Source organism: Gorilla gorilla, chromosome 6 (genome assembly GCF_029281585.2).
Source record: "Gorilla gorilla gorilla isolate KB3781 chromosome 6, NHGRI_mGorGor1-v2.1_pri, whole genome shotgun sequence".
NCBI lineage: Eukaryota > Metazoa > Chordata > Mammalia > Primates > Hominidae > Gorilla > Gorilla gorilla.
This window is the reverse complement of record NC_073230.2, coordinates 13,328,526-13,610,615: the sequence shown is the minus strand read 5'-3', so window position 1 is coordinate 13,610,615 and position 282,090 is coordinate 13,328,526. Positions and strand designations below refer to the sequence as shown.

The 282,090-nt window shown below is 49.0% G+C and overlaps 7 protein-coding genes, 1 long non-coding RNA gene and 2 pseudogenes across 56 annotated transcripts; 7 read left to right on the top strand and 3 right to left on the bottom strand.

Moving 5' to 3' along the window:
* The first annotated feature begins 21,236 nt into the window (after positions 1-21,236).
* ZDHHC4 (zDHHC palmitoyltransferase 4) lies at positions 21,237-32,812 on the top strand. Of its 28 annotated transcripts, none has more exons than XM_055346545.2 (9): positions 21,241-21,330; positions 22,397-22,550; positions 24,399-24,522; positions 25,456-25,529; positions 25,921-26,099; positions 27,156-27,281; positions 28,867-29,111; positions 30,924-31,038; positions 32,453-32,812. In XM_055346545.2, the coding sequence occupies exons 3-9, from the start codon at positions 24,406-24,408 to the stop codon at positions 32,572-32,574; spliced, it is 978 nt and encodes a 325-aa protein (XP_055202520.1). In that variant the 5' UTR covers positions 21,241-21,330; positions 22,397-22,550; positions 24,399-24,405; the 3' UTR covers positions 32,575-32,812. The 28 variants fall into 28 exon arrangements, with proteins under 28 accessions (XP_030868985.1, XP_055202520.1, XP_055202519.1 ...); XM_055346544.2 differs by having other exon boundaries at positions 22,397-22,576; XM_055346543.1 differs by having other exon boundaries at positions 21,247-21,330; positions 22,332-22,550.
* A 112-nt stretch (positions 32,813-32,924) lies between these two features.
* On the top strand, positions 32,925-54,009 carry INTS15 (integrator complex subunit 15). Of its 3 annotated transcripts, XM_019030644.4 has the most exons (7): positions 32,925-34,300; positions 35,467-35,688; positions 38,259-38,424; positions 43,663-44,190; positions 47,299-47,338; positions 52,726-52,786; positions 53,150-54,009. In XM_019030644.4, the coding sequence occupies exons 1-7, from the start codon at positions 34,109-34,111 to the stop codon at positions 53,660-53,662; spliced, it is 1,722 nt and encodes a 573-aa protein (XP_018886189.1). In that variant the 5' UTR covers positions 32,925-34,108; the 3' UTR covers positions 53,663-54,009. The 3 variants fall into 3 exon arrangements, with proteins under 3 accessions (XP_018886189.1, XP_004045127.1, XP_055202507.1); XM_004045079.5 differs by lacking the exon at positions 52,726-52,786; XM_055346532.2 differs by lacking the exons at positions 32,925-34,300; positions 35,467-35,688 and adding an exon at positions 37,290-37,619.
* Positions 54,010-60,857: 6,848 nt separating this feature from the next.
* Positions 60,858-69,500, top strand: ZNF853 (zinc finger protein 853). 2 transcript variants are annotated; one of them, XM_031013116.3, is made up of 3 exons: positions 60,858-61,328; positions 62,333-62,450; positions 66,300-69,500. In XM_031013116.3, exons 1-3 carry the CDS (start codon positions 61,317-61,319, stop codon positions 68,180-68,182), a joined length of 2,013 nt encoding a protein of 670 aa, XP_030868976.2. In that variant the 5' UTR covers positions 60,858-61,316; the 3' UTR covers positions 68,183-69,500. The 2 variants fall into 2 exon arrangements, with proteins under 2 accessions (XP_030868976.2, XP_030868977.2); XM_031013117.3 differs by having other exon boundaries at positions 62,328-62,450.
* A 12,804-nt stretch (positions 69,501-82,304) lies between these two features.
* ZNF316 (zinc finger protein 316) lies at positions 82,305-101,435 on the top strand. 4 transcript variants are annotated; one of them, XM_055346489.2, is made up of 9 exons: positions 82,305-82,439; positions 82,838-83,001; positions 84,035-84,134; positions 86,789-86,926; positions 87,346-87,728; positions 87,928-88,037; positions 88,788-88,914; positions 89,446-89,559; positions 97,281-101,435. In XM_055346489.2, exons 5-9 carry the CDS (start codon positions 87,374-87,376, stop codon positions 99,593-99,595), a joined length of 3,021 nt encoding a protein of 1,006 aa, XP_055202464.1. In that variant the 5' UTR covers positions 82,305-82,439; positions 82,838-83,001; positions 84,035-84,134; positions 86,789-86,926; positions 87,346-87,373; the 3' UTR covers positions 99,596-101,435. The 4 variants fall into 4 exon arrangements, with proteins under 4 accessions (XP_055202464.1, XP_055202465.1, XP_055202466.1 ...); XM_055346490.2 differs by lacking the exon at positions 84,035-84,134; XM_019030637.3 differs by lacking the exon at positions 82,305-82,439 and having other exon boundaries at positions 82,489-83,001.
* A 7,995-nt stretch (positions 101,436-109,430) lies between these two features.
* Positions 109,431-122,783, top strand: LOC129523597 (uncharacterized). Its single transcript, XR_008667123.2, has 3 exons — positions 109,431-109,512; positions 110,513-110,577; positions 116,450-122,783. It is a non-coding gene; the product is annotated as an uncharacterized lncRNA (long non-coding RNA).
* Positions 122,784-131,664: 8,881 nt separating this feature from the next.
* Positions 131,665-149,805, bottom strand: ZNF12 (zinc finger protein 12). Of its 2 annotated transcripts, XM_019030640.4 has the most exons (5): positions 149,673-149,805; positions 148,404-148,468; positions 140,799-140,925; positions 140,453-140,548; positions 131,665-135,809 (listed from the first exon to the last, which is right to left on the bottom strand). In XM_019030640.4, exons 2-5 carry the CDS (start codon positions 148,416-148,418, stop codon positions 133,954-133,956), a joined length of 2,094 nt encoding a protein of 697 aa, XP_018886185.2. In that variant the 5' UTR covers positions 148,419-148,468; positions 149,673-149,805; the 3' UTR covers positions 131,665-133,953. The 2 variants fall into 2 exon arrangements, with proteins under 2 accessions (XP_018886185.2, XP_055202502.1); XM_055346527.2 differs by lacking the exon at positions 148,404-148,468 and having other exon boundaries at positions 149,673-149,788.
* Positions 149,806-158,690: 8,885 nt separating this feature from the next.
* LOC101142761 (speedy protein E16-like) lies at positions 158,691-165,353 on the bottom strand (annotated as a pseudogene).
* Positions 165,354-172,981: 7,628 nt separating this feature from the next.
* LOC101143118 (mismatch repair endonuclease PMS2-like) lies at positions 172,982-206,802 on the top strand (annotated as a pseudogene).
* A 68-nt stretch (positions 206,803-206,870) lies between these two features.
* On the top strand, positions 206,871-269,106 carry LOC101143487 (radial spoke head 10 homolog B). 14 transcript variants are annotated; one of them, XM_031012827.3, is made up of 22 exons: positions 206,871-207,212; positions 207,390-207,442; positions 210,267-210,386; positions 210,503-210,841; positions 212,016-212,091; positions 213,152-213,220; positions 216,855-217,028; positions 218,631-218,716; positions 219,692-219,812; positions 221,538-221,714; positions 224,494-224,638; positions 226,288-226,409; positions 229,290-229,479; positions 232,526-232,640; positions 233,719-233,798; positions 234,237-234,385; positions 238,890-238,997; positions 239,803-239,946; positions 242,601-242,729; positions 244,885-244,978; positions 249,540-249,738; positions 251,353-251,744. In XM_031012827.3, the coding sequence occupies exons 4-22, from the start codon at positions 210,588-210,590 to the stop codon at positions 251,552-251,554; spliced, it is 2,634 nt and encodes an 877-aa protein (XP_030868687.2). In that variant the 5' UTR covers positions 206,871-207,212; positions 207,390-207,442; positions 210,267-210,386; positions 210,503-210,587; the 3' UTR covers positions 251,555-251,744. The 14 variants fall into 14 exon arrangements, with proteins under 14 accessions (XP_030868687.2, XP_055202489.1, XP_030868688.2 ...); XM_055346514.2 differs by lacking the exon at positions 239,803-239,946 and adding an exon at positions 221,325-221,376 and having other exon boundaries at positions 221,538-221,587; positions 224,479-224,638; XM_031012831.3 differs by adding an exon at positions 268,995-269,106 and having other exon boundaries at positions 207,121-207,442; positions 251,353-251,567.
* On the bottom strand, positions 251,916-279,285 carry LOC115935294 (vacuolar fusion protein CCZ1 homolog B-like). Of its 2 annotated transcripts, XM_055346533.2 has the most exons (15): positions 279,087-279,285; positions 277,580-277,677; positions 277,395-277,488; positions 277,029-277,106; positions 276,261-276,308; positions 275,226-275,309; positions 272,686-272,861; positions 267,764-267,845; positions 265,955-266,016; positions 264,946-265,057; positions 259,006-259,039; positions 257,937-258,054; positions 254,375-254,533; positions 253,954-254,081; positions 251,916-252,261 (listed from the first exon to the last, which is right to left on the bottom strand). In XM_055346533.2, the coding sequence occupies exons 1-15, from the start codon at positions 279,204-279,206 to the stop codon at positions 252,206-252,208; spliced, it is 1,449 nt and encodes a 482-aa protein (XP_055202508.1). In that variant the 5' UTR covers positions 279,207-279,285; the 3' UTR covers positions 251,916-252,205. The 2 variants fall into 2 exon arrangements, with proteins under 2 accessions (XP_055202508.1, XP_055202509.1); XM_055346534.2 differs by lacking the exons at positions 264,946-265,057; positions 265,955-266,016 and having other exon boundaries at positions 279,087-279,264.
* Between the last annotated feature and the right edge of the window lie 2,805 nt (positions 279,286-282,090).

Sequence of the window (282,090 nt, the reverse complement as noted above, 5' to 3'; positions counted from 1 at the left end):
ATTCAGGGGTGTTGCTTTGGGGTGGGGTGTATCACTTAGTTCAGAGGGAACAGTGATGCTGGAGGGGACTGTGAGACCCAAAATGGCGTGGGAATCCAGTTCCACAGAGAATGCCGCAGTGGGAGCCCGACAGGCTGAGAATATTGGCAGAAGGGGAGACCCAGGATAGCAAAAATGCTTTGGGGGCCAGGCACAGTGGCTCACACCTATAATCCCAGCACTTTGGGAGGCTGAGGTGGGAGAATCACTTGAACCCAGGAGTTCAAGACCAGCCTGGACAACATAGCGAGACCTCATCTCTACAAAAAATAAAAATAAAAATTAGCCAAGCGTGGTGCACACTGTAGTCCCAGCACTTTGGGAGGCCAAGGCAGGTGGATCACTTGAGGCCAGGAGTTTGGAAACAGCCTTGGCAACATAGGGAGACCCCTTCTCTACAAAAAATATATGTAAAAGTTACAGCTGGGCACGGTGGCTGACGACTGTAATCCCAACACTTTGGGAGGCCGAGGGGGGTGGATTGCTTGAGGCGAGGCATTTGAGACCAGCCTGGCCAACATGGTAAAACCCCGTCGCTACTAAAAATACAAAATTAGCCGGGCATGGTGGCGCATGCCTGTAATCCCAGCTACTAGGGAGGCTGAGGCAGGAGAATCACTTGAACCTGGGAGGTGGAGGTTGCGGTGAGCTGAGATTGCACCATTGCACTCCAGCCCAGGCAATGAGAGTGAAACTCTGTCTCAAAAAAAAAAAAAAAAAAGAAAGAAAGAAAGAAAAGAAGAAGAGACACCAGGCCTGGCGCGGTGGCGCATGCCTGTAATCCCAGCTACCAGGGAGGCTGAGGCAGGAGAATCACTTGAACCTGGGAGGTGGAGGTTGCGGTGAGCTGAGATTGCACCATTGCACTCCAGCCCAGGCAATGGGAGTGAAACTCTGTCTCAAAAAAAAAAAAAAGAAAGAAAGAAAAGAAGAAGAGACACCAGGCCTGGCGCGGTGGCGCATGCCTGTAATCCCAGCACTTTGGGAGGATGATCGCTTGGGCTCAGGAGTTCAACAGCAGTCTAGGCAACATGGCAAAATCTCGTCTCTATGAAAAACACAAAAATTAACTGGGCATGGTGGCATGTGCCTGTAGTCCCAGCTACTTGGGAGACTCAGGTGGGAGGCTCAGATGGGAGGATCGCTTGAGCCCAGGAGGACGAGGCTGCAGTGAGCTGTGATTAGCCACTGCACTCCAGCCTGGGCAACAGAGCCAGATCCAGTATCAAAAGAAGAAGAAGAAGAAGAAGAAGAGACACGAAAGAGCTCGCTTACTGTCTCTTAGGGTGTGCCAAGAAGAGATCATTGAGGATACAGTAAGAAGGCGGCAATCTACAAACCAGAAAAAGAGCCCTCACCAGGAGCCCAACTGGCCAGCACCTTGCTCATGGCTCTACTGTCTCCAGAACTGTCAGCGAATAAATTTATGCTGTTTAAGCCACTCAGTCTATGGTATTTTGTTATGGCAGCCTGAACTAAAACAAATGGAGTGGGTAGTGCTATGGTCTGAATGTTTACATCCCCCAAAATTCATAGGTTGAAACTTAATCCCCAGGCTGATAGTATTAAAAGGTGAGACCTTTGGGAGATATAAATTAGAAGGATTAGTTCCCTTATAAAAGAGGCTTCAGGGAGGCTGTTTGTCCTTTCACTATGTGAGGACACCATAAAAGATACCACCTATGAGGAACTGGTCCTCACCAGACACCATATCTGCCTGCACCTTGATCCTAAACTTCCCAGCCTCCAGGATTGTGAGCCATAAATTTTGATTATTTTTATTTTATTTTATTTTTCTCCGAGACAGAGTCTTGCTCTGTCTCCCTGGCTGGAGTGCAATGGCGCGATCTTGGCTCACTGCAACCTCCGCCTCCCGGGTTCAAGCAGTTCTGCCTCAGCCTCCCGAGCAGCTGGGATGACAGGCATGTGCCACTATGCCCAGCTAATTTTTGTATTTTTAGTAGAGATGAGGTTTCACCATGTTGGCCAGGCTGGTCCTGAACTCCTGACCTCAGGTGATCTGCCTACCTTGGCTTCCCAAAGTGCTGGGATTACAGGCGTGAGCCACTGCGCCCAGCCAAATTTTGATTATTTATAGATTACCCAGTTTATGGTATTTTTGTTACAGCAGCCTGAATGGGCTAAGACAAGTGGGTTGTATACTTAACTTGAAGAAGCTGCCAAATCATTTTCCATAATGGTTGTACCATCTTATATTCCCATCAGCAGTATCAGGTAACTCCATTTTTTAGTATCCTGGAGAGACATCAGTGTGTGAATGCAAGAAGACAAAGAGTATGCCAAGTCACCCACGTGACCGCCACTGTTTATGTCAATTACCATCCAGCACAAATTAAGCAGCCTGTTAAGCATGTGGAACCGTGATCTCACATGTATTCTATTACAACATCAGACTTTTTTTTTTTCAGTGAGGATATACTGTGAACTCCCCAGCAGACAGCTTATAATGTAAATGAGATAAGAAAGCACGGCCAGGCACGGTGGCTCACGCCTGTAACCCTAGCACTTTGGGAGGCCAAGGTGGGCGGATCACGAGGTCGAGAGATCAAGACCATCCTGCCCAACATGGTGAAACCTGGTCTCTATTAAAAATAGAAAAATTACCTGGGTGTGGTGTCGGGCGCCTGTAATCCCAGCTACTTGGGAGGCTGAGGCAGGAGAATCGCTTGAACCTGGGAGGCGGAGGTTGCGGTGAGCCGAGATCGTGCCATTGCACTCAAGCCTGGTGACAGAGCGAGATTCCGTCTCAAACAAAAAAACAAGAAAACATATAGAGAAATCTATTACACACACACACACGCACACACACACACACACACTAACCTGGAGAGCCTCTTTGGGTAAAGCATTTCTGGAAAACATCCCAGCTCGAGCTCAATTATGGTGACCTAGGCAACATAATGAGACCCATCTCTACAAAAAAAAAAAAAAAAAATAGCTGGGTGTGGTGGTGCCTGTAGCCTCAGCTACTAAGGAGGCTGAGGCAGGAGGATCACTTGAGCCCAGGAGGTTAAGATTGCAGTGAGCCGAGATCACGCCACTGCATTCCAGCCTGGGTGATGGAGTGAGACCCTGTCTCAAAAAAAAAAAAAAAAAAAAAGAGAGAAAAGAGTAGCTCCTTGTGGCCTACTACAGCGTTGCCTTTTCTCTAAAATAAAATAAAAAGTAAAAAAATAAAATAAAATTAGAACCAGAACTCACCCTCTTCTCTCCACTTTCTAGGCCACCACCCTGGTCCAAGATGCCATCGTTTGTCTCTTGGAATGGTTCCACTACTTCCTCCCTGATCTTCCCTTGCCCCCTGCAGTCTATTGTCAACATAGCACCCAGAAGGAGCTGTTAGGAAAGTCATGCGGGGCGCGGTGGCTCTTGCCTGTTATCCCAGTACTTTGGGAGATGGAGGTAGTTATCTCAGTACTTTGGGAGGCGGAGGTGGAGGATCGTTTGTGCCCAGGGTTTGAGACCAGCCTGAACAAGATGTAACCACAGGCCCCCCACCCCCGCCAAAAAAAGGAAAGTCAGATCCTGTAGTTCCTCAGCTCAAACTTGTTGTTGGTTTTTGTTTTTATTTTTGTTTTGTTTTGAGGCAGTCTTGCTCTGTCGCCCAGTCTGGGGTGCAGTCTTGGTTCACTGCAACCTCCACCTCCTGGGTTCAAGCGATCCTCCTGCCTCAGCCTCTGGAGTAGCTGCGATTACAGGTACCCACCACCAATCCCTGTTAATTTTTGTATTTTTAGTAGAGACGGGGTTTCACCATGTTGGCCAGGCTGGTCTTGAAGTCCAGACCTCAAGTGATCTGCCCGCCTTGACCTCCCAAAGTGCTGGGATTACAGGCTTGAGCCACTGCGCCCGGCCTCAAACTTGTTTTTGTTTGTTTGTTTATTTGTTTGTTGTTGTTTATTTGCTTGTTTGTTTTTGTGGAGGAAAAGATCTTGCTCTGCTGCCCAGGCTGGTTTCGAACTCCTGGACTCAAGCGGTCCTCCCACCTCTGCCTCCCTAAGTGTTGGGAATACAGAAGTGAGCTACTGCACCCAGCTCGTATGCTCAAATTGCTCCCCATCACTTAAGTCCTCACACATCCTGCACAACCCCACCCAATCAGGTCCTTGCACCTCTCTAACTTTTCTCCCTGCTACAGGACCCCTTGCCCAGTCACTCCTCGCCCAAGCCAAGCATTGAGCTCCCACTCAGGACCTTTGCACAAGCTCTTTCCTCTGCCTGGACCACTTCTCCCACGTGTCTGCATGCCTCCACTTACCCCCTCCTAGTCTCGGTGCAGATGTCTCCTGTTCCATGAGCCTCCCCAGCCCTCCTCTGCTCCCCTCCTCTAATTTCAGGGAGGAGAATGGAGGAGGTGCATCACCATCTGACATGTCCCCAGGGGTCCTATGGATTCATCCTGTTTATTGTCCTCTCCACCCATGAGAATGCAAACACTAGGAGGGCAGGTATTTCTCTCCGTTTTGTTTATTGCTGTATCTGTGGGACCCAGAATAATGTTTGTCGAGTCACAGACGCTTAATAAATATTTGTGAAATGAATGAAGACATTAATAAAATCTACACTGCAGCCCCATTCCTCTGACAGAAGTACATTCCCCTCCCCAGGCTGCCCTAAGTAATTTTTTTTTTTTTTGTAAAGCAGGGTGTCCCTATGTTGCTTAGGCTGGTCTTGAACTCCTGGGCTGAAGCGATCCTCCTGCCTCAGCTTCCCAAAGTGCTGGGATTATAGGCGTGAGCCATGAAGACTGACGTTTTTTGTGTTTTGTTTTTTTTTTTTAAGAGACAGGATCTCTGGTCAGGCGTGGTGGCTCACGCCTGTGATCCCAGCACTTTGGGAGGTTGAGGAGGGTGGACCACCTGAGGTCAGGAGCTCGAGACCAGCCTGGCAAACATGGTGAAATGCCATCTCTACTAAAATACAAAAAATTAGTCAGGCATAGTGGCGAGTGCCAGTAATCCCAGCTACTTGGGAGGCTGAGGCAGGGGAATCGCTTGAACCAGGGAGGTGGAGGTTGCAGTGAGCCGAGATCACGCCATGGCATTCTAGCCTGGGAGACAGAGCGAGACTCTGCTAAAAAAAGGGCCAGGCGCGGTGGCTCACGCCTGTAATCCCACCACTTTGGGAGGCTGAGGTGGGCAGATCACGAGGTCAAGAGATTGAGACCATCCTGGCCAATACAGTGAAACCCTGTCTCTGCGAAAAAAATACAAAAATTAGCTGGGCGTGGTGGCATGCACCTGTAGTCCCAACTACTTGGGAGGCTGAGGCAGAAGAATCACTTGAACCAGGGAGGTGGAGGTTGCAGTGAGCCGAAATGGCACCACTTCACACCAGCCTGGAGACAGAGCAAGATGCCGTCTCAAAAAAAAAGAGACAGGGTCTAGCCATGTCTCCCAAGCTGGGGTACAGTGGCATAGTCATAGCTCACTGCAGCCTCCAACTCCAAGGCAAAGGGATCCTCCCACCCCAGCCTCCCGAGCAGCTAGGACTACAGGTGAGCATCATCATGCCGGGTTAATTTATTATTATTGTTGTTGTTATTATTTTTATAGAGATGAGGAATCACTGTGTTGCTCAGGTTGGTCTCGAACTCCTGGGCTCAAGTGATCCTCCCACCTCAGCCTCCCAAAAGGCTGGAATTACAGGCATGAGCCACTCCAATCAATCCAGGAATCTTTTTTTTTTTTTTTTTTGAGACAGAGTCTCACTCTTTTTCCCAGTCTCGGCTCACTGCAACCTTCACCTCCCAGGATCAAGCCTCAGCCTCCCGAGTAGCTGGGATTGCAGGTGCCCACCACCATGCCCGGCTAATTTTTGTATTTTTAGTAGAGAGAGGGTTTCACCATATTGGCCAGGCTGGTCTTGAACTCCTGACCTCGTGATCAGTCTGCCTCGGCCTCTCAAAGTGCTGGGATTACAGGCGTGAGCCACCATGCCCAGCCAACCCAGGAGTCTTAAAGAAATCTCCGGCTGGCGCGGTGGCTCACGCCTGTAATCCCAGAACTTTGGGAGGCTGAGGCGGGAGGATCACCTGAAATCGGGAGTTCGAGACCAGCCTGACCAACATGGAGAAACCCCATCTCTACTAAAAAATACAAAATTAGCCGGGTATGTTGGCACATGCCTGTAATCCCAGCTACTCAGGAGGCTGAGGCAAGAGAATCTCTTGAACCCGGGAGGCGGAAGTTGCGGTTAGCCGAGATTGTGCCATTACACTCCAGCCTAGGCAACAAGAGTGAAACTCTGTCTCAAACGAAAAAAAAAAAAAGAAAAGAAATCTCCAAGACAGGCCCCCATGTGGCACAAGGTAAGCATTATTTTATGATTATTATTAAAATCACTAGTATTACGCTTTTCTGACAACTCAATTATGTTTCCCAGCGTTGCAGTTTTTCAAAATAAGCTTTTTGTGCTATAGTTTTAGGTGTACATTCACTTACTGAGGAACATGTTGGTTGCTTCCAGCTTTTAGCAATGAGGAATGACTCTGCTATAAACATTTACATACAGACTTTTGCTTAGACGTAAGTGTTCAAATCAGTTGGGTAAACACCTAGGATCATGACTGCCAGATCATATGGTAAGTCTATGTTTACCTCTGTAAGGGACTGACAAACTGTCTCCAAAGGGGTTGGATCACTTTGCATCCCCACAAGCCACTCCACATGTCTATAGGCAATGGATATTGTTAGGCTTTCGGGGGGTTGGGTGGGAGGGATTTTAGTCATTCTAATAGGTATGTTGTGGTGTATCTCCTTGATGCTCATTGATTTTTGTTTTTACTTTTTTTCTTTTCCTCTCTTTTTTTTTTTTGAGATGGGGTCTCTCTGCATTGTCCAGGCTGGAGTGCAGTGGCTCTATCTTGGGCTCACCACAACCTCTGCCTCCCGGGTTCAAGCAATTCTCCAGCCTCAGCCTCCTGAGTAGCTGGGACTGCAGGCACATGCCACCACGCCCAGCTAATGCTTGTAGTTTTAGTAGAGATGGGATTTTGCCATGTTGGCCAGGCTGGTCTCGAACTCCTCACCTCAGGTGATCCACCCCACTAAGCCTCCCACAATGCTGGGATTACGGGTGTGAGCCGCCATGCCGTTTTTTCCTCTCTTTATAGAGACAGGGTCTCTCTATGTTGCCCAGGCTGGTTTTGAACTCCTGAGTTCAAGTAATCCTCCTGCCTCAGCCTCCCAAAGTGCTGGGATAGGCCGGGTGCGGTGGCTCATGCCTGTAATCCCAGCACTTTGGGAGGCCAAGGTGGGTGGATCACGAGGTCAGGAGATCAAGACCATCCTGGCTAACATGGTGAAACCCCTTCTCTACTAAAAATACAAAAAAAATTAGCCGGGCGTGGTGGCAGGCACCTGTAGTCCCAGCTACTGGGGAGGCTGAGGCAGGAGAATGGCGTGAACCTGGGAGGCGGAGCTTGCAGTGAGCCAAGATCACACCACTGCACTCCAGCCTGGGCAACAGAGTGAGACTCCATCTCAAAAGAAAAAAAGTGCTGGGATTACAAGTGGGATGTTTTAATTTGCCTTTTCCTAATGTCAAATGATGTTGAGCATCTTTTGATATCCTTATTTGCTACCTGTATTTCTTCTTTGATGATGTACCTATTCACATATTTTGTCTTTTAGAAAAAATTGTTTTGGCCAGGCACGGTGGCTCACACCTGTAATCCCAGCATTTTGGGAGGCCGAGGCTAGCAGATTGCTTGAGCCCAGGAATTCAAGACCTGTCTGGGCAGCATGGCAAAACCCCATCTCTACAAAAAATTAGCTGGGTATGGTGGTGCACACCTTTAATCCCTGCTACTCAGGAGGCTGAGATGCGAGGATCACTTGAGCCCAGGAGGTCAAGACTGCAGTGAGCCATGATCTTGCCACTATATTCCAGCCTAGGTGAAGAGTAAAACCCTGTCTCAAAAAAATAAATAAATAAACAAATAAATAAATAAATAAAATTGTTTTAATTGTTGAGTTTAAAGAGTTTCTGTGTGTGCATTTTGGAAACAAGTTCAAATTCTTTTCTGTTTGTTTTTAGATACAGAGTCTCACTCTGTTGCCCAGGCTGGAGTGCGCCCGGCCTAGAAATAGGACTTTTAAACAGGTAATTAAGTTAAAATGGGGTCATTAGGGTGGATCCTAATCCAATCTGACTGATGTCCTTATAAGAAGAGGAAATTTTGGGGGAGGCCAAGGCAGGAGGATGGCTTGAGCCCAGCCTGGTCAACATAGCAAATCCCATCTCTACAAAAAATTTAAAAATTAGCCTGACATATTGGTGCATGCCTGTAGTCCCAGCTACTCAGGAAGCTGAGGTGGGAGAATTGCTTGAACCCAGGAAGTGGAGGCTGCAGTGAGCCATGATCATGCCACTGCACTCCAGCCTGGGCGACAGAGAGAGGCTCTGTCTCTAAAAAACATAAATATATAAAAATAAGAAGAGGAAATTTGGACATGAACAGGCACAGAAGGTAGACCATGTGAAGACACAGCATGAAGGCGGCCATCCACAAGCCACGGAGTGAGGCCTCAGGAGGAACCAGCCCTGCCAACACCTTGATCTCAGACTTCCAGCCTCCAGAACCACAAGAAAATAAATGTCTGTTGTTGAAGCCATCCAGTCTGTAGTATTTTGTTAAGGTAGCCCCAGCAAATGAATGTACGGCCACAGTGAAATTTTATCAGAATATGGCTAAAGGGCTCTTCATTCTGGATGTGTTGAGAGCCTGGGTAGGCTTTGGCCAAGGACAGCAAAGGAGGGCAGACAGGGAATGAGTGGGAAAACCCAGACACCCGTTTAAAATTGGCTGGCGCCTCGCTCTCTTCCTGCCAAGTCCACACTGACACATCCAGCCTTTCTGGACTGAGGAGACAGGGTCCAAACAGAGGATTTTTTTTTTTTTTTTTTTGAGTCGCAATCTTGCACTCCACCCAGGCTGGAATGCAGTGGTGTGATGATCATGGCTCACTTCAGCCTCGACCTCCTGGGCTCAAGCCGTCCTCCTGCCTCAGCCTCCAGAGCAGCTAGGACCACAGGCACGTACCACGACTGACTGATTTTTTATTACTTCTAGAGAAGGGGTCTTGATATGTTGCTCAGGTTGGTCTCAAACTCCTGGGCTCAAACGATCCTCCTGCCTCAGCCTCCCACAGTGCTGGGATTATAGGAGTGGGCCATCTCACCTGGCAAACAGGAGGTTTGTATCTTGCAGTCACACACTCTTATCCAAAGCCTCCGTGTTTCTGTACTATGTCCTCAAAATCTCAGGCGACAAAAGAAAAAAGGACGGGTGACAGCTTGCAGGATTGGGGGTTGTCCCAAATGATTGTCCACCACAGTGACTGAGAGCTGAAGTTGACCAGTGATGTAACGGCATTTTATTTTTTCTTTTTTAGACAGAATCTCGTTCTCTTGCCCAGGCTGGAGTGCAGTGGCGCGATCTTGGCTCACTGCAACCTCTGCCTGCCAGGTTCAAGCAATTCTCCTGCCTCAGCCTCCTGAGTAGCTGGGATTACAGGTGCCCACCACCACACCTAGCTAATTTTTTATTTTTAGTAGAGATGGGGTTTCACCATGATCGCCAGGCTAGTCTTGAACTCCTGACCTCAGGTGATCCACCCGCCTCAGCCTTTCAAAGTGCTGGGATTACAGACGTGAGCCACCACACCTGGCCCCGACTGATTTTTTTATTACTTGTAGAGAAGGTTTTGCTATGTTGCTCAGGCTGGTCTCAAACTCCTGGGATCAAGCAATCCTCCCACCTCAGCCTCCCAAAGTGCTGGGATAACAGGTGCCCGCCACCAAGCTCAGCTAATTTTTGTATTTTTAGTAGAGATGAGGTTTTGCCACATTGGCCAGGCTGGTCTCAAACTCCTGACCTCAGGTGATCCACCCGCCTCGGCCTCCCAAAGTGCTGGGATTACAGGCATGAGCCACTGCGCCCAGCCAATGTAACGGCATTTTGAAGGCAGGCTTGATGGTTAGCCCTGAGCTATGCCATGGCTTTCACCAATAACCAGCATAGTGTATTAGCACCGTTAATACCAGCTACTGTAACAACCTCCAATCTCAGTGGCTTTACATAATGAAGTTTCATCAATGACCATTTCAAAGTCCAGTATGCTGGTCTGTGAGCCCTGGTGTCTGTGGGAGCCTCTCTGAGCCCAGTCACTTCCACTTCAAAGTAAGAACAGCCCATGGGTATACCTGGCTTCACCTTGTCTTATGTTTACATCCTCTTCTTCTTGTTTCCCCTTCTAATCTCTTTTTTTTTTTTTTCAGAGTCTTGCTCTGTCGCCCAGGCTGGAGTGCAGTGGCGCGATCCCAGGTCATGGCAACCTCCACCTCCTGGGTTCAAGCAATTCTCCTGCCTCAGCCTCCCCAGTAGCAGAGATTACAGGCATGTGCCACCACGCCCAGCTAATTTTTGTATTTTTAGTAGAGATGGGGGTTCACCATGTTGACCAGGCTGGTCTCAAACTCCCGACCTCAAGTGATCCACCCGCCTAGGCCTCCCAAAGTACTGGGGTTACAGGCATGAGCCACTGTGCCTGGCCATGATTCTAATCTCTTTAAAGTTACGTATGTATGTATTTATTTGAGGCAGGGTCTCGCTTTGTTGCCCAGGCTGGAGTGAAGTGACATGATCATGGTTCACTGCAGCTTCAAATTCCTGGGCTCAAGTGATCCTCCCACCTTAGCCTCCTGAGTGGCTGGGACTCAGGAGTGCACCATCAAGACCGGCTAGTTTTCATATTTTCTTGTTACTGAGGCTGGACTCGAACTTCTGGCCTCGAGTGATCCTCACACCTTGACCTCCCAAAGTGCTGGGATTACAGGCATGAGCCACTGTGCTCAGCCTCTTTAAAGTTATTTTACCTTGTTTTTGCGAGCCTATGTAAGCCATCTCCAGTCCTGCCTAGAATAAGTCAGGCTGATAGAAATCAATGTAGTGGGCCAGGCACAGTGGCGCCTGTAATCCCAGCATTTTGGAATGCCGACGAGGGAGGATCACTTGAGGCCATAAATTGGAGACCCGTCTGGGCAACAGAGCAAGATCCTGTCTCTAAAACTTAAAATTTAAATTTAAAATTTAAATTTAAATGGATAAATTGGCCAGGCATGGCCAGGCATGGTGGCTCACGCTTGTAATCCCAGCACTTTGGGAAGCTGAGGTGGGCGGATCACTTGAGGTCAGGAGTTTGAGACCAGCCTGGCCAACATGTTGAAACCCTGTCTCTACTAAAAATACAAAAATGAGTCAGGCGTGGTTGCATGTGCCTGTAGTCCCAGCTACTCCAGAGGCTGAGGCAGGAGAATCGATTGAACCCAGGAGACAGAAGTTGCAGTGAGCCAAGATCGTGCCACTGCACTCCAGCCTGGGCGACAGAGCAAGACTGTTTCAAAAATAAATAAATAAATAAAAATAAAATAAAATAAATATAAACATAAATAAATAGCGGGCGCGGTGGCTCACGTCTGTAATCCCAGCACTTTGGGAGGCCGAGGCGGACGGATCACCTGAGGTCAGGAGTTCAAGGCCAGCCTGGCCAACATGGTGAAACCCCGTCTCTACTAAAAATACAAAAATTAGCCAGGCGTGGTGGCATGTGCCTGTCATCCCAGCTACTGGGGAGGCTGAGGCAGGAGAATTGCTTGAACTTAGGAGGCAGAGGTTACAGTGAACTGAAATCGCTCCAATTGCACTCCAGCCTGGGCAAAGAAGCAAGAGTCCATCTCAAAAACATAAATTATAAAAATAAATAAATAAATGTAGTGGACCATGCTTTGAAGTTGCCCTTCCTGTTCCTTCTGCCTGCTGCTCTTCCCCTCAACAGTCATGCTAGCATTAGCTGGGTCTGTGAGTGTGTGGGGGGAAGGTGACGGGAGATTGAGCTTCAAAAGAGCTACCTTTTTGTCCCTATACCTCCTACACAAACTTAAAAAAAATATTTTTGGTGTCAAAGTTGGGGATTTTGGAAGGGAAAAAAAATATTGCAAAAGCTTCTGTTTTACACCATAAACCATAGAGTGGGACTGCTTGTATAAGAACTCATTTTTTCATACCCAAGAGGAGTAAAAGTCTGAGCCATGGGCAAAGAGGGGAGACTCAAGAAGGCAGGCAGGCCAGGCACAGTGGCTCCCGCCTGTAATCCCAGCACTTTGGGAGGCCAAGGCAGGTGGATCATTTGAGGTCAGGAGTTTGAGACCAGCCTGGCCAACGTGGTGAGACCCTGTCTCTAGTAAAAACAAAAAAATTAGCTGGGCATGGTGGCGTGTGCCTGTAATCTCAGCTACTTGGGAGGCTGAGGCATGAGAATTGCTTGAACCCAGGAAGCAGAGATTGCGCCATTGCACTCCAGTCTGGGCGACAGAGCGAGACTCTGTCTCAAAAAAAAAAAAAGGAGGATAGGAGAGACAGGTTTGCTGTCCCATTGGAACGTGGGTCACAGCAGCCACACTAAGTCCAGTTACGGAGATGTAACCACCCAAGGGGTCACCTTGCCCGCTGCCTAGACAGAGCCGACTTATCAAGACAGGGGAATTGCAATGGAGAAAGAGTAATTTATGCAGAGCCAGCTGTGCGGGAGACCGGAGTTTTATTATTACTCAAATCAGTCTCCCCGAGCATTCGGGGATCAGAGTTGGTTTTTCCTTTTTTTTGAGATGGAATCTTGCTCTGTCACTCAGGCTGGAGGGCAATGGCGCGATATCGGCTACTGCAACCTCCACCTCCTGGGTTCAAGCGATTCTCCTGCCTCAGCCTCCTGAGTAGCTGGGATTACAGGCACGCGCCACTATGCACAGCTAATTTTTGTATTTTTAGTAGAGACAGGGCTTCACCATGTTGGTCAGGCCGGTCTTGAACTCCTGACCTCATGATCCGCCTGCCTCGGCCTCCCAAAGTGCTGAGATTACAAAGTTTTATTTTATTTATTTATTTATTTATTTATTTATTTATTTATTTGTCTGAGACGGAGTCTCGCTCTGTCACCCAGGCTGGAGAGCAATGGTGTGATCTCGGCTCACTGCAAGCTCCGCCTCCCAGGTTCATGCCATTCTCCCGCCTCAGCCTCCTGAGTAGCCGGGACTACAGGCGCCCACCACCGTGCCCGGCTAATTTTTTGTATTTTTAGTAGAGAGGGGGTTTCACTGTGTTAGCCAGGATGGTCTCTATCTCCTGACCTCGTGATCCGCCCGCCTCGGCCTCCCAAAGTGCTGGGATTACAGGCGTGAGCCACAGAGTTTTTACAGATAACTTGGCAGGTAGGGGCTTGTGGGCAGTGCTGATTGGTCAGGTTGGAGATGGAATCATAGGAGGTGGAAGTGAGGTTTTCTTGCTGTCTTCTGTTCCCGGGTAGGATGGCAGAACTGGTGGAGCCCGATTACTCGTCTGGATGGTGTCAGCTGATCCGTCCAGTGCAGGGCCTGCAAAATATCTCAAGCACTGATCTTAGGTTTTATAAAAGTGATGTTACCCCCAGAAGCAATCTGGGGAGGTTCAGACTCTTGGAGCCAGAGGCTGCACAGCCCCTAAACTGTCATTTCTAATCTTGTAGCTAATCTGTTAGGCCTGCAAAGTCAGACTGGTCCCCAGGAAAGAAGGGGGTCTTTTCGGGAAAGCGCTGTTATCAGTTTTGTTTCAGAGCCAAACCATGAACTGAATTGCTTCCCAAAGTTAGTTCAGCCTATGCCCAGGATGAACAAGGACAGCGTTAAAATTGGTTAGGTCTGATTTGACTGTCATAATTTTCTCAGTTATAATTTTGCAGTGATGGTTTCAGAGACACAAAGGAGGATGCATTTGACAACATGACTTTGGGGTCAGCTGTATATGCTCCCCCTTGATGGTATAATCGCCTGACTGGCTCTTCTTTCAGCTGCACAGATAGAGCCAATTTACTGAGACAATGGTATTGCAGTAAAGAAAGCTTAATTAATGCAGGGCTAGCCACGTGGAAGGACTGGAGTTTATCACTCAAATCAGTCTCCTGGAAAATTCAGAGACTAGGGTTTTGTAAGAATAATTTGGTGAGTGGGGGCTAGGGAATGGGGAATCCTCATTGTTTGCACTGGGGAATGAAATCCTAGGGGGCTGGAGCTACCTTCCTTTTTTTTTTTTTTGAGACGGAGTCTTGCTCTGTCGCCCAGGCTGGAGTGCAGTGGCGTGATATTGGCTCACTGCAAGCTCTGTCTCCCGGGTTCATGCCATTCTCCTGCCTCAGCCTCCCGAGTAGCTGCGACTACAGGTGCCCGCCACTACGCCCGGCTAATTTTTTGTATTTTTAGTAGAGACGGGGTTTCAGCGTGTTAGCCAGGATGGTCTCCATCTCCTGACCTCGTGATCCACCCTCCTCGGCCTCCCAAAGTGCTGGGATTACAGGCATGAGCCACTGCGCCCAGCCCGGAGCTATCTTCTTGTGCTGGGCCGGTCCTTGGGTGGGATCATGTGACCAGCTGAGCCCTTTTACCAGTCACAGTGGCACCAGCTGGTCCATTACAATACAGGATCTGAAAGATACCTTGAACACCAATCTTAGGTTTTCCAGTAGTGATGTTATCTATAGGAGCAACTGGGAAGGTTATGAATCTTTTGACTTCTGGAACAATGGCTGGTTATCATTGAAGTTGGCCTCCACTTTAGCAGAGTTCATATTCCTCACACAAGCCTAATCTTTGGTTGTTTATTAGTTTTACAAAGGTGGTTTAGTCCATGAACAAGGAGGGGCTAGTTGTTGGGAAGGGGCTTTTATCATTTTTTTAAAGTTAAACTTAGGGCCGGGTGAGGTGGCTCACACCTGTAATCCCAGCACTTTGGGAGGCCGAGGAGGGTGGATCAGGAGGTCAGGAGTTCAAGACCAGCCTGGCCAATATGGTGAAACCCCATCTTTACTAAAAATACAAAAAAAAAATTAGCTGGGTGTGGTGGCACACACCTGTAGTCCCAGCTACTTGGGAGGCTGAGGCAGGAGAATCGCTTGAACCCAGGAGGCAGAGGTTGCAGTGAGCCAAGATCACGCCACTGACTCAAGCCTGGGTGACAGAGTGAGACTCCGTCTCAAGAAAAAAAAAAAAATTTAAACTAATGCTGGTTTACACCTATAATCCCAGCACTTTGAGAGGCTGAGGCAGGAGGATCGCTAGAGCCCAGGAGTTCGAGACCAGCCTAAGCAACATAGAGGTACCCCATCTCTACAAAAATTAAAAAATATCCATGCATGATGGCACTTCCCTGTAGTCCCCGCTACTCAGGAGGCTGAGGCTGGAGGATTGCTTGAGGCCAAGAGTTGGAGGCTGCAGTAAGCCATGATCTGGCCACTGCAATCCAACTTGGGTAACAAAGTGAGACCCAGTCTCAAAAAAAAAAAAAATTAAAAAAAAGAGTTAAACGAAATTCCTCCCATAGTTATCTTGGCCGATATCCAGGAATGACCAAGGGCAGCTTGGAGGTTAGAAGTAGGATGGAGTCAGGTCAGATTTCGCTCACTGTCATATTTGCAAACGCAGTTTCAGTCTCCACCCACTCTTGGGAGTATCATGAGAGAGTGACGGTCAGAGTGAGGCATGACAGCTACTGCAATGAGCAAGCTCACCGTGTCTGTGTGTGCAACAACCACCCAACACTATGTATTCCACATGCCTCTCCCTCTGGTCCTCTTGCTTCCAGCTCGTGTTCAGAAACCCTTCTGACACTGCAGTCTCAGGCAGCACGGCTTCCAAGGCCTTATTCTGGAGGCCTCCATCCAGTGACGTAGCATCTCCAGCCAGCTCTGCAGAGGAGCTGCCCTGGTGGCTTGCTGGGCCAGAGGAATTATCAGAACCCGGGGGGCTACAGTGATCACTAGAGCCATTCCCTGGGGACATTTCACAGTCTGTGGGAGGCTCATTCCAGGTTCCTTCCATTGGCCTCACCCTTAGAGCCTCCCTGGGGGATTGTAGTGCACGTCCTCTTTGGCTTCCATGATACCCCCTCTTCCCTGACTCTCCTCCCACTTCTTTTGCTTTCTTTGGTTTATTTAAAAACATTTTTTTTTGGCCGGGCGCGGTGGCTCACACCTGTAATCCCAGCACTTTGGGAGGCCGAGGCGGGGGGATCACAAGGTCAGGAGATCGAGACCATCCTGGCTAACATGGTGAAACCCCGTCTCTACTAAAAGTACAAAAAATTAGCCGGGCGTGGTGGTGGGCGCCTGTAGTCCCAGCTACTGGGGAGACTGAGGCAGGAGAATGGCGTGAACCTGGGAGGCAGAGGTTGCAGTGAGCCAAGATGGCGCCACTGCACTCCAGCCTGGGCGACAGAGCGAGACTCCGTGTCAACAAACAAAAAACAAAAACAAAAACATTTTTTTTTAAAGATGTGAAGTCTTGTCCTATTGCCCAGGCTACAGTGCAGTGGTGCAATAATAGCTCACCGCAGGCTTGACCTCCTGGGCTCAAGCGATCCTCCCACCTCGGTCTCCTGAGTAGCTGAGACTACAGCTAATTTTTAAATTTTTTGTAGAGATGGGGTCTCGCTATGTTGTTCAGGCTGGTCTCAAACTTTTGGCCCCAAGCGATCCTTCAGCCTCAGCCTCCTAAAGTGCTGGGATTACAGGCGTGACCCAAAGTGCCCAGCCTCCTCCTACTCCTGTGGACATCCTCCCTTGGCTTTCTTTGCCAGCTCCTCTTCTTCTGCTGGTCCCAGGAAGTTGGAGAGCCTCAGCCTCTTCTCTCCTTATACACTCTTGCTCTTCCTAAGGAATTGCATCCATTCTGAGTGACCTTGCACAACTGTAACTGCAGCTTTGTGGCTAAAATTTCCTTCTCCTTCCTTTGCATACAGGTTCCCTTGAATCTGCACCTGGAGATTGCTGCCAGGAAGGAATTGTATTAATAGATTTGCCTTTGAGTCTGGGAAATGAAGGACACGCATCTAAAGTTCCTACCATGCCCCAAGCATCTCACGTTCTCACTCTTGCACCTTCGTTCATCGGGGGTTGAATTTTTTTTTTTTTTTTTGAGACGGAGTCTCACTCTGTTACCCAGGCTGGAGTGCAGTGGCGTGATCTCTGCTCACTGCAACCTCTGCCTCCCGGGTTCAAGCAGTGCTCCTGCCTCAGCCTCCCGAGTAGCTGGGATTACAAGCACCCACCACCACACCCGGCTAATGTTTTGTGTTTTCAGTAGAGATGGGGTTTCTCCATGTTGGCCAGGGTGGTCTTGGACTCTGGATCTCAGGTGATCCACCCGCCTAGGTCTCCAAAAGTGCTGGGATTACAGGCATGAGCCACCGCACCTGGCCCTGGGTTGAATTTTTTTTTTTTTTTTTTTGAGACAGAGTCTCGCTCTGTCGCCCAGGCTGGAGTCCAGTGGCTTGATCTCAGCTCACTGCAAGCTCCGCCTCCCAGGTTCACGCCATTCTCCTGCCTCAGCCTCCTGAGTAGCTGGGACTACAGGCGCCCGCCACCTCGCCCGGCTAATTTTTTTTTATGTTTTTAGTAGAGACGGGGTTTCACCGTGTTAGCCAGGATGGTCTCGATCTCCTGACCTCGTGATCTGTCCTCCTCGGCCTCCCAAAGTGCTGGGATTACAGGCATGAGCCACCATGCCCGGCCCTGGGTAGAATCTTAATTTGAAGAGACATTTTTGACACATTCCTTGCATCATTCCAGATATCACTTATTAGATGTCCACTGATTGACTGCCTACCTGGCCAGCATCCATGTACCTTCCCAGTAGGGCCCACACATCCTTCCAGAATCCAGCCGCTCACCTGAGCAACTCATGTGCTTTGGGGGAAACTGATCCTCTGCAGCTTCAGCAGGAGGCCTTGTTTTAACCAAGACAAAGGCCACATTCCATTTTCCTGGTGGCATCATGGTTCAGGGGTGAGTCTATGACCCAAGCCAGCTTAATCACACTGAATGTCAGGACTCCTACTTGGGCCTGGAGGGAGACCTCCCCACTCTCCCTTCACTGGATGTGGGTGTGGACGCATGAAGCCCCAGCTATGGCTGGTGGCCATCCCATCATCAGGAGGAAGGCTGGTCTTCAGATGAAGCTGATCTTCCATCAGAGTGAGGGATAAAAAGAACATTGGTTCTTGATCATGCCATTGAGCTGCGGGTTCCAGTCATTCCTGAAGCCAGCATCATTTCTGGACATTCCAATGGCAGGGATCAAGATGTCTCTTTTGTTGTTTAATCTACTTTGAGGGCTGGGTGTGGTGGCTCACACCTGTAATCTCAGCACTTTGGGAAGCTGAGGCAGGTGGATCACCTGAGGTCAGGGGTTCAAGGCTAGTCTGGCCAACACGACGAAACCCCGTCTTTACTAAAAATACAAAAATTAGCTGAGTGTGGTGGTGCATGCCTGCAGTCTCAGATACTCGGGAGGCTGAGGCAGGAGAATCACTTGAACCCAGGAGGCAGAGGTTGCAGTGAGCTGAGATCCCGCCACTGCACTCCAGCCTGGGCAACAGAGCGAGACTGTCTCAAAAAAAAGAAAGAGAAAAAAAAAAAGGCACGGGGCAGCAATTACAGTAGCAAAGGCAAAGTGGAAATTTGGGTGTCAACTGGGCACCCATACATTATGCTCCAAGCCAGCTAATAGTGACAACTGTGGCCCCACCTACTGGCCACAGAATTTTTTTTGAGTGATATCAAGGATGTAGATTTCCTTCTGATATAAGTTATCATTTTCTTTCATTCATTCAGTTGATACATTTTTATTGGGCGTCTACTATGAGCTAGGTGCTAAAATAGTTGCTACTGATATAACAGCAAGCCAATACAGATCCAGTCCTTTTTTTTTCCTTTTTTTTTTTTTTTTTTTTTGAGACAGGGTCTTGCTCTACTGTCCAAGCTGAAATACAGTGGCACAATCATGGTTCACTGCAGTCTCAAATTCCTGGACTCAAGCAATCCTCCTGCCTTATCCTGCCTCAGCCTCCCCAGGTAGCTGAGACTACAGGTGTACACCACCACACCTAGCTAATTTAAAACTTTTTTGTAGCGGTGAGGTCTCACTAGGTTGCTCAGCCTTGTCTTAAACTCCTGGTCTCAAGGGATCAGCCCTCCTCAGCCTCCCAAAGTGTTGGGATTACCGGTATAAGCCACCATGCACGGTTCAAAAATACTTTTATGTTCCTTTCCTTCTTCTTAATTTCTCCATGGCAAAATTCCTCATGGTCAATAAATCACTGATTGTAAACAAGCATCATGTGTGATATGCCTTTTGCAAGCATAGGTACGAAGTCCTGTATCCCATTTCCAAAGTATAGCATCCATCATTCCCTTGGGGACAAGAGATCGTGGTGTAAAGCTGGTTGATCCTGTCAACTGATCTCACAGCAGGTAAAAAACTGATACTGCAGGTCCAGTTTCAGGAGCTGACGGGAGCGTTTAGCAACACTCCAAAGAGGAATTCTTTGCTCCATGCATCACAAGCAATGCAATCCTTTTGATCACACTTGAATTAAATTTTTGGTTTTAAGCTTAAATAGTGTGTTTTCTCCTACGCTATTTATAAAATGCAGGTGTCAAGGTTTGCGCTTGGACGTTTTAAAGAAGAGGCAAAAAATCAAACATGCCTAGGTTTCAGGAACTGACCAAGTGCTGAGAGATTAATATTTTTTTTTTTTTTTTTTCTGAACCAGGGTCTTGTTTTGTGGTCCAGGCTGGAATGCAGTGGTGTGATCCTAACGCACTGCAGCCTTGACCTCCTGGGCTCAAACAATCCTCCCACCTCAGCTTCCTAAGTAGCTGGGACCACATGTGCATGTCAGCACACCCGGCTAATTTTAAATTTTTTGTAGAGACAAGGTCTCCATATGTTGCCCAGACTGTTCCCAAACTCCTGGGCTCAAGCGATCCTCCCACCTCGGCCTCCTGAAGTGCTGGAATTATAGGTATGAGCCTTGGTTTTTCAATTCTGGGTCCATAAATTTATGAAGACCTTGGATACAATGTACACAGGAGAAGGCATCCTGTTGGTAAGGAGTTTCATAAAAAGGAAAAGAAAAAGCATCAAGAAGCTGACATAGGTAGCAAAGAGACAGGAAAAGAGAAGAGCTTTAAGGCCAGTGTTTGGAGATCAGACATTTCCCCTCAAAGGAAGACAGGCCTGGCTCAGGTCTTCAGAGGCATCAGGAATAGACCCTGGCCTCAGCTGATTCAGAGATGGTCAGAGCAAAGGACACCCCACAGGGCCTTCTCAGGGCTATGTTTGGAAGCAGCTCTTGTTACCCCAAGCCTGCCTAGCATCAAACAGCCTTCCCTTTTATCCTCAACGTTTGTGGTCAAGTATTTGTTACTGCCCCGAGGATATTTAGGGCTGTACAGAGCAAGATGTCCTTGTCATCAGGAGCAAGGACACACATGGAGCGGAATCTGACTGATGGGTACACATTGTGCTTTCTGCCCGCTTCTGCAACGGAAGATGCTGGAACTGTTCTGCTAGATTTCAACAGTGTGGGTGGCTGAAAGCAAACTCTGTCCACCACACAGACATAGTCTGAGAGCCCCCTAAGTGTGACTGCCCTGGGCCACCTGGATCCCCCTGCTGGGCTCTGAGCAGGGACATGACTGGGCTCTCTGCAGGCCGCAGGGCAGCTTAGTCCCTGTCACAGCCCCAGCATGATCGCCCCCACCAGGCCCAGGTCGGTCCTCCTGTAAGTCTCCTGGCAATACTGCTCTAAAATCCCACTTCCAGCCCAGTGCAGGGACTCACGCCTGTAATCTCAACACTCTGGGAGGCCGAGGTGGGAGGACCACTTGAGCCCGGGAGTTCGAGATCAGCTTGGGCAACATAGTGAGACACCCGTCTCTACAAAAAAAAAAAAAAAAAAAAAAAAAAAAAAAATTAGGCGGGTGTGGTGGCATGCACCTGTGGTCCCAGCTACTTGGGAGGCTGAGGCAGGAGGCATTGCTTGAGCCCAGGAGTTGGAGGTTGTAGTGAGCTACGATAGCGCCATTGCACTCCAGCTTGGGCGACAGAGAGACGCTGTTTCTGAATGAATGAACGAATACATAAGTAAATAAGAAAATAGGTAATACATAAAATAAAATAAAATAAAATCGCACTTCCCAGCGGTTACACCCGGCCACGGAGGTGCCAGGCTGGCTGCGAGGGCGCCGGGGAGGTCACCGTTACTCCAGCCCCGCAACCCGCGGCGGCCCTCGCACACTTCCGCCGGAAGTCAGCCCCTCAGGGGCGCCGCGCTGATGTCACGAGCCCGCAGGAAGTCTCGTATCGCGCCCGGGAGGCGCCGGAGCCCAGCGGCTGGCGGTAAGGCCGCCTTCGCGGGGCTGTGGGAAGCTTGGGCTGTCCCAGGACCGTCAGTCTCCTCCTCTGACCCTCCCTTTCCGCTTGTGTGTGGGGCCGCCGTCCCACCCCACCTCGCCCGAGTCCGGGGCGGCCCCGGTGTCCCCTCCGAGCCTGCTGCACTCCACGTCCCACTACCAGGGCTCCAGCCCCCCGGGAAATCTCCGGCCAGGCCCGCCCAGGAGGTGCCTTGGATGGGGGTGGCTTCGGGAGGCCCTAATGGGGAGTGGCGGGGAAAGACCCAAGGCTACCGACTTGGCTTATTTCTTCCCAACTAGCTGTTTCTCACAAAGTCTTTATTATTATTGTATTTTGAGACGGGGTTTCGCTCTTGTTTCCCAGGCTGGAGTGCAGTGGCGCGATCTCGGCTTATCGCACCCTCCGCCTCCCGGATTCGAGCAATTCTGCCTCAGCCTCCCGAGTAGCTGGGATTACAGGCATGCGCCATCACGCCCAGCTAATTTTTTTTGTATTTAGTAGAGACGGATTTCACCATGTTGGTCAGGCTGGTCTCGAACTCCTGACCTCAGGTGTTCCACCCGCCTCGGCCTCCCAAAGTGCTGGGATTATAGGCGTGAGCCACCGCGCCCGGCCTATTTTATTGTTTTTAGAGATGGGGTCCAGCTCTGTGGCCCAGGCTGGAGGGCAGTGGCATAATCACAGCTCACTGCAGCCTCGACCTCCTGGGCTCAAGCCATCCTTCCACCTCAGCCTCCCAAGTAGCTGGGACCACAGGCGCGGGCCACCACGCCCCACTGATTTTTAAATTTTTATGTAGAGACAGTGATCTCACTATGTTGCGCAGGCTGGTCTCGAACTCTTAACCTCAAGCTATCCTCCTGCCTGGGCCTCCCAAAGATTTGGGAGCAGGCCTAAGCAACTTAGTCTGGGCCATTTCTCCCAAAGTCTTACCCATTCATGCTGGGGGTGCTGAAAATCCCCTACTTCCAAATCCTTTTTCACAGGTATTCTGCCTTTGACTGCAACTCTTGTCTTATTATGTGGGTGTTGAATGGATCTGTCTCTGCAGCCAGATCTAGGCTCCTGGAAGAACCATGTCCGGCAGCTACTGGTCATGCCAGCACACACTGCTGCCCAAGAGGAGCTGCTGTTTGAATTATCTGTGAATGTTGGGAAGAGGAATGCCAGAGCTGCCGGCTGAAAATTACCCAACCAAGAGAAATGTAGGCTGGGCACCCTGAATCACCCCGTGAGAATTGCTGCTGTTTGTTTACTCTCACCTATCATGTCATGAGTAGCTTCTTCTTTGGTTATCTCACTTGGCATTACAGCCCAGAATCTTATCTGCTAAGGTCAAAAGTGACCAGTTCCGGTATCTTTTTTTGTTTGTTTTTGAGACAGAGCCTCATGCTGTCGCCCAGGCTTGAACTCCTGTGCTCAAGCAATCCTCCCGCCTCAGCCTCCGCAGGCATGCGCAACCACACCTGGCTAATTTTTGTATTTTTTGTAGAGATGGGGGTCTCGCTTTGTTGCCCAGGCTGGTCTTGAACTTCTGGGTTCAAGTGATCCTCCCATCTCAGCCTTCCAAAGTGCTGGGAGTACAGGCACGAGCCACTATGGCCGGCCAATTCCAGTACCTTTTTTTTTCTTTCTCTTTTTTTTTTTAAACCACTACACTATGGAAAAGAGTTCCAGTATCCAGTGTCTTTCTTTTTTTTTTTGAAACGGAGTCTCGCTCTGTTGCCCAGGCTGGAGTGCAGTGGCGCGATCTCGGCTCACTGCAACCTCCGCTTCCTGGGTTCAAGAGATTCTCCTGCCTCCACCGCCTGAGTAGCTGGGATTACAGGCATGTGCCACCACGCCCGGTTAATTTTTGTGTTTTTAGTATAGATGGGGATTACACCATGTTGGCCAGGCTGGTCTCGAACTCCTGACCTCGTGATCCGCCTGCCTCGACATGCCAAAGTGTTGGGATTACAGGCGTGAGCCACCATGTTCGGCCCCAGTATCCAGTATTTTAACGCAGGCCTGTGTGTTGACTCTGGTTCCAGAGGGTAATTCCTGATGGTTGTGGCCAGTGTCCTGGAGGGATGCTTCTTAGGACAGGATGCCTGATTCTGGGTGCAGGGCTCCTGACTGCCTCTAGGAGATGCTTGTTCTCAAGGCATTGTCAGCAGATTCTTTGGGGACACATCTTGTATCTTTGTGAATATTTAAGGAAGTAAAAGAATGACTCATGCCTGGGGGCAAGGAAGGAGGATGCATTTTCTTTCTTGGTTTATTTTGGATTTGCAAGTTGGAGATGCTTCAAAGGCAGGCCACAGTGTTAGGGTGTTAGATTCAAAGTTTTTATCTTGGGCCAGTGCAGTGGCTCACGCCTGTAATCCCAGCACTTTGGGAGGCCGAGGCAGGTGGATCACCTGAGTTCAAGAGTTCGAGACCAGCCTGGCCAACATGATGAAACCTCGTCTCTACTAAAAATACAAAAATTAGCCAGGCATGGGGTGCATGCCTGTAATCCCAGCTACTCAGGAGGCTGAGGCAGGAGAATTGCTTGAACCCGGGAGGCGGAGGTTGCAGTGAGCCAAGATCGTGCCACCGCACTGCAACCTGGGCAACAAGAGCGAAACTCTGTCTCAAAAAAAAAAAAAAAAAAGTTTATCTTTCTTTTTTTATTTTTTATTTTTTATTTTATTAAATTGAGACAGGGTCTCACTATGTTGCCCAGGCTGGTCTCGAACTCCTGAGCTCAAGCGATCCACCCACCTCTGCTTCCCAGAGTGCTGGGATTACAGGCATGAGCCACTGCACCTGGCCCAGAATTTTTATCTTGATGGAGGGAGCTCAGGACCATTTTGGAGGCCCCACTGAGAGGGAGCAGGCCTCTGTTATGTGTGCCTAAGAATTGGTGAATTCTGTTCTGTTTGTCTTTCTGCTTTTTGCTTTGAGATGTCATTAAAGTCTAGATGAATTCTGTTTTGGTAGCCATTTGGGAGTTGATGTCTGAGAATGTGTGCCATGGAAGAAACCTTTCAGTAGCAGATAGTCACACTCTTTCTGTTCCTTTGTAGCTGCAGGATGGACTTTCTGGTCCTCTTCTTGTTCTACCTGGCTTCGGTGCTGATGGGTCTTGTTCTTATCTGCGTCTGCTCGAAAACCCATAGCTTGAAAGGCCTGGCCAGGGGAGGAGCACAGGTAAGGATGATCCTTGGATGGCACTGGAATTCGAATACTGTGCTAGTCTAAGAGACTCACAGGTTTTGCTACAGGACAAAAAAGAGATGCCAGGCCGGGTGCAGTGCCTCACACCTGTAATCCCGCTACTCAGGAAGCTGAGGCAGGAGGATCCCTTGAGCCAGGAGTCTGAAGTTGCCGTGAGCTATGATCACGCCACTGCACTCCAGCCTGGACTACAGAGTGAGACCCTGTCTCAACAACAACAAAAAAGATGCCACTTAACATCATTAATGGATTTATTTCGTTGATGGCAGTTGTGGGATATTCCACAGCCTCTATCTGTGTGGGTTTTGTGTTCCTGCTGAAAGTCCTCTTGCGGTGGTGCTTTGAGAGAAGAGGTTGCTGTTTTCCTCTGGATTAGATGCCTGTGATTGGGCATGGATGTGAGCAGGGTCCACCTGGGGGGCTTAACGGGTGACTCTGGGGGATGTATGAGCAGAAAGCTCAGCATTGGCTGGCCCCCCTCCTTCAGGGATCAAAGTGAGTAAAACGGGGCAAGCAGCCTATGGGAAGGCATTGACTTGGGAGGGACCTGGGCCAATGCCCAGTGATCTGGGTGTGGATGCTGGAACCTGGGATTGAACCCAGGCTGGGGAAGGAGCGGCCTTCACATTGACATTCCCCGACCCATCCCCTCTGCTCACCTCTCTTTCCCTGAAGACACTGACAGGTGCCTTCGTCAGAATCAGACTAGAAATGGAGTTGGCGTGAAAGGAAAGACTAGTAGAAAGAATTCCCCTCTTTATTCTCTGCTAAATCACTTCTTTACCCTTATAGGGAAACAAAACTTACTGTCACCCAGATTGGCAGCTGTATGTGGAGTGTCTGATTTGTTTGGGAGTGGAGGAAGTGAGAAATGAAATTGAGTCTTTCTCTTTCCTTTTGTTTCAGATATTTTCCTGTATAATTCCAGAATGTCTTCAGAGAGCCGTGCATGGATTGCTTCATTACCTTTTCCATACAAGGTATTTCTGTTTCAGAGTTTAAATATTCTCCTCTTTTCTGCTTTGATTATTAATTGTTGAGATCTCTAGCTTCAGGAAGCTCCTTGTGGTTTCCAGCATGGTGAGGGAAAGAAGGCCGGAAAGAATCACGAGTCCTGAGTTGGGAGCCTCTACTCATAGTTAATCTGCCTTTTGAGATGGAGGTTTTAACTTGCCTACTTTTAAAAAGCGATATTTACAGATTGGGAATTTCTGTTAAATACATGCAGAATGTTTCACATAGTTTTCTATGTAATTCTTACTATTATCTCAAGCCCAAAGGAAGTGGTTGGCCATTGGTTACTTTCTTTAGTATCATACAATTTCTTCAAGAAGAAACCCCCATGAACAAGCCATGCCTGTTTTCTTTCAGAAACCACACCTTCATTGTCCTGCACCTGGTCTTGCAAGGGATGGTTTATACTGAGTACACCTGGGAAGTATTTGGCTACTGTCAGGAGCTGGAGTTCTCCTTGTATTACCTTCTTCTGCCCTATCTGCTGCTAGTTGTAAACCTGTTTTCTTTCACCCTGACTTGTGTAACCAATCCTGGTAAGTTGAGGCTCTTAGCATACAGCATGGTGACAGCTCCACTGTCTTACTAATAGTGCTGCAAACAAGGAGAGGCCCCCCCTGAGGACTTTGTAAAAGATTTGATGTGTAGCATTTTCATTATCTTTCAGTTTTGAGTGTTTTCTAATTTTTTTCTTCTTCAACCCATGGGTTGTTTAAAACCACTTAAAATTTTTAGTTTATCTTTTTAATGCTTTCACTTCATTTTGTCATATATAGAGCATGTGATCGGTATGGTACTGTTCCTTTTTTTGTTTTTTAAGATGGAGTCACGCTTTGTTGCCCAGGCTGCAGTGCAGTGAGGCGATCTCAGCTCGCTGCAACCTCCGCCTCCCGGGTTCGAGGGATTCTCTTGCCTCAGACTCCCGAGTAGCTAGGACTACAGGCGTGCGCCAGCACACCCAGCTGATTTTTGTATTTTTAGTAGAGATGGGGTTTCACCATGTTGTCCAGGCTGGTCTCGAACTCCTGACCTCGTGATCCACCCGCCTCAGCCTCCCAAAGTGCTGAGATTACAGGCGTGAGCCACCGCACTGGCAGAATTGTACACTTTAAATGAGTGAATTAGATTTGTGTGTTATATCTCAATAAAGCTGTTATTAAAAATGAATTGCGTGGCTGGGCGCGGTGGCTCACACCTGTAATCTCAGCCTCTCTGGGAGGCCTAGGTGGGAGGATCACCTGAGGTCCGGAGTTCCAGACCAGCCTGGCCAAAATGGTGAAACCCCATCTGTATTAACAAAAAAAATACAAAAATTAGCCAGGCGTGCATTAGCACCCCTGTAATCCCAGCTACTACTCAGGAGGCTTACGTGGGAGAATCACCTGAACCTGAGAGGCAGAGGTTGCAGTGAGCCAAGATCATGCCACTGCATTCCAGCCTGGATGACAAAGTAAGACTCTGTCTCAAAAAAAAAAAAGAATTACTTACGATATTAAAGATAGCAGTTTCAGTTGTGTTTTATCAGGACGGGTTTTGTGACCATCCAGTCCACCGTATTGCACGAAACTGACATATGTCCTTACTTTTCCCAGGCATTGTAACAAAAGCAAATGAATTATTATTTCTTCATGTTTATGAATTTGATGAAGTGATGTTTCCAAAGAATGTGAGGTGCTCTACTTGTGATTTAAGGAAACCAGCTCGATCCAAGCACTGCAGTGAGTGTGGCTCTCGTGACTCCAGCGGCACCTCCAACAGCACATGTGTGGGCTTCGTCTGTGAGGGAATGTTTCCTGAATCCGAAAGCAGAGCCAGTTCACCCCCAGATATGGTGTGGCCACTACTTGTAGAGTTGAGATAATGGTTTCTTTCAGATGAATGAGGGTCAGGTCTTGTGTTCCTGTGTAGTAGACAGTCCTCATCTCTGGGCATAATAGCCCTTCCCTCGCCACGTGGCAGGACATGCTCCCCACAAGTTGTTTCTGCAGATGTTGTGTTTGCAGATTTCAGTCCTACAAAGCCTAGTCTTCTGGGGAGGGCCCAAGATTCTAGACCAGTGCTGTCTAACAAAAATAGAATGTGGCTGGGCGCAGTGGTTCATGCCAGGAATTCCAGTACTTTGGGAGGCAGGCAGATCTCTTGAGCCTAGGAGTTCAAGACCAGCTTGGGCACCATGGGGAAACCCCACCTCTACAAAAAATACAAAAGTTGTAGTCCTGGCTACTCAGGAGGCTGAGGCGGGAGGATCACTTGAGCCCAGGAGATCGAGGCTGCAGTAAGCTATGATTAAACCACTGCACTCCAGCCTCAGCAACAGAGCAAGACCCTGTCTCAGAAAAAAAAAAAAAAGGCCATGAATAGAAAGTTTTTAAAAATGTTTTTCAAAATGTGGCTGTGCTTGGAGACAGTTTTAATCAGGATGTTATTTAACCTACATATGTAAAATATCATTTTAACATGTAATCAATGTAAAAAATTCTTCATGAGATAGTTTATATTCTTTTTTTCATACTAAGCCTTTGAACTCTGGTGTGTATCTTACATTTACAGCACATCTTGATTTGGACACTAAATTTTCATGTGGAAATACTTGTGTATTTAGATTTAATAAAATGTACAGTTGAAAAAGTAGGCTCACATGTGCAAGCTATATCCAGATATTCTTAAAAGTTTTCCAATATCTGAATTTGGTACCAAAAAAATAATTTTCCTTCACCATCCATGTCTACATTGACATAATGATTCATCTTAATCAGAAGAATTGACTTTAAAGCAGGAACACCAGTTTTAAAACTATGTCTATCCAAGTCAAGTAAATTAACTAACTCTTGTGTTGCCTCCATATTCACACTGAATTCAAAGGATTATTGTAGTAAAAAGACAACTGTAAATTTGTCAATATTGACAAAATGTCCTCTCCGTTTTTTGGTTTGTTTTTTGAGATAGGGTCTCACTCCGTTACCCAGGCTGGAGTGCTGTGGCGTGATCATAGCTCACTGCAGCGTTGACCTCCTGTGCTCAAGTGATCCTCCTGCCTAGCCTCCGAGTAGCTGGGACCATGGGTGCATGCCGCCACCACCTCAGATTTGTCTTGTAGTCAGATTGCAAGTGCTCAATACCCACATTTGCCTGGTTGCTCCTGTACTGGACACCACAGTTCCAAAAGCTTAGTTTGGAACTAAGCAGCTGCTATTTTCCTCTGATGACACATCCAGTGGACAGATTGTGAAAATCTCAGCAGGTATGTGGTGTCCTTGTCTCATCAAGCACCATCCCAGCACGTGCCTCCTTGTTTCTGTGCAGGTGTGTGTAACTGGTGTGTGCACCGTTTCGACCATCACTGTGTTTGGGTGAACAACTGCATCGGGGCCTGGAACATCAGGTACTTCCTCATCTACCTCTTGACCTTGACGGCCTCGGCTGCCACCGTCGCCATTGTGAGCACCACTTTTCTGGTCCACTTGGTGGTGATGTCAGATCTATACCAGGAGACTTACATTGATGACCTTGGACACCTCCATGTTATGGACACGGTCTTTCTTATTCAGGTAATTATGCTGTAGGTTTCTGACTTCAAGTTTCAGAATCGCAAAAAAGACATTTATTTTTCCAGTAAAAGCATGAAGTTAGGTGGGGTGTGGTGGCTCACGCCTGTAATCCCAGCACTTTTGGAGGCCGAGGTGGGAGGATCGCATGAGGCTAGGAGTTCAGGACCAGCCTGGGCAACACCCAAATGTCCATCAACTGATGATTGAATAACTGGTCTCCTGTAGAGACCTTGTCTCTACAAAAAATACAAAAATGAGCCGGGGCTGGGTGCAGTGGCTCATGCCTGTAATCCTAGCACTTTGAGAAGCTAAGACAAGCAGACTGCCTGAGCTCAGGAGCTTGAGACCAGCCTGGGCAACATGGTGAAACCCCATCTCTACTAAAATACAAAAAAATTAGCTGGGTGTGGTGGCACATGCCCATTGTTCCAGCTACTTGGGAGGCTGAGGCACAAAAATTGCTTGAACCCGGGAGGGAGAGGTTGCAGTGAGCCGAGATTGCACCACTGCACTCCAGCCTGGGTGACAGAGCAAGACCCTGTCTCAGAAACTAACAAACAAACGTGAAGTTTTTCCTTTTTCTAAACTGATATAAAATTCACATATTGAGCCAGGCATGGTGGCTCACAGCTGTAATCCCAGCACTTTGGGAGACCAAGGTGGGTGGATCACCTGAGGTCAGGAGTTCAAGACCAGCCTGGCCAATGTGGTGAAACCTCGTCTCTACTAAACATACAAAAAAGTTAGCCAGGCATGGTGGCCAGCATCTGTAGTCCCAGCTACTCGGGAGGCCGAGGCAGGAGAATCACTTGAACCTGGGAGGCGGAGGTTGCAGTGAGCCAAGATCGCACCATTACACTCCAGCCTGGGCAACAAGAGCGAAAGAGCGAAACTCCATCTCCAAAAAAAAAATTCACATATCATAAAATTCACCCTTTAAAGTATCCCACAGTGGTATAAGTATATTCACAGACTTGTTCAGCCCTCACTACTATCTAATTTCAGAACATTTCATCATCCCCAAAAGGAAACACTCCCCATTCCCTCCTCCCCCAGACCCAGGTAATCACTAATCTACTTTCTGTCTTTCGGGTTAGGCCTTTTCTGGACACTTCATATAAATGGAATCATGCAATATATGGTCTTTTCCACTGGCTTCTTTCTTGCGGCACAAGGTTTTCAGGGTTAATTCATGTAGCACGAATCTACTTCATTCCTTTTGTTTATTTGGGATGGAGTCTTGCTCTTGTTGCCCAGGCTGGAGTGCAATGGTGTGATCTTGGCTCACTGCAACCTCTGCCTCTCAGGTTCAAGCAATTCTCCTGCCTCAGTCTCCCGTGTAGGTGGGATTACAGGCATAAGCCACCACGCCTGGCTAATTTTTGTAATTTTAGCAGAGAAGGGGTTTTACCATGTTGGCCAGGCTGCTCTTGAACTCCTGACCTCAAGTGATCCACCCACCTCGGCCTCCCAAAGTGCTGGGATTACAGGCATGAGCCCCCGTGCCCGGCCTTACTTCATTCTTTTTTATGGCTGAGTAGTATTCCGTTGTATGGATAGACTGAATTTTAATTATTTGTTCATCAGTTGATGGACATTTTGGTGTTTTCACTTTTTGGCTATTTTTGAGTAATACTGCTGTGAACATTCATGTACAAGTTTTTTGTGTGGACATATGTTTTTATGTTTATAAAACCTGTTTTATGTTTATGTTTTTATGTTTTATGTTTATATTTCTCTTGGGTACATTCCACCTAGAAGTGGCACTGCTGGGTCATATGGTAACTTTTTTTTTTTTTTTTTTTGAGACAGAGTCTCACTCTGTCACCTAGGCTGGAGTGCAGTGGTACCATCACAGCTCACTATGACCTGGAACTCCTGGGCTCAAATGCTCCCACCTTGGCCTCCCGAAGTGCTGGGATTACAGGTGTGAGCCACCATGACTGTCCCGGAATAACTTTTGATTTGAGGTCTTTATATAATAATGACAGTTAATCTTTTGTTATACTGGTTTTTTGTTTGTGGATCTTTTGGATCTTGGGAATGGGGTTTTGGGTTTTTTGGGGTTTTTTGGTATAGAAAAGTTCAGACATTCTTTCTCATCAAATTTCTTTTCTTTGTAACTTCAACAAGAAAGTCTCCTCCATCAGGAGTTTTGTTAAATGTTCTCTTTTCTTGTGACTTTCAAAAATATTAAACTTTCTAAATTCTTCATTTTGCTTATTACAAAAATAACTTACAAAACTTTAAGCAGCGCAGTTCCTATGGTCATATACCATTTACGGAGTCAGTTTTGTTTTTACCCAAACAAGATGACAGTGTAATCCTTACATCTTGCCTTTCTCATTAGTCAATATATTAAATCTTTTCACAATCAGTACATAGAAATTGACATCATTTTTCATGGCTCCTCGTTTTCCCATTGTGTGACCATCCCAGAGTTTACCCTTCCTGACGGATGGACAGTTAACTTGTTTCTTGGCCAGGCACAGTGGCTCACGCCTGTAATCCCAACAATTTGAGAGGTCAAGGCAGGAGGATCACTCAAGGCCAGGAGTTTGAAAGCAGCCTGGGCAACATAGCAAGACCCAGTTTCTATTGATTTTTTTATTTTTATTTTTATTTTTAGATGGAGTCTCGCTCTTTCGCCTAGGCTGGAGTGCAGTCGCACAATCTCAGTTCATTGTAACCTTCACCGCCCGGGTTCAAGCAATTCTTCTGCCTCAGCCTCTTGAGTAGCTGGGATTACAGGCATGTGCCACCACACACGGCTAACTTTTGTATTTTTAGTAGAGAAGGGTTTTACCATGTTGGCCAGGCTGGTGTCAAACTCCTGACCTCAAGTGATCTGCCCGCCTTGGCCTCCCAAAATGCTGGGATTATAGGCGTGAGCCATTGCGCCGGTCCCCTGTTTCTATTTATTAAGAAAAGGAAAAAAACTTTGGAAGAGGGGCTGATAAAATCAATGTACATCTATTTTTGGGGTTGTATTGTTTTAAGAAAGACATTGATCTCTTTTGTCCATCTGGATTTTATTTTGATGAATGAAGTCTGCATTTATTTTATAAATAGCTAACTGGAATAGCACATTTCCTAAGTAAACTTTCCCTTTTCCTTCAGTGTGAACACTTCATTCATCCCACAGGAAACTCTTGTATGTACTGGGATTATTCTGGGCTGCTTCTCAGTGCTGTTTATGTTCAGTTTGTCACATTTGGACACAGGTAGGTGGGCTGAGGAAGCAGCGCTGGTGGCTGTGGCAGGCCCAGGGTTGGCCAGTGTTCACTCTCATGGATGTCACAGTCCAGCTGCCTAAAGCACTACCTTTTCTCTGCCCCTAGTACCTGTTCCTGACTTTTCCACGGATTATCTTCATGCTGGGCTTTGTCGTGGTCCTGAGCTTCCTCCTGGGTGGCTACCTGTGCTTTGTCCTGTATCTGGCGGCCACCAACCAGACTACTAACGAGTGGTACAGAGGTGACTGGGCCTGGTGCCAGCGTTGTCCCCTTGTGGCCTGGCCTCCGTCAGCAGAGCCCCAAGTCCACCGGAACATTCACTCCCACGGGCTTCGGAGCAACCTTCAAGAGATCTTTCTACCTGCCTTTCCATGTCATGAGAGGAAGAAACAAGAATGACAAGTGTGTGACTGCCTTTGAGCTGTAGTTCCCGTTTATTTACACATGTGGATCCTCGTTTTCCAAGCATGGCTGTTTGTTTTGATTTCTGCTGTGCTTATAAATCACTTTCGGTGGGCAAGGGAGAGGGGAAAATGGGTGTTGACTGAGGAATCCCCCTTGCTTGTCTTCTTTTGAAACCGGGCATCTCTGAAGTCCTGGTGTCAAGGGGATCAAGAGATGACTTCTCAGAGGTTCTAGGTGATGCTGAGACCTTGGTGTCACTAAACTCTGGGCATGTGGACAGGAGGGGCTTGCGGCTGTGTCTCTGACCTGTGTGATGTGCAGGAGGGTCTCATTGACTCAGCGCCTGCGCGTTGTGCCTGGCTGTGCTCTCTTTTATGCCCCCTCTATTCTCTCTCCCCCAGGGGATTTTCATCTCAACAACAGTGTCCCTCACCCAGGCCTGCCGTCCGGCCAGTATGGGCTTGTACATCAGGCACCTTCCTGCATGTGTGGCCTCCGGCCTGCCCTCCTCTGGCCACATTCAAGTCCTTTCTCACCAGTTTAAAAATTGTGAAAGTGAACTGCCACCTATTTCAGAGGAGAGATGACTGCCAGAAACGAGGTCGTGGTGCGGAAGGTCTTTGGAGTGGGAGGGCTCTCAGGTGCAGGTGGCAGGTGTTCTGCACCTTGTTAGGCCAAGGAGCCCGCAGTCAGGCCGGGAAGTGGGAGTCGGGGGCAGGGGGCCTTCCAGCCATCTTCCCCCGTACCCCCCAGCTGAGAACAGATGGAAACGTGAAGACGGGTAGCTGGGGCGGCCAGGGAACCCAAGTCCGCTGGCCGAAGCCAAAGCCCGGCACCACCCCTCATTCTTGCTGGTGGAAAGCATCGTGAAATCAACCAGCGGCAGCTCTGAACGCGACGCAGAGCCCGCGAGGGAGCCTGGGCAAGGACGGAGCGGGCCTGCACCGGCGGTTGGGCGGGCTCCGGGGGCGGGGTCCACCTGTGACTGCGGCGCGTCCCTCACCGCTCGGGCCGCCAGGGGGCGCCCTCCGGAGAGCGCGCCTAGGCCGCGGCCTGCGCTTGGCCCCTGCGGGCCGCCGTCTCCGTGCCCGGCATTCGGCCGCCGTTCGGCTGCGCGGCGGCAGCTCCCGGCGGCTCTTGGCGGCGCCGCAGTCGGACCTTCGGGCGCCTGCTGGCCGGCGGCAGCGGCGATGGCCCCCTGAGCAGGCAGGGAGCAGGCGGCTTCAGGCGGGCAAGCGGGCGGGTGCCGCAGCCCAGGCCCGGGTGGCGCCTCTTTGTTTCCACGGGTAGCGGCGCAGCCCCGGGCCCCGGGCGGAAGTGAGACGCGCTCGGCGCGGGGGCCGCGGCGGCAGCACCATGAGCGACATCCGCCACTCGCTGCTGCGCCGCGATGCGCTGAGCGCCGCCAAGGAGGTGTTGTACCACCTGGACATCTACTTCAGCAGCCAGCTGCAGAGCGCGCCGCTGCCCATCGTGGACAAGGGCCCCGTGGAGCTGCTGGAGGAGTTCGTGTTCCAGGTGCCCAAGGAGCGCAGCGCGCAGCCCAAGGTGCGGCCCGAGACGGTCGGGTTCCCGGGCCCCGCAGGCAGGCGGGCGGGCCTTTTCCCCAGCGATGCAGGGCTGTGTCAAGCCGCGGGCGCCCCATGTCCAGGAGCCCCGCGCTCGCGCTTGGCCTCGCTCCTGCAGCAGCCCCCAAACCCTTCTCCGGGTCCTGCAGTGTTGCTCAGCTGCCTGTCCAGTCTGCGGGGCGTGTGACAGCCGAGTCTTGGTGTTAAAGGGACAAACTGGTGACTGCCCGCTCCCTAGAGGTCTGTTGGGCTGTTACCGAAAGGCTCATCCTGAACCCTCCAGGAGGATGAATAATGATCTGTATGGCTTTCTTCTTACATCTTTTTCTTTTTTTTCTTTCTCTGCCTTTTTTTTTTTCGAGACAAGGTTTCACTACGTTGCCCAGGCTGGAGTGCAGTGGTGCAATCACAGATCACTACAACTTTGAACTCCTGGGCTCAAGTAATCCTCCTGCCTCATCCTTCTGAGTAGCTGGGACTCCAGGCATGCACCACCATGCCCAGCTAATTTTTGAATGTTTTTTAGAGATGGGGCCTCCCTGTGTTACCCAGGCTGGTCTCAAACTCCTGGGCTCAAGATTCTCTCTCCTTGGCCTCCAAAGTGTTGGAATTACAGGCGTGAGCCACAACGCCTGGCCTATGTGATTGTTTTCTAAGATTAACAGCAAAGATCTCCCTGAGACCTGAGCTTTACAAAGGGCGAAAAGTTCTACGGGAGCTTTACGAAGGGCGAAAAGTTCTACGGGAAGATACTGTTATTTCCTGTTTTTCTTTTTTTTTTTTTTGAGACGGAGTCTCACTCTGTCACCGGGCTGGAGTGCAGTGGTGCGATCTCGGCTCACTGCAACCTCCGCCTCCCAGGTTCAAGCGAGATTCCTGCCTAAGCCTCCTGAGTACCTGGGATTACAGGTGCGCGCCACCATGCCTGACCAGTTGTTGTATTTTTAGTAGAGATGGGGTTTCACCACGTTGGCCAGGCTGGTCTCGAACTCTTGACCTCGTGATTCACCCGCCTTGGCCTCCCAAAGTGCTGGGATTACAGGCATGAGCCACCGCGCCCCGTCTATTTCCTGTTTTCTTAATGTATGAGTTAGTAAGTACGTTACAGCCACATTTCTTAACGCTTTTCCGGGATTTATTTTGCAGAGACTGAATTCCCTTCAGGAGCTTCAACTTCTTGAAATCATGTGCAATTATTTCCAGGAGCAAACCAAGGACTCTGTTCGGCAGATTATTTTTTCATCCCTTTTCAGCCCTCAAGGGAACAAAGCGGATGACAGCCGGATGAGCTTGTTGGGAAAACTGGTCTCCATGGCGGTGGCTGTGTGTCGAATCCCGGTGTTGGAGTGTGCTGCCTCCTGGCTTCAGGTACTGCTCAAGAGAGACCCTCGGCCGGGTGCGGTGGCTCATGCCTGTAATCCCAGCACTTTGGGAAGTTGAGGTGGGCGGATCACTTGAGGTCAGGGGTTCAAGACCAGCCTGACCAACATGGTGAAATCATGTCTCTACTAAAAATGCAAAATTAGCCAGGCATGGTGTTGCATACCTGTAACCCCAGCTACTCAGGAGGCTGAGGCAGGAGAATCACATGAACCTGGGAGGCAGAGGTTGCAGTGAGCTGAGATGGTGCCATTGCACTCCAGCCTGGGTGACAGAGCAAGACTCCGTCTCAAAAAAAAAAGAGTCTCCCCTGAGAGTCTCTGAAGAGGAGTCTGCTGTTCGGAATTCTCATTTAATTAGATTTCTGGAGTGTTTTTTGTTTCTTTGTTTAAATTATTTTTTTTGGCCATGCTTAGCGGTTCACTCTTGTAATCCCAGCACTTTGGGAGGCCGAAAGGGGGCAGATCACTTGAGGTCAGGAGTTTGAGACCAGCCTGGCCAACATGGTGAAACCCTGTCTCTACTGATAATACAGAAATTAGCCAGGTGTGGTAGCACGCGCCTGTGGTCCCAGCTACTTGGGAGGCTGAGGCAGGAGAATCGTGTGAATATGGGAGGCGGAGGTTGCCGTGAGCCGAGATTGTGTCACTGCACTCCAGCCTGGGTTACAGAGTGAGACTCAGTCTCAAAAAAAAAATTTTTTTTTTTAAATTAGGGTGTGTTTTTTTTCTTTTTTTCTTTTTCTTTTTTTTTTTTTTCTGACAGGGTTTCAGTCTGTCACCCAGGGTGGAGTGCAGTGGTGCAATCTTAGCTCACTACAACCTTCGCCTCCTGGGCTCAAGTGATCGTCCTACCTCAGCCCTCCAAGTAGCTGGGAGCACAGGCGCACACCACCATGCCTGGTTAATTTTTGTATTTTTTTGTAGAGACAGGGTTTCACCATGTTGCCCAGACTGGTCACGAACTCCTGAGGTCAAGCGATCCTCGTGCCTCAGCCTCCCAAAGTGCCGGGATTATAGGCATGAGCCACTGCGCCCGGCTTAAGAATAAGATTTTAAGAGAAATTTAGCAAGTACTGCTGTAAACACACATTTTCATCATGTGGCAGTTCACTGACTCTCCTGAATCTCTTCAATGTGATAGCAGCTGTTAATTTTTACCTGTGACATCTCACCTGGGATCCTGTAGGGTACAGAAGTTGTCATTTCCTCACCTGAAGGCAGAAATGATGTTTCCTGAGTAAACTAAAGCAAGAGCTGGCAGATGTTTTATGTAGAGGGCGAGGTAGTGAACTGTCTTCGGCTTTGCGGGTCCTGTAGTCTCTTTCACAGCTACTCACCTCTTTCCTTCTAGTGCAAGAACAGCTTTAGGCAGTAGGCAAACGAATAAGCGTGATCACGTCTCAGTGAAATTTTATTAACAAAAACGGGTGGTGGGACAAATTTGGTCTGTGCGGTGGTTTTTTTTTTTTTTTTTGAGACAGAGTCTTGCTCTGTTGCCCAGGCTGGAGTGCAGTGGTGCGATCTCGGCTCGCTGCAAGCTCCGCCTCCCAGGTTCACCCTAGTCTCCTGCCTCAGCCTCTCGAGTAGCTGGGACTACAGGTGCCCACCATCAGTGGTGCCGGCCAATTTTTTTGTATTTTTAGTAGAGATGGGGTTTCACCGTGTTAGCCAGGGTGGTCTCGATCTCCTGACCTCGTGATCCTCCCGCCTCAGCCTCCCAAAGTGCTGGGATTACAGGGATGAGCCACCACACCCAGTCAGGTGGTGTTTTTCTCTTTTTTTTTTTTTTTTGAGACGGTCTTGCTCTGTTGCTCATGCTGGAGTGCAGGGGTGTGACCACGGGGCTCACTGCAGACTCAACCTTCCCAGGCCCAAGCCATCCTTCCGCCTCGGCCTCCTGAGTAGCTGGGACTACAGGTATGTGCCACCATATCTGGCTAATTTTTTCTATTTTTTATAGAGATGGATTCTTGCTGTGTTGCCCAGGCTCGTCTGGAACTGCTGGGCTCAAGTGATCCTCCTGCCTCGGCCTCCCAAAGCGTTGGGATGACAGGCATGAGCCGCCGTGCCCAGCCTGGTCAGTGGGCTTCAGATTGCCCACCCCTGCTTCAGTGTAAGCCTTTAACAATTTTTTTTTTTTTTTTTTGAGATGAAGTTTTGCTTTTGTTGGCCCAGGCTGGAGTGCAGTGGTGTGATCTTGGCTTACTGCAATCTCTGCTTCCCAGGTGTAAGCGATTCTCCTGCTTCAGCCTTCCAAGTAGCTGGGATTACAGGCATGCCCCACCATTCCCAGTTAATTTTGTATTTTTAGTAGAGACGGGTTTCACCATGCTGGCCAGGCTGGTCTCGAACTCCTGACCTCAGGTGATCACCCGCCTCGGCCTCTCAAAGTGTTGGGATTACAGATGTGAGCCACCACACTCGGCCCCATTAACATCTTTTTTTTGTCTTGGAAGTGGTTCTGCCATTTCTGGAGGTGATCACTGTCTGTGCATAGTTGCTGGTCTACTCACTCACGACATCTGTAGTTAAGTGGACTGTGTGGCTTCTTTCCAGCGGACGCCCGTGGTTTACTGTGTGAGGTTAGCCAAGGCCCTTGTAGATGACTACTGCTGTTTGGTGCCGGGATCCATTCAGACGCTGAAGCAGATATTCAGTGCCAGCCCAAGATTCTGCTGCCAGTTCATCACCTCCGTTACCGCGCTCTATGACCTGTCGTCAGGTAAACTTTAAACAGGTTATTTCTATGGAAGAAGCTTCAGTCAATGGCTAGTTTTATTTTCCACTGAATACCCAGGTGAAGTGTCCAGTGAATGCTTTGGCCGTTTTGTCTCTGAAATGTATATTTTTATTTTTAATATTTTTTGAGATGGAATCTGTTGCCCAGGCTGGAGTGCAGTGGTGTGATCTCAGCTCACTGTAACCTCCCCCTCCCAGGTTCAAGCAGTTCTCCTGCCTCAGCCTCCCGAGTAGCTAGGACTATAGCAGGCATGCGCCACTATTCCCAGCTAATTTTTTTGTGCATTTTTAGTAGAGATGGGGTTTTAATGTGTTGGCCGGGCCGATCTCAAACCCCTGATCTCAAGTGATCCACCCGCCTCGGCCTCCCAAACTGCTAGGATTATAGGCGTGCGCTACCGTGCCCAGCTGAGTTTTTATTTTTTATTTTTTGAGACAGGGTTTCACTCTGTCACCCTGGCTGGAGTGCAGAGGCGTGATCCCAGCTCACTGCAGTCTCTGCCCGCAAGGCTCAAGTGTTTCTCCTGCCTCAGCCTCTCGAGTAGTTGGGACTACAGGTGCATGCCACCATGCCTGGCTAATTTTTGTATTTTTTATAGAGACGGGGTTTCGCCATGTTGTCCAGGTTGGTCTTGAACCCTGAGCTCAAGCAGTTCTCCCTCAGCCTCCTGAGTAGTCGGGACCACAGGTTTGCAACACCATGCCTGGCTAATTTTTTATATTTTTTGTAGAGATGGAGTTTCACCGTGTTGCCCAGGGTGGTTTTGAACTCCTGGACTCAAGCAGTCCTCCCACCTCGGCCTCCTAAAATGTCGGCATTACAGGTGTGAGCCATTGCACCCAGCCTGAAATGTGTGTTTGTAATTTAGGCTAAAAGCTAAAGGTGTGGACCACCTGGACGTGTGCAGTTTGCTAAGAGGGAACTATTAGTGATACCCATTTGCCTGAGGTGCGATGGTCCAAGTGGCAGGCAGCCCAGAAAGCAAGGTCTGGTGTCTGTGAGATGTGACCCACTCCCTGGACATATGACTTGATTTTTTATCATCCCCATACTTTCTTTAATTTTTTTTACTTTTTTGGATATAGAATCTTGCTCTGTTGCACAGGCTGCTGGAATACGGTGGTGCAGTCATAGGTCACTGTAGCCTCAAAACTCCTAGGCTCAAGTGATCCTCCCACCCCAGCTTTCCAGGTCGCTGGGACTGTAGGCACACACTACCAGGCCTGGCTGACAAAACCTGCTTTTCTGCTGCTGTTTCCGATTCCTCCTCCTCTGCCCTTGGCTGTTGCTGCTCACAGGGCTGACAAATAGTCTCTTTCTCTTCCTGGTCTGATAGCCAAACGAGCACTTTGAAAGCCTTCAACAGCATCTGTTATTTTTATTCAGTCCAGTATTGGTCTCCCACCAGCCTCCTGACTATTTTTGAGCCTTCTTTTTTTTTTTTTTTTTTCTTTTTTTGAGACAGAGTCTCCCTCTGTCGCCCAGGCTAGAGTACAGTGGCATGATCTCGGCTCACTGCAACCTCCGCCACCTGGGTTTAAACAATTCTCGTGCCTCAGCCTCCTGAGTAGCTAGCTGGGACTACAGGCGCGCACCACCACGTCTGGCTAATTTTTGTATTTTTAGTAGAGATGGGGTTTCACCATACTGGCCAGGCTGGTCTCAAACTCCTGACCTCCTGATCCACCCATCTCGGCCTCCCAAAGTGCTGGGATTACAGGCGTGAGCCACTGCGCCCAGCTGAGCCTTCTTTTATCTGTCACCCTTTTTTTTTTTTTTTTTTTTTTGAGACGGAATCTCACTCTGCTGTCCAGGCTGGAGTGCAGTGGCATGATCTTGGCTCGCCACAACCTCTGCCTCCTGGGTTGAAGAGATTCTCTTCCCTCAGCCTCCCGAGTAGCTGGGATTGTAGGTGTGTGCCACCACACCTGGCTACTTTTTGTATTTTTAGTAGAGATGGGGTTTCACCATGTTGGCCAGGTTGGTCTTGAACTCCTGACCTCAGATGATCCACCCGGCTCAGTCTCCCAAAGTGCTGAGATGACAGGTGTGAGCCACTGTGCCCGGCCACCTTTTTTCTTGTTGTTAGGTTTTGTAGCTCTCTTGAGAAAGTTTGTGTGGAAATATTGTGAACATGCAAGCGCATGCCATATTCGTACGCTAATTTCTTTCTTTCTTGTTGTTTGTTTTTGGAGACAGAGTCTCGCTCTGTCGCCCAGGCTGGAGTGCAGTGGCGCGATCTCGACTCACTGCAAGCTCCGCCTCCCAGATTCAAGCGATTCTCCTGCCTCAGCCTGTAGCTGGGACTACAGGCGCCCGCCACCACACCCGGCTAATTTTTTGTGTTTTTAGTAGAGCTGGGGTTTCACTGTGTTAGCCAGGATGGTCTTGATCACCTGACCTCGTGATCCACCCGCCTCGGCCTCCCAAAGTGCTGGCATTACAGGCGTGAGCCACTGTGCCAGCTGCGTATGCTAATTTCATACTTTTCTTTTCCTAGCAGTTTCCTCGTGGAATGGGAGGCAGGTGTTGGGGAGCAGGGCCATGCTGCTGCAGTGGGATTTCCCCTCTCTCTCCTACAAAGGCTTCCTAAGAGCTGTTAACAGGTGGGAGTGGTATTCAGGTCTTTCGTCTTCCAATAGGAAAGATTTCACTGAACCCAGCTATGGTATCATAGTTGGCTTTTTGGTTTTTTTTTTGAGATGGAGTCTCACTCTGTCACCTAGGCTGGAGTGCAGTGGTGTGATCTTGGTTCATTGCAACCTCCACGTCCCAGGTTTAAGCGAGTCTCCTGCTTCAGCCTCCTGAGTAGCTGGGGCTATAGGCATGCGCCACCACGCCTGGCTAATTTTTGTATTTTTCGTGGAGTCAGGGTTTCACCCTCTTGGCCAGGCTGGTCTCAAACTCCTGACTTTAAGTGATCTCCCTGCCTCAGCCTCCCAAAGTGCTGGGATTACAGGCATGAGCCACCACACCCGACCTACCTTTTAAGTCATTGGTTATTCCAGGCCAACAAAAGCAGAAACTGGCCTTACCATGGGGAAGGGATGAGTTAGCATATGGAACAGGAAAGAATATTCAGGGAATGCCACTGCCACAGCACAGCAGATCTGAAACAGTGTTTTTCTCTTAAGCCAGTATGTCCGTTGAGATGTTGGTGATTTCTCAAGTCACTGCCACACAGCAGTGGCCCTGGAAGTCACCATCCGAATGGTGACTGAAACCGCTCTTGGGCACTTCTGGTAACAGGAGAGCATTCTTGGGGAGCCCATGTCTTCAAAGCACAAAAAGGAAGATACCCACATAATGATATCCCCCCTTTCCTGGATGGCGCTGAGAACGTGGGACTCTAGAGACCCTAACTGGGATCCTAGAGACTGAGGACTCATGAAGTGCACACGCCGACGTGTATGATGAGGGCACACCTGCACAAGTGTGCACACACACACACACATTTTCTACAGGCTGGTAGAGATGCGTCAGCTCAGATCTGAGAGGGCAGGGATACACTGGAGAGGTGGGTATGACCTGGCATTGCCCAAACAGAAACATCTCTGTGGAATCAAGAGGCTGCGCACGTGGCCAGGCGGGGTGGCTCACTCCTGTAATACCAGCACTTTGGGAGGCCGAGGTGGGCGGATCACCTGCAGTCAGGAGTTGGAGACCAGGCTGGCCAACATGGCGAAACCCCGTCTCTACTAAAAATACAAAAATTAGCCAGTGTGGTGGCAGGCGCCTATAGTCCCAGCTACTCGGGATGCTGAGACAGGAGAATCGCTTGAACCCGGGATGCAGAGTTTGCAGTGAGCTGAGATCACGCCACTGCACTCCAGCCTGGACAACAGAGTGGGACTCCATCTCAAAAAAAAAAGAAAAGGCACACAGGACAGCAGCTGCTCCCCGCTGTAGCCATCGTCTCACTGCAGTAGGTGGGCAGGGCGGTTCATACTCCAACAGTTGGCAGGAATCATCTCAGATGGTGGGCACAGCCCCAGAGAGAGGGGGCTGAGGACCCACTCCTGTGCACACAGCCAGCCTAAGGGCATTGCACACCAAGCCCCACATGCACAGTATAGCCTCCTGATTAAAAGCCAGGCTGCTGAGGTCAGATCTGGGCAATATGCTGTCTGTCTGTCTGTGTGTGTGTGTGTGTGTGTGTGTGTGTGTGTGTGTGTGTGTGTGTGTGTTTTCCTGAGGCAGGATCTCACTCTGTTGCTCAGGCTGTTGTACAGTGGGACAACCACAGCTGACTGCAACCTTCACCTCCCAGTATCAAGTGATCCTCCTACCTCAGCCTCCTGAATAGCTGGGAATATAGGTGTGCACCACCACTCCCGGCTAACTTTTAAGAATTTTTGTAGAGACTGGGTCTCACTATGTTTCCAGGGCTGGTTTCGAACTCCTGAACTCAAGTGATCCTCCCACCTTGGCCTCCCAAAGTGCTGGGATTGCAGGTGTGAGCCTGGCCCATATACTTTCGACGAGTCCTGGGGAAATCACTTGACATGACTGTGCCTCAGTTTCCTTGTGCTTTGTATGAGACTAATTGCCGGGGTGGAGGGAGGATTAAACGAGTTCGTCTGTGTAAAGCTTTGAGACCTGTGCCGGGCTCATAGGAAGCCCAGACGAAGTGTCACCATCTGTTCTCTGTCTGGGCCACAGAGCCTGCCAGGTCTCAGGGATCACATCTCTGAGGGTCGCTTAGATGAGGGTTCCAGGTTTGGGGTTGGGACGGCCCTTGGCAGCAGCCAGATGACTGACAGGACTCTGAGCTGCTCCCTGAAGGCCACCATTGCTGTCACTGCCCCATACAGGAGACACTGAGCACTGGGAGGACACGTACTCAGGGAAGGGGTGATGGTGTAGCAGTGTGGGATAGAAAAACCGTGGAATTTTATCTAAATTAACATGCAGGAGGAAATTTCTCCAAAGCATGTTGGAGTTCCAGGGAATTGTAGACTTAAGTATTTCTGCAGCCTCTCCCTTGCTCCAGGGTCCTGGGCACTGGGATGTGACAGTGACTGAGATGAGAGTCCCAGTCCCCCTGGAGTGGATGTTCTAGGAAAGGGGACAGAGAATAGCTAAGCCAGGAGGTGTGATCCGGACCATCAGGTGGGCAGTGCCATGGGCCCTGGGGTCAGGCTTCCCTCTCTCCACGTCCCCCCCCCCCCCCTTCCTCCAGGCCAAGAGCGCTCCTGACCTAATGGTCTTTGTTTGCAGATGACCTCATTCCACCTACGGACTTGCTTGAAATGATTGTCACCTGGATTTTTGAGGACCCAAGGTTGATTCTCATCACTTTTTTAAATACTCCGATTGCGGCCAATCTGCCAATAGGATTCTTAGAGCTCACCCCGCTCGTTGGATTGATCCGCTGGTGCGTGAAGGCACCCCTGGCTTATAAAAGGAAAAAGAAGCCCCCCTTATCCAATGGCCACGTCAGCAACAAGGTCACAAAGGACCCGGGTGTGGGGATGGACAGAGACTCCCACCTCTTGTACTCAAAACTCCACCTCAGCGTCCTGCAGGTGCTCATGACGCTGCAGCTGCACCTGACCGAGAAGAATCTGTATGGGCGCCTGGGGCTGATCCTCTTCGACCACATGGTCCCGCTGGTAGAGGAGATCAACAGGTTGGCGGATGAACTGAACCCCCTCAACGCCTCCCAGGAGATTGAGCTCTCGCTGGACCGGCTGGCGCAGGCTCTGCAGGTGGCCATGGCCTCAGGAGCTCTGCTGTGCACAAGAGGTGGGTGCCTCCCTGGCCCAGGTCTCCTGGTGCGGGGACACCGCCGCCCTGCAGAAGGAAGGAGGGGCTCCTGGACAGACACTGTTTTGCTTCATTTAGGACTTCTTTTCCTCCTAGTGAACACAGGGGAGGAAGGTGCCCCAGCCGTGCCCCCTGCATTCCACCCTCCCTGCTCACCCCGTCAGGGTCCTAACATCCCACAGATGGGAGGTCTCAGTGTCGCCCAGGACTGGGGACTCCTTGAGAGCCTAGATAGCTTTCCTTCCAAGGAACCCTTTTTCTTTTTTATTTTATCTTTTTTTTATTGATTTATTTATTGTGACGGAGTCTCACACTGTTGTCCAGACTGTAGTGCAGTGGCACGATCTCAACTCAGTGCAGCCTCCATCTCCTGGGTTTAAGCAATTATCCTGCATCAGCCTCCTGAATAGCTGGACTACAGGCATGCGCCACCACGCCTGGCTAATTTTTGTATTTTTAGTAGAGACAGTTGCACTATGTTGGCCAGGATGGTCACCTGGTGGCCACCTCTACCATCCAAAGTGCTGGGATTACAGGCATGAGCCACCGTGCCGTTTCTTTTTCTGTGTCCTTTTTTATTTTTATTTCTCTTTATTTATTTTTATGAGACAGGGTTTCTTGCTCTGTTGCCCAAGCTGGAGTGCAGTGGCACGATCGTAGCTCGCCACAGTCTGCAGCTCCTGAGCTCAGGCAGTCCTCCCTCAGCCACAGAGTAGCTGGGACTACAAGTGTGTACCACCACACCCAGCTAATTTTTTAAAAAGATTTTTTTAGAGTCAGAGTCTCACCATCTTGTCCAGGCTGGTTTCAAACTCTTGGACTCAAGTGATCTTCCTGCCTCAGCCTCCCAAAAGTGCTAGGATTACCACTGTGCCTGTCCTTGTCCTTTTTTATTGAGGCATAATTTATTTTTATTCATTTATTTTTTTTTGAGGTGGAGTCTTGCTTCTTTGCCCAGGCTGGAGTGCAGTGGTGCGATCTCGGCTCATTGCAACCTCCGCCTCCCGGGTTCTAGTGATTCTACCGCCTCAGCCTCCCAAGTAGCTGGGATTACAGGTATGTGCCAGCACATCTGGCTAATTTTTGTATTTTTAGTAGAGACGGGGTTTCACCCTGTTGGCCAGGATGGTTTCAAACTCCTGACCTCAAGTGATCCGCCCGCCTCAGCCTCCCAAAATGCTGGGATTACAGGCGTGAGCCACTGCGCCTGGCCTCAAGACATTATTTACACAATAAAATGACGTGGGTTAAGGGCAGGATCTGATGAGTTTTGACTAATGGTTACACTCATGTGACCACTTCCCTGTTGATAACACACAACATTCCCACTGCCTGTGGGTTTTTTGGTCTTTGTTTTGAAGATGAGGTCTTACTCTGTCACCCAGGCTAGAGGGCAGTGACACGATCATAGCTCACTGCAGCCTCAACCTCCTGGGCTCAAGTGATCTTCCCACCTCAGCCTCCTGAGTAGCTAAGACTATAGGCGTGCATCACCACACCTGGCTAATTTTTTTTTTTTTTTGAGATGGAGTCTTGCTCTGTCACCCAGGCTGGAGTGCAGTGGCGCAATCTCAGCTCACTGCAAGCGCTGCCTCCCGAGCTCACGCTATTCTCCTGCCTCAGCCTCCCAAGTAGCTGGGACTACAGGCACCCGCCACCAAGCCCGGCTAATTTTTTGTATTTTTAGTAGAGGCGGGGTTTCACCGTGTTAGCCAGGATGGTCTCGATCTGCTGACCTTGTGATCTGCCCAGCTCGGCCTCCCAAAGTGCTGGGATTATAGGCGTGAGCCACCGCGCCCGGCCCACACCTGGCTAATTTTTAAATTTTTTGTAAAAATGAAGTCTCGCTACGTTGCTCAGGCTGGTCTCAAACTCCTGGGCTCAAGCGATCCTCCCGCCTTGGCCTCCCAAAATGCTGGCATTACAGGCAGGAGCCACTGTGCCAGCCTCATGGCCTGTTTTGAGGTTCCTTCATTCTCCTGCATTTCAGTGCTTGGACTGTTGCTGGAGAATGATACAGTGCTAGTGACACGCTTAGGTTTGCTTTTCAACAACTGACTCACTCAAAAGGTTGCCTGTGGTGCCAGGGGATGGCCATGGGTTTCCCATCTTACTGCTGCTCTCAGATTGCCTTGGGTGCCTGATTGCCCAGGGAGAGCCCAGCCTCTGGGCTTTCTCCAGCCATCTGACAAATTGCCAGCAGGGTTGCCTCCTTTCCTAAGTGCCATCTTTCGTTTGCGGATGGGTTTTTTAAAGCAAAAATTGAAGACAAAGAGAACTCAGATTTTTTTTTTTTTTTTCGAGATGGGGTCTCACTCTGTCGCCCAGGCTAGAGTGTGGTGCCGCAGTCTCGGCTCACTGCAACCTCCTGTTCCTGGGTTCCAGCAGTTCTGCCTCAGCCTCCCAGGTTGCTGGGATTACAGGCATGCGCCACCACGCCCGGCTAATTTTGTATTTTTAGTAGAGATGGGGTTTCTCTATGTTGGTCAGGCTGGTCTTGAATTCCCGACCTCAGGTGATCCACACATCTCGGCCTCCCAAAGTGCTGGGATTACAGGCATGACCCACTGCAACCGGCCAGGGGACAGGTTTTTTAAAGCAAAAATTGAAGACAAGGAGAACTCAGATTCTTCTTTTTTCTTTTTTTTTTTTTTTTTTTTCGAGACAGGGTCTCACTCTGTTGCCCAGTCTGGAGTGCAGTGGTGTGATCTCGGCTTACTGCAACCTCCCTCTCCCAGGTTCAAGCAATTCTCCTGCCTCAGCCGCCTGAGTAGCTGGGATTACAGGTGCCCACCACAACTCCTGACTAATTTTTGTATTTTTAGTAGAGATGGGGTTTCACCATGTTGGTCAGGCTGGTCTCAAACTCCTGACCTCGGGTGATCCACCCGCCTCAGCCTCCCAAAGTGCTGGGAATACAGGCGTGAGCCACTGCGCCCGTCTAGAACTCAGTTTCTAAGTGACACTAGGGAAATGTAGTATGAGGCACTCTTGCTGTCTTGCTAGCATCCTTGCAAAGAACGTCAGTGTGTATTTCACTGTGTTATCTCCAGTATGTTCATTAATCTTATATCTCCTTAATTGCAGATGACCTGAGAACCCTGTGCTCCAGGCTGCCCCATAATAAGTAAGTATCCTCAGGACTCCTAGCTGGGCCAGCTTGCTGGAGCAGGGTGGAGGGAGGCAAGACAGGGCGAACCCCTTTGTCCTGGGTTCTTTGGGGAGAGCCCGGTAAGGACATGATGATAAGTGGAGCATCAGATAACGCACGTGAACAGAACTCAAGTAGAAAGTAAACCTGAAAGATGGTCATCTTGCTGGTAGTCTGTGAAAGAGGCCAGTCCCTGTATCACTGAAAGCTCCCTAGTGAAGGTGCACCTGTTGAGTGGTGGGTGTGGCGCAGGGGGCCCTCTGTTGGTGGCACTGTGAACTGCACAGCCCTTTGGGAAGTCTCGCAGAGCCACAGCCCTAGAGCACTGTACGTTTGTTAGGCTAGCTGCCAGCGCTTGGCCATCAGGCAGCATGGACCTGGGTTCTGGGCACGGCCCTGTCTGGGATTGGCTGTGACACTTAGGAAGTCTCTTGACCTGTCTCTATGCCTCAGCTTACCCCCTTGTAAAATGGGGGTGATACTGTTCCCTGACTCACAGGGCGGTAGTGAGGATGAGACCCAGTGGTGTTTGTGAATTTCTCATCCTACTCCTTGCCACATGGAGACCTCCACAAACGCAGTCATCAGGTGAAAAGTGGGAACTGTGGTCAGATTCTGGAGAGAATCCGGGCCTTGCCGCTTCCAAAAGTCCATATGTCCTTGGGCAGCTTCCCTGCCTTCTGCCTGAAGTCCTCATGTGTAAAATCAAGAAAACCACGGGACCTGCCTCATGTCCCTCTTGCCTACCCCAGCTTCTCACCGTAAGATTTTTGTGAGGATTAAATGAGTGAAAACAGGCCAGGGCTGGGGTGTGGTGGCTCACGCCTGTAATCCCAGCACTTTGGGAAGCTGAGGCAGGTGGATCACCTGAGGTCAGGATGTTCGAGACCAGCCTGGTCAACATGGTGAAACCCCGTCTCTACTTAAAATACAAAAATTAGCCGGGCGTGGTGGTGCGCACCTGTAATCCCGGCTACTCGGGAGGCTGAGGCAGGAGAATCGCTTGAACCCGGAAGGTGGAGGTTTCAGTGAGCTAAGAGCATGGCACTGCACTCCAGCTTGGGCAACAGAGTGAAACTCTGTCAAAAAATAAAAAAAAATAAAAAGGCCAGATGTGGTGGCTCATACCTGTAATCCTAGCACTTTGGGAGAACGAGGCAGGTGGATCACTTGTGGTCAGGAGTTTGAGACCAGCCTGGCCAACATGGTGAAACCCCATCTCTACTAAAAATACAAAATTAGCCAGGTGTGGTGGCATGCACCTGTAATCACAGCTACTTGGGAGGCTGAGGCTGGAGAACCACTTGAACCTAGGAGGCGGAGTTTGCAGTGAGCTGAGGTCGTGCCACTGCACTCCATCCTGCGTGACAGAGCCAGACTCTGTCTCACAAAAACAAAAAGGCTGGGCACGGCTCACAACTGTAATCCCAGCACTTTGGGAGGCCAAGGTGGGCGGATCACCTGAGGTCAGGAGTTTGAGTCCAACTTGGCCAACATGGTGAAACTCCATCTCTACTAAAAATACAAAAGTTAGCCAGGTATGGTGGCGGGTGCCTGTAATCCCAGCTACTTGGGAGGCTGAGGCAGGACAATTGCTTGAACCCAGGAAGCAGAAGTTGCAGTGAGCCAAGACCGCAGCATTGCGTTCCAGCCTGGGCAATAAGAGCAAAATTCCGTTTCAAAAAAAAAATTGGCCAAATATGGTGGCATGCATCTGTAATCCCAGCTTTTCGGGCGGCTGACACAAGGATTGTTTGAGCCCAGGAGTTTGAGGCTGCACTGAGTTGTGATCGCGACTGTACTACCTGGGCAACAGAGCAAGACCCTGTCTCTTAAAAAAAAAAGAAAAAGTGAAAACACAGAATGAACTTAAACTAGTACTTGGCCTGTAGTGAATATCTAATAAGTGTCAGCTGCTTTTTTTCTTTTTGAGACAGTCTTGCTTTGTTGCAGAGGCTGGAGTGCAGTGGCACGATCTCGGCTCACTGCAAGCCTCTGCGTCCTGGGCTCAAGCCATCCTCCCACCTCAGCCTCCCAAGTAGCTGGGACTACAGGTGTGCACCACCACAGCAGGCTGATTTTTGTATGCACAAAAAATGTTTCATACCGATGCAGTTACTAACTAGCAAAGAACTGGAAACAACCTGTCCTACAGCGAGGTGATACTTAGTAAATGAGTTGTGATACCTCAGGAGGATGGAACATTATGCATCTCCTAAAAATAGTAACTGACTGCTGGGGAGGAAATGTTGATAGTGGAAAGCAGAACTCCTGTGCACATGGACAGGGTTTATAGAAATGACAAAGTGAGCTTGATGGGGTTAGTAATGTTCTTCCTTCGGAGCCCTCACACTGGTCTTTAGCAAGGAGAAGCAGGCTTCCAAGGCAGGTGTTGGCGAGCAGTGTGGACAGAGGGTCAGTGAGTGGCTCGGCAGCCCTGGGGGTGCACACAGCCTCAGCCTGGCCCAGTGGCTGTGTCAGGTCCAGCAGCAGAGCGCTGGGCAGCGCTCGCAGGCTGAGACAGAAACATGCATAACTCGAGTCCAGTGTTCAGCCGGATGCTGGTACACAGCCTGCAGAGGAACCGCATCCTTGTGTGGGGGTTGGGGACTCCCATCCGTGCCACACTCACTCTGCCAGGTTCTGCGAGGGAGGAGCCAGGGCAGGTGTCTGGATGGGCACAAAGCCTGAGGGGGCAGAAGGGAACAGTCTCTGGGATAAGACTGTCCTGCCTGAGGTGTCAAAACAGCAGCACAGACAAATCAGAGGGCCACCTCTCCCAGGGGCCCACACTCTTCCTCTCCTCTTTTTCTTTTTCTCTTTGTTTTTTTTTTTTGTTTTGTTTTTTTGAGACAGAGTCTCATTGTGTCACCCAGGCTAGAGTGCAGTGGTCTGATATCAGCTCACTGCAACCTCCGCGTCCTGGATTCAAGCGATTCTCCTGCCTCAACCTCCTGAGTAGCTGGGACTACAGGTACCTGCCACCACGCCTAATTTTTGTATTTTTAGTAGAGACAGGGTTTCACCATGTTGGCCAGGCTGGTCTCGAACTCCTGACCTCAAGTGATCTGCATGTCTCGGCCTCCCAGAGTGCTGGGATTACAGGCATGAGCCACTGTACCTGGCCTCTTTTTCCTTTTTTTGGTCTGGGTTCTAGAAGTTTCCACAGCATCGAAGGACATTGTTGGTATCAGCTGGCACCTTTCCCCTCCTGCAGGAATCCCTTTGTGATAGTTCCCTTCTTTGTCCACCGCTTTTATTTAACATTTTAATGTTTTCTTCAGGGAATTAAAAAGACAGCAGGATACAAATCCTGTGTATCATCCGAGTCTTATAACTAGGGGTCCGCATTAGAGCCCCCCAGAACTAATCAGCAGTCCCCTGCTGGTCCTGCCCCAGAGACTCTTGACTCCATCCCTTCCAAGGAGCTGGTGGCTGCCTCTTCTGACGCAGATTTGGGGAGCCGTGACCTCCCGGGGCAGGCCTGGCACTGCTGTTGGGGAAGGACAGGGGGTCGCCTGGAATACCTCCTACATTTCTTTTCTTTCTTTCTTTTTTTTTTTTTTTGAGATAGAGTCTCGCTCTGTCACCCAGGCTGGAGTGCAGTGGTGTGATCTCGGCTCACTGCAACCTCTGCCTCGCGGGTTCAAGCAATTCTCCTGCCTCAGCCTCCCGGATAGCTGGGATTACAGACAACTGCCACCACGCCCAGCTAATTTTTGTATTTTTAATAGAGACGGGTTTTCGCCATGTTGGCCAGGCTGGCCTCGAACTCCTGACCTCAGGTGATCCGCCTGCCTCGGCATCCAAAAGTGCTGGTATTACAGGTGTGAGCCACCACGCCTGGCCTACCTCTTAGATTTCTGACAGTCTCTGTGTTCATCGTGTTTCCAAATAGACTGGAAACTTCTTGAAGTGCTTTCTATCTCCGGCAGGGTGTGTACAGGTTCAAATCATCACATGACCGAAATTTGGCCTCTGCAATACTCTGCAGTACCTCCTCCTTGGGTTCGTTAATCTCTTGCTATATTACATACCCAGGGTTATTTAATAGTAGTAACAGAAAGAAAGGGGGCTCAGAAGAACTTTGGGCACCAAATGCACCAGCCCTCCACATACCCTCTGTTTACTGCCTGAGCCCCTCCTGGCCCAAGCCTTTGTACTAGGGAGCTTGGGGGTTCAGTCTGTGACAGACCAGCCCCTTGATGGAGCATGGGGGAGTAGACAGCAGGCAGGGCCGTGGCTGGGAAAACGGGTTGTTGTGGGACCCAGTTAGGACAATATGCAGGGACGGAGCCTTGGCTAAGTGACGGGGTGTGAGTAGAACCCGGCAGGCTGGCCTTGGTGTTAGGAGAGACCAGTGCAGGCGCTGCAGACACAGGACCCAGCCGGAGCAAGATCCGGCAGGTCAGGAGTGGGGGGGCAGAGCCCGTCTGTCTGCAGCAGAAGCTTCCGACGGGGGAAGCAAGGGGAAGGCAGGGTAGGGAGGAGGCGTGGGACCTGAAGCTGGGAAGGGCCCCAGAGGGGCTTTTTTTTTTTTCTTTGAGACAGGGACTCACACTGGCTCCCAGGCTGGAGTGCAGTGGCACAATTATGGCTCATGGCTCACTGCAGCCTTGAACTTCTGAACTCAAGCAATCCTCCTGCCTCAGCCTCCCGAGTAGCTGGGACTGAAGGTGTGCACCACCACGCCCAGCTAATTTTTAGTTTATTTTCTGTAGAGATAGGGTCTCACTGTATTGTTCCGTCTGGTCTTGAACTCCTGGCGTCAAGCAGTCGGCCTCCAAAAGTGCTGGCATTACAGGCGTGAGCCACCAGACCCGGCCAAGAGAGGTTCTGACTGGGGAGAACCCATGGGGAGTTGGTCGTTTCCGGCTGACACAGAGGGGGCAGCCCTCGCCTCGGCTCGGGGAGCTGGGGGTGATGAGCCAAGCCAGGGAGTTCTGGGGGGTTGGGGGATCATCCTGGGGAGGGCGTGGTTAGAAGGCAAGGGCCGTGAGAAACTCTTTCAGGAGTCTGGGAAGGGACCCAGCGTTGGAAAGCCACGTTGAATTTGCTGGGAGGAGGATTCCAGGAAGTGCGGGCCGTGGTTGTGCTGTACCACCAGGACGGGAGGTCCAGGCCTCTGGGGCCCAGAGGCCTTGGTGGGAGCGCGGTGGCGGATGGGGAGACCGTGCTTGCAGCTGTTCTCGGAGCCCCGGTGCTGGGTGCTGGGCGGGGTGGGTGCCCAAGAGTGGGGGCGTCTGAAGCTGAGGCTGCGCGGGGCGGGGTGGGAGGTGGGTGGGTCCCGGAGGTCTGTAAGGGCTGGGTCCAGGCCTGGGCCGTCCCCGAGGGGGCCGCACCGGACTCATTCTGAATTTCAGGACTCTGAATTTCGGGGTCGTTTGCAAGGCCAGCTTCCTGGGGCTTCTGCTTGGAATTCAGGTAGGGCGCGGTCATTCTCGGCTCTGAGGAGACTGTGGCCAGCTGTTCTGTGTGTCCCAGCGCAGCAGAGAGCCGCAGAGGCTGACGTGGAGGCCACCTGTGTGGGCTGCGCGCCCGGGAGTGGTGCGGCCGGAGCTCCGTGGGCCACAGGCCCCGTGCAGAGCCCACTCCCACGCATCCTCGCCTGTGGGGTCCTGGCTCTGCCACTGCTTCTCCGTGTCCACCGCCTGGACCCCCGGGTGGTCCGTGCCTGTGTCGGTGCCTCTCCCGGGCGGGGTGCGGGGGGGACGGGGTCAGCCTACCGTGCGCACCTGCGGAGTCCCCGGAGCCCGCCCGCGCTGACGCTTCTCCTTGTGTTCGCAGCCTCCTCCAGCTGGTGATCTCGGGTCCCGTGCAGCAGTCGCCTCACGCCGCGCTCCCCCCGGGGTTCTACCCCCACATCCACACGCCCCCGCTGGGCTACGGGGCCGTCCCGGCCCACCCCGCCGCCCACCCCGCCCTGCCCACGCACCCCGGGCACACCTTCATCTCGGGCGTGACCTTTCCCTTCAGGCCCATCCGCTAGGCTGGCCCGCGTGTGCCTTCTGCGCCCTCGCTGGACTAAGCCTTTCGAGATGGAAGGGGTGGCCGGACTCCCAGAAGAGAACCTCGGGGAAGGGATCGGGCAGCCCCTCCCCGCCGGCAGAACCGTCTTGGTGTCACGGAGTCCAGGTGCTTCCCACCCGGTCGCATTCATTGACATGCAGATTGGATGGTGAAGGGAAGAGTCCAGCCTCTGCCGAGAGCCTGCTGCGTGCATTTTTAAAAGATGCGGATCCTGGGAGCCTCTGTTCTCTGCGCATTTCAGACGCACAGCCTGTGTGGCGAGGAGTGTGACGGCAGGAGCCCCGGGTGCAAGCCCGTGTGTCTGGCCTCTTTCCTCGTGAAGACGATGTGTCCCCGCCAGAAAAAGTGGGCTCCTTCTGCAGCCCCGTGAGCTGAGCCCAGGCTGCGTAGTGACCACAAGCTTATGTGCAGCACTGCTCAGGGAGGCTGTCAGGAATTCCCCTCACCTCGGAAAGGAACTTCTCAGTTTTATTGGGGGTGTCTAAATTTTCCTTTCATATGTTCAAATACATTTTTCTAAACAGTCATGTAGAATGTTTTCCATAAAATATGTATTCCATAAAATACATTTATGGAATGTATTTTTAACAGCTTCATAAATATTGCTTCCAACTGCAGGTATTTTCTTCCCAATCTCTCTTTTTTTTTATTTAGACAGAGTCTCACTCTATTGTCCAGGCTGGAGTGCAGTGGCATGATCTCGGCTCACTGTGACCTCCGCCTCCCGGGTTCAATTGATTGTGGCGCCTCAGCCTCCCCAGTAGCTGGAACTACAGGTGCACGCCACAACGCCCGGCTGATGTTTTGTATTTTTTAGAGATGGGGTCTTGCTAGGTTGCCCAGGCTGGTTTTTAACACTTGAGCTCAAGTGATCCGCCCACCTTGGCCTCTCAAAGTGCTGGGATTACAGGTGTAAGCCACTGCACCTGGCCTCCTTCCCAATCTCTTATGATCGTCGTAGTTTTTAGTCATTTCTTTTGACGGAAACAGCTTGGACACCTATGTTCCCAGCTAAGCCAGGCAGCTGAGGTCAGCAGGCATAGAGTGCTCCAGGTCTTTTTTTTTTTTTTTTTAAAGACAGGATTTCACTCTGTCACCCAGGCTGGAGTGCAGTGGTGTGATCTCAGCTCACTGCAACCTCCACCTCCCAGGTTCAAGCGATTCTTCTGCCTCAGACTCCCAAGTAGCTGGGATTACAGGCGCCCACCACCACGCCTCGCTAATTTTTGTATTTTTAGTAGAGACAGGATTTCACCATGGTGGCCAGGCTGGTCTCGAACTCCTGACCTCAGGTGATCCGCCAGCCTCGACTTCCCAAAGTGCTGGGATTACAGGCGTGAGCCACTGTGCCCAGCCTGCTTCAGGTCTATTTGCTTTGGGTCACATTTCTTCCCTCAGGTACAAAACACAGCCGTCGGGGATCTTTTTCTTACTGAAAAGGGAAGGTGTCTGCTTGGAGTCCTCCCTTAACTGACTTCAGGAGGAAGGAAAGATCAGGAACCATGTCACTGGCTCTCCTAGCCTGAAGTGAGAGACAGCAAACATGGAGCACTGAAAGATGGAGCTTACCTTGCAGGGATGAAATTTAACCTCCTGGGGCCGGGCGCAGTGGCTCAGGCTTGTAATCCCAGCACTTTGGGAGGCCAAGGTGGGCGGATCACTTGCGGCCAGGAGTTTGAGACCAGCTTTAGCAACATGGTGAAATTCCGTCTCTACTAAAAATACAAAAATTAGCTGGACGTGGTGGTGTGCGCCTGTAAAATCCCAGGTACTCAGGAGGCTGAGGCAGGAGAATCGCTTGAACCCAGGAGGCAGAGGCTGCAGTGAGCCAAGGTTGTGCCACTGCATGCCAGCCTGGGTGACAGTGAAATTCTGTTTCAAAAGAGAGAAAATTGGCTGGGCGCAGTGGCTCATGCCTGTAATCCCAGCACTGTGGAAGGCCGAGGTGGGCAGATCACCTGAGGTCAGGAGTTCAAGACCAGCCTGGCCAACATGGTGAAACCCCGTCTCTACTGAAAATACAAAAATTAGCCAGGTGTGATGATGTGCACCTGTAGTCCCAGCTACTCAGGAGGCTGAGGCAGGAGAATCACTTGAACCCCAATTGCTTGTTGTTTTGACACAGAGTCTCACTCTGTCACCAGGCTGGTGTGCAGTAGTGTCATCTTGGCTCACTGCAACCTCCACCTGCTGGGTTCAAGTGATTCTCCTGCCTCAGCCTACCAAGTAGCTGGGACTATAGGCACCTGCCACCACGTCCAGCTAATTTTTGTATTTTTAGTAGAGACAGAGTTTCACTATGTTGGCCAGGATGGTCTCGATCTCTTGACCTCGTGATCCACCCGCCTCGGCCTCCCAAAGTGCTGGGATTACAGGCGTGAGCCACCGTTCCTGGCTGATTATTTTCATGCAACACACTTCCCTGTCCTGGCACGGTTGATGGCATTTATTGAGTGTTTGACCTGAAGAGTGACAACCGACATTTGCACACTAGACCACTGCCAATGCATGCTTTCTGTTTTTTTAAATTGTATTATTTTTATTTTCCTTTTTGTTCTATTCAGAGAATGCAAGCATTTCTAGGGAAGGACTCTTGAGAACGTGCTCCATTAAAATGAAGGGCAGCATCATCGATGCTCACTGCAGCATTAATCTCGGTGTTTCTCCCTAGTCTGCTGCTCCTCCCCAGAACAGAATCCAAATCTTTTCCATCATCTCCAGGAGGAGACAAACTTCCTGCAGCCCCACAGCTGCCGTCTGGGAGCAGCTCTAAGTCTGTCTTATTCCACTCCCTTTCAAGGCACCTGCTCCTGGCCCACCAGCTTTTCTTCTCAGGCGCAAAGGATCAAGAATCAAAATGGCACTGGACTTCTCTACTAGCAACTCTGGAAGCTAGAAGACAATGAAACTGTTAGTTGCACCACGGCACTCCAGCCTAGGAGACAGTGAGATTCTGTCTTGGAAAAAAAAAAAAGTGTCTTTAACATTCTGAGGGGAAACAATTGCCAATCTATAATCTATAGCTGAGACAGGGCTGGGCACAGTGGCTCACACCTGTAATCCCAGCACTTTGGGAGGCCGAGGCAGGTGGATCATGGGGTCAGTTCAAGACCAGCCTGGTCAACATGGCAAAATCCCATCTCTACTAAAAATACAAAAATTAGCTGGGTGTGGTGGTAGGCACCTGTAATCCCAGCTATTCAGGAGGGTGAGGCAGGAGAATCACTTGAACCTGGGAGGTGGAGGTTGCACTGAGCTGAGATTGCGCAACTGCACTCCAGCCTGGGCAACAGAGCAAGACTCTGTCTCAAAAAAAAAAAAAAAAAAAAAAAAAGGAAAAGCTGAGACAGGAAGATCACTTGAACCCAGGAGTTCAAGGCCGCAGTGAGCCATGATGGCACGACTGCACTCCAGCCTGGGTAACAGCAAGATCCTGACTCAAAAAATAAGAAAGAGACAGACATGGTGTGAGAACAGGGATTACTATGAGGGTAACAAAGGCAAGTCCCGGAAGGACAGTGGTGGAGGGGGGGTCCCAGGTTGACAGTGGGCAGCAGCTCCGACAGCAGCCTGCCCAGTGTGGGTCCGCAGGGAGGAAGCCCCTGAAGAAACACCCCTGGGAAACAGTGAAGCAAATACCTTCCTGACCAGATTGACTACGTGGAAAGTTTAGCTGGGAGGTATTTATAGCTCCAAAGGAGGATGTGGGAAGGCTTACTAAAAGATTCTAGCTGGGGCCGGGCATGCTGACTTATGCCTGTAATCCCCGCACTTTGGGAGGCCAAGGCAGGTGGATCACTTGAGGTCAGGAGTTCGAGACCAGCCTGGCCAACATGGTGATACCCTGTCTCTACTAAAAATACAAAAATTAGCCATGTGTGGTGGCTTGTGCCTGTAATCCCAGCTACTCAGGAGGCTGAGACAGGAGAATCGGTTGAACCCGGGAGGTGGCGGTTGTGGTGAGCCAAGATCAAGCCATTGTACTCCCCCCGGGAAACAAGAGTGAAACTCCATCTAAAAAAAAAAGATTCTAGCCCAGGCCGGGCATGCTGGCTTACGCCTGTAATGCAAGCACTTTGGGAGGCTGAGGCGGGTGGATGACATGAGGTCAGGTGTTTGAGACCAGCCTGGCCAACATGGTGAAACCCCGTCTGTACTAAAAATACAAAAATTAGCCAGGCGTGGTGGCACATACCTGTAGTTCCCAGCTACTCGGGAGGCTAAGGGAGGAGAGTCACTTCAGCCTGGGAGGCAGAGGTTGCAGTGAGCTGAGATTGTGCCACTGCACTCCAGCCTGGGTGACAGAGCAAGACTCCATCTCTAAATAAATAAAATAGCTGGGTGCAGTGGCTCATGCCTGTTAATCCTAGCACTTAAATTAGCCTGGTGTGGTGGTGCATCCCTGTAGTCCTAGCTACTTGGGAGGCTGAGGTGGGAGGATCACCTGAGCCTGGGAAGTTGAGGCTGCAGTGAGCTGTGATTGTGCCACTGCACTCTAGCCTGGGCAATGGGAGTGAGACCCTGTCTCAAAAACAAACAACAAAAAGCTCAGTGGGAGGAACTGTGTGTGTACTGGGTGGGACCCCTCTCTGGTGGCACAGGTGAGTAACGAGCCTAGGGGAGGGGAGCAGAGCTTGCAAGGTGTCAAGGGGCCAAGAGGAAGGTGAACCAAGCTGTTTCTCCCTGGACAGCATGGCAGAAGTGTCCAGTGCTGCCCAGAGGCCAAATATGATGAGGGTTTAGTGACGTGGACGTTGCTGGTGACGTCACGGGGAGTTGTCTGGCTGCAGTGAGGCCAGGTCAGAGAGGAGAAGGTGGGATGGGCAGATGGGGATATGGCAAAGGAAGGTTGGTTGTCAAGGGCAGGAGAGAGAAGTGGGTAGCTTTTTTATATTTTACAGACAGAGTCTTTTTTTTTTTTTTGAGACGGAGTCTCACACTGTCGCCAGGCCGGAGTGCAGTGGCGTGATCTCGGCTCACTGCAGCCTCTGCCTCCTGGGTTCAAGTGATTTTCCTGCCTCAGCCTCCTGAGTAGCTGGGACTACAGCATGCGCCACCACGCCAAACTATATATATATATATATTTTGTATTTTTATTAGAGACAGGGTTTCACCATGTCGGCAAGGATGGTCTCTATCTCTTGACCTCATAATCTGCCCACCTTAGCCTCCCAAAATGCTAGGATTACAGGCGTGAGCCACTGCGCCCGGCCAGCAGACAGTCTTGCTCTGTCGCCAAGGCTGGAGTGCAGTGGCATGATCATGCCTCACTGCAGCCTCCAAAGCCAGGGCTCACACGATTCTCCTGCCTTGGCCTCCCAAAGTGCTGGGATTACAAGCATAAACCACTGCGCCTGGCCTGGGTAGCATGTTTTTAAGATGGCAGAGCCCTGAGGATGTGTAAATCCTGTCAGAAAGAAGCCAGCGGAGGGAGAGGATAAAGACCTGAGGAGGGAGGGGCTCCTCAGGGCATGAGGTCTTGCAGGAGGCTAGAAGAGGCAGGTGCACACCTGCTCTGATCTTAAACTCCTGCCCATATCCTCCTCACCTTATCTGCTCGTCCTTATCCTGCCTAGCAGGCTGTCATCTCCACTTCACAGATGCAAGGCAGTCATTTGCCTGCAGTTACCTGGCTGCAAAAGGTCCCATGACCCTAGATGACTCTGTCTCCAAAGCCAGGCTCTTGCTGCACTTTTTCTAGCCTGGGGCAGAAGCCACCAGAGTGCAGGCTTTTCAGGCAAGGGCCAGAGAGGAAGCCTCAAACTCCAGTGCCTGTGGGGGCCAGAGAGATTCCCAAAACAGGACAAGGTGGCCACCTGTGCCACAGCACTGTGAGCCCAGGGACAGGAGGAAGGGAGGGGGCTGTAAACCCTGAGGGCTCTTGTCCCCCACCAGGGGGGCATTCCTGCTGCACCCCAGGAGCACCTCCCAGATTCAAGCGATTCTCCTGCCTCAGCCTCCGGAGTAGCTGGGGTTACAGGCATGTGCCACCATGCCCGGCCAATTTTGTATCTTTAGTAGAGATGGGGTTTCTCCGTGTTGGCCAGGCTGGTCTCCAACTCCAGACCTCAGGTGACCCGCCCGCCTCGGCCTCCCAAAGTGCTGGGATTATAGGCGTGAGCCACCGCGCCCAGCGTGTTTGCTTGTTTTTAGATGGAGACAGGGTCTCCCTCTATCACCCAGGCTGGGGTGCAGTGGCGTGATCATAGTTCACTGCAGCCTCGACCTCCTCCCGGGCTCAAGTGGTCCACCCACCTTGGCCTCCAAAGTAGTTGGGATTACAGGCTACTTTTTAGCAGCCCAGCGAATTTTTTAAAAACCTCTTTTGTAGAGATGGGGTCTTGCTATGTTGACTAGGCTGGTCTCAAACTACCAGCCTCAAGTGATCCTCCCAAAGTGCTGGGTTTATAGGCGTGAAGTACCATGCCCTGCCCCCAGATCTTTGGGTTTTTCTAAAGAATTTGAGCATCCCAATTTGAATTTGAATTCTCCAGGTTAGAGAGGTTTGTGCACCGAGAACAGGAAAGTTAGGTGGTGCAACATTAAGACGGGGTTAGGGAAGGCCTCCCTTGGAGAAGACCCCTGACCCAGGCAGGAATCCACTTGCCAAGTAGGGAAAGAGGAGAGGAGAGGGTGAGGGAGGTGGGAGGCCTGACCACCAGCCTTGTGGTCAGCGAAAGGCCGCAGGGGCGCTGGGCGGGAGGATTCCAGCTCTGCCAGTTCTCCACGGTGGCCTCATTTGATCTATGCAGGTCACAGTCCCTGATCGGGGGAGGGAGGCACACACTCCCTACTGGCCTGCCCTCCCCAGCCCAGGGGTCCAGGAGGAGGGCTCCACGGTGCGGACCGGGGTGGCCTCTCCAGGGCCTGCTCGGGCCGGGCCCGGATGGCGCCTACTCCCTCTCCGAGTGCCATCGAATTGAGTGCTAATTAGCCACAATTTGCACCCCCGGCAGGGGCGCCCCGAGGCCACGCCTGCCCTCTAGGGGGTGGCAGGGATCGGGTTGGGTACCCCCCACCCAGACACCCAGGCAGTGACAGTCGCCAACCCCGTGGCGCGAGGACACGCGCAGCAGGGATGCGGCACAGCGCGCGCTGCGCTCGGCACCGGCCAGCCCGGGACGCCCCAGGGGCCGCCGCATCGTGTCCCCCGGGCCGGGTGAGTGGCCGGGCCGGGAAGGGTTAAGCCCACCGAGCTGCGGCTGCCTAGAGCGGCGGCGGCGGCGGCGGCGGCGGCGGCGGCGGGGGCCGGGGCGCGGGGGCGCGGCGGGCGGGCAGGGGTGGGGGACAGGATGCGGATGCCGGGGGGACTTCCTGTGCCGGCCCCTGCGCCCCCGCCCCCGGCCCGGCCAGCGGCCCGCACGGACGCACTCCCGGGCGGGCGGGCGAGCCCAGGGGGACCCGGCCCTGCCGCGGCGCCCGCCCCGCCCCCGCCCCGCCCCCGCCCCGCCCCCGCCCCGGCCCCCGCGCGGCCCGGCCCAGGCCGCCCGCAGGCTCCGGGCACCTGTAGCCCCCGAGGACCCGCGTCGCCTGGCCGCCGCCGACCCCAGGCGGGGCCACCCCGTGGTGCCGACCCCGGGGTCCGGCCTGGATCCCGCTGCCCGCGATGGTCCCGGGGGGCCGGCCCTGAGCCCCGCGCGGGATTCGGGGCGCTGCCTCCCGCCCCGGCCCCCGCCGGAGAGTCTCCACCAACTTCTGCTCGGCCGCTCCTCTCGGCCCCTTCCCTTGGCCCAGGGCGACCTCGGCAGCCCAGACGGCGTGGACCCTCCGGAGTGCCCAGAAAGCCCCCGGGGTGGCCCTGCGCCTCCTGGCTCTTTCTGGATGGAGGCGCCTCCGGAAGGAGCCGGCTGCACGCCGTGGCCTTCACCTCGCAGCCTCTGCTGACCACACCTCCCTAGCGCAGAGGCTGCCCCGGGAGCAGGAAATGCTCCACCAGGTGAGGCCCAGGGGGTCGTTGGCGCTGGGCAACCGGGGACACGTCCCTTGAGAGAGTGTGGACTGGATGGCACGAGTCGGCCTGTTTAGGGGAGAGGGGCCAGCTCTGCACCGGCCAGGGTGGACTCTCAGGAGCGCCTGGGCACAGGGCCAGGCCGTGGGTGACAGTGCTCTGGACACCTGCCTTGCCCGGGAGCTGGGGTGGCAGCTGACACACGTGGCCTGCTGGCGGCCTTCTCAGAGCAGGCCAGGAAGGCGATAGAATGGAAGGGTGCCAGGCGCAGTGGCTCACTCCTATAATCCCAACACTTTAGGAGGCCGAGGCAGGAGGATCACCTGAGGCCAGGAGTTCGAGACCAGCCTTGGGCAACATCGTCTACAATATAAAAAAACATAAAAATTAGCTGGGGGTGATGGCACGCACCTGTAGCCCCAGCTACTCAGGAGGCGGAGGCAGGAGAATCGCTTGAACCGGGGAGACGGAGGTTGCAGTGAGTCCAGATCGCACCACTGCACTGCAGCCTGGGTGACAGAGTGAGAATCCGTATCAAGAAAAAAACAAAAAAAGTATTTAAAAAAAAAAAGAATTGAAGGAGGCAGGGAGGATGTTGATGGACAGTCTCTCTTTGGCCCCAGAGCTCCCCGCCCTGAATGTCCCTTTGGTGACTCTAGCTTTCCTCCCTTGTGAAGGGCTGATACCCACAGTTGGGTCTCAGTGGGGCTACCCCACTCTCCAACCCGCTGTGATAAGTCAGGAGAGGCAGCCCTGCCTCTGTGCAGGTGACGGCCTCTGGTGCTGTCTGCCAACTCCCTAGTCCTGAGCCTCCAGGCCGCCGGCACTCCCCGTTCCCTGCCATGGGGGACAGTTGTATAGTTGCAGCGGGTGTGGAGCTGACCGCTCTGGGTGGCCCGAGGCAGAGGTGGAGGGCCTTTGGGGGCCTGTGGCACCTGGCGGGGGTCAAAGCACTCCAGCCTGGCTAAACTGCTTCCTTCCTTTCAGCACAGCCGACTCCCGGGAATCGGGGTCTGACCGCCAGGATGGAAGTGGGGCCAGCCACCGAGACCTTCGTGCTGGAACTTCGATGTCTTGAGGATGGGGGCCCAGGGCCTGACACCCTCTCAGGTGAGGGCCTCGGGGGATCCCTTGACAGAGCCTCATGCCTGGCTGCTGTGGCAGAAAGAGGCTCAAGGGTGGCAGGCAGCCTGCACAGACTCACACCAGCCAACCTCAGCTGCATTGAGTAACACCAGCAGCTCTCCCTTGAGATTTTCGAAGGTGGCTGTGTCAGGCAGGCTGAGGCCAGGCTGGTGAGGGGCTCCCCGCTCCCCACATGGGTGCTGACTGGACTTAACACTCACACGTGCTGCTGGCTGGAGCTCATTGCTGTGTTTCCTGGCAGCCAGAGGGCCTCCACCATCCTCCCACCTGGCCCCAGCTCCTGAGTCAATTTCCACTCAATTTCCCGGATCCGATTCAGGTACTAATAGGCTCTCTTCCTCTGCCCCTCTTGCCCCAGATGTTGGCTCCCTGGCTTCTTCTCCCCTGTGGCCTCGTAAGCTTTTCCACTTTACCTTGACCTCTGCTTGCATCTGTTTTTCTCTACCTGATGCCCAGGGGCAGATGTGGTACTGCAGAACCTTCCAAGATCTCTTCCTCTGGGACCCACTCTGGGCAAACCTTCTCTGGTGGCCACACTCATGAGAGCCAGTTTCCATTCTGTGCTTTAAGGGTGCTGAGTGAGGGCCTGGGGCAGGGCGGGACAGAGCTTGAAAAGGACCAAGGGAATTGGAGGGGGTGGGATGGGGATGTGTGGAGTCAAGAAGGACCCTTCTGACCAAGTATGGTGGGTCATTCCTGTAATCCCAGCACTTTGGGAGGCCGAGGCGGGCAGATCACTTGAGGCCAGGAGTTTGAGACCAGCCTGGCCAACATGGTGAAACACCGTCTTTACTACAAATACAAAAATTAGCTGGGTGTGGTGGGCACCTGTAATCTCAGCTACTCGGGAGGCTGAGGCAGAAGAATCACTTGAACCCAGGAGGCAGAGGTTGCAGTGAGCCAGGATCATGCCACTGCACTCCAGCCTTGGTGACAGAGTGAGAGTCCGTCTCAAAAAAAAGAAGAAGAAGAAGAAAGGAAGACCCTTCTGACTTGTAAATTTAGCTGACAAAACTTTGGGAGGGTATAAACGTCAGACAACATTGGACAAGATGTTCACTAAAATGCCTTTGTTAAAAATGCTGAGGTTAGGCACAATGGCTCACACCTGTAATCCCAGCACTTTGGGAAACCGAGGCAGGTGGATCGCTTGAGCTCAGGAGTTCAAGATCAGCCTGTGAAACATGGCAAAACCCCATCTCTACAAAAAGTTTAAAAAATTAGCTAGGCGTGGTGGTGTGTACCTGTAGTCCCAGCCACTTGAGAGGCTGAGATGGGAGGATCGCTTGAGCTTGAGAGGTTGAGGCTACAGTGAGCTGAGATTGCGCCACTACACTCCAGCCTGGGTGACAAGAGTGAGATCCTGTTTAAAACAAACAAACAAACAAACAAAAACTGAAATTGCTGCCCCAGGGAGTCAGAGTGGCCTGTGGTCAAGACTGTGCCAGAAAAGAGGAGACTCACACAGAGACATGATCTGTCTCATTCCTCCCAGAAGGGGTGGGAGAAAGGAGGGTCCATGAGACATTGGACTTGCTGGGGGGACGGTTTTCACCCTGTCTTCTCCTACCATGTGCTTCCCCCCAGCCGATGTCAGTGTCTATGAAAAGCACGCTCACGGATCTGTTAGCCTAACCAAAGGTTATTAGGAATATTTTACTAGAGGAAATTATATGCATACAGATCTCCCTTGGTGGATTTTTTTTTTTTTTTTTTTTTTTTTTGAGACAGAGTCTCACTCTGTTGCCCAGGCTGGATTGCGGTGGCTCAATCTTGACTCACTGCAACCTCCACCTCCTGGGTTCAAGCAGTTCTCCTGCTGCAGCCTCCCGAGTAGCTGGGACTATAGGTGCCTGCCACCATGCCCGGCTAATTTTTGTATTTTTAGTAGAGACAGGGTTTCACTATGTCCCTTGGGTTGTTGTTTTTTTGTTTGTTTGTTTGTTTTGTTTTTTTTTATAAGGAGTTTTGCTCTGTCGCTGGGCTGGAGTGCACTGGTGTGATCTCAGCTCACTGCAACCTCTGCCTTTCAGGTTCAAGTGATACCCCAGCCTCAGCCTCCCAAGTAGATGGGATTACAGGCGCACACCACCACGCCCGACTAATTTTTTGTATTTTAGTAGAGATAGGGTTTCGTCATGTTGGCCAGGATGGTGTCAATCTCCTGACCTCGTGATCCATCTGCCTCGGCCTCCCAAAGTGCTGGGATTATAGGCGTGAGCCACTGCGCCCGGCCATCCCTTGGTTTTATGAAATCAATATATTCTTGGAAAAATGGCCAGAAAGCAAACTTTTATAAATCGAAGCATTGTCTTCCATTACAAAATGGAAAACATATGATGTTATAGGGAGAAGAGATGTTGAAATCAGATTTGGGAATGGAGAAAGCCTCCTCAAGTCACATGTAGAAAGAAGGATTGGGATTTTCCAATAGCACAATAGTAATACTCAAAACGAGACTCTCATGGTGTACACGGTGCGGAAAGAGAAGCGTAGTAACGGAGTGGTGCTGTTTTTGCAGGGCCTCCCAGGTTTATGCCTCCCAAAGTGTTGGGATTACAAGCATGAGCCACCACGCCCAGCCGAGTTAGTCCTTTGTATTCCTGAATGACAATCTCAAACAGTCCCAGTCTCCTTGGTATTTTTTTGTTACTTTGCAAACCAATCCTAACCTTCAGAGGGAGGGAATTTTCAAGCACCTACCAGGCTCCAGGTACTATGCCAGGGCTCTCCTTGTTGTACTGTTTAAGCAGATGGTGTGGGTATCACTGAGCTATTTTGTAGACAGGACTGTGAGCCTACAGGAGGTTGTACACCTGCCGACTGGTAGAGTTAGGTTCTGAACTGAGAACTTCCCGCCTGAAACCTAGTGGTCTCTCTGACACTTTGGTGATTTTGGGAAACTACTTGTGGTAACACCTCCAGGCAGCTTTATATAAATTCTTTATTATTTACAGAGAAGGAGAATTTCATTTATTTAAGGTGTGGCTGTAACTGAGGTCGGAGTTCAGCATGGGGTTGATGGCTAGGCCGTTGGGACAGCCAGTTCAGTGGTTTCTACTGGAGGGTGATTAAGCGCAAGAGATTTCTCAGGATTGTCAGGGAGCCCCCCAGCATCCCTGCTAGTGCTAGTGCCGAGATCAGAGCATGGGGCCTGTGTAAAGGGAAGCTCCAAGGAGGGATCAGGGAGCTGGGGTCCAGAGGGAGGTCACCAGCAGTCCCTTGGCCACCTACCTTCCTTCCCTTCCTTCCCTTCTTCCCTTCTTCCCTTCTTCCCTTCCTTCTCTCTCTCTCTCTTTCTCTCTCTCTCTCTCTCTCTTTTGAGATGGACTCTCCCTCTGTCGCCCAGGCTGGAGCACAGTGGTGTGATCTCGGCTCACCGCATCCTCCACCTCCTGAGTTCAAGTGATTCTCCTGCCTCAGCCTCCTTAGCAGCTGGGACTACAGGCACCTGGCAGCACACCCAGCTAATTTTTTGTATTTTTAGTAGAGACGGGCTTTCGCCATGTTGCCCAGGCTGGTTTCGAACTCCTGAGCTCTGGCAATCCGCCCACCTTGGCCTCTCAAAGTGCTGGGATTACAGGCGTGAGCCACTGTGCCCGGCCACCTGGGCACATTTCCAAGCCACCCCCGCCCCTGCAGCATTTCAGTTTCTGCTGGGCTGCTATTGCTACTTGATCCAGCACTTTCGGGCTCCTGCTAAGAGCGTGTTAGTGCATCTTTGAGGGCAGGGTAAGGGGCAGGTCCTGGGGTCTGGACCAGAGAGCTTCCTGTAGATCTTTCTCTCTTGGCTTCCTGCCATTTCTTCCACAGGTGGCAGCGGTGGGAGCGAGAGTCAGGAGGAGGAAGAGCCTCAGGAGGGGAACAGCAGTCCACAGCGGCCAGCAGTCTCGGCCCCAGTGGGGGCCAGTGAAATCGCTGAGGAAACCCGGCCGGGACAACGGGAGTTGCAACTGCAGCAGTTAGAACAGCAGCCCGAGCCGCAGCAACAGCCGCAACACGAGCAGCTGCAACAGCCGCAGCCACACCTAGAACTGCACCAGCAGCCGCAGCAAGATGGGCAACAACAGTTATCTCAACTACAACAGGAAAAACACCAATCCGTGCACCATCAGGAACTGAAACCAGAACTGCAGCTAATGCACCAGCAGCAACAGGTACAGCCACAGCAAGTGCAAGAGCAACAGCGGTTGCAGCAGCAGCAGGAGCAGTTCCAGACGCAGCAAGCACAAGAGCAACAGGTGTTGCAGCAGCAGGAACAGCTACAGCAGCAAGTGCAAGAGCAACAGCTGTTACAGCAACAGCAGGAACAGTTACAGCAGCAGCAGCTGCTACAACAGCAGGAACAATTACAGCAGCAACAGTTTCAACAGCAGCAGGAACAGTTACAGCAGCAGCAGCAGCTACTATTGCTGCAGCAGCAGGGACAGTTACAGCAGCAACTGTTGCAGCAGCAGCAGGCACAGTTACAACAGCAGCTGCTGGAACAGCAGCAGGCACAGTTACAGCAGCAGCTACTGCTGCAGCAGCAGGAACAGTTACAGCAGCAGCAGCAACAGCAGCTGTTGCAACAGCAGCAGGAACAACTGCAACAGCAACAACTGCAGCCTCCTCCCCTGGAGCCCGAGGAGGAGGAAGAGGTGGAGCTGGAGCTCATGCCGGTGGACCTGGGGTCAGAGCAGGAGCTGGAGCAGCAGCGGCAGGAGTTGGAGCGGCAGCAGGAGCTGGAACGGCAGCAGGAGCAGCGGCAGCTGCAGCTCAAACTGCAGGAGGAGCTGCAGCAGCTGGAGCAACAGCTGGAGCAGCAGCAGCAGCAGCTGGAGCAACAGCTGGAGCAGCAGCAGCAGCAGCTGGAGCAGCAGGAGGTGCAGCTGGAGCTGACCCCGGTGGAGCTAGGCGCCCAGCAGCAGGAGGTGCAGCTGGAGCTGACCCCCGTGCAGCCGGAGCTGCAGCTGGAACTGGTGCCAGCCGCAGGGGGCGGCGGAGCGGCGGTCCCGGGGGCTCCGGCCGCGGTCGTGGTGGCTCCCCCGGGCTACGTGGTGGTGCAGGAGCTCATGGTGCTGCCCGCCGTGGCAGCGCCGGCCGTGGTGGCCATCCCGGGCCCGGCAGGCAGCGCGGCGTTGACCCCTGCACGGCAGCGGCGGCGACGGCGCGCTCGGGACCGGCCGACCATCTGCGGGGAGTGCGGCAAGGGCTTCAGCCGCAGCACGGACCTGGTGCGCCACCAGGCCACGCACACGGGTGAGCGGCCACACCGCTGCGGCGAGTGTGGCAAGGGCTTCTCGCAGCACTCGAATCTGGTGACGCACCAACGCATCCACACGGGCGAGAAACCCTACGCCTGCTCCTACTGCTCCAAGCGCTTCAGCGAGAGCTCGGCGCTCGTGCAGCACCAGCGCACGCACACCGGGGAGCGACCCTACGCCTGCGGGGACTGTGGCAAGCGCTTCAGCGTCTCCTCCAACCTGCTGCGCCACCGGCGCACGCACTCGGGCGAGCGGCCGTACGTGTGCGAGGACTGCGGCGAGCGCTTCCGACACAAGGTGCAGATCCGCCGCCACGAGCGCCAGCTGCACGGTGCGGGCCGCTCCAGGGGCCTCGGCCTGCTGCGCGCCTCGCGGCCGGCGGCCCTCGGTGGCCCAGCCCGCGCGGAGCAGGCCGCTACAGCCACTGCGCCGGCAGACAAGGCGCTGTGAGGGCCGTGATCGGGGCTGCCTGGCCGGGAGGGGACCCCCCACCCGCCTCCACCTGAAAAGCTCCTTGACCCGGGTTCATGGGCGCTGGAGGCGTCCTGGAATATCCCTGGAGTAAAAGGCTTCCACCATCATCATCATCATCATCTCCCGGATTCCCTGAGAAAATACCAGGTTCACAGATTCACCGCCAGAAAAATCCATCCGCCAAAAGAGAAGTGGACTGGGGCTGAAACAGCACACGGGACACGTTTGTCTGCCCTTTGAGGGGTCTGCCAAAAGTTTTCCCTCCGGGAAAACTGGACTTACTACGAACGAGGAAAAACTCCCAGTGGCGAGACGATTAATGACACTGGCCGAGGACTGGACACCCACCAGGGAATCAAGACGTGGTGAGACACACATGGAAAATCTTCAGTCCTGGTGAAAATGATCGCAAGGAGAAATTCGGGGAGGAAGCAAACTTGTTTGCACTATGTAGAAACTGACCAAGGCATCGAATCGTCCTCAGAGGCATTTGCCTTGAAAATACTTTCCAAGATGAAAATTCATCAGGGTGGGTATAATTCTGATGAAAACACCTGTGTTCATCAGCACAGGGTCAGAGCGCTCACGGGGTCAATGTGCAAATCCAAGCCAGGAAGTCCTGCTCCGGGTGGAAGGTAAAACCTTCCCTCCAGGGAACCAGGGGCTCCGGTGGGCGTCGGAGGCAGCTTCTTGGCCTCTGCTGCCGTGTCCCCCAGTCCCCCCAGCCCGCATTAATGTCCTCTGGAATACGAGCCTGTGGCTGAAGCAGAGGGCCTTCTGGGAGAGCTCTCCAAGGTCTGGAAGGAGGGTCCCCCAGAAGGAGCTCCGGGGTAGCCCCACTGTGGCCCCCCTGGACTCCACCAGCTTCATGCTTCTCAGATGCTACCCAGGGGCCGGCACGGGGAGACCAGGGCAGATTTCTCCTGCACCAGGCTATGGAGGTTTGGAGGGCTGCCTGAGCAGACCGTGTGCCATTGCTGGGGCTGGGGAAAGAATATCTGAGACAAGGTTTGGGAGCAATGCTCTTTACCACGTTTACCAAATCGTCTGGGGCAGGGGTTGTGAGCCGCAGCAGTTGCTGGTGCCTTGTGGGAAGGTGGGGCAGGGAGGAGGCTGCCCGCCACCTCTGCCCCCAGTCACTTCCTGCTTGACCTGACTCTTCACATGTGGCTGCTTAATTCCTGCCCCTCTCCCCCCAGCTGCTTCTCCTTTACTAACACACCTGCTACATTTTACACATGTGTTGGTAAGTGAGAAACAGAAACGAAAAATAAATTAAAATGCAGAAATACAATGTTCTTGTCTTGGTGTTTTCACCTCTGGATTTTGTGTCTTCCATAGGGCTTCCTTTCTTTTCTTTCTTTCTTTTTTCCTTCCCTTCCCTTCCTTTCCCGTGTCCCCCTTTTCCCCTTTCTTTTCTTTCTTTCTTTTTTCCTTCCCTTCCCTTCCTTTCCCGTGTCCCCCTTTTCCCCTTTCTTTCCTCTTTCCCCTTCCCTTCCTTTCCTTTCTTCTTTCTCTTTCTTTTCTTTCTTTTTTTTTTTAATGTTGCCTGGGCTGGTCTCAAACTCCCAGGCTCAAGCAATCCTTCCACCTCAGCCTCGCAAACTGCAGGGAGTACAGGTGTAGCCACTGTGCCTGGCCAAAGATTCCTTTCTTTCTTTCTTTTTTTGACAGAGGGTCTTGCTCTGTTGCCCAGGCTAGAGTGCAGTGGTTTGATCACTGCAACCTGAAACTCCTGGGCTCAAGCAATTCTCCTACCTCAGCCTCCTGAGTAGGTGGGACTACAGGTGCATGCCACAATGTCTGGCTAATTTTTTTTTTTTTTTTTTTTGAGATGGAGTCTCACATTGTTGCCCAGGCTGGAGTGCAGTAGCATGATCTCTGCTCACTGCAACCTCCGCCTCCTGGGTTCAAGCGATTCTCCTGCCTCAGCCTCCTGAGTAGCTGAGATTACAGGCACCCGCCACTACGTCCGGCTAATTTTTTGTATTTTTAGTAGAGATGGGGTTTCACCATGTTGGCCAGGCTGGTCTTGAACTCCTGACCTTGTGATCTACCCGCCTCAGCCTCCCAAAGTCCTGGGATTACAGGTATGAGCCCCTGCACCTGGCCATGTCTGGCTAAGTTTTAATTAGTTTTTAGAGAGGGGGTCTCACTGTGTCGCCCAGGCTGTTGGGGTTCATTTCAAGGAAAATGTTTCTGGTTGCTCTCGAGCAAGGAGCATGCTGTTCAGGCCCATTACCCAATCCTCCTCATCCCAGACCAGCCTTCCAGCCTGAGGCCCTTGGCTGGGTAATGGACTTACTCAGTGAGAACCTCATGGGAGGGTCAGGTACCAGAGGGTGGATGCTTGAGAAGGCCAGCTTTGGGATCTAGTAAGGACAACCTTTGTATCAATCCAGCCCAACTTGGTAGTGGCTCACACCTGTAATCCCAGCACTTTGGGAGTCTGAGGTGGGGGGATCACTAGAGGTCAGGAGTTTGAGACCAGACTGGGCAACATAACAAAACCCCATCTCTACTAAAAAATAATACCACTGCACTCCAGTCTGGGAAACAGCGAGACCATTTCCCCCTCCACCCCGCAAAAATTCAGGCCAGCTGCAGCCTGGAGTGATGGTGCTGAGCTCGCCCTGCTGCACAGCCACTTGGAGGAGCATCGTGAGGCCTGGAGTCTCCTCCCAGCCCTGAGAGTCTTGATTCATTCATTCATTCATTCATTCATTCATTCATTCATTCATTCATTGAGAGACACTAGTCTCTGTGTGTTGACCAGGCTGGAGTGCAGTGGCACAATCTCGGCTCACTGCAACCTCCACCTCCTGGGTTCAAGTGATTCTCATGCCTCAGCCTCCCGAGTAGCTGGGATTATAGGCATGCACCACCATGCCCGGCTAATTTTTGTATTACTTTTAGTAGAGACAGGGCTTTTGCCGTGTTGGCCAGGCTGGTGTCGAACTCCTGACCTCAAGTAATCCGTCCACCTCAGCCTCCCAAAGTGCTGGGATTACAGGCGTGAGCCACCGCACCCAGCCTTGCTGGATGGAGCCCCTTGATGCACCTGAGAATTATCTTCCCCAGGATGACCCTGGACCCATTAAGACAGGCACAGGAGGAGTGTGCAGCCTGAGTTCTCCTGTTTTTGTTCAGGGCGGCTCTGAGGTGTGACTCATGCTCGAGTTTGCCTGTGGGATCCAATCAAAGCATCCCTTGCATATATATATATATATATACACACAGGGTCTTGCTCTGTTGCCCAGGCTAGAGTACAATGGCATGATCACAGCTCACTGCAGCCTTGATCTCCTGGGCTCTAGCAATCTTCCTGCCTCAGCCTCCTGAGTAGCTGGGACTACAGGTGTGCTGCTACACCTGGCTAATTTTTTTTTTTTTTTTTTTTTGAGATGGAGTCTCGCTCTGTCGCCCAGGCTGGAGTGCAGTGGCTCAATCTCGGCTCTCTGCAATCTCCGCCTCCGAGGTTCGTGATTCTCCTGCCTCAGCCTCCTGAGTAGCTGGGATTACAGGCAGGCGCCACTGCACCCAGCTAATTTTTGTATTTTTAGTAGAGATGGGGGTTTCACCGTGTTGCCCAGGCTGGCCTTGAACTCCTGACCTCAGGTGATCCACCCGCCTTGGCCTCCCAAAGTGCTGGGGTTACAGGCATAAGCCTCCATGCCCAGCCACACCTGGCTAATTTTTAAAATTTTTTTGTAGACACGGGGGTCTCACTACGTTGCCCAGGTTGGTCTCGAACTCCTGGAATGAACCAGTCCTCCTGCCTCGGCCTCCCAAAGCACTGGGATTAGAGGCATGAACCACCATGCCCGGCCTCACAGGATTTTGCTGGGGGCTGCATCTCTGCTTGGTTTCCTCTCCTTCCTTGACCCACTTCTCTTAGTCCAGCACCCTCTGAGAGCATGGCCTTAATGTATCACTCACTCAGAAATCCGTGTGTTGAGGTCTGCTGCCCAGCAGCCTGCCCTGAGATCCATGGTGTAGTTCTGGCAAGTGGAGTCTGGGCTGGGGCCACTCCCCCATCAGGTGGCAATAGGGACCTGTTTGTTGGGGGTGAGTGGTGGTTACCTTTGGCTGCCTTTTTTTTTTTTTTTGAGACAGGGTCTCACTCTGTTGCCCAGGTTGGAGTGCAGCTACAATCATAGCTTACTGCAGCCTCCAACTCCCGGGCTCAAGGGATCCTCCCATCTCAGCCTCCCGAGCAGCTCAGACTACAGGCACACACCACCATGACTGGCTTATTTTTATTATTTTTTGTAGAGACAGGGTCTTGTCATGTTGTCCAGGCTGATCTCTAATTCCTGGGCTCAAGCAATTCTCCCACCTCAGCCTCCCAAAGTGCTGGGATTACAGGTGCTGGGATTACACAGACCAGGAACCGCCCCTGGGCTGATGCCCCTTTTTGACATGGTGGATAGGGTTCAAGATACAATAAGTTCTGCCAATCGCCTGCCTCCCCACGGGGCACCTGGTGGGCTGGAAACACAAGGAACATCAGACAAAGGAACCCAATCCCACTTCATCAAAAACTCAAAACAGGCTGGGTGCAGTGGCTCATGCCTGTAATCCCAACACTTTGGGAGCCTGGCCAACATGGCAAAACCCCATCTCTACTAAAAATACAAAAATTAGCTGGGTGTGGTGGCGGGCACCTGTAATCCCAGCTACTCAGGAGGCTGAGGCAGGAGAATTGCTTGAACCCGGGAGGCAGAGGTTGCAGTGAGCCGAGATCGTGCCACTGCACTCCAGCCTGGACGACAGAGCAAGACTCCATCTCAAAAACAAACAGAGACAATAGGGAAAAGAGACCTTAGTATAGAACTGATAGAACTGGGTTCAATTCTGGCCGGGCGCGGTGGCTCACGCCTGTAATCCCAGCACTCTGTGAGGCCGAGGCAGGCAGATCACGAGGTCAGGAGATCGAGACCATCCTGGCCAACATGGTGAAACTCTGTCTCTACTAAAATACAAAAATAATTAGCCAGGGGTGGTGGTGCATGCGTGTAGTCCCAGCTACTTGGGAGGCTGAGGCAGGGGAATCAGTTGAACCCCAGAGGTGGAGGTTGTAGTGAGCCGAGATCGCGCCACTGCACTCCTGCCTGGCGACTGAGCAAGACTCTGTCTCAAAACAAACAAACAAATGAAACAAAACCCTGAAAACAGAGGATGCCCCCCACACCTCCCCCATGAAGGGCTCCTGGCCTTCTGCCAACAGGAGGCAGCCTAGGGAAAGAGGGAGGACAAGCGGGCCTATGTCAGCGGCTGGTCCACCTGCCATCCTGCTGCTTATTTGAGCAGGAGGAAAGAGGAGAGGTGATTGGCAGCCTGCCCCAGGGACATGGCCTGCCTGGGCCTGTGCACCCCGAGACAGCAGGAAGCAGCAAGAACAAGAAAAACAGATACCCACATGGACATTGCTGCTCGGCCCAGCCAGCCACTGGCCTGTTAGTGGGCAGCTTTCCCTCCCTGGAGGGCACTGGAGGTGGCTAACAGAGGTGGGCTGGAGCACCAGAAAGGCAGCCCCTCACTTTAGCCTCAGCTTGAGCTCCTGCACCGTGCCGCTGGCTATCATGGCAGCCAGGGCCTTCAGCTCATGGCATCAGGCCTGGAGTAGGGCAAGGCCCCCCCACAAGTCCCAACCATGAGGTGCAGCCTGAGAGTCACACACCAAGAATCGAGGGATGACAGAAAAAGGAGTTCCCTGGCTTGCATGGGGACAGGTGGTATTTCAGCCCAGCCTGAAAGGTGACCAGAGAGGGGGATGCAGTGGTGGTAGGGGACATCTGTCTTGAGCAAGAGCCTGATGTGGGAGCTGTGGGCAAATCCAGGGGTCTGAGTGGTCCTGTGGCTGGAATTTCTTGCCCTGGTGGGGGGTCCATGGTGGCTATGAAAGGTGTCAGGCGCTGGGGAAGGTTATGACTTGCCAAGGTGGATGGGGGTGTGGCATGTGGTCCCGATGGACGGCAGGAAGCCATCCGAAGGCTGTTTAAGGGAACCAGGTGAGAGATGACAAGACTTCAAGGTGACAGAGTTAAGCTCTGGTAACTGGAATTTTTTCTTTTTTTTTTTTTTCTTTTTGAGACAGGGTCTTACTCTGTCGCCCAGGCTGGAATGCAGTGGTGCAGTCATAGCTCACTGCAGCCTTGAACTTGGGCTCAAGCTCAAGTGATCTTCCTGTCTCTGCCTCCTGAGTAGCTGGGACTACAGGTGTGCACCACCATGCCCAGCTAATTTATTTATTTATTTTTTTTTATTTATTTTTTTTTTTTTGAGACGGAGTCTTGCTTTGTCGCCCAGGCTGGAGTGCAGTGGCACGATCTCGGCTCACTGCAAGCTCCACCTCCCGGGTTCACGCCATTCTCCTGCCTCAGCCTCCCGAGTAGCTGGGACTACAGGCGCCCACTACCACGCCCGGCTAATTTTTTGTATTTTTAGTAGAGACGGGGTTTCACCGTGTTAGCCAGGATGGTTTCGATCTCCTGACCTCGTGATCTGCCCACCTCGGCCTCCCAAAGTGCTGGGATTACAGGCGTGAGCCACCATGCCCGGCCCCGACCTCTAATTTTTAAATTTTTTGTAGAGGCGAGGTCTTGCTATGTTGCCCAGGCTGGTCTCAAACTCCTGGGCTCAATCAATCCTCTCGCCTCAGCCCCCCACAAAGTGGTGGGATTACAGGCATGAGGCACTGCCCAATAATTCCCAGTAAATGGGAATGATTGTTCAGCAGAAAACTGATCCCTTTGGGAAAGTTAACGTGGGGAGAATGTGGCCTGGCTCTATGGTCCTTGACACCACCGTGAAAGACCAGGTCACCCTCTTCCCATTGCCCTTCCAGAAGATGCTTGTCCTCCCTGCCCCAGCTCCGAGTCCACCACAGTCTCCCACTCAGGCAGCTGCAAGGCATGCTGGGAGTGAGTGGCCACTGGGGCTGGGGGCTGTCGGGGGCAGAAAGGAGGAGCAGATTCCTCCCTCCTGGCACCTACAAAAGTGTGTCCACCAGACAGGGCTAGATCAAGTCCAGGTCCCCGCAATGGAATGGGAAGGAGCAGGCAGCAGTGGGGTCTCAACTGCCGATGAGGAGGCATGCAGGGCTGGAAACACAGTCTTTCTATTTCCTTGACCGGCCTTCAGCCTCCCCGGAGCCTCTTCTCCACTCAGCCTTGACCTTTGAGTGTCTGTGCCCGTCTCTGCATTGCCCAGCTGTAGCAAAAATCCTGTCAAGTCAGTTTAGCCAGAATCTCCACCCTTGGTATCTGATCAAATCCCTCCTCTCCCACCACCTGCCAGGTGCCCTCTGATCACTCTTGCCTGCCTTCAGCCAGGATCCTGGGAGTCAGTTCAACCAGAACCTCCCACTCCTTCGTATTTTTCCACCCCCACTCCCCTCCAACCTGCTCCTAGGTTGGAAGTCTCCACTTGTCCCTGCTGTATTCAGAATTGAGCCCAGTTCTATACTGAGGTCTCTTTTCCCTATTGCAATAGTTCCTGAATAAAATCTGTTTTTTACCGTTTTAACTACTGTCCAGCTTTGTTTTCTTTTTCTTTTTTTTCTTGAGAAAGGGTCTCACTCTGTCGCTCAGGCTAGAGTGCAGTGGCACCATCATAGCTCACTGCAGCCTCAGCCTCCCGGGCTCAAGTGATATTCCTGCCTCAGCCTCCCGAGTAGCTGGAACTACAGGCTCGCACCACCACACCTGGCTAATTTCTTCTACTTTTTGTAGAGACAAAGTCTCACTATGTTGCTCAGGCTGCTCTCGAACTCCTGGGCTCAAGTGATCGATCCTCCCACCTTGGCTTCCCAAAGTGCTGGGATTACAGGAGTAATATGGTTTGGATCTGTGTCCTCACCCAAATCTCATGTTCAATTGTTATTTATTTATTTTTGGAGATTGAGTCTCCCTCTGTCACCCAGGCTGGAGTGCAATGGTGCGATCTCAGCTCACTGCAACCTCCACCTCCTGGGTTCAAGAGATTCTCCTGCCTCAGCCTCCTGAGTAGCGGGGATTATAGGCACTCGCCACCACTCCTAGCTAATTTTTGTATTTTTAGTAGAGACGGGGTTTCACCAGGTTCGCCAGGCTGGACTCAAACTCCTGACCTCAGGTGATCCACCCACTTTGGCCTCCCAAAGTACCGAGATTACAGGCCTGAGCCACCATGCCTGGCCTCTCAAGTTCAACTGCAATCCCCAGTGTTAGAGGTGGGGCCTGGTGGGATATGATTGGATTATGGGGGCAATTTCTCATGGTTTGATACCATTCCCCCTGGAGCTGTCACCACGACAGTGAGTTCTTGTTAGATCTAGTTGTTTACAAGTGTGTGGCACCCCTCCCTTCTCTCTCATTCCTCCTGCTGCCACCATTTGAAGTGCTGACTCCCCCTTCACCTTTTGCCATGACTGTACGTTTCCTGAGGCCTCCCCAGCCATGCTTCTTGTATAGGCTGCAGAGACATGAGCCAGTGAAACCTCTTTTCTTAAATTACCTCGTCTCTGGCAGTTCTTTATAGCAATAGGAGAACCGACCAACACAAAACGTGAGCCACCGCTCCCAACCTCACCTATGGTTTTAATAGCAGCACTACCGCCTTCAGCCCGCTCCAGGCACATAGAGGCTCTGTGGGGGCATCCATCAGCATCCTTCTGTGCCAGGCTCCCTGCCAGCCCCTGGTGTGAGAGCTCAGGAGGAGCCCAGGAGGGCTTCCTGTAGGAAGAGACAGCTGAGGAAGTCCCGAGAGCCGAGTGAAGGGGAGCTCTGCCCAGTCAATGTTCAGTCCCTGCAGGTGGGTCTGTGCAGATACGGGGCAGGCCCAAAGCCCATGTACTTGAATGGAGATGCTCTCGGCCTCACAGAATTCCAAATGCCCCAGATGCCTGGTAACTTTTCACATACCCTGTGTCTCTGCCAGTGAGACACATGAAGGCTGAAGCATAGAACAAGCTTCATGCCAATCACTGGGTGGGCTGGCACCCTCCTCACTGCCAGCACCCACCGTGGAGGATGGGCAGGAGCCAGGCAGATGACACCCCAGGAACTGTTTCATGAATATGTTTGGATATTCCCCCAGCCCCAACCCCACCAACTGCTCATAGATAGATGACCGACATGGAATTGTACTAGTGCAAAAAGGGTATGATTTACTTTTTTTTTTTTTTTTTTTTTTGAGACGGAGTCTCACTCTGTCGCCCATACTGGAGTGCAGGGGCGCGATCTCGGCTCACTGCAACCTCCGCCTCCCGGGTTCAAGCGATTCTCCCGCCTCAGCCTCCTGAGTAGCTGGGATTACAGGCACCCACCACCACGCCCAGCTAAATTTTTGTATTTTTTTTTTTAGTAGAGACAGGGTTTCACCATGTTGGTCGGGCTGGTTTTCAACTCCTGACCTCAGGTGATCCACTGGCCTTGGCCTCCCAAAGTGCTGGGATTACAGGCATGAGCTACTGCGCCCCACATTATTTAATTTTTGAGATGGAGTCTCGCTCTGTCACTCAGGCTGGAGTGTAATGACACAATCTCTGTTCACTGCAACCTCTGCCTCCCGGGTTCAAGTGATTCTCCTGCCTCAGCCTCCCGAGTAGCTGGGATTACAGGTGTGTGCCACCACACCTGGCTAATTTTATATTTTTAGTAGAGACACGGTTTCTCCATGTTGGTCAGGCTGGTCTTGAAATCCCGACCTCAGATGATCCGCCCACCTTGGCCTCCCCAAGTGCTGGGATTACAGGTGTGAGCCACTGCACCTGGCCCCTAATTTTTGTATTTTAAGTAGCAACAGGGTTTCACCATGTTAGCTAGGCTGGACTTGAACTCCTGACCTTAGGTGATCCACCTGCCTCGGCCTCCCAAAGTGCTGGGATTACAGGCGTGAGCCACTGCACCCAGCTATTTTATTTTATTATTATTTTTTTGAGACAGAATTTTGCTCTGTCACGCAGGCTGGAGTGCAATGGCACAATCTCGGCTCACTGCAAGCTCCGCCTCCCAGGTTCACGCCATTCTCCTGCCTCAGCCTCCCGAGTAGCTGGGACTACAGGTGCCCACCACCATGCCCAGCTAATTTTTTGTATTTTCAGTACAGACGGGTTTTCACCATGTTAGCCAGGATGGTCTCGATCTCCTGATCTCATGATCCATCTACCTCAGCCTCCCAAAGTGCTGGGATTACAGGCATGAGCCACCGTGCCTGGCCTATTTTATTTTATTTTTGAGACAGTTTTCCTCTGTCACCCAGGCTGGAGTGCAGTGGTGTGAACATAGTTCATTGCAGCCTCAACCTCTTGGGCTCAAGCAATCCTCTCACCACAGCCTCCTGAGTAGCTGGGACTACAGGCATGCACCACCACACCCAACTAATTTTTAAATTTTTAGTAGAGTCAGGGTTTCACTATGTTGCCCAGGCTGGTCTTGAACTCCTGGGCTCAAGCTGTCTTCCTGCTTCGGCCTCCCAAAGTGCTGGGATTCCAGGCGTGAGCCACTGCACCCAGCTAGTTTTTAAAAATGTTGTGTAGTGACAGGGTCTTGCTATGTTGCCCAGGCTGCTCTCAAACTCCTGGCCTTAAGCTATCCTCCTGCCTCAGCCTTCCAAAGTGCTGGGACTACAGGCATGGGCTAATCCTGGCCTGCTTTTTAATTACTTCCTTCTTCAAATGAGTCTAGGGAAATCTATCAAGACTGAGTTCAGCAGTGAGTGACAAGAAGGTCCAACTAAACTACAGTTTATGAAAACCAATTGTCCTCAGGTCAGAGGCATCCTCAGGTGGTCCAGGCCTGTTCTAGCATCTCCCCAAGGCCAAGGACACATAAGTCCCACCAGCTTCCTTCGTCTCCTCTCCGTCTCCTCAGCCCCTCAGCAGCGCTGTTGGAGCAAGAAGCAAAAATCACTCGTAGGGCCCGGCGAGGTGGCTCACGCCCTTTCCTTTCCTAAAAAGGAAAGGGAAAGCAAGAAAAGGGAAGGAAGAAAGGAAGGAAGGGAAAGAAAGAAGGAAAGAAAGGAAAGGAAAAGGAAAAGGAAAATTATCTGTGGACGAGGGAGAGGAAGAAATTGAGTCTTGGATTAGGTATCAGGTGAGGACAGGCCAAGAGGAGATCTGAGGAGATGCTGGGGTGATTCGGGGTCCCTGCCTGACAGGGTGGAGGGATCTAAGGCCGGGATGGAGCTGCTGACTCTATTATACACCCTCCTCTTCTGGGGTCCCTTGCTGTCCACATTACAGGTGGTTTTGGGCAACGGGCAGCACTGGGAAGTGACAGGGTGCAGGAGGGCAGGGTTGGGGTACTCTCTCCTTGCCACACTGTCCCTCCATAATCACAGTGCCCACAGTGTCCCCATCTTTATATCTCCACCTCCCTCCAGGCTTGACAACATCCTGCCCTTTCCTGCTCCTGCAGGGCTAAGGGTGGCAAAGGCCTGGTGCATTCACATTCCAGCTGCTTCCCTTTACCTGGTGTATTAGTCCATTTTCATGCTGCTGTAAAGAACTGCCCAAGACTGGGAAACTTATAAAAGGAAAGAGGTTTAACTCACAGTGGCTCACGCCTGTAATCCCAGCACTTTGGGAGGCCAAGGTGGGCGGATCACAAGGTCAGGAGTTTGAGACCAGCCTGACCAACATGGTGAAACCCCATCTCAACTAAAAATACAAAAATTAGCCAGGCGTGGTAGTGCACACCTGTAATCCCAGCTACTTGGGAGGCTGAGGCAGGAGAATCACTTGAACCTGGGAGGTGGACGTTGCAGTGAGCAGAGATTGTGCCACTGCACTCCAGCCTGGGCAACAGAGTGCGAGACTCCATCTCAAGAAAAAAACAAAAACAAAAACAAAACAAACCACCACCACCACCACCACCACCAACCACCACCAACCACTGCCACCACCAAAAACTGACTCACAGTTCCGCATGACTGGGGAGGCCTCAGGAAACTTACAATCATGGTGGAAGGGGAAGCAAACACTTCCTTCTTCACATGATGGCAGGAAGGAGACGTGTGGAGCAAAGGGGAAAAGCCCCTTACAAAACCATCAGATCTCATGAGAACTCACTAACATGAGAACAGCATGAGGCGAACTGCCCCCATGATTTAATTACCTCCCACCGGGTCCCTTCCACAACATGTGGGGATCATGAGAACTACAATTCAAGACGAGATTTCAGTGGGGACACAGCCAAACCACATCACCTGGCGACACTGCTTTTGGTCAATTGTTAATTGTCCTACAGTCAGAGCCCTTCCTGGGAACTGCCTGGGGGCAATTGCACCTTCCTACTGAACCTGACGGATCAGGTAGGGTGGGGAAGGGTCTAATCTAGGGATCAGGGGTTCTAAAAGATACCCACAGGAGAGTCAGGCAGTGTCATTCAGATGTGGGCCTGGAGGAAAGGGACAGGGAGTGGTGGGCACCGAGGACCATGGCCACGCTCAGTCCCACCCACAGAAGCTGGTTACTTCTCAGGCCCTGCTGGCTGGTGCCCTGCAAACCAGGGGCCTTGTGTTGCCAGAACTTCTGATTTTTCAAATTTTATTTATTATTAGAGACGGGGTTTCAATCTGTTGCCCAGGCTGGAGTGGAGTGGTGCAATCATAGCTCACTGCAGCCTCGACCTCCTGGGCTCAAGCGATCCTCCCACCTTGTTTTCCCAAAGTGCTGGGATTACAGGTGTGACCCGCCTCGGCCTCCCACAGTGCTTAATTTATAGGTGTGAGACCCCGCATTAGAACCTGATTTTTCAATTTTCTCTTTTAAACAAGAATGGGACTCCTTATTTTAAAATGTTATTATATTAACTTTAAGACATTTTAAAACAGCAAGAGCCAAGCGACATCACTGTGAGGGTCTGATTCAAGGGGTTGGGGCTGCACGCCTCTGTGGGACTAAGGTTTGAGTCCTCCTCGATCTTATTATCATTATTATTTTGAGACAGAGTTTCACCTTGTCGCCCAGGCTGGAGTGCAGTGGTGTGATCTCAGCTCACTGCACCCTCTGCCTCCCGGCTTCAAACGATTCTCCTGCCTCAGCCTCCCAAGCAGCTGGGACTACAGGGGTGCACTACCACGGCCGGCTAATTTTTGTATTTTTAGTAGAGATGGGGTTTCACACACCATGTTAGCCAAGCTAGTCTCGAACTCCTGACCTCGTGATCCGCCTGCCAAGACCTCCCAAAGTGCTAGGATTACAGACACCGCGCCTGGCCGAGTCCTCCTCTATCTCTTGCCCAGTCAGGCCTGGGGTCCCCACAGAAGAGCACCAAGAACAATGGTGCAGGCGGGCTGGGAGCTGGGGAAGGGGCCTAGGCCACAGCATTCCAGGCGGAAGACAGACCCTGGACTCCACCAATGCCAGAGCTCATCCTGACACCCCAGCTGCACCTCTTGGGAGCAGGTGCAGACGCGCTTGTGGGTGGGGGTCTGGGGGGTGGCCGCTGAGCGCACCGACCCCTCCCTGGGTTCCTGGGGTCGCCTGTCACTTCTGCCCCCACACTGGCCATTCCCTCTGCCTGGACATCGCTTCCCTGCCCGTGACCCCATGTCCCTCCAAGTGCGGGCTCCACAACCCCAGTCTCCTCCTGCACTCAACCGCCACAGTCCACCCATAAGACGTTCACCCCGCCCGTCCCTCCTCCCTCCCCACCCACAAGACGTTCACCCCGCGCGGGCCCGGGGATCTGGTGGAGGCGTGGACACCTGGCCCCCTCCCCACCACAGGGGTCGCCTCCTCCCTCCACCGTCCTGGGGTCCTGGGCAGGCCCCGTGGACTGGCGGAGGGGGCCCAGCGCGGGGCCTGGTTCTCAGCGGGCGCCCCGATGAACGAGGCCGGGCTGGGGTTCGGGGAAGCCGGTGGTCGCAGCGGCGGGACCTCGGGGTCACCTCCGAGACCTGGCCGGGGTGTCCAGGAGCGGGGCGAGGTTGTGGGCGCCCCACGAGTGTCGAGGGCGCTCCCGTCCCCTCCCCGCACGCCCCGTCCTCGCCCCGGCCCGAGGCCCAGCTGGGCAAACCCCCGCAACCCGCGCTTCCCCGCTCCGCGCCGCTGCCCCCGCGTGACCGGAAGTTCCTCCCCCCGCGGGCGCGGGCGGGGCGGGGCCGGCCGGCGGCACTTCCGGTGCCCACGCGCCGCCGTCGCGCAGCTCCCGGGCCGTCACTTTGTGTAGCGCGGGGCCCGCCGCCGGCCCGCAGGCCCCGGCCCCGGTGTCCGGCCCGTGGCTCGGCCAGCCCGGCCCGCGCGGTGAGTGGGTCTCGCGGGGCCGGTGGGCGGCGGCGCGGGCGGCAGGTGCGGGCGGGCCGGGCTTGCGCTCGGGGGCGGCGGCGGCGGCGGGGCCGGGCTGGCCCTCGACGCCCGGCGCGGGGAGGCCCTGGGGAGGCGGCGGGGCCAGGGCTTGCAGGGTCGGAGCGGAACGCGGGTAGGGCCTTCCGCGGCAGCGCCCCCGCCTCCCGGACCCCCGTCCGGGCCTGCGCGTTGCCGACCCCCGGGGCCGGTCCGGGCAGGAGGCGGAGGGGGCAGGCCCGGGAGGCCACGCGTGACACCTCGGGGTGCCCGCCCACGCCTTCTCGGCCGCAGCGGCAGGGGCTGGGCCGCGGCCGCCCCCAGGACACACCCATCCAGGAGGGGCTGTCATCGTCTAGGTCTCTGCAGGAGGAGGCGGCTCCGGACGCCCCCTGGGGGGCGGGAGGCGCTCGGCCTGTCGCCCCAGGAGCCCGCTTTGTGACCTTGGGGGCCTTATCCGGGCTTTCCCTCATCTGCAGAAGGAGCCCCGCTGGGCTGCTCGGCTGTCTTCTGCTGCCGGCAGGTGGGTAGGGACACCCATCCCTGGGATTGGATGGGGTCTGGGCTGTCCCGCGTGGCAGCAGAGGTAGGAAAGGGGCTGGGCTTTGGTCGAGGACCCGATGGGCAAGAGGAAGTGCAGGTACCAGGAGGATCAGGCCCCCAGCTCTGCTTGTGTGGGGAGACCTCGGTGCTTGGTTTGGTTCAACAAGTGTGGGCAGGTCTGGGGAGCCGGGTGGGGTGGTGAGGGGGCTACCCTGGGGAACCTGAGATGGCCTCCGTGGAAATAACCTGCACCAGGAGCAAACCCAGGAAAGTAGGGGGATCCAGAATCCGAGGACAGACAGTGAGGACTGTGGTGGTCGGGGAAGGAAGTCCTTCAGGAGGGCATGAAGACCCGAAGGGCTCTGAGGGCAGCGGGGGCCACCCAGAGGGAATGAATGGGGCTAGACACAAGCACACCCCCACATCTCCCACTCTCTGAGTTGGGTTTCCCTGGCTTTGGAGCTTTTGTGAAGAGTTTCTATCAACTTTCAAGCTTTGCCTCTTCTTCCTGCCCTTGTCTCGCTCCCTTCTCCTCTTGGGAGATACCTTGTCACCTCCCATTCTAAATGTTGGCTGCAGCACCGTATCCTAGAGTGCAGGGCCCTAGTAGAAATGAGGGTTTGGGGCCGGGTGAGGTGGCTCACGCCTGTAATCCCAGCACTTTGTGAGGCCGAGGCGGGTGGATCACCTGAGGTGGGGAGTTTGAGAAATGAGGGTTTGGGATGACGTTGGTGAAGCTCCCTGTGGCCTCTGGTTTGGGATTGATGCTGATGAGGCCCCCTGTGGCCTCTGACCCAGAGTTGGATGCCGAGGGAGAAGTGAGCAGTGTTTACAGTGGACTGGCAGGCTGGCAAGAAGAGGGCAAGAGTGCAGGCCTGGGGGAGGCAGAGATAACCCAGGGCGAGTTGCTGGAATCTAAACTCTGCCCGGACCGCTGAGGTCCGTTTTTCAAACCATTATGTTCTGAATCTTGGGTTGGGGACGATGTCTGGCTGTGCTTCTGACCTCTGTAGGAGCTGGTCCTCCACCTTCTCTGGTCATCCGTGGGTGGACTTCTTGGGAGAAAGAACTCAGTGTCCTCTTTGGAGGCAGAGACTCTCCACTGCTTCTGGGGTGAGTTCCAATTCCAAGGGTCCCCCCAACCCCCTATCCCCAGCAGTGGTCAGCCTGTTCTGGAACAGGACAGTAGGGCCAAAATGCTGAGTTTGAAAAATCCCGTGTCCATCACATTGGCTGGCGACTTTAGACATTCTTTTAGTAAGTATTTGAATGCTTCTTAAGTGCTGGTGTGAGGGGTATTCAGACATGAGCAAAGGGAGCTTCTGCCGCCCAGGAGCTGGCTGTACTCAGGGAGAGAGATGGTAAGACAGTCTCATAAGTGTATTTTTAAGATGTGGTGAGTGCTGCGAGGGAAGAATTACAGGGAACTGTGTCACCCACTGGGACCCAGGGGGCTGCCTCAGAAGACCACCCAGGAAAAGGGGAAGAGAGTTCTGGGGATGGGGAATAACACACACACGGCCTGAGATGAGACGAACATGCAGCCACTTTATTCCAAAGCTGTGAAGTGTTCTTCTGTTGTGTCCTCATATATGGCGGCCTGGCTCTGGGAGTTTAAAGTTGCTGCTTCAGGTGGTGGCCAGGCAGGAGAGAGCTCTACTGAGCTTGGCATGGCACCTAGGCCCAGCCTGAATCTGCGGCCTGAGGCTTGAAAGAGAAAAGCCCTCCTCTGGGCCTCAAGTAGGTGGCGGTTGGGAAACCGTTGCTGAGTGTACCCAGCGCCCTGAGTGCTGGGCAGGGCTGCGTCCTCCTGGAGGTGGCTAGCATAACACGCAGCACATGGATTTCGACACTTTGGGCATCTTCACATGCCAAAGAGCTGTGGACACTGAGAAGGTTGGCTTCTGGGAGAGGCTGGAGGTTGGGGTGGCGCTCCCAGGCATAGTTCTGTGACTTGAGTCTTTGGGGGTCAGTGATTCTGAAACTAGAAAGGGGGCTGGAGCCAGTCAGGGGGCACGTGTGACCTTCGGGACAGAGGTGGCTTCTGGATGCCTGTGTGTCCCAGCCTTTGACTTGGGTGGGCCTGTGTGAATGCTCAGAGCTTCCTGGCTATTAAAGTGTGGATTTTAAAGCAACTGCTCAAAGCAGTTCAGGAAATGAGTACGCGCGGCTGCTATGGTTTGGGTGTTTGTCCAGGTGTCAGGCTGTTCTCGCATTGCTGTAAAGAAATACCTGAGACTGGGTCATTTATAAAGAAGAGGTGAGACTGGTGCATGGTTCTGCAGGCTGTACAGGAAGCATGGTGCTGGCATCTGCCTGGCTTCTAGGGGGCCTCAGGAAGCCTTTAATCATGGTGGACAGTGAGGGGGAGTAGGTATGTCACATGGCGAAAACAGGAACAAGCAAGAGACAGTGAGTGGGGAGGCGCCACACACTTTTAAAGACGACCAGATGTCCTGTGAACTCATTACTCACTGTCTCCAAGGGGATGGACCAAGATTCAGGAGGGACCCACCCCCATGATCCAGTCACCTCCCACCAGGCCCCGCCTCCAGCATTGGGGATTACGGTTCAGCGTGAGATCTGGGTGGGGACAAACATCCAGGCTCCATCAGTCCCCTTCCAGTCTCACGCTGAAGCATGATTTCCAGTGCTGGAGGCGGGCCTGGTGGGAGGGGATTGGCCCATGGAGGCGGATCCCTCATGAATGGTCTAGCCCCGTCCCCTTGGTGATAAGGGAGTTCTCAGTTCACAAGAGATCTGGTTGTTTTAAAAGAGTGGGGCTTCCTCCCTCTCTCTTGCTGCCCCTTTGCCTCCCTCCATGAGTGGAAGCTTCCTGAGGCCCTCCCCAGAAACAGATGCCGGCGCCATGGTGGTGCAGCCTGTTGAACTGTGAGTGAATGAAACCTTTTTTCTTTGCCACTTACTCAGCCTCAGGTATTCCTTCACAGCAATGCAGAAATGGCCTAACACAGCTGCCTAATTGATAGAGAAGTGATGGGTTAAGGAGGGAGAGCTAATCACGGAGCAGCTTTCTCCTGTGTCCGTAAGAACACCAGGCGTGGTGGTCTGGACTGTTCTTGTGAAGGCCACTCAGTCTTGTTTTAGGAGTTCTGTGGCAGACACTGTCCACTGCTCGAGCTGGATGAGCTAGGGTGGGCCCAGTGCTCTGTGTGGCCAAGTGGCCTGACATTCCAGGATGCTTCTGGGGCTCATGGCCTCTCCCCCTGGATTCTGGGCTTGGCTTGCTTTGGAAATGGCCCTGTTCAGGCCAGAGACACTGATGGTGTGTGTCCTGGGTAATGGGCCCGGTCTCAGGTTTATAACCAGAAAGGAGCCACAGAAATGGACTCATCAACGCTGTGACTCTGCCGTGCCCTTGGGACCCCACAGGGGCTAGTGAAGGACACGCAGTGGGGAGGGGCGAGGGGTCCCAGGGCCAGCAGCTCCCATCCTGCTGTGTCCATGGCCCTGGACCCTGGACCCTGGACCCTGTGTCAGTGTGGCTGCCTCTCCCCTGAGCTTCTGGGCTGAGTTGTTACTGATGTCAGTGAGAGAGTAGGACCCTGTAGCCTCTGGGGCTTTGGTAAGTCAGCCCTTAAGAGTCTCTGATCCCCAAACTTGAAATGTCACAGGCATTTCCTGTCCTCCTGGTGGTCTGGCGATGAGCCGTGTGTCCACCATGCACTGTGCTTTTCACAGAGCGAGGGCTGAGGGCACATGAGGGTGATGCTGGCTCACAGCCCCCACTCTCCCATGTCCTGCAGGAAGGAGCCTGACCTGCCGGCTTCCTGGCACCTGTCTCTCCTCCCAGCCCTGTCGTGCCTTGCAAGTGCCTGCATCCTGTCTGTGCTGAGACCTCTTGGTGTTCCCTGCTGGCCTGGTTCATGTGTGTTGAGGACCAGGTAAGCGTCTCTTTCTCCTGTGTATCAGGTGGGCTCTTACTTCTGGCTAAACATGGGCCACCCTCGGGCTGTGTGATGCTTCCTTGTGGATAAAGACTGGGATAAATGACTGATTTACTCCAGGAAAGAGCAGCAGCTCACACCAGGCACGTAGTTCTTGGTGAAAAGAAGCTGAGACTGGCATCCCAGGGGTCACGCGGAGGGGCTCTTGGGGCAGCCTTTCTGGGTACAGAATGTCTTGGTGGTGCAGGGTAAGATCGTGGGAAGGCCTGGTCCTCCCTCATCTCCATTGCCTTCAACTACATAACAGGAGGAGTAAATCCTGCTCCCCGCGCCCCCGCCAGGCTGCGGGAGACCCTGTGAGGGGACCGTGTGGTGTGCTGAGAGCAGCCCGTCACTGGCGTCCATCTGCATTTCAGGCCACGTGGAGGCTCGCTCCCAGGGAGGATGGCGGCGCTCCACACGACTCCCGACTCCCCAGCTGCCCAGCTGGAGCGGGCAGAGGACGGGTCAGAGTGCGACCCTGACCAGGAAGAAGAGGAGGAGGAGGAGGAAAAGGGGGAAGAGGTGCAGGAGGTGGAAGAAGAGGAGGAGGAGATGGTGGTGGAGGAGGAGGAGGAGGGTGTGGCAGAGGTAGTGGAGGATGCGCAGGTGGAGGAGGTGGCCGAGGTGGAGGTGGAGGCGGACGTGGAGGAGGAGGATGTGAAGGAGGTGCTGGCAGAGGAGCAGTGTCCGGCGTTGGGGACCCAGGAGCGACTTAGCCGTGGTGGTGATGCCAAGTCCCCAGTTCTTCAGGAAAAGGGTAAGAAAAGCAGCCAGCCTTGGGGAGGAGATGAAGGGGGCTGAGGTGGGCCAGGCCAGGGACCTGGTCAAGCCAGGAGGGCTCTTGGGCCGACAGGGTGGAGCTGAAACCCAGCTTTGCAATGAGGGTGTTGCCAGGGCTCCTGGCCCTGCAGGCTGGGGGCTCAGGGCAGCTGGCCCTAAGAGATCTCTCCCCACAGGCCTGCAGGCCTCCCGGGCTCCAGCCACTCCTAGGGATGAGGACCTGGAGGAGGAGGAAGAGGAGGAGGAGGATGAGGACGAGGATGATTTGCTGACGGCTGGGTGTCAGGTGAGCCGCCCTCTCCGTCTGGGGCTTGGGTAACCCGGGCAGGGTTTCCCCCGGGGCCTCGGCACCTGCTGTTTGGAGGCGTCTGTTGGCAGCGGCCATGGCACTGGAGTCCCCGGACCAGGCCCAGGCCCTGAGCTGGGAGGGGCCACAGGAAGCGGCTGGGTGTCCAGCCCCAAGCCCGGGGGTGTGGTCCTGCTTTCCTGGGCGTTGGGTTGTCCTGATTGCTTTGGCTGCCACCCACTCAACGGCACTGTGCACAGCGACTTCAGAGGTCTGGCTCTCCCCCAAGGCTGGCCGCTCCCCTCACCTGGAGTGCCTGTCACATGTCCAGGGTCTGGGTTCCTGCTGCCCAGTCAGGTCAGGCACCAGTGCCCATGCTCGGTTTAGTTGCTGCTGCTTGTCCACTCGGGTGTGGGCCCTCCATGGCTGACATGGCCATTGCACTGGCTTGAGCCAGACTGCAATGAAGAGGGGGACTGGGGGCGGGGCTCCTTGTCTCCTGGCCTCTGCTTGAGCCACAGCTCTGCCCTGCGAGCTGGGTCGTTCACCGTCTTTGAGCTTGAGTCCCCATTCTCTGGCTGGGATCTGGTCCTTGCTTTCCAGGGCTGTGGCAAGGCCTGAAAGTCCTCAGTGCCATCTGGGCATCTGTGTCCCCTGACACCCATGCTGGAGAGCCTCAGTGGCCTCAATCTTTCGTGGCTCTTTGTAAAGGGTTCCTTCAGCCTCTCACCTGAGGCTCTGTTTCCCCAGGGGCTGGTGACGTTTGAAGATGTGGCTGTGTACTTCTCCCTGGAGGAGTGGGAAAGGCTGGAAGCAGACCAGCGGGGCCTCTACCAGGAAGTCATGCAGGAGAACTATGGGATTCTCGTGTCCTTGGGTAAGGACGGGACCTTTTGTCCCCAAGAGGCAGCCTGGTGTGATGGCTGCCAGGGTCTTAGCTGTCTGACGGGGCGCTTTTCAAATCCCAGGGTCTTTCCAAAGGTGGATGCTGGGCCCAGCCCACCTCCCAGGGAAGCCCTAGGACCCCATGGCCCCTGGGTGGGGTGGGGGATGTCACTGGCCAGGCAGCACCCTGAGCCAGGTGACACATCTGTGGAGGCAGTCTGGCTCTGGTGTCTGCTGCATGGCCCCTGAAGCCTCCGGGGGTGAGGCGGAAGGAGAGGGAGGAGGAGGGTTGTGGGCATCTTGCAGGTGAAGGTGTTGGGGGGGCTTGGTGGGAGGAGAGCAGGGGAGGACAGGGAAAGGTTCAGAGGGAAGGGGCCACCTGGACCCTCCAGAGCAGAGGTGTGGGAGGGCTGGTGCTGGGAAGATGGAGGTGGAGGGGCACTGAGCAGTGGCGCAGCACGGGCTGCAGGGCAGCGGAGGGCCCACGGGAGCCGCCTGCAGCCGCCGTCTGTTCTCCTGGCAGGATACCCAATTCCCAAGCCCGATCTGATCTTCCGGCTGGAACAAGGGGAAGAACCTTGGGTCCCAGATAGCCCCCGACCTGAGGAAGGAGACATCGTCACTGGCGTCTACACAGGTGAGCGTGGATGGAATTTCGTGGTTTGTGCTGATAGCTTCTCGGAGGTGTTGTCAAACTTTGGCCTTCACTGCGCTCTCTGCAGACCTGGTACCTGGTGCCTCTGACTGCGCCTCTGCCTTTGCCACCTGGCTCCTGGTGGTTCAAGTTCCAGAAAGGTCCGAGGGCTGTAAGGTCCTTAGAGAACCTAGAGGCTCCTCCTAGGAACCTTTAAAAATGATACCCTGCCCTGTGTTGGAGCCTGTGAATTTCTTTGCATGTGAGGGGCCAGCTGTCAGGTGGTCGGCTGAGCCAGGGCAGACCCAGGAGCCCAGCACGCCATCGCGGAGGCCTTTCTGATGGCACAGCGCTAGCCGGTCCTCCTGCTTCTCTGCCCACTTGGCCATGTCTGGGAAAAGGCTCCCCCCAGTCTCCCTTGCTCTCCCTGGAGCACCGTGGGCAGGACTCTGACCGGGATGGGCAGGTTGGGGCATTCTGGAGAGGAGGCTTTGGAGTGATGGGTGCAGAAGGCGTTCAGGGTGGTGAATTTCCCTGGAAGCCTGAGGCCCAGCTCTGGCTCTGCTCCTTCGACTCTAAGGCCCGCTTTATTCATCTGAAGAAATTGAACTCAACTCAGGTTCCCATTGGGGGACGCCACATTGTCAGTTGCGTGGAGGTCCTTAGTGGTGTCTGAGGGGCTCCTAGCGTCAGAGAGCTCTGCAGAGGCCCCTGCCCCACAGATGTCTGGTTTGGGGCTAGGTGATGCCAGTTAGGAGGGGCAATGGGTAGATTTGGAGCACCTCATAGATGTGTTTTCAAATGAAAATACAAGCTGGGTGCGGTGGCTCACGCCTATAATCCCAGCACTTTGGGAGGCTGAGGTGGACAGATCACTCGAGGTCAGGAGTTTGAGACCAGCCTGACCAACATGGCAAAACCCCGTCACTACTAAAAATACAAAAATTAGCTGGGTGTGGTGGCGTGTGTCTGTAGTCCCAGCTACTCGGGAGGCTGTGGCAGGAGAATGGCGTGAACCCGGGAGGCAGAGGTAGTGAGCTGAGGTTGTACCACTGCACTCCGGCCTGGGTGACAAAGTGAGCCTCTGTCTCAAAAATTAAAAAAGAAAAAAAAAAAAGGCTAGGTGCGGTGTCTCATGCCTGTAATCCCAGCACTTTGGGAGGCCAAGGTGGGCAGATCACGAGGTCAGGAGTTCAAGACCAGTCTAGGCAATATGGTGAAACCCCATCTCTACTAAAAATACAAAAATTAGCTGGGTGTGGTGATGCACGCCTGTAGTCCCAGCTACTTGGGAGGCTGAGGCAGAAGAATCACTTGAACCCGGGAGGTGGAGGTTGCAGTGGGCCAAGATCGCGCCACTGCATTGCAGCCTGGGCGACAGAGTGAGACGCCTTCTCAAAAAAAAAAAAAAAAAAAATCAGATCTCGTGAGAACTCCCTCACTATCATGAGAACAGCATGGGGGAAACGGCCCCCATGATCTGATCACCTCCCACCAGGTCCCTCCCTTGACACGACACGTGCGGATTACAATTGGAGATAAGGTTTGGGTGGGGACACAGAGCTGAACTATCATTGAGGCCTGCCAGTCCCTCCTCTGTGTCATTGTAGGAGGCCCTTCCTGCCGCCATTCTCCAGACACTCGGGGACCCTCTTGGAATATTCCCCAGGTTTCAGTCAGGAGGGCTCTGGTTGGCAAGAAAGATCACTGCTGCCCCCAGGATGAGTCTGGGATGTGGGTGACGCTCTTAGGAAGAGAAGGGGACACAGACCTGCGGGGCCCGTCCCTCAGCATGTGGTCTACTTGTGCACCTGTTCTCTGTGCCTCCTGGAGGGTTAGGGGTAGAGCCTTGTGCAGGCTTGAGCCTGAGTGGTTCCCTTTCAGCCCGGGCAACAGTACCCTTGTGGCCTGTGCGCCTGGCTGGGGTTTGAGAGCTACCTGAGGGGCTGGCTGGGCCAGTGCCTCCTGCATCCCCTGCGGATGGTCGTCGTGTTGGGGCTGGCAGGCCTGGGATGCCCCCGGCCCTGAGTGAGTGTGTAAAGTCAGTCTCTGAAATGTGATCCATAGCCTGTGTACTGAGTGGCTACCCTCCCCTGATGCTCCCCGCCTCCCCCAGTGCTCCCTGCCTCCCCTGCATTCATTTCTGGTTGGCTGAGCTGGTTGAGATCACTGGGGCAGGACAGAGGCTGCCTGTGCCCAGGCTGACAGAGTTTGTTTCTAGACTGGAGTCTTGCAAGAGCCAAGTATGTCCCTCTCTTGGGCTCCTTGATGAGTTGGGCCACACATGACATCTGGGCTCTGGCACTGCCCTCCTCAGGACCCACCCCTGCTGAGGGCTGCTGAAGCCCCCACCTGCCCTTCAGCCATGCTCCAGACCCTCCCCTGCCCTGCCTTTCTCCTTACCTGGCTTAGATCCCCGCCCTGGTTGAACCCTGTTTTCTGCCGGCTCTGGTCTGCACTAGACCAAGAATGTGCCTGGAGAAAATTGTGGCTGTGGGTGCCTACAGGCCTCACGTGGCTGCCAGTGACGTTGGCCTGGCGGGCCAGCCCTGTACTTGCGGGACTGCCTTTCCACCCTCCGAGCTGGACCCCCTCAGCCACTGCAGACTGGCCCTTCTGAGGTTACCTGCCCCAGTGAGGGGCAGGCCCAGTGCCTGTCCTCAGAGAGGCCCCTCCTTACAGACCTGGCAGCCTGGCCAAGGCCATGCAGCTGGTTCAGATGCCAGTGCAGAAGCTGTGCCCGAGAGCCCCGCCTCCCCCAAACACCAACGTGTGGGGCCAGTGCCATCCTCATCTCCCTGACAGTTTGCAGAAGGGAGCGCTGCTAATGCCTATGAACTTGGGCGTGTCACCCTGGTCCACCTCCTCCCTTTGCGACTGTCCCCCGTGAGAGAAGATCTCCCTAAGGCCATCTGGAGTTTGTGTCTGGATGGAGAAAGTTGCACTGGCCGGGTGAGGGGAGGGAGCAGGTGTTGGCTTCACTCGGAACTGACTTCCACAGCCTGCACTCCAGGCCAGGCCCCAGCGGATGGGTTGTCAGAGGGAGAGAAGTGGCGCTGTTCAGTCAGCCCACTCCGTGGACTCGCCGTGGGGCCCAGGTCAGGTTGGGCCTGGAGAGCAGGTTCCAGACTCTGAGATGGGCAGAGGTTGCCCAGGAGTGGGAGTTGTAGATGGTGGCGGCCTGGTGCCATGGGTGGTGTGTGTGGGCTACACTGAGCAGCATCCCTCAGTGATGTGAGGTGTGTGTGGGGTCCCATGGCAGGTTGGGACCGTGTCTTCTGGGTCAGGCATGTGGCTGTGGGGCCACTGTCTTTCCCACAGCCGCTGTGATTAGTGTCCTACATAGGACCCCCACCCTGTGCCCAGGGCAGGGCACTTACCAGACTGTTCTGGGGGCTGTGCTGCTGGGGACATTGGTTGGCCCCTGGGATTACCACTGCCTCCCACACAGTTAAACCAGGGCCTGGGGACAGAAGCTGGAGAGCCTGCAGTTGTGTTGGTGGGATTCTGGGTAAATGCCCGGCTTTGGTGATGCCAATGAGCACCCTCCCAGGTGTAGGGACCTTTGTGCATCCAGGGCCTGAGGGTCTTGGCACTGCACCAGCCACTGGTGAGCAGGAGGGCACTAGTGTGGGCTGGAGGGTGCCCCGACCCTCCTGTCCAGTCCAGGAGGCAGCCTGCCCCCGGGGCACAGGGCTGGCCAGGGGCCTATGTAGGATTAGGGACTGTGGCCCAGCCTCAAGAGGAAAGGCCTTGGTGGGGATCTGTGGCCACCAGGGCCTGATGGCAGGAAAGGAGCATCGCCTGACATTTGGGGGACAACTTGAGCGATGACCAACAGAAAGCATGGGATGGACAGCAGGGGGCCTTGGCATCTGCAGGGACCTGTGGTGGCAGCAGCGCCACCTGACCCAGGGAGCAGTGGAGGTGCTCCTGCAGCCGCATCGCAGGTGTTTACGGATGTGCATTTCATCCTGGCAACAGTCCCACCAAGTGGATTGCAGGTGCTGTTATCAACCCATTTTACAGAAATGGAAAACTCAGATTTAAGGCCTTGTCCACAGTCCTATGGCCAGTGCGTCATAGGAGTGGAATTCACACCCAGACAGAGCCCGGGCCCCCAGCTGCCTTTTGAGGTGAAGCCAAGGGAGAGAAGGTGTAGCATCCCGGCCTGGCCCCTGCCGTCCTGGTGGAACTGAGCAGATGTGGGGCTTCAGCCTGCAGGAGGGTTGCTATGGGCACAGGGGAGTAGTGAGCCCTTGAGGAACATCCCAGCATTAAGGTTCAAAGGGGAAGCCTCTAAAGACGCCACTCATGCTAGGGAGCAGCTGTGCCTGGTGCTGACGCCTGTGGAGGGAGGTGGGGGGATCGTTCCTGTGACAGCCCCAGCCCTAGCCCTGAGGCCTTTCATTCATTCCCTTGCACCCAGCCTGCTGGGGTGGTCTCCCTCTCCATGGGGGGGTCTTAGTGTTCCCAGTTCAGGACATGGGCCGTGAAGGTTCTTGTCGCCATACTCTGGAAGCTTCTCCCTCCCTAGACAGCTGACTTTGAGCCTCTGATCGGCCTCTCCTTTTTATCACTGAGCCCTTGTGGTCCCTCCTCCGGAAGCCTAGCTGCATGTTGCTAGGTCAGAGTCCTTAGGCCTAAACGTGAGGTGCAGGGGAGAGGGACCGTCAGTCCCAGGGTCTCCTCTCCTCCGCTGTCCCCTGGGTTCTGGAGGAAGCAGGTGTGTTGGGTACCCTGGGCTGCTGTCGCATGGTTCCTGCCCCAGTGCCCTCCAGCTGTTGAGAAACATGCACCAGCCCCTCCTAGTCAGCCTCCCGTCGCCCCGGCTTGGGTCTGATGAGTTGAGCTGTGATGAGGCCTGACTTAGATCTGGAAAAGGGCTTTGGATCTGAGAGCCAGCAAACGCCCTCGGGGCCTTGTCCCTGGAGCCCTGTTGGCTGAACATCCTCACTCAAGGATGTTCCCATCCACTTCGACAGAGCCTGGCCTGGGGCAGGCTGGTCTCCGTCTGGGACCCTTCCCAGGGGCTCTGCTACTTCCCGGGAGCTCCCCTTAGAGTGCAGCCCGCTCAGACTCCCCAGGGACTTGGATGTCCTTCCCCTCCTGCACTCGGTGTCAGTGGTGGCCTGTCACCATGCCATATGCTGGAGTGTGGCCCACCCTTGTCCCAGTTGTTGGACAAGTGGCCATGCCAGCTCCAGAGCTGGTGGGGGGTGCCCTCTCTACAGAGCCCACTGGGATGGGGGCTCCCTGCCTACCTCCCCAAGTGAGAGGATTCCCTGCTGCGATCAGGATCAAGGGAGAGGTGATGGGAGGAGCCTCCCAGCTCTGGGCAGCTGAGACTTCTTTGGGCAAGGCCGCACTTGGCCTGGGAGTCCAGTTCTTTGAGGCTTATTATCCAGTAAATGCTCGCTGAGTCTTGGCTGTTTCCTGAGGTACCGATGCACCCCGCTACAAAATCATAGTTGTTCCTAGGCTTGAACCTTCCCCGTTTGGAGGGGTCTCTAAACCCAAGACCTGCATCAGAGCCTCAGGGTGAGATCCTTTCGAGCTCTCTGCCAGCCTCCCTATCCTGTAGGGTTGGGGCATAGGGCTGGGGTGCAGCAGCCTTCCCAGACCTGGGGAGTGTGGCTGCCAGTCGGGGAAGGGTGGCCACTGATGGGGACGGGGCTTTTCTTTGCTGCTCTGTGCACGGAGTGGCTGTGGGTGGCAGTTCGAGATAGACTCAACTTAGTGACAAGAAACCTTTTTATTTCAAGCTTACGTTTACTATGATAGTAAACCGAGAAAGTATCATGAAATGTGAAAGATGAAGTAACCCGTTTTCTGACCCTTTTCTATGATGCCTGTTTTTTCACAGTGAAGCCGGGCCTGTGTGGGTCTGTGTTTTCCTGCGGCTCTAGGTCCCCATATGGAATGCATGTGGGACCAGGCAGTGCCAAGGCCATGCAGCCTGGCAGGGGCCAGCGTGCGACATGAGGGGCCACCCGAGGCCTACTGGGACCTCCTGGGCTCCGACTTACCCCCTAGGGCAGCACTCAGTGGTCCAGGCTTATCCAGCTAGGTGATGGCTGAAATGGGCCAGTGCCTTGGCAGGGGACCCAGGTGGGGTGAGGAGGAGATTTCCACACCAGCTGTGGGAGCTGGAACCTTCCAGATGCTGAGACTGTGGGGCAGACACCAGGCAGGGTCCATGAAGGTGCCTTAGAGCATCTGGGGCTGCAGGCCAGGTGTCATCCCTGTGTCCCCTGTGACTTAGTGCCTGCTCCATAGTCACCAGTTCCCTCCTGGGTGCGTCACGGTGTCTTAGGTGTTTGAGCCATCAACAGGAGCCCCACCGAGCCAGCTCCATCTACATGTTGTTCACTGCCTGCACAGGTGCCTCGCAAGGCTGAAGGGAGAGGGCAGCGGTGCAGCTTGGTGTGAGAGGGGTAGAATGGGGGAAGCTGAGCAAAGCTTAGAGCTGACAGGCCGGGCACGGTGGCTCACCCCTGTAATCCCAGCACTTTGGGAGGCCAAGGTGGGCAGATCACCTGAGGTCAGGAGTTTGAGACTAGCCTGACCAACACTGAGAAACCCCATCTCTACTAAAATCATCATCATCATCATCATCATCATCATCAATCATCTGGGCGCACGCCTGTAACCCCAGTTACTCGGGAGACTGAGGCAGGAGAAATTGCTCAACCCGGGAGGTGGAGGTTGCGATGGGCCGAGATTCGGCCATTGCACTCCAGCCTGGGCAACGAGCTCCATTCCGTCTCAAAAAACAAAACAAAATAAAAAAAGGCCGGGCGCGGTGGGTCACGCCTGTAATCCCAGCACTTTGGGAGGCCGAGGCGGGCAGATCACCTGAGGTCAGGAGTTTGAGACCAGCCTGGCCAACATGGTGAAACCCCATCTCTACTAAAAATACAAAAATTAGCTAGCTGCGGTGCCGTGCGCCTGTAATCCCAGCTACTAGGGAGTCTGAGGCAGAAGAATTGCTTGAACCTGGGAGGTGGAGGTTGCAGTGAGCTTTAAAAAAAAAAAGCCGGGCGTGGTGGACTGAGCCCATAATCCCAGCTACTTGGGAGGCTGAGGTGGGAGAATTGCTTGAACCTACGAGGTGGAGATTGCAGTGAGCCAAGATCGAGCCACTGCACTCCAGCCTGGGTGACAGAGTGAGACTCTTGTCTCAAAACAAAAACAAAAAGCTTAGAGCTGACAAAGGCAGGTCTTCTGTGGACAGGGCCGCCGGCTGCGCTGTCTTCCAGGAAGGCCAGGGAGGCGGAGTTCTCCAGGAGCTTTGGGGAAAACTGCCCCAGCGTCTCCACCTGGTTTTCTCAGCACAGGATCCCTGCTTGGGTTTAACCTTCGGTCGCACCCCTTCCTAGAGCTTGCCCCGTTCCTCAGCAGGTGGCAAGCCCTGGAGGATACTGGCGGTCTGGAAGAGATGTTGGACGGGAGCCCTGGCTTTCCTGGGAGGGACAGTTTCATGTGCTGCGTGTCCCCAGGTTCCTAGCTGGGGGCGGCGGCTTTCCTGCCTTGCGGCTGTTCAGGACTTGCAGTGGGACATGGGCAACCGCTCACTTGGTGAAAGGAGGTGCCCCGTCCGACTGAAGGAAGGTCCTGCTGGTGGCGTCTCGGAAGCCCTGATTTCTCGGGACAGGAACCTGCCAGAGGCTCCTGTCAAGTTCACTTATCTCTCTCTTCTGGCCTGCCTTTGTCGCCTTCAGGAGCCTGGTTCTGGACGGACGACATAGAGGACCACGAGGAGGAAGACGACGAGGACTTCCTGGCGGAGGTGGCCGAGGAGGAGAACGAGCCCCCAGGGCTCTGGTCGGCGGCCTACGGCGTGGGGGACGTGCCTGGGACGTGGGGGCCCGACGACTCGGATTCGGCGCAGACTCCAGAGGGTTGGGGGCCCGACCCAGGCGGCCTGGGGGTCCTGGCCGACGGCTCTGAAGCGAAGCCTTTCCTGCCCGGCCGGGAGCCGGGTGCGAACCTGCTGTCGCCCTGGGCGTTCCCCGCCGTAGTGGCCCCGCCGGCCGGGAGGCCGGAGACCACGTGCGACGTGTGCGGCAAGGTCTTCCCGCACCGCTCGCGGCTGGCCAAGCACCAGCGCTACCATGCTGCCGTCAAGCCCTTCGGCTGCGAGGAGTGCGGCAAGGGCTTCGTGTACCGCTCGCACTTGGCCATCCACCAGCGCACGCACACCGGCGAGAAGCCCTTCCCGTGCCCGGACTGCGGCAAGCGCTTCGTCTACAAGTCGCACCTGGTTACGCACCGACGCATCCATACTGGCGAGCGGCCCTACCGCTGCGCCTTCTGCGGCGCGGGCTTCGGGCGCCGCTCCTACCTGGTCACGCACCAGCGCACGCACACGGGCGAGCGACCCTACCCGTGTCCGCACTGCGGCCGCAGCTTCAGCCAGAGCTCGGCGCTGGCACGGCACCAGGCGGTGCACACGGCCGACCGCCCGCACTGCTGCCCCGATTGCGGCCAGGCCTTCCGCCTGCGTGCCGACTTCCAGCGCCACCGACGCGGCGGGGGCTGCGCGGAGGCGGGTGGTGACGGCCCCCGGCGGGAGCCCGGCGAGACGGCGGCCGCCGCGGGGCCAGAGGACACGGACCCTGGGCCAGAGGGACCTGAAGTTGGCGAGGTGGACGGAGAGGCGGAGGCCGCGGCCGAGGAGAGAGAGGGAGAGGAGGCGGCGGTGGCGGCGCCCACCCCCAGCGGCAAGGTGGACCCCGCGCCGGAACGCCGCTTCCTGGAGCTGGGCAACGGCCTGGGGGAGGGCGAAGGCCCCTCCTCCCACCCGCTGGGCTTCCACTTCCCCGTGCACCCCAAGTCCTGGCTGCACCCGGACAGCTTCCCGATCCTGGGCCTACCCGACTTTCGAGAGCGGCTGCCGGTCGACGGGCGCCCGCTCCCGGCGCCCCTGGGGGGCCCGCTCTCCCTGGTGGAGGGCACCGGGCTGGCGTGCGACCCTTTCGGCGGCGGCGGGGCCGGGGGCGGTGGAGGCGGCCTGCGCGCGTTCGGGCCCGCCATCGGGGGTCTGCTGGCGGAGCCCGCGCCGGCCGCGCTGGCGGAGGAGGAGAGCCCGTGGATCTGCTCGGACTGCGGCAAGACGTTTGGGCGCCGGGCCGCGCTGGCCAAGCACCAGCGCTACCACGCGGGCGAGCGGCCGCACCGCTGCGCCGACTGCGGCAAGAGCTTCGTGTACGGTTCGCACCTGGCGCGCCACCGGCGCACACACACCGGCGAGCGGCCCTTCCCGTGCCCCGAGTGCGGCGCACGGTTCGCCCGCGGCTCGCATTTGGCGGCGCACGTGCGCGGCCACACGGGCGAGAAGCCGTTCGTGTGCGGCGTGTGCGGTGCGGGGTTCAGCCGTCGCGCGCACCTGACGGCGCACGGGCGCGCGCACACCGGGGAGCGGCCTTACGCGTGCGGAGAGTGCGGCCGGCGCTTCGGGCAGAGCGCGGCGCTGACGCGGCATCAGTGGGCGCACGCCGAGGAGAAGCCACACCGCTGCCCCGACTGCGGCAAGGGCTTCGGCCACAGCTCGGACTTCAAGCGGCATCGGCGCACGCACACGGGCGAGAAGCCCTTCCGCTGCGCCGACTGCGGCCGCGGCTTCGCGCAGCGCTCCAACCTGGCCAAGCACCGGCGCGGCCACACGGGCGAACGCCCCTTCCCGTGTCCTGAGTGCGGCAAGCGCTTTTCGCAGCGCTCGGTGCTGGTCACGCACCAGCGCACACATACGGGCGAGCGGCCCTACGCCTGCGCCAACTGCGGCCGCCGCTTCTCGCAGAGCTCGCACTTGCTCACCCACATGAAGACGCACCGCGGAGCCACCGCAGCGCCGGGCTCGGGTTCGGCCCCAGCCCCCGCGCCCAAGCCCGAGGCGGCCGCCAAGGGGCCGTCCAGTGCCGGCCCGGGTGAGCGCGGCAGCGCCCTGCTGGAGTTCGCGGGCGGCACAAGTTTCGGCTCCGAGCACCAGGCCGCGTTCGCCGGGCCCTCGGGCGCCTACCGGGAGGGCGTCCTGTGAGGGGCCCGGGGCCAATGGCAGCGCAGCCTGCAGGGCCACCGGCCCCTCCCTTGGACGGCCGGCCCCCCGCTCCTCGGGCCCCGGGAGGCTGAGGGTCCCAGTCCTGGGTGCGGTGCCTTCCCTCAGCCCTCGCCTTGCGGCCCCGGGTCTCATGCCCGCCGGGTCCGTGAGCTCAGCCGGAGATGTGGGGGAGCTCTGGGGAGAAGAGCAGCGCGGAGGCAGCGAGGCCGGGACGTCACCCCCACGGAGACTGCGATATCCCCTGGGTGGGCCCGGGCTGTGAAGCAGGGCGGTAGTTGGCGGGCGATGCTATTTATTTCACTCGGATTCCGACTTGGGTGGTCTGGGGAGCAAGGGACTTGTGCGTTTGCAACCGGGTGTGGCGGTGAGGGAGGGGAAAGTCCTTACGCCACGGGAGGGTGGGGCCCGGCCACCCAGGTGGGCCAGCGGGATGCCTGGGAGGCCGGTGGGTTTGGCTGACCACTTTTTCCCATTCCACAGTGGGAGACTTGGGCCCTCCCGATCATCCGAGTCTGTCCCGAAGGTTTAACTGCGCGCGGCGAGGGGAGACCTTGTAGGTTTCTAAAGGGCGGAGCTCCAGTGGGAAAACTTGAAACTTGTCGTCTGCGGATATTTATTTCCACCTCTTGTATGGCCTGAAGAATCTAGGAGGAGAAAAAGCCAGATACCAAACTTACGGCCAGGCAGACGGGTCGCGGGTGTTGACAGGGTCCTGAGGGAGTTTGAAGCCTTATTCTCGAGCCGCCTTCTCTCTTCTACCCACACTTGCACCGAGGTCACCCCGGCACCCGCCGCACCGGTTCGGTTTTGTTCTCTGCTTGTCCTCTCAGTCCTTGGTACTTTCGTCTCCCTCAGCCAGAGGTGGCAAACTCAGACATCTACGGGCGCCCGAGGCCCTCGCAGCCCTGAGCCCCAGCTTTCACTTCCCTGGGCTGCCCCTCTCCGGGAGCAGGCAGACGCCCCGTTCTCGGAGCCCAACGCTCACTTAGAGCGACTGAGGTTGGTCGAAGGATCTTTCCCCACATCCCATAATCAGGGCCCTAGAACACTCGCAGGTCCCTTTAACTCTGCTTCTGTCATTACACTAGAACAAGTAGTGTTTCTGTTTAGAGTCCCATTTCACAAATTGGTTAGTGGAGGCACCCGTGGCCTGGCAGCTTGCACAGTGGCTGTCCACCTCGGGGGGGTGTGGACCTGAGCCGTGGCTCAGTGACAAACCAGGCACCCAACTATGCAAGGCCCCTGCCTGGTGGGCGCCCTACCCTCTGGACTGGGCCCATGGAAGCTACTGGGCAGGCAGCTGGGGTGTAGTTCATGTGAAGCCCCGTTCCCCTCACGCTTTTGGGGCCACTGTGAATGGGGCCAGGAAACGGATTTTTGGTGCAGCTGCATTCCCTAATAGACCTAGTTCCCTCCACGTTAGTGTAGACATGGCCTTGGGGGCTGAGCGCAGCAGCCAGGCTGCCAGGGCTGGGGGCGGGTAGGAGGCACGGTAGTTGGTGGGTGGGAAGAGGGCCTGGGTGGTGGCGGTCAGTTAGCCTGGCTGGGTGAGGTTGCGGGGCGGGGTGGTGAGGAGAGCAGGGGTCCCAGAGAGGTATCGGGGTGCTGAGTAATGGCCTCGGCCCTGGGTTTCTCCTCTCCCTGCGGGACAGGAGCCTCAGAAAGGGCCAAGGGCAAGGTGGGCTTGGGGGGCTCTGGGAATCTCAGCTCTAGCCCTGTATGGCCAGGATCTGCTGTCCCCGTCCCTCCTGGGCCCCAGCAGCTGTCCTGCAGCTGTCAGCAGGAGGGCCTGGCTTTAATAAAGAGTGGACAAACTGAACTTCTGACTGGACTCCATGCTGTCGCCACTCCTGGGAACCCGTCGGGGAGGCTCTGCGCGGCCTCAGGTCCAACTTGTTTCTGCAAACATTTTTTAAAATATTTTCTCTTTTAAGAAATTAGAATGGGTCCTAGGATGGCCCATGAGGAGTTGGCCCCAGGCCAGTGTGGCCCCGTGCTGCCCATGCCCACCGTATTCCTTGGTGGCCCCCACGCTGCCCCACACTTGATGTAGTGCAAACACCTGACTTGGGGCATTACTTTTTGTGAAGATGTTGGCCAGGCTTCCAGAGGCTAGAGTGAGGGGCCAGGTACCCTTCGTGGTGGTCCAAACACATTCCCAGCCCTTTCTTCAGAGGCCCGAGCACCATGTGGCTCATCCAGGGCTCACCTGCTCTAGTACCAGGGCAAGGTGCACATCCCCAGGACCCAAAATGCTTTCCTTAAAGCTGATTGGTTGATTTCTTTATTCTTATCACATGGTAACCCACGATCAGATCTGACTCTCCTGTCCTTTCTTTGTGGGTCTGAAAAATAAGAACTGCTGTAATCAAATGTGATCTGGAGGCATCAGAACAGAGCAATCTAATGCTTCTTTTCTTGCCCAGGCTGGAGTGCAGGGCGTGATGTCGGCTCACTGCAACCTCTGCCTCCCAGGTTCAAGCGATTCTCCTGCCTCAGACTGCCGAGTAGCTGGGATTACAGGCATGTGCCACCATGCCCAGCGAGTTTTTTTGTATTTTTAGTAGAGATGGGATTTCAGCATATTGGCCAGGTTGGTCTCGAGCTCCTGATCTTGTGATCCACCTGTCTTGGCCTTCCAAAGTGCTGGGATTGCAGGTGTGAGTCACCGCGCCCGGCCAGAGCAACCTAATATTTCAAAAAAAAAAAAAAAAAAAAAAGCCGGGCATAGTGGTATGCATCTGTAGTCCCATCTACTTGGGAGGCTGAGGTGGGAGGATCGCCTGAGACCAGAAATTCAAGGCCAGCCTGGGCAACGTATCGAGACTCCATGTCTGAAACAGACGTTTGAGTGGCAGACAAATACAAAGACCTAGTTAAAAAATGGAGCCCCTTGAGGAACTGTCTATTTAGAAAAGTTAAATGAGGCTGGGTGCGATGGCTCATGCCTGTAATCCCAGCACTATGGGAGGCCAAGGCGGATCTCTTGAGCTCAGATGGATTCCTTGAGCTCAGGAGTTCGAGGCCAGCTGGGACAACATGGCAAAACTCTGTCTCTATAAAAAATACAAAAATTAGCTGGGTGTGGTGGCGCACATCTATAGTCGCAGCTACTCTGGAGGCTGAGCCTGGGAGGCAGAGGCTGCAGTGAACTATGATTTTTCCATTGCACTCCAGCCTGGGTGACAGAACAAGACCCTATCTCACCAAAAAAAAAAAAAAAAAAAAAAAAGGTTCCCTGATAGAACTTATAGTTGACTGTCCAGCCAAATACTGAAAAAAAAAAGTTTATAGGGAGAAAAATACCCTCCCCCCATCCAATGGTCATAGGAAAAAAAGTAGAAACCCTTTATTGCCAAGGAGGAATTAAACCCTAGTGACTTGTGAAATGTGAGTCACGAAAGGTGACACTTAGAGGGTCCCTCAGCCCTGAGCGTCACTTTCCCCTCCACCTACCTTTGTTATTTCCTTTCTCTCTTGCCGGTTTCCCCAACCTCCTTCCTTTTCTGATTCCTTTTATCCTGATCTTTTCACTTAATCTCGTCCAACTTTTCCTTCTATCTCCCTTTTTTCTTTCTCTAATTGGCTACATATGGAATAAAGTATTTTGAATTACTGGGTTATATCTATTAAATAAAGCTTTATGATCTTTGCTCTTTTTTTTTTTTCCTGATTATAAAAATACATGCTAGGACCAGGCACGGTAGTTCACGCCTGTAATCCCGGCACTATGGGAGGCTGAGGCGGGTGGATCCTTTGAGCCCTGGAGTTCGAGACCAGCCTGGGCAACATGGTGAAATCGCTACAAAAAAATTTTAAAAATAAGCTGAGTGTGGTGGCATGCACCTGTGGTCCCAGCTACTTGGAAGGCTGAGGCTGCAGTGAGCCAAGATCCCACCACTGCACTCCAGCTGGGGCAACAGAGTGAGATGCTGTCTCAAAAACAAAAGCGAATTCTCTAACTCAGTGATTTTGAACACTTCTGACTCATGATCCACAGTGAGAAACCCATTTTCCATCATTGAACTTGAGTGTGCATACGTGCATACACACACTTAGTGCACCAACACTTAAACCTTTACTGCATTTTTAAATTCCACCTCTTTAAATCTATTTCATTTTTTTTAAGCCAATCTCAATTCATGATGAGTCAGGATCTGCAGTGTGAAAGCCATGGTTTGAATCCCTCTAAGCTGTAGCTCATCACACCCCCTTCTGAGCAGGACCTGCCCCCAGCTCCAGGAAGGGGGCTTGCCCAGTGTTCAGCAAAGACAGAGGCCAGGGTGGGACGCATATCAGGAAACGCTTTGGTGCAGAAGCACCTCTGTCTGAGCTACCTGCATTTAAGGAGGTGCTGGCCACGAAGAGACATGGGGCAGCCCTTGGTAAAATGGGGGAGTGAGGCAGCCAGGACAGTGCACCTTCCTGCGGGCCCAGAGCTCCTTTTCTCTCCAGGGACTGGGTATTGAGGTCACTGTTGCTTTTGGGAACCCAGGAACTCAGGGCTCTTTCCTTTTCCCCCTTGTCCTCCTCCCTGCCCTGTCCCCTCTCAGAGAGGGAGAGATTCCAGGACAGATAACAATGGCCACTAACACGTGTGTACCAGACTCTGTCCTGAGAGCTTTATGTGAATTCATTCCATTTAGTTCTCACAATATTATTGTCATTCCTGTTTTGCAGATGAAGAAACCGAGGCATAGAGAGGTTCAGTCATCTGTCCAAGGTTTGCATGACACGTGACCCCAGCATGCTTAAGGGCATTTCTGAAGGTGCTCTAGATGTAGCCATGCAAAGACCGGGCTACTGCAAGCATGATGGTCGCATACGAGAGCCTGTGCAGCCGGGCTGTGTTGCTGCAGGCGTGTAGTGGGGTGGAAGCTGTCTATTGTCTGTTTCAGTTCTGCCTGCTGTGTTACAAATGACACCTCCCCCCAAAACACACACACACATGGTGGTTTAGTATCACAGCTGTTGGGCAATGTGCAAGGATTCCAGGGATCAGGAATGCAGGTGGCCACAGCAGGGCTGGCTTTCTTTCCCCTGTTCCTTCACTTCTGGGACCTCAGCAGGGAAGGGACTTAGCAGCTGGAATCATGCACCTGTAATTGGGGCTGCAATAACTTGGCAATTAGGACTGTCAGCTGGCATGCACACAGGCGCCCTCCTGTGTGGTGTGGCTTCCTCAGCATGCTTGGATTTCTTCTATGGTGGCCCTGAGATCTGAGCATGTCCCACATACGAGGCAGAAGCTGTATGGCCTTGGGCCTTGCGCGGTGGCTCATGCCTGTAATCCCAGCACTTTGGGAGGCTGAGATGGGCGGATCACTTGAGGTCAGGAGTTCAAGAGCAGCCTGGCCAAAATGGTGAAACCCTATCTTTACTAAAAATACAAAAATTAGCAGGGTGTGGTGGCGCACGCCTGTAGTCCCAGCTACTGAGGAGGCTGAGACAGGAGAATTGCTTGAACCCAGGAGGTGGAGGTTGCAGTGAGCCAAGATCACACCACTGCACTCCAGCCTGGGCTAGAGTGAGACTCGCTCAAAAAAAAAAAAAAAAAAAAAAAGCTGTATGGTCTCATCTTAGAAGTTGTGCACCACCATATCCACCATACTCTACTGACTGGAGCTCATTCAAAGGGTGGGACACAGACCCCAGTTCTCGATGGTAAGAATGTCACAAAATTTCACGGTCATTTTTTTTTTTAACTACGAATACTTTTATATTCAGCTCCTGGAGAACTATCACATGTTTGAAAAATGAAAACATGAACCAAAGGGTCTAGTTTTAAAAACACAGCAGTGAGGCCAGGTGTGAGTTTTATAATCCCAGCACTTTGGGAGGCAGAGGTGAGAGGATTCCTTGAGCCCAAGAGTTCAAGACCAGCCTGAGCAATATAGCAAGACCCTGTCTCTACAAAAAAATAAACAACATTAGCCAGGTGTGGTGGCATGTGTCTGTGATCCCAGCTACTTGGGAGGCTGAGGTGGGAGGCTCGCTTGAGCCTGGAAGAGGGAGATTGTAGTGAGCTGAGATCACGCTGCTGCATTCCAGCCTGGGTGACAGAGCGGGATCCCATCTCAAAACAGAACAAAAAAACCCCACTATGGTTGGGTAAAATCCTGCCCATGTAATAGAGTTATCCAAATTAGTAACAAAGTATAAAATGAAAGGAGGGTCCCTTAGAAGTTTGAAATTCTTCTGCAGACAGTTCTGTCTTCTTTATTCAAGAGGTTTGTAGTCATTTTCAGAATTGACTCCAGAGCCAACTTTTAAATTTAAATATCAGCAAACCAGGCTGGTTGTGGTGGCTCATGCCTGTAATCCCAACCCTTTGGGAGGCTAAGGTGGGCGGGTGGTTTGAGCCCAGGAGTTTGAGACCAGCCTGGGCAACATAGCGAGACTCTGTCTCTACTAAAGTTACCAAAATTAGCCAGGCGTGGTGGCACACCCCTGTAATCCCAGCTACTCGGGAGGCTGAGGCACAAGAATCGCTTGAACCTGGGAGGTGGGTCTGCAATGAGTCAAGATCGCACCACTGCACTCCAGCCTGGGTGACAGAGCAAGACTCTGTCTTGAAAAAAAAAATAGTATCTTCTTTCTTTCCAGTGTAGACTAAAAAAATTTAGCATCTTCCTACTCTGCTGTGATTATTTCACATTTCATGCCTGTGTCAACATATCTCATGTACCCCATAAATATATACGCCTACTATGTACCCACAAAAATTAAAAATAAAAAACAGTATCTTCCAAGATTCATGAAGATGTTGCCTGTGTAAAATCAGAACGGGATGGTGGGAAAAAGAGAAATCAGAGAACAAGAAAAAATTTGGAAATTAAACATAATGGCCCAAAAGAAAAAGAAAGAACAGAAGGTAAAGTTTATCTCTTAAAATACAGAGCAAAAAAGAGGAAGAGGCAGAAATAATGATACGGAGGATTGACACAAGAATCTCCACACTCAGGTAATAGGAATTCAATAAGGAGGGAGGAACAGAACATGTCTGTCACCCAGGCTGGAGTGCAATGGCACAATCATAGCTCACTGCGGCCTCGACTTCCTGGTCTCAAGCCATCCTCCTGCCTCATCCTCCTGAGTAGCTGGGACTATGGGCATGTGCCACCAACCCTGGCTAATTTTTGTATCTTTTGTAGTGATGGGGTTTCATTCACTATGTTGCCCAGGCTGGTCTCAAACTCCTGGGCTCAAGCAATCCTCCCACCTCAGCCTCCCAAAGTGCTGGGATTACAGGCATGAGCCACCACGCCTGGCCAGGTCCACCCTACTCTTAACTAATTACATCTGTAATGATCTTATTCCCAAATAAGGCCACATTCTGAAACACTGAGATGGGAGTTAGGATTTTGACAAATCTTTTTTTCTGTTTGCGGGAGGTGGGGTGTGGGGGGCAGGCTGCTGGGGGCACAATCAACCCGTAATACAAGAGAAGGAAGCAAACCGGCCAAGAGACAGAACTAAACGCTGTCCTGATGTTGCTGCTTGGGCCCCTAGATCTGGCTGTGTCTGAAGCTAGCAAGAGCCATCCTGGACTTTTAAAGTTGTTTAAAGACAACAGATTTACTTTTTTGGCTTAAGCTCATTTTAGTTGGGTTTCTGTATTTGCAGCAGAAAAGGCCCTCAATGGCAAAGCATCCCTCACAGTGTAGCCTAAGTATCTGTTTCTCAGGTCTTCTCTGTTCCCTTAATCTAATTTAGATTTCTCTGTTCTAGTTTTCTTTTTTTTGAGATGGTGTCTCGCTCTATTGCCGAGGCTGGAGCCCCGTGGCATGATCTCGGCTCACTGCAAACTCCACCTCCCAGATTCAAGCGATTCTCCTGCCTCAGCCTCCCGAGTAGCTGGGATTACAGGCACCCACCATCACGCCCAGCTAATTTTTGCATTTTTAGTAGAGTTAGTAGAAACGGGATTTCACCATGTTGGCCAGGATGGTCTTGAACTCCTGACCTCAAGTGATCCACCTGTCTCAGCCTCTCAAAGTGCTGGGATTATGGGCGTGAGCCACTGTGCCCAGCCCTTTTTTTTTTTTTCTTTTTTTGAGGGAGGGTCTCACTCTCTCCCCCAGGCTGGAGTATAGCAGTGTGATCTCGGCTCACTGCAGCCTTCACCTCCTGGGATAAGGTCATTCTCCTATCTCAGCCTCCTGAGTAGCTGGGACTACAGGTGTGCACTACCACACCAGCTAATTTTTGTACTTTTTGTAGAGACAGGGTTTCGCCATGTTGCCCAGGCTGGTTTTGAACTCCTGGGCTCAAGCTATCCGCCTGCCTCGGCCTCCCAGTCCCTGTTCTGTTCTTTCATAGTCCTCTATGGGCTCTGACTTTTATAGTTCTTAGCTTTGGTTATTACATTATTATGTGTTATTGGTTGAATGACTGTTTCCTCCAAGAGACAGTGTGATCCAACAAGAAAGATTTTTTTTGTTATTCTTTCTCCCCGTGGACCAGCACAGTGCCTAGTAAAAAAATAATTATCTGCATAATTAACATGTTTGAATGAATGGGTCATTGACTGGAGAAAGGTGAAGTCTAGACCTAGAGACATCAGGTTTTGGGTGGTCCCCAGCTAACGACAATTCCTTGCTGAGCTGCAAAGCCTCAACCTGCCCCAACCTTTTTTTTTGAGATGGAGTCTTGCTCTGTCGCCCAGGCTGGAATGCAATGCCGCGATCTCAGCTCACTGGAACCTCTGCCTCTTGGATTCAAGCGATTCTCCTGCTTCAGCCTCCCCAGTAGCTGGGATTACAGGCATGCGCCGCCATACTCAGACTAATTTTTGTATTTTTAGTAGAGACGAGGTTTCACTATGTTGGCCAGGCTCGAACTCCTGACCTCAGGTGATCTGCCAGCCTCGGCCTCCCAAAGTGCTGGAATTACAGGTGTGAGCCACTGCCTGTACGGGAGGGGATGTGGAGTTGGGGGTGATGTGGGAGGGGGTGGAGATTTAGAGGTGGGGGGTGAAGGGGAGGGGGAGAGGATGTGGAAGTGGGGGGTGAAGGGGAGGGGGAGAGGATGTGGAAGTGGGGGGTGAAGGGGAGGGGGAGGGGATGTGGAAGTGGGGGGTGAAGGGGAGGGGGAGGGGATGTGGAAGTGGGGGGTGAAGGGGAGGGGGAGGGGATGTGGAAGTGGGGGGTGAAGGGGAGGGGGAGGGGATGTGGAAGTGGGGGGTGAAGGGGAGGGGGAGGGGATGTGGAAGTGGGGGGTGAAGGGGAGGGGGAGGGGATGTGGAAGTGGGGGGTGAAGGGGAGGGGGAGGGGATGTGGAAGTGGGGGGTGAAGGGGAGGGGGAGGGGATGTGGAAGTGGGGGGTGAAGGGGAGGGGGAGGGGATGTGGAAGTGGGGGGTGAAGGGGAGGGGGAGGGGATGTGGAAGTGGGGGAAGGGGAGGGGGAGGGGATGTGGAAGTGGGGGGTGAAGGGGAGGGGGAGGGGATGTGGAAGTGGGGGGTGAAGGGGAGGGGGAGGGGATGTGGAAGTGGGGGGTGAAGGGGAGGGGGAGGGGATGTGGAAGTGGGGGGTGAAGGGGAGGGGGAGAGGATGTGGAAGTGGGGGGTGAAGGGGAGGGGGAGGGGATGTGGAGGTGGGGGGTGAAGGGGAGGGGGAGAGGATGTGGAGGTGGTGGGGTGAAGGGAAGAGGGAGAGGGAAGGGATGTGGAGGTGGGAGGTGAAGGGGGAGGGGTTGTGGAAGTGGGGGAGAAGGTGTGCCAGGCGATGGAGGGGGTCGGCGGGGGCGGGGCCCGCACTGTCCCCGCCCCCATGTGGGTGGAGCCTCCTGCCGGGGCCTGTGTCGCGGCAGAGCCTGGCGGGCTTTGTGCGCAGGCGCTTTTGGCTTCGCGGGGCTGCCCGTGCGCTTCGCCTGCGGGGTCGTGCTGGGGCGGCGGGTGAGTCTGGGGGCTGCAGAGCGGGCGCGGGGCGCGTCCGAACAGTCGCAGCCCCGAGCCCCTGGGACCGCCTTCCCCGCGGGGGCTTGGGCTCCGCGCCTGGGGCGGAGGTGGAGGGGGGGGCGGTCCGCCCGCAGCAGGGGGTGCCGGGGCCGCCTCCGGGTTTCCTCCACTGGATGCGGCGGTGGTGCGCTGTCGGCCCGGCGGGTGCGGAGGGTGTGGGGTCACGGGTGTCGCGCGCCGCCCTGGGCCCTCCTTCGCGGTGCCTCGCGTGGGGCCCGTACCAGGGCCCGCTGAGTCGGGGCCGCTCGTGGGCCACCTGGCTCCCGCCTGGGGCCTCCGGGCGCTGCATCCCGCGGCTTCTGGGAACCGTGCGCGCTCACAGGCGGACTTGGGCCTCCAAAAAGGTTCCTGCTAAATTGAGTTGTGCCCTAGGCTCTGCTGGACAGAGCAGCTCCACTGCGTTGACAAGGAGGGGGCTCAGGGACAGAAATCTCAGCGGGAAGACAACCCCTTCTCCGAAGGGAGGCCCATCAGGGCTTCAGAGAAGGGGCAGAGAATCGCATAAGAGGAGCGTGTGGTCCGGAGGGGCCCGGGCTTAGGGGAAGTCCTGAAAGACCCAGTAGAGGAAGGGAGCTGGGCAGAGGGTGATAGCAGAGGCCAGACTGGTCTCAAACTCCAGGCCTCAAGTGATCCTCCCGCCTTGGCCTTCCAGGGTGCTGGGGTTATGGGCATGAGCCACTTTGCCTGGCCTACTCAATTCTGTTTTAAATGTTTCTGTGTTTGTGAAGTGGGACAAAAATTGTTAAAGCAATGGGAAACACTGCAGGTTTAAGTTCCACTAAATCATATTGGAGTCAAAAAGGGATGCGGGGATGTTTCCCTCCTTTCCTTCTGCAGGGTCAAGGTTACCCAGCGGACGTGTGGGGGTTTTTAGGAGAATTAGGCGGGAGCAGAGCCTGCCAGATCGCTCATTCTGTTTCTTCCCCCCTTCTTCCAGGTATGCTATTTGAAGAACAGGTTTCCATGCTCTTAGAGGAACATCAGAAAATGAACAAACCCCAGGTGAGTTTCTTTTTTAGATTCTTTTTCATTTTCCAGGGGATTTGCTGGCTTTTATAAAATTCGTTTATTCAGATGGACATTTAAAAAGCTGCTTCAGGATAAATGAGGAGTGAGAGGCAACTGAGCAGTAGGCAGAGGTGGCTGCGGATCCCTGTGGTCATGTGATCCTACAATCGTCAAAGGAGAGTGGCAGATTTGTCTTTTTTTTTGACACGGAGTCTTGCTCTGTTGCCCAGGCTGGAATGCAGTGGCGTGATCTTGGCTCACTGCAACCTTCACCTCTGGGGTTCAACCAAATCTCATGCCTTGGTCTCCCGAATAGCTGGGACTACAGGTGCTCACCACCACACCCGGCTAATTTTTGTATTTTTTATAGAGACGGTTTCGCCATGTTGGCCAGTCTGGTCTCGAGCCCCTGACCTCAAGCAGTCCTCCTGCCTGGGCCTCCCAAAGTGCTGGGATTACAGGCATGAGCCACTGCGCCCGGCCTTCATTTGTCTTTATCTTCCTAATCTGCACTTCATTTTCACTGGCCACCAGAAGAAACGAACTAGTTACTCTTGGGACAGAAAGATTTCCTGGAGTCTGAAAGAATGTCTGCACATCGTCATGGAGCAAAGAACCTTGCAGTGAACCTCCCTGTTGCCTGTAATTGTTCTTTGTTGGAAGTTGGCGGTAGAACTCAGGTTTTATTAGGGGGACCAGAGCAATATGGACTCAATAGAGATTTTTTGGAACATCTGTTTTGATCTAAGGACAAAACCTAAAAGCATTTGGAGAAATGAAAGAAATGGACTGCCTGTATTTGAAATAACTTTTCCTTACACTCTATAGGTGGGACAGCAGATGGTTCAAAGTCAACCTTTTTTTTTTTTGAGACGGAGTCTCACTCTGTTGTCCAGGCTAGAGTGCAGTGGTGCGATCTCGGCTCGCTGCAACCTCTGCCTCCTGGGTTCCACTGATTCTCCTGCCTCAGCGTCCTCAGTAGCTAGGATTACAGGTGTGTGTCACCACAGCAGGCTAATTTTTTTTTTTTTTTTGAGACAGAGTCTCGCTCTGTCGCCCAGGCTGGAGTGCAGTGGCATGATCTTGGCTCACTGCAAACTCTGCCTCCCGGATTCACACCATTCTCCTGCCTCGGCTTCCCGAGTAGCTGGGACTACAGGTGCCCACGACCACGCCCGGCTAATTTTTTGTATTTTTAGTAGAGATGGGGTTTCACTGTGTTAACCAGGATGGTCTTGACCTCCTGACCTCGTGATCCGCCTGGCTCGGCCTCTCAAAGTGCTGGGATTACAGGTGTGAGCCACTGCGCCCAGCCAATTTTTGTATTTTTAGTAGAGACGAGGTTTCACCATGTTGGCCAGGCTGGTCTCAAACTCCTGACCTCAGGTGATCCGCCTGTCTCTGCCTCCTAAAGTGCTGGGATTACAGGCGTGAGCCACCGTGTCTGGCCTAAAGTCATATTCTTTGGTGAATGTTTCTGCACTATCCATTCTCTTTTTTTGCTTGTGGTAAAATATACATAACATCAAATTTGCCATTTTCACTCTTAATGGTACAATTCAGTGGCATTAATTATATTCACAGTTGTGCAGCCATCACCGTTTCTATTTCCAAAAGGTTTTCATCACTCTAAACGAAAACTGTGTCTCCATTAAGCAACAGCTCCCCGTTTCTCCCTCCCCTCAGCCCCTGGTAACATGTACTTTCTGCCTCTGTGAAGTTCCCTATTCTAGGTATTTTATATAAGTGCAAACATGAAATATTTGTCCTTTTGTGTCTGGCTTATTCCACTGAACATGACGTTTACAGGGTTCATTCATGCTGTGGCCTGGGTCAGAGCTGCATTCCTTTCAGTGCCTGAATAATATTCCATTGTGTGGATCGACCACATTTTCTTTACCTCTTCATTTGCAGATGGACATTTAGGCTGTTTCCACATTTTCATTGTTGTAAATAATGCTGCTGTGAGCATTGGGGTACAGGTATCTGTTCATTCCTTCGCATTTTAGTCTGCTTTGTGTACTCTTGCCACTTCCCCACCACCTGCCCAGGACGTTCTGATAAAGCCTAACGGCGGCCTCCTTGCAGTTCAGTCCAATGCGTGTTTTTCTGACCTGGCCTTCCTAGAACATTCTGCTGCATTGGCATTGAACTGCTTTCACCTTCTAGAAAGGCCCCTCTCCCTGGTGTCTTGTGACATGCTTCTTGTGGCTTTATTCCTGCTGCTCAGATTTCTTGGTGCCCCTCATTGTGTCTTCCTCCTGCACATTCTCATGGCTTATGTCCAGATGTCCATCCTTTACTCCCTCATCTTTTTACTCTTCCAGTCTTTCCCGAGTATTTCATGCCTTCTGTAGTGGTAGGGACGGGAGGCAGGGAAATTCTGGGCAGAAGAGGGCGGGTCCCTGGCGAGGGCCCTACCCTCAAGCCGAAAAGCCTGATACTGTGGTCGAAAGTGAGAACTGGACGGGCGCAGTGGCTCACACCTGTAATCCCAGCACTTTGGGAGGCCAAGGTGGGTGGATCACGAGGTCAGGAGATCGAGACCATCCTGGCTAACACGGTGAAACCCCGTCTCTACAAAAAATACAAAATATTAGCTGGGCGCGGTGGCGGGTGCCTGTAGTCCCAGCTACTTGGGAGGCTGAGGAAGGAGAATGGCATCAACCTGGGAGGCGGAGCTTGCAGTGAGCCAGGATAGCGCCACTGCAGTCCGGCCTGGGCGAAAGAGCAAGACTCTGTCTCAGAAAAAAAAAAAAAAAGTGAGAACTTACATCCCTGTTTTCCCGCTCGAATATTGCCTTTTCCCAAACTACCCGTGGCCCACCCCACCCCCCCTATCCTGTGCCCATAAAAACCCCAGGTTTTGTCTGTAGAAGCCCTTTGTATTTCCATAAAAATTTTAGGGCTGGGCGTGGTGGCTCTTGCCTGTAATCCGAGCACTTTGGGAGGCTGAGGCAGGCGGATCACCTGAGGTCTTAGCCTGGCCACCATGGTGAAACCCCATCTCTACTAAAAATACAAAAATTAGCCAGGCATAGTGGCACATGCCTGTAATCTCAGCTACTAGGGAGGCTGAGGCAGGAGAGTCGCTTGAATCTAGGAGGCAGAGAAAGAAAAAATTAGAACCAGCTTGTATATATCTACAAAGAAAAATTTGGGATTAAGATTGGAATTGAACTTGTAAGATCAGTTGGGGGAGAATGGACCTCTTTAACAGTATTCATTCTTTCATGAACCCAGTATATTTCTACATCTATTTAAGTCTTTAACTTATTTCAGGATTGTTTTGTAGTTTACAAGGCACAGGTCTGGCACATCTCTCAAATGTATCCCTCAGTGTTTCATTTTTTTTTGATACTCTTGTAAATGGTATTGAATTTTATGATTGTTCGTTGCTAGTATGTAGAAATACCAAATTTTGTATGTTTATACTACAAAATTATCCTGCAACCTTATTTAACTCACTAGTTCTAGCAGCTTTCTTGTAGGTTCTGCAAGATTTTCTACATAGACAATTCTATCATGTCATTTACAAATAGTTTTACTTCTTCTTTAATCTGTGTGACTTTTTGTTGTTTTATTGCGTTGACTAAAACCGCCTATACAATGTTGAATAGAAATGAGATGCGACATCTTTGCCTTTCTTATTTTAATTTTAGGAGGACAGCCCTAAGTCTTTCACCATTACTGTGATGGCAGCTGTTGGTTTTTCATAGGTGCTTTTTATTAGGTTGAGAAAATTCCCTTTTATTCTTAAACTGTTGAAAGTCCTTTTTTTAAAATCAGGAATCAGTGTTTTGTCAAATCATTTTCTGCATCTATTGATAAAATTATATGGTTTTCCTTATCTATTTGTTAGTATCATAAATTGTTTGATTATTAAATATTAGTGTTCACCTGGTACAAAGCTGTTCTAATATTCTTACCCCGTCTTGTATCTGTGGAATTTCTAGTGATGTTACCTCTCACCCCTGATGGTGATAATTTGTTGGTGTTGCCTCCTCCTCTTCTCTGTCTCTCATCAGTGTAGCTAGAGGTTTGAAACATTTATTGATTTATTTTTTAAAAAGTTTTATATATTACCGATTTTTGTTTCTCTGTTCTCTATTTTGTTGTTTTCTGTTCTCACTTTTATTACTTTTTTCTGACTACTTAGGTGTAATTTGCTCTTTTTCTGGTTTCTAAAAAGGTAGAAGATGAGGTCATTGATTTTATTATTATTTTTTTGAAGTGGAGTCTTACTCTGTTGCCCAGGCTGGAGTGCAGTGGCAGGATCTTGGCTCACTGCAGCCTCCGCCTCTCAGGTTCAAGTGATTCTCCTGTCTTAGCCTCCTGAGTAGCTGAGATTATAGGTGCCCGCCACCACGCCCAGCTAATTTTTCTATTTTTAGTATAGATGGGGTTTTGCCATGTTGGCCAGGCTGGTCTCGAACTCCTGACTTCAGGTGATCCACCCACGTTGGTCTCCCAAAGAGTTGGGATTACAGGCGTGAGCCACCATGCCTGGCCTGCTTTCAAATTTTTAAGAAAATATAGTTTAAGGGGCATGATTTGCAAAGGTGTGTGTGTGTGGGTACATTTTCTGGAGGATAACTGAGTGTTTTGTAGAGCCAAAGCTGAAAAGCAAGCTAGTTGAGTGTAAGAATCTCTGTTAGACTTGTGACTCTTGTTTGGGAATGAGTATTTTAGAAGATATTTATTGTGGATTCTTGTAAGGATACCTTGAACTAATATAAACCTTATTTTATCTGTTGGCACATAGATAGTGGGCTTTATCTATATAGGTCTTATTCATCTGTTTTCTCTCACATCTAAGCCATCCTGTGATATTTCTCCTTAACATCCGTGACGTAGTTTAAGGGGCATGATTTGAAAAAGGGGTGTGTGTGTTGGGGGTACATTTTCTGGAGGATAACTGAGTTTTTTGTAGAGCCAAAGCTGAAAAGCAAGCTAGTTGAATGTAAGAATCTCTGTCAGACTCATGACTTGTGTTTGGGAATGAATATTTTAGAATATATTTATTGTGGATTTTTGTAAGGATACTTTGAACTAATATAAGTCTTATTTTATCTGTTGGCACATAGATAGTGGGATTTATCTACATAGGTCTTTTTTTTTTTTTTTTTTTTTTTGAGATGGAGTCTCGCTCTGTCACTCAGGCTGGAGTGCAGTGGCGTGACCTCAGCTCAGTGCAAGCTCTGCCTCCTGGGTTCACGCCATTCTCCTGCCTCAGCCTCCCAAGTAGCTGGGACTGCATGCATCCGCCATCATGCCTGGCTAATTTTGTTTTTGCATTTTTAGTAGAGACGGGGTTTCACCATGTTAGCCAGGATGGTCTTGATCTCCTGACCTCGTGATCTGCCTGCCTCGGCTTCCCAAAGTGCTGGGATTACAGGCTTGAGCCACCACAGCTGGCCTATCTATATAGGCCTTGCTCATCTGTTTTCTGTCACATCTAAACCATCCTGTGGTATTTCTCCTTAACAGCCATGTCTCCAAACACTGCTTTTCACTCCATTTCCTGCTTATGATTTCTGTTGGGCTGACCTCATTTTTTTAGTTTCTCTGTCATGCTTTTCCCTCAGTTAACTGTTCCCTATGTTTAATAATTTCACCTTTTCAGTTTTGAGGGTCATCTTTTTAAAAATAGCAAATATATGTGTGTTCCTTGCAAGTTTTTCCCTCCCTTTTCCACTATAGCAGGCGGTTTTCATTTTTATTTTTTGGAACCAAGGTGAAATATGTATTTGGGATTTCATCCCAGGAGCCTGGGCTTGAAAATAGAGAATCCATGATATAAATCACACGTACACAGGAAATGTGTTAACATTTTTAACGTATACTTAATTTTTCTCATTTCTAGAAGTCCAGAAATTAAGAGACCTGATAAAGGGAAGCCAGGAAAATTGAGATACATATTTGTGGTACCCTTCAGTCCTCAGTAACAACACACTGACTAAGAAGAGGGAATACGTTTTTGGGAAAAACCTTAATCTGGGTGCAAACCCAGTTTCTTCAAGAAAAATAGCCTGTTAGTATGACTCATGTGGAATGAGTTTGAATACGTTTCAGAATCAAGTATTAGTGATAAAAATTATTCCAGTAATAACACTGATGAAATTAATATAAGTGAGAAGTTGCCTTTTGATAGTAATCAGGAAAACACTCATACTGGGAAGAAATCTGTTGTATATAACCAAAGTGGGAAGTCACCAAGTCATAGTGAGGACCTTATTGAGGAACAGGAAATTCAAGCTTTAGCCCACCTTTGGAAGATAATGAACATGGAAATCCCTTCCTTGAGAAGGTAGCCACCATCACACAAGAGACAGCTCAAACAAGAGAGAAACCCTGTGATTATAAGGAGCATGGGGAAAATGTCAGTGCCACATCAACTCCCAAAGTTCATCAAGAAACTCACACAAGGAAGAATCACTCTGAAGTTAACGAGTGTGAGAAGTCAACCTTCTTCAAACATCAGAAAGTTAATACAGGGGTGAAAACCCAGGGAGCTAATGAAAATGAGAATTTCAGTCACAAGTCACATCTCAGTCTACCTCATAGAACTCACACAGTAGAGAAAACTTTTGAATGTAGTCATTGCAAGAAATCTTTTTGCCAGGAGTCCCACCTCACTGAGCATCACAGGACATGCACAAGAGAGAAACCATGTGAAAGTAATAAATATGGGAAAACCTTCCAGAAATGACAACTTACCAACTCTCAGATAATGCATCGAGAAGAGAAACCCCATGAATCTGGTAAAACCCTTGTGAAGTCAGCCCTCACTGATCACCAGATAAGTCAGTCAGAAAAGAAGCTTTATGTATGTAGTGACTAAGAAACCTTTTTGTCATAGCTCAGTCCTAAGAGTCCATCAGAGAATTCACACAGGGGAGAAACCCTATCAGTGTAATGGGAAATCCTAAGCAAAATCAAACTTCAGTCATCATCAGAGAACTCACACAGGGGAGAAACCATATGAATGTAAGGAATGTAGGAAATCCTTCCATGTGAAACCAAACCTCACTAAACATCAGAAAACACATATAGGGGAGAAACCTTTCAAATGTACTGCATGTGGGAGAACTTTCTTCCAGCAGTCACAATTCGCTGATTATTAGAGAAAACACACAGGAGAGAAATCCTGCAAATGTAATAAATTTGTCGGCTGGGCGCGGTGGCTCATGCCTGTAATCCCAGCACTTTGGGAGGCCAAGGCGGGCAGATCACGAGGTCAGGAGATCGAGACCATCCTGGCTAACACAGTGAAACCCTGTCTGTACTAAAAATACAAAAAATTAGCTGAGTGTGGTAGCAGGTGCCTGTAGTCCCAGCTACTTGGGAGGCTGAGGCAGGAGAATGGCGTGAACCCAGGAGGCAGAGCTTGCAGTGAGCCGAGATCACGCCTCTGCACTCCAGCCTGGGCGACAGAGCGAGACTCCGTCTCAAAAAAAAAAAAAAACTTAATGAATGTGGAAAATCAGTCCTTCTACTATAAGTCAACCCTAAATGTACATCAGGGAAAGCACACAGAAGAGAAACCCTATAAATGTACTAAGTGTGAGAAATCCTTCTCCTATAAATCAGCACTAATTATACATGAGGAAACACAGATAAGAAACCCTATGTGTGTAATGAATGTGTGAAATCCTTTTGTGTGAAGTCAAGTCTCAGTAAACATCAGAAAATTCACAGCAGGGAAAAGCCGTATGAATGTAGTGAATGTGGAAAATCTCTATGAATTCAATCCTCATTGTGTATCAGAGAACTCACACTGGGGAGAAACCCTATGGATGTAATGAATGTGAGAAGTCCTTCTACAACAAGGATGCCCTCACTAAACATAACAGAACTCACACGGGAGAGGCCACATAAATGTAATGAACGTAGGAAGTCCTTACAACCCTAGTTATACACCAGAGAACTCACACTGGAGAGAAACCTTACAAATGTAATGAGTGTGAAAAATCCTTCTATCTGAAGTCACATCTTTTTTTTTTTTTTTTTTTTAATTTTTTGAGATGGAGTCTCGCTCTGTCACCCAGGCTGGAGTGCAGTGGCGTGATCTTGGCTCGCTGCAACCTCCACCTCCTGGGTTTAAGCGATTGTCATGCCTCAGCCTCCCAACTAGCTGGGATTACAGGTGCCTGCCACCATGCCCAGCTAATTTTTGTATTTTTAGTAGAGACAGGCTGGTCTCAAACCCCTGACCTCAAGTGATCAGCCTGCCTTGGCCTCCCAAAGTGCTGGGATTACAGGCATGAGCTACTGCACTTGGCCTGAAGTCACATCTTAATATTCATCTGAGAAATCACACAGGAAAGAGACCCCATGTATGTAATGAATGTGGGAAGGCCTTTTCTATGAAGTCAAACTTCACTGATCATCAGAGAACGCACTGAGAAGAGAAATCCTATGAATGTACCGAATGTCAGAAAACTTTTCGCCATAAATCAACCCTAACAGTACATCAGAGAACTCATGTGGGGAGAAGCCTTATAATTTTATGAATGTAGAAAATCTTTCTATATGAAGTCAGCCCTCAGTCAGCATCAGAGAATACATATATGGGAGGAACACTGTGAATGTAAAGAATGTGGGAAAACCTACCAGAGGTCACACCTTGCTAAACATCATCGAACATACACCACGCAAGAAACCCTATGAATGTAAGCAATGTGGAAAAACCTTCCAGAAGTCACACCTCATTGAACATCAGAGGACACACCCAGGGGAGATACCCCATGAATGTAATAAATGTGGGAAATCCTTCTGTTATAAGTCACCCTTGACCATTCACCAGAGAACTCACATAGAAGAGAAGCCCTATAAATGTAGCAAATCTGATACTTATTTCTGTATGAAATCACACCTCACTGTGCATCAGAGACCCCATACCAGGAAGAACCCTTTTGAGTGTAATGAATGCAGGAAAATGTTTTATGTGAAGTCAAACCTCATCAATCATCAGAGAACTCACACAGGGGAGAAGCCATATGAAGGCAATACATGTGGGAAATCTGTATGAAGTCATCCTCCACACAAGAGTGATACTCTGAATTGTAACAAATATGGGAAATCCTCATGTGTAAAGTCAATTTGTTTTTCAAACCAAAATTCATGGTAGAAACCTTATGAATGTAAATAATGTAGGGGTCTCCTGTGTAAATTAAATCCTTAGTTGGCATCAGAAAACACAAGATATAGGGACTGGAGGCCTCTCCACAAATGAAATGGATATGGGAAGATTTTGTGTTATCTTAGAAAATACTGGCCGGGCATGGTGGCTCACACCTGTAATCCCAGCACTTTGGGAGGCTGAGGCAGATGGATCACCTGAGGTCAGGAGTTCAAGACCAACCTGGCCAACATGAGGAAACTCCATCTCTACTAAAAATACAAAAATTAGCCAGGCATGGTGGCAAATGCCTGTAATCCTAGCTACTTGGGAGGCTGAGGCAGGAGAATTGCTTGAACCTGGGAGGCGGAGGTTGCAGTGAGCGAAGATCATGCCATTGCACTCCAGCCTGGGTGACAAGAATGAAAACTCCATCTCAAAAAAAAAAAAAATACAGAAAACTCAAATGAGGAGAGACCCCTGAGAACATCTTGTATATTAGTATCCACCAAGGAATCAAATACAGTATGTTTCACATAAATCACAGGGAAAAACCGATAGAACAGTAATATAAAAGCATTTACTAAGTTCCAGCACATTTGCACAGCATATGATTGATACTGGTGTAAAACTATGTTTTCTATGCGTGAAAGCTTTCAGGAAAAATTCAAATATAAGCAGACAATTAATACTGAGGGGACGTCTATCAGTTTAGGAGATAGAGATACTTTATTTTTTTGAGATGGAGTCTCGCTCTGTCGCCCAGGCTGGAGTGCAGTGGCGTGATCTCAGCTCACTGCAAGCTCCGCCTCCCGGGCTCACGCCATTCTCCTGCCTCGGCCTCCCAAGTAGCTGGGACTACAGGCACCCGCCACCATACCCGGCTAATTTTTGTATTTTTAGTAGAGATGGGGTTTCACCATGTTAGCCAGGATGATCTCGATCTCCTGACCTTGTGATCCATCCGCCTTGGCCTCCCAAAGTGCTGGGATTACAGGCGTGAGCCACTGCGCCTGGCCGAGATACTTTTTTTTCCCCTACAAATACTGTAATACTAGAAGTCACATTTCAGGTACCAAATTTAGAACATGTGATATGTGATGCATCCAATGCTAATGACATTCACTGTTGGAATATGAAGTCTTTTGAAAAACAATTTGCAGCAGCAAGCTGACAGTATTCGATATTTGAGTACTTGAGGTAAGATGGCCTTACATTTGTTAGTGGGCAGCATACAACATACATACATGGCCTGTGTTTGATTTACATAGTGGAACTCCACCGAGTGGTCAGCAGGAAATCTCTCTCCATAGCTTAAGAACTGTTGTAACACATCTACCACACGAAATGCCTCCAGTGTTTCTTTGTATCTTTTTGTTTGTTTGTTTTTGGGTCAGAGTCTCGTTCTGTTGCCCAGGCTGGAGTGCAATGGCACTATCTCGCTTCACTGCCACGTCTGCCTCCCAGTTTCAAGTGATTCTTCCTGCTTCAGCCTTATGAGTAGCTGGATTACAGGTGCCTGGCACTGTGCCCAGCTATTTTTTGTATTTTTAGTAGAGACAGGGTTTCTCCATGTTGGCCAGGATGGTCTCAAAACTCCTGACCTCAGGTGATCTGCCCACCTTGGCCTCCCAAAGTGCTGGGATTACAGGCATGAGCCACTGTGCCCGGCCTCTTTGTATCTTAATAGTACAGTATACCTGATATGTGACATGTATGACATTTGCAGTACACAATATGTTATTGAGAAATGCAGAGTACAGAAAACTATATGGCTTGCTGCCTTTTGTGTGAGAATTGAGGGGAAGAAATAATATGTATGTACATAGATATTTTGTATATATATTTATTTATTATATATGTTTATATATTTTTTTAATTTTTAAATGTTTTGTAGAGATGGGGCTCGCCATGTTGCCCAGGCTGGTCTCGAACTCCTGGGCTCAAGCGGTCTTCCTGCCTCAGTCTTCCAAAGTGCTGAGATTACAGGCATGAGCTACTGTGCTTGGCCAATATATTTTATATAATATATATATTTTGCAAATAAGTATAAAGTACAAACTACAAACCTGAAGCGTAAGTTACAAACTCAAAAGTGAATACCTATGGAGATAGGAGTGAACAGGGTGGCGGGGCTGAGGATAGAGACAAGGCTTCTTCACATGTACCTTTTTGTGAAGTTATGACTTTTGGATAAATATGAGTAATTTACATACTCAAAAGCACATTTTGAAATGGAAAGCAAAGAAGAAATCAACTGAAGTTTATATCAAATGGGTAACTCCACTAAGTAGAAGAGCTCATTCTTTCAAGAGACTTTTAAATGCAGTATGATGAGCATATCCTTAGTGGGATTTGTTTCTGTTTTAGGACAAAAAGAACTTAAAAAATGACATTTAAAAGACACCTGGCTAGGTCTCTTCAAAAAGCTGACTTTTTTTTTTTTTTTTTTGAGACAGAGTCTCACTCTGTTGCCCAGGCTGGAGTGCAGTGGCGTGATCTCGGCTCACTGCCAGCTCTGCCTCCTGGGTTCACACCATTCTCCTGCCTCAGCCTCCCGAGTAGCTGGGACTACAGGTGCCCACCACCACACCCGGCTAATTTTTTGTATTTTAGTAGAGATGGGGTTTCACTGTGTTAGCCAGGATGGTCTCCATCTCCTGACCTCGTGATCTGCCCGCCTCGGCCTCCCAAAGTGCTGGGATTACAGGTGTGAGCCACCACACCCAGCTGCTGCCATCATTTTTAAAAGGAGAGAAAAGGTGGAGGGACTATTTTTCAAGGGCAAACATGCTGAATATAGAAAGATGAACTGGCTTGATGTCTGCAGCCTTGAAGTGGTTCAGGAAAAAGATGCATGCATAGATAAAGCAAAAATGGCAAAATTTAAGCAAGTCTTGATCTGGCAGGCACATGGGTATTGACTGTTTTTCTTACAAGAGTTGTGTTTGAAAAATTTGATAATAAAAAGTTTTGGAGAAGTACTGTACCACTTAGCAATTCTGTTACTGTTCCTTGGTGTATATAAATATCTCTGCCCGTGGTTATTGATCTGCTTGTCAATAAAGAAGCCAAACAGTAACCTTTAAAGTGTTCAGTTGTTTTGGGTTTTAGTCACTTCAATAAAAACAGAACATAACCAAAGGCTGGTCATGGTGGCTCATGCCTGTAATCCCAGCACTTTGGGAAATTGAGGCAGGAGGATTATTTGAACCCAAGAGTTCAAGACCAGCCTCGGCAACACAGCGAGACCACCTTGTCTCTGTAAAAAGTTGAAAAACTAGCCAGACATGGTGGTGTACACCTGTGGTCCCAGCTACTTGGGAGGCTGAGGCAGGAGGATCTTTGAGCCAGGGAGTTTGGCTTTGCAGTGAGCTGTGGTTGTGCCACTGCACCCCAGTCTGGGCAACAGAGCAAGACCCCATCACAAAAAAAAGAAATAATGCAAAGGCAGGGTAGACCATTAACAACTCAAGCTTGTGTTAAGAACTAGGTGCAAACAGTAGTGCTCATTACACTGACAATGAAAATAGTATTGTATAAAGAAAATGTGCTTCTCTTTCTACTCCTGACACGTTTCTAAGCGGTGCCTCCAGAAGTACATGGCATAGCCCCCAAGCTGTAGGAGCCCAGGAACCATTTGCCAACAGGGTGGCAGCTGTTGTGTCCTCATTCTTTCTCCCTCCTCTACCTGGATTTCCTTGCAGCAGGGGGCAGACTGTTCTCTGCTGCTTTGTTGCATGAAAGCCTTGGTGTGGCCTGTTTTCCCCTCCTCAACAGGGACTGTTTGGGTTGGGCATATGACCAAGCCTTGACCTCTAGGATGTGTAGGGAAGTGTTCTGTATGATTTTTGGGAAAGGATTTATCACTGGTGAAGAGACATGAGCAGAATCACATTACCCTTCTGAATACATCCATTGTTTGCATCTTGTGGCCCAGGGCTGTAGTTGGAGGTTGGTGAGCAGAGATAGAAGAGCCTGGCCACTGATGGTATGAAGCACTGATTTAACCCACACTGAGGTGGCTCTGGATTGGGCACTTGAGGTCATTAATTTTTCTTATTGTGTAAGCCTGTTGGAGTTGAGATTTTTCTGTGACTTGGAGCTGTAAGGCATCCTAACTTTGAAGAGGGATAGTTTTTGTTTGTAGAGAAAGGGTCTCTATGTTGCCCAGGCTGGTCTTGAATTCCTGGGCTTAAGTGATCCTCCTGCCTTGGCCTCCTAAAGTTCTGTGATGACAGGATACATTTTTTTTTAAAGAAGTTGTGTAATTCAGAAGTGTTAGTCACAGTGATTTGGGGGCAAGAATGATTTTGAGAAAATGATTCAGCAGCTGCTTTCTGCTCTGTAAATTTATATGTAATAAGGAAATACAGGTACCCTTGAACAACACAGGTCTGGACTGAGCGGGTCCACTTGTAAGTAGTTTTTTTTTTTTCCCAGTAGCTGGCCCTCCTTATCTGCAGGTTCCACATCTGCAACCATATACAGCTCAAAACTATAGTATTCACAGAATGCAAACCTGAGGATACAGAGGGCCAACTTTGTATACAGGTTCCGAAGAGTCAACTTCGAAACTTTTGTATGCAGAGTTTGGTATCCACAGGGGGTCTGGAAACAATTCCCCCATGGATACTAAGGGGCGACTGTAATGTCATTTCTTGTTTGCAAGAATCCAGAGCGGAAAATGTTCTTTTCGAAATTAGTTGCATATTAAGTATTCTTTCTCTTCATATAAAATGTCATTTTTAATTGATCAAATTATTCATTGCCTTTTTTTTTGACAAGGTCTGGATTCATGTACGGATGTAATCTTTACTTTTGCAATGAACTGCTAGTTGTCCTTACACTATTTAAGAAATCCATCTCTTTGTCCCTGGTTTGAAATACTATTTTTATTTTATTTTATTTATTTATTTATTTGTTGAGATGAAGTCTTGCTCTTGTCCCGCAGGCTGGAATGCAATGGCATGATCTCAGCTCACTGCAACCTCCGCCTGCTGGGTTCAAGCAATTCTCCTGCCTCAGCCTCCCGAGTAGCTGGGATTGCAGGCACCTGCCACCACGTCCGGCTAATTTATATATATATATTTTTAGTAGAGATGGGGTTTCACCATGTTGGCCAAGCTGGTCTCAAACTCACGGCCTCAGATGATCCACTCGCCTCGGCCTCCCAAAGTGCTGGGATTACAGGCGTGAGCCACCATGCCTGGCCGAAATACTACTTTTATCATAGGGTAGGTCACTGTTAGTAGTGTCTTTGCTTTTTGTGTGCTCAGCACTCTTTCTCACATCTTTGTAGAAAGAGAAGCTGAAAACCTGGAGAGCTGGAAGTTCTCTGGGTGACCATTCATTCATTCCACCATCCTTTTGGCCCATCTTGATTTTACCAGGGAAGGACATTCAATCTGAGAGGTTAATGACAGTTGTTGGGAGTTTGTAATGGGAGGTCATTGTAGAGCCATTTTTTGGTTTGGTTTCACCTAGGAGTTGTCAGCAGCTTGGTTTTATTGGTTTTTGTCTAATTTACAGTTTTAGTCCTGCTTGGCATAGCTTGTGAGTCCCGTTACGCTTTGTTTAACAACAGAGATATATGCTGAGAAATGCTTCATTGTGTGAATGTCACACAGCGTGCTTACACAAACCTACGTGGTAAAGCCTACCATCTGGGCTGTATGGTATGGCCTATCGCTCCCAGGCTACAAACCTCAACAGCACGTGACTGTACTGACTACGCTAGGCAACTGTAACACAGTTGTATTTGTGTATCTAAACAGAAAAGGCACAGTAACATGCGGTATTATCATCTTATGAGACCACTGTTGTATATCTGGTCCATCACTGATCAAAGTGTTATGTGGTGTGTGACTGTACTCCAATTCTGAGTTTTATTCTGTTTTACTGAACTATGAATACTTTATGCTAAAGAAGATCATGTTCCAATTCCTCTTGCTTTGTAATCTTTTCCATACATCAAAGAACAATCCTGTTTTTCAAGCTTTTTGGCTTTTCCTACAATTCATTCTCAGAGATGACCTTTAGAATAGACTCACCAGGCTCTTATTTCCAAAGCCTGTAGGGATTGTGATTAAATCTGCATTTAAATTTAACCTCAGTGAACTGCCCACTGAGGGGGGCCACTCAGTCCAGCTGGCTTGAACAATCTCTTGATGACCAGAGACTGGGGGGTCACTCCAGCTGCTCTCCCCGACCCCAGGGACATCACCACGGCCCACTGAGCATTCCTGGGGCCCCAGGCCTGCCTCATCTTCCTTCCAATTGTCTCCTTTCTAACTTTCTTTGGGGAAGGTGGCACCTAATTTGAATGCCCTAGAGGTTGATTTTTTACCTGCCGGCTTTACCCAGGGACTTGCAGCTTCCAGGTAGGGTAGGAGGAATTTTTTGTTGGAGGCATTTGCTGGATGCCTTCTCCATTGTTTCAGTGGTATTTCCTCTTAACAAATGCAAACGTAACAGCTCACACAATAGAACTTCAGTTTTCAATCACACCAAGTCCAAAATCAGCACTCTTGTTCAGAGAGTGGCTTCCAGGGACTTCAGTTTTTCTATAAATGGCTTCTCAGTTCTCCTTCAGAAGGTTTCCAAGGTCAATCTGCTCATTAGCAGAAAGGGAGAGAGGATGGAGAAGGCACACTGGCTTTTTGGCCACCTCACCTGTGGCAAGTGATGCAACAATTCTGCCCCACTGGTGACAGTGTGTCATGAAGGCCCCATTTGTGCAAATGGCTGGCAGGTCTCATCTGCCTGGACAGTTGTCTCTGTCATCTTCCCTCTGCTCTGGTCCTGACAGGCATCTAGGCAACTCTGTTGCATCCTAAGGCTTTGCTTTCCCATCTTACCTGTCCATTTGTCCAGCTGTCTACTCACGTCCTGAGGGCCAAAACCTAGTCACCTGGCCACAGCTAGCTAACAGGAAAGTGGAGAAATGAACTCTCCAGTTACAGCCTGAACAACACAGTGAGACTCTTTCTCTACAAAAAAAAAAAAAAAAAAAAAAAAAAAAAGCTGGGCATGGTGGCACACACCTGAAGTCCCCGCTATCTGGAAGGGTGAGGGGGGAGGATCACTTGAGCCCAGTAATTGGAGGTTGCAGTGGACTATGATTACACCACTGTGCTCCAACCTGGGAAACAGAGTAAGTCTGCCTCTAAAAAGATAAAAATAAAAGAAATCTCATTAGGTACCCAGCTGAGACTTGAGGAAGGGGGAATCCTACAAAAGAGAGGGAACATTGTAGTGCAATTAGCAGTCTGTTGCAGAGTTCTGTCATGCGATGCAGATACTCATAGATGGAGTATTCGTTCAACAAAGCAAGGATGTGTCCAACAGTTTGAGCAGCCCAACCATTTCCATGAAAGCTGGCACAGGGCAAAGCTGCTAAAAAAGGCACAGACATCACTTAGGCACCTGAGCCATGAAAATCTGGCTAAAACTGAACAGACTATTTATTATCAATATTGGTTACTTTTTTTTTTTTTAAAGATGGAGTCTCACTCTGTCACCCAGTCTAGAGTGCAGTGGCGTAATCTCGGTTCACTGTAACCCCTGCCTCTGGGTTCAAGCAATGCGATTCTCCTGCCTCACGCTCCTGAGTAGTGGGGACTATAGGCGACGTGTGCCACCATGCCTGGCTAATTTTTGTATTTTTAGTAGAGACGGGACTTCACCATGTTGGCCAGGCTAGTCTTGACCTCCTGACCTCAAGTGATTCACCCAGCTCGGCCTCCCAAAGTGCTGGGATTACAGGCGTGATCAACGTTGGCTTCTGCAAGGACCTGGCTATGATTTGAATGGTTGTACCCTACAGAACTAAAGGTAGCATTTTTAAGAGGTGATTGGGTCATGAGGGTTCTGCCCTATGAAAAAGTTAATGTGTTAATGGGTTAACGGATTAATGGGTTATGAGAGGAGTGAGTTAGTTATCACTATAAAAAGCCAGGTTGGCTCTCTCATGAGCCTCCTCACAATGGGATGCCCTCTGCACCTCAGCACTCTGCAGAGTCGCCGCCAGCATGAAGGCTGCTAACAGACGCAGCCCCTAGACCCTGGACTTGCCAGTCTCCAGAACTGTTAAATCAATGTCTTTCCTTTATAAATTACCCAGTTTTAGATATTCAGTTACAGCAACAGGAGATAGGTTAAGACAGACCCCCCTCTTATTTTACCTGATTTTCTTTCCTCTTCATACCAGACCGCACCCCATTCCCTCCGCCATAGATGTTACATGAAATTTATGACGTTAAGTAGTGTTGTAAACCTATATAATAGATGTGTGTGTAGGTATGAGAAATTTTGACATTTTGTTTAGCTATATTAAATATTGTTGAATCAATTTTCCCATTCATATCTAAGAGATTTTATCAAATGTGCTACATGCCAGTCTAGCATTTTACTTCTAACTGCTCACAGCCTTCTACTGCTTGTATCACATTTTACTTACCTCTGTTAAGGATGTTCACCTAGGATGTCTCACAAATCTTGTTATGAAGAAATTCCAGTCTATAAAGACAAATTTGCAGCCAGGCGTGGTGGCTCACGCCTGTAATCTCAGCACTTTGGAAGGCCGAGGCGGGTGGGTCACAAGGTCAGGAGATTGAGACCATCCTGGCTAACACGGTGAAACCCCGTCTCTACTAAAAATACAAAAAATTAGGCGGGCGTGCTGGCGGGCGCCTGTAGTCCCAGCTACTCCGGAGGCTGAGGCAGGAGAATGGTATGAACCTGGGAGGTGAGCTTGTAGTGAGCTGAGATCGTGCCACTGCACTCTAGCCTCGGTGACAGAGTGAGACTCTGTCTCAGAAAAGAAGAAAAAGAAAAAAAGAAAAATTTGCTCAATCTAAAGTAAAACCAACAAGTAGAATATATGAGGATATTCAGCAAATAATATAAGGGTAGTATACTAAAAAAAAAAAAAAAAAAAAAAAAAGGATATAACCTATACCTGAAATTAGTGGTTAGAAAATGCAAGTTGAAACAACAAAATACCCCATTCACATCCTTCAGAACAGCAAAAATTACAGAGACATATAGTAAATATTGGTGAAGATGTGAATGGTAATTGAAAAGGTTCCGTGCTATAAAATGACACCCATTCTAGGGAAGTGACCAGGCAGTATCTTTTAAAATTAATATTGGTCTGGCACAGTGCCTCATGCCTGTAATTCCAGCACTTTGGGAGGCCGAGACGGGCAGATCACAAGGTCAGATTGAGACCATCCTGGCCAACATGGTGAAACCCCGTCTCTACTAAAATACAAAAAATTAGCTGGGTGTGGTGGTGTGTGCCTGTAGTCCCAGCTACTCAGGAGGCTGAGGCAGAGGAATCACTTGAACCCGGGAGGCGGAGCTTGCAGTGAGCCCAGATAGCACCACGGCACTCCAGCCTGGTGACTCTGCCTAAAAAAAAAAATAAATAAATAAATAAAATTAATGTCTATGCCTTATGCAATGTATACCATCAGTTTATATGTTCCAGGGAAGTTCATTCACATAAGGATATATATACAAGGAATTTCATCATAACAGTGCAGCAGTTAGAAGTGCTAGTTTTGCAGGTAGAACATTTGATAAAATCATTTAGGTTATGAATGAAAAAAAGGATGGAACAAGATTTTCTTTCTTTTTTTTTTTTTTTGAGACAGAGTCTCACTCTGTTGCCCAGGCTGGAGTGCAGTGGCACGATCTCTGCTCACTGCCAGCTCCGCCTCCCGGGTTCACACCATTCTCCTGCCTCAGCCTCCCGAGTAGCTGGGTCTACAGGCACCCACCACCATGCCTGGCTAATTTTTTGTATTTTTAGTAGAGACGGGGTTTCACCGTGTTGGCCAGGATGGTCTTGATCTCCTGACCTCGTGACCCACCCACCTCGGCCTCCCAAAGTGCTGGAATTACAGGTGTGAGCCACCGCGCCCAGCCCAGGATTTTCTTTATTTTTCCATTTGGCACCACATCAATCTCTTCCAATTTGAGGCCTTTCGTTCTTTTTTAATTACAAGAAAATTTTAATTCGTGTATTTTCCTTGTGTGTTGTCTCTTTTTCTTTTGGGAATTGTAGTATATGGTTATTTCTACTATCCTCTACATCTCAGTTTTTGATTTTTCACTTTCCATTTCTTCATTTCTTCTGGTGTCCTGGAGGAAATATTTGCCTTTACAACAGAGCCTGCTAACTCGTTCTTTCGGTGTATCGCATCTATCAATCTCATCTATTATTTCCTTCATGTCGATTATGCATGCTCAACGATCCACCTTTCTTTTGGTAACTATATTTTTACACACACCCCATTCATCTTTATATTTTTCTTCAAAGATATGTATTAAGGCGGGGCGCAGTGGCTCAAGCCTGTAATTACAGCACACTGGGAGGCCAAGATGGGGGGGATCACTTGAGGTCAGGAGTTCAAGACCAGCCTGGCCAATATGGTGAAACCCTGTCTCTACTGAAAATACAAAAATTAGCCAGGCATGGCGGCACGTGCCTGTAATCCTACTCAGGAGGCTGGGGCAGGAGAATCGCTGGAACCTGGGAGGTGGAGGCTGTAGTGAGCTGAGATCGCACCACTGCATTCCAGCCTGGGCAACACAGTGAGACTCCATCTTAAAAAAAAAAAAAAAGATACGTATTAAGAACATTTTGAAATCTGTCTGGATGCCTGTATTTCATTAAGTTAGGCCTTCTCAGGTAAATGGTATTGTGTACTGTCTCTTAGTACCAATTCCTCATGTGTCTGACTACTTTCCTGAATTTTTACTTGGATACTGTAAATCCTGGCTGAGAATGAATAGCAGGGAGAAGGCCTAATCCTCCTGTTTCTTCCTGTTCGGTGGGTTTAAGTGGAGGAGTGTGTTACAGAAAAAAATCCCCTATCACCACTGCCTGGAATGAGACCCCCGCCCCCCCGCCCCGCTTGACTGACCCTCAGGATACCACTTGACATCATCACCCTAAATACTGCCTCCTTAAGATGTCTCCAGTCTACCGGGTGTGGTCGCTCATGCCTGTGATCCCAGCACTTTGGGAGGCCGAGGCGGGCAGATCACGAGGTCAGGAGATCGAGGCCATCTGGGCCAACATGGTGAAACCCCATCTCTACTAAAAATACAAAAATTAGCTGGGAGTGGTGGCTGGCACCTGTAGTCCCAGCTACTTGGGAGGCTGAGGCAGGAGAATCGCTTGAACCCGGGAGGCAGAGTTTGCAGTGAGCCGCGATCATGCCACTGCACTCCAGTCTGGTGACAGAGCAAGGCTCTGTCCGTCTCAAAAATAAACAAAAAACAAAACGAACAAACAAAAAAATGAATGTCTCCAGTCATAGCAATGACTGGCTTTTGAAGTGAGGAGAGGATGCTCTAATGGAACCTAAGTGCTCCCATAGGACCGAGCTGCTCTCCTATCTTATGAAGGCACCATGGTGGGCTATCATCTCCTGGGCATACTACAGAGGACCGTAAATGTATAGGGAAAAAGATTACAATTCAACTACTCTTTAAGATTTGTTCTGTCTGCCATTACCTTTCCCGCAAAAGAGCCCCATTCACATCGTTAGTTCTCTGGACCCAAACACTGCTCTTATTTCTGTGGCACCTCCGGGCTGGCACTGTAACAAGCCAGCAACCCATGCTAGTGCATCAATTTGGCAGGAATCATAGACTTTATATTCAATGAAGGGAAAAGCAATTTATTTTTGATGTAGTTATCTCTGTGATAGGAAGAAAAAAGCAATATAATTTTAAGAATGTATTTCCTGGTGGGCTTCATTTTAAGATGGGCCAAAAATGCCTCTTAATTTATGAAAACATTGGCATCTTTTAAACTATAAACATGTTACTATGAACACTGACTACATTACTGAAGAGGCAGTTCAGGACCACTTATATACGTACCAGACCCTTTGATGTGCAGGCAATCCATAGGATAAGAAGAAAATGCCAAGCCATTTACAGTTTTCAAATATTTTACTGAAAATGCATATTGTACAATTAATGTATAATGACACACCAGTGTGAGAAACCTCCATAGGTATCATTTCCACAAATATGCTATGAATATAGAGTTCCTACACAAAACTATACAACTTACCAGATGTAATTCCTGTTACGTACCATACTCACAATCATCTTGAAGAATATGGAGAAAAAGTGCTGAGTGACAAAAACAGGAGCTGTGTGTGATTTTAATAAATGGAAAACACGGCATTTCAGCTCAGTGGTAAAGCAGTAAATCAATCCGATGATTAGCTATCAAGTAATCATGTGAGAGGAAACAAAATTAGATCTTTACCTCATACTATATGTTGTCAGCTAACACTGTAGCAGTGGTATATGAATCACATAAATTACCTCAAACAAAATTTATTCCATGTATTAGAGAAAAGGAGGTATGCCTAACATTGTGTCACGTTCCAAAGGTGAATTTTGCAGGTCAACGATATGACAGTTCAAGGAAGCATACATTTTATTGTTTCAAGTTGATTTCTAATGCTCAAACTATTTACGTCAAAATTTACAGAAAATAAATCTCTATATCAACAGCTTAAAATAAATGACTTACCTAAAGTCCACTTCTGAACTGCATAACTCCTATAAAGGTTTAAGTCTGTACCAATTAGAATGTCTTCAGTTATTAGTAACAGAGCATCCTAAATCAACTGGCTTAAAAATAAGTTTAGTCTCTCACAAAAGAAACAGTCCAAAGGAGGAGTGGCTACAAGGCTGGTTGGTTTGGTGGCTCAAAGACATCATCCAGGTCTCAGGGTCTTTCAGTTTTTCTGCTCAGGCCATGATTAAACTATAATCCATTGTTGAAAGATGGTTACCAGGCACCACATCCAGACAAGGTACTGTTCACCACAAGATTCCACTTCCCTTTGCTTGAATCCTTGGGCCTTTGAGAAAACCTTTTCCAGAAGTAGTCTGTCAGGTACATCCTTTGTTTTATGTCTAGAATTGGGCCCTGTGACCACTGTAAATCAACTGCTGGCAACGAGTAGGGGAGTGTCACTGGTTAAAACTAATCAGGATTTATCTCACTTCCTTTTGAGGATAAATGGAAAACCAAACTCAGCCAGCAGAGTAAGGGAGTGACTAAGAAAGTCACTCAGCAATGTCTGCCACAAACCCTTATTAGAATGTGTTCTTAATTCATTCAGTAACAGGAAGGAGTAGAGCACAAGGTTTAAAACCAGTCCGATATCAAATGAAAACACAGTGAATTCCTATGTTACACAGCATTGTGCTCTGCACTGTTATGTAAGTGTCCAAATAAAAAATAGTAGAAAAAAATAATAGATACAAATGGGAATATTCTAAGTATATCTTAAAACTGTATAGAGTGCAATGATTTTCTCACTCCTGGAAAACTGGCATTATTAATTTTAAATTACCTAAGCAAAGTTTTCTATCTATTTTATACATGGATATTTATCTCTCTGGCTGACTCAGATACAGTTGAAAACATTATAAAAACATTGGTCCTTTAGAGCTGATACTGTTCATTAAGAATGATCAAATGCATTAAATCCTAGAGAAGAGTGCAAGAAAAAGTATACTTTATACCTATCAAATGATATTAATGTAGTGCTGTTTAGAATACTCTTACTATATGAATTACAAAATTAATAAGGATACAACGTTTTTTCAAACATGATTCGAAGTGAACATACAATTCCTGTAATGTAATGTAATAAAAACAACCCTCTCCCCAAACATAAGTCCTATGTTCTTTGGGAACTGCTTACATGAGTTTAAGGTTACCGACTTAACTAGCTATCCTGATGACTTTACAGTTTCTATTTACACAAGGAGTATGTTTATTCACAGCAGGAATCTTCTATTTCTTTTTTTTTTCTTTTCAAGTTTGCTATTGTATCAGAAACATATCTTTTAGTATTAACAGTTTCCAAAGGATTATGTCTTCCACATTCCTTATATTGATAGATTTCCCCTTGGCTATGAATTCCCTGATATGCAAAACAGTTCCAATCCATGGTGACATGTATATACATTCTTAATATTTATAAATTTTTACTTGTCTACAGTCTAGTATTGTTATACCATGTGGTCTTGTTATAATCATGGTTTCCATTCTGTGAGTCTTCAGCTTTTACACAAGGGGATGTCCACACTAACCTGTGTGAACTCTCTGATGTACAAGGTGTTTGACTTCAGGCAGGAGTTTCTGATTCACTATATTGAAAGGGTTCTCTGATATAAAATGAGGTCTGACTTCAGAGAAGCCTTCCCACATCTATTACATTCATATTGCCTCTCCTATGAATTCTCTGATGGCTGTTGAATGCTGATTTGTGGTAGAATTTTTTTCCACATTCAGTACACTCATAGGGTTTCTCTCCTGAATGAGTTCTATAATGTACAGTGAGGTATGACATCCGAGAGAAGGCTTTTCCACACTCATTACATTCAAAGGGTTTCTCTCCTGAATGAATTCGATGATGTATAGTGAGATAGGACATCTGAGAGAAGCACTTCCCACATTCATAACATTCGTAGGCTTTCTCTCCTGTGTGTGTTCTCTGATGTCGATTAAGGGCTGAATTCTGGCAGAAGGTTTTCCCACATTCACTACATTCATAGGGCTTCTCTCCTGAATGAATTCTATGATGTATAGTGAGGTATGACATCTGAGAGAAGAATTTTCCACATATATAGCATTCATAGGGCTTCTCTCCTTTGTGTATTCTCCGATGTCTACAAAGGGCTGAGTTCTGGTAGAAGGTTTTCCCACATTCACTACATTCATAGGGTTTTACTCCTGAATGAGTTCTATGATGGATAGTGAGGTATGACAACTGGGAGAATAACTTTCCACATTCATTACATTCATAAGGTTTCTCTCCTGTGTGCACTCTCTGATGTCTCATGAGGGCTGAATTCAGGTAGAAGGTTTTTCCACATTCATTACATTCATAGGGTTTCTCTCCTGAATGAGTTCTATAATGTACAGTGAGATATGACAACCGAGAGAAGAATTTTCCACACTCATTACATTCATACGGTTTCTCTCCTGTGTGGGTCCTCAGGTGGGTCGTGAGAGTAGACTTGCGGCAGAAGCATTTCCCACATTCACTACACTTGTAGAGTTTCACACCTGTGTGAATTTTCTGATGGTCATTAAGTGCTGACTTCTGCGAGAAGGTTTTCCCACAGTCATGACAAACGTAAGGTCTCTCTCCTGAATGTGTTCTCTGATGTTGTGTGAGGTGTGTCTTCTGGCAAAAGGATTTTCCACAATAACTACATTCATAGGGCTTCTCTCCTGAGTGAGTTCTCTGATGCTGAATGAGGTGTAACTTCTGGTAAAAGTTCTTCCCACATTCATTACATTCATAGGGCTTCTCCCCTGTGTGTGTTCTCTGATGCACAGTAAGGGTTCCCTTCTGGCAGAAGGATTTCCCACACTGATCACATTCGTAAGGTTTCTCTCCTGTGTGAGTCCTCTGATGTATAATAAATTTTGACTTTTTACAGAAGGATTTCCCACATTCACTGCATTCATAGGGCTTCATTTCCATATGAGATGTCTGATGTACAGTGAGGTCCGACATCTGGAGAAAGGCTATTTCAGATCCATTCCACTTATAGGGCTTTTCTTCCATGTGATTAACAAAAACAGTGTCCTTTTGGAAGGCTTTCTGGCATTCAATATATTCAAAAGGTTTCTCCAAAATACGAATTTTCTGATAAAGACTTTCTTCGTTTAGAGTATAAGGTTCCCCATTTTGATTAAATTCATAAGCTTGATCTCCTGGATGAGTTTTCTCAAGCTTAATATGGAGGAGTGATTTCCCACATCCACTACATTCATCAGCTTTCATTCTTGCATAGCTTCCATCACTACTAATATATTCTGAAACAGACGTTAAACACTTTTCACATGAGTCACAGAGGCTATTTTTATAGGCTATTTTTCTTGAAGGAACAGGGTTCGTTTCTACATCAAAAGTTTTACCAGGAACATTACCTCTCTCTTCAATCAGGGTCTCAATGAACACAGTTTGCCTTGAAGGTTTATTTTCCTCTTCCTGGATTCTCTCTATTAGGTCATCAGTTTGCCAGACTTCATCTAAAGAGAAACAAAATTAACCAACTTTTGTACATCTTCCTATATATATGTGATATGGAATGAGATTCATGATTTGTACACAAGCATCTCATTGTGAGTAGATGCTAGCTTCATGAACAGATGAAAATAATTCCAAGTGTACTCTTCTCCTTTATTCTTTTGCTTAAAATTACACACACACACAAACACAAACACACACACACACACACACACACACACATCCCCCTCTAGGAATGGAGAAAGGGGGAAGTAAACTGACAAAAACACATGCACTTTTGATCTACTTTATATTTTGTTCAAAACTGGGAATAGAAGATAAAATATAACACAGAACAATGACTGGTAGGCGAAGAATGCTGGATGAATGGCTGACAGGGTAGAGCGATAAGGAGTGCTGTTGGACAAGGAGGGTCATAAGATGTTTTCAATTAGGGATTCATTTAGGGGGAGGTAAAGCTGTACTTTATACCACATCACTTCATACCAAGTTGAGAGAGATTACAATTTAAGGCATTAGCACTGTATACTAAGATTTTTGTGGTAGCATTTTCACTAGACTACATGCCTTCTTTCCTCATTCCACATAGTAGAATAAACTAAATTGCCTCATGTTTAAAGGAACAGCCCTATAACCAGGGCATTCGCCCTGTAATTCTGTTTCACTTGGATGAAGAATCCCAGGAATGTATATATATATCCTACAGGAAATATAAAATAGTCCACAGAGCTATAGGCTTATCTTGTGAGGATAGCGATGAGATCAACTGGAAACTTTAGTATTCTAATGATGCTATGATTTAATGCTAAACTCATTCTGACCATGAAATTCTACTTGTTCCTATTTGAACAGTATATTTAATAGCATGAACTCTGGTGAGGTGACCTAGGGCAAGCTACTTAGCAATTCTCTGTAGTCAGTATCCTTCATCTGCCAAATGGAGATAATGGCACCTACCTCATAAGGTGGTTGTAGGATTGCAGCAGTTAATGCAGTGCTCAGAGCAGCATCTGGCACAAAACACATGCTTGATAAGCTTAGCAATTATTCTTCCCATCTTTCAATCTCCTGACCATTTGCTTAAGCCAGTCCCACCCTGACATACTACCATCACTTAATTCTCAGTGTGAGTGCTTTCCCACTCCTGAGTAGCATTTAGTGTACAAACCTTACAAATCAGATCCCTGGCCGGGCGTGGTAGCTCACGCCTGTAATCCCAGCACTTTGGGAGGCCAAGGCGGGCGAATCACTTGAGGTCAGGAGTTTGAGACCAGCCTGGCCATGATGGTGAAACCCTGCTCTACTAAAAATACAAAAATTAGCCGGGCGTGGTGGTGGGCACCTGTAATCCCAACTACTTGGAAGGCTGAGGCAAGAGAATCGCTTGAACCCAGGAGGCGGAGGTTGCAGTGAGCCGAGATTGTGTCACTGCACCCCAGCCTGGGTGACAGAGTGAGAATCTGTCTCAAAAAAAAAAAACAAAACAAAAAGAAACAAACAAAATCAGATCCCTTACCATGCTCCTAAAATAACAATTTTATTTTTACTTACCTTAGAAGTGTCTGGATGAACCTGACTACTGTACTTGCTATCATGCACATTAAGTGAAACGATATCAACCGTAACCCCTATAACCTGTGCTTTCCCTGAACCCACTGCCAAAATATCAACAGATCAAATGAGAAAAAAATCTGAGAGACAATACTTTTCACCACCTGGGATCACTATATGATTCCAAGCTAGGATGACAGTCATCTAACAAAAATATTCTGTTGCAGGAAAAGCAAGCTATTTGTTGCACAAGGAGGGTCCTAAGATAAGTCCAAGTAGAGAGTTGTTTTGGAGGAAGTGGGTCTGCACTTTACACCTTCTCATGTCACATCAAGCTGGGAGAGATAGGTCATGATCTATCTCTTATCCTTGCCTTATGCTACGATCACTGTGTGCCTGATAAATGCCCAGCACATTTCACCTACAGTCTCCACCCTTATTGTTTCACTCAGTTTGCTTGACTTCCTGCCTTCATCTTCTCAAAACCTACCTTTGTAGGGGATTTCCATGCTTGAAAAAAATACTTCTCAAATCCTTTCTCACCTCAATTCCATTTCCCCTTGAAGTTGACAATACTGTCTATAGAATCATTTTAATACAAAGTGACTCAGCCTTGCATTGGAACATCAGCACTCCATGTAAAATGCTGAGTTTTAATTACTTCATGCAGCGCTGTTCTCTTTTTTTTTGAGACGGAGTCTCGCTCTGTCACCCAGGCTGGAGTGCAGTGGTGCGATCTCAGCTCACTGCAAGCTCCGCCTCCCAGGTTCAAGGGATTCTTCTGCCTCAGCATCCTGAGTAGCTGGGACTACAGGCATGCGCCACCAGGCCTGGCTAATTTTTTAGTAGAGACAGAGTGTCACCATATTGGCCAGGCTGGTCTCAAACTCCTGACCTCATGATCCGCCCGCCTCGGCCTCCCAAAGTGCTGGGATTACAGGCGTGAGCCACCACGCCCAGCCCTTGTTCTCTTTTCCTAACCACAACCTTTCTCCTAGGAAGGATGGTCCTATTTCCTATTTCCTTTGAACCTCTGAATAAAAATCAGAGAAGCTGTTCTTAATCTGGATCATATAAGTATTTTTCCACTACTTGCAAAATATATGGGGATGTGACCCAGGCATGCATTCTTTCTTTTTTCTTTTTTTTGTAGAGACAGGGTTTCACTATGTTACCCAGGCTGGTTGCAAGCAATCCTCCTGCCTCAGCTTCCCAGGGTTGGGATTACAGGTGTGAGCCACCACATTTGGCTCAGGCATGCATATTTAGAAGTAACTGCCTGTAAATTATTTCTGAATGGATGGACAAGAAAGTTCTTTCACCTGTCTAGCTTCTCAGATAATCAAAGAAAGAAAGAAATATTTCTCTCTGTTACACACTACATCAAGGGATAACATGCCCCTTTCCTTACAGGACTATGATCCAAGAGCAAAACAGCTCAAGCAAAATATAGACACTATCGAATAACAGATTACTTAATCAGACTCCCTTCTTTATCCTATCGTCCCTAGGTGAAACTGAAGTCGAGGGAAGGGAGATACAGAAGTCATGATAAAAGTCAGGGAGGGGTTGAAGATTTGAGGTCAGACTTAAAGAATGTGTTATGTGGGGAAGGAAAGCACACCCTAATGAAATGTAAAGCTGTAGGGACAATAGTATCATGAAGAGAAGACATTAGGAGTGTGGACCAAACGGAGTTTAGTGAGAGTTTTGGGGAAACAACAGAAAATTACTTTTTCCAGGTAATACAGGCCTAATATTGTTGAGATCCTTAAGGGACAAGGAATTAAAATTCCCTTTAGGAAGTAGAATGTAACCAACTATAGGCTTATCTTGTGAGGCTAGCGATGATATCAACTGGAAACTTTAGATGAAGACATACTGCAAATCCAGCTAGGACTCATAGCAATCCAGGCATGACAGCATCTAGTCTTTGTTTACATTAAGTCAAAGGAAACTGAGGATATACAGAGGACAATGAAGACATTTCACACTGGACAAAATCCAGTAATCCAGAGAGATCAGTAATATCTGATGAGAATTTCAGTGGTTTCACAGGGACCACTATAGAAGAAGAAGAGATTAGTATAGTTTAGTAAATAAAGGCAGGTGGAAAGGTGATTAGTAATTATAATTTGGAATAGGTCATGATCAATTTCCAGGCCTGATGAGAACAAGAGCAGCTCTGTAACTGCTATCACAGAAAATACCAGACTAGAGCCCAGGCTCAATGGTGGTAGAGATGTCATCCTGGGTGCGAGCAACATAAAATAAAAAACAAAGCCTAAAGACTTGGCACTGGAGGCACCCTTTGAGAAACTCATAATGCGAGGAAATCACAGTAGGTAGAAACAGACCCTTTAAAGACATTTCTGGAGGTGGTGGAAGCATAAACCAGACTTCATTTATGTATATAATACTTACTAAGCACCTGCCATGACAGGGTATCATTCAAGGCATTGGGAACAGAACAGAAAATAAGAAACAAGATGAAAACGAGCATTTGGTTAAAGAGGGAGACCCAGGTACTGCAGTCACCAAATTTCAGGAGGGCTGGGTCTCAGGAATGAGCAGCACTGTCCAATGAAGCACAGGTGCACATGACAAGTGGCAGGATCCACTGGCTTAGGCACAGGATGGGAACTTTGGAGTCTAACCTCAAAGAAAGAAAAGTACAAAGTAGAACAGGGTACAGAAACAAGTCACAGGCACTGCACGGTAAAGATTAAAAAAAAAACCGGAAGTTACACGAAGAACACAAGAATCACATAAGTTATTTTTAAATGTCAGACTTATAACACCTAAAAAATCCATGATAATGGTTTCTGAAAATGCTAGAAGAACAAGCAAAGACCCAAAGTTTAAGAGAACAACAGAAGTCACTGGAATTCGATTCTTGGGAGTGGCAAGCACAGAAAAGCTCCATAAACATAAGTTCTTACGGGGAAGGAAGAAGGCTTTGGGAGTGAGATTCAGGTTCACAGAGCATATAAGCAACTATTTCTAGTCACTTCTAAAGGTTCGGGACCATTAAAAAATCCCTGGGAAAAACACTCCCAAGTTACCGATCTCCTCACTGCCTCCACTAACACACCTGGATAGCTCTGAAGTAGGAATTCTCCTTCTACTATCCATGGCTCTTCTCCTTGCTCCAACTTGCTGATAACATCCGGTTTGATAATGTGATACCCTGTTAATGAGAAATGAAAGAGAACTTGAGCCCAGGCCGGTTGGCTTCAGGGTCTCTGTCATACGGGGAAAATTCCATTTGTGCCTTATCAAAATCAGAACTTTTCACGGGGGAGATCAAGACCAAAATGCCCTGCCTGGTGCCCAAACACAGATTACTCACATTTGTCCCATCAAATTTTAAGTTAAAGTCATAAAATGTGTGAGAAATCCCATATATTTTAGCAACTGAGAAAGCAAGCTATCCTCACCCACAGAAACTAGATTGCTGTAGTTCTCCAGCATCACATCCCTGTAAGTTATCTTCTGCTCAGGATCCAGCTGCTGCCATTCCTCCTGGGTGAAGTCCACAGCCACGTCCTTGAATGACACTGACCCCTGAAATGGCACCGTGATTGGAATTGGGTGACGTGAAATAGGCACATAGGTACAAGATCTTAGCATGCTCACTGGCAAAATTAACCATGAACACTGTATACCTTTATTTTATGTTACAGACTGTCAAAGGGAAACAAACATATCAGAAATACACTGTTCTGGGGTTCATTCAGTATACATCAAACAAAAAACAAAAAACAAAAAAACTATACTGGGATTGCACGGTGAGCCAGAAACAATCCTGGCTGTTGGGAACTCTAACACCAGCAGGGACGAATCTCACCCCTGAGGAGCACAGGCCTGGGGACACTCACAGAACCCCAGGATGCACTCTGCTCCTTTGCACATTCTTCAATTTGCTTCTAGAACATTAATAGTGTTGGTTCTCTTCTTACCTCCCTGGTCACTCCTTCTCAGTCCCTTTGCTGGCTCCTCTACTCCAAGTCATCCTGAATGTTGTGGGCCCTATGGCTGTCTTGAGTCTTTCTCTTTGCTGTCTGTACTTGCTGCTTTGATGGTGAGCCCTCTTCCTGGCTAATTTAATTACCATCTATACACCAACATTTTCCAAATTTACATCATCAGCCCAGGCCTCTCTCCTAAATTCCAGATACATATGTCCCAGATGGCAAACTCAACATCCCTGAAATTCAATTGCTGTTCCTGTTCAAACCTGCTCCAACCATAGCTACTACTGGAACCAACCCACAATATTTGACACAATTACCAAAATAACAAACAGGCTGGGCAACACACATTCTAGTTTTTATTTTTACTGCCAAGTGACCAAGCCTACAGCAGTTCAGAATGCAGCCTGTCACATGAATTATCAGTAATAGCTTGGTTCAGGTTTTCCTAATTCCCAGCTGGGAACCCCAAATTTCCTTTCTTCCCATGGTACACGTTCTAGGAGAAAGGAACATTCCTGAGGAGGAACAGACAGCTGACCTGGAAACTGTCAAAACCACATCTATAAATGTGTATCTTTTGAATAAAGTGTCCCATTCACAAGTACTCACACTAGCCATTATAACTGTTTCCTTTAATATCATCCCCTCTAAAATAAAGAGAATAATGCTACCTATACATAATACCAGCATTAAATGGACTAATCCACGAAAAGCACTTAGCATAGTTTTTTGGATAAAACACATACTTATCAATGAAATCTACTGTTATTGCTGACTTTCTACTGTGGCTCTGACCACTTTCCAAATTAGGACAGAAAATTAACCACAAAACACAGAAGTTTAAACAACTGAAGGTTATGTGGTTGTTATTTATGTAATTGGCAAGAAAGAATCATAAAACAGTGTCTGTGTGTTAAGAACAAAGAGGCTGAGATGATTTCAAGAAAATATAGTAGCAGGAATGGTGTAGAAGGTGTGGAAGGAAAGGCCATGTCATGTTCAGAGCTACGTAAGATGATGACAAACTCCTGATGTTGACTGAACACCTTGGGTTTCATATGTGGAATGACTGGAATGATCCATGAGTGCAAGCTGGGTTCTACTGACTCCCTGAGATGCCATGCCACTCTCTCCCATTTCTAGATACAGGCGTATCCACAGACAGGCCTGGCTGGCCTGGGAAGGATGAGGGTAATCAGGGCTGAGAGTGTCCAGCTGCTGATGGGACACACGGTGGGGGAAGAAGTGGGTCCCACCCCAGCCAGATGAATCCAGGTGCAGGACTGCCCCAGCAGGTGATGAGAACTTCCTGGGGAGCAATAGCTGAGCTTCCAGAAACTCTGTGCACACTTTGTTCAGACGTCATCCACCATGAGGATCGGGGGAGTCTGGAAGTTCACGTATGGCATTGCCCTGCCTTGCTGAGCAATAACAACTTGTTTATTTCTTAGGAAAGTCAGCCTGGTTTCCTTTATTCAAGTGGTAGGTCCCTGCTTACTATGTCCACCTGATATTTGTCAGGATGGTCACTGTGCAATGGGTGAAAACGGGCAAAGGACTTTCAAGAAGGACTCATAAGAGGAAAAATGTGAAGAAAGTCATCAGTTCAGGAAAAGTCACAAAAGGAAAGCAAACAAATGAAAGTAGATGAGTAAAGAGACCACATATATCTATGACTACAATAAGTGTGAACACATAAAATCTCTATTTTATTTTCGACTTTTTAAAAAATCTCTATTTTAAACCACAATCCCTCTTACAATAAAAATATGCCAGGGACGGCCGGGCGTGGTGGCTCATGCCTGTAATACCAGCACTTTGGGAGGCCGAGGTGGGCGGATCACGAGGTCAGGAAATCGAGACCATCCTGGCTAACACGGTGAAACCCCAACTCTACTAAAAATACAAAAAATTAGCCGGGCGTGGTGGAGGCGCCTGTAGTCCCAGCTACTCGGGAGGCTGAGGCAGGAGAATGGCGTGAACCCGGGAGGTGGAGCTTGCAGTGAGCCGAGATCGAGTCACTGCACTCCAGCCTGGGCGACGGAGCAAGACTCCGTCTCAGAAAAAAAAAAAAAAAAAAATATATATATATATATATATACACACACACACACACACACACACCCATATATATACATATGTGCCAGGGACACGATCTTGACCAGAAACATACTTAGAAATAACCAAACCATTTCAGTCACACTTCTGTCCTATAGATCGTATATATTTGTTTTTGAGTCTTTCCATTAAGAGATTCTAAGTGATCTTCCTGAGAAAGAATATTTCATTCTTTTTAGAATCCCATTAGCTAGGAGAGTCCTCTGTCTAGCATCTCAGCTAGACACCCTTGAGTGTCGCTGACTCAATCCCCTCAAACCCCCACTGCATTTGTTTTTCACACTGTCAGTCTCTATTAATTTCAGCTTTTCAACAGATGACACGCTTTCCCAATTAGAAGGCTTGAAGTTCTCCGTAGGACAAAACCAAAACTCAGTCCAGCACTGGGGGCTCCTGGGTCCATCTGGGTATTTATCTGCATTCCCATCCCTCAGTCTCTTAACAGGAAGTCCAAATTCTAAGGTAGAAAAAATCTCACCAGCCCTCCAGGAGACTTACTCAGGCCCCTAATGCAGGTCTCCTGAGTGCCTTTACAAGCCTCTGCCACTAACCCGAATTATTCCAGGGCTGGCAAATGCCACCTTTCCCTTCCTTGAATGACTGAATCACAATACTTTGATGGTGCATTCATTTGTTCGTTTGTTTGTTCGTTCATTCATCCATTCATTCATTCGAGACAGGGTCTTGATCTGTTGCCCAGGCTGGGGTGCAGTGGTGCAATCATAGCTCACTGCAGCCTCATATTCCTGGGCTCAAGTGATGCTTCTGCCTCAGCCTTCCAAAGTGTTGGGATTACAGGTGTGAGCCACTATGCCCGGCTGAGGATGCATTTAAAATCAGACTTCTGCTTCATCATCACTTCAGAGTTTCCCAGGCATTGACCAGAACGACTCCCATGATCTCCCATAATTACATTCATGAATTACCTCCTCCAAGGAGAACATAAGCACCTTGAGAGAAAGAAGTGCCTCCTAAAATCATATCCCAAACCCCAAGACAAATGATGTTAGTGTCTAAGAAAAAAAGACAAAATGCTAGCTGAGCAGAAGGACACAGAGCCAAGCAAGGAGGGAGCTTCCTCTGGGACTCCTGAAGCCCCAGAACAGCAGGTGTCTGTGTGGTAGACTGGCTGCTGCTCTAATTGCTTTCAGCTGAGAAACACCAGTATCATGACACAAGCTCCCCAAATAGTATGTTACATTTACATTTTAAGAAATGAGCTGGGATTTCAGACAGAAGGAAAGGATGGTCCTCACGGCTGGCTGAACATGTGTGGGGGTGGTCAGGATGCAGCTGCTCTCTCCCAAAACCCGGCTCTCACCCCTCACTCTTGGCTGACGAGCTATTTCCCTGAGAAAAGAAGCAAACAGGAATGCTATGTCTACCCTCTTCTCTAACCACCTCATGGGACACCTCCAACTGTTTGCATCTCTGTCCCCTCTGGCTGACTCGAGGCCCCACAGCCATTCTCACTCCTTGGGCAACAACTATTTCTCATTCTCGACAGAATCACCCCCACTATTATCTCTCCCATGAAAACAAAACAAAACGAAAAATCCTTTCTTAACCTCAACTCCTATTCCTGCTACTATCCAATTTCTCTTTTTCCTTTAGGGCAAAATTTCTCAAAAAAAAAAAAAAAAATTCTGAATAGACCAAATTCAATTCTTCTACCACTCTCTCCTAAACCTCTCCAATCAGGATTTCCCTTACAGATCCAGCCACAGGGCCTCAGAGAGTCACATGACCTCCCCTGAGCTAAATCCCAGCACTATTTCTCAGTCTTACTTGGGCTGGACTCTTAACAGCATTTGACACAGTTGATCACCTGTCCCTGAAGCTTCTCATTCCCTTGGCTTCAGAAACTGCACGCTCCTGGTTCTCCCTCTAGCCTGATCAGTAGCACCTTCCCAGTTCCTCCTTCTCTACCAGACTGCACATGGGAGAGCACCAGATTCGTCTCCCAAACTCCACACACACACACAGACACACACACCAGATTCGTCTCCCAAACTACACACACGCACACACACCAGATTCATCTCCCAAACTCCACACACACACACACACACACACACACACACACCAGGTTTGTCTCCCAAACTACACACACGCACACACACCAGATTCATCTCCCAAACTCCACACACACACACACACACACAACCAGATTCGTCTCCCAAACTACACGCACACACACACACCAGATTCATCTCCCAAACTCCACACGCACCAGATTCGTCTCCCAAACTCCACATACACACACACACACACACACACACAGATTCATCTCCCAAACTCCACAAACACACACACACACATCAGATTCGTCTCCCAAACTCCACACACACACATACACCAGATTCGTCTCCCAAACTCCACACACACACATACACCAGATTCGTCTCCCAAACTCCACACACACACACCCTCACCAGATTCGTCTCCCAAACTCCACACACACACAGATTCATCTCCCAAACTCCACAAACACACACACACACACATCAGATTCGTCTCCCAAACTCCACACACACACATACACCAGATTCGTCTCCCAAACTCCACACACACACACCCCCACCAGATTCGTCTCCCAAACTACACACACACACACACACACCCCAGATTCATCTCCCAAACTACACACACACACACACACACCAGATTTGTCTCCCAAACTACACACACACACCAGATTAGTCTCCCAAACTCCACACACACACACCCCCTAGATTCGTCTCCCAAACTACACACACACACACCAGATTCGTCTCCCAAAACACACACACACACACACCTGCCTTCTTGATGCTGCCACTCATCGCATACTAACACAGCTAACACAGCTCCCAAACTACACACACACACACACACCCCTACCTGCCTTCCTGATGCTGCTACTCACTGCATACCAACACAGCCCAAATTTTAAACACCTGAAACCTAATTCTGGCCTTTTCTCAAGCCTGCTTTACCCACAGTCTTCCCCATCCCAGCTTCAGGCAACCTCATTTTCGTAGTAGCCACTCTGGGAGTCACGCAAGTGCTTTTCCCATGGGGGAAGCATGATATGACAAACACTTCAGGAGAAATACTCGACATGGGAAATGCAATATGCCTGGGCTTGTGGAGGAAAGTAGCAGCATAGAAAGAAAATCTCTACAACAGTAGAGAGGCCAAAAAATAAGTATTTTGACAACAGCAGGGAGGCGACAGGGGACAGGATAAAAACCATGTAGAATATGACATGAACAAACTCAAAACAATCGCGAGGTCAGAAAATGGACAAGTTTAGAAAGAATCCCATCTTTCTCAATAGGGCTACAGGCTGGACGATGGAACAATGAATCAATAGGAACAAGAGAAGGCATAGGTGGAGGGCTCCAAATAATTATTCTGAACCTGCTGCATCTATGACCTTGAGGGGTCCTTTGGACACACTCCAAAGAAATGCTAAGCAGGTGGCTGGACAGTTCTATGTGGGAGAACCAACACAGAGCTGGTAGTTAGAAGCACAGGAGGGTGACATCAGATAGGTACAGAGTCGTGAGCCAAGAGTGGACACCAACACATGAAGACCAAAGACATCATCAATTTCAGGAAGCAGGCAAGAAGAGAAAGGGCACTGAAACTGACAGAGCAAACTGCAGAGTGGGCCAAGGCAAAGATGCAAATGTCCACTAAGAGCATGTGCTGGATTATTGGCAACCTTTTCGAACAAGGTCAGGGGAGTGGTAGGGACAGGACCAAGACAACATGCTATGGGATAAAATGGGCATCTATGTCAGAGATTTATTATGGTCCTTTCTGCTGTGCAACCCAGATAAACTAAGAGAAATATTTAGGGAGACGGCTTGGCATGGTGGCTCACACCTATAATCCCAGCACTTTGGGAGGTCAAGGTGGCCAAATCACTTGGCACTTGAGGTCAGGAGTTCGAGACCAGCTTGGCCCAAGTGCTTCTGAAACCCCGTCTCTACTAAAAAAATACAAAAATGAGCTGGGTGTGGTGGCAGGCGCCTGTAATCGCAGCTACTCGGGAGGCTAAGGCAGGAGAATCGCTTGAATCAGGGATAGCGCCACTGCACTGCAGCCTGGGCAACAGAGTAAGACTCCATCTTTAAAAAAAAAAAAAAAAAGAAAAGAAAATATTTAGGGAGACTAATTTAAGGGTGAGAAGGCCATTTCTGCAACGGATAGAGCAGTAAAAAGAATCTACCTTTGAGACAACAATGTTTTAGTTACTAGAAATATTATGGGCTGGGCGCAGTGGCTCATGCCTGTAAGCTCAGCACTTTGGGAGGCCGAGGCGGGTGGATCACCTGAGCTCAGGAGTTCGAGAGCAGCCTGGCCAACATGGTGAAACCCCGTCTCTACTTTAAAAAAAAAAAAAAAAAAAGGCCGGGTGTGGTGGCAGATGCCTGTAATCCCAGCTACTCCAGAGGCTGAGGCAGGAGAATCACTTGAACCTGGGAGGTGGAGGTTGCACTGAGCTGAGATTGCGCCACTGCACTCCAGCCTGGTGACAGAGTGCAATACTTGGTCTCCAAAAAAAAAAAAAAAAGGCAAGAATTGCAATGGTTCAAGGGTTATTATTTAGGAAAGCTGTTGATAATGATCTCAGAGGAATCTTTAAAATTCATGCAAAAACAAAAGTGATTCTGCTTACGGTCAATGTAAGTCAAGGAATGGATGGTATTTATCATTTTTTGTGATAAATGCCAAGAACATGAGACGCTTGTACTCTGGCTTCAAGAACTCTTTAAGGATCACGCGATCTGCGCATATGAATATGATAAAAAGGCTTGGTGCTGATGGCTACTGTTCTGTCTGACCAAATCTTGTATCTATTTCTACTTTCCCATTTTAAACTTTGAACCCTTAATCTCCTCCTAAGGTGTATTGTAAATCAGACTAGAGAATAAATACATGAACAGAAATACTCACCAGGGATTTATTCATTTTCTGCTGCTCTTGGAAAAATCTGGAGGACTGTGAAAGCGGAGGCAGATCTGGGGAAGGAAAACCCGAGCCATGGCGTTATGAGTGGTCTGGGCTGCCAAGGCGGTCATCTCCCGCCTAAAACCTACACAGAAAGTTCCAAGAAGTACATCCTGTGGGAGACTGTCCCTTTAAGCCTTCAGAAGGGATTGGAAAATGATCAGGAGGGGGACCGATCTGCACATTTGAAACTCACACATGGCTACCCTGTGACTGAGTGGATGAGATTTTCATGGTGAATGAATACTGGATCCTACTGAAATAATCTGCCATCATTAAATGCAAGATTTAAAAAGGAATTCTGGTGACCAGCCTGGCCAACATGGTGAAACCCCATCTCTAGTAAAAATACAAAAATTAGCTGGGCATGGTGGCGGGCGCCTGTAATCCCAGCTGCTCGGGAGGCTGAGGCAGGAGAATCGCTTGAACCCGGGAGGCGGAGGTTGCAGTGAGCTGGGATCGCACCATTGCACTCCAGCCTGGGCAACAGAGCGAAACTTGTCTCAAAAGCAAACAAACAAACAAAAAACAAACAACAAAAAATGAATTCTGTAATACTCATCTATTTTCTTACTCTTTTAAATAAAGATCAGAAAATCCACAGGATGCCCTAAATAAAGGAATACAGTCGGCATGATTGAGTCTTTATTTGCAGAAACTTCAGTGTGCTACTCAAAAGGATCTTTTATTGAAGAACTTACGCTCACTTAACTAGGATACGGGGGACAGAACACTGGCCTGGGAGATAAAACTCCAGAGTTCTACTATGAGCAACTCCACCCACAAAACCTCGGACAAGTCACCCGCCTGCTAAGGCCCTTCCCCTAGCAAATGAGGCAGCAAGACATAGTTCCTGCAGACTGTTCCTGCACTACAACGTATGATTCCACAAGAGCAGACCTAAGGGGGAATCAGCACTTAAATGAGAGAACAGAGGTGCTGACGGACGTTTAGATACGGTCGCAATCTGGAGCAGAGAGAGGAGGAAGGGCTGCTGGGGTGAGCGGGGAGTGGAGACAACGTCCGCAGCTGAGGCTGGTGACACCCCCCACGGCCCCGTAAGCCTCGTCCTCGCCGGACCCTGCCCTCAAACCTAAACACACGTCACTCCTGCAAGCGATCGAGACCCTCCACTGTCCCTCACTCTAAGGTGCCCTACACGCGGTGACTTCACCCAGGCCCTTCTCGCCCCGGGCCCGCAAACCCACGACTTACCCTCCTGGGGCTCCGCAGCCTCTGCCCCACTGCTCCCGACAGGCCGGGGCGGGGTTGCTGTCGCGGGCGCGCGTCTGCTCGCGAGGTCCCTTCCTGTCCACCTCACCAAGGCCGTTCTGCTCCAGAGGGGCCCGGGCCGGGCCTACGGGGCAAATCCAGGCGGGGCGTCCCTCCCAGAGCCCAGATCCGTCTCCCTGGGGCTCACCGTCCTGCGGAGCCGGGGCCGGGCCGTCGAGGACGCACACGGGCCGGGCCCGGGTCCCACCGCCCCTTCGCCTGCGCCGTCGCCACCGCCCGGCCGGCCCCTTGGGCCCCAGCGCCGTGGGCTCCGGGGGTCGTGCTCGGGGATCCCCGCTTGAGCCTCCGCCTGGCCAGCACAGCCCCGCGCCCGCTTGGGTGCCGGCCCGGCTCTTCGGCGCCCAGCCCCGCAGGCTCCGCGATTCTCGCCCACCGGAGGCCAAAGCCTGGGAACTAGGGCGAGCGGTGACCTGGGGACGCACAGGAAACGAGGGCACTGCGGCCGCGGCGCGCATGCGCGAACACGCACACACAGAGGGGTGCACATGCGCAGGAATGTACCGGAAGTCCGCCTCCCGGGACCGACCGCCGGTCCCAGGACAAATACCGTGACTCTGTTTCCCATGAGCCTACGCGCTCCCCAAATTTAGGAGCCGTCTAAAATGTCTCTATCTGGTCTAGCGGTTAAGAGGCTCTATGCTAAGATAATTGGCAACCCCGAACCCCAGACTCAAATTTCTCCTTAGTTTAAGGGAACGTCTTCATGGGGATGTCTTGACTATCTTTAAGGGAACGTCTAGACAGTCTCTGCTTCATGTAGCATCTGGTAGACCGTTCCCGGGCCAGTCCTGCCTTACCCGAGAGCTCAAGGCTTAAAATCAATGTCCATGTGCAGCCGTGACAAGTGGAACAAGAGGGTGCATCATGCTAGCTTATGATCACAATGACACATTTAACGAAAACTTCAGTAAATAGAGCCCATGGATGAAATAATAGAGGATTAGCCTGGGACAGGATACCATCCTCGCCCCAACAAGGAGAAAAGGAATTCCAGCTTTTCCAAATCACTTTGAATTAGTGATAGCTAGAAAACTCAGAGAATATGTACAGAATTGAAAGAAGAAAAAAATTAGCCAGAACTCTACTTCCTGAAGAGGATGAGGCAAACAGAAGAAGAAATTTGCGTTTTAATGGAAAACGAAGCACATTTAGAAAGCCATGTTACTTGATTCCAACCCTGTTCATTATCTTTGAGGTATTTTACACCTCTTTGAAAACTGTAGGTAATCGATGCAAGTTATGTTCTGTCTGGTGGAAGTTGGTTGACTTCCCACAATCCCCACTAGAGAAAATGCAGTTTTGACTGCATTTCTCCATTTACATAATCATTTCAATATTCCTGATCTGAAAATATGTCTGTTTCTCAGATTCTCTCTCTCTCTTTTTTTTTTTAATTTTGAGACACGGTCTCACTCTGCTGTGCATGCTGGAGTTCAGTGGCGAGATCTTGGCTCACTGGTTCAAGCAATTCTCCTGCCTCAGCCTCCCAAGTAACTGGGATTACAGGTGCACACCACCAAGCCCGACTAATTTTTGAATTTTTAGTAGAGATGGGGGTTTCACCATGTTGGCCAGACTGGTCTTAAACCCCTGACCTCAAGTGATCCACCCGCCTCAGCTTCCCAAAGTGCTGGGATTACAGGCATGAGCCACCATGTCCAACCCTCAGATTCTCTTTTGAACCAATTATAATATCTGCCTGTTTCCTCTTGAATTAAATAAAATCTTTAGCATGTGCTCATTTTTATATCTGTATCAGAGTCATGATTTTACTTTTATGTTTTAAGGTTTTCCAGGTCTTTGCAGAAGTCCCTGATGGAATCACACGACTGAGCCAGGAAAACCTCAGGACTGGAGTGCCTCATGAGCGGTTGAAGCCCAGGTGAATCTTTTCTTGGCTCCCAGGAATGAGTCCAAAGTGCCAGTAGAAATTTGCTGGCTTCTCATTTTTCAGTAATTTCCCCATTTACCAATCCTGTGTTTTACTTTGGTTTGCATTTGTTTACATTGCTGGCATCACTGATTGGGACTTTGTTTGTTTTTGTTGTTTCAAGGTAAAGTCTCACTCTGCCGCCCAGGCTGGAGTGCAGGGGTACGATCTCGGCTCACTGCAACCTCTGCCTGCCAAGTTCAAGTGATTCTTCTGCCTCAACCTCCTGAGTAGCTGGGACTATAGGTGCATGCCACCATGCCCGACTAATTTTTGTATTTTTAGTAGATACGGGTTTTTTCCATGTTGGCCAGACTGGTCTCGAACTCCTGACCTCAGGTGGTAGACTTGCCTCAGCTTCCCAAAGTGGTGGGAGTACAGGCGTGAAGCACCGCGCTGGGCTAGGAATTTGGTTTTATGGTCTGATCACATGGTGATCTCTGTAATGAGATTAATGTTTGCAAAGATCTAATCTCTGTTGGGTGAGAGACATCAGAGTCTGATTTGTTATTCTATTTGTCTGTCTATTTTGGGCTGAAATCAATTAAGAATTTCATGCCCACTGGGAGGAGAAGAGCTCTTTGATATCTGGAAGGGTGAGTTTTTGCATTTTTGTGTTTACTCTTGACCCATGTCTGAAATTTTAGAATTGAAGCTCTAAGCTCTATTTCTTTGTATGTCTATGTGTCTGTAATTTAGAAAGGTCTTTACCTCTGATTGTGTGAGTGTCTAATGTTTTTCCACCTCTGAATGGTATTAAAGTAGATATAGAGTTTGTTTGTTTTTGAGACAGGGTCTCACTCTGTCGTCCAGGCTGAAGTGCAGTGTGTGCAATCACAGATCACTGCAGCTTCAACCTACCTGGGCTCAGGTGTTCCTCCCACCTCAGCCTCCCAATTAGCTGGGACTACAGGTGTGTACCACCATACCCAACTAATTTTCGTATTCCCTATAGAGATGGGGTTTTGCCATGTTGCCCAGGATGGTCTCGAACTCCTGGGCTCAAGCGATCTGCTCACCTCAGCCTCCCAAAGTGCTAGGATTACAGGCATGAGCCATGATATAGAGTCTTTAAAGGTTTGCTGTTCTGATTGGCTTGTAGAGGTGTGTATGTACTTATATAAATTGAATTTGCCCAAATTCTTAGAAAAAAAGAGAAATTGAACTTCTGTTGCTTTAATGTGCTAGGAAGGTATTTTTTACTGAAACCAAATCAAATGTTTTGGAAATTCAAGTCCACATGTAGTCCACATATATGTTACCGAGCAGTCAATGCACTCGCTGCCCAATGTGTACAGAGGCCAATACCATGGCTCCAGCTTTTGAGACATAAAGCCTTTTTGTAAGTCAACTAGCAAGGACACAGGAGGAAATGCTCAAATCTCCCTTTCCCAGCTGGGGGCTATGTCAGGTTTTGTAAGCATAGGGTAAGGAGATGTGATTTGATTGGATCTTGAGATGAAGTAATTAATGCTGGGAGGTGTGATCTGACTGGATCCTGCCATGGAGTGACACCAAAACTCAATCTCATTGGTTCCTGGCTCCTGCCACAGGGTGTCCGGTTCTTAAATGGGTCCCAGCTCCTCAGTCCGAGCACTTAGGTTCCACTTCGTGGTTGCATGCTTGGTTAATCTGGGCATGCTCAGAGTATATGACCTTCAACCCATGGATCCATGGCAATTGAAAAACAACTGCCAACTACATTACATAAAAGTTGAAATGGACGTGGAGTGTGGTGGCTCACACCTGTAATCCCAGCACTTTGGGAAGCTGAGGCAGGCAGATCACGAGGTCAGGAGTTCCAGCCCAGCCTGGCCAATATGGTGAAACCCCACCTCTACTAAAAATACAAAAATTATCCAGGGGTGGTGACGCGCTGAGGCAGGAGAATCGCTTGAACCCAGGAGGCAGAGGTTCCAGTGAACCGAGATCGCGCCATTAAACTCCAACCTGGGTGACAAGAGCAAAACTCCGTCAAAAAAAAAAAAAAGTTGAACTAGATTTAGTCTGATGCAGTTCCAGATTTACAAACCGTGCCCCCATCTGTCTGCCGACACCTTCCACTCCTCATTCTTGAGGGATTAGGGATGCAGGTCATGCTTCTGTATCTACTTCATGCTGACCAGGGGCACTGAGTCCCCTAAAGTGAGAGGAATGAAACTCTTGGGCTGCTGAGTTCAAATGAGTTTTGGGGTCACCCAGAGTTGCTTGAAGGGCTGGTATTGTTGTGGTAATACAAGCTGAAGGTGGAAGTTTTGGAGCCGGGAGGACAAACAGCTTACCATCCACTTAAATAAATAGGACTGAAAAGTACCAGGAGAACAGTGGCCACGAGGGGCCCCAACAGAGGAAGAAACCAGGTGAGGTGTGGTATAGTGGACTCGACTGCCTCCTAAATCTCAGTGGTTGGCTAGGCACTGTGGCTCACGCCTGTAATCTTAGCAAAGGGGAGGCCGAGGCAGGCGGATCACCTGAGCTCAGGAGTTGGAGACCAGCCAACATGATGAAGTCCCATCTCTACTAAAAATACAAAAATTAGCCAGGCGTGGTGGCATGTGCCGTAGTCCCAGCTAATCAGGAGGCTGAGGCAGGAGAATTGCTTGAACCCGGGAGGCGGAGGTTGCAGTGAGCCTCCAGCCTGGGTGACGGAGCGAGACTCCATCTCTAAATAAATAAACAAATAAATAAATCTCGGTGGTTCAACTACCCTTGATACAGTTTGGCTCTGTGTCACCACCCAAATCTCATGTCAAATTGTAATTCCCAGTGTTGAGGGAGGAAGCTGGTGGGAGGTGATTGGCTCATGGGGACCATCTTCCCCCTTGCTGTTCTCATGGTAGTGAGTGAGCCCTCGTGGGATCTGGTTGTTGAAAAGCGTGCATCACTTCCCGCTTCATTCTCTCTGTCTCTCCCGCTCCACCATAGCCAGACGTGCCTGCTTCCACTTCGCCTTCTGCCATGACTGTCCATTTCCTGAGGCCTCCCCAGCTATGCTTCCTGTACGGCATGCAGAACTGTGAGTCAATTAAACCTCTTTTCTTCATAAATTAACCAGTTTCAAGTAGTTCTTTATAGCAGTATGAAAACAGACTAATGGACCCTTCTGGATGAAGGAATGCAGCCATTCTGCTTGTTTGAGTATTTCCTTTCTATTCATCTCTATTTCCCGGGAGGTGTTTATCCAAGTGCAGTAGGAGGTATTGGTGACTGCACAGTCCCCTCAGTGTTCTGCTAGTGAATAGTTGAAGGTTGATCAGTGATCTCCTGCATTTTCAGTCTGGCATGGAAAAGCCCCCGTGTAACTGGTAAAGATATCAGTGAGCACCAGGAGGTATCTAAATCCTCCAGGAGCCATAGGCATCACGTTGATGTCCATTTACCAGTCTTCCCTGGCAAGGTTCTTCTGAATTGTACTGCCTTGGCCAAAAGAGGTATGGGAGGGGCTGGGCACAGTGGCTCATGCCTGTAATCCCAGCATTTTGGGAGACCAATTCGGGTGGATCATTAGAGGTCAGGGGTTCGAGACCATCCTGACCAACATGGTGACATCCCATCTCAACCACAAATACAAAAAGTTAGCTGGGCGTGGTGGTGGGTGCCTGTAATCCCAGCTACTCAGGAGGCTGAGGCAGGATAATCACTTGAACCTGGGAGGAGGAGGTGGCAGTGAGCTGAGATCGCACCATTGAACTCCAGCTTGGGCAACAAAAGCGAAACTTCATCTCAAAAAATGAAAAAAGAAGTCCGGGTGCGGTGGCTTACGCCTGTAATCCCAGCACTTTGGTAGGCCAAGGCGGGTGGATCACGAGGTCAGGAGTTCAAGACCAGCCTGGCCTAGATGGTGAAACCCTGACTCTACTAAAAATACAAATATTGGCTGGGCATGGTGGCATGCACCTGTAATCTCAGCTACTCAGAAGTCTGATGCAGGAGAATTGCTAAAACCTGGGAGGGAGAGGTTGCAGTGAGCCAAGATCGTACCACTGCACTCTAGCCTGGGTGACAGAGCAAGACTCCATCTCGAAAGGAAGAAAGAAAAAGGAAATTCCCCAGGGAAGTACCTGGCTTATTTCATAAAGAGGTGCTGAAGGAAGCAGAGGCATGTGGAGGACTGTTTCACCAGTTGGCCAGGCTGGTCTTGAACTCCTGCTGGGATCAATGGAGTGAGCCACTGCGCCCTGCCACCTTTAGAGTTTTCTTACCACCTGGTTTTCCTCTCTCAATATCTTTCCCTCATTTCCTGCTTTAAAACTCTAGCTTGGGGTGTGGGCGCAGTAGCTCATGCCTATAATCCCAGCACTTTGGAAGGCCAAGACAGGCGAATCACTTGAGATCGGGAGTTGGAGACCAGCCTGGCCAACATGGTGAAACCCTGTCTCTACTATTTTTATAAAAGTTAGTTGGATGTACAGTTGGATGCCTGTCGTCCTAGCTACTTGGGAGGCTGAGGCAGGAGAATTCGCTTGAATCCAGAGGTGAAAGTTGCAGTGAGCCGAGGTCGTGCCAGTACCCTCCAGCCTGGGAGACAGAGCGAGACTCTCTCTCCCCTGGGAGACAGAGCGAGACTCTCTCTCCAAAACAAACAAACAAACAAACAAGCAAACAAACAAACAAAACCTCTAGCTTGGGATCAGCCTTCTCTTCTATTATTTTTCTTTTTAAAAAATAGATGTTGATGCTATGTTGCCCAGGCTGGCCTCAAACTTCTGCCGTCAAGTGATCCTCCCGCCATGACCTCCAAAAGTGCTGGGAATGTAGGTGTGAGCACTGCACCCAGCCTTATGTTTTTTTCTACATAAAAAATAATGCAGGATTATCTTCTAGAGCTAATCAATATGTTCAAATAACCAAAACCCCATTAAGGAAAAATGTCATGACAGCAAATAATCAATCCAGACCAATATGATCACACTTGCTGTGAAGGTGAGAAAACTTCATCTTTATTACGTTTCCCCAAGAGACGCACAGCATTGTTCTCTTGAAAACACACAGCTCACGTCCTGCTTTAGAACACACATCCTCTTTAAAGTAACATACAAACATGCCAATACAAGGTAAAAAATTACATCTGAATTCTCACATTTCAAAAACATACAGTAAACATCAAATAAAAATTTATTTGCATAAGAATTTAGGGGGACTATCACGAAGCTATAAGTGTAATACATATATTAAGTATCATAGATAAAAAGAGTGCTCCCTTCAGCAGCACATGTAATAATAGATACAAAGATTTACACATAAAAGATTTAGGATAAAAAGAATCCTCTCTTAAAAAGGAAAACAAAATTATATTTATGTGTATATAGCAGCTATAACACCCATCTCACAACTTTATAGGAATGGTGTCTATTCAAAAATACCAGTATTTTCAAAATATTTTAAATAAATGTAGTAATAATTCTATGCCCATCTTTTTCAAAATATACCAAAAAAAAATAGTGTGTATTAGACATGTTAGTATATATCTAAGACATGTTAAAAATCACAACTGAATTCTCACAATTCAGTCACAAATCTAAACAGCAAATAAAAATGTGTATGACAGGAATTTAGGGGAACTACCAATAGCTATAAATAGAAGAGATTATTATGGAAGTATCATAGATAAAAAGTGTAGTCGCTTCAGAGGCACATATAATAATACAGAAAACAATTTAAAGATAATAAAAGATTTAGGATAAAAAGGATTCTTAAAATGAAAAGAAAATTATCTTTATGTATATATAACAGCTATAACTCATCAAAAAATCTACAGGAACAGCATGTTTTCAAAAGTACAACAATTTCCAAACTATTTGAAATAAACCTATTAATAATTTGATGGCCAACATTTTCCAAACAAACCAGTAAATGCATAGTGTGCATGAAGCTGTCTGTTACAGTCTATGGCACTCATATTTCACAAAGAATTCTGTGCCAATCTGAGTGTCTGCACTGTGCCTTCAAATGCTCCTGGACTGTGGCAACCAAGTCCGTAAGAAACAGGACCTCCAGGTTCCGCCCCAGGAGGTTGGAATTCAGCAATATAAAAAGGGAGATGGCGCCTCAGGAAAGGGTGGAACCAGAAACACCCCTGGTTTCTCACTGTTCTCTATGGATTCCTAGAAGTACCACCCCACCCCATCCTAGGAGGGCAACGTGATCACTCTATTCAGCTCTGTCTAGAATAGTCCAGGTTCTTCTAGATGATCTGCACAAATGGCTCCTCTCCTCCTTCCTGGTGCCTGCCATTAGCATTGGAATAAAGTTCTTGCTGAAAATCCGCATCTCCCCTGGGCCCAGCGTTCTGGAAGTGCGAAAGAGGATGTCACACTTCAAGGAGGCAGCTCTCTAGACAGGAAGGTTATTCACGTCCCGTGTCAAGTCTAACTAGAGTTCAGAGCAATTGAGAAATCCAATTTTATCTCCTGTCCTTCGTTCCATAGCCTGCTTCTGAACCATTGTGTTCAACTGTGAAACTCACACTTTGGTGACCCTGACTCCAAAACTCACTCAATACACCCAAGGGCAGCCCCAGTGATCTGCTTCATAGCAAGGAATTTAGGTGGGTCTGCCCAGGGAGTAGGGCACCCTCAGAGAATGTGGCTTTGGACTTCATTACAGCTGAGGCCTTTTGTGTCACTTAAGATCTAAACTTGTAACCATGCTAGATCTGTTTCTAATGTGACAACATCACGAACCCTGAGTCCAGAAGCCTAATCCATAATCCTACCTCCTCATGATGAAGTCTCATGCTCTGTGCTCAATGTGGTTAGCTGCACAAGATGTAAACCAAAGCTTCACTGAACCCTCAACCCAAATCGGTAACTCAAGTGCGTCAATCATAATGAAACTCCCCGAACTCAGTATTTATGATTATTTTTGAAGCAGGGTCTCACTCTGTCGCCTGGTCTGGAGCGCAGTGGCAGAATCAGGGCTCCCTGCAGCCCCGACCTCCCAGGCCGCAGCGATCCTCCTGCCTCAGCCTCCTGAGTAGTTGGGAATAGAGATGCCTCCCACATCGCCTGGCTACTTTTTGTATTTTTGTGGAAGGGGATCTTGCCACGTTGCCCAGTCTTGAAGCTGGATCAAGGAATTGGGTTCCTCAGATTTCCGAAATAGACCCCAATATTCTGCCTTTACCCTGGAGGACACAGATGTACCTTCCCTCTGGCTGATGACCTCAGGCCTCCACAGTCCCTGGAGCTCTAGGAAAGGTGGGTGCGATCTCACGCCCACACCCAGTGCCCTGGGTCATAAGCCTGGATCTGGAAAAACAGACGCCCCTTAAGAAGATGGGGACTCCCCAGGATACTCCTCCCTCCCCAGAATACTCCTCCCTCCCCTTATCCAGCCTCCAGCCCACCCGATTCCTCCCCACCTCCTCCACCTCCTCAGGCCCCACCCACCTCCTCGAACTCCTCCAGGGAAATGCAAGCCCTGCAGCACACAGAACGGAAGAACTGGAAATGAAGCTTATGGAACAAGGCAATCTGAGAGCAGTTCTTCCCGTACAGGAAGTAGAAGATGTTTTGTTTGGGGGTCTCGCTGTCCTCCTCCATGTCATTGGCCAAGTAGCTGGGGACAGAAATCAGGTTACTGCTCAGGGGCACCACCAGGAGAGACCTCCGGCTGAGGTCAGCTTCCCAGAGAGGAGGGCAGGGGACCGTCCTCAGCTCAGGATGGGCACCCACCCTGCAGAGAGCCACGCCTTCCTCAGGAGGGCTCTGCTGGACAGAGACCTGCTGAAGGGCGTCTCCCATGCCTTCAGGATGGAGACAAAAACCCAACTGGTGACCAAGAGTGGTGGCTTATGCGAGGAATCCCAGCACATTGGAAGGCCAAAGCGGGAGGATCACTTGAGGCCAGGAGTTTGAGATGGGCCTGGGCAACATAGCAAGACCCTCGTCTCTATTAAAAATATAAGAAATATGCTGGACGCGGTGGCTTATGCCTGTAATCCCAGCATTTTAGAAGGCTGAAGCAGGTGGATCGCTTGAGACCAGGAGTTTGAGACCAGCCTGGTCAACCTGGAGAAACCCCATCTCTACTAAAAATACAAAAATCAGCCTGGTGCGATGGCACACCTGTTAGTCCTAGCTACTCAAGAGGCTGAAGCATAAGAATTGTGTGAACCCGGCCAGCCGCGGTGGCTCATGCATGTAATCCCAGCACTTTGGGAGACCGAGGTGGGTGGATCACAAGGTCAGGAGATCGTGACCTTCCTGGCTAACACAGTGGAACCTCCTCTCTACTAAAAATACAAAAAATTAGCTGGGCGTGGTGGCGGGCGCCTGTAGTCCCAGCTAGTTGGGAGGCTGAGGCAGGAGAATGGCGTGAAATTGGGGGGTGGAGCTTGCAGTGAGTGGAGATCGCGCCACTGCACTCTAGCCTGGGTGACAGAGTGAGACTCCGTCTCAAAAAAAAAAAAAAAAAAGAATTGTGTGAACCCAGGAGGCGGAGGTTGCAGTGAGCCGAGATTGGGCCCCTCCACTCCAGCCTGAGAGGCACAGCAAGACTCTGTCCCAATCAATCAACCAATCAATAACTGTCCAGGTGTGGTGGCACAGCCCTGTAGTTGGAGCTAATCAAGGGGCTGAGGTGGGAGGATCGCTTGAGCCCAGGATATGGAGGCTGCAGTGAGCTATGATCTCACCACTGCACTCCAGCTTGGGGGACAGGGCAAGTCTGTCTCAAAAAAATAAAAGAAATTGAATACATTGATAGTTTGCCAGGACCCTGCCTTCTACAGGCATCTAGTCTAATGGGACTGGGAGTAATCAGGGCAGATGACCTAATCCCAGTGTCACATTATAATAGGATGTAACTGGAGAGCTACGGGCGTGCAGAAGTTGGAAGATGAGGGAAGGCATGACAGAGGCTGTGGGGTGAACTGACTTCAAGGAATGCGTCCTTCCCTTCCGAACCACATGTGTGTGGGACACCCAGACAGAAAACACAAACGCAAAGTCGAGTGGAGGGCATTTGGAAGGAGCAGTGAAGCCAAGCCAGGAAACACCAAGATGGTGAGCCAGTGTGGTTGTAGAGATTGTAGAGAGGGTGGAATTGGCACTGTTACCCTGGCCTCGATAGAGAAAGACATCAGCTAAGGAGGTTGTTCAGGTGGGCAGTGAGGTTGTTGTGCTGTGGAAAGATGTTCAGGCTGCACTAGGGAGCCCCCTGGCTTGGGGAGAGATTCCAGGAGACCCCAGCAGGGAGCATTTGACAGTGGATTCGAGTGATGCGAGGGGGACCTGAACTGTGGCCTCTGTTGTGGGAACCCGGAGGAGGTCGATGGCATTTGCGGTTGATGTGGGAAGGAGAGAGAGAGAAGAACCAGAAACGTCTGCTTGCTGGGGGAAGTGTCGTGTCCGCTCCTCTGCTCCTTTTCTTCTCCCCTTAGGAGCAGTTTATGGTTCCTTTTGTTTTATTCTTTTATTTGTACACTGGCGTTGGAGTTTTTTTTTTTTTTTTTTTTTTGGAGAAAAAGTCTCATTCTGTCACCCAGGCTGGAGTGCAGTGGCTCAACCTTAGCTTACTGCAACCTCCACTTCCTGGGTTCAAGGGGTTCTCTTGCTTCAGCCTCCCAAGTAGCTGGGATTACAGGTGCACACCACCATGCCCAGCTAATTTTTCTATTTTTAATAGAGATGGGGTTTGGCCATGTTGGCCAGGCTGGTCTCGAACTCCTGACCTCAGACGATCCGCCTGCCTGGCCCTCCCAAAGTGCTGGGATTACAGGCGTAAGCCACTGCTCCCAGCCTGAGTTTCTTTTTAGAAACAACAGTCTAAGAACAAGATAGTATAATCCTGTCTTTTTTGTACACAGAGTAAAGAGGACAAATAGGTGAAAGAATAAATGAAAGACTGGAATCCCACCTTCCTCTGCTGTCCCAGAGCATTGGATATTGACCAATAGGAGGCAGCAAACCACTCACAGAGCCAGGAAGATATAGATGCGTTGGTATTGCCAGGAGAAGAGGCTGGCCCGGCTAAAATACGCTGACCATAGCCAGGAGATACTGATGGAGAGAAAGGAACACAGAGAGGTCACATCTTGGAAGAGGAAGATTGTGGAGAGGGGGAATGAGGGTCTGGGGAGGGGCTGCCCATCAGAGAAGGGACTTCAGTGTTGGGGTGACTGTACTCATTTGGAAATAGCGGGGTGGAGGGGTATTCGATGGTCGGATGCAAATCCGAGGGAGGAAGGGATGTCGATGATGCTCCCAGGATGGTGGGCTCCGATGGGATCTTTGGAGGGGGCGTGTCTAGGTCGGCTGGTGTCAGGAGGGTCTTTTGTGTGCCAGGCAGAGAATTGTCTCAAAGAGCTGAGAGTAGAGGGGCCAGGAGCTTCAGGGCTGCGGTCAGACTGTGGCCCAGGGCTCAGATCCTAAAGGACCCATAGGAGAGGCAGGGGCTATTCATTCACTCGGCAAGAGACCAGCAGAGTCCTGAGGGAGATGCTGACAAATCATAAAAAGACCAAGAATAGCCAGGAGTGGCGGCTCAAGCCTGTGATCCCAGTACTTTGAGAGGTGGAGACAGGAGGATCACGTGAGCCCAACAGTTCGAGAACAACCTGGGCAATGTAGCGAGACCCTGTTTCTACAAAGATTTCAAAAATTAGTTGAGCATGGTGGCATGTGCCTAGTCCCAGCTCCTCAGGAGGCTGAGGAAAGAGAATTGCTTGAGCCCAGGAATTAGAGGCTGCAGTGAGCTATGATCATGCCACTGCACTCCATCTTGGGGAGCAGAGCTAGACTCTGTCTCAGAAAAAAGTGTGGGTGCCAAGACTCAAGATTGTGGGAGCTGGTGGGGCACAGTGGCTGACGTCTGTAATCTCAGCATTTTGGGAGGCCAAGGCGGGTGGATCACCTGAGGTCAAGTGTTCAGGACCAACCTGCCCAACATGGCAAAACCCCGTCTCTACTAAAAACACAAAAATTAGCCAGGCGTAGTGGTTCACATCTGTAATCCCAGCTGCTTGGAGGCTGAGACAGGAGAATCGCTTGAACCTGGGAGGCTTCGGCTGCAGTGAGTCAAGATTGAGACACTGCCCTCCAGCCTGGGCAACAGAGGAAGACTCTGTCTCAAAAAAAAAAAAAAGACTGTAGGAGCACCTGGTGGGAGGTGGTGGAGGGAGAACTGTGGGTTTGGAAGCTGCGCCCTCCCTCCGGCGGTGCGTTGAAGCAGGAACACAGTTACATGGAGAACAACCTTACCCTGTCTGACACCCTCAGATCTTTGTCCCAGGCCAGGAATCTTTTAATCACAGGATCCTCTGTTATTAGAGGGCAGATGTCAGTATGAGAAGCTTTCTGTGGGAGCAGCAGGGCAGTGAGGAGAAGTGTGCCTCCCATGGGGGAGGTCTCAGGATTGCTGCCACGGGCGAGGTGGATGGGAGGGGGGAGAATGACTTTCACTGGGCAAAGGAGAGAGGCTCCCGCTCTGGGACTCCCCTGAGAAGAGGCCGAAGGAGGCCCTGGGTGTGAGAATCTACAGGATTTAGAGCTGGGAATAAGCCAGGATGCCCTCCCAGCAGACACAGAGGGACCACTGCAGAGTCATAAAGGAATTCCCATCATTTCCTCATGAGACAGTCACATCAGGGTGTGACCATGGCCTTGGTATCCCCCACTATGGGTGGAGACACTTAGGTTTAGAAAAGTCAGTAAGAGACATTAAGTTTCAGAGAGCACAGCTGAAACCACTTTCTTTGTTTATTGATTTTTTTCTTTATTTGATTTTTATTTTTATTTATTAATTTATTTTGAGACAGAGTCATGCTCTGTGGTCCAGGGTGGAATGCATTGGCGTGATCTTGGCTCACTGCAACCTCTGCCTCCCGGGTTTAAGCGATTCTCCTCTCAGTCCCCTGAGTAGCTGGGATTACAGGCATGAGCTACCATGCCCAGCCTTGCTTTTTCTTTTGAGACAGGGTTTTGCTCTGTCACCCAGGCTGGAGTGCAGTGGTGCAGTCATAGTTTACTGCAGCCTCAAAGTCCTGAGTTCAAGCAATCCCCTTGCCTCAGCCTCCCAATATGCTGGTATCTCAGGAGTAAGCTCACCTGGCCCAAAACAAAGCTTTCTTATCCCAAGCACTGACCTTTATCAAGTCTAGCCTAATCCTCTATTGTCTCCTAAGCGTCCCTCATGAGTGATCACTTCTGAGTCCTCCCACATGGAGAGCTCACCCAATGGGGGCATATTTTTCCCATTGGAAAACAGTGGTTATTGGAAGTTTCCTCTTTTTTAGAAGAACAGGATTGGAGGTGCTCTCTGGAGTGTCCTCCTACCAATCTGATTATTGAAGGCCTCGTGGTGCTCAGGGAGCACGGGTGACACTCGCTGTTGCTTCAGCTTCATCTTGAGCCCACACAGCATCTCCACCACCCAGGTCTCCTCAGGCTCGGGGGTGAGCTCCTTCTCTGGCTCCTCCTCACATTCGTCCAACCACTCCCTCTTCCTTTTCCAGCAAAAGGACCTACATGGGGGGGCTGGGATCTACCCCAGGGGCTGAGTAAAGAAACCAGGCCATGGTGTAATGCTTCTGCAACTGACCACCTTAGACTCCGGCCCCAAACCCCAAACCACTCTCCATCCTCCCCAGCTTTGCAGACTGCTGGCTTCTCCAAGCCATCTTTCTGGATTTCTCCTCTGCTGAGCCCCATGTGCCACTCCTTCCCCTCCCCATTCTTCCATCTCTCTGTCCTCACAACACTTCCTCATGTCCTTCCCTGGTCCCTGGCTCTCTGAGTCCCTCCCTTTTTTTTTTTTTTTTTTTTTTTTTTGAGACAGAATCATACCTTGTCTCCTGGGCTGGAGTGTAGTGGTGCAATCTCAGCTCACTGCAACATCCATCTCCCGGATTCCACTTATTCTCCTGCCTCAGCCTCTCAGGTAGCTGGGATTACAGGTGCCTGCGATAATGCCCAACTCAATTTTGTACTTTTAGTAGAGATGGGGTTTCACCATGTTGGCCAGGCTGATCTCAAACTCCTGGCCTCAAGTGATCTGCCTGCCTTGGCCTGCCAAAGTGCTGGGATTACAGGTGTGACCACTGCACCCGGTCTGAATTTCTCCATTCTTCCCACACACCTGCCTCAGGTTCTTCTTCCTGACCTCTGACCTTTTTTTTTTTTTTTTTTTTGAGACAGCGTCTCACTCTCTCACCCAGACTGGAGTGCAGTAGTGCAATCTTGGCTCACTGCAACCTCTTCCTCCCAGCCTCAAGCGATTCTCCTGTCTCAGCCTCCCAAGTAGCTGGAATTACATGTGCGCACCACTAACGCCCAGATACTTTTTGTACTTTTAGTAGAGATGGGGTTTGACCATGTTGGCCAGGCTGGTCTTGAACTCCTGACCTCAGGTGATCCACCCACCTCGGCCTCCCAAAGTGTTGGGGTTATAGGCATGAGCCACTGCGCCCGGCCCCCTTCCTTCATCTTAGTCAATCCTATCCTACCTCTTCTTCCTCCAGTCCCCTCACCTGATGGTCCTGACACTTCATCATCCACCACCTCCTGGAGGGGGTACCCCGAGGCGCTGGGCTGGGGGCTCTGCTCCTCATCCTGGGGGTGCGGTTGATGGCTGGTCATGATCTTCCCCAAAATCTGTCCCATCCCATGGAACCTAGTCTCCGTTCTGTCCAAGGCCTTCTTCTGGACTCTGCTAAGACCCAGAAGAGTGTGTTGTCAATTTTCGAGGCTGGGAGAAGTCAGGAGTGGAGAACAGCTCTGAGAAGGTTGTGCACCTGAGCTCCCAGGCGCCCACAGAGTCCAGTCCTTCCAATCAGGAAGGTTGGAATCTCTGATGTCATTGGTCATTCCAACCTGGCAACCAGTTTGAAGAAAAACACATGTAACTGCCAGGCTGATCTTTGTCCTGGAGATCGTGGGTGAATGGTATCTCCTGCCACTGTCCCAACCTCAGACATTGTCCAAAAGCATCTTCAGGGTCTCCACATCCCTCTGTTCCCTGTCCCAGCAGAGGCTGTGTCCTCTCCACTCAAAGCCTGAAGCATGGTGGGGTCTCCTCTTCTCTGTACATGCCCATTTCAGAGCCCAGTCTGGTGGGAGAGGGAACAGGGTGGGAAAGAAAACTAGGGTAAGCAGAAAGGATGAAACCTTACAAGAGTGAGATGATCATGTACAAGAGATCCCAGGAACATTGACTTGATGAAAAAGTCACATCAGAGCACTCAATTTGGCAGAGCTTTTCTGCCGAATGTTTACTGACATTCACTGTCCGAGATTCTATACTGGGGGTACAAGCGTCCTCTGCCCTAAGGCATCTTTGAGTCCAGAGACATTTTGAGGCCTGAAAGTCATAGGAAACTGTCCATGATCTCACACATATTTCCAATGGTGTCCCCAATTTCAGGGAGTCCATGGATTGCCTAAAGCCAGCCCCTCCAGTTTGGCTAAGAAACTCTAGTCTATATATCAAGTTTTGTATCATATGTATTGCTCTGAACTCAGAAATTTCCCTACCATTTATGGATTCTAGGAATAAAATATCGCATGTGCAAAAAGACTAAGTCAAAAAATCTCAGCTGTACACAGTGGCTCATGCTTGTAATCCCAGAACTTTGGGTGGCCAGGGGAGGAAGACTGCCTGAGGCCAGCAGTTCAAGATCAGTGTAGGCAACATAGCAAGACCTCATCGCTAAAAAAACAAAACCAAACCAAATTAGCCAGGTGTGGTGGCTGGCACCTGTGTTCCACCTGCTTGGGAGACTCATGTGACAGGAAGATCACTTGAGCCCAGGAGTTAGAAGCTGCAGTGAGCTATGATCTTGTCACTGCACTCCAGTCTGGGCAACACAGCAAGACGTTGTATCAAAAAAAATTTTTTTGATACAAAATAAAAGAGTTGCATGACATTCAGAGACCATCCGAAAAACCTGTGGGTTCCTGGCCGGGCTCAGTGGCTCATGCCTGTAATCCCAGCACTTTGGGAGGCCAAAGGGGGTGGATCACTTGAGGTCAGGAGTTTGAGACCAGCCTGGCCAACATGGTGAAACCCCATCTCTACAAAAAATACAAGAAATTAGCCAGGCATGGTGGTAGGTGCCTGTAATCCCAGCTACTCAGGAGGGATGGCTGGAGAATCACTTGAACTCGGGGTGCGGAGGTTGCAGCAAGCCAAGATTGCACCATTGCACTCCAGCCTGGGCAACAAGAGCAAAACTCTGTCTCAAAAAAAATAAACAAAGAACCTGTGAGTGAGTTCCCACACGGCTTCCTAATGGGCTGCGGCTCTCCTAGGAGTCTCTTGCTCATGGGAAAGACACAGACTGAGTGAAGAAGCAGATCCCATTGCTGTGGAAGTCCCATTGTTAGGAAACTCTGCTTTTCTGGAGTTCAAATTTGCATTCATGACGCTTTAAACCATCAGAGCTGGGTGGGTCCTCCTACCACAAAACAGGTTGCTCTCTCTCCTAGTTAACAGGCTTTCAAATATTAGAAGATCAATGTTCTGACCCTGTTAAAATTGCTCTTTTGTGGAATGAAAAGCTCTGCTTTAACCCGTCTTCAAGCTTGGTTTGCATATTCCCCTCTCTTCTGGCCACCTTGTCTAGACACACTACACTGAGGCAGTGCCCATCTTAAATGATGTTGATACGTTGTCAAAAAACGTAGCGAAGCAGGTGCAGTGGCTCATGCCTGTAATCCTACCATTTTAAGAAGCCAAAGCAGACAGATCACCAGAGGTCAGAAGTTCGAGACCAGCCTTGCCAACGTGTTGAAATCCGTCTCTACTAAAAATACAGAAAAAATGAGCTGGGCGTGGGAGTGCACGTCTGTAATCCCAGCTACTTGGGAGGCTGAGGCAGGAGAATCGCTTAAACCTGGAAGGCAGAGGTTGCAGTGAGCCGAGATTGCGCCACTGCACTCCAGCCTGGGTGACAGAGCGAGACACCATCTCAAAAAAAAAAAAAAAAAAAAAAAGGCTAAACAGCCCAGGTTTGGTCTGATATGTTCAGAAAAAAGCAAAACAGCCACCTCTCGCCTTCTCTTTTCCTGCAGTGATGCAGTTGAATACAGCAATAGCTGCAGGTATGCTGCAGAAATACCATTCAAGTGACACAGAAGGGCTTTCCTGGCCGGACACAGTGGTCACTCCTGTAATCCCAACACTTTGGTTGGCCAAGGTGGGAGGATTTCTTGTGGCCAGGAGTTCGAGGCTGCAGTGAGCTGTGATCCCACCACTGCATTCCAGGCTGGGCCTCAGAGTGAGGCCTGTCTCTAAAAAAACTCTTCACTCCCCACAAGAAGGGATTTGCAAATACCAGCCTTTCAGCATGAGGATCACATGGAGGAACATTAAGATACAGATGCTGGGACCCAGCCCTATTGATTGTAATTCAAAAGCTGAGGTGGGGCCTGATTTAACTCTGTCATTGGAATCCATTCAGATTTGGAACTCTCTGGGTTGGACAGTGCAAGAGAGGTCCTAAAGAAAGCAAAGTCACTGTGGACTGAAATGAGCAGACAAGGTTTTCTGAGCATGGTGAAATATGATCTGGGCCTCACTTGGGAAGGCTGTGGCCAGGCCTTGAGTCCTTGGCTCAGTGGGACCTTCTGAAACAGCCTCCAAGCTCCACTCCCTGCTTCCTTTGCTGTTGGATGACCCCCTCCAGTGGCTTTGGTGCTGATGGGAATAAGTCAACCTGCAGCGGAAGTTCCGCCCAAGTCTCAGCCCAGCAGCGTCCGGACACCTGACCAGGGTCTGGTCATGCTGCTGTCTCTGCGGTTCTCTGCGGAGTCATGGTTTCTGTACCTTGAAGAGAACTTCCCCTTCTGGAACCCAGAAACCCAGTAAACCCTGAGGAAAAAAGCAAATGAAATTACTGCAGACAGCTCTGTGGTGGGGAGATGGAAAAGAGGCTCCTTGTTTTTGTTTTTTATTTTTTTTTTATTTTTTGAGACAGAGTTTCGCTCTTGTCACCCAGACTGGATTGTGGTGGCTCAATCTCGGCTCACTGCAAACTCTGCCTCCCATGTTCAAGCGGTTCTCATGCCTCAGCCTCCAGAGTAGCTGGGAGAATAGGTGCGTACTACTGCACCCAGCTAATTTTTGTATTTGTAGTAGAGATGGGGTTTTCCCATGTTGCCCAGGCTGGTCTTGAACTCCTGGCTTGAAGTAATCCACCTGCCTTGGCCTCCCAAAGTGCTGGGACTACAGATGATGTGAGCCACCATGCCCAGCCCTCACTGTATGGATTTTCTCAAAAAAAAAAAAAAAAAAGATTAAATTTGTCTTATTTGCCAAAAGGTAAATTAACCTTTTCTCCTCTCCTTTTTAAAGAGTATTTCCTTGATAAACATTGTAATATAAGTAACTTCTTTTGTGCCTTTGATATGTATCTAAATCTTTTAAAAAGATAAATGAACTTCTTGCCAACATTACAACCCAGGATTTTTTTTTTTTTTTTTTTTTTGAGACAGAATCTCGCTCTGTCACCCAGGCTGGAGTGCAGTGGTATGATCTCGGCTCAGTGTAACCTTCACTTCCTGGGTTCAAGCAATTCTCAGGTCTCAACCTCCTGAGTAGCTGAGACTACAGGAACTTGCCACCACGCCTGGCTAATTTTTGTATTTTTAGTAGAGATGGGATTTCACCTTGTTGGTCTGGCTGGTCTTGAACTCCTGACCTCAGGTGATCCACCCACCTCGGGCTCCCAAAGTGCTGGGATTACTGGTGTGAGTCACCCCACCGGGCCACAACCCAGGAATTTTTTTCTTAAGAGCCTGAGAGTCTTGTCTTTGAAATGTAAACCTCAAGGAAAATAGTGTCCCTATCTTCCTGTTGCCTAGGGAGTTTAGCCTAGGCACCTTGAGCTGTTACTACCTGCTTGTCAAGGAGATATGAGAAGTTTTATTTTTTTATCTGATAGAGGTAATTAACTAGCATGGGTGGCCACCTTGATTTCCAGGTGAATTTAGGATGAGTGTTTAAGAATGCATAGCAGGCCAGGCGCGGTGGCTCACACCTGTAATCCCAGCACTCTGGGGGAGGCGGAGATGGGCGGATCACTTGAAGCCACACAGAAATTGAAAGAAGGAGTGTGAGTCTAGCCTGGCCAATATGGCGAAACTCTGTCTCTACTAAAATACAAATATTAGCTGGGCATGATGGAACATGTCTGTAATTCCAGCTACTCCGGAGGCTTAGGCACGAGAATCACTTAAACCCAGGAGGTGGAGGTTACAGTGAGCCAAGATCACACCACTACACTCCAGCCTGGATGACAGAATGAGACCCTGTCTCAAAAAAAAAAAAAAAAAAAAAAAAAAAAAAGCATAGCAAGTCCTTTTACATGAGGATGAGTTACTGTTTATCTTGAGAGCATGTATGCAATGGATTGTATCTGCCAGGCTATACAAAAAGGAGGATTTGGCCAGGCGCCATGGCTCATGCCTATAATCCCAGCACTTTGGGAGGCCAAGGCGGGCAAATTATGAGGTCAGGATTTCGAGACCTAGCTAACATGACGAAACCCCATCTCTACTAAAAATACAAAAAATTAGCCAGGCATGGTGGCATGCACCTGTAGTCCCAGTTACTTGGGAGGCTGAGGCAGGAGAATTGCTTAAACTGGGGAGACAGAGGTTCCAGTGAGCCGACATCGCACCACTGCACTCCAGCCTGAGCAACAGAGCAAGACTCTGTCTCAAAAAAAAAAAAAAAAAAAAAAGAGGCTTTATTTCTCTTTGCATCTCATTAATGGATCACCTGTGATAGGCATCACAGTCTGGTTTAATGCTTATTCAATAATAAAATTGTTTTCTTTATTTTCTGAATTTGTGGAGAGAATATTCTAGGTTAACAGAATAATTTATTTATTTATTTTGAGATGGAGTCTTGCTCTGTTGCCAGGCTGGAGTGCAGTGGCGTGATCTCAGCTCACTGCAATCTCCATCTCCTGGGTTCAAGTGATTCCCCTGCCTCAGCCTCCCAAGTAGCTGGAACTACAGGTGCGCACCACCACACCCAGCTAATTTTTTGTGTTTTAATAGAGATGGGGTTTCACCATGTTGGCCAGGATGGTCTTAATCTCCTGACCTCATGATCCACCCACTTCGGCCTCCCAAACTGCTGGGATTACAGGCATGAGCCACTGTTCCTGGCCTCAGAAGAATTTATTTTTAGTCTTTTCCTTACCAGTTTTTATGAAACAACTGGGCAAGAACACTGTTAGATTTCACCAAAAAATTGTGATGAATCATTGTCCTTATATCGCATTTTTGAAAATCGACATTTTAATTGTAAAGCAAAAATAAAATTCTAAGCCCCCACAGCTGCTGAATGGACTCCCCTGTTGGCCAGCAGGATCCAAAATAAACATGAAAAACTAATTCAGGTCATGACGGGAAGGAGGGGGTCAGACATGCCTTGTCATACTCTCCTCCCTTCAGAGTTTAGGCACAGCTGACCAACATTAACACTAGAATACAGATCATAAGACTGACAGAACAGGCTCTTTGTATCAGTAAGATACCCAACTCCAACCAGACTCTGATATAGCATCACATGACAGATAGCAGTCCCTGAAGGAAATCATAGTATTTTACCCCATAATATATTTTCTTTGTCACACTTTAAAATAGTCCTGCAAAGCCATCTCTTTGGGGGAAATTTGCATTCTGTAGAGAATCTCCTTACCTTACAGAAAAGACTCCAGGTCTTTTCTCGAGATTCTGACACCTTTTAAGATCCAATAAGAGATATTTATCATCTATTCTCTCTGAAGCCTGTTCTGAGGCTTCACCTACATAACAAGAACCTTGGTTTCCACAATGCCCCTTACCTTAACTCAAGCTTTTCTTTTCTTTCCCTCCCTCTTTCTTTTCCTTCCTTCCCTCCTTCCTCTCTCTCTCTTTCTTTCTTTTCTTCTCTGTTGCCCAAACTGGAGTGCAGTGGCACCATCATGGCTCACTGTAGCCTCAACTTCCCAGGCTCAAGCGATCCTCCCATCTCAGCCTCCTGAGTAGCTGAGACTACAGGCATGCACCACCACACCTGGATAATTTGTTTTTTTTTTTTTTTGTAGAGATGGGGGTCTTGCTGTGTTGCCCAGGCTGTCCTTGAACTCCTGGCCTCAAGGGATCCTCCCAGGTCACCCTCCCAAAATGCTGGGATTACAGGCATGAGCCACCGCAATGGCCCATTTCTTTATGTCATCTTCCAACTGTTCAGCCAACGCTTAACTCTGAATCAACTGCCAATCTTTGAATCTGCTAGTGACCTGAAAGCCTTTCCATGCTGACCCAATGTGTACATCCCATGTATTGATTTATGTCTTTGCCTGTAACTGCTGTCTCCCTAAGATGTATAAAACCAAGCTGTAACCGAACCACTTTGGGCTCACGTTCTCAGGACCCCCTGTGGCTATGTCACCAGCCATGGTCACTCAAATAGGAGGCCCAGAATAAAACTCTTTACAGACTTTGAGTCTTTTTGGTCAACATAACCTAACCCTAAACATAATCCTCCTGGGGAAGGTGAAATCACAGGTATCTCTTTTCTTTGTTCGATCTGTGTATTTCCTGATTTCTCTACAGTTTTTAGGCATTCGCTGTGTGATCTAGAAAAGCTACAGAGTCTCGCTCCGTCGCCAGGCTGGAGTGCAGGGGCGCGAACTCGGCTCACTGCAACCTCCACCTCCCGGGTTCAAGCGATTCTCTTGCCTCAGCCTCCGGAGTAGCTGGGATTACAGCCACGCGCCACCACGCCCAGCTAATTTTCGTATTTTTAGTAGAGACGGGGTTTCACCATGTTGGCCAGGATGGTCTCTATCTCTTGACCTCGCGAGCTGCCCTCCTCGGCCTCCCGAAGTCCTGGGATTACAGGCGTGAGCCACCGCGCCCGGCCACAAATTCTATTTTCTTTCTCTTCCTTGGAAAGCATCGCTGGGCATTTATCCTGTCCTAGTATTTGAGTGAAACTTCTCTTAGCATTTCAGCGCAGTGACCACGATACACCCTTTCCTTTCCTTCTCGTTATGGGAAACTCGGTTCTAACCTGGAGGCCTTGGGCTCCGGGACCCAGTCACCGCAGCCCTGGACTTGACCCTAAAAGGGAGTAAAGACAAATGCGAAGTTCAGTCCGGGGATCAGGGCTGCCAAAGCTCATATAGCCTGGGGCTTCTTAACCTTTAGACGGGGTAGAGACATTTGAAACGGCCCCTAAACTTGGGGTGCGCTGGTAGACTCATGGGAAATAGAGTCCGGCCCTTGTCCTGGGACCAACGGTGGGCCCTGGGAGGCGGACTTCCGGTGCACTCTTGCGCGTGTGCACCTCTCCCTGGGTGCGTGTTCGCGCATGCGCGCCGCCGCCGCACTGCCATCGCTTCCCCTGTGTCCTCAGGTCACCGCTTGCTCTAGTTCCCAGGCTTTGGCCCGCAGTGGACGAGAATCGCTGAGCCTGTGGGGCTGGACGCTGAGCGCCCGGGCCAGCACCTAGGCGGGCGCGGAGCTATGCGGGCCAGGGTTCGCACGGGCTGGGTGGAGGCTCGGGTGGGGACCCCCGAGCGTGAGCCCCTAAGCCGGCGGCCCTGGGGCCAGGGGAACCCGGCGGGAGGTGGCGAAGGTGGCGGCGGAGGCGGAGGCGAAGGGGCGGCGGGACCCGGGCCTGGCCCAGGCCGGCGCTGTACGGTGAGTCCCAGGGAGGCGGATCTGGGCCCCGGGAAGGACACCCTCCTGGATTTGCCCCGTAGGCCCGTCCCGGGCCCCTCGGGAGCAGAACAGCCTTGGTGTGGTGGACAAGAGGGGACCTCGCGAGCAGACGCGCGCCAGCGACAGCAGCCCCGCCCCGGCCTCTGGGGAGCCCCAGGAGGGTAAGTCTTTGGGTTTTCGGGCCCAGAGCGAGAAAGGCCTGGGTGAAGTCACCGTGTGTTCGGGACCTTAGAGTATGGGGCGGGGGAGGGTCCCGATCGCTTGCAGGAAAGGCGTGTGTTTGGGTTTGAGGCGCTGCACGGGAATATCTGGGAGGACGAGGCTTACGGGGGCGTGGAGGGTGTCACCAGCCTGAGCTGCAGACGTCGTCTCCACTCCCCGCTAACCCCTAACAGCCCTTCCTCCTCCTTTCCGTGCTCCAGATTTCGACTGCCTCTAAACATCCGTCAGCACCTCTGTTCTCTCATTTAAGTGTCTGCTGATTCCCCCCTTAGATCTGTCCTGGAGACTGGTAGTAATGCAGGAACGGTCTGCAGGGATTCTCTCCTGCTGCCTCAGTTGCTAGGGGAAGAGACTGGGCCTTAGCAGGCGGGTGACTTGACCAGGTCACCGGCTTTGTGGGTAGAGTTGCTCATAGTAGAACTCAGGAGTCTTATCTCCCAGGGCAGTGTTCTTTCTCCCGTATCCTAGTTTTCTTAGTAGAAGATTATTAGGTGCAGCAATAACCAAGTTCAGTTAGATAATTTAGAAACAAAACCATATTTTTTACATATTCATTTCATTTCTGAGAGCTCACACACTCAATTCCTATGGTTTCTTTGATTTTAAGCAGTTTAAAGAGACAATAAGAAAATGCGGGCTGGATGCAGTGGCCCATACCTGTAATCCCAGCACTTTGCGGGGCTACAGCAAGAGTATCCCTTGAGACCAGGAGTTAGAGACCAGCCTAGGCAACATAGGGAGACCCTGACGCTTCAAAAAATACAAAAGTAGCCAGGCATGCTAGGATGCGCCTGTGGTCCCAACTACTCAGGAGGCTGAGGTGGGAGGATCAATGGAGCCCAGGAGGTCGAGGCTGCAGTGAGCTGTGAATGCACCACTGCACTCCAGCCTGGGTGGCAGATTGAGACCCTGTCTCAACAAACAAACAAACCACAAAAAACATGAGCCGTATAATGGGAATTTTATTTTTCTTTTTGCAGGTTGTATTTGATGATGGCAGACTATTTGTAAAAGGAGTCATGTTACCCATGAGAGTCTAACTCATCTAATTACTACCCGATTATCTTAGAGTTACAAAGTTACAAGTGCATGCTTCCCTTATCACTTTTTTTTTTTTTTTTTGAGACAGTGTCTCTCACCCAGTCTGGAGTGCAGCAGTGTGGTCTCGGCTCACTGCAACCTCCACCTCCCAGGTTCAAAGGATTCTTGTGCCTCAGCCTCCTGAGTAGCTGGGACTACAGGCATGTGACACTGTGCCTGGCTAATTTTTTTGTTATTTTTAAGTAGAGACGGGATTTCACCATGTTGGCCAAGGCAGGTGGATCACTTGAGGCCAGAATTTGAGACCAACCTGGCCAACATGGCGAAACCCTGTATCACTCTTTTAGGCCCTTCTGAGTGTTTGCAGGCTGAGTGTTCACAGGGTGTTAGCCTATTGAGCTTTCTTTTGTGGTTCTTACGCAGGAGATTCCTGCCTTTGCAGGCCAGAGCACTCATGACTTCAGTGACCTGCTTCTGCCCCTCTAGGTCTACCAACCACAGTCTCTGCACGTTTCCAAGAGCAGCAGAAAATGAACACATTGCAGGTGAGTTTTTCTGCATGTGTATACATTCCTCCACTTTATTTTACAATGCATTTTAAGAGGTTTGTAAGGATTCTTACTTTTTTTTCTTTTTTTTTTTGAGATGGAGTCTTGCTCTGTTGCCCAGGCTGTAGTGCAGTGGCATGATCTTGCTTCACTACAGCCTCCACCTCCTGGGTTCAAGCGGTTCTCCTGCCTCAGCCTCCTGAGTAGCTGAGATTACAGGCATGTGCCACCATGGCAACTAATTTTTTGTATTTTTAGAAGAGACAGGGTTTCACCATGTTGGCCAGGCTGGTCTCCAAACTCCTGACCTCAGGTGATCCTCCTGCCTTAGCCTCCCAAAGTGCTGGGATTACAGGCATGAGCCACCGCGCCCAGCCAGGATTCATACTTTAAAATGGGAGTGTAGAAATAGACATTGTCCTGTAAAATATAGTGTGGCAAATCAGCACCAAAAATGATTTGTGAAGCTTGTATGTGTGGATAGTAGATTTTAAGGCTGTTGAAATTGAGCCGCACCCAGGACCGATATTCTTGGCAGTCATCACAAAAGGAAAATGCCATCTGTATTAGTCCATTCTCACACTGCTATAGAGAAATAACCAAGACTGGGTCATTTATAAAGAAAAGAGGTTTAATTGGCTCACGCCTGCAGGCTCTATCATAGAAAGCATGGCTGGGGAGGCCTCAGGAAACTTACAGTCATGGTGGAAGGCAAAGGGAAAGCGGGTACATCTTCCATCACCAGAGCAGGAGGAAGAGGGAGGGGGAGGCGCTACACACTTTTAAACAACCACGTCTTGTGATAAGTCACTGAGTGTCAGGAGAACAGCACCAAAAGGGAAATTGCCCACATGATCCAATCACCTCCCACCAGGCCCCACCTCCAACATTGGGGATTATAATTGAACATGAGATTTGGGCGGTGGCACAAACCGAAACCATAGCACCATCCATGACATCGCTTGCATTCATTATAAGGAGAAACCAATTTTGTTACTTGTGGATTTAAAACATTTTCTAGGACTTTGAAAACTTTCTTCATTCCAGTTGATACAATTGCGGATAGCTTTCCTAATAACAACCATTAAATTACCATAACTTATGGCTTATTCTTGGTGCTTATGTAAGCAGAGGGCCTGCTGCCCAAGGAGAACTTGGTGCATATAATTTTTCCAGGGATGGAAATATTGTGATCCAAGTAGACAGAATTCTGTTTTTACTGTTGAGTCCTAGATCATGGGGGGAATGAATGACTTGATCATCCTTCACATATTTGTTCGTCTTTCTGTTTGGGTTGCACAGCAAACAATACAAACAGTTACTCTCTTGTGAAGATTTCCTCATTTCTGTTTCTCATTTCAGTTCTCAGTGTTTTAGTTTTGTCCTTTTCACATTGCTGAGTCAGTCTGTAAAGATTACCAGTGATTTCATTGCAGTGGAATCCAGCGGGCATTTTCTAGCCCCTACCTCCCAGGACCGTTTGTCTGCCTTTGACATCTTTTACTTCCAAACTAATACTTTCTCCATGGAGTCTCTCTTTTCTTGGCTTTTAAAAAGATTCGTCTGTAAGTATTTCTGCTTGTCTTTAAATGATGAAGTCTGTTTTGTTCTGTTTTGTTCTGTTTCTTTTTTCCTTTTTTTGAGATAGGGTCTTGCTGTGTCACCCAGGCTGGACTGTAGAGACGTGATCACAACTCACTGCAGCCTCAATCTCCTGGGCTCACACGATCCTCCTGCCTCAGCCTCCTGCGTAGCTACAGGCGCACGCTGCCACACCTGGCTAATTTTTTTTTGTATTTTAGTAGAGACTGGGTTTCACCGTGTCACCCAGGCTGGTCTTGAACTCCTGAGCTCAGGCAGAGCTCAGGCAATCTGCCTGCCTCGGCCCGCCTCGGCCTCCCAAAGTGCTAGGATTACAGGTGTGAGCCACTGCTCCCGGCCTAGAGATGTATTCTCACTGTATTGCTCAGGCTGGTCTCAAACTCCTGGTCTAAGTGGTCCTTTCCTTTGGCCTCCCAAAGTGCTAGGATTACAGGTGTAAGCCACCACACCTGGCCAATAAGGAATCTTTTTGAAAGGGGCTAGGAATAACCCATAATACTCGTAATACATGTGGCAGTTGGGTTAAATCTTTTAATAGTTCCCATAGTATGTCTCTTGAGTGCTCATTGTTTTGAAGAAACTGGGTTGGTTATCCTCAGTTTGGATTGTGTTACCCTTGTTTCACCTTTAGCACATTTAAAAAAAAATCTTGTATGCCTTGTAAAATTGGTAGTTTGATCTGGAAGTCTAATCAGGTTTATGTTCAATTCTTTTCACACAGGTGTACCATACATGGCATTTGTCTGCTTCTGGAGGTATGTGTTTCGTTTCGTGAAGTTAAGAACTATTGACTGTTGATTATTGCTGTGATTTACTAGTTCATTAGGGGAGGCAAAATGGTGATCTGCTAATTCTACCATTTCTTCTTTATTTACTAGCCAAAATACTTTTCTTTTCTTTTCTTTTTTTTGGAGACAGACTCTCACTCTGTTGCCCAGGCTGGCGCGTTTATGGCTCACTGCAGCCTCAAACTCCTGTGCTCAAGTGATCCTCCCACTTCAGCCTCCCAAGTAGCTGGGAGTATAGTCATGTGCCACAATGCCCAGCGAATTTTTTAATTTTTAGTAGAGACAAGTTTTGCTATGTTGCCCAGGCTGGTCTTGAACTCCTGGGCTCAAGTGATCCTCTTCTTTGACCTCTCCAGTGTTGGGATTATAGGCATGAGCCACCACAGCTGGCCTAGAATACTTTTCTAAAGATAAATTTCTATTCTCTATTTGGTTATGTAATTCATGCAGGAAAGAAAGTTTCTAAAATATTGAGTAGGCTTCTAAGCAGGAAGGTTTTTTTGTTTTGTTACCATTATGAGCTTATGGGTTTAAACAGATAGTAAATATTTCAGTACGTCGAAGTTGTGATTCTTTTTGAAAATTAAGTGGTTCCATCTTTGGCCAGATGGAATCCCTTTAAGTTGTTTTCTGAGGCCCTGTTGAAATATATTTGATATATTTGATATCAAATATATACATATAATATATATTTGATATCAAATATATATATGATAGTATATATAATATATATTTGATATATATAATATATATTTGATAGCATTATTTTCTATTGAGCATTTTATTTTGAAATCATTTCAAATTTTCAGAAAAATTGCAAGGATTTTACAAAGAAATCCCAGGTACTTCCTTTTGTTCAGATACTTCATTCTTAACATTTTCCCACATTAATCATTTATATGCATATATACATATGTGTGTGTATATATATTTATATATATATTTTCTGAACTATTTGAGAGTGGGTATGATACATCATGCCTCTTTACCCTGTAAAGTTTTAGATTATGTCTCAAAAAATCAAGAACATTCTATTAAATATAGCACAGTCATTAAATTCAGGAAATTTATCATTGATTTAATACTTTTATCTAAGCTATAGTTCATTTTCCAGTTTTGCCAATTTCCCACTAATTTCCTTTATAGCAATTTTTAGTTTTTGGTAGAAGATTCAGTCTAGGACTGTCAATTTCCTTTAGTTTTTATGCTTTTTAAGTCTGTTTAATACAGATTTGTTCCTCAGTGCCATTATAATATTTGAAGAATACAGGCCAATGATTTTATAGAAGTCTTTAAATTTAGGTTTCCCTGATCTTTCTTCATGATTAGATTTAGACTGAATTTTTGTCTGGAATACTACCTGGAACCTCTTAAATTTATGGCTCAGAATAGGATCTGTCTTGGGAAACTTCTGCACATGCTTGAGAAGATGACTTGTTCTGCTCTGATTGGGTGGAGTGTTTGATAAATGTTAATGAGATCAAGTTGGTTGGTTGTGTTATTCAGGTGTATTATGTCCTTGTTGATTGTGTGCCTACTTGTATCAATTGTGGGGGAGAGGGGATTGAAATCTCCTGCTGCAATTGTGTTTCTGTTTCTCTTTGCAATTTTACCACTTTTTGCTTTATGTGTTATATTAGATACATAAATGTTCAAGGTTATTACATCCTGTTGATTAATTAACCACTTTGTAAAATGGCCTTCCTTATCCCTGCTAATATTCCAGGCTATGAAATGTACTTTGTTATTTATGTGGCATTCTTTTGAGTAATGCATGCATGGTATATCTTATTCCATCCTTTTACTTTTAACCTATTTGCATCTTTATATCTAAAGTATTATTTCTTGTAGGCAGCAAGATTTGGATCTTGCTTGTTTTCATCAGTCTATTTCTGACTCATAATTGGGGATGTATAGACTGTTTACATGTAATGTGATTATTGATAAAACTAGTTAGGTTATAGTCCATTGTCTTTGCTTTCTTTTAGTCTCATCTTCTTTGTTTCTTTTTAAAATGTCTTTGTTTGTCTTCCTTCCTTTTGATTAATTGAGAATTTTTTATGATTCTACTTTATATCTTTTGTTGAGTTTTTAGCTATCCACTGTTTTGTTATTTTAGTGAGTTAGAATTTATAGTATGCAACTTTAATTATCAAGTTTATTCTTAAGTAATATACCATTTTTCTTAGAGTAAGAGAAGTTTACAATAGGATACTTCCACTTCTTTCCTTTGGTCTTTATACCGTTGTTCATTTTATTTTTACAGGTGGTATCAGTGCCACACACGATCTATTACATTGTTGTTAAACAGTTATCTTTTATTTATTTATTTATTTATTTATTTATTTATTTTGAGATGGAGTCTCACTCTGTCCCCCAGGCTGGAGTGCAGGGATGCGATCTCGGCTCACTGCAACCTCTGCCTCCCAGGTTCAAGTGATTCTCCTGCCTCAGCCTCCCGGGTAGCTGGGATTACAGACACCCACCACCACGCCCGGCTAGTTTTTGTATTTTTAGTAGAGACGAGGTTTCACCATGTTGGCCAGGCTGGTCTCAAACTCCTGACCTCAGGTGACCTGTCCACCTCAGCCTCCCAAAGTGCTGGGATTACAGGTGTGAGCCACAATACCTGGCCCAGTTATCTTTTAAAGAGATGTGAGTAATGAGAGAAAATACACAGTTACCATTTCTGATACTCTTCATTCCTTTGTGTAAATCTAAGTTTTTATTTGCTGTCATTTTCCTTCTGCCTGAAGGACTTTTTTTTAACATTTCTTCTAGTTGATGGTGAATTCTTGTATGTCTGCAAATGTCTTCATTGTGTCTTTGCTTTTAAAGGTGTTTTTGCTGGATTTTTCTCCACAGTGCTTTAAATATGTTTCTCTATTGTCTTCCTGCTTACATTTTTTTCTAAGAGAAACCTGATCTCATACTCATCTTTGTTCCCCTATATATAACATGTCTTTTTTTCTTTCCCCCCTTATTGTTGTAAACTTTTTATCACTAGTTTTGGGGAATTTGATTGCAATACATCATGGTATCATTTTTTTCATGTTTCTGTTTTGGGGATCATTGAACTTCTTGGATCTTGGGTTTATAATGTCATCACTTTGGGAACATTTTTATCATTATTTCTTCAAATACCCACCACCTTCCCTCCATTGATTCTTGTTGCCTGTGTATTAGGCCACTTGAAATTTTCCCACAACACACTGTTGCTCTTTATTTGCTTTTAATTCTTTTTTCTCTGTTTCATTTTATGTAACTTCTGTTGCTGTCTTTATATTCAGTAATCTGTTTTTTCCACGATGCTGTTAATCTTGTCCAATATAATTTTCATCTTAGATATTGTAGTTTCTGTCTGTGGAAGGTTAGCATGGGTCTTTTTTACATCTTGGCTGTCTCAATTTTTTGAACATGTGGAATAGAATGATGAACTCTCTCAGTGCTTTGTGCCGGTTGTAAACTCTGTGTCAGTTCTGGGCCAGTTTTTTTGGACTGATTCTTATTTCCTTATGGGTTGTAATTTCCTGCCCATTTTCCCATCTCACAACTCCTACTCCTCACATCTGCCTCTGTTCTTCTTCCCTGCTCTGTGGCCTGGAAACACTCAAGGCAGAAGTTGATTGGTTCACCTTGTTTATTTCCCATCACTCATAGATAACTCTACTGCCTGATAATCAGTGCCTTGAAAACTATTGCTTCAGCCCGGGCGTGGTGGCTCATACCTGTAATCACAGCACTTTGGGAGGCCGAGGTGGGTGGATCACGAGGTCAGGAGTTCAAGACCAGCCTGGCCAACATAGGGAAACCCCGTTTCTACTAAAAATACAAAAATTAGTCGGGTGTGGTGGTACGTGCCTATAATCCCAGATACTCAGGAGGCTGAGGCAGGAGAATCACTGGAACCCGGGAGATGGAGGTTGCAGTGAGCCGAGATTGTGCCATTGCACTCCAGCCTAGACGACAAGCGGGAGACTTCGTCTCAAAAACAAAAAAAAAGAAAAACAAAGAAACCATTGCTTCGTATATGTTCTCCGTTTTATTTTTCTTTCTGTTTTTGATTTTGTTGTTGCTTCTGTTCTTTGTTATGTGCCATTTCAGGTTGGAGGGTATATCCAGTACCTGTTAGTTTATCACAACTGAGGGCAGAAGTCCTCATGTCTCTCTTTCTCTATATATTTTTTCTAATATATATATATTTTTCTTTGTAGAGACGGGGTCTTGCTATGTTTCTAAGGCTGGTCTCAAACACCTGGCCTCAAGCAATCCTTCTGCCTCAGCTTTCCAGAGTGCTGGGATTACAGGCATGAGCCACCGCACCTGGCCTGGATACAGTTTTGTCCATGTCCAAATGGTGTTTTTCCCTGAGCTGTTTTTGATTTTCTTCCACCCCATATGAACTGTAGTGTCAGCTTATCTAGTTCCAGGAAAAAGCTTTTTGATATTTTTATTGGGATTGCATATTTATAAAGTAATTTAGGGTAACTGACCTTATCCTAGGTAGGGTAAATTGACCTTAATAATACAACTAATTTTTTTTTTTTTGGATTTTTAATAGAGATGGGGGGGTTTCACCATGTTGACCAGGCTGGTCTCGAACTCCTGACCTCAGGTGATCTGCCCGCCTCGGCCTCCCAAAGTGTTGGGATTACGGGCGTGAGCCACCGCGCCCGAGCACTTTTACTTTTTCTTATAGTCCTCTAATTGTTTTCTCTTCTCTAATTGTAGATAATGAGCATTTTATTACTACCTTGTTTTTGATCTTAGTAGGAAGGTATGTAGTTTTTCCCTGTTAAGTAAAATCCTGACTTTTGGACCAAGAAGACTGAGGCATAAATGTGTGTGTGTGTGTGTGTGTGTATACACGCAAACTGTATATATGTGCTTGTGTAATTGAAATACATATGTCACATATGTATCATACGTACTATTGCATATTAGGGTGTAATATTTATATTTGTGTATATACATAATATTGATGTTAATGAATGTTAATGTAGTCCCAGCTGCTCACTCAGGAGGCTGAGGCAGGAGGATTGCTTGAACCCACGAGTTTGACGCTGCAGTGAGGTATGATTGAGCCATTGCACTCCAGCCTGGGCAATAGAGGGAGACCCTGTCTCAAAAAACAAGACAAAAAAGAGAATTTTTTAATTTTTTTGTGCTCGTAATGTGGATAGCTTGACTAGGAAAGAAAACAAGTAAGTCCACTCTGTCTTTATTAGGAAGTAACTGTGAATTTTTTTGTTTGTTTTAGTTGCAAAGCCTCATTCCTTTTGTTCAGCTGCCCCCTAGTGACTCCGTGTGTGAGGAGTATGGTCTGGGCTGTTCGGATGCTCTGCATAATCTTTTTTAGTAAGTAGATTGCTGGCAAGAGAACGACAATTGAACATTTTATCTTGAGAGTTTTTTTTTTAATTTTTTTAAAGATAGTGATTTTTAGGGCTAACAGTTTCATGTCTTTTTTTTTTTTTTTTAATCTGCTGACCTTCCCTCCACTATTGTCCTGTGACCCTGCCAAATCCCCCTCTGCAAGAAACACCCAAGAATGATCAATAAAAAAAAAAAAAAAAAAGACACGGTGTCTCACTCTGTTTCCCAGGCTGGAGTGCAATGGCGCTATCTTGGCTCACTGCAACCTCTGCCTCCTGAGTTCAAGCAATTCTCCTGCCTCAGCCTCCTGAGTAGCTGGGACTACAGGCACGTGCCACCATGCCTGGCTAATTTTGTATTTTTAGTAGAGACGGGGGTTTCTCCATGTTGGCCAGGCTGGTCTCGAACTCCTGACCTCAGATGATCCGATGATCCGCCCACCTTGGTGTCCCAAAGTGCTGGGATTACAGGCATGAGCCACCACGCCTGGCTAGGGATAATAGTCTTTTATGTCCTTTATAAAACTGTGAGCAATGTTATTGCTAAGAAAGATGATTTATATAAAGGAGTCAGTTACTTAATTCAAACCATATTCTGAGTAACTGGTATATTTCAGGTGGTTTCCTGTTGAGCAGGTCTTCTTTAAGGCTCTGTTTAGTTAGACTAACTTGTAAATTATTTTATCATTTTAAATGATTTTGACTTTTCTGGCATCTGATGAAGGCAGTTCAGTGTCATTAGTTTTAGTATAAGAAAATAGACACTTCTATAAATAGGATTGGTCCTGTAAATCTCATTCTCTCTCTCTGTCTCTCTCTCTCTCTCTCTCTCTCTCTCTCTATATGTATATATATATATATTTTTTTTTTTTTGAAATGGAGTCTTGCTCCGTTGCCTAGGCTGGAGTGCAGTGGCACGATCTCGGCTCACTGCAAGCTTCACCTCCCGGGTTCCCGCTATTCTCCTGCCTCAGCCTCCCGAGAAGCTGGGACTACAGGTGTTCACCACCATGCCCAGCTGATTTTTTGTATTTTTAGTGGAGACGGGGTTTCACCATGTTGCCCAGGCTGGTCTTGAACTCCTGACCTCAGGTGATCCGCCCACCTTGGCCTCCCAAGGCTCTGGGATTACAGGCATGAGCCACCGCACCCAGCCTAAGATCTGTATTTCCTTTTGTTTGTTTGTTTGTTGCCTTGAGATCTATATTTCTTACTCTTCCTCCACTTGCTTTTGGCTTATGCCTGAAATTGTAAACATGGAGCTTTATGTGTTTATGTGAAGGTGGTGTTCTTCTGGAAATGCTGGTATCTCTGGGGTGGGTCTCATGTGAAGCAAGCGCTTTACCAAGACATGAGATACAAGCTTCTTATCCGGGAGATTTTGAAAGGAGAGGGAATGTGGGCAAAATCCTGAGCACAAGTGGTTAGACTTCGTTGACAAATCAGGGGCGGCAGCACGGAGGTTCTGAGAATGCATTTGAAGTGAGACCCACTCCTCTTACGGAGGCTGAGGATTTATCAGGAAGGGTAAGGAGAGCTGCAACACATCAGTTTTGGATGCACTGCATCACCTGTGGTGCATTGGTTGACTGCAGGAGCTTTAGAGCATTCCAGAAGGTCTGGTTCTTTGATGACTCATCGAGATTTGGAGCACAGATACCGATGAACTGCAACTGTGATACTTATTAGCATGTCACCTGGTGTTTTGTTTTCATTTCGCTTTAAGAATGTGCCATGTTGGCCGGGTGTGGTGGCTCACGCCTGTAATCCCAGCACTTTGGGAGGCCGAGGCGGGAGGATCACAAGGTCAGGAGTTCGAAACCAGCCTGACCAACATAGTGAAACTCCGTCTCTACTAAAAATACAAAAAAATAAAAAATTAGCCAGACGTGGTGGCGCATGCCTGTAATCCCAGCTACTCTGGAGGCTGAGGCAGGAGAATTGCGTGAACCTGGGAGGCAGAGGTTGCAGTGAGCCGAGATCGTGCCATTGCACTCCAGCCTGGGCAATAAGAGTGAAACTCCATCTCAAAAAAAAAAAAGAAGAATGTGCCGTGTGATCGTATTTCTAATCCCTTTCACTCTGGAATCCTGCTCTTACCATATTAATGTTGATTAGCATCTCAGGTTTCATTTCACAATGCGCACATGGAGTTGGAAGGAGTTCAACAGACAGACAGTTTTTCTTTGTCAACCGGTGTCCTTGTGACCCAGCAAAGGTATTTAAAATTTTTTTGTATTTGTTTGTTCTCTATGCCTTTGACTTTTAATTGATAACTTTTTTTCTGTTAATAGGCAGTTTACATGGAACTCGGGACTTTGAGACATGGCTTTAACATTATCTTATTTTGGGCATTTACAGAAGTTTACTGCAGATGGCCCCCAACTTAAGATGTTTCAACTGAAGATTTTTCTGGCTGGGCGCAGTGGCTCATGCCTGTAATCCCAGCACTTTGGGAGGCCGAGGCAGGTGGATTGCTTGAGGCCAGGAGTTCGAGACCAGCCTGCCAACATGACAAAACCCCGTCACTACTAAAATACAAAAAATAGCCAGGCGTGGTGGCCTACGCTTGTAATCCCAGCTACATGGGAGGCTGAGGCAGAAGGATCGTTTGAACCTGGGAGATGGAGCTTGCAGTGAGCCAAGATTGTGCCACTGCACTCCAGCCTGGGTGACAGAGCAAGACTGTGTCTCAAAAAAAAAAAGTATTTTTCTACTACTTCACCTTGTTGCAAAAGTTATTTTTGCAGTGGATACCATACTTCAAGTGCCTATGTAATGATTGTTTTTCGGTATAGTATTCAATCAATCACAGAAGATATTCAACATTTTATTATAACATAGGTATTGTGTTATTTTGCCTCTAGACTAATGTAAGTATTCTGAGGCAAGGCTGAGATAGGACATTCAGTAGGTTAGGTTATCACAAAGGCATTTTTGACATACAGTATTTTCAACTTATGGGTTTATCAGGCGTGAGCCACTGTGCCCAGCCTCTGTGTACAGTTTTTTAAATTGCATATACATGAGTGTGTTTGTATGTGTTTATATACATTATATGTGTTGTGTGTATATATACACACAAATATAACCCTATCATAAATCAAGGAGCACATCTATCTGTGTACAGTTTTTTTTTTTGTTTTTTGGGTTTTTTTTGAGACAGAGTCTCGCCCTGTCACGCAGGCTGGAGGGCAATGGCGCGATCTTGGCTCACGGCAACCTCTGCCTCCTAGGTTCAAATGATTCTCCTGCCTCAGCGTCCCAAGTAGCTGGCATTACAGGCATGCGCCACCACGCCTGGCTGATTTTTTGTATTGTTAGGAGAGACAGGGTTTCACTATATGGCTAGGATGGTCTCGAGCTCCTGACCTCGTGATCTGCCTGCCTTGGCCTCCCAAAGTGCTGGGATTACAGGCGTGAGCCACTGCGCCCAGCCTCTGTGTACAGTTTTTTAAATTGCATATACATGAGTGTGTTTGTATGTGTTTATATACATTATATATGTTGTGTGTATATATATACATAATATATAAACATATTAATTACCAGTATATTATTATAAAAATTAAAACTATTTGAAGAAGCTAAACATTTTGTAACATTCTGCATCACCTTTCAGTATAGACTGATTACATGGTTTCTGTATTTTCTATAGATTTCTATATTTTCTCTTCTTTCTATTTTCCTAGGAAAATAAGGGCTCATATTACTTCTGCCTCAGATTTAAACCGATCATCTTGATATGATGACGTGGGTTTTTTGAGTTTGTATCTTAGCAACAGAACATTGTACCTCAGTAATATTTTCTGTTTTTCTTTTTTTTTTTTTTGAGATGGAGTCTCGCTCTGTCGCCCAGGCTGGAGTTCAGTGACATGATCTCGGCTCACTGCAACCTCCGTCTCCCAGGTTCAAGCCTCCCGAGTAGCTGGCATTACAGGCACATGCTGCCATGCCTGGCTAATTTTTTGTATTTGAGTAGAGATGGGGTTTCACTGTGTTGCCCAGGCTGGTCGAGAACTCCTGAGCTCAGGCAATCCACCTGCCTCGGCCTCCCAAAGTGCTGGGATTACAGGCGTGAGCCACCGCTCCCGGCCCCTGTTTTTCAATGATGCTTTAGAGTTTGCTTGTAATCTGCCAGATGTGGTTGAACTTCTAAATTTTTTAACCTATAGTGTGATGGATTCAAAATTATTAATTATAACTATTAATAATGTGATATTTAGGTTTATTTCTAATGACATTTTAATGTCATAAATACTTTTCTATGTACATTGAATGTGTTTTATGAACATTTAAGCTGTGCCCGCATGTCACTAGAATTTCTCGGAGAGCAACTTTAGGTTGGAAAAAGACTCAGTTTTAGGAATCTATGATTAGAGAAATAAAACTTTGTTGTTGTTTTTTTTTTATCCGGGGTCTCGCTCTGTCGCCCAGGCTGGAGTGCAGTGGCGCCATCTCGGCTCACTGCAAGCTCTGTCTCCTGGGTTCATGCAATTCTCCTGCCTTAGCTTCCCGAGTAGCTGGGACTACAGGCACCCGCCACCACGCCCGGCTCATTTTTTTGTATTATTTTTAGTAGAGACGGGGTTTGACTGTGTTAGCCAGGATGGTCTCGATCTCCTGATCTTGTGATCCGCCCGCCTCGGCCTCCCAAAGCGCTGGGATTTCAGGCATGAGCCACCGCGCCTGGCTGAGAAATAACACTTTGAGAGTTGTGAGGAAACTTTTGGTGATGGATATATTCATTATCTTCATTGTGGGGATAGTTTCACAGGTGTTTGTGTATATGTCAAAACTTATGAAATTGCACACTTTAAATATGTGTAGTTTATTCCATGTTAGTCATATCTCAGTAAAGCTGTTAAAAAATGTATCCTTAGGCCAGGTGTAGTGGCTCACGCCTATAATCCTAGCACTTTGGGAGCCCGAGGCGGGCGGATCAGCTGAGGTCAGGAGTTCGAGACCAGCCTGGCCAACGTGGTGAAACCCCGTCTCTACTAAAAATACAAAAATTATCTGGTTGTGGTGGCATGTGCCTGTAATCCCAGCTACTCTGGAGGCTGAGTCAGGATAATCACTTGAGCCCTGGCGGCGGAGGTTGCAGTGAGCCAAGATCACGCCATTACACTCCAGTCTGGGTAACAAGAGCGAGACTCCGTCTCAAAAAAAAAAGAAAAGAAAAGAAAAATCCTGCCTGTAGTCCAAGCTACATGGCAGGCTGAGGCAGGTGGATCACTTGAACCTGGGAGGTTGAGGCTGCAGTGAGCCATGATTGCTCCACTGCACTCCAGGCTGTGACAAGGCGAGAGACCTTGACTCAAAAAACAAAAAAAACAAAAAGTATCCCCTTCTAAGAACATGCTGGTTGGTTAGAATAGTATGTTGTTAGAATGCAGGGGGTTGGGAACATTTGTCATTTTTTCTTTTCTACTCCTTGTATTTTGTGCAGGTCTGCAGACTCGTGAATGAGGTCTACCACATGTATAATCGACACCAGTATCCATTTGTTGTTCTTAACATTTCTGTTGATTCAGGTAAGTTCCATTGGCATTTCAGTACAACTAGTGACTAATGCCTCAAAGAATAAAATGAAATTCTACAGCTCTGCTATGACTGGAATGAGATAACAATTTATGGTCATTTAAGTTTTTTTTTTTTTTTTTGAGACAGGGTCTTGCTCAGGGTTTCACCGTCCACGCCCTGTAATCCCAGCATTTTGGGAGGCTGAGGTGAACTGATAAGTTAAGATCAGGATTTCAAGACCAGCCTGGCCAACATGGCGAAACCCCGTCTCTACTAAAAATATAAAAAATTAGCCGGGCGTGGTGGCGGGCGCCTGTAGTCCCAGCTACTCAGGAGGCAGAGGCAGGAGAATGGTGTGAACCCGGGAGGCGGAGCTTACAATGAGCCGAGATCGTGCCACTGCACTCCAGCCCGGGTGACAGAGGGAGACTCTGTCTCAGAAAAACAGACACACAAACAAAAACCAAAACAGTATAGTTTAATCTGTTTTTAATTTGAAGTTATTCAGTCTGTCCTTTTCTGTGATTTCTTTCTTTCTCTCATTATTTTGTTTGTGAGATTCATCCAAGTCATGTGGCAAAATTCATTTATTTGTTCGCTATACAGTGTTCCATTATAGTCAGATATCATAATTTGTGAATATTTGAATTGTTTCCAGTTTCGGGCTATAATGAAGAATGCCGTCACGAACATCCTTATCCACGTCTTTTGACGAGCATAGAGATAGACACTTTTTTTTTTTTTTTTTGAGAGGGAGTCTCACTCTGTCACCCAGGCTGGAGTGCAGTGGAGTGATCTTGGCTCACTGCAACCCCTGCCTTCCAGGTTCAAGTGATTCTCCTGCCTCATTCTCGTTCTCCCTAGTAGCTGGGATTATAAGTGCATTCCACTATGCCCTGCTGATTTTTCTTGTATTTTTAGTAGAGACGAGGTTTCAGCATGTTGGTCAGGCTGGTCTTGAACTCCTGACCTCAAAGGGCTAGGATTACAGGCGTGAGCCACTGTGCCTGCCGATAGGCACTTCTGATAGGAGTAGCTATGCTGGGTTGCAGGTGTGCATACATTCAGATTTAGGAGGTATTCCCAGAGAACTTTTCAAAGCAGCTGTACCAGGTTCATTCCTACCAGAGGTATTCAAGCATTCCGCTTGATCCTGATCTTTGTGAGCATTTGTTGTTTTTTTAATTTTATGCATTCTGGTGAGTATATGGCCATATCGCATTGTGTTGGGTTTTTTTTTTTTTTTTTTTTTGGAGACAGAGTGTTGCTCTGTCACCCAGGCTGGAGAGCAGTGGTGGCATCTTGGCTCACTGCAACCTCTGCCTCCCGGGCTAAAGGGATTCTCGTGCCTCAGCCTCCCAAGTAGCTGGGATGACAGATGTGCCACCACACCCGGCTAACTTTTGTATTTTTAGTAGAAACAGGGTTTTGCCATGTTGTCCAGACCGGTCCTGAACTCCTAGCCTCATGTGATCCCCCTGCCTTGGCCTCCTAAAGTGCTGGGATAACAGGCGTGAGCCACCACACCTGGCCCATATTATAGTTTTATTTTGAACATTGAACCGTGTTCATCTGTGTAATTAGCATGTGGATCTCCTCTTTTGTGAAGTATCTATTCACATAAGCACGTCCTCTCACCATTTCAGGATAGTCCCTGACCCTCTTCTCCGTCCACGTTTGCTTAGGTAACTTAATAAAAATGCATGCAGCGGATTTGGAAAAGCCCGTGGTAGAAAAGCAGGATCAATCCCCTTCATTAAGGACTGGAGAAGAAAAAAGGGACGTGTCCATTTCCAGACTGCGAGAGGCCTTTTCTCTTCGTCACACAACAGAGAACAAGCCTCACAGCCCAAAGACTCCAGAACCAAGAAGGAGCCCTCTAGGACAGAAAAGGGGTATGCCGTCTTCTAGCACTTCAGATGCCATCTCTGACAGAGGCGTCCTGAGACCTCAGAAAGAGGCAGCGAGTTCCAGTCAGGGACCCAGTGACCCTACGGACAGAGCGGAGGTGGAGAAGGACTCAGGGCACGGCAGCACTTCCGTGGATTCTGAGGGGTTCAGCATCCCAGACACGGGCAGTCACTGCAGCAGCGAGTGTGCGGCCAGCTCCCCAGGGGACAGGGGCTCGCAGGAACATGTGGACTCTCAGGAGAAAGCGCCTGAAACTGACGACTCTTTTTCAGATGTGGACTGCCATTCAAACCAGGAAGATACCGGATGTAAATTTCGAGTTTTGCCTCAGCCAACTAATCTCACATCCCCAAACACAAGGTGTTTTAAGAAAGAAGAAATTCTTTCCAATTCTCACATTCGTCAAAAGTTAGTAAATACTCAGAACGTGTCAGCCTCTCAGGTTGATGTAGCTGTGAAAATTAATAAGAAAGTTGTGCCCCTGGACTTTTCTGAGTTCTTTAGCTAAACGAATAAAGCAGTTACATCATGAAGCACAAGCAAAGTGAAGGGGAACAGAATTACAGGAAGTTTAGGGCAAGGATTTGTCCTGGAGAAAATCAAGCAGCCGAAGATGAACTAAGAAAAGAGATAAGGTAAAGTTTTAATTTTTTACTTTTTATTTTAAATTTGTATTTATTTTTATTTTTTATTTTTTTGAGACAGAATCTTGCTCTGTCCACAGGCTGGAATGCAGTGGCACGGTCTTGGCTCACTGCAGCCTCCACCTCCTGGGTTCAAGCGATTCTCCTGCCTCAGCCTCCTGAGTAGCTGGGATTACAGGTGCATGCCACCACGCCTGGCTAATGTTTGTATTTTTGGTGGAAACAGGGTTTCACCATGTTGGCCAGGCTGGTCTGGAACTCCTGACTTCAGGTGATCCGGCCACCTTGGCCTCCCAAAGTGCTGGGATTACAGGTGTGAGCCACCACACCCGGCCAGGTAAAGTTTTTTCTTAAGAGTATTTTGAGGCTGGGTGCAGTGGCTCACGCCTGTAATCCCAGCACTTTGGGAGGCCAAACGGAGGAGGGAGGATCACTTGAGCCCAGGAGTTCAAGACCAGCCTGGACAACATAGGGAGACCTCGTCTCTACAGTAAAATTGGCCGGGCACGGTAGTGCGCAGTTGTAATTCTAGCATCTGCGCCTGGCCAGATCCTGTTCTCTGTGGCAGGACACAGACTCCAAACACATGGAAGACTTGGGTCTTTTAGGGCAGCACCAGCTTTAGAGCAGATTATCTATGTACTGGGAACCAGGGCACATTCAGACGATTCCCGGGAGTGCCTGGGATCGGCGCCAGGGGAGGTGGTATTTGTGCTGGCATCTGGGATGCTTCTGGGATGTTCTTTTCCTTCCCTCCTGTGGGGCAGGAGTTCCTGCGTCATCACTCACTCTGGCACCTTCTCTCCATCCAGCAGGCTGCGGCCACTCCTGCTCCAAGGAGGTCTGAAACTCAGCCTGAGTGGGTAGGGACCTCTTACAAGAGTTCCTTTTCTGCTGGGCATGGTGGCTCATGCCTGTAATCCCAGCACTTTGGGAGGCTGAGGTGGGTGGATCAACTGAGGTCGGGAGTTCGAGACCAGGTTGACCAACATGGAGAAACCATTTCTCTACTAAAAATGCAAAATTAGTGGGATATGGTGGTGCATGCCTGTAATCCCAGCTACTTGGGAGGCTGAGGCAGGAGAATTGCTTGAACCCGGGAGGCGGAGGTTGTGGTGAGCCGAGATTGCACCATTGCACTCCAGCCTGGGCAACAAGAGCGAACTCCATCTCAAAAAAAAGAAAAAGAAAAAAAAAAAGAGTTTGTTTTCTGAGGACTCTCCCTCTTCCCTAGGGTAGTAGCATTTTCCATTCCTGTATTTCTTAGCATAGTAGTTAACCACCTTTTGCTAGTTTGTGTAATGCTTTATTATACAATTTTCCTCCTCAGGCCTAGCATGGTGGTGCACACCTTGTAATTCCAGCACTTTGGGAGGCTGAGGCAGGAGAATCACTTGAGGCTAGGAGTTTGAGACCAGCCTGGGCAATATAATGAGACCCCATCTCTAAAAAAAAAAAAAAATTAGCTAAGTACACTGCTGCACGCCTGTAGTCCCAGGTACTCAGGGGGCTGAGGCAGGAGGCTCACTTGAGCCCAGAAGTTTGAGGCTGCAGTGAGCTATGATCACGCCATTGCACTCCAGCCTGGGTGACAGAGCAAGACCCTGTCTTAAAAAAAAGAAAAAAAAAAATCCTGTTAAAATCACTGGTGTGGTTTTTGTCTCTTGATTGAGTGCACTCTGCCTGATATGGAATCGGTACCAGGAAACAGACCCTCAAAGATAGGATTTGGGGATTGGTTTGGTTATGACTTGGATTTGAGCTCTGTGTGGAGCCCCTCACCATAGGAAATGTGGGCTCAGTAATCCATGCCATGTGGAGGTCTCACAGTTCACCAAACTGTCCCCTGTGGTTGATTGTGATGGTGATGAGCATGGTGGCATGGGAGCGGGTCCTCCTGGAGCACTTATAGAAAGAAACAACAATATCAGCTCCTTTCTTTTTTTTTTTGAGACAATAGTCTCATTCTTTCACCCAGGCTGGGGTGCACTGGCACGATCTCAGCTCACTGCAACCTCTGCCTCCCGGGTTCAAACGATTCTTCTGCCTTCGTTTCCCAAGTAGCTGGGAGTACAGGTGTCCACCACCACGCCTGGCTAATTTTTTTATTTTTAGTAGAGATGGGGTTTCACCATGTTGGCCAGGCTGGTCTTGAACTCCCAACCTCAAATGATCTGCCCACCTTGTCCTCCCAAAATGCTGGGATTACATTACAGCTGCTTTCATCCTCAGCTCAGGCCACCAGGTGAGAACCAGAAAACGTCCATGGCTGCTTTAACAGAGCCATTTCTTGTCGTCACCGCGCTGATACTGCGGAAAATCCGTTTTCACCGGGTTTAATTGTGTGGGACTGAGAATGACAGTGTCAGTTTCTCGTGTGAAGGTTAGCGGTGGTGTCTGTCTTTTGTCCAGATTGACTAAGTTAGTATTTAATGACATTAGATGTTGAAGCCACCCAGCAAAGGACCCAGTGGTGGGCCTGGCAAAGATGAGAAGGATTGATATCCAGCATTGGCAGAAAGGTGCTCTTACACACCATTGGTGGGAGTGTGACTTTTCACAGATTTCCCGTCAAAAAGTACGTATGTAGTTCTGCCTCTAGCATCTGTCTCACAGAAATGCACCCACAGATGAGTAGGTTTATGCACAGAAGTATTTGTTGCAGCTTTGAGTGCACTATTGAAATTGGAAACAACTGAAATGTCCTTTAGCAGGGGATTTGTCAGACAAATTATGGTACATCCATGCAATAAATTCCTATGTGGCCATTAAAAAGAATGAAGTAGGCCGGGTGTGGTGGCTCACGCCTGTAATCCCAGCACTTTGGGAGGCCGAGGCAGGTGGATCACTTGAGGTCGGGAGTTGAAGACCAGCCTAGCCAACATGGTGAAACCTTGTCTCTACTAAAAATAAAAAAATTAGCCGGGCTTGGCGGTGCATGCCTGTAGTCCCAGCTACTCGGGAGGCTGAGGCAGGAGAATCGCTCGAACCTGGGAGGCGCAGGTTGCAGTGAGCCAAGGTCGCGCCACTGCAGTCCAGCCTGGGCAACAGAGAGTGAGACTCCGTCTTAAAAGAAAAAAAAAAAGAAAAAATAATGAAGTAGATCTATGTGTACAGGTCTGAAAACGTCTTTCAGATGCATTAAGTGATGACAGAATGGAGAATTAAGATTCCATTTTTGTTTTTTAAAATTAAAAAAAATTATATAGAGAGACAAGGGTCTAGAAGGATATATTCCATTTTTAAATCGTTAATAGTAGCAACTGATGTCTTCTCCGGAGAGTTGGATGAATGAATAATTAATGTTATCTTTAGAAAGTGGGATGGTTAAGCCGAGCGCAGTGGCTCACGCCTGTAATCCCAGCACTTTGGGAGGCCAAGGCGGGCAGATGATGAGGTCAGGAGTTCGAGACCAGCCTGACCAACATGGTGGAACTCTGTCTCTACTAAAAATACAAAAATTAGCGGGGCATGGTGGCGCACCTGTAATCCCAGCTACTCAGGAGGCTGAGGCAGAAGAATCACTTGAACCCGGGAGGTGGAGGTTGCAGTGAGCAAAGATTGTGCCATTGCACTGTAGCCTGGGTGACAGAACAAGACTCTGTTTCAAAAAAAAAGAAAGAAAGCGGGATGGCTAGGGACTTTATTTTGTTTTTGTATTGTTTGACTTTTTTTTATTACAGTGTTCTATAACATAATCAGAAAAATAATCTTGTAAAATGTCTCATAATTAACATTTTCTACCTGCAGTAAAACGATGTTTGCAGAAATGGAAATCATTGGTCAGTTTAACCTGGGATTTATAATAACCAAACTGAATGAGGATATCTTCATAGTGGACCAGCATGCCACGGACGAGAAGTATAACTTCGAGATGCTGCAGCAGCACACCGTGCTCCAGGGTCAGAGGCTCATAGCGTGAGTGTGTTTAGTGTTCATTCCCAGATTCCCCTCAAATTGAAGATCTAATAGAGGCCGAGGCAGGAGGATCACAAGAGGCCAGGAGTTGGAGACCAGCCTGGGCAACACAGCAAGACCTTGTATCTACTTTAAAAAAGAAGAGATCTAGGAAGGAGGGGTGTAAAAAATAAAAAAGATCTAGTTGGCCAGGCGCGGTGCCTCACACCTGTAATCCCAGCACTTTGGGAGGCCGAGGCAGGCGGATCACCTGAGGTCAGGAGTTGGAGACCAGCCTGGCCAACGTGGTGAAACCCCGGCTCTACTAAAAATACAAAAAGGCCAGGCACGGTGGCTCACGCCTGTAATCCCAGCACTTTGGGAGGCCGAGGTGGGCAGATCACTTCAGGTCGGGAGTTCGAGACCAGCCTGACCAACATGGTGAGACCTGTCTCTACTAAAAATACATAATTAGCCAGGCGTGGTGGCGGGCGCCTGTAGTCCCAGCTACTTGGGAGGCTGAGGCAGGAGAATCGCTTGAACCCGGGAGGCGGAGGTTGCAGTGAGCCGAGATCGTGCCATCGCACTCCAGCCTGGGCAACAAGAGTGAAACTCCGTCTCAAAAAATAATAATAATGATAAAAAATAAAAATACAAAAAATTAGCTGGGCATGGCAGTGCACGCCTGTAATTCCAGCTACTCAGGAGACTGAGGTAGGAGAATCGCATGAACCTGGGAGACAGAGGTTGCAGTGAGCCGAGATCGCACCACTGCACTCCAGCCTGGGTGACAGAGCGAGATTCTATCTCAAAAAAAAAAAAAAAGAGACCTAATAGTTTATATGTGTGTCTATATGTATATATGTATTTTTCCATAAGTATTCATATAGCAGATTTTTATACTTTTTACATAATAATAGTGATAGTTACCATTTATTCAGTGCCTAGAATCTGCCAGGCACTGTTGAAATAATGTATGTGTATTAGTTCCTTTAATCCTCAGAAACCTGTGAGGTTGTTACTGTTACCATCACCATTCCACAAGCGATAAAACTGAGGCACATGCAGAGAGGTTGAGTAACCTGCCCCAGTTCACGTGGTTAACATGTTCTCTAAGTATCAGACCTTTTTCGCTATTAAAAATGTTGATCACTGGGTAGCCAGGAGATCCTTCTGATGAGGGCAATTGATAGTATGGAGTATTAGTATGCATAGTGTATGGAATGTGTGTGTTCAGAAAGACAGCCTGTGCGCCAGTGTTGATTGACAGTAATCAGAAGTCAGATAGTCACTGCAGGTTGGACGCAGGGGCACACGCCTGTAATCCCAGAGCTTTGGGAGGCTGAGGCAGGCAGATCCCTCGAGCTTAGGAGTTTGAGACCAGCCTGGGCATCATGGTGAAACCTTGTCTCTACAACAAATGTAAAAAATTAGTCAGACTTGATGGTGTGTGCCTGTGGTCCCAGCTATTCGGGAGGCTGAGGTGGGAGGATCGTTTGAGCCCAGGAGATTGAGGCTGCCATGATCGTGCCGCTGCACAGCTCTCCAGTCTGGGTGACAGAGTGAGACAGTGAGACTCTGTCTCACAAATAAATTAATAAATAAAATAAAATAAAATTTAAAAATTATTTTAAAATAGTCACTGCAGAATTTGGTATTTCTCTCTCCTCGGCCAAGCTGGAATGTTTTACCCTGACTACTTCACAAAGGTCAGGTGTGATAGTATCATGTAAAACCAAAGTCTGGTCTTCAGCAAAGTTATAAGAAGAGGTCATGGATTTTCGTGTGGGAAATTAAACCACATAGTGAAGTAAACTCAGATCCCAACAAGTAGATCCCACATGGAGAAATGTACCACTGAACCTGTGTAGTTTACTGAGTACTCTCCTGTGTAGTTTGCTGAGTACTCTCCTGTGTAGTTTGCTGAGTACTCTCCTGTGTGGTTTGCTGAGTACTCTCCTGTGTGGTTTACTGAGTACTCTCCTGTGTGGTTTACTGAGTACTCTCCTGTGTAGTTTGCTGAGTACTCTCCTGTGGAATGCGTGAATTGTTTTTATTCTCAGTAGGAGGCAATAGTAATAATAGACATTTAGTAAGCTACTTTATATCCCTTCCCTGTTCCTCTTAATAGAGGTTTTTTGTTGTTGTGTTTTTGAGACAGAGTTTCACTCTTTCGCCCATACTGGAGTGCAGTGATGTGATCTCGGCTCACTGCAACCTCTGCCTCTCGGGTTCAAGCGATTCTCCTGCCTCAGCCTCCTGAGTAGCTGGGATTACAGGCGCCCGCCACCACACCTGGCTAATTTTTGGATTTTTAATAGATAGGGAGTTTTGCCATGTTTGTCAGGCTGGTCTTGAACTCCTGACCTCAGGTGATCCACCAACCTCAGCCTCCCAAAGTGCTGGGATTACAGGCGTGAGCCACCATGCCCGGCTGAGGTCTTGTATTTTTTAGCCATTCGGCAAAGATAACCTCTCGTCTGTGACATTTCAAGTTGGCCCAGGTAATCACAGACCACTTAGGGTCCCAGATGGACCACACTTCAAGATTAAAGGATAAAGACCCAGTTCCACCCTGCCCTGCCAGCCCCTGTGTAGGGTGGCCCTGTTGACCTCTGTAGCTTTTCCTGTTCGTCTTCCCCTTGTTCCCTGTACTCGAGCCTGTCTGGCTGTCTGTCTTTTTCCCTTGGCAGGCCTGATGAATCCCTATGTGGCCACTAAGCAGAATGAAGGATATCTTTATGTGTGGCTCTGCAAACATCAGCGGTCCCTCCTGTGGCTTGGCACAGATTGTTGTCCTTGTCTAGAATAGTTGTCCTGCACCCTGCACCCACTTCTCCCCCATTACCTGATTAACTCTCTTATCCCCGGACTCAGCTCAAAGGTCACTTCCTGACCCCAGGGTGAAGTCTCTCTATGACACTGGCTGCTTTTTCTTCCTGACCTTCCTGTCGTTTCTCATCATAATTGACTTGCCTGAGTATTTGCTGAACGTCTTTCTTCTCTGGTAATCTGTTGGCTCCAGGACCAAGCCTGTGTTTGCTCACCAGCTGTCTCCTGCCTTGAGCAGTGTTTGTCTTATCCAGCACTCAGGACCAGATGCAGTGGCTCACACTTGTAATCCCAGCACTTTGGGAGGCTGAAGTGGAAGGATCCCTTGAGCCCAGGAGTTTGAGACCAGCCTGGGCAACATAGTGAGACCCTGTCTCTATCTTTGAAAAAAATAACAAAAAGTTAAAAAAAAAAAAAAAGCACTCAGTAAATCCAGGAGGAGAGAAGGATGGAGATATAATACAGGCAGAGGAAGGAACAGGATAGCAAAATAAATGCTGTCTGTTCATTCTGTTTATAAATGCTGGCAATGACCTAACCCAGTGTTTCAAATTCTCTATTAGAAGGAGAAAAAATAGCATTTTTGTGATATTGTTATCCTTAAGGAAAGGATTCAGAAAAAGTGAGAGTCATTGGGGTGGCAAGCTGAGGAAAAAGCAAACTACTTTTGTAGCTACTTTAACTTTTTTTTTTTTTTTGAGACAGAGTCTTGCTCTGTTGCCCAGCCTGGAGTGCGGTGGTGTGATCTCAGCTCACTGCAACCTCCGCCTCCTGGGTTCAAGCAATTCTAGTGCCTCAGCCTCCTGAGTAGCTGGGATTACAGGCATGAGCCACCACTTCCAGCTAATTTTTGTTTTTGTGGGGTTTTTTTTGAGACAGAGTCTTGTCATGTCATCCAGGCTGGAGTATAGTGGCATGATCTTGGCTCACTGCAACCTCTGCCTCCTGGGTTCAAACGAATCTCCTGCCTAAGCCTCCCAAGTAGCTGGGACTACAGGCGTGCGCCACCATGCCTGGCCTAATTTTTATATTTTTAGTAGAGAGAGGGTTTCGCCGTGTTGACCAGGCTGATCTCAAACTCCTGGCCTCAAGAGGTCTGCCTGCCTCGGGCTCCTAAAGTGCTGAGATTACAGGCGTGAGCCACCGGACCTGGCTTGTAGCTACTTTAACTTCTAAAAAGAACTTTAAGAAAGAGAAAATTAAAAGGAACTTCTCAGGAAGTTTTGTGACACTTAGCTGAATAATGTTGTTATTCGTGTTGTTATTTTGACATGAATTCAAAATACAGTATTGTTGTTTTCACTTCATTTCTGCTGTAAAGCTAAATGTTTGACTTCAGGATATGGTTTGAATCATTTTTGTGTTTTTCAGACCTCAGACTCTCAACTGCTGTTAATGAAGCTGTTCTGATAGAAAATCTGGAAATATTTAGAAAGAATGGCTTTGATTTTGTTATCGATGAAAATGGTAAGTTATTAATTAGAACTATAGTGGCTGGGTGTGGTGGCTTACGTCTGTAATCCCAGCACTCTGGGAGGCCAAGGTGGGCAGATCGCCTGAGGTCAGGAGTTTGAGACCAGCCTGGCTAACATGGTGAAACCCCATCTCTACTGAAAATACAAAAAGTAGCCGGGCGTGGTGGCAGGTGCCTGTAATCCCAGCTACTCAGGAGGCTGAGGTGGGAGAATCGCTTGAACCTGGGAGGCGGAGGTTGCAGTGAGCCGAGATCATGTCACTGCACTCCATCCTGGGCAACCAGAATGAAACTCTGTCTCAAAAAAAAAATTAGAACTATAGATTCTTGTCTTTTTAGAGCTGGGAGTAATCTTTCAGGTCATGTAGACTTTTTTTTATTTTATTTTATAAAAGATTAAAAAGGTTCCCCCAAAAAGCATTTTGTGACTGTTCTCTCTTTCAGATGTTCACTATTTTTTTTTTTTTTTCTTTGAGATGGAGTCTTGCTCTGTCGCCCGGGCTGGAGCTCAGTGGTGTGATCTCGGCTCACTGCAAGCTCCGCCTCCCAGGTTCACACCATTCTCCTGCCTCAGCCTCCCGAGTAGCTGGGACTACAGGAGCCTGCCACCACACCCAGCTAATTTTTTCTATTTTTTAGTAGAGACGGGGTTTCACCATTTTAGCCAGGATGGTCTCTATCTCCTGACCTCATGATCCGCCGGCCTCAGCCTCCCAAAGTGCTGGGATTACAGGCGTGAGCCACCACGCCTGGCCTCAGATGTTCATCCTAAGTAGCTTTCAAGTGAAACGTGTTTGTCAAGTCATGGATTTTTCTCAAAATTGCATTCTTTTAGCTCCAGTCACTGAAAGGGCTAAACTGATTTCCTTGCGAACTAGTAAACAGCCCTGGGGTCATGTGCGGGCCTTCCCGAGTCAAGCAGATGTTTGCCTCCAGAGCCTGCCGGAAGTCGGTAAGTAAAGAAAGCCTGGCTGTCAGCTCAGCTGCTCAAGCTTGCAATTGAGGAAGGTCTCAGCCCAGCTCCTGATTTGGTCAAGGTTGTAAACGCCTTTGTGATTGCCAGGGGTAATTTTACACAGAGAGCTACGTGCAGCGTCGTAGCTGAGCATCCGTGTCGTCTGCATTCTCTGTGACCTTGAACTCATAGTTATTGCTCTTTTGTTACCTCTGTTAAGCGTATTCTTGGGCGGGCGCGGTGGCTCAAGCCTCTAATCCCAGCACTTTGGGAGGCTGAGGCAGGCGGATCACGAGTTCAGGAGATCGAGACCATCCTGGCTAACATGGTGAAAGCCCGTCTCTACTAAAAATACAAAAAAATTAGCCGGGCGTGGTGGCGGGCGCCTATAGTCCCAGCTACTCAGGAGGCTGAGGCAGGAGAATGGCGTGAACCCAGAAGGCGGAGCTTGCAGTGAGTCAAGTTCACACCACTGCACTCCAGCCTGGGCGACAGAGCGAGACTCCGTCTCAAAAAAAAAACCAAAAAAACCCAGAATTCTTTTTTTTTTTTTTTAGACAAGGTCTCCCTCTGTCACCCAGGCTGGAGTGCAGTGGCGCAATCACAGCTCACTGCAGCCTTGACCTCCCAGGCTGAAGCGATCCTCCTCCCTCTGTCTCCCAAGTAGTTGTGACCACAGGCATGCACCACCATGCCCAGCTAATTTTTAAATTTTTTGTAGAAACATGGTCTCCTTTTGCCCCTTGCCTCAGCCTCCCAAAGTGCTGGAATTACAGGCATGAGCCACCGTGCCTGGCCCAGCCAGTATTCTATCTCCGAGCTCTGGTTGACTCCAGCGCAGTTACCGTTTGAGGCACCTTGTTCGTCTATGGACCTTATGGGTCATAACAACATTGGTAGGTAAAGATTTGCTGCTGCCAGGACTTGGTGACATTGGACAAGATTCTGCAGAGTCATCGAGGCAGCAGGTGCTTCACGGGGTGCCGTGGTTGTCATTGCACGTGGCGTCACTGCCGCTGCTCCGGTTGGTGTGGGAAGGTGGCAGCAGTGGTTACGCCTGCAGTGGGGATTAGCCTGATGTCCAAGAAAAGTGACTGTGTATCAGCTGGCCACTGGGAAAGGCCAGGACGCCATTCCTTTATTTATTCAGCAGATGCTCCTTGAGCCCCTGCTGTGGGGCCCGCCCTGCTCCAGGTGCTCGGGACACAGAGGTAACAAGGCGGCTGCAGCCCCTGCCCCTGTGGAGCAGACAGTGGGGAGAAATAGGCATCACCACAAATAAATGACACCCATTAGATGCCAGTAAGCACAGTCAAGAGATTCAAACAGCATTTTTCTTTGTCTGTTTTTGAGACGGAGTCTCGCTCTGTTACTAGGCTGGAGTGTGGTGGCATGATCTCAGCTCACTGCAACCTCCGCCTCCTGGGTTCAAGCTATTCTCCTGCCTCAGCCTCCCAAGTAGCTGGGACTACAGGCACCCACCACACCTGGCTAATTTATATATTTTTAATAGAGACGGGGTTTCACCATGTTGGTCAGGCTGGTGTCGATCTCCTGACCTCATGATCCGCCCGCCTTGGCCTCCCAAAGTGCTGGGATTACAGGCGTGAGCCACCACACCTGGCCTAAAACAGCGTTTTGGGACAGGAAATGACAAGAGAAAAACATGGTGACCAGGTGAGATGGTGGTCAGGGAATGGCATCTGGGCAGGTGGCATCTCAGCTGCCATCTAAAAGGTGGGATGGAAACCAGGCATGGTGGCTCACACGTGTAATCCCAGCATTTTGGGAGGCCAAGGCGGGAGGATTGCTTGAGGCCAGGAGTTAAGAGACCAGCCTGGGCAACACAGGCAGACCCCATGTCTACAAAAAATTAAAAGATTAGCCAGGTGTGGTGGCATGTGCCTGTAGTCACAGCTACTCAGGAGGCTGAGGTGGGAGGATCACTTGAGCCAGGGAGGTCGAGGTTGCAATGAGCCAAGATCACGCAACTGCACTCCAGCCTCGGTGACAGAGTAAGACCTTGTCTCAAAAAAAAAAAAAAAAAAAAGGTAGAATGGAGCACTCTTGGGTAAGAACTTTCCAAGTGAAGGAAGTAGCAAGACTGAAGCCAGAGGCTGATTGTGTCCCTGGAGAGGGGAAGGGAGTGAGCAGAGCGGTGTCCAGAGGACAGCCACGTAGAGTGTTGCCGGTCATACCTAGACCCTGGGGGTCTGTGCTGCGTGTGGCACGAGCCACTGGAGAGAACAGACCGGAAGGAGTCCCGTGATTGCAGCTGCTGGAGAGAGAACAGACTGGAAGGGGTGCCGTGGCTGCGGCCGCTGGGGAGAGCAGCAGCTGGGGGCCACGTGGGGAGTGGGTGGGATGGAGCCTGCTGTGTGAGCTTCAGGTGTAATTTTACAGCCATGAGATTAGATGAAATGACTCAAGGGCAGAGTTTAATTAGAAGAGGGCCCAGAGTCTGACTTCTAGCCACAGTGTTTCTTGGATAAAGACCTAATAGGGGCTGGGCGTGGTGGCTCACACCTGTAATCCCAGCACTTTGGAAGGCGGAGGTGGGTTGATCACCTGAGGTCAGGAATTTGAGACCAGCTTGGCCAACATGGTGAAACCCCATCCCTACTAAAAGTACGAAAATTAGCTGGGCATGGTGGTGGGCGCCTGTAATCCCAGCTACTCGGGAGGCTGAAGCGGAAGAATTGCTTGAATCTGGGAGGCGGAGTTAGTGAGCTGAGATCGCACCATTGCATTCCAGCCTGGGAGACAGAGTCTCCCCACCACCCCCGACCTCGCCAAAATAAAAGACATAATATGGATCTTCCAGTCTTGGAGTCTGTGAGTGAGAGTGTGGAGCTGAGCTCATAGCTGGGCAGTTTTGATGTCCTGAGTTTAGTGTGACTCAGTGGCCCGGGGAACCACAGGCTGCTCCTTCCCTCCCGCCCTGGCCTACCCGTCCATCTCCGGTGTTGTCACTGCCTGCCCAGGAGGCTCCTGCTTTGAGCCCTGCCCACCCTTCCAGCCCCATCTCCCCACCATGTAGCTTCCAGCCATGTAGCTGCCTTCCAGTTCCACGCTCGCCTCAGTCTCCTCCCTGCCTTACACCCTTTCTCCCTACTCTCCTCTCTACCTGGGTTTGCCACCATCACCCTTCACCCCCTCGCCACACCTGAGCAGGCCGCTTCGCCTGGGCGCCACCTGTCTTGGTTCTCTGTTGACTTGTTGATTGTCTGTCCTTCTCCAACCTGCTGTCACCCCAGCCTTCTGACTGTGCTTGGCACATGGCGAGCCCTCAGGGTGCTGCAGGAAGAAGGAAGGTGACATTGGGCTTCAGGCTTGTGTCCTCTCCTTCCTGTCAGAGGACCCATGGCAGGGAGGCAGCAGGGCCAGGGCTGGAGTGCTATGGGCAGCAGGTCGGAGCTCGACAGAGGGGGAGTGACGCCCTCACCCATTGGGGGAGAGGGTCCCGGGAGTGCCACAGTCCCAAGGCAGGTGTTTGCGTGATGGGCCTGTGCAAGAGGAAGGGAGTAGCAGTGCAGCTGGGGTGAGGAAGGGAGGCATTCGTGCTTGGAGGTGGGGGTGCAGGCACAGCCCAGCGAGGGCCAAGTCAGGGGACAGACGGGGGCTTTTATTCAGGTGAGGGGGAGAGCTGTGAAGTGGAATGAATCACCTGACAGCCCTTTAAAAGTAATCACTGGCTGCTGAGTGGAGAGCGGCTCGGAGGGGTCGCAGTGGGGCAGGGAGGCCTGCTGGCAGGCTGCTGCACCTGCCAGGGTGAGAGGGCAGGGTGGCTGCTGAGACAGGTGTGGTCGGCGTCTGGAGTGGAGGCGGTGACACCTTGAAGGAGCCACAAGGAGCCTGATTTCACAGAAGGGTGGGGGGCTGAGATCTAGAACCTAGGCTTCTCTGGGGGAAGGTTTTTCAGGGGTTTTTCAGGGAAGGTAGTTTTTGAGCTGTAATCTTGTCCAGCCTTATTTTAGAGAAGAATGCTTCTGAAGAGCTGCCATTCTGACGTCAAAAAACTACTAAAACGTTGAACCATTGTGTCTCACACTCAGGTGATGATTGGGACTGCTCTTAACACAAGCGAGATGAAGAAACTGATCACCCACATGGGGGAGATGGACCACCCCTGGAACTGTCCCCATGGAAGGCCAACCATGAGACACATCGCCAACCTGGGTGTCATTTCTCAGAACTGACCGTAGTCACTGTATGGAATAATTGGTTTTATCACAGATTTTTATGTTTTGAAAGACAGAGTCTTCACTAACCTTTTTTGTTTTAAAATGAACCTGCTACTTAAAAAAAATACACATCACACCCATTTAAAAGTGATCTTGAGAACCTTTTCAAACCAGATGGAGCATTGCTTGCAAATTTTTTTTTCTCTATGTTTGCATGTGCTCGTGTGTGTGTGTCCAGGCAAGAACACATTTTATAAAAATAAGAACACTTGGGCTGGGCATGGTGGCTCATGCCTGTGATCGCAGCACTTTGGGAGGCTGAGGCAGGTGGATCACCTGAGATCAGAAGTTTGAGACCAGCCTGACCAACATGGAGAAACCCTGCCTCTACTAAAAATACAAAATTAGCCAGGTGGGCTGGCGCATGCCTGTAATCCCAGCTACCCAGGAGGCTGAGGCAGGAGAATCGCTTGAACCCAGGAGACGGAGGTTGCAGTGAACCGAGATTGTGCCACTGCGCTCCAGCCTGGGTGATAGAGCAAGACTCTGTCTCAAAAAAAAAAAAAAAAAAAAACCCAAACCACTTTGGAAGTTACTCAGGCCTCTGTTCTGGCTGGACATAGTTTAGTCTATAACTTTCAACCCTTAACAATAATTAAATTCATCTTTGTTTAATTTCGTAAATTTAAAAGTAGGGTCCTTTTCAGTTAGTGATTCTCAGCCCTGATTCACATTAAATTTTTAAACAAGGGGGATTCTCTGCCAGGCTGGAAGAAAATGACTGGATGGGACAGGGGTCACTATTTGAGACATTCCTCTGTGCGGCCAAGGTCGCAAAGTGCTGTCCTCGCAGGGGAACAAAAAGAGTTTGATTTCCCATAATTTGATGCTGTGATTTGATTTCCTCAGGGTGTGAACTGTAGAACATTCCAGTTACTGGCCTTGAATGGTTCTGGGAATATAAGAATCCCTGTCTGTCTTTTCAAATAGTTTTCATGGAACCTTGTCCTGTTTGAACTTGGCTGAAAATGGAAGTAAAGATGCCCTCTTGGGGGCCCAGAGATGACAGATGTGGCTCCCCCTGCTGCCCCCACCCCTTCTCCAGACTGTGGGCGGCTCCCTTCCTGCTTTAGAATCCCTCAGATGGAGGAGGCGGTACAGTAGTCACTGTGCCATCGTGTCTGGCACTGTGCTGGCGTGGTCTGCAGGATCCCACTTATGAACTCTCCAGATTGGGAGCTGTGGCAGGATAACAGCCCCCAAGACAGCTGTGTCCTAATCCCCAGAACCTGTGGCCACGCTGCCTCACGTGGCAGAAGGGACTCAGCAGGTGTGATTGAGTGAAGGATCTTTTTTTTTTTTTCTTTGAGATGAAGTTTCACTCTTGTTGCCCAGGCTGGAGTTCAATAGCATGATCTCAGCTCACTGCAGCCTCTGCCTCCCAGGTTCAAGTGATTCTCCCACCTCAGCCTCCCGAGTAGCTGGGATTACAAGTGTCCAGAACCATACTGGCTAATTTTTGTATTTTTAGTAGAGACAGGGTTTCACCATGTTGACCAGGCTGGTCTCGAACTCCTGACCTCAGGTGATCCGACCGCCTCGGCCTCCCAAAGTGCTGGGATTACAGGTGTGAGCCATCATGCCTGGCTGAGTTAAGGATCTTGCAACAGAGAGATTATCCTGGATTGTCTGGGTGGGCCCAGTCCATTGGGTGAGTCCTTCAACGGTGGAGACCTTTCCCTGCTGGCCAGAGAGAGGCTGCCTTGCTGGTTTTGGAGATGGAAGGAGGTACCACTGGTCAAGGATTGCAAGCAGTCTCTAGAACAGGGATTCCAACACTCCGGACACAGACCAGGAGTGGTCCATGGCCTATTGGGAAGCGGGGTGCACAGCAGGTTAGGGGCCGGCAAGCCAGCAAAGCTTCATCTGTATTTGTAGCCACTCCCCGTCGCTGGCGTTACCACCTGAGCTCCGCCTCCTGTCACATCAGCGGTGGGCATTAGATTCTCATAGGAGCACGAACCCTATTGTGAACTGCACACACGAGGGATGTAAGTTGAACGCTCCTTAGGAGAATCTGATGCCTGATGATCTGTCACTGTCTCCCGGGGCTGTCTAGTTGCAGGAAAACAAGCTCAGGGCTCCCACTGAGTCTCTATGATGGTGAGTTGTAGAATCATTTAATTATGTTACAATGTAATAATAGTAGAGATAAAGTGCACAATAAATGCAATGCACTTGAATCATCCTGAAACCATCCCTCCCCGACCCCCATCCATGGAAAAATTGTGTTCCGCGAAACCGGTCTCTGGTGCCAAAAGGGTTGGGGACCGCTTCTGGAAAAGCTGGAAAAGGCAAGAAAACGCCTTCTCCCCCGGAGCCTCTGGAAGGAACCAGCACTGTGGGACTAATTTACATACTGCAGGGTAATAAATTTGTGTTGCTTCGAGCCACTAAATTTATGGTAATTTGTTTGCGGCAGCAATGGAAAACTAATGCCTGCGTTATTCCTATTTTATGATGAAGCAGTTAGCAGAGCTGGGAAAACCCTGGCCTGCTGCCTCCAGCGTCCAGCCTTTCCGCCGGCCTTCAGGACCAGCAAGGGCGGGACACCTGCTTGGCGCTGGCGCGCGGCCCCTTTAAGAGCACAGGGTGGGCCTGGCGGCGTCCGCGGTTGCCTGGAGACCGGAGCCGGGTCTGGGACGCAGAGAGCCCGGCAACACCTCAGCCCGAGCCCGGCGAGGTCTCTGGGCTCCTGGAGCGAGGTGAGCGCCCCAGGCCGCGGTCCTGCGTACGCCGGGACAGCCATGGCGACTGGGTCCTGCTCCTTCCCGGCCGGACTGACGCGGCCTCCCAGGACCCGAGCACGTGCGTGATGGGCGAGGAGGGCCTAGGCCGGGCAGACCAGTGCAGGGAGCCGATTCTTCCCGGCTCACCGTAGACACAGGAGAGACGGCCTCTCCTTAAGCCCAGGAGAACAGAGGAAACATTAGGAAACGCACTGAGAAACGAAATTGGCTTGATTTGTAGTTCACTTATTTGTAGGTCACTGACAGAAGACCGAAAAGCTCGTAGTAAAGGCCCCTCTAAATTTAGAGGTGAGAGCACCTTGGGCTAGGGGACCCAGGGGCGGCTTCGCTGAGACAGTGGTCGGGGGCGGGAAGGAGCATGGGTGTTGGAAGGAAGAAGGCTTGGCCGGGCGCGGTGGCTCACGCCTGTAACCCCAGCACTTTTGGGAGGCCGAGGCGGGCGGATCACCTGAGGTTAGGAGTTTGAGACCAGCCTGGGCAACATGGTGAAACCTGGCTCTACTAAAAATACAAAAATTAGCCGGGAGTGGTGGCGGGCACCTGTAATCCCATCTACTTAGGAGGCTAGGGCAGAAGAATCACTTGAACCCGGAAGGTTGCAGTGAGCCAAGACTGTGCCACTGCACTCCAGCCTGGGTGACAGAGCGAGACCCTGTCTCAATAAATAAATAATGGAGGAAGAGAGAAGGCTGGAGATGGGTTCAGCTGGAGGGTGGGGTGTCCAGAGGGTGGCATCCAGGAAGAAGAGGGCAAGAAGTGCCCACTGCACCCGTCAGGGCCTACGAAAAGGGACCAGACCTGGCCTTCACCACAGGGCTCACCTATGCATCCTGCCTGATGGACCAGGGTGCTTTCAGCGGGGCCAGATTAGGAAAGCCATGAAAACTATGGCTTTGAAACCCTGCACCGCAGCTCATATGCCAGACAAGCAAAGATATGCGCTGGAAACGGAGCTCGAGCAACGATGCGCTGGAAATACAGCTCAAGCAACGATGCGCTGGAAACGCAACTCCAGCACACCGGTCCTTGCTTGTCTGGCATATGAGAGGCACTCAATCGATGGCAGTGCTAGAGGGAGTGGGAAACCAATGATTTCAAGTTTGAAAACAGGAAAGGGACGAGATAATCACTCAATTTATTGACTTTGCTCTGTATCCTGTACTTAGGGATTTTTCTGTGTGTCATCGATTTAATTCTTATGAGACAAGGTACTGTTATTTCTATTTGTGAGGCAGAGGAGATTAAGCAACTTGCTTCAGAACACAGCACTTGGCCAAGCTCAGTGGCTCATGCCTGCAATCCTAGCACTTTGGGAGGAGAAGGTGGGAAGATTGCTTGAGGCCAGGAGTTTGAAACCAGCCTGGGCAAAATGTACAACACCCTGTCTCAAAAAAAAAAAAAAAGGAAACCAGCCAGGCACGGTGGCTCACACTTGTAATCCCAGCACTTTGGGAGGCCAAGGCGGGCAGATCACGAGGTCAGGAGTTCGACACCAGCCTGGCCAACACAGTGAAACCCCATCTCTACTAAAAATACAAAAATTAGCTGAGTGTGGAGGCAGGTGCCTGTAATCCCAGCTACTCGAGAGGCTGAGGCAGGAGAATCACTTGAACCTGCAGTGAGGTTGCAGTGAGCCAGTGAGCCAAGATCCTGCCACTGCATTCCAACCTGCAGGACAGGGCTAGACTCTGTCTAAAAAAAAAAAAAAAAACCCAAAAAACACAGAACTGGGCTGGGCACCCACACCTGGTGGCTCATGCCTGTAATCCCAGCATTTTGGAGGCCAAGGCGGGCAGATCACGAGGTCAGGAGATTGAGACCATCCTGGCTAACACGGTGAAACCCCGTCTCTACTAAAAATACAAAAAACATTAGCCAGGTGTGGTGGTGGGTGCCTGTAGTCCTAGCTACTCAGGAGGCTGAGGCAGGAGAATGGCATGAACCCGGGAGGTGGAGCTTACAGTGAGCCAAGATCGCACCACCGCACTCGAGCCTGGGCAAGAGAGTGAGACTCCGTCTCAAAAATAAATTAAATAAATAAATAAATAAATAAACCCATAGAACTGGTAATGGGCAATGCAGGACTCCGAATCCAGCTCTTGCACACTTTACAATGCTGACCTATAAGAAGAGGGGCTTTTGTTTTTGTTTTGTTTTGTTTGAGACAGAATCTCGCTCTGTTGCCGAGGCTAGAGTGCAGTGGTGTGATCTCGGCTCACTGCAACCTCCACCTCCTGGGTTCAAGCGATTCTCCTGCCTCAGCCTCCTGAGTAGCTGGGATTACAGGCACGTGCCACCATGCTTGGCTAATTTTTTGTATTTTTAGTAGAGACGGGGTTTCACAGTGTTAGCCAGGGTGGTCTCAATCTCCTGACCTCGTGATCCACCCGCCTTGGCCTCCCAAAGTGCTGGGACTACAGGTGTGAGCCACTGCATCCGGCCGGAGAGGGGCTTTTAAAGTGTTAATTGGCTGCATGCAAGACCTGAGAGGTGAAGTAGCCTATTTCATGTGTAGGGTTACCTTTCGAGAAACAATGCTAGACAATGGTTCCAACTTAAATAATTTTTAGGGCAAGGTACAGTGGCTCACACCTATAATCCCAGCACTTTGGGAGGCTGAGACAGGCGGATTGCTTGAGCTCAGGAGTTCCAGACCAGCCGGGGCAACATAGCAAGACCCTGTCTCTACAAAAAATTAGCCAGGTGTGGTGATGCATGCCTGTGGTCCCAGCTACTTGGGAGGCTGAGGTGGAAGGATCGTCAGAGCCTAGGAGGTTGAGGCTAGAGTGAGCCGTGATTGTGCCACTGCCCTCCAGCCTGGGTGACAGAGTGAGACTCTGTCTCAAAAATTAAAAATAAAAAAATTTTAGGAACAACCAATGCGATGTTGAGGTTGTATTTTTATAAACTGATGGTACTTGAAATTTGTAATTATAATCATTTTTGAGACAGAGTCTTGCTCTGTTACCCAGACTGGAGTGCAGTGGTGTGACACCACTCACTGCAGCCTTGACCTCCCAGGCTCAAGCAGTCCTCCCACCTGAGCCTCCCTAGTAGCTGGGACTACAGGCATGTGCCACCACACCTGGCTAATTTATTTTTATTTTTGTAGAGAGGTGGCATCTCACTACGTGGCCTAGGCTGATCTCCACCTCCTGGACTCACATGATCCTCCCACCTTGGCTCTCCAACGTGCTGAGATCGCAGGTGTGAGCCACCACACCCGGCCCTGGTAACTAATTTTTCAGACTTTGTCAGGAGAATGATAATGACATTGTGTTGTAAAACTGAAATTTTAACTACAAATGAAAACCCCAAGTGTTTGGAGACGTAATTTTTATTTTTCAGATAAAACTCATCAGTGCTTTGAAACAAGCAGCTCTGAACCAAAGAAATCATTTGATTCAAGTAACCATTGGATCTTCCCAAGGCAATGGTGAAAGAAAAGAAAAAAGCAGACAAAAAAGGGGAGAAGTCTGCCCGCTCTCCCTCATCTCTCTCTCATAATCTAGACTTTTCCAAACAAGATGGCAACACCACTAGGCAAGAGATGTCCCCAGCTGGTGTCCCATTGCTGGTAATGCAGCTCAACGAAGTGAAACCCAAAAAAGACCCCCAAAACATTCAGCAGAACGAAGATGCCACCCAATACGAAGAGTCCATTCTGACCAAACTCATAGTGGAAAGGTGATTTTAATGGGGGTGCCATCGGGTATAACACTGCCAGTCAGGCGGTTTATCTTATTTTATTTTGAGACAGCGTCTCACTCTGTCGTGCAGGCTGGAGTGCAGTGGTGCGATCTTGGCTCACTGCAACCTCCACCTCCCACATTCAAGCAATTCTCCTGCCTCAGCCTCCTGAGTAGCTGGGATTACAGGTGCCCGCCACCATGCCTGGCTAATTTTTGTACTTTTAGTAGAGACAGGGTTTCACCATGTTGGCCAGGCTGGTCTCGAACTCCTGACCTCAGGTGAGCCACCTGCCTCAGCCTCCCAAAGTGCTGGGATTACAGGCGTAAGCCACTGTGCCTGGCCTGAAGGTAATTTTATGTATTTAAAAAAATTATTTTATTTTAGATTTAGAGGGTTACATGTGCAGGTTTGTTACATGGGCATGTTGTGTGATGCTGAGGTTTGGGCTTCTAGTAAGCCCATCACCCAAATAACAAACATACAGCCCCATGGCGCGTGTATATATAGAGTTTATTGTGGTGAAACATATAACAAAATGTACTATCTTCATTATTTTAAGTGTACAATTCAATGGCATTAAGTACGTTCATAGTGTTGTACGACCATCTATTAGATAGTAACTCCTGGCCAGGTGCGGTGGTTCAAGCCTGTAATCCCAGCACTTTGGGAGGCTGAGGCGGGCAGATCACTTGAGGCCAGGAGTTTGAGACCAGCCTGGCCAATATGGTGAAACTCCATCTCTACTAAAAACACAATAATTAGCTGGGCGTGGTGACATGTGCCTGTAATCCCAGCTACTCAGGAGGCTGAGGCGGGAGAATCACTTGAACCTGGGAGGCAGAGGTTGCAGTGAGCCGAGATCACGCCATTGCAGTCCATCCGGCCCGGGTGACAGAGTGAGACTCCATCTCAAAAAAAATCCCCAAAAAACAAACAAAAAAAACCCGAAACGCCTTCATTCCTCACCCTACCTTCAAACACCTGGTAACCTCTTCTACTTTCTAGCTCTGTGTATATATATATATATATATATATATATATATATATATATATATATTTTTTTTTTCTGACTTCATTCTTCCCATTACATAGTTATATAGTTTAACCCACTGTCACTTGGGTTTATTCACATTGTTCATTACCTTGAATTACCTTTATTTCTTTGTAGCTATGAAGGGGAAAAGGTTCGTGGGCTGTATGAGGGAGAAGGCTTCGCAGCCTTTCAAGGCGGTTGTACCTATCGTGTAAGTTGCCCATTTGAGAACCTGCAGGAAGGGGAGGAAGGTGTGGGGTGATGGTCGTCGATTTGTAAATCTTCAGTAAAATCCACTGATGCTTCAAAAGAAATCGGAAGCTCTTCATGCTGATTTTATTCTGAAACCTGATTACCTATTTAAGGTAAAAATAATGCTCAATATAACAAAAGTTATTTTAGATTTGTTTCTTTTCCTGATTATTTTATATTTTTTGAGACAGGGTCTCACTGTGTCACCCAAGCTGGAGTGCAGTGGCACAATCATAACTCATTGTGGCCTCGACCTCCCGGAGTCAAATGATCCTCCCTCCTCAGCCTCTTGAATAGCTGGGACTACAGGCGTGAGCTACCACGCCTGGCTAATTTAATTTTTTTTTTTTTTGGTAGAGACAAGGAGTTGCTACGTTGCCAGGGCTGGTCTTGAACTGCCGGGCACAAGTGATCCTCCTGCCTCAGACTCCTAAAGTGCTGGGATTGCAGGTGTGAGCCCCCGCACCCGGTTGAGAACACATTTTTGTAGCTGAGGTCATCCTTAGGTCATGAAGATGAGGACCTCTTAGATCCTTTTTAGAGAAGGATGGAGCCCAGCATGGAGGCAGCTCAGAGTAGGACTCGGTAGGACTCAGCTGGTGCTGAGTGCTCAGACAAGCATCCTCAGCACGTGAAATCGGGATAAGGCAGCTGTGGGAGAGAATCATCAGCTGCAGGCCGGGCGCGGTGGCTCATGCCTATAATCCCAGCACTTTGGGAGGCCAAGGCGGGCGCATTGCTAGAGCTCGGGATTTCAAGACCAGCCTGGCCAACATGGTGAAATCCCGTCTCTACAAAAAATACAAAAATTAGCTGGGCATGGTGGTGGATGCCTGTAGTCCCAGCTACTCAGGAAGCTGACGTGGGAAGATTGCTTGAGCCTGGGAGTTTGAGGCTGCAGTGAGCTATGATCACACCACTGCACTCCAGCCTGGGTGACAGAACCAGACCCTATCTCAAATATGTATATGTGTCAGCTGTATTCTAAGTGTTTGTCATTGCTTTGTTTTGTTTTGAAGGGTATGTTTTCAGAAGGACTCATGCATGGACAGGGGACTTATATTTGGGCCGATGGATTAAAATATGAGGTGAGGCATATAACCAGTTATAGTTCTAAGCTGTGATTATTGGATGGAACAGTTTCCCACAATTGAACAGACTGTTTTCGTAGATGTCATTCAGCATATGGGTTAAGAAAAATTTGCAGAACCAGAGATCTAGTAACTCATGACTGCATGGGACCCGCCAGTAATTGTTATTGGTTTCATCTGTGTGTTCTAGAGGTATTCTATGTGTTCTAAGCACAGAGAGCACATGTACATGTATGTAGCTTGTCCTACTTTTTTCTTTGAGACAGGGTCTTGCTCTGTTGCCCAGGCTGGAGTATAGTGGTGCGATCATAACACTGCAGCCTGGAACTTCTGTAGCCTGTCTTGCTTTTTACAAACACACATAGTTTATTATACATTCTCTTTGGCATATTTACTTAGTTAGTTAGTGAGTCTGAGATGGGGTCTTGCTCTGTCACCCAGGCTGCAGTGCAGTGGTGAGATCACGACTCACTGCAGCCTCGAACTCCTAGGCTCAAGCAATCCTGTTGGCTCAGCCTGCTGAGTAGCTGTGACTACAGGTGTGCTCCACAGCGCGTGGCTAATTTATTTTTACTTTTTTTTTTTTTTTTGTAGAGACAGGGTTTGCCGTGTTGCCCAGGCTGGTCTCGAACTCCTAGGCTTAAGCGATCCTCCCACCTTGGCCTCCCAAAGTGCTGGGGATTACAGGCGTGAGCCACCACACCTGGCCTGTACCTTTAATTTTGAGATCAAACCATATCCATTCATGCAGATCTGTTTTTAGTGGCTGCATGTATTCCATTATGTGGCTTTTATTTAACCTGTCTTGTGGGGTTGAGGGGAATGTGTATTTTTAAACTGATTGCAAGGACCAAATTGTTTGCCAAGAGATTGTACCAGGCTCAATTCCCACCCACAAAGTGAGTGAGCGCCTGAAATGCTATTCTAAAAATCCCAAATGCAGAGTTGCTAACAGATGGTGTTTATAAATGGTACTAATGACATTTAAAACACATGCGCATAATGCACTTATTCAAATAACACGCAGGCAATGATGGAAACGGAGTCAAGTTTGGGCCGGGAAGCCACCTGCAGCTGGGCGGTGAGAGGTGTGCTGCAGAGGAGCGGGGAGAGGGAGGGGCTGACCGTCACTGGCGGGGCGAGGAGGATCTCCAAGTTCCAGGGGAGCCTGAGGATTGGGCCCCCACCTTGGGTTCATGCCAGCTCCCTTCCCACGCGACATCCCGCCTTCTAGCCGGTGACTGACATGTAAGGTTTCTGGTCTTTATTTTATTTTATTCATTTTTGTGGGACAGAGTCTTGCTCTGTCGCCCGGGCTGGAGTGCAGTGGCGGGATCTCGGCTCACTGCAACCTCCACCTCCTGGGTTCAAGCAATTCTCCTGCCTCAGCCTCCAGAGTAGCTGGAATTACAGGCGCCCGCCACCACGCCGGGCTACTTTTTGTATTTTTAGTAGAGATGGGCTTTCGCCATGTTGGCCAGGCTGGTCTCAAACCCCTGGCTTCAGGTGATCTGCCCACCTCAGCCTCCCGAAGTGCAGGGATTACAGGTGTGAGCCACCTCACTGGGCCAGTTTCTGGTCCTTAAGTGACAACTTACTAAGAACCGCCCTGTGCCTCGTTGTCTCGGGAAACTCTCGGCAGGTGGGGAGGTCATTTTTGCAGGCACAGACCCCCACTCCAGCCCAGTCAGGAGGGCTTCTGGGCAGGACTCGGGGGGCTCCTAAAAGCATTCTCAGAGGCCGACTGGCCTCATGGGTCCTGGCTGGTGATCAGGCCACGGCGTGCTGTCCTCTTTTCTCTGCTGCCGTGGCTGCCTCCAGGGAGTTCAGGTTCCTGGAAGAGAATCCGATGCTGCTGGGTGCTGTGCACTGTGCTGCCTGCTGCCCACTCAGACGTCCTGGGCAGAGCACGTTCCCTGGCAGGTGCCCCTGGGGCAGGCTGTTGGCTGATTTGTTTACAGAATATTTTGATGACCCGTGGCAGAAAGAGGGATTTCCTGACCGGGCATGGTGGCTCACGCCTGTAATCCCAATACTTTGGGAGGCCAAGGTGGGCAGATCATCTGAGGTCAGGAGTTCGAGACCAGCCTGGCCAATATGGTGAAATCCTGTCTCTACTAAAACTACAAAAATTTGCGGGGCATGGTGGTGCACACCTGTGATCCCAGCTACTCGGAAAGCTGAGGCAGGAGAATTGCTTAAACCTGGGAGGCGGAGGTTGCAGTGAGCCGAGACTACACCATTGCACTCCAGCCTGGGCAACAAGAGCAAAACTCCAGCTTGAAAAAAAAAGGAAAAAGAAAGAGGGATGTCCCCAGTCATCACTAAGCCTGGAGGGAACAGTGAATTCACCTCCTTCGAGCGGGTTATTTTTTTTTTTCATTAGAGACAGGATCTTGCTCTGTCGCCCAGGCTGGAATGCAGTGGTCATAGTTCACTGCAGCCTCAACCTCCTGGGCTCAACAGATCCTCTCACCTCAGCACCCCCAAAGTGCTGGGATTATAGGCGTGCACCACTGCACCTTGGTGGCCAGCACCTGTAGTCCCAGCTACTTGGGAGGCCAAGGTGGGAAGATCACTTGAGGCTGGGAGTTTGAGTCCAGACCAGCCTGGGCAACATAGAGAAACTCCATCTCCACAAAAAATTTAAAAATTAGTGAGGCTTGGTGGCACACACACTTGTAGTCTCAGCTACTTGGGGGGCTGTGGTGGGAGGATCTCTTGAGCCTGGGAGGTCGAGGCTGCAGTGAGCTATGATTGTGCTGCTGCACTCCAACCTAGGTGACAGGGTGAGACCCTGTCTCAAAAAAACAAAAAAAAAAAACAACAAAAAAAACCAAAAACTAGGCATGATGGCTCATGCCTGTTAAATGCCTGTTAATCTCAGCACTTTGGGAAGCTGAGGCAAGTGGATCACCTCAGGTCAGGAGTTCGAGACCAGCCTGGCCAACATGGCAAAACCCCGTCTCTCCTAAAAATACACAAAAAATTAGCAGGGTGTGATGATGGGTGCCTGTAATCCCAGCTACTTGGGAGGCTGAGGCAGGAGAATTGCTTGAATCCGGGAGGCAGAGGTTGCAGTGAGCCGAGATGGCGCCATTGCACTCCAGCCTGGGCGACAGAGTGAGACTCTGTCTCAAAAATAAAAACAAAAACAAATAAAATCTTTTTCTAGAGACAGGGTCTTCCTAGGTTGCCCAGACTGGCCTCAAATTCCCGGCCTCAAGCAGTCCTCCCACCTCAGTCTCCCAAAGTGCTGTGATTACAGGTGTGAGCCACTGCGCCCTGCCAAGGTGGGTTCTAAGAATCTGAAGTTCCCCAGGTCAGGATTGGAAGCCAGCACTTTCCAACGTCACCTGCTTGCTTCTTCGAACTTGGTCGACCTGCAACCTCCCAGATATTTCCTCCTGCCTGAGCTTCCGCCCACTGGTCGGGTCAGATGAGAGAGGATGCGATGAGAGCAGACAAGGAAGGAAGAGAGAGAATGTGAGGGGGATGTTCAGTGTGTCCACAGGAGAGGCAAGAACAGAATCAGAGGTCAAGCAGCTCCTGGAACCGCCCGCAGGACTAGGCATTCCCGCCCCCACCCCCCAACGCTTCCTTCTGTCACCCCATGGCCGTTCTGCTTCAGGGCGACTTTGTGAAGAATGTCCCGATGAACCACGGCGTGTACACGTGGCCGGACGGCAGCATGTATGAAGGCGAAGTGGTCAACGGCATGAGGAACGGATTCGGGATGTTCAAGTGCAGCACCCAGCCTGTGTCCTACATCGGCCACTGGTGCAATGGCAAGCGGCACGGGAAGGTGGGCGAGGTGGCCACGTGGAGGGCAGGTGGGGCAGGAGTGAAGGGGGTGGGCGGACATGGGGGGGCAGCCATGAGGGGGCAAGGTCGGGGGGGTCGGGGGGGCAGAAGGGGGGTGGGGTGGCCATGTGGAGGGCAGGGGAGGGGCTGGGTGGCCACATGGAGGGAGAGAAGGGGGTAGGGGCTAGCGGCGCTGTCCAGGGCATATTCACTTTTTGTTTATTGAGGTGAAATTCACATCACATAAATTAACCATTTTATTAATTTTTTTTTTTTTTGAGATGGAGTCTTGCTCTGTCGCCCAGGCTGGAGTGCAATGGTGCCATCTCGGCTCACTGCAACCTCTGCCTCCCGGGTTCAAGCAAATCTCCCGCCTCAGCCTCCCAGGTTGCTGGGACTACAGGTGTGCACCACCACGCCCAGCTAATTTTTGTATTTTTAGTAGAGATGGGGTTTCGCCATGTTGGCCAGGGTGGTCTTGAACTCCTGATCTCAAGTGATCCACCCGCCTCAGCCTCCCAAAGTGCTGGGATTACAGGCGTGAGCCACTGTGCCTGGCTGTATGCAGGCTTTAATAGGCTATTTATTGAGTTGTGTTGTTGTTGTTGTTGTGGTGTGTGTGTGTGTGTGTGTGTGTTTTACAGCAGATTGCTTGAGACATATTGGAGGGATTGGGGTGGTGACTTCTAGACAGCAGCATCTGCATGGCTGCAAGAAGGAATGAGTTTGCCTGATCATGAGAAAGAAGATAGAAAATTCTCTCTCTCTCACACACACAGATAAACCTGTGAAAAAGCCTTTTGAGGCTTTTCTATGTAGATCAAACAAAGGGTACTCTATGCTCACTTATACTCGGAGGCGGTAATGAGTAGCATGTCCAAATGGGTAAAACAACAATGGATCTGGTGCCTAAGAGAGAGTGACCTTCCGTTACATGGAAGGCGCAACTGTTCACTCCAGGTGGCAACAGACAGGATTTCTCTAGGTACTTAATTGACTAATAGTTACTGGATAGAATGAATATACTCGAATATGATGAATACAGTCATTCTGTGCCTTAATATGACACTTTTTATTTTATTTTATTTTGAGATGGAGTCTTGCTCTGTTGCCCAGGCTGGAGTGCAGTGGCACGATCTGGGCTCACTGCAACCTCTGCCTCCCAGGTTCAAGCGATTATCCTGCCTCAGCCTCCCAAGTAGCTGGGATTACAGGCACGGTCCACCACTCTTAGCTAATTTTTGTGTTTTTAGTAGAGACGGGGTTTCACCGTGTTGGCCAGGCTGGTCTTGAACTCATGACCTTGTGATCCGCCCACCTCGGCCTCCCAAAGTGCGGGGATTACAGACATGAGCCACCGTGCCTGGCCAATATGGCACTTTATTAAGGAGCAATTGATTTGTGACATTATCTCATTTCCCTTTGTGCAGCAGTTTTACCATTTTCTTGATAGCAAAACAGAAAAATAGCAGTTTACATGTCTTGCCTATGTATGACATTGACCTCTGTGTAGGTTCTACTTTTTAAGTTAATATCCTTACATTTGACAAAGCATTTGTATCATGAGGCTTGATAGTTTTAAAGATGACATTATTTGTTTCAGGGCTCCATTTATTACAATCAAGAGGGTACGTGTTGGTACGAGGGAGACTGGGTGCAAAACATCAAAAAGGGCTGGGGAATAAGATGGTAGGTATGACCACCGCCGCGCTTGGGGTGTAGATGAAGAAGTGTTTGTGGGCCCAATAGTGTTCACCTCAGATATTTAAAAGTAAGATGCAAAAGTTGCACAGAACATTTTCTCTCTAAGCAGAGTGGATTTTTTCTCTTTTTTTTGAGACGGAGTCTTGTTCTGTCACCCAGGCTGGAGTGCAGTGGTGCCATCTCAGCTCACTTCAACCTCTGCCTTCTGGGTTCAAGCAATTCTCCTGCCATGATCACACCACTGCTCTCCAGCCTGGTGACACAGTGAGATCCCATCTCAAAAACTGGCCAAATATTAACTAATCATGATACAATAGGGAATTATTAAAAGATTTTAAAAACCCGGCTCTTACCCACTTTGTCCCCTTATTAAATAGTCAGAAGATTTAATAAAGTGACTCATTCTGCTCCCTTAGGACCATGAGCCTATCCATTGATTTTTTTTAAATTTTACTTATTTTTATTTATTTATTTTTTAGACAGTCTCACTCTGTTGCCCAGGCTAGGGTGCAGTGGCATGATCTCGGCTCATTGCAACCTCCAACTTCTGAGTTCAAGTGATTCTCCTGCCTCAGCCTCCTGAATAGCTGGGATTACAGGTGCCTGCCACCATGTCCGGCTAATTTTTGTATTTTTTTTTTTTTTTTTTTTTGAGATGGAGTTTTGCCTCCCAAGTAGCTGGGCTAATTTTATATTTTTAGTAGAGATGGCGTTTCTCCATGTTGGTCAGGCTGGTCTCAAACTCCCAACCTCAGGTGATCCTCCAGCCTCGGCCTCCCAAAGTGCTGGGATTACAGGCGTGAGCCCCCACGCCTGGCCTGAATTTAAATACAGAGAAGATTGTATAAGTACAAGGGGTGGATTTCTTCAAAGGAGCTCAAGGGGAGTGTTTAAAAGAATGTCTTAAAGGTAAATGTTGTGTAGGAGGTAACTGTTTTTCTTTGGTTTCTTTCATCCTAGTTATAAATCTGGAAATATATACGAAGGCCAGTGGGAAGACAACATGCGCCACGGGCAGGGGAGGATGAGGTGGCTGACCACCAACGAAGAGTACACCGGGCGGTGGGAGAGGGGCATCCAGGTACACCCGGGCGGGGTAGCAGCTTATACCCACAGGCGGACGCTCCGCCGATTCTCAACACATGTATATTTCTTTTTGGGTTTTTTTTTTTTATTTTTGAGACAGAGTTTCTCTCTGTCTCCCAGGCTGGAGTGCAGTGGCGCAATCTTGGCTCACTGCAGCCTCCATCTCCCGGGTTCAAGCAGTTCTCCTTCCTCAGCCTCTGGAGTAGCTGAGATTACAGGTACCCACCACCACCACAGCCGGGCTAATTGTTTTTTTTGTATTTTTAGTAGAGACATGGTTTCACCATGTTGGCCAGGTTGGTTTCGCACTCCGGACCTCAAGTGATCCGCACGCCTCAGCCTCCTAAAGTGCTAGGATTACAGGCATGAGCCACCACACCCAGCCTGTTTGTTTGTTTTTAGAGACAGAGTCTTGCTCTGTTGCCCAGGCTGGAGTGCAGTGGCATGATCTCAGCTCACTGCAGCCTCCACCTCCTGGGTTCAAGCAATTCTTCTGCCTCAGCCTCTGAAGTAGCTGAGATTACAGGCACCCACCACCATGGCCCGGCTAATTTTTTTTTTTTTTTTTTTTGTATTTTCAGTAGAGACGGGGTTTCACCATGTTGGCCAGACTGGTTTTGAACTCCTGACCTCAAGTGATCCACCCGCCTCGGCTTCCCAGAGTGCTAGGATTACAAGCGTAAGCCACAGCGCCCAGCATGTTCGTTTGTTTTTAGAGACAGTCTTGCTCTGTTGCCCAGGCTGGACTGCAGCTGTGCAATCAGGGCTCTCTACCTCCTTGGCTCAAGCGATCCTCCCACCTCAGCCTCCCCTGTAGCTGAGACTACAGAGGTGCCCACTGCCACCATGCCTGGCTAACTAAAAAAATAATTTTTTATTTTATTTTATTTTTTAGAAACGAGGTCTCACTTTATTACACAGGCTGGTCTTGAACTCTGAGGCTCAAGTGATCCTTCCACCTCTGCCTCTCAAAGCGTTGGGATTACAGGCATGAGGCACAGCACCCAGCCCAATCGGTATCTTTAAAAAATAAAAATTTAGGCTGGGCGCAGTGGCTCACACGTGTAATCCCAGCACTTTGGGAGATCACCTGAGGATTGAGGCCAGGAGTTTGAGACCAGCCTGGGTGATATGGTGAAACCCCACCTCTACTAAAAATATAAAAATTAGCCGGGAGTGGTCGCTGGTGCCTGTAGTCCTGGCTACTTGGGAGGCTGAGGTGGGAGGATCACTTGAGTCTTGGAGGTTGAGGCTGCAGTGAGCCAAGATTGTGCCATACTCTAGCCTGGGTAACAGAGTGAGACCCTTTCTCAAAAAACAAAAATATGTAAAAGCAAATAAACCCCAACATTTAAAATAACCATGAAAATCTTCATGATCAAGCCAGGCACTTTATGTACGCTTATCTTCACTTTTTAGTAGAGACGGGGTTTCAGCATGTTGGCCAGGCTGGTTTCAAACTGCTTTATATCTAACCTGAGGGGAAGGTGTCATTTCTGTCTTACAGATGAGGAACTTAGAGGGCTTAAGTGATCTGCCTTATTTCAAAAGACTCCTTAGTAAGTAGCTGAGCTGAAATTGAACCCAAGTCTGTGTGACTCCAGAGTCCAAGTTCTTTGCCCTTTCCAGTTTTCATTGTATTTATCCTAATTTTAAGGGGATCCGGGTAAAGAGAGAAACTGCTTTGTGCATTTCTGATGGCAGTCTGCTTTCTTTTCAGAATGGCTTTGGAACACACACGTGGTTTCTAAAGAGAATCCGCAGTTCCCAGTATCCTTTGAGAAATGAATACATAGGGGAGTTTGTAAATGGATATCGTCACGGACGTGGCAAGTTTTATTATGCCAGTGGAGCCATGTATGATGGAGAATGGGTTTCCAATAAGAAACACGGCATGGTGAGTATAGACCTGGGAGGATCACATTTCAAACAGTTATGTAAAGCCATTGAAATTATGTAAAGCAATTGAAATGTCCAAGGATAATTGCAGATTTGTCTATTCTGCTTTCACATCTATCAGTTTTGATTCAAATATTTGCAGCTTTGTTAGGTGCGTGTACATGGAGGATTATTATGTATTGGTGCATTGGCTCTTTCGATCATCACGTAATGTTCCTCATTAACCCTGCTCATTTTCTTTTTTTTTTTTGAGATGCAGTCTTGCTCTGTTGTCCAGGTTGGAGTACAGTGGTGTGATCTCAGCTCACTACAACCTCTGCTTCCCGGGTTCAAGTGATTCTCCTGTCTCAGCCTCATGAGTAGCTGGGATTACAGGCGTTGGCTACCATGCCTGGCTAATTTTTGTATTTTTAGTAGAGACAGGGTTTCGTCATGTTGGCCAGGCTGGTCTCGAACTCCTGACCTCAGGTGATCCACCCTCCTTGGCCTCCCAGAGTGCTGGGATTACAGGCGTGAACCACCACGCCTGGCCAACCCTGGTAATTTTCATTTCTCTGAAGTCTATTTTGTCTGATGTAAATCTAGGCACTCTAGATTTCTTTTTAATTTTAATTGTGGTAGAGTACACATAAGATTTACCATCTTAATCATTTCTAAGTGCACAGTCCAGTGGCATTAAGCACATTCGCATTGTTGCGCAACCATCACCATCCATCTACAGAACTCTTTTTGACAAAAGGCATGTCATTCTCGATTAAATTACATTATCTGTTTTGTATAGGATAACTTACTGTTTTGCTAAGGTGATTACATGACTTTTTTTTCTTTTTTTTGAGACAGAGTTTCGCTCTGTTGCCCAGGCTGGAGTGCGGTGGCGTGATCTCGGCTCGCTGCAACCTCTGCCTCCCGGGTGCAAGTGATTCTTGTGCCTCAGCCACTAGAGTAGCTGGGATTACAGGTGTGCGCCACCACACCCGGCTCTTTTTTTTTTTTTTTTAGTAGTTACAGGGGTTTTGCCATGTTTGCCAAGCTGGCCTCCTGGTCTCAAGTGATCCTCCCACCCAAAGTGCTGGGATGACAGGCATGAGCCACTGTGCTTGGCAAAATAGTTTCAATGGTCATTGATTTCCTATATATTTAGTGGTTATTTAATCAGTTTTTGGTGTGTGTGTGCATGTGTGTGTGTGTGTATGAGGGTGGTTTTGGTTTGCAAGTAACAGACAATCTAGTGTCGTCTGCCATGTGAAATACAGAATAATGGTTTGATTCAGCAACTCAGAGCTGTCAGGATTTCTCCTCCATCTATCCACGATATCTCCCACCATGTCACTTTCACCCTTGTGTTTTTCCTCCCTCATGATTGCAAGACGGCTGCTGTGGTTCCAGCTTTCATATCCACATACCATGCTAACTAGAAGAAAAGGAGGAACTTTTTACAGAAGGTCTCTAAAAAGGTCTTTCATTTCACAGAGCCAAATTGGGTCATTTACCCACTTCTGAATCAGTAACTGACTGTTGGCCTGGGTTTGACAAATCTCAGGGAGTCTTGGCCAGGCTTAGTGGCTCAGGCCTGTAATCCCAGCACTTTGGGAGGCCGAGGTGGGCGGAACACTTGAGGTCAGGAATTCGAGACCAGCTTGGCCAACATGATGAAACCCCATCTCTACTAAAAATACAAAAATTAGCTGGGTGTGGTGGTGCACGCATGTAATCCCAGCCACTCGGGAGGCTGAGGAAGGAGAATTGCTTGAACCCAGGAGGCGGAGGTTGCAGTGAGTTAAGACTGTGCTACTGCACTCCAGCCTGAGTGACAGCGAGGCTCCACCTCAAAAAAAAAAAAAATTGTGGGGCACGGTGGCTCACGCCTGTAATCCCAACACTTTGGGAGGCTGAGGCGGATGGATCACGAGGTCAGGAGATCGAGACCATCCTGGCTAACATGGTGAAACCCCGTCTCTACTAAAAATACAAAAACTTAGCTGGGTGTGGTGGCAGGCGCCTGTAGTCCCAGCTACTCAGGAGGCTGAGGCAGGAGAATGGCGTGAACCCAGGAGGCGGAACTTGCGGTGAGCTGAGATCGTGCCACTGCACTCCAGCCTGGGCACAGAGCGAGACTCCGTCTCAAAAAAAAAAATCAGGGAGTCTGTATTGTGTGATGGGCGTTCTGCTGGTCACTAGCGTAGTTTAATAAGACACATTCTGTGGCCTAGAGGTGCTTAAAGTTGGAGAAAGATTGTCGGGGAGAGAGAGAGGGGAGGGGGAGGAATAGGAAAAGGAGGACGAGAGAGAGGACTTATACAGTGCATGAGACCCAGGAGCCTGATTATATGTAGAGTAAGTGCATATTTTCAAAACAAAAAGCTCCACACCCTTGAAAAAACTATTGATGTATATTTACCCATGTTTTTCTTTCCTTTTTTTTTTTTTTTTTTTTTTTTGAGATGGAGTCTCACTCTGTCACCTAGGCTGGAGTGCAGTGGCACGATCTTGGCTCACTGCAACCTCTGCCTCCCGGGTTCAAGCGATTCTCCTGCCTCAGCCTCCCGAGTAACTGGGATTACATGTGCCTGCCACCAGGCCTGGCTAATTTTTGTATTTTTAGTAGCGATGGGGTTTCACCATGTTGGCCAGTCTGATCTTGAGCTCCTGACCTTGTGATCTGCCCGCCTCAGCCTTCCAGAATGCTGGGATTACAGGCGTGAGCCACCGCACCCAGCTTTACCAGTGTTTTGCTAAGAAAACTTTTCCTAAACTGTAAAAAGTTTTTCTGTCTGCAGGGCCGATTAACTTTCAAGAACGGGCGTGTGTACGAAGGCGCATTCTCCAATGACCACATAGCCGGGTTTCCAGATCTTGAAGTTGAATTCATCAGCTGCCTGGACCTGTCTTCAGGAGTTGCCCCAAGATTGTCCAGGAGCGCCGGTAGGAAGCATTCACCTGTTGAAATAAAATTCATTGGCCGGGCGTGGTGGCTCATGCTTGTCATCCTAGCACTTTGGGAGGCCGAGGCTGGCGGATCACGAGGTCAGCAGTTCGAGACCAGCCTGGCCAACATGGTGAAACCCCATCTCAATTAAAAATAAAAAAAAAATTAGCCCGGCGTGGTGGCAGGCGCCTGTAATCCCAGCTACTCGGGAGGCTGAGGCAGGAGAATGGCTTGAACCCGGGAGGCAGAGGTTGCAGTGAGCCCAGACTGCACCATTGCACTCCAGCCTGGGCAACAGAGAGAGACTCCGTCTCATAAATAAATAAAATGGAAAAAATAAAAATAAAATTCATCTGTTTTTATCCATGGTGTTCACTCATGAAAATACACCGAACACTTCAGAAAACAGAAGTCCTCTGTGAGCAACTCCTTTTTTAAAAAAAAATTTGAGACAAAATCTCGCTCTATCACCCAGGATGTAGCAGGATACGATCACTGTTCACTGTGGCCTCAAACTCCTGGGCTCCAGTGATCCTCCCACCTCAGCCTTCCCCATAGCTGGGAATACAGGCACACACCACCATGCCTAGCTAATTTTTTTTTCTTTTTGAGACGGAGTCTCGCTCTGTCGCCCAGCCTGGAATGCAGCAGTGCAATCTTGGCTCACTGCAATCTCCGCCTCCCGGGTTCAAGAGATTCTGCTGCCTCAGCCTCCTGAGTAGCTGGGATTATAGGCGTGTGCTACCATGCTTAGCTGATTTTTGTATTTTTTGTAGAGACGGGGTTTTACCATGTTGCTCAGGTTGGTCTCTAACTCCTGACCTCGTGATCCGCCCACCTTGGCCTCCCAAAGTGCTGAGATTACAGGTGTGAGCCACCACACCTGGCCAGGCCTAGCTAATTTTTAAACTTTTTGTAGAGGCAGGGTCTCACTCTGTTGCCCAGGCTGATTCAAACTCCTGTCCTCACACAATCCTCCTGCCTCGGCCTGCCAAAGTGCTGAGATTACAGCTGCAGGCCATTGTGCCTGGCTGGCAACTGCTTTTAAAAAACGTTTTTTTTAGAGACAGGATCTCACTCTCTTGCCCAGGTGGGAGTGCAGTGGCGTGGTCATAGCTCACTGCAGCCTTAACCTCTCATTTTGGCTTCCCAAAGTGCTGGGATTAAAGGCATGAGCCATTTTTCCGCCTGTGTTCTTAGTAGGTTTTTGGAATATTCTTGCATCACATTTTGGTGGAAAATCATTGTGACATAGTATTGAGAAATTTGAACATTGTTTTTCATAATTATCTCCAAGGATGGGTGTGGTGGCCCATGCCCGTAATCCCAGCACTTTGGGAGGCCAAGGCAGGCGGATCAGTTGAGGTCAGGAGTTAGAGACCAGCCTGGGCAACATGGTGAAACCCTGTGTCTACAAAAAATACAAAAATTAGCTGGTCGTGGTGGTGCATGTCTGTAGTCGCAGCTACTCAGGAGGGTGAGGTGGGAGGATGGCTTGAGCCTGGGAGGCAGAGGTTGCAGTGAACTGAGATCATGCCACTGCACTCCAGCCTGGGCGACAGAGTGAGGCCCTGTCTCAAAACAAAACAAAAAAAACCCACCAAACAAACTATACTTATCCCCTGTGTTTGCCTTCATTCATTAGAACTGATCAGAAAGCTTGATGGCAGTGAAAGTCATTCTGTGTTGGGATCGAGCATTGAGCTGGATCTAAGTTTGCTCCTGGACATGTACCCTGAGACAGTCCAACCTGAAGAAAAGAAGCAGGTAAAATCTTTTTGATTGGTATGAGTTGCATCCTGGGGAAATATAGCTGGTGACTGCTGTCACGTGTTGAATGTCTTCTTTTTTGTTTTGTTTTTTGAGACCGAGTTTTGCTCTATCGCCCAGGCTGGAGTGCTGTGGCGCAGTCTTGGCTCACTGCAACCTCTGCCTCCCGGGTTCAAGCCTCCCCCACCTCAGCCTCCCCAGTAGCTGGGATTACAGGTGTGGGCCACTACGCCTGGCTATTTTTTTGTATTTTAGTTGAGACGGGGTTTCACCATATTGGCCTGGCTGGTCTGGAACTCCTGACCTCAGGTGATTGGCCCACCTCGGCCTCCCAAAGTACTGGGATTATGGGTGTGAGCCACCACGCCCGGCCTAGAACAATGCTTTAGATTATACGTGTTTATTCAGTTGAATTGCGTTTTCAAAAGCAGGAATGAATGCTCAGCGTAACAAATGCCTGAAGCCACCCAGGTAGGGCTCTGTCTCCCTTAGGACCCTGCATCCTGTTCTTCGCATTCTCTGAATGTCTCATTATGAGGGTAGGGCATGGGGTGAGTGGTTCTGGAGAACAGGACGCTGTGTAGAGGGCAGGGCTGCATGTGTGGGGAATTTGGGGCAGCTTAAGGGCATCAAGGGTCTGGGGAAAATCCTAAAAGGTGAAGTGTGACAGAGGGAGGTGAGTAAAGCAACCACCATGAATATTGCTTTTTTTTTTTTTTTTTTGAGACGGAGTCCCTCTTGTCGCCCAGGCTGGAGCGCAATGGCACGGTCTCAGCTCACTGCAACCTCCGCCTCCCGCGTTCAAGGGATTCTCCTGCCTCAGCCTCCTGAGTAGCTGGGATTACAGGCATGCACCACCACCCCCAGCTATATTTTGTATTTTTAGTAGAGATGGAGTTTCACTGTGTTGCCCAGGCTGGTCTCGAACTCCTGACCTCAGGTGATCCTTCCGCTTCAGCCTCCCAAAGTGCTGGGATTACAGGCGTGAGCCACTGCACCTGGCGGAATATTGCTTCTTTCAGACTTTCAGCCCTATGTGTGGTGTGAGTTGCATGTGTTTTGTATATGCTGTTTATCAGGTTGAGGTATTCCTTTCTGTTCCTAATTTGCTGAGGGTGCTTTTCATGAATGGATGTGAAATTCTGTGAAACGCTTCAGTTGATAGAATCATTTGGTTCTTCCTCAGTCTGTGAATTACATTGATTGATTTTTCAAATGTTAACCCAGCTTTGCAATTCTAGGATAAACCCTACTTGGTACTGCTATATTATCTTTTTTTTTTTTTTTCTTTTTGAAACAGGGTCTTGCTCTGTCACCCTGGCTGGAGTGAAGTGGTGCGATCTCAGCTCACTGCAGTCTTGACCTTCTGGGCTTAAGCAATCCTCCCGCCTCAGCTTCCTGAGTAGCTGGGACTATACGGGCACTTGCTACTGTGTCTGGTTAATTTTTTTTTTCTTTTTTTTTTTTTGAGAGGGAGTCTTGCTCTGTCGCCCAGGCTGGAGTGCAGTAGCACGATCTCCGCTCACTGCAAGCTCCACCTCCCGGGTTCACGCCATTCTCCTGCCTCAGCCTCCCGAGTAGCTGGGTCTACACCACGCCTGGCTAATTTTTTGTATTTTTAGTAGAGACAGGGTTTCACCGTGTTAGCCAGGATGGTCTGGATCTCCTGATCTTGTGATCCGCCTGCCTTGATCTCCCGAAGTGCTGGGATTACAGGCTTGAGCCACCACGCCCGGCCAGTTAATTTCTTTAATTTTTAATTTTCAGTTGAGACACAGTCTTACTATGTTGCACAGGCTGGTCTCGAGTTCCCAGGCTCAAGCGATCCTCCCGCCTCAGCCTCACAAAGTGCTGGGATGACAGGCATGAGCCACCACGCGTGGCTACTATTCTTTTTATATATTGCTGGATTCAACTTATTTTGTTGAGGATTTTTGCACATATGTTGATGAAGGATAAGGATCTGCAGACAATAGAATTTTGTTGCCGCCACTGAGAGAGGAAGCCAGCACATTGCCATGCGAAAGGAAGTCTACTTTCCAGATAACTTGTTTTGTTTTGTTTTTACTGTTGGTCGGAGATGGCATTTTATTGACCAAGGGGGGTGGGTGGAAAGAATAAAATGCTTCTTGGCCAGGTGCCGTGGCTGACGCCTGTAATCGTAACACTATGGGAGGCCGAGGCAGGCGGATCACCTGAGGTCAGGAGTTCAAGACCAGACTGGCCAATATGGTGAAACCCCATCTCTACCAAAAATACAAAAATTAGCTGGGCGTGGTGGTGGGCACCTGTTATCACAGCTACTCTGGAGGCTGAGGCACGAGAATCACCTGAACCCAGGAGGCAGAGGTTGCATTGAGCCAAGATCGTGCCACTGCACTGCAGCCTGGGTGACAGAGCGAGACTCCATCTCAAAACAAAACAAACAAACACTTCTTAAGTTCTTACAGTGGAAAGAGCTAAATGCCATTACTTTACTTGTATTATCGCATTTAATGTAGGACACAGGTGTTGTGTCTTTTGTTCTTTTTAAAATATTTAAATTTTATTTCTTTATTTTGAGGCAAGGTCTCACTCTTGACGCCCAGGCTGGAATGCAGTGACATGATCTCGGCTCACTGCAACCTCCTCCCGGGTTCAAGCAATTCTGCCTCAGCCTCCTGAGTAGCTGGGGTTACAGGCGTGTGCCACCACGGCCGGCTAATTTTGTATTTTTAGTAGAGATGAGGTTTCACCATGTTGGCCAGGCTGGTCTGGAACTCCTGACCTCAGGTGATCTGCCTGCCTGGGCCTCCCAAAGTGCTGGGATTCCAGGCGTGAGCCACCATGCCCGGCCGTCTTTTGTTCTTAATCCACGTATGACTTTCTTCCTTTCAGGTGGAATATGCTGTCTTAAGAAATATTACAGAATTAAGAAGAATCTACAGCTTTTACAGCAGCCTGGGATGCGGCCACTCTCTGGATAATACCTTTCTGATGACAAAGCTTCACTTCTGGAGATTTCTAAAAGATTGCAAATTTCATCACCACAAACTAACTCTTGCTGATATGGACAGGATATTAAGTGGTGAGTGTTCCAGATCCTTCACATCTTTTGGTTTAAAGCAGAGGACCAGGCCGGGCACAGTGGCTCATGCCTGTACTTCCAGCACTTTGGGAGGCTGAGGCAGGCGGATCACGAGGTCAGGAGTTCAAGACCAGCCTGACCAACATGGTGAAACCCCGTCTCTACTAAAAGATACAAAAAATTAGCCAGGCGTGGTGGTGCATGCCTATAATCCTAGCCATTTGGGAGGCTGAGGCAGGAGAATCGCTTGGACCCGGGAGGCGGAGGTTGCAGTGAGCCAAGATTGTGCCATTGCACTCCAGCCTGGGTGACAGGGCGAGACTCCATCACACACACACACACACACACACACACAAAAGGCAGGGGTCCCCAACCCCCAGGCCAGGGAGCAGTACTGGTCCATGGCCCATTAGGAAACAGGCTACACAGTGGAAGGTGAGCAGTGGACAAGCAAGTGAACTTTCATCTGTTTTTTTGTTTTGTTTTGTTTTGAGACAGAGTTTCACTCTTGTTGCCCAGGCTGGAGTGCAGTGGCACGATCTCGGCTCACCGCAACCTCTGTCTCCTGGGTTCAAGTGACTCTCCTGCCTCAGCCTCCCGAGTAGCCGGGATTACAGGCATGTGCCACCATGCCCAGCTAATTTTTGTATTTTTTAGTAGAGATGGGGTTTTTCCATGTTGGTTAGGCGTGTCTCAAACTCCCAACCTCAGATGATCTGCGCGCCTTGGCCTCCCAAAGTGCTGGGATTACAGGCATGAGCCACCGCACCCAGCCTACCTTCATCTGTTTTTACAGCCATTCCCCATCGCTGGCATTACCGCCTCAGCTCCGCCTCCTGCAGATCAGCAGGGCATTAGAGTCTCATAGGAGCGCAAATCCTACTGTGAGCTGAGCATGGGAGGGATGTAGGTTGCACGCTCCTTAGGAGAATCGAATGCCTGATGATATGTCACTGTCTCCCATCACCCCCAGATGGGACCGTCTAGTTGTAGGAAAACAGGCTCAGGGCTCCCACTGATTCTACCTGATGGCGAGTTGTAGAATTGTTTCATTATGTATTACAATGTCATAATAATAGAAATAAGGCGCGCAGTAATTCGAATGCGCTTGAATCATCCTGAAACCAACAGCCCCCCACCGCTTTCCACCATTCATGGAAAAACTGTCTTCTACAAAATCGGTCCCTGGTGCCAAAAAGGTTGGGGACCGCTGGTTTCAAGGACAGTATCACAGTGTCACCTGGAAAGCAGTTAGGAAATGTGGAGGGAGCTGGGAAGGCCCAGGTTGGGAGACGAGTGTTCCAGAAATCAGCGTGTGGTCATTTCCCCCGTGATTACGAGGTACTTGATAAAGAGACAGTCTCGTGACGTGACAGCAACAGTACGAGGTCACCTACAAAAGCAGGGCCAGCAATGCACGGTCTCAGGGTGAAATCCAGTCCACCCCCGTTCCCCTAAATCATGCTTTACTGGAACACAGACATGCCCATTTGCTTACGTGTTCGTGACTGCTTTACCCCGAAGCACCACAGCTGAGGGACTGTGATGTAGACGGTCTGGTCCACCAAGCCTAAAATATTTACTCTCTGGCCCTTTACAGAAAGTTTGCCTCCCTCTCTCCCCCTGACCACCGGTCTATAGTAAAAAAAAGCACTAAATTGTCAGGTCAGAAATGGGGAGACGGCCAGGCCTCATGGTTTACGCCTGTAATCCCAGCACTTTGGAAGGCCGAGGCGGGTGGATCACTTGAGTCCAGGAGTTTGAGACCCGCCTGGCCAATATGGTGAAACTCCGTCTCTACTAAAAATACAAAAATTAGCCAGGTATGGTGGTACATGCCTGTATTCCCAGCTACTTATTGGGAGGCTGAGACAGGAGTAGAATCGTTTGAGCCTAGGAGGTGTAGGTTGCAGTGAGCCGAGATTTCCAGCCTGGGTGACAGAGTGAGACTCCGTCTCTGAAAAAAAAAAAGAAAAAAAAAAAGGCCGCGTGCGGTGGCTCACACCTGTAATCGGCACTTCGGGAGGCCGAAGTGGGCAGATCATGAGGTCAGGAGTTCAAGACCATCCTGGCTAACATGGTGAAACCCCGTCTCTACTAAAAATATAAAAAATTAGCTGGGTGTGGTGGTACATGCCTGTAGTCCCAGCTACTCGGGAGGCTGAGGCAGAAGAATCGTTTGAACTCACGAGGCGGAGGTTGCAGTGAGCCGAGATCGTGCCACTGCACTCCAGCCTGGGCAACAGAGTGAGACTCTGTCTCAAAAGAAAAAAAAAAAAAAACAACAGGGAGAATCAGCAATGGCTTGGAAGAGTCTAGAAAAGGCCCTAAGTAGTCTTAGGATTGGTCTTGATTTCAAATTAGGAAGTTGATGTCATCAATTTAACAACTTTGGAAGTTTAACTTCTTTCAGCCAAATCCTGGCAGGCAGAGCTGCAAGCTTCTAATTATCCGCTTGAAAAATGAAGTATTAGAGCAAATGCCTATTTACGTCAAAGTTTAGTGTTTGAAACATACTTAAAATCCATTTAGAATTAGCAGCATTCATCAGATTGTGTCTCAGACTATTCTGGAAAACAGTGGGACAAGATTGACATCTTTTTTTTTTTTTTTTTGAGATGAAGTCTCGCTCTGTTGCCCAGGCTGGAGTGCAGTGGCTCAATCTCGGCTCACTGCAGCCTCCACCTCCTGGGTTCCAGCGATTCTCCTGCCTCAGTCTCCCAAGTAGCTGAGATTACAGGCGCCCGCCACAACACCTGGCTAATTTTTTGTATTTTTGGTAGAGACAGGGTTTTGCCATGTTGCCCAGGCTGGTCTCAGGATCAGGCAATTTGCTGCTGCAGCCTCCCAAAGTGCTGGGATTACAGGCGTGAGCCACTGTGCCTGGCTTTCACGGAGTTTTAAATTTTTGGTTGGACGCCTATACACATGTTCAGAGCATTTGAAATAAGCGCTCATATTCAGTTCTTCGAATTGTATACCAGGAGCAAATAAGACGGAAGGTTCTAGCAAATGTCAGGCATCCTCTCCAATTTTCTTATTTTAGCCAATAATGACATACCAGTTGAAGAAATCCATTCGCCATTTACAACAATACTTTTGAGAACATTTTTGAATTACCTCCTGCATTTGGCGTACCACATTTATCATGAAGAATTCCAGTAAGTACTATTTCTGGACCCTCGTTGGGGGATGGGGCACAGCTAAGCTGTATTATTGTCATAATGCCTTCTTTTCTTCAGCAGTCATTTTTATTTTTTTGGAGATGGAGTCTTGCTCTGTTGCCCAGGCTGGAGTGCAGTGGCACAATCTTGGCTCACTGCAACCTCTGCCTCCCAGGTTCAAGCAATTCTGCCTCAGGCTCCTGGGTAGCTGAGATGACAGGCGTGTGCCACCATGCCTGGCTAATTTTTTTTTTTTTTTGTATTTTTAGTAGAGACGGGGTTTCACCATGTTGGCCAGGCTGGTTTCAAACTCCTGACCTCAGGTGATCCACCTGCCTCAGCCTCTCAAAGTTCTGGGATTACAGGCGTGAGCCGCCATGCCCAGCCTCAGCAGTCTTTTTTTAACATACTCTTGAAATGAAGGACTCAGAACACAACCTTTCCACAAATATTAACCACAAAGCCATGACATACTGGATCAAAACTTTGAAAGCCCTTCATATCTGAGTGAGTTCAATACTGCAAATATCTCTTGGGGTTTCTAGTACAGAAACAAATAGTCACAACCAAGTCGTCTTTCTTATGTCAGAATTTCTTGTCTTTCTTACAGCAAAAGTGGTTTTATATCTTTTTTTAAAAAAACTTTTATTTATATATTTATTTTTTTGAGATGGAATCTCGCTCTGTCACCCAGGCTGGAGTGCAGTGGCGCGATCTCGGCTCACTGCAACCTCCACCTCCCAGGTTCCAGTGATTCTCCTGCCTCAGCCTCCCAAGTAGCTGGGATTACCAGTGTCTGCCACCAAGCCCAGCTAATTTTTTGTATTTTTAGTAGAGATGGGGTTTCACCATGTTGGCCAGGCTGGTCTTAAACTCCTGACCTCGAGTGATCCGCCCACCTTGGCCTCCCAAAATGCTGGGATTATAGGTTTGAGCCACTGACTTTAGCCTTCCCTTTCTATACTCTATACATTAGAAGCAAATTGTTAAGTCTAGCCCGTGCTCAAGGAGAAGGGAATTAAGTTCCCTCTTTTGGAGGAGAAGTAACTATGGTATCTTTTGATCATTATCACAGAAAGAGAAGCCCATCCCTCTTCTTGTGTTTTACAAAACTGATGACCGAGAACATTCGTCCAAATGCCTGCCAGATAAAAGGTAAATACAAAACCAATAGGATTCTATTTACCGCCCCATTTTTTTTTCTCAAAATATAAATGTGGGCTGGGCGCAGTGGCTCACTCCTGCAATCCCAGCACTTTGGGAGGCCGAGGCAGGAGGATCACCTGAGGTCAAGGAGTTCAAGACCAGCCTGGCCAACATGGCAAAACCCCATCTCTACTAGAAATACAAAAAAATTAGCCAGGTATGGTGGTGCATGCCTGTAATCCTAGCTACTCGGGAGGCTGAGGCAGGAGAATCGCTTGAGCCTGGGGGGCGGAGGTTGCAGTGAGCCAAGATCGTGCCACTGCACTGTAGCCTGGGTGACATCAAGACTCTGTCTCGGAAAAAAACAAAAGCAATAGGATTATATTTACTGCTATTTTTTTCTCAAAACATAAATCTGTAATCATTTTTTGAACGTTGTATTTTTAGGCAATTTATTCCGTGAGCAACAGCGGACGCTCTACTCTATGAATTACATGAATAAGTGCTGGGAGATTTATCTCGCTTACTGCAGACCCAGCGCAGCGCCTCCCCACGAGCCTACGATGAAGATGAGACACTTCCTCTGGATGCTGAAAGTAACCACCTAAGTTCGATATTGGCTTTCTATTTACAGGCACTTTGATTTTAATTAAAGAAAGGCAGGATATTCCAGCTGTGATATGCAAATAATCAGGTGAAGATCTGGGCTGGATTTTCAGGACCATTAAATGTTTACTGAGTCTCTTGGCAGAACAGTGGTCTGTGGTCGTGGAAGGAAAAGAAACAGCCGTCACCCGCCCAATGTGCTAACAGATTAGGGCAAGACAATGGTCCATGGCCTATAACAATGGCCCATGGCATGCGTATATATATATATATTGCAATCTCGGCACTTTGAGAGGCCGAGGCGGGCGGATCACCTGATGTCAAGGAGTTCAAGACCAGCATGGACATATATATTTATATATGCCATGGGCCATTGTCTTAAAAAATATATATATATAAATAAATATATATATAATAAATATATATATTTTTTTAATTTTATTTTTTTGAGACGGAGTTTTGCTCTTGTCACTCAGGCTGGAGTGCAATGAAGTGATCTTGGCTCACTGCAACCTCCACCTCCTGGGTTCAAGCAATTCTCCTGCCTCAGCCTCCTAAGTAGCTGGGATTACAGGTGCCCGCCACCACACCTGGCTAATTTTTGTATTTTTAGTAGAGACGGGTTTTCACCATGTTGCCCAGGCTGGTCTTGACCTCCCGACCCCGGGTGATCCACCCGCCTCAGCCTCCCTAAGTGCCGGAATTACAGGCGTGAGACACTGTGCCTGACTGGCCTACAATATCTTTATTCATGCAGATCCAGCCATTTAAAAGAAGGTAGGGCCGAGTACAGCGGGGCACCCCTGTAATTCCAGCACTTTGGGAGGCCGAGGCAGGAGAATCACTTGAGCTTAGGAATTCAAGACCAGCCTGGGCAACATAGTGAGATCCCCCTCTCTACAAAAAATAAAAAAATCATAGCCGGGCGTGGTAGTGCACGCCTGTAGTCCCAGCTACTCGGGAGGCTGTAGTAAGCTGTGATCGTGCCACTGCATTCCAGCCTGGTTGACAGAGTGAGGCCCTGTCCCAAAAAAAATCCCCCAAAAAACAAAAAAGGAAAATGGAGGAACACCTTAGTCTTTGTGATGGACTGAAGTGTTGCCTGATCCTAGAATAGCAATAAAGTCAACTGAAATCTTTTGAAAAAGGAAGGACTTTGGAAGGTGGAGGGGGTGGATCACCTGAGGTCAGGAGTTTGAGACCAGCCTGGCCAATGCTGTGAAACCCCCTTTCAACTAAAAATACAAAAAAATTAGCCAGGCGTGGTGGCGGGAGCCTGTGATCCCAGCCACTTCGGAGGCTGAGGCAGGAGAATTGCTTGAACCTGGGAGGCCGAGGTTGCAATGAGCTGAAATTGTGCCACTGCAGTCCAGTCTAGGCAACAAGAGCAGAACTCTGTCTCAAAAAAAAAAACTAAGGAAGTGGGGAGGATGAATGTCATTTAAAACAATTACAGTTTATCGAAAAAGGAATTTTTAAAAGTTATTACTTGGGAAAATAGTGACAACATCTTATTTGTACAATGTTCTCATACTAACTATTGGTGGTTTTTGTTGCATGATACTTTTTTTTTTTAGACAAAGTCTCGCTCTTTTGCCAGGGTGGAGTGCAGTGGCGCGGTCTCGGCTCACTGCAACCTCCGCCTTCCGGGTTCAAGCAATTCTCCTGCCTCAGCCTCCCGAGTAGCTGGGACTAAAGGCGTGCATGACCATGCCAAGTTAATTTTTGTATTTTTTAGTAGAGACAGGGTTTCACTATGTTAGCAAGGATGATCTCAATCTCTTGACCTCGTGATCTGCCCGTCTCGGACTCCCAAAGTGCTGGGATTACAGGCATGAGCCACTCTGCCTGGCCTGTTCCATGGTACTTTTAATTTGTACTTGTGGGAATACAAATGATTAAACAGAATCAAATACTAATGATACAGTGTTTTTACAAATTTCATAATGTTGTATACATATGAAAAATGGATAATAACCTGGTGTCTAACTATAGGAAAATAGTTTTGTTTTTTTGAGCAAGGGTCTCACTCTGTCACCCAGGCTGGAGTACAGTGGTGCAATCTTGGCTTCCTGCAGCCTCAACCTCCTGGGTTCAAGCAATCCTCCCACCTCAGCCTCCTGAATAGCTGGGACTATATGTGTGTGCCAACATACCCAGCTAATTTTTCTATTTTTTGTAGAGACGGGTTATTGCCATGTTGCCCAGGCTGATCTTGAACTCCTGGGCTCAAGCAGTCCTCGTGCCTTGGCCTCCTGAAGTGCTGGGATTACAGGCGTGAGCCACTGTACCTGGCCCTTTTCATTGTTTCATTTGTTTCAAGCGTGTTTGCAATTGCCCATTGAATACTACTACTACTACTACTAATAATAATAATTATTATTATTATTATTTTGACAGTCTTGCTCTGTCACCCAGGCTGGAGTGCAGCGACATGATCTTGGCTCACTGCAACCTCCGCGTCTCGGGTTCAAGTGATTCTTCTGCCTCAGCCTCCCGAGTAGCTGGGATTACAGGTGCATGTCACCACGCTCGGCTAGTAGAGGCGGTTTCACCATGTTGCCCAGGCTGGTCTCAAACTCCTGAGCTCAGGTGATCCAACCGTCTCGGCCTCCCACAGTGCTAGGATCAGAGGCATGAGCCACCACACCCAGCCTCATTGAAGCATTTTTGTGATGACTGTCTCACAGTCTCTGTCAGTCAACTGTAACATCTTTGTCATCTTGTAGATGGCATCTGTGGATTCTCTTTTTTTCATTCACTTTGAGATCTTCCTGGTTCTTGGTATGAGTTTGTTTTTGTTTTTGTTTTTGTTTTTTTTTTTGAGACGGAGTCTTGCTCTATCTCCCAGACTGGACTGCAGTGGCATGATCTCAGCTCACTGCAACCTCTGCCTCCTGGTTCAAGCGATTCTCCTGCCTCAGCCTCCCAAGTAGCTGGGATTATAGGTGCGTGCCACCACGCCAGGCTACTTTTTGTATTTTTAGTAGAGACGGGGTTTCTCCATGTTGGCCAGGGTTTCACCATGTTGCCCAGGCTAGTCGGTATGAGTGATTTTAAAAAAAAACATTGAAACCTGAACATTTGAGTACAGTAAGTCCTCACTTAACATTATTATTATTATTATTTTGAGACGGAGTCTTGCTCTGTCACCCAGGCTGGAGTGCGGTGGCGCGATCTCAGCTCACTGCAACCTCTGCCTCCTAGGCTCAAGTGATTCCCTTGCCTCAGCCTCCCGAGTAGCTGGGACTACAGGCACACGCTACCATGCCCAGCTAATTTTTTTGTATTTTTAGTAGAGATGGGGTTTCTCCATGTTGGCCAGGATGGTCTGGATCTCTTGACCTCGTGAGCCGCCTGCCTCGGCCTCCCAAAGTGCTGGGATTACAGGTGTGAGCCACCGCCCCCGGCCCCACATAACGTTATTGATAGGTTCTTGGAAACTGTGACTGCAACCAGGGCTGTGTGGTCAGGAGCTTAACTCTTCTTCATGTCAATTATTCTGCGGTCAAATCGGTTTTGTTGTGCAGCACGTTGTTTCCCGACGTGCTTTTCGGCCTACAGCATCGTGTTAATGTTTCACACCTGGACCGTGTTCTGTTCTCCCACGTTCTATGTCCTGTTCTGATGCCAAAAAATACTCTGCTGTTATTTTGGAGGTACTAGAGAAGGGATAGAGAGGTAAATATGTGTGTGTGTGTGTGTGTGTGTGTGTGTGTGTGTGTGTGTGTGTGTGTGTGTGTGTCAGGTTCTTGCTTTGTTACCCAGGCTGGAGTGCAGTGTTATGATCACAGCTCACAGTAGCCTCAAACTCCTGGACTTAAGTGATCCTCCCACCTCAGCCTCCTGAGTAGCTGGGACTGCAGGCATGCACCACCATGCTCGGCCTACATTTTTAGTTTTATGTAAAGACAGGGTCTTGCTATGTTGCCCAGGCTGATCCCCAACACCTGGGCTCCAGTGATCCTCCCACCTCGGCCTCACAAGGTTCTGGGATTACAGGTGTGAGCCACCATGTCTGGCCGCAAATGCCCATGTTAATCCAGAATGCTTTTCAAAATTATCAGTCTTTAAGATATTAATTTATGGCTGGGCGCAATGTCTCACGACTGTAATCCCAGCACTTTGGGAGGCCGAGGCAGGCAGCCCACTTGAGGTCAGGAGTTTGAGACCAGCCTGGCCAACATATAGTGAAACCCCATCTCTACTAAAAATACAAAAATTAGCTGGACGTGGTGGTGTGTTCCTGTGGTCCCAGCTACTTGGGAGGCTGAGGCAGGAGAATCACTTGAACCCAGGAGGTGGAGGTTGCAGTGAGCTGAGATTGCGCCACTGCCTAGCAGCCTGGGCGACAGAGCGAGACTCCGTCTCCCAAAAAGAGAAAAAAGATTTTAATTTCTGGTACACTTTCTTAGTTATTGTATTGATATAAATTGACATTAAAACATATAGCTGTTTACAATTATAGGCAGTTATAGTTTTTCTTTTTTACAGGACTTTAAAATGATAAATGAAGAATTAACAGCAGCTACATTTATGGAGGTCATAGCAGAGGATAATCCTTTCATATATGATGGAATTGACAGCAACTTTGAACCTGAGGTTTGTAAAGAGCCATCACAAATGGTACAGATCCAATTCAGGCTGTTGGTTTTGCCATGGATACCAAGGACAAAGATCCAAGATTTTTTTTTTCTTTTTTTCATTAGCCTTTTCACTGATGCTTTTTTTTTTTTTTTTTTTTTTGGAGACGGAGTCTCAGTCTGTTGCCCAGGCTGGAGTGCAGTGGCACAATCTCTGCTCACTGCAAGCTCCGCCTCCCGGGTTCATGCCATTCTCCTGCCTCAGCCTCCCGAGTAGCTGGGACTACAGGCGCCTGCCACCACGCCCGGCTATTTTTTTTTTTTTTTGTATTTTTTTTAGTAGAGACGGAGTTTCACCGTGTTAGCCAGGATGGTCTTGATCTCCTGACCTCATGATCCACCTGCCTCGGCCTCCCAAAGTGCTGGGATTACAGGCATGAGCCACCACGCCCAGCCTTCAGCTAATTTTTTAAAAACATTTTTTTGTACAGAACGGGTCTCACTGTGTTGCCCAGGCTGGTCTCAAACTCCTGGGCTCAAATGATCCTCCTGCCTCAGCCTCCTAAAGTGCTGAGATTGCAGATGTGAGCCACTGTGACCAGCCTAAGAACCAAGATTTGATTGAAAGCAGTCTGAACACAAGTACCTAATATACGTGTGTGTGTGTCTTTGTGCACATGTCTGCATGTCTGTGTGTGTGTGTGTGTGTGTGTGTGCAAACATGCATATTCAGATGTCAGGAAATAATGAACACCAGTCAATCAATGCTCTGTCTCCAGGTGTGTCAGAATGATGGAAACTCTCTGTGTTTTATTTTATTTCAGCTGGTTTTCCTGGAATTCTTTGAAGCTCTCTTAAGCTTTGCATTCATCTGTGTTACTGACCAAATGACTAAATCCTGTACAAATGTTCCAGCTGATGATATGTCTGGAAATAAACATGAAACTATTTATACAATACTAAATCAGGTAACACATAATATCTTAGAATTAGGTAATCTTAGAATTACAGAGCAAGGGGGGCTGGGCACGGTGGCTCACGCCTGTAATCCCAGCACTTTGGGAAGCCGAGGCGGGCGGATCACGAGGTCAGAAGATCGAGACCATCCTGGCTAATGTGGTGAAACCCCGTCTCTATTAAAACTACAAAAAAATTAGCCGGGCGTGGTGGCAGGCACCTGTAGTCCCAGCTACTGGGGAGGCTGAGGCAGGAGAATGGCGTGAACCCAGGAGGTGGAGGTTGCAGTGAGCTGAGATTGTGCCAATGCACTCCATCCTGGGCGTCAGAGCAAGACTTCTCAAAACAAAACAAAAAAACCAACCAAACAAAAAGAATTACAAAGCAAAGAATGGCTTTATTCTGGAATGGTTAAACCATCATCAAAACTATCTTGGCTTTACTAACCCTTCCAGAAAGTAATTTAAGAAGTCTTTCCTTTTTCCTTTTAAAATTTTATTTTATGTGTTTTGAGACAGGGATTCACTCTGTCGTCTAGGCTTGAGTGCAGTGGTGCAATCATGGCTCACTGTAGCCTTGACCTCCTGAGCTCACACGCTCCTCCCACCTTAGCCTCCTGAGTAGCTAGGACTACAGGCTTGTGCCACCACACCCAGCTAATTTTTTTTTTTTTTTTGAGACAGAGCTTCATTCTGTTGCCCAGGCTGGAGTGCGGTGGCACGATCTCGGCTCACTGCAATCTCCACCTCCTGGATTCAAGTGATTCATGCCTCAGCCTCCTGAGTAGCTGGGATTACAGGCGTGTGCCACCATACCTGGCTAATTTTTTATATTTTTAGTAGAGACGGGGTTTCGCCATGTTGACCAGGCTGGTCTCGAACTCCTGAGCTCAGTTGATCCGCCTGCCTCGGCCTCCCAAAGTGCTGGGATTACAGGCCTGAGCCACTGTGCCTGGCCTTTTTGTATTTTTTTGCAGAGATGGGGTTTTGCCATGTTGTCCAGGCTGGTCTCAAACTCCTGAGCTCAAGTGATCCTCCTGCCTCGGCCTCCCAAAGTGCTGGGATTACAGGTGTGAGCCACCATGCCCGGCCAAGATGTCTTTTTCACATTTTGGAAGTGTATATAGATTTTTTTAAGTTAGGGAAAATGTGTTTCCTGGCCATGATCCAGGAAGTGGACTCCTAGCCACAGCAGAGAGCTGCTGACGAAGGTGAGAGTGCATACCGACATGCTGGGTGGGCCGCTAGACCGCACTTTAGAAAATCAGAGGTGTTTTACTAGGAGATGTTTCGTTATACGGATCCAGTGTTTCTAAGAGTGGAAAGCCTTCTCAAGAGCAGATGTGTCGAATAGTTCCCGAGTGTGCGTGGGATGCTAACCAGGTCCCCAGGGCTTGCTCACAAGGATGGACACCCAGGCCAGGCATGGTGGCTCACGCCTGTAATCTCAGCACTTTGGGAGGCCAAGGTGGGCGGATCACTTGAGGTCAGGAATTCGAGACCAGCCTGGCCCACCATGGTGAAACCCCGTCTCTACTAAAAAGACACTGGAAACTGAACGTTCATGTCATGCTGCAAGGGAATCACTGCTTCCTTTTGACCAACAATTTGGGAGTGTGATTTAGAGATCAGAGAGAGGCTCAGCTTCAAACTTATCAAAGCCGATCCTTCTTGCTCAGCTCACGGTGGTTTCACACGCTCTAGTAATTTGGGGAGGCAAAGGTAGAATTCTGTTCCACAGAGGTAAGTGTGCTATGAAGAGGGACAGCAAGCTCCAGAGATGTGCAGAAGGCTCCCCTTGAGCCGTCAGCTGAGTGTGCACGCATGTGAGGGAACAGCTGGAACCTAAGGGAAGAGCCGCCAGGAAGAAGGGGAGGGACCTCAAGGACTCACGCAGGGCTGGGAGTAGTTTGCATTTCCAGTCGCCAGTGTAGAGAAGCCTTCGCATCCATGAGGGGCATCAGGCTGGGTACTTAAAAGTTCACTGTGTGTGTGTGTGTGTGTGTGTGTGTGTGTGTGTGTGTGTGTGTGTGTGTGTGTGTGTGTGTGTGTTTTACAAAATCTTGCTCTGTTGCCCAGGCTCGAGTGCAGTGGCACAATCTTGGCTCACTGCAGCCTCTGCCTCCCAGGTTCAGGGTGATTCTCCTGCCTTGGCCTCCCGAGCAGCTGGGATTACAGGTGCGCACCGCCACACCTGGCCAATTTTTGTATTTTTAGTAAAGACAGGGTTTCACCGTGTTGGCCAGCCTGGTCTTGCACTCCCGGCCTCAAGTGATCCGTCTGCCTCATTCTCTGAAACTTCTGGGATTACAGGCATGAGCAAATGCGCCTGCCCTGTTATTTATTTTTTTTAGAGATAGGGTCTTGCTCTCTTGCCCAGGCTGGTCTCAAACCCCTGGGCTCAGGTGATCCACCCACCTTGGCCTCCCAAAGTGCTGAGATTACAGGCGGGAGCCACTGTGCCTGATTCGGTTCACTGTCTTGACTGAGGCGATGGTTTCACAGGTACAGATGTGTGAAAACACATCAAAGGGTACAGTTTATGTGTAGTTCATTGTAAATCAGTTACAGCCCATTAAAATATTGCGTGTGTGCGTGTATGTATGCCTGTATGGATCTCTATGGAAACCAGAAGCCCTCTGACGCGTGTGTTTGTTCTTGCTTAGGACGCCCAGAACAAGAGTCCCAGCTTGGTCATGAGCCACGAATCGGATGCTGCTCACTCTGACAGTGCCAGGTCATCTTCCAGCAAGTTAGAACTCTCGCCTGATATTAACAAAATAAGGAAATCAGAGGTTTGTGTTGGCAACTAACCGTGTAGAGACACCTGCTACCGAGTGCCTGCTCTGCGAAGAGCTCTTTTCCATGCGTTGGGGACCTAGCAGTGAACAGAAACCCACGCCCTCATGGACTTTACTTCCCAGTGAGGAGGGGACACGGCAGCAAGTGAACAGCAGTAATAGCGTTTATGGGTGTTTACCAGGCGCCGAGCTGTCCCCAGGGACCAGCTCAGCATCCCCATGACCTTCAGGTACTGTGATTCTCTCTAGGAGGGAACCCAGGCCCAGAAAGGTTAAATAGCTTGGCCACAGCTGCATAACCAGTAAGGCATGGAGCTGGGGGTTTGTGCCCAGGCACTTTAACTCCAGAATTAGCACCGGTTACCACAAGCTATGCTTCTTCCCACTTACGAGGTCTAAGTGACAGGAAGGGCATGTGGCCGGGGGTGGGGTCCTAGCGTTTATTCTGGGTGAGTGGGATGGGATGGGACACCGTCTGAGCAGAGGTGTCAGGAGGCTCTGTGGCTTCACTGTTGACAAACCAGTGAGGAAGCTCTTGGAACCATCCCGCTGGGAGGTGATGGTGACTGGGACTAAGGTGGGCTGAGGTCTGAGGTGTTTTGAAGGGTGCAGGGGTTGACAGGGAAAGAGAAGGCAAAGATGATTCCAAGATTTTTTGGCTGAGCATTGGCAGAATGGAGTTGCCATTTATGATGATGTGGAAGACGGAGGCAGGGGGCTGAGTTTTGGGAGCAAAATTAAGTGGTTGATTTTGGACAAGTTAAGCTTAAGGTGCCTGAACTGATGGCCAAGTAGCATGGCTGGAGGCAAGACTGGAGTTCAAGGGCAAACTCCAGCTGGAGGTAGAAATATGGGGGTTAGGGCATACACGTGGTGATTAAAGCCGTTAGGTCAGGTGCGGTGGCTCACGCCTGTCATCCCAGCACCTTGGGAGATCGAGGTGGGTGGGTCACTTGAGGTCAGGAGTTCGAGACCGGCCTGGCCAACATGGTGAAACCCCATCTCTGCTAAAAAATATAAAAATTAGCCAGGCCTGGTGGCAGGTGCTTGTAATCCCAGCTATTCAGGAGGCTGAGGCAGGAGAATTGCTTGAACCCGGGAGGCAGAGGTGGCAGTGAGCCGGGATCCAAGATCACACCACTGCACTCCAGCCTGGGCAACAGAGTGAGATTCCGTCTCAAAAAATGTAATAATAATTAAAGCCATTAATATATGAGTCTGAGTATGGTTAAATTTTTTTTTTTTTTTTTTTTTTTTGAGACAGAGTCTCGCTCTGTCGCTCAGGCTGGAGTGCAGTGGTGCGATCTTGGATCTCGGCTCATTGCAAGCTCTGCCTCCCGGGTTCACGCCATTCTCCTGCCTCAGCCTCCTGAGTAGCTAGGACTACAGGCACCCACCACCACGGCCGGCTAATTTTTTGTGTTGTTAGTAGAGATGGGGTTTCACCCATGTTAGCCAGGATGGTCTCGATCTCCTGACTTTGTGATCCACCTGTCTCGGCCTCCCAAAGTGCTGGGATTACAGGCATGAGCCATCACGCCTAGCCGGTATCGTTAATTTTATACAATAAATACTGTACCAACAGACCCAGGTGACATTTTCAAGTTTTTGGTGTTTTTTTTGAGAGGCTTTCAGTAAATGCCATAATTCTGTTATTCATTTCATTAATAATATAAATATTAATATTTTATTTAGGTTAAAATAGTCAAATTGGCTGGGTGTGGTGGCTCACACCTGTAATCCCAGCACTTTGGGAGGCCGAGGCAGGCAGGTCACCTGAGGTCAGGAGTTCAAGACCAGCCTGGCCAATATGGTGAAACCCCGTCTCTACTAAAAATACAAAAATTAGCCTGGTGTAGTGGCGCATGCCTGTAGTCCAGCTACCCAGGGAAGCTGAGGCAGGAGAATTGCTGGAACCCGAGAGGCGGAGGCTGCAGTGAGCTGAGATCGTGCCACTGCACTCCAGCCTGGGCAACAGAGCGAGACTCTGTCTCAAAAAAAAAAAAAAAGTCAAATTAAAGTCAAATTAGCTCAAGGAGAACAGCCTCATTAATAATTTTCTAATTAATTAAAGTATAAAAAAAGCAGTTTTAACCCCATAATGATGTAAACGTAATATTTTGCTTTATGATTTTTTTAAATGCAAAAGCCCAAGATCAAGAAGTCTGTAAGTGATGAAAGAGTCTCCAAAATGAATTTTAAATCGACTGGAAAAGGGATCACCTTTTTCTCATCCGAGAGCGGTGAGTATTTTAATTGTAGAACCTTAATATTTACAAACTGTTGCTTATGAATTATATAATGTCTATACTGTTTTACAACCATCTTCGTTTAATTTTTAGTTTCTTACAGGCAGAGTCTCGCTATGTTGTCCAGGCTGGTCTTGAACTCCTGGGCTCAAGCGATCCTCCCACCTCAGCCTCCCGAGTAACTGGGATTACAAGTAGGCGTCACCACACCCAGCACAACCATCTTTTTAAATAATCAGGCTGGTACAGCTGCTTCTGTTTCTCCTCCCTGGTTTGGAGTTCAAGTTCAAGGCGTGACCTTGCTGTGCTGACTCAGTCTGTTAGGGCAGATGCCAGTATGGGACAGCTGGGCCTCCCCTGGGCCCTGCACGCCCATCTCAGAGTCTGATGCTGTTGACTATATTGTTTTCTTACAGGCAACTTTTCTCTCTCAGGGGTCTCATTCTCTCGGATTTTTAAAGGTGCTCAAATTAAAAACAACATACAACCCTTATTCACTTCCTCATCCTCCTGTTTTATTATGTTTTCCTTTATCCTGGGAAGATCGCTCTTGAGGCCTCTCTGTCTGTTGACTGCACTTCCTCCCTCTGGTCTGATTCCTCAGCCGTGTCTGTGTGAACTTCCAACCTCACGCCTCTCCTTTTCTCAGGGTCATCCAATGATGATCAATGTCATGGGAATTTTCTGCTGTTACTCTGCTGGCCTTGCCAGTTGCACGTGGCCTTGTTTTCATGATTAAACAAGCCCTGGTGTTGCCCCTTTTCCTTTTCTTTTTTTGAGACAGGGTTTTACTTTCTTGCCCAGGCTGGAGTGCAGTGGTGCCATCATAGCTCACTGCAACCTCTGCCTCCTGGGTTCAAGTGATTCTCCTGCCTCAGCCTCCCTAGTAGCTGGGATTACAGGCACCCATCACCGTGCCTTGTATTTTTAGTAGACGGGGTTTCATGATGTTGGCCAGGGTGGTCTCAAACTCCTGACCTCAGGTGATCTGCCTGCCTCGGCCTCCTAAAGTACTGAGATTATAGGTGTGAGCCCACCCGCCCCTGGGTTTTTTTTTTTTTTTTTTTAAAGAGGTGGGTTCTTGCTCTGTTGCCCAGGCTGGTCGTGAACTCCTGGATCCAAGAACTCCTGGATCTGAACGCCTTGACTCCCAAAGTGCTGAGGTTACAGGTATGAGCCCAACCGTGCCTGGTCTTTTTTTGTTTGTTTGTTAAAGAGATGGGGTCTTGCTATGTTGCGCAGGCTGGTCTTGAACTCCTGGGCCCAAGTGATCTTCCCGCCTTGGCGTCCCAAAGCACTGGGATTACAGGTGTGAGCCACCGCGCCTGGCCCTCCCCCTTTTCTGACGGCGTCTCTCTATGGCCGGCCACCCGCTCAATGGTGGACTTTTAAAGGCTCCATCCCGGGCCCTTGTCCTCTCAAAGGCCTCCCCTGTGTATCCCCCTCTACAGTGCCTGTCGTTTCCCGTTACTCCTCCTCCAATGGATCATTCCCATCGGCACACATGTGCTGCATATGCCCAGTTAGGAAAATCTCTTCTCTTGGCCGGGCATGGTGGCTCACACTTGTAATCCCAGAACTTTGGGAGGCCGAGGCAGGCAGATCACAAGGTCAGGAGTTCGAGACCAGCGCGACCAATATAGTGAAACCCCATCTCTACTAAAAATACAAAAATTAGCCAGGTGTGGTGGCACACGCCTGTAGTCCCAGCTACTTGGGAGGCTGAGGTGGGAGAACCGCTTGAACCCAGGAGGCAGAGGTTGCAGTGAGCTGAGACCATGCCATTGCATTCCAGCCTGGGTGACAGTGAGACTCCATATCAAAAAAAAAAAAAAAAAAAGGAAAATCTCTTCTCCCACTTTCCCCTCTAGATCCCACTTTCTTTCCCTGCTCCTTTGCTGCTAGGCATCTTGGGGGGCTGTGTACATGCTCACCTTTGCTGCTAGGCATCTTGGGGGGCTGTGTACATGCTCACCTTTGCTGCTAGGCATCTTGGGGGGCTGTGTACATGCTCACCTTTGCTGCTAGGCATCTTGGGGGGCTGTGTACATGCTCACCTTTGCTGCTAGGCATCTTGGGGGGCTGTGTACATGCTCACCTTTGCTGCTAGGCATCTTGGGGGGCTGTGTACATGCTCACCTTTGCTGCTAGGCATCTTGGGGGGCTGTGTACATGCTCACCTCCTCCAGGACCTCTCCTGTGTGTCCCTTAGCTTTTGCTCCACGTGGCACTGCCCTCCCCAGGCCACTGAAGGTCCCTTTTCATCAGCAGTGACTCCGTGTTGCCACCGCCAGGAATCCTGCCATCACTTGAACTGATCTCTCCATAGTCAGGAAAAGCGTCAGCTTCTTGAAATACTCTTCACAGAGATTCAGCCTCTGTGACCCCTCGTCATCCTAGGTTTCTTCTCCTTCTGGTGCAAATCTGTGGGTTGTGTCATTTTCTCCCACAGAGCTCAGCATCCCAGCAGAGACAGGGCATTCCTGCGGTGCCGTAATCAAGACGCACAGTTCCTGTAACGGAAATAGAACTGAAAATGGAACCCCAGCTAATGTGTTTTCCTGCTGATCTGATTAGCAGGGAATTGATCTCTAGTCCCAGCTCCAACTGGATTTTGTCCTGGATTTCTCTGGTTGTTCCTTTAAGTCCCGTGTGCCAGTCACCAGTCCTGTGGCTCCTGCCCTGTCTCTTGTCAAGGACCCCCTTGACCCACGTGGCATCTCTTCCAGTACCATTTCTTCTGATTATTGCATGTGGCAGCCGTGACTTACTGTCCTCCAGCTTGTGGGTGTCTAGTTGAGAGTTCATGAATGAACACAAGACAATGTTGCAGCCAGGTGCAGTGGCTCACGGCCGTAACCCCAGAACTGTGGGAGGCCAAGGCAGGAGGATCACTTGTACCCAGGAGTCTGAGACCAGCCTCGGCAACATAGCGAGCCCGTCTCTACAAAAAAAAAATCAAAATTCACCGGGTATGGTGGCACACTCCTGTAGTCCCAGCAACTTGGGAGGCTGAGGCAGGATGACTGCAGGATGACTGCTTAAGCCCAGGAGCTCGAGACTTCAGTGAGCTGTGATTGCACCACTGCACTCCAGCCTGGGTGCCAGAGCGAGACCCTGTCTCCAACCAACAAAAAGGAATCTTCCTTCACATTCAGTCTTGTTCCGACCTTAGAGTCCTGGATTGCGTATAATTTGATTCTCTGAATTTTAAAATCTTCCAAGTGAATAGATAACCAGAATTGCTTAAAAAGGTGGAAAAAATTACGGTAGTTTAAGATTTAGAGATTCTTTAGCCTAGACAAGAAAGATAGAGAGGGATAACTATAACTACTAGGAAATTACTTTTGTGAGAGTAACCAGTTGTCTAGTTCTCTAGGAGAGAGGATTCACTTGGGTACACAGCTATCCTTGTCTCTAAAGGGGTTTCAAACTCTGAATAAAGAAAACCTTTCGAATATTTTGTCCCCAAGACCTAGGCCGGGTGCAGAGGCTCATGCCTGTAATCCCAGCACTTTGGGAGGCCGAGATGGGAGGATTACTAGAGCTCAGGAGTTTGAGACCATGGGCAACATAGCGAAACCTTGTCTCTGTAATGATTAGCTGGGTGTGGTGGCACCCACCTGTGGTCCCAGATACTTGGGAGGCTGAGGTGGGAGGATCATTTGAGCCCAGGAGTTGGAGGCTGCAGTGAGCCATGGTGGTGCCACTGCACTCCAGCCTGGATGACAGAGCAAGATCTTGTCTCACAGTAATACTTAAAACAATTAGCCTTGTGTGCTGGTGCATGCCTGTATTCTCAGCTATTAGGGAGGCTGAGATGGGAGGATCACTTGAGCCCAGGAGTTCCTCCAGGCTTCAGTGAGCCATGGTCATGCCACTGCACTCCAGCCTGGGCCATAGAGTGAGAGCTTGTCTTTAAAAAAAAAGAAAAAAGCAAGAGAAACGAGTTTTTTAATTCTTGAAACATGGAAAATTAAAATATCAGAAAACCCAAATTCTTAAGATAGAAAAAAAAAGAGGTGGCTGGGCGCAGTGGCTCATGCCTGTAATCCCAGCACTTTGGGAGGCCGAGGTGGGTGGATCACGTGAGGTTAAGTGTTCGAGACCAGCCTGGCCAACATGGTGAAACCCCATCTCTACTAAAAATACAAAAATTAGCCGAGCGTGATGGCGCACGCCTGTAGCTACTCGGGAGGCTGAGGCATGAGAATCGCTTGAACCCAGGAGGTGGAGGTTGCAGTGAGCAGAGATCACGCCACTGCACTCCAGCCTGGGTGACAGAGTGAGACTCTGTCTCCAAAAAAAAAAAAAACAAAAAACAAAAAACGAGGTAGCAGGAAACTCAAAGGGAAGGCTGACAATCCCAGCCAGGGTCTGTTGAGCCCCTGCCTTGTTCCAGGTGGTCATGGAAGCAGCGTCCTTACTCCTCTCCCCTCTCCTGGCAGAGGAGAAGGGGGCCCACCCCAGGGAGGCTAGAACGAGAAAAAGCACGCAGACCCCCAATTGACAGCAGGATTGTATTCATGTTCAGCTTCATGAAACTCTATTCCAGAGAAATATGAGAGACCCAAGGATGATCGAAAGGAAGAGTTCAACACGTGGGTCAATAATATGTACGTCTTCTTTGTGAACACGCTCTTTCATGCGTATGAACGTGAAGAAGCTATCAAGGAGAAAATAAGGGCAGACAGGTTACGTAGCACAGCACAGGCCCAGCAGCGGAAGATGGAAGATGACGAACTGGAAGCAAGGTAACTTATGAGGTCCCTCCTCTCCTTCCCCGGCTGCTCTCTCTCTTCCTGTCTTCCGTAGCTGCCAGAACGCATCAGGAGCAAGTGCTTTCTGGACAAGCCGTAATTTCCTATGGGCGTCGTTGACATAAAAAGGAATGAATATTTGGTCTCTGTTCCTGGCAGAGCACCTGAAGCCTTTGTAACTTCCTGACTAATGGGATAATGGGAGCATCTTTTGTTCTAATATTTGGTCTTAGTTTCTAGTTTTATTTTTTTTTTTAAGACAGGGTCTCACTGTCACCCAGGCTAGAGTGGAGTGGTATGATCTCAGCTCACTGCAACCTCCGCCTCCCGGGTTCAAGCGATTCTCTTGCCTCAGCCTCCCGAGTAGCTGGGATTACAAGCATGCACCACCACGCCTGGCTAATTTTTGTATTTTTAGTAGAGACGAGGTTTCACCAGGTTGTCCAGGCTGGTCTCGAACTCCTGACCTCAAGTGATCTGCCAGCCTTGGCCTCCCAAAGTGCTGGGGTCACAGGGGTGAGTCACTGCATGCAGCTATTTTCTAGTTCTTGACCCAAGAGTTCAAAACCTGTGGACTCTTTGGGGTAATGACTATGTTGAGATGACTGGTAGCCAGGGGAGGGGCCCTCGATAGCTTCTCGCTGGAGCTGGTTGCCAGGAAACCAACCACGAGGTTAGAGGGTTGGGACTTTCAGCTCCAGCCCAACCTCCCAGGAAGGGAGAGGGGCTGGAGATTGAGTTCAATAACTAATAGCCAGTGACTTAATCAGGTCTACATATTGGACCCTCCGTAAAATCCCCAAATGGGCTGGGCATCATGGCACATGCCGGTAACCCCAGCACTTTGGGGGGCCGAGGCAGGAGAATCACTTGAGTTTGAGACCAGCCTACGTAATACAGCAAGACCTCATCTCTACAAAAAATACAAAAATTAGCCAGATGTGGTGGCAGGCGCCTGTAGTCCCAGCTACTTTGGAGACTGAGGCAGGAGGATTGCTTGAGCCTGGGAGGTTGAGGCTGCAGTGATCTGTTTGTGCCACTGCACTCCAGCCTGGGCAACACAGTAAGACCCTATCTCAAAAAAAAAAAAAATACACACACACACACACACATATATATATATATACACACACACGTAAGTTTGGGAGGCCGAGGTGGGTGGATCACCTGAAGTCAGGAGTTTGAGACCAGCCTGGCCAAACTGGTGAAACCCATCTCTACTAAAAATACAAAATATTAGCCGGGTGTGGTAGCAGAAGCCTATAATCCCAGCTACTCAGGAGGCTGAGGCAGGAGAATCGCTTGAACTTGGGAGGAGGAAGAAGTTACAGTGAGCCGAGATTGCACATTGTACTCCAGCCTGGGCAACAAGAGCGAAACTCTGTCTCGAGAAAAAATTTTCTTTTCATAGATAGATGAAAAGTTTATTTTGGACTGTGTCGACATGGCATCAGTTATTTCAGGCAAAGTGTAGCAACTTACAGTTTTGTTTACACATGCTGTTGAAAGGCAGGTATGAAGGGCTGTATACTATAAATAGCATAAAGCTGGTTTTGCAGTTTGGAGGGGGATAAAAAAAAGCTACCGCCTTCTCACGTTTGCTTTTAGGCTGAATATCTTTATCTTGAGAGAGGAAGAGGCCGAGAGACATGAGGTGGACATCACGGTGATCAAGGAGCCGGCAGATGTGTCATCCTCTCACCTCATACTGGACCCTCCCAAGGAGGATGTGACCGTGTCCCCATCCAGCAAGACCAGCACCAGCAAGAAGAAAAAGGAGAGAGACACGAGGACACACACACAGGCTTAGGACGGCACGTGCTGTAAGATTTCCTGAGCATTACAGTTCTTAGCACTGAACTCGTCGCAGTGTTTTAACATACCCCCTGGCCCACTGCATCTCAGGTATCCTACATGGCTGGATTACGGGAGTTCGAGACCAGCCTGGGCAACATAGTGAGACCCCCATCTCTGCAAAATGAAAACATCAGCCGACCGTGGTGGTGTGTACATGTGGTTCTAGCTTCTTGGGAGGCTGAGGTGGGAGGATTGCTTGAGCTCAGGAGGTTGAGGCTGCAGTGAGCCACTGCATTCCAGCCTGGGTCACAGACCTGGTGGCTGGTGTGATCTATAAATAGGCAGCAGGAGGGAGACTCAACACGAAACCAGAATTTTAAAAACTTTTAACAATTTATTAGTCTTATTTTCCAGTAAAATATTCACATAATGTCAAAAGAATGAAATGATAGCGATATAGCCAACTACCTTTAATTAATTCCACATAAATATTTAAAATCTAAAAACCTCAGGAGATCAGCAGACCGAGTCGAAATGTGATTCTTCAAAGCAAGTATTGCTTTACCCTTGTCCTGAATGCAGTCCGTCATATGACCACTAACTTGCATGTGACCAAACGTTTGCAGAGTGTTTTTTAGATATGCTCTCGGTGAGCCGTCATCTGTCAATCCAAGAAGAAGATGTTGTTGAACTGCGTTGCACAAAGTTTCTTGACCTCTTCTGCAACAAGGACACCCAACAGTGAGGAAGGAAGAGGCACTCACTTAAAAGGTTACATGATACACAATTACATTCTTCTTGGGTAAAATTAGGAAGAGATATTTGCATTGATTTTGACCTTAAATCCCAGAAGACTAGGCAAGAATTTTTTTTTTTTTTTTTTTTTTTGAGACAGAGTCTTGCTCTGTCACCCAGGCTGGAGTGTAGTGGTGTGATCTTGGCTCACTGCAGCCTCTGCCTCCCAAGTAGCTGGGACTACAGGTGCACACCACCACGCCCTGCTAATGTTTGTATTTTTTGGTAGAGACAGGGTTTCGCCATGTTGGCCAGGCTGGTCTCGAACTCCTAACCTCAGGTGATCTGCCCACCTTGGTCTCCCAAAGTGCTGGCATTACAGGCATGAACCACTATGCCCAGCCAAGAAATGTTAACAAGTAGAAGAGGGGAAAAAACCACCTACAAAACCTACCAGGCCTCAGGAGTTTTGAGCCTATCAACACTGCTGCCCGGGGCCTGAGAAACTGCAAAGTGCCCGGGACACCCAGGGGAGGGGGTTAGAAGCACAAGGCTGGTGACACACACCAAGCACAAGGTTGTCATCCTGGGACAACTAATGGAACAACAAAGAAACGGACAGCAACCTTGAGCTGCAGACCAAGTGCTCCGCAGAGGGGTCAGGATTTTGATCTTACCACATTCACAGTTTAGATCAGGCTTGCATTAACTGATGTTTCTAGTGCACACAATGACTAACACAAGTATTACTAATAAAGAGAAAAATTTAGTATGCCCGAGAAGATACAAGGGGAAAAAAATGCTTACACTGAATTTCCACACAGTGTACATGTGGGGCATCTCCCAAGGGGGCAGCTCTGCCGAGTGAGGTACCCTCTCTCCAGGGCAGCCGAGCTTATCAGCACAGCAGCTGCCGGGTCACCCCGTTCAGTGGGCAAGGCTGGCCGCTTTGGCGGGAAGGCAGGAGAAAATGTCTGCCACCTTCTGCCTGTGTACAGAGGGATAGTTGTAAACGGCTACGTGAACCTGGCAGCTTCTCCCCACAAAAGATATGTTTTTATCACAGGATATTAAAAAAGGACATTTTGGGCTGGGCAAGGTGGCTCACGCCTGTAATCCCAGCTCTTTGGGAGGCCAGAGGATCACTTGAGGCCTGGAGTTTGAGCCCTGGAGTTTGAGCCCAGCCTGTGCGACAGAGCAAGACTCTGTTTCCACAAAAAAAAAAGAAATTAGCTGGGTATGGTGACACATGCCTTGGTGATACGTGCCTGTGGTCTCAGCTACTCGAGAGGCTGAGGTGGGAGGACTGCTTGAGCCTAGGAGTTGGGGGCTGTGGTGAGCTATGATTGCACCACTGCACTCCAGCCTGTGTGACAAAGTAAGACCCTGTCTCCAAAAAAAGGGGGACATTTCTTAATATAAAGTCACTTTTTTTTTTTTTTTTTTTAGAGTTGTAGAAAATAATTTTCTTTTGGCCACTGCCAAGTTTCCTGTGCTACAGGAAGGTCTTGTCATAGTTTTCCAAGGAACAGAAAATGGATCAAATGTGGAGCAGAGGCACCTGCTTAGAATCTCAACAGTCATGATTTGTTCTATTTATCTATTTTTTAACCATGTTTCTTAATGCAATGAAAAGACAACTTTTCAAATTCTCCTGAAATACCAAATCCTACTTACCATTTACTTCAATCAGGTTTGCATTTTTTTGATTCAAAATAACATAGAGCTCCCGCCGATCAGACTTCTTTCCAACAACCCAGTAATCACTCATGGCCTTCACAATGATCTCCTCATCTTCATCCACTCTGCAAGACGAGTGTCAAAATGCAATCGTTCGTTACTCATACGGCTAGACTGTGAGAATAAGCGTTCCAAACCAAGAACAGGAAATGGAACGGGCGCACGTGGCATTTAAAAGGCTCAGGGAGTGCCGCGCGAGGGAACCGGTGACGACTTCAGGGCTCCCGGGTCTGTTTGGAAGCGGCGCCCATGAAGGTGGTTCATGCTTGAACCCCATGGAAAGGGCTTTGAAGGGACTTTCTGTGTCTTTTCTCTTCTTAGAAAGGGGACGCCTGATTGGAGAAGTGGCTGGAATCACCTGGTAAAGTCACTGTTGATGTCACCGAGAATCTTCATTAAATCCGGGTGCACGGAAGTGAGCGACACACTGGGCGTTTTCCTCATGTGAACTGTGCTCTTCTCGGCGAGATTCATGTGGTTGAAGTAGATAAACTTAAACTGGGGTTCTTTCTCAGACCTGTGAAAACATGTCACGAAGACGGTACCACTCCGGCCGGATACAACTAGATTCTTTTTTTAAAATTTTTTTGAGATGGAGTCTTACTGTCACCCAGGCTGGAGTGCAGTGACACGATCTCGGCTCACTGCAACCTCCGCCTCCCTGGTTCAAGCGATTCTCCTGCCTCAGCCTCCTGAGTAGCTGGGATTACAGGCGCCTGCCACCAAGCCCAGCTAATTTTTGTATTTTTAGTAGAGACGGGGTTTCACCATGTTGGCCAGGATGGTCTCGATCTCCTGACCTTGTGATCCGCCCGCCTTGGCCTCCCAAAGTGCAGGGATTACAGGCGTGAGCCCCCGCGCCCGGCCCTGGCCCTCTTTTTCTAAACAAAGTTTCACGGGAACCTCGCCATTGCCACATGTTCATGTGTTGTCTGCTTTCCCACCAAAATGATAGTTGAGTAGTTTTAACACATATCTACATACAGCACGTGACATCTGAGATACTTATTATTGGGTCCTTTACCGTAAAAGTCTGCTGACCCCTGCTTGAGGAGAGTAACATCTCGTTCCTCCCGCGGTGCGGGGAATGAGTGTCCCGTGGAAATTAACCTGCCTCATGAGGGAAGCCTACGACACTATGTAACGAAGCTTTCCCTCATATCATCCCCAGTGGACATCACTGTAAAACGCAGTCGCCTTTTCCACTGCAGTCTGATGAACATTTTAAATGGGATATACCTTTTTATTTCTTAAACTGACTAGGCAATGCTACGACACTGCCTCCCAGGTCAGAGTCTGTGACCTCCTCGGGGACCGAGTGGGAAAAGCTGGGCCTCACTGCTCCTGGGGCCCCTCCCCTCCCCTCCCTGCACCCTCAGTGTCCACCCTGGGGCCTGGATGGAGCCTGAGGACAGCCCCGCCCCTGGGCTCAGAGGCCTCCTCTGCTTGCTTCAGGGTGAGCAGCCAAGTTCTGGAGGGCTGGGGGTACCGGAAATCCGACCTCCGGACAAATGGGGTACTAATGAAATACTCTACATCCAGGCAAAGAAAGAACGTGGAGGATTCAGTTTCCAGGAACATGTAAAGAAACTTCTTATAAAACCAGAATTTGTTTTCATAGTGCCCTAAGGTTAAGGAAAGTATAATGACAAGAAAAAGTGTTTGGAAAAAGTTGTAAATTGAGTTGTCTGGGTAGACAAGGAACTTAAATCGGGTTAAGCTTCTATCCTCAAAACACTCTGTGGGGCCGGGAGCAGTGGCTCACGCCTGTAATCCCAGCACTTTGGGAGGCTGAGGCAGGTGGATCACTTGAGGTCAGGAGTTCGAGATCAGCCTAGGCAACATGGCGAAACCCCGCCTCTAACAAAAATACAAAAATTAGCCAGGCGTGCTGGCACACACCTGTAGTCCTAGCTCACGGGGAGGCTTAGGTAGGAGGATCACTTACAGCCTGGGAGGTCAAGGCTGCAGTGAGCCATGATTGCGCCACTGCACTCCAGCCTGGGCGACAGCAGGAGACCCTGTCTCCAAAAACAAACCCACAAAAAAAAAAAAGGTGACACGTTCTCTATGGTCACTACACTTTGTCACTTTCCATCTGTTAGTTGATAACCTGCATGATCCAAACCGATTTAACTCACTTTTGCCTCCTTCACAAAGGAAAACCTGGTATTTTCACGGCCAAAGGATTCAATGATTCAGCAGCACTGTCAAGATGTAAGCTGTTGACTGGGCATGGTGGCTCATGCCTGTAATCCTAGCACTTTGGAAGGCTGAGGTGGGGGGATCACCTGAGGTCAGGAGTTCAAGACCAGCCTGGCCAACATGGCAAAACCCCGTCTCTACTAAAAATACAAAAATTAGCTGGGTGTGGTGGCACGCACCTGTAGTCCCAGCTACTCGGGAGGCTGAGGCAGGAGAATTGCTTGAACTCGGGCTGGAGGTTGCAGTGAGCTGAGATCATGCCACTGCACTCCAGCCTGGGTGAAAGAGTGAAACTGTCTCAAAAAATAAAAAACCAACCAAGATGTAAGCTGTTGACAGCAGTAATCCACACACTGTTGTACAAAACCTAGAGGTGCTTTCACCTTTGCTCGCTTCTGCACTCTTAGAAGCCCACGGTTATACAAGACCATGCAGAAATAACATATGGGCCGGGCGCAGTGGCTCACGCCTGTAATCCCAGCACTTTGGGAGGCCGAAGCAGGTGGATCACGAGGTCAGGAGTTCGAGACCAGTCTGACCAACATGGGAAAACCCAGTCTCTACAAAAATACAAAAATTAGCCAGGCATGATGGCACCCAGCTACTCAGGAGGCTGAGGCAGGAGAATCGCTTGAACCTGGGAGGTGGAGGTTGCAGTGAGCTGAGAACAGACCATTGCACACTCCAGCCTGGGCAACTGAGACTCTGTCTTAAAAAAAAAAAAAAAAAAACCCAAAAAACAACATATGAACATTAAGACCATGAGCGTATGCAGAAATTCACAGCATTTTAGTAACTTCTCAAATGTGTAGAGAGCCTATTTAAAAGCAGGACTTCAACTTCGCAAAGTGCTTTCCATCGCCTCACTTTCACTTTATAATAACTATTTTATATTGAGAAAAGATAGGCATGGCCGGGTGCGGTGGCTCACACCTGTAATCCCAGCACTTTGGGAGGCTGAGGCAGGTGGATCACTTGAGGTCAGGAGTTCAAGACCAATCTGGCCAACATGGTGAAACCCCGTCTCTACTAAAAATACAAAAAGGAGCCGGGCATGGTGGTGCACGCCTGTAATCCTAGCTACTCAAGAGGATGAGGCATGAGAATCGCTTGAGCCTGGGAGGCGGAGGCTGCAGTGAGCCAAGATCAGGCCACTGCACACTCCAGCCTGGGTGACAGAGTGAGACTTTGTCTCAAAAAAAAAAAAAAAAGCCAGGGAGAAAGAATTCAAGGACATTCAGTGTCTAGAGAGCCGGAGGAGTGAATCCCGCCTCTCCCACTCAGTGTAGACACTTCAGGCCGCCAGACTTGAGTACCCAGGCCCAGTGCCGCACATCCCAGCCAGTTTCCCCTACACATTTTCACACAACGAGAGGCAAAATGCTTTCAGTCTGTGCACACCAAGACCACGCCGATGACTACTGTCCAAGTGAACGTAACCATCTGGGCTAGTGAAATGGGACGTTCCATTCAGGGGGGAGCTGAGGGAAGGTATTTAACAGAAGGCCCAGCCCCAGCTGCCATCGTGGGGCAGAAACACTCAGGGTGACTGCCCCAGGACCCTTTCAGACAGAGGCCTGAATGGCCCGTAGCACCATCCTCTACAGTCCACGAGAACACAGGACTGTTAATACCACCCGTATTTGTAAGTAAAAACTACGTGTATTTCAAAAGCCGTTCAATGCCTGAAAGGGAACCGAAAGCAAAGTACAAACCCAGACATCCTCTTGTTGATGTTAAACTGCTCACAGATGTCAGAGGCCAGCACTGTGAGCTGGGGCCCAACGATGCTGTCCAGTCTTCGGCAAAAATCCAATGTTGGGTGGATAGAGGCTGGCAAGTCATGACAAAAAATACCAGTAAGATTCATTTTACCGTGCGACGCTGAACAACAGTATTCAAACGAAAACCTCACTGGTCTGGGAAAACAAACAATGAATGCTCAGGCCCCCCTCTGCTCCTCAAATAGAAGAGAAACAGAAGATACAAAACCGGTTACATTTCAGATGAAAAAAAGGCGAAGACCTATCTCACTGTGAAAAGTTGACTGAGGCACACCCTGTGGGGTGGTAAATGGTTGCCTATCCCAGAAAGACCTCAGAAGGTCGTATGTTTATTTGACAAACATTACGTAGCACTCGTGGGCCAGGTGCTTCACAGACATGACCTCATTCGATCCTCAGAAACCCCCCGAGAGAGGTACCACTGCTGTCTCCAGCTTGCAGTCGGCGGGGCACAGAAAGATGCCCACACTCTACTGCTGACTAGCGGGAAAACTAGGACTTAAAAAATATGAGCAATGGCTAGTTAAGGAGACAGGGTTGTCCCAGATGGGGAACAGGGCTCCTCTCTATGCCTCTATATTGCTTATGACAACACATTTATCATTTAATGGGCTGGGTGTGGGGGCTCACGCCCGAAATCCCAGCACTTTGGGAGGCTAAGATGGGGGGATCGCTTGAGCCCAGGAGTTTGACACTAGCCCGGGCAACATAGTGAGACCCTGTCTAAACAAACAACAACAACAACAACAGTAGCTGGGTCCGGCAGTGTGTGCTGGCAGTCCCAGCGACTTAGGAGGCCAAGGTGGGAAGATCACTTGAACCCAGGAGGTCGAGGCTACAGTGAGCTATGATCATGCCACTGCACTCCAAGAGTGAAACCCTGTCTCCAACAAAAAAACCCCAAACAACCGAAACCCCCAAAACATCTTTATCACTTAAGAATAGGATGCAGCAAAGTACAAAAAGCTGAGGCTGAAATCAGACAAAGATGCGTACCCACCGTCGATCATAAAGCACACAGCCGCACTCATGGCCTGGGAAGACAGAACAAACCAGAGGTTATGAAATGGTGGAAAAAAGGAGACTTTCATATAATAACAATCTGTTCAAAGTCAATGAGGAGAAGTCAACTGTAAGAAGCTGCTTTTTGGTCAACTAGAGCCATCTGGACACAGACTGCCCATTCCATGATGCGAGGGGAGTGCTGTTCACCTTGTCAGGTGTGACAGCGCCAGTGGGGAGGTTACCACGGATGTCCTCATCAGAGAGGCACAGGGAAGTGTTCGTGACGGACGTGATGACTTAAAATGCTCTTGCAAACCCAACAACACAACATGGAGAAGCAACGAAGACCAGAATCTTATTCACTTGTGTGATGGGGACTTAGGGGTTCACTGTTCTAGTCTCTCTATGTATAGTCCAGAGAGAATAGAGAATTGGCAGAAACTGTCCATTATTCTGTGACGATTTCCATTGACACAAGTTTACAAAGACAGCAAATGGATATCATCCTGTCTCACTTTATTATAGCAAATAATTACAGTTATGACATTAGACCTAGCAACCTACAACAACCAGGACCACAGATAACCAAAAATGTTTAAAGTTATCAAAGCAATGTATGGTTAAAAAAGGCTGAGCAGAACACCAAGCCTGATGATGAAAGCCACAGACTTCCTTCTCTGACCCTCCTCCCCGGCAACCACTTTACAATGTCATTAGACAACAGCGTTATCCTAACTCTTTAACGTATCCTCTTTTGGGCATTGTACTGACTTCCTGCTCACGTCATGACAGGTGTGACCCCTCGTCTGCTTTCCCCCCTCCTCCTCTATGGTTTATAGCATTCTATTTCCTCCGCTGGCCGCCTTCCACCAGCCACAGCCTCCGATCCTGAACTCACATTCCCACCTGCCCCAGTACCTCTTCCCACTTCCGAGAGCGAGATCCTGTCTCAAGAGAAGAAAGATCTCAAATCAGTGACCTGACCTTTCGTCTTAAGATCCTGGACAACAGGAGTCAACTAAACCTAAAGCAAGTGGGGCCGGGTGTGGTGGCTCACACCTGTAAGCCCAGCGCTTTGAGAGGCCGAGGTGGGCGGATCACCTGAGGTCCGGAGTTTGAGACCAGCCTGGCTAACATGGCAAAACCCCATCTCTACTAAAAGTACAAAAAAATTAGCCGGGCGTGGTGGTGCGCCTATAATCCCAGCTACTCAGGAGGCTGTGGCAAGAGAATCATGTGAACCTGGGAGGCAGAGGTTGCAGTGAGCTGAGACTGTGCCACTGCACTCCAGCCTGGGTGACAGAGCAGGACTCCGTCTCAAAAAAAAAAACCAAAAAAACAAAAAAACCCAAACAAACCTAAAGCAAAATGGAAGGAAATAATAAAGCATGAGAGCAGAAACAAACTCAACAGAGAAAAATCATAGAGAAAATAAATGAAACCAAAAGTTGTTCTCTGAAAAGACCAAGATTGTAAAACGTTTCCTTTTGTGAAGATTCCAGAAGTATGAAGAACTTTTAGCTAGACTGTACAACAAGAAACAAAGAGAGAAGACTCAAATTACTAAAACCAGGAATGAAAGAGGAGACATCGCTACTGACTTTACAGGAAAAACGAAGGAGTATCCGGCTTTACCTACAGTACCATGAAAAACCCCATGCCGACAAATCAAATAAATTAACTGAAGCTGACAATTTCCTAGAAAGACACAAACTACCAAAGCTGACTCAAGAAGAAACAAAATCAAAATAAACCTGTAACAAGTATAGAGATTAACCCATTTATGCTGGAGGTTGTAAATCTTTTTTGTGAAAAATGAGACCTTGGCAATGACCTTCAGCAGGATATAAATAACTCCAAGCTTAGTGTTCCAATAATGGAACACTGGGTATAAACGGTTAACTTTAAAACTTGCCACAAAGAAAAGCCCAGGTGCAGAGAGCTTGACTGTGAATTCTATGAACCATGTAAAGAGGAATTAACACCAATTCTTCACTGTCTTCCAAAAAAATAGGAGGGAACATTTCCCAACACATTTTATCAAGCCAGCATTGCCCAAAGATATCACAAGAAAACAAAATTACAGGCCAATACCCCTTACAGCCCAAGCCCGTACAGCACCCGCTCCACCTCTGGAGGGCTGGAGACTAAGGCTGGCCATGTGGGGCCAGCTGTGTCTCTGTGGCCAATCCCCAATCAAATCTCTGGATCTCGAGGCTCAGGTGAGCTTCCCTGGATGTCAACATCCATAGAGACAGCCACACATCCTCGATGGGGAAACACTCACTGGGCTGTCCACATGACCCCAATGGGAGAGGACAGCCGGAAGCTCCCACCAGAGTGGGACTCCATCTCAAAAACCAAAAAACCAAAAAAAAAAAAAAAAAAAAAACAAAAAACAAAAACCCAAAAAACAAAACCAACCCAAACCAACCTAAAGCAAATAGAAGGACTCCTGGTCCTTCCATTGGCGGCTCCTGGGCCCTGCCCCACACGCCTCTTCCCTGGGCTGATTTTAACCTGTATTCTTCCACTGTAATAAACCGCAGCTGTGAGTGCAGCCATTCTTCCTTCTCCCTGGTTTTGCTTCCCATAGTTTCTGTTATGTGAGGGACAGTATAATAAAATATTGAGGTAAGGGGGAAACAAACCACATTCACATGACTTTTATTGCAGTAGACTGTCATCGTCCAATTATGATTACTATTACTTTTTTTGAGATGGGGTCTCACTCTTGTCCAGGCTGGAGTGTAGTGGCACGATCTTGGCTCACTGCAACCTCCGCCTCCCAGGTTCAAGAGATTCTCCTGACTCAACCTCCTGAGCAACTTGGATTACATGTGCATGCCACCACGCCTGGCTAATTTTTGTATCTGTAGTAGAGGCAGGGTTTCATCACACTGGCCAGGCTGGTCTCAAGTTCCCGGCCTCAAGTGATCTGCCTGCCTCGGCCTCCCAAAGTGCTGGGATTACAGGTGTGAGCCACTGAGCCCAGCCTTATTAATCGCTTACTGTACTGAATTTATAAACATTATCACAGGCATGTACGTACAGGAAAAAACACAGTAAGTGAAGGGTTTGGTACTGTCCCCGGTTTCAGGCACCTCCCGCGGGTTTTGGAACACATGGCCTTTGGCTCAGGGGTACTGCTGTAGAAAGCCTTTTCTCAGTCCTGTAGTACTTCTAGCGAACTCTTACCCTAAAGGTGGTCATGGGGACTCCCAAACTCACAGTGGGTGTCAGAAGTGAGGATGGTCTTGGAGACTCATGAACTTTGCAACTAGAAATCACTGAACTGTACATTTTAAGTGTACGAGGGTGAGTTGTATGGTACGTGCATTGTATCTCAAAGTCATTAAGAAAAAGGTAAGGACCCTTTAACATAGCCACAATCCCATTATCACACCCCAAAATATGTCTGTAGATTGACTCTAAACTAGAAATGCAGCCGACAGCATGTTACACACCAGGGTTACGGAGATTTCAGTCATTACCTGGGTCATTCAAAGGAGAATGATTTTTTTCTTGAGATGAGGTCTCAAACTTTCACTCGATACACAAACGGACATTCTTCCTACTCCAATTCCTGCTCTGAATTACATCTCCAACATTTTGGTTTGCTTTTTCAGACCACATCTTTCTGTATGCTCTTCCTGCAATCTCCCCTTCCCTGCCAGTCTGTCACAGCCCAACTTTAACTGACTCTCAAGCACACCATGTGATGAATGAAACATCTTTTTATCTTGGCGGCTTGAACCCTAGAGCCCTCCCTCCTCCTGCTGTCACGGAGGTGCTGGAGGTGGGGTGCCGCCAGCAGACCTGAAGAGCCTTATCACCCCAAGATTTCCTTGTACCGTCTCACACATGAGAACTACTGTTCTGGATTCCCAAGTGTTCCTTCTTGGTGTGCTCACTTATTCTGCTGACGGATGACCCTGTGTAACACCCTCAGGAAGGGAGCATGACGGTAAACTTTTTGAGGCTTTTCATGTTTAACGTGTTTTTTTCTTTTTGAGACAGAGTCTTGCTCTGTTGCCCAGACTGGAGCACAGTGGCATAAGCTCAGCTCACTGCAACCTCCACCTCGCGGGTACAAGTGATTCTCCTGCCTCAGCCTCCGGAGTAGCTGGGATTAGAGGCGTGCGCCACCTCGCCTGGCTGATTTTTTGTATTTTTAGTAGAGACAGGGTTTCCCCATGTTGGCCAGGCTGGTCTCGAACTCTAGACCTCAGGTGATCCGCCCACCTTGGCCTACCAAAGTGTTGGGATTATAGGCCTGAGCCACCATGCCCCAGCTAATGTCTTTCTTTTGTCTTATCTGTGGTTGACTGCTTGGCGTGGCAAAGAACTCTATGCTCAAATTCATTTTCTCTCAGAACTTTGCAAGTCTCTCTTCCACTGTCACATAATGTCTGGTGCTGGATATGAAACTGTTGATACCAGTTTCATTATTTTTGAGAGGGTTTCACTCTGTCACCCAGGCTAGAATGCAGTGGTGTGATCACAGCTCATTGCAGCCTCCAACTCTTAGGCTCAAGTGGTTCTCCTGCCTCAGCCTCCTGAGTAGCTGGGACTACACATGAGCACTGCTATGCCCGGCTAATTTTTAAACATTTTCCTGTCGACACAGGGTCTTACTATGTTGCCCAGGCTGGCCTCCAACTCCTGGCCTCAAGTGATCCTCCCAGGTTGGCCTCCCAAAGTGCTGGGACTGCACCTGGTCCATTTCAATTTTATATTAATAGATACAACTCTTCTAATTAGTGGATACTAATTTTTAAAGTTCTTGTCTGTCCTCAGAATCATGTTTCTTTCGAGACCTCTAGTTTTGTTTTTGCAGCCATATTTAACAATGAGGGAACCAGAAGGCTGACCAGAGATGGAGGCTTCACTCTGAGTGTAGGATGAAGGTCTCAGTTCTGTCTGGGAGAAAGAAATGCCAGAATGAGCAGGGCCTCATTCTCAGGGGCAGACATCCACGTTAGCCACTCTGGGTCTCTTCAGACTGTTTCTTTTCTTTAAACAGATCCTCAGTTGTCACCCAGGGATGGATGCTCAGCCGTGGGCCTGTCTGTGCAAGGATGGGGGGAGGGGAGGCTGACTGGCCTCTCTGCCACACTTCACTTCCCTTCCCCACCTTTCCAGGCCCAGGCCCCACTCTGACTCCTCAGGTGACCTCCTCCAAGTCAGGAGCTTCTCTGGGCTTCCACAGGGCTGTGGGTCCTTGCCTTAGCACAGGGTTGCCACTCATATTCCAGGCCTGCTCCGGCACCGCCCTCTATCAGGCATGGTTTACAAGTCCCGTCTACCTTCCAGAGAGGGACAGGACTCCCTCATCCTGACACATCCCGCTCCTTCCTGTTCCCCCATAGCATCATTTCTGAGCCTTTGTAAATGAAAACTTCTCCACAGCCTCAGGCAGGAAAGAAGAGAAACACGTGCACATGCTCCGTCTTCTTTCTTGAATCAAAAACTGCCTTTAATTAGAAACACAACCTGAGTACATATCCTTACAAGACGATGTCCTGACAGAAACAAAATACGATCCTTATGGAATTAGCAAGCCCACAGCATTAAAATCAGAGCAAAAGCAGCATATGCACAGACACATGGCTACGGCCCCCATCCAGAGCCATTTCGAGAACAGGCAGCACCAACCTCTGACAGCCTTTGGTTTGAGAGCACGTGAGACTTCACACGTTTATAAATCACAATCTTAAACAGTTCCTCTTTCACTAATAACAAAACTGTTTAAAAGGAGCTGAAAATAAACTTATTACGCTGGGAGAACACCCATTTTGAGTTTTACCATAATCAGAACTTCCAATATCTTTTCCAAGAAACATTTAAGAGGTTTGCACATGCACTCGTGTACACATGCAAGAAAGATCCACTTCAGCATAATCATTAATGCTGGAAGGAAAAAAGTTGTTACCTTATAAACAATTAAATGGAGCTCTTCATAAGTGTCATCTGTATTTACAAAAATCTTGGGGAATCTGCATTTTGCATCTGGATCATTGAGGTTCAACGGTCCGGTAAGAAATCTTAAAATCAAGAACAGACATGACTTGATTCAACGAGGTGAATGAGAATCAGGAATCTAGAAACAGAACACACTCCCACTTCATACACACCAGTTGCTTTTGATGCCAGCTGCTATTTGGCAAACACCATATCAGAATATGCCAGCTGGGCGCAGTGGCTTACGCCTGTAATCCCAGCACTTTGGGAGGCTGAGCTGGGTGGATCACCTGAAGTCAGGAGTTCAAGAGCAGCCTGGCCAACATGGCAAAACCTCGTCTCTACTAAAACTACAAAAATTAGCTGGTCGTGGTGGTGGGCACCTGCAATCCCAGCTACTCGAGAGACCGAGGCAGGGGAATTGCTTGAACCCAGGAGATGGAGGCTGCAGTGAGCTGAGATCGTGCCACTGTACTCCACACTCCAGCCTGAGCGACAGAGAGACACTCCATCTCAAAAAAAAAAAAAAAAGGTATGCTAAAGTAAGTTTTAACTCATTGGAAACAAACTTTCCTTTGTTGATTACTGTCAATCAGATGGCACAAAGATATTTCAATGTCCATATTATCTTTACCAAAAAGATAATAGGCCAGGCATGGTGGATCACACCTGTAATCCCAGCACTTTGGGAGGCCAAGGCAGGTGGATCACTTGAAGTCAGGAGTTCAAGACCAGCCTGGCCAACATGATGAAACCCTGTTTCTACTAAAAATGCAAAATGAATTAGCCAGGCATAGTGGCTCATGCCTGTAGTTCCAGCTACTTCGGAGGCTGAGGCATGAGAATCACTTGAGCCTGGGAAGGCAGAGGTTGCAGTGAGCGGAGATCTTGCCACTGCTCTCCAGCCTGGGTAACAGAGCCAGACTGAGTCAAAAAAGAAAGAAAACCCAGTATCATAAATCAAAGAACAGAAGTCCTACCTTCCATAGTGTTGAAGATTTCCTGGCATTTCTGCTCTTATTGGAGAATCCCTTCCTGCTAACTGCAAATACATTTAATGTTGAGAATGACTTATCAGACTTTTTATTTATTTTCCAAGCTTTGAAAAACAGCATTATCTACTAATTGGTTCCATGCCATTTGTCTTTTTCTTTTAGAGACAGGATCTTGTTCTGTTGCCCAGGCTGGAATGCGTGCAGCATGATCATGGCTCACTACAGCCTTGAACTCCTAGGCTCAAGCAATCCTCCCACCTCAGCCTCCTGATAGAGGCATGTGTGACCAAACCTGGCTAGTTTTTAAATTTTTGGCCAGGTGAGGTGGCTCACGCCTATAATCCCAGCACTTTGGGAGGCCAAGGCAGGCAGATTACTTGAGCCCAGGAGTTTGAGAACAGCCTGGGCAACATGACGAGATCCCATCTCTACAAAAAATTAGCCAGGTGTGGTGGCACACACCTGTAGTCTCAGCTACTTGGGAGGCTGAGGTGTCAGGACCGCTTGAGCCCAGGAGTTTGAGACCATCCGAGTCAACAAAGTGAGACCTCGTCTCTTAAAAAAAAAAAATTGGAGAGTGGGAAGACAAGAGGGAGGGAATGAACAAGCGAAGAGAGTGAGTTCAACTGAGCCAAAATGATTTTTGTGTGTTAAGCTCTGAAAATACTTTGGGGAGAACACAGTGGTATCATTTAAAAGTTCTCTGCAGGAAACCGGGAAATTAAGTACTAGAGTGGAAAGCCAGGTAGGCACTAAAACATCTACTGAAAATTAGGTCTCCTGTTGATAGAGGAAAAGACTACACAGGTCGATTGTTTTAAAGATCACTGGCATTTTAAAGGTTCCTAGAACCCGATCTAAAATCCAATTTTTTGGCCAGGAGCAGTAGCTCATGCCTGTAATCCCAGCACTTTGGGAGGCTGACGCGGGTCAATCACCTGAGCTCAGGAGTTCGAGACCAGCCTGGCCAACATGGTGAAACTCCGTCTCTACTAAAAATACAAAAATTAGCCGGGCATGGTGGCAGGTGCCTATAATCTCAGCTACTCGAGAGCCTGAGGCCGGAGAATTGTTTGAATCCAGGAAGCGGAAGTTGCTGTGAGCTGAGATTGCACCATTGCACTCCAGCCTGGGCGAAAAGAACAAAACTCTGTCCCAATCAATCAATCAATCAATCAATAAAATAAAATAAAATAAAATAAAATAAAATACATAAATTAAAAGTAAAATAAAATCCAATTTTCCTCTACTCAATGACTCACTCCTCTTAAAAACATGCTTTGTGGACTGGGGGCGGTGGCTCACGCCTGTAATCCCAGCACTTTAGGAGGCCAAGGTGGGCAGATCACAAGGTCAGGAGTTCGAGACCAGCCTGGCCAACATAGTGAAACCTGTCTCTACTAAAAATACAAAAAAATTAGCTGGGCGTGGTGGCAGGCGCCTGTAATCCCAGGTACTTGGGAGGCCGAGGCAAGGAGAATTGCTTGAACCTCTCCATCCCAGGCGAAAGTTCGAGACTCCGTCTCAAAAACCAAACAAACAAAAACACACACAAAAAAACCAACACACAGACACACAAAACGATGCTTTCTGTATCACATCTGAATGTCACATACTGGAGGAGAGCTGCATGTGGTTTTCTGTGCTAATTGATATACAGTGACATAAATATCACACTAAGACAAAACATACATCAGAAACGATCAGAAACACCCCCATGCACCACCATCTCACTCCACCTGCCCTCTCTGTGCCCCTGGATGTAATTGTGTGCAGCTATGGTACCCATCATACCTCAGGTTCGATGTGCCTTGGAAAAAGGGAGGTGGTAAGGTATTTGTATAAAATTCTCATGTCATCTTGTTCTAATCCACTCCTGCAACAACAGAAAAGCACTGGGTTAAACGTTTGGAAGTGTCTTCTGTCTTTCCACTGCTGTGATAAAGCTCATTAAACAAAAATTTTTTTTTCAAGTCATTTTTAGTAACACAGAATAAATTCTAACTTTTTAAAGTCTAAAGCTACTTAAAACTCAATCTATTTTTCTACCTGAGATCAAAATAAGTTTCCTTTTTCCTAAACATAATTCTTAGCATTGAGGTAAATCTGAATTTACGTGGTATACTTTGTCAAACTTTTCCAAAGAATTTGAAGCCCTGGATAAAGCTGATTTTTTATTAAAAAAAATTTTCTTTTCTTTTCTTTTTTTTTTTTTTTTTGAGACAAGGTCTTGCTCTGTCACCCAGGCTGGAAGCAGTGGTGCGATCATGGCTCACTGCAGCCTTGGCCTCCAGGGCTCAAGCGGTCCTCCCATCTCAGCCTCCGGACTAGCTGGGACTACAGGCGTGCGCCACCATCAGCTAATTTTTGTATTTTATGTAGAGATGGGGGTCTTGCTACGTTGCCAGGCTGGTTTCAAACTCCTGGACTCAAGCAGTGCTCCCGCCTCAGCCTCCTAAAGTGCTGGAATTACATATGTGAGCCACTGTGCCTGGCCTCATCTTTTTTCATTTTTCAAGAGATGAGTCTCGTCTGTCGCCCAGGCTGGATTACAGTGGTGTGACCACAGCTTGCTGCAGCCACCGATTCCCAGGCTCAAGCGAACCTCCCACCTCAGCCTCCTGAGTAGCTGGGACTACTGGTGCTTTTTTCTTTAACATTATATCAAGAGGCTCACCACCTGACCGCGAAGTTAAGGAAGGTAAAGAGTTAAACTCGAGTCCAGGCACTGGAACTTTATCCTGACCTGCAAAAGGCTACTCCTACAGTCCTGTATTTTACATGCCATTTGAGATTTAAAAAAAAGTCACAAGGGATTGGACTCTCTGGTTGAATTCCGCGTAGGATTATGCAGGAAACCTCCAAAGCCACACTGTTTCATTTCAGGAGCAGATGTCTCTTAGCTTCCTGGGTTATATGGTAATGCCACATTCTCTCCCCTAGTCCCCTGGGAAAATATGGGTGTGCTGTAGACAGGGAACGTGATCCTAGGTCTCAGAAATGTACATGGATTTTAATTCTCCAGATCTTCGGTGAAAAAAGAGGAGGAGGAGAAAAACAAGCTTTCAGGCAAACCATCTGATCTGAAATGAGGCAGGAAGGAGCAGCACATGGAAAAAGCACAGAGAAACTAGCAGGTATCAGACTCTGGAATCGGTTTTTTAAAAGGAGACAGACAATGAGGCTGAATCTGGGGATTTTCTATTCAAGATCACTGAAATACCGTGCAGGTGGTCAGGCGCGGCAGCTCACACCTGTAATCCCAGCACTTTGGGAAGCCAAGGTGAGCAGATCACCTAAGGTCAGGGGTTCAACACCAGCCTGGCCAACATGGCGAAACACCGTCTCTACTAAAAAATATAAAAATTTGCTAGGCCTGATAGCACACACCTCTAATCCCAGCTACTTGGGAGACTGAGGCATGAGAATCGCTTGAACCTGGGAGGCGCAGGTTGAAGTGAGCTGAGATCACACCACTGCACTCTAGCCTGGGCAACCAAGCAAATGAGACTCAGTCTCAAAAACAAAATCAAAGCAATATACTAAGTAAATACATAAGGGTAATATATACTCTGCTTGTGACAAGTTTTTTTTTTTCCACTTTTTGGTAGAGACAGAGCCTCATTATATTGTCCAGGCTGGTCTCCAAGTAACTCCTGGCTCAAGCGATCCTTCTGCCTCCTCCTCCCCAGTAGCTGGGACTATAGGTATGTGCACCACGCCTGGCTTAAAAGTCTTTTTGGTATTTAATATAACAGCTTTGGAATAAGCAATTCCGTCAAAACATGCTGTTTTTCTTTTTCTTAGACAGGGTCTTGCTCTGTCACCCAGGCTGGAGTACAGTGGTGCTATCACAGCTCACTGCAACCTCAAACTTCCAGGCTCAAGTGATTCTCCAGCCTCAACCTCTGTAGTCGCTGTAGTTGGGACTCTTAAGTGCACACCACAATGCCCAGCTAATTTTTTTTTGCATTTTTTGTAGAGATACAGTCTCACTATGCTGCCCAGGCTGGTCTTGAACTCCTGGTCTCAAGTGATCCTCCTGCCTCAGCCTCCCAAAGTGCTGGGATGACAGGTGTAAGCGTTGGCACCTGGAGTAAGAGGCTGTTTTTCTTGAAGGTTATTTTTGTTGCTACTTCCTGGGACTGACCTTTCCCCACGAGCACACTGGAGGTGACAACAGAACAGTTCTATGCAGCCACCAGAGCTGTGCCCTGCTCAACCCCTCAGATGCTATTCCAAGATGACAAAGATGACGATGCCAACAGGATCCCCAGAGCTGGGCGCCAGATTGTCCTGTGACTCCAGGCTTCAAAGGGCCAACCCTGCTGGTCACTCTGGCTCCAGGGTCTCCCAGAATGAGCTCCTGGAACACCCTCTGCTCTAAGCCTTCCCTCTTCCTCACTCTCAGGAGTTTGCACCCATGGCGGGGCTTGTGTTCTGTCCCAGAGATCAGAATCTCAGCTACCCTTCTCTTTTTGGTGGAAACAAGGCCATGGGCCACTTCTGCTGGATTCTGGCTTGTCACACTACATCTCCCTATCGCCGTGGATGCGTGTGACTTGCAAGCACGTCCTGTCATTTCCATCTGTGGAGGAGCCATCCCTCTGCAGACCTGATGCTACAGAAGCACAACTAGCCTCCCATCTCCTACATTTCACAGCAGAATTTCACATTAGTAACATCGTGTACATATCACAGAAAGCAACTATAGCTGAGTCAGTACAGCGTTAGGTTGCCTGATAAACTATTTGTCAAATTAGAAAGTAGGTGGAGGCCGGGCACAGTGGCTCACACCTGTAATCCCAGCACTAGGAGGCCGAGGTGGGCGGATCCTTTGAGGTCAGGAGTTCGAGACCAGCCTGGCCAACATGGTAAAACCCTGTCTCTACAAAAAAATTAGCTGGGTGTTGTGGTACGCACCTGTAATCCCAGCTACTCGGGAGGCTGAGGCAGGAGAATTGCTTGAACCCAGGAGGCAGGGGTTGCAGCAAGCCAAGATCATGCCACTGCACTCCAGCCTGGGCAACAGAAAGCGACTCCATCTCAAAAACAAAAAAAAAAGTAGATGGGTTTCACCTGAAATTTGTGTCGTCTTCCTAGGACATAAAGTTCATGTGGAAACCCACCAAGTTGTTTATTAACTGGATTCAAATTTCTTTACAGTAACTTGTTTCTCTTCTTAAAATGGAGCTACAAGATTTTGGCAGGGAAGGTAAATTTTAGGGGAACTAGTTTTGCCTTTTCTATTAGCTGAATTTACCTTATAGTAGTACCATATGGCCACACCCCTAATTAAGAAACTGGGCTAGGCCAGGTGCAGTGGCTCACACCTGTAATCGCGGCACTTTGGGAGGCCAATGCAGGCGAATCACCTGAGGTCAGGAGTTTAGGACCAGCCTGGCCAACATGGTAAAACCCTGTCTGTACTGAAAATACAAAAGTTAGCCGGGCATGGTGGCATATGCCTGTAATCCCAGCTACTTGGGAGGCTGAGGCAGAATCGCTTGAACCCAGGAAGGGGAAGTTGCAGTGAGCCAAGATCGCGCCACTGTACTCCAGCCTGGCAACAGAGTGAGACTCCGTCTCAAAAAAAAGAAAGAAAAAGAAAGGAAAGAAAGAGAGAAAGAAAGAAAGAAAAAGAAAGAAAGAAAGAAAGAAAGAAAGAAAGAAAGAAAGAAAGAGGGCTCTAGTCAATGGGAACATAAAACTTGAGGGTCCCGGAACAGCTGCAAGCCTTGATGACTTCTGTCCACCTACTCTAGGCCAAATGTGCACAACCTCGGTTGCCACCCAGCTCTCAGGGGTCACATATGCTGGGCAGTCTTGTGCCCATGTTGTTCCTACTGCAGGACACAAACCTAGTTTCACGATAGCAGGTAATTTCCTGGTTTATATAACATTTTGGATTTCTTGGATTTAAAAAAAAGAAATCTAGTTTCTTTAAAAGAAAGTAGGTGCAGTGGCTCATGCCTGTAATCCCAGCACTTTGGGAGGCTGAGGCGGGTGGATCGCTTGAGGCCAGGAGTTTGAGACCAGCCTGGGCAACACAGTAAACCCCATCTCTATAAAAAAAAAAAAAAAAAAGGTATAAAAATTCTGCTTTTAACATTTATCATTTCAGAAAAAAAAAACTCCAAAATAAAAACAGGATTCCTAAACCTTACCTGACAGGAACATTTTCTCTTTTTTTTTTTTTTTTTTGGAGACAGAGTCTCTCTCTGTTGCCAGGCTGGGGTACAGTGGTGCCATCTCGGCTCACTGCAACCTCCGCCTCCCGGGTTCAAGTGATTCTCCTGCCTCAGCCTCCTGAGTAGCTGGGATTACAGGCATGTGCCACCACGCCCAGCTACTTTTTGTATTTTTAGTAGAGACAGGGTTTCACTATGTTGACCAAGCTGGTCTCCAACTCCTGACCTCGTGATTCACCTGCCTCGGCCTCCCAAAGTGCTAAGATTACAGGTGTGAGCCACCGCGCCCAGCCTTTCATCTTTCACGCAACCAGTTTTAAACTCCTCTGCTTGGAAATTGGAACCCAAATCACCCTAGTTCTGCTTTAAATAATCACTGCTTTATTTTGACAATATCAATGAAGATGCTTCCTACCCATCCTCCCCGCTGCAAGTTCCTGTTTGACAACCTGTCATCAATCCAGTCACTGCTGTTTTTATTATCTTAATTTCTTCTTTTAATACCATGCCTTGGGGTGTACCTACCAGATGAGCTGATCGTTATAGAGAAAAGCAGTGTATTTGACTATATTCAGGCTTTCCTCCATTCTATTAATAAAGGACTGGATTTTCAAATAAGTCATTTTATCCAACGGGAAGAAGCTGATTCCACCAAAAATGTCAAGTAGGTCACATGACTGCAAATGTAGCGTTTGCAAATACTGTGGGAAAAAAATAAGGCATAAAATTTACTAATAGTACACTGAATATAATGCTCCTTGATAACTGAAAATAATCTTATGTCAGACTCACATTTATGGTACAATTACATACTAGCAAACAGCACAACAATGAGGCCGTGGTGAAGACATGGGTAACTGAGTGTCAACTCAGTACCAATTCCAAGATACAAAGTTCAAACATATCTACTTAATATTTATTCAGTATTGTGTTTTACTGCTTTAAATTTATTTTTTTGTGACAGAGTCTTGCTCTGTCATCCAGGCTGGAGTGCAGTGGTGCGATCTCAGCTCACTGCAAGCTCCGCCTTCCAGGTTCACACCATTCTCCTGCCTCAGCCTCCTGAGCAGCTGGGACTACAGGTGCCTGCCACCATGCCCAGCTATTTTTTTCCATTTTTAGTAGAGATGGGGTTTCACCATGTTAGCCAGGATGGTCTCAATCTCCTGACTCGTGATCTGCCTGCCTCGGCCTCCCAAAGTGCTGGGATTAGAGGTGTGAGCCACCACGCCTGGCCAAAAATTTTTTTTTTTTTTTTTTTGGTATAGACAGAGTCTTGCTATGTTGCCTAGGCTGGTCTTGAGCTTCTGGCCTCCGTGATTCTCGTATCTAGGCGTCCCAAAGTGCTGGGAATACAGGCATGAGCCACTGTGCCCAGCTAGCACTTTCAAGTATTTAATTCCTGGCCAGGCGCAGTGGCTCGCGCCTGTAATCCCAGCCCTTTGGGAGGCCAAGGCGGGCACATCACTTGAGGTCAGGAGTTTGAGACCAGCCTCGCCAACATGGCAAAACCCCGTCTCTAATAAAATTACAACATTAGCCGGGCATGGTAGCCTGTAATCCCAACTATTCAGGAGGCTGAGACAGGAGAATCACTTGAACTTGGGAGACTAAGGTTGCAGTGAGCCAAGATCACACCACTGCACTCTAGCCTGGGTGACAAGAGTAAGACTCTGTCTCAAAAAAAAAAAAAAAAAAAATTAACTCCGTGCCTTAATGCTCTTCAAATTAGACTAACCTAATGAGGGATCTATCCATTAATACTACAGAGAGTGCCATCTTTATTTCCCCCCCGCCCCGAGATGGAGTCTTGGTCTGTCACCCAGGCTGGAGTGCAGCGGTGCGATCTCGGCTCACTGCAACCTCTGCCTCTGGGGTTCAAGCGATTCTCCTGCCTCAGCCTCCAGAATAGCTGGGATTACAGGCGTGCGCCACCACGCCCAGCTAGTTTTTTGGTATTTTTTAGCAGAGACAAGGTTTCACCATGTTGGCCAGGCTGGTCTCGAACTCATGACCTGCCCGCCTCAGCGGCAGGTCTGCCCGCCTCAGCCTCCCAAATGCTGGGATTACAGGCGTAAGCCATCACACCCAGCCAAGGGTGCCATCTTATACTAAAATCATGTCTAAATGATATGTACTCAGGACAACAGTTCTATCCATATGTTGATGGGTAAGAGAGAAATGAGGACAAGAACAGAAACCAGGAGATAATATGCGAGTGGATAATTGTGGTCATTAAAATGACAAAACAACAAAGAAAAGTAATTCAGAGAAACAAAAAAATTCAAAAATAGCTATGAAAGCTGTTTTAGAAAGTCGAATTCAAAAATAGATACAGAAGGTATTTTCAGAAGAAAATAAATTGAGAATTGTTGCTTCGAGATAAACTAGGCAGGGCAAGTTGGCTCACGCCTTTAACCCCAGCACTTTGGGAGGCCAAGGAGGGAAGATCGCTTGAAACCAGCCTGGGCAAAACAGCCAAGACAAGACCCTGTCTCTTTGTTTCCTTTTAAAAAAAAAGATAAACTGAGCTTGACAAGGTAGGGTGAAACATGCAAAATTCAATTACAACGAAAGAGGACAGCACTTGGAACAAATCTCCCTAATCGCTAATCTGACAAAGTCTGTCAAGGTCAATAACTCTTACTTACATCAAGACAGTTTACGCTTGTTTAGTGAACAGAACTAATCCCTGAGAATGTGCAACTCCAATAATTAAGTTTTCCTTATCAACTAATCTATCACACAAAAGATGGCTGCTGAGTAAGCCCAGAAGGACAGATGCAGGTAAAACACAGGGAGGCCAAACGATGTCTCCAGGACCCTTTAAGAGCCCCGGGCAAATGCAGGAAGCTCTGCCTTATACCACAGCTGGAGGGAGGGTTCCAGAGCGCACGCCTCACGCGTTTCCTCGCTGCTCCAGTTTTGCGACGGTCTGTCTCAGGCTCTTTGCCACTTTCAAGTTCTGGGTTTTTTGTATATAAGAAACAAACTTGTCTGTCTATATTTCTCTAAAAACCTGCTGAATGCTTACTAAAGTTATAAATGAAATTCAAAATACTTACCCGATGGAAGAATTTCTCTAATCTTTCTTTCAGAAGCTTGACGCCTCCGTCTTCCATGGCTTTCAGAAATGTACCATTAAAAAGCTAGTGAGGTAAAAGATTGCAGGAAAAAAAAATCAGTTTCCTATGCTCACTTTTTCAGTATAACAAGTTCTTTTTTCCTTTAGATTATTAATTCAGCTCATTAATCTCCCAGTTCTTTCCAACAGAGAATATTTACATGAGAGAACTTGAGTTAAAAATGTAAGCTACAAAAAAATACTGTTAAGTGATGCTGTCTTATTTATGAAACCACCTAATTGCTCTAGGCATCTTTCAAAAATTTCAACTTACCCTGAAGTTTCAATTTACATACATAATATCACCCACATTTGTTTTTTTATTTTTCAGTGTTCTGTTAATAAGTGGAATCACCGAACTTTTTATCCTTTTTTTTTTTTTTTTGAGATGGAATCTCGCTGTTGCCCAGGGTAGAGTGCAGTGGCGCAATCACAGTTCACTGCAGCCTCGACCTCCAAGGAGCGAGGGATCCTCCCACCTCAGCCTCCCAGGTAGCTGGGACTACAGGCATGCACCATGATACCTGGCTAACTTTTATAAAAATTTTTTGTAGAGATGGGGTCTTGCTATATTGCCCAGACTGGTCTTGAACTCCTGGGCTCAAGCAATCCTCCCACCTTAGCCTCCCAGAATGCTGAAATTACAGGTGTGATCCACTGTGCCCTGCCTCACTGAAACTTTTAAATCATAAAATTATCTGCATTCTGTACGTTCCTTGAGCACATAGACACGCTTTTTCATCAATGGGGACACATTCCTACTATAAGGCTGAGAAAAGAGAAGGGAGTTCAATACTTACTGAATAAATGTAGGCATAAACCTCACTACCTGTTTCAAAGGCCTCATTATTTTCTTCTCTAAGACAAATACAGAGTCACTTTGCAATCATTTACAGATTTCTCTTTAAACAACCCTGGAGCCTAGAGATAGGGGTAAGTGGTTGGACTCTGAGTTGAGAAAGAATGCCACGCTTACCTTGTACATGCTGTAGCACTGCCGCAGCACCGAGCTATAAACCTTGTCCTGCAGAAGCGAAAACACAGCACACAGCTCAGTTCAAGGGAAAAACAATGTCTACTGGATAGATGGCAAAGGTACACTGACTCTTGGCCAAACAGTATAATGTTTATAAACTTCGTCCCACAATAGTTGCGTGCTGAAAAAAAGTGTTTGCGTTTTTTTTTTTTTTTTTGAGATGGAGTCTCGCTCTGTTGTCCAGGCTGGAGCGCAGTGGTACAATCTTGGCTCACTGCAACATTTGCGTTCCCGGTTCAAGTGATTCTCCTGCCTCAGCCTCCGAGAAGCCGGGATGACAGGTGTGCGCCACCATCCCTGGCCAGTTTTTGTAGTTTTAGTAGAGACAGGGTTCCGCCATATTGGCCAGGCTGGTCTCGAACCCCTGACCTCAAGTAATCTGCCTGCCTCGACCTCCCAAAGTACTAGGATTACAGGTGTGAGCCACTGTTCCCAGCCAGAAGTGTTGAAACTCTAATTTGTGAATCAGTAAGCCTTACTTTAGGAGGGCTTTCAATATAGATGAAGAGTAGAAGGTGTTAGTGAGATAGGGTGCATATACATTTTAAAAAGATTGTGCTCATGTAAATGATAAACATAAACCTTTGCTATATACCCCGAGAAACTTCCGCAAAAGCCTCCTAGTTTACATCCGACCAAGTAAGGCATTCAACATACTCAGCAATACATTTAAAAAAATAAATAAATAAACAAACAATGACACGTTACCAACAACTCCTCCTCTTGATATTCAATAACTGGTTTTCCATCTTTACTCTGTTTTTCAATCATAGGATTCCGAACAACCTACAAAGTTTGATAAACTGAAATTATACAATGAATTCATTAGTCCATGTTTATTTTGCCTTAATTTAAAAACTTTGAACATGCTACAGCACCAGAAACACAACTTCTTAAAACAGCCCCAAGAATGAATAAAGCAAATAGGAAGAACTTGATTTTAAAACTGCAACCAATTTTATTTTAATTTTACTTGGATGCAACAGCCAGAGAACTTTCCTAAATTCTGAACAGTAAAGATCACCCATAACTTCACCATACAATTTCAGAAAGATACACTGTGTATGTAAATACCATGACCATCCAGAAATTTTCTTCTGGTTCATTGAAGAACTGTCTGTTCTTCTGTGTATGTAAAGATTTTGCAGGTTTTGATGGGCTAAATGTCCTACAAAGGTTAAAAAAATATGTTTGGGACAATTCTCCAGCAGCAGTTTTAAGAATTCACTGAACGCTAAAGGCACACTTAGAGGTATTACCTTGTAAACTGTACAATAGCTTCACACAATCCGACATTTCTAATCTTCTCATTCTTTTCTACCTCATTTGGATGATAAAATAAAATCTTATTTTCCTCCTGAAACATGAGGAAACAGAAGCACAACATGAATAGAAACATTTCATCTTAGCTATTGAAAACGCTAAGTTCAATGTCGACCTCTTGTGTCACACATGCTAATGACAAAACAAAACAAAAACCGGTTTTAGAAAAACAGGAATTGTAATCCTAGTATTTTCAGAGGCTGAGGCGGGAGGATCACTTGAGCTCAGGAGTTCAAGACCAGCATGGGCAACACAGTGAGACGTCTCTATTATTTAAAATAATAATAAGAACAGGAATTATCTCATCATTGTGCAAATACTGCCCACCAGTCAGAAAGGCAATTTCGATAGTCAAGAAGTCACATCTGAAGTAGCACCAGGTAATTTTTATGAAAACTCAAGTCTCCAGGTTTCTTTCCTAGTGCTAATTTGTAATACACCAATGCTTGTAAGAAATAAAGGTGTGCACATCTGCAGACACATAGCTCCCTGAAAATTAAATCCAGTCAGTTCCCAGACATTTGAACTGACAAGTTGTTTTTTTTTTTTTTTTCTTTTTCTGGAGATGGGGTCTGTGTTGCCCAGGCTGTAGTGCAGTGGCGCTATTACAGCTCACCTGCAGCCTCAATCACTTGGGCTCAAGCGATCCTCTGGCCTCAGCCTCCTGAGTAGCTGGAAATACAGGTGCGTGCCACCACGCCCGGCTCACTTTTCGATTTTTTTTTTTTTTTGTAGAGTTGGGGGTCTTGCTATGTTGCCCAGGCTGGTCTGGAACCCCTGGCCTCAAGCAATCCTCCATCTCGGCCTCCTAAAGTGCTGGGATTACAGGCGTGAGTCACAGCGCCCAGCCTGGACAGCCTTTAAAAGAAGTCTGACTTGCTGGAAACAAAACACAGCTCCGGACATCCTTTGAGAAAGTCGCCGTCACCACCTCAGAAAACACACACACACACACACACACACACACACACATACACGCCGTCACCACCTCAGAAAACACACACACACACACACACACACACACACACACCCACCCCGAAATTAATTTATTTCCTCATTTGGGCGAAAACTATTACAGGGTCCTCCAGGCTTGCATCATTTGAAGGCTAGCGTCTGCCACCCTGGTTCCACGCTTCTAGTTGGGGACTACCCACTTAACAAAGCCAAGTTCAATTTTAATTTCCCAGAACTGACGCAAAGCAAAGCGCAAAGAGCCTCAACCTGGGGTGTGGAGTGATATAGACCCGACGGGGCTTTATTCCATTGACCTAGGACCTAAAGCGGTCCCTGCCTGCTGTCAGGTCCCCGCCGCAGCCCCCTGCCCGGACTCGCACCTGGCACAATGCAGGCTAGGTCAATGCCCCTCGAGGTGGGCAGAACCACAGGGCCACCTTCCCGGGGAACAACGGCGCCGCCCGCCCGCGCGCCGCCCCCTCCGCATACCTCTCCTTCGCGCGGCCCGAAGCGCGGGTTGTAGATGAAGAAACTCAGCAGCGCCGGTGGGAACTGCTTCTCCTGGACCGCCCAGGGCCCGCTCCCGGCCCCGGCCGCCGCTGCAGCCATCCCGCCCCGGCCCCCACCTCGGGAGCCTCCCACGGCCCGCCCAGAGACAGCAGCCACCGGCTAAAACGCCGCACTTCCGCCTCCGTCGCCACCGCCCCGGAAGCGCTCGCCGCAGACCCGGAAAAAGAATCCGCCTCGCAGCGTCCTCTTCAGGCACCCCCGGGTGGCCTTGTTGTCTGTTTCCTGGCCGAGTTTGTGTGTTGCTGGCTCGCGGAGTTTTCTCCTGGCTACAGGCGAGGGCTGCGCGTTTCAGGAAAAACTGAGCGGGCACTGTTTTTTTGTTGTTGTTTTTTTTTCTGATAGGGTCTCAGTTTGTCATCCAGGCTGGAGTGTAGTGGCGCGATCTCAGCTCACTGCAGCCTCAACGTCCGAGACTCAAGCAATCCCCCTGCCTCAGCCTCCCAAGTAGCTAGGATTACAGGCGCGCGCCACCAAGGCCAGTTTTATTTTTTTGTAGAGGTGAGGTCTGTGTTGCCCAGGCTGCTCTCGAACTCCTGGCCTCAAATGGTCTCCCACTTCGGCCTCCCAAAGTGCTCCGATTACAGGCGTGAGACACCACCGCCCAGCCTATTGTTGTTTTGGTGGTATTGTTTTAAATTTAATTTAGAGACAAGATCTCGCTTTGTCACCCAGGTTGGAGGGCAGTGGTGCCATCATGGCTCACTGCAGCCTCCAACTCCTGGGCTCAAGGGATCTTCCCACCTCAGCCTGAGGAGTAGCTGAGACCACAGGCATGCACTACCATGCCCAGATAATTAAAAAATAGATAGATAGTAGAGACAGGGTCTCACTTTGTTGCCCCGGCTGCTCTCTAACTCTTGGCATCAAGGGATCCTCCTGCCTCTGCTACTGGATGGAAGGTCTTGACCGTGGATTGCCCAGGTTCTTGGCTTGTTGAACACAGAACTGAACAAAATGCAATGCACAAAGTAACAAAAGAACAAAGCAACGAAAAGAAACAAAAGAAAAAACCGCAGTAAGGAAGAGACAGATTTATTGAAGCGAAAGTACAACTCACAGAGCAGGAGCAAGATAGAGCAAACAGCTCAAGAGCCCCCATTAGGATTTTTATTAAGCTGGAAGAATTAGGTAACGCCCCTAGGTGCCCGTTAGAGGTCTCCGATTGGTTACACCCTCTGAAGTATTGGCCTGTGACCAATCAGAGGCTGAAGTGGAGACGTGCACCTGCCCCCCCCCCCCCCCCCCGTCAATCAAAGGCTGTCACCCTCCCCCCCCGCCCCCCCACCCCCCACCCCCCTACCCCGTCATCCGTCAGTCAGCCTCTGATTGAGGGAATGAACACGTGGCCTCTATGCTGCCTAATCTTGCCTAGAACTGGCTGCACCTGCTGTTCTTTTGTTTATGCCTTAACCCTTGGTTACCCTCATTCCCTATTCTGCCTCACCCGCCCTCCCAAAGTGCTGGGATTACAGATGTGAGCCACCCACACCAGGCCCATTGTTTTGTTTTTAGTTTATTTAAAAAGTATTTTATTCTAAGACAACACTTTGCTCTGTTGCCCAGGCTGGAGTGCAGTGGCCAGATCAGACCTCACTGCAGCCTGGAACTCCTGGGCTCAAGTGATCCTCCCACCTCAGCCTCCCGAATAGCTGGGACCACAGGTGCATGCCATCATGGCTGGCTAATTTTTAAATTTTTCGTAGAGCTGGGATCTCACTATGTTAACCCAGGCTGGTCTCGAACTCCTGGGCTCAAGTGATCCACTGGCCTTGGGCTCTCCAAGTGCTGGGATTATAGGCATAAGCCCCTGTGCCATGGCAGTTTTTTTTGTAGAAGGAAATGTACAGACACAAAGGAAGCCTCATTTAGAAATAAACAAGGCTGGGCACGGTGGCTCATAGCTGTAATCCCAGCACTTTGGGAGGCCAAGGTGGGTGGATCACTTGAGGCCCGGAGTTACAGACCAGCCCCGTCTCTACTAAAATAAAAAAACTAGCCAGGCGTGGTGGCACATGCCTGTAGTTCCAGCTACTTGGGAGGCTTGAGGCAGAAGAATTACTTGAACCCAGTAGGTGGAGGTTGCAGTGAGCCAAGATTGCACCACTACACTCCAGCCTGGGCAACAGAGCAAGACCCTGTCTCAACAAAAAAAAAAAAAAAAAGAAAGAAGAAAAGAAAGAAAAGAAACACACTTAGGGGCAGATGTGCATTCCGTTTGGCCCATTAACATCATCTACAGAGTCCTTGTTTGAGAGACCTCAAGTGACCACTGGATCACACACACCTACAAAGCTTGCCCCTTCCCCCCATTCCTTCAGCGCAGGTCTGGAGGCAGATGGGGCACCGTGTGTGCCACGGGAGCAATATCAGAGGTGGCAGACTCCCCAGAGTGGCTGTTCCTGGACCTTGTCGCCTGGGATTCCCTTGCCTTTGAGTAGTGTGGGTTGTGGCATAGTTGGGATGGCTTGTTACAGTTATGTGGATTCAAGCCTTGGCAGCATATGGTTTGACCAAACTCAAGAAGACTTTGGTTTAGATTGCCTCATCTGTCACGTATTAAGTTTGGAAGCAGAACCACTTCCCTTATCCAGCCTGGCAGAATAGACCACTTTTAGGGAAGTGATGAGTTGGAATTTGGACTGGAGACAGATCTGGGTACATATCCACTTTTGCTATTCACTGACTTCACCAATCTCCTTGCACCAAAGAAGAGATAGAGACTCTCTCGTCTGTACCTCTTGTTTGGAAAATGGCTAATAGTAAATTCCTACCAAGTGAGAGTTTCACTTGAAGAGTTAAATGGGACTATGAATGTGCATCAAGGGCCAGCACCTAATCATTATTTCATAAACGATTCCTACTGTTCCTTGCTATTGACTTTCCCAATTAGCTTGCTCTAGTGCATGAAATTATTCCATGAGAA

What these genes read in the sequence shown, in the direction of transcription:
- ZNF853 (XM_031013116.3), top strand. An exon ending in AGGGCCTGACACCCTCTCAG is followed by an intron (nt 62,451 to 66,299) that starts GTGAGGGCCTCG and finishes TTTCTTCCACAG; the next exon opens with GTGGCAGCGGTGGGAGCGAG.
- ZNF12 (XM_019030640.4), bottom strand. An exon ending in CAGCAATCTAGTTTCTGTGG is followed by an intron (nt 140,549 to 140,798) that starts GTGAGGATAGCT and finishes TCTCATTAACAG; the next exon opens with GGTATCACATTATCAAACCG. An exon ending in CCTACTTCAGAGCTATCCAG is followed by an intron (nt 135,810 to 140,452) that starts GTGTGTTAGTGG and finishes GTTTCTCTTTAG; the next exon opens with ATGAAGTCTGGCAAACTGAT.
- ZDHHC4 (XM_031013125.3), top strand. Translation starts at nt 24,406, where the DNA reads ATGGACTTTCTGGTCCTCTTCTTGTTCTACCTGGCTTCGGTGCTGATG. An exon ending in TGGCCAGGGGAGGAGCACAG is followed by an intron (nt 24,523 to 25,455) that starts GTAAGGATGATC and finishes CTTTTGTTTCAG; the next exon opens with ATATTTTCCTGTATAATTCC. An exon ending in ACACGGTCTTTCTTATTCAG is followed by an intron (nt 29,112 to 32,452) that starts GTAATTATGCTG and finishes CTCTGCCCCTAG; the next exon opens with TACCTGTTCCTGACTTTTCC.
- INTS15 (XM_019030644.4), top strand. Translation starts at nt 34,109, where the DNA reads ATGAGCGACATCCGCCACTCGCTGCTGCGCCGCGATGCGCTGAGCGCC. An exon ending in GTGCTGCCTCCTGGCTTCAG is followed by an intron (nt 35,689 to 38,258) that starts GTACTGCTCAAG and finishes GCTTCTTTCCAG; the next exon opens with CGGACGCCCGTGGTTTACTG. An exon ending in GCTCTATGACCTGTCGTCAG is followed by an intron (nt 38,425 to 43,662) that starts GTAAACTTTAAA and finishes CTTTGTTTGCAG; the next exon opens with ATGACCTCATTCCACCTACG.
- LOC101143487 (XM_031012831.3), top strand. Translation starts at nt 210,588, where the DNA reads ATGGTGAAAGAAAAGAAAAAAGCAGACAAAAAAGGGGAGAAGTCTGCC. An exon ending in ATGGCAAGCGGCACGGGAAG is followed by an intron (nt 217,029 to 218,630) that starts GTGGGCGAGGTG and finishes TATTTGTTTCAG; the next exon opens with GGCTCCATTTATTACAATCA. An exon ending in AACCTGAAGAAAAGAAGCAG is followed by an intron (nt 226,410 to 229,289) that starts GTAAAATCTTTT and finishes TCTTCCTTTCAG; the next exon opens with GTGGAATATGCTGTCTTAAG.
- ZNF316 (XM_055346491.2), top strand. Translation starts at nt 87,374, where the DNA reads ATGGCGGCGCTCCACACGACTCCCGACTCCCCAGCTGCCCAGCTGGAG. An exon ending in TGGGATTCTCGTGTCCTTGG is followed by an intron (nt 88,915 to 89,445) that starts GTAAGGACGGGA and finishes TTCTCCTGGCAG; the next exon opens with GATACCCAATTCCCAAGCCC. An exon ending in CGTCACTGGCGTCTACACAG is followed by an intron (nt 89,560 to 97,280) that starts GTGAGCGTGGAT and finishes TGTCGCCTTCAG; the next exon opens with GAGCCTGGTTCTGGACGGAC.
- LOC115935294 (XM_055346533.2), bottom strand. Translation starts at nt 279,206, where the DNA reads ATGGCTGCAGCGGCGGCCGGGGCCGGGAGCGGGCCCTGGGCGGTCCAG. An exon ending in TATAACGATCAGCTCATCTG is followed by an intron (nt 267,846 to 272,685) that starts GTAGGTACACCC and finishes CTGTTGTTGCAG; the next exon opens with GAGTGGATTAGAACAAGATG. An exon ending in TCCATTTAATTGTTTATAAG is followed by an intron (nt 259,040 to 264,945) that starts GTAACAACTTTT and finishes CTGTCTTCCCAG; the next exon opens with GCCATGAGTGCGGCTGTGTG.